The 219,263-nt window shown below is 41.6% G+C and overlaps 1 protein-coding gene across 8 annotated transcripts; it reads right to left on the reverse strand.

Annotated features, from left to right (window-relative positions):
* Positions 1–13,173: 13,173 nt before the first annotated feature.
* On the reverse strand, positions 13,174–207,173 carry CNTN6 (contactin 6). Of its 8 annotated transcripts, none has more exons than XM_082209351.1 (23): positions 207,079–207,173; positions 168,386–168,520; positions 137,423–137,549; positions 127,764–127,939; positions 95,536–95,631; positions 91,899–92,102; positions 89,015–89,117; positions 73,339–73,517; positions 70,444–70,580; positions 67,060–67,189; positions 66,696–66,846; positions 46,102–46,229; positions 38,990–39,165; positions 37,412–37,529; positions 36,039–36,197; positions 35,805–35,954; positions 33,084–33,154; positions 28,501–28,735; positions 26,960–27,075; positions 24,887–25,073; positions 19,810–19,922; positions 16,251–16,419; positions 13,174–13,754 (listed from the first exon to the last, which is right to left on the reverse strand). In XM_082209351.1, the coding sequence occupies exons 2-23, from the start codon at positions 168,438–168,440 to the stop codon at positions 13,663–13,665; spliced, it is 3,072 nt and encodes a 1,023-aa protein (XP_082065477.1). In that variant the 5' UTR covers positions 168,441–168,520; positions 207,079–207,173; the 3' UTR covers positions 13,174–13,662. The 8 variants fall into 8 exon arrangements, 7 of the variants coding, with proteins under 7 accessions (XP_082065477.1, XP_082065476.1, XP_082065478.1 ...); XM_082209350.1 differs by lacking the exon at positions 207,079–207,173 and adding an exon at positions 206,630–207,024; XM_082209352.1 differs by lacking the exon at positions 207,079–207,173 and adding an exon at positions 206,166–206,268.
* Between the last annotated feature and the right edge of the window lie 12,090 nt (positions 207,174–219,263).

Consider the following 219,263-nt stretch of genomic DNA (forward strand, 5'->3'; position numbering starts at 1 on the left):
TATAGGCCCCAAAGTTCTGGAAAATAGGAAAGGATGAAAAGGACTTTGAAAAACCACTGACCCAAGAAACAGGGTCTAATTGGGTGTTCATGTTGCCCTTGGCTTTGCTTAGAGTCTGTAGCCTCCCATTGAAACGTATTCACTTGTCACCCTTTTGAAGTGATGTTTGGGAGACCGGTTCCTTATGTGTGCATGCTTTCACCTATCCCTGCTCAAGATGTGGAATTGAACAATTATGTACAGTCTTTCTCTCGAGATTCTCTCTCTCAACCCAGGCCCGAACTCCTTGCGTGACCAGTTTGAGCCAAGTGACGAGGTGTGGATAAGACTGGTCCCAGGCACCACTGCAACCGTGCTGGAAGGGCCCATCTGCTCTCCACACCCACAGCTGTGAAGATCGCTGGCACCACCCCTTGGGTCCACCACATTCAAGGAAGAAAGCTGCTTCAGATTGGACTGTGTCTCAGCATCCTGAGGATCCCCTCCAGTGACGACTGCCTTGCTGATATCACTCCAGAGGCTGATATCTCTACGCACGGTGAAGAATTGGATGGGAGGGGCGCCCGCAGGCAGCGCCCTCAACGTAGACATTTGTTCTCCAGCCAATTTAGAGGCACCACCAGAACTTTTGATATTGGTACCAGAACTCACTCCAGATGATGTGGAACCACGTTACACCCTTGATGAACAGCAGTGGACCAGCCAAGAAGGAGCAACGCTCCAGGAAGGACCAGACAGCCATGTTTTTGTGCCCCAACATCTGGCCAGCACAATTGTAAAGAATTACCACGAGTCCACCCATTTGGGAGGCCCAGCTGCTAAAGCACACCTTGGGAGAATATTCTATATCCCAATATGTGCCCTGTGCGCCAACCAAGAGACTGAGAGCTATCACCCTGTGAACTTCTATATGGCAGGCCAACCCCTTTCGTCCGAGGCATCCCCGCCAGTTTGGGGCAGATGGGAGATCACATCACCCAAGAACAAGTGCAATCCCTGTGTTTGTTGTGTGTGTTTGCTTTCTTTCCAGGTATTCCCTCGAGCGTACACCTGCAGTCCCGCGGCAGTCTCGCTGAGCCGGTTCACCAGTTCCTCTGAGTGACAGCGTCTGGCGACCCCCTCATCCCCAACTGCAGTGAAAGTAATCGAGGTGATCCCCTGGGTACATCACACGCATCTGAAGAAAGGTGTCTGGACTTGCAAAAGAAATCCTGCTGACCCTCTGAAGTTGATCATCACCTTGTGTCTGACGCTACCAGGAAAAGCGTTAGGCCACGGGCAACGACTAATCATCACAAGGACAGTTACAAAGACTTTCTCTTTTCTCTCTTATATTCTTTATTGACTTGCTCTATGTCTTATTGCCCTGACCCTACCGAACCATACCGCCCTTATTGGCCTGCTGGCCTCTGCTACGACTGGTTCGTCTTGCCGGTGGTAAGAGATGGCGTGCTCCTTGGCTATTGGAAACTGGGGTTTGATGAGATTACCGTATTGAGACACCCCACTACCCCGTTGTGGCTCCTCTCCCACACCACTGACCAGCACGCGTGGACAGTACTCTTACGGGAAGCTGCAGAGACGATCGAAATCTATCTAGTTCTGTACCGCTCTTGCTGTTGTGGGAGGGTAGTCAACTGTTATCCGGAAGGTAGAGCACTGTACCAACCTCATTTGATAGACCAGGTCCTACTCTTAACCCAGGTGATAGATGGGACAGAACCTATCTTAATGCAAGTATTGCAGGGGTGGGAGCCTTAGCCAGGTGTGCATTGAAATTACTAAACAAGTGCCAGTAAGAATTGCCACCCCAGGATTTCGGCTTCCATATGCTCTGGTCACTAGGGAGGCAGCACGAGAGTTCAATCCACCCAACAGGGCTAGTAGAAAAATTGACCCACATAGTGGGAGCATCAGCTCACCGGTGGGCTCTCATCCTTGAGGCTCAACAGGTAGTCGGGCACAAATATCAGTGGGCTCTTCAACAATGAGCACACCCCCTGAATATTGGTGGGAGGAACCATGGAGATATTGGGTTTGGTGGGTAGGAGTGATATGTACCGCCCTTGTCATATGGATGCTCGTATTTGTGGGAAGAATAGGCCCAATAATGCTTCTATTGCTTCTTTGCTTTTGTATTCCCTGCTTGATGCAATGCTTGCAGAATATGGTGGGACCTCGCGTGATTGCTGTAATGAGAGAATATAGACCCCTACCCCAGAACGAATCTAAGTAATAGATTGTTCAAAAGAAGAGGAGGGAGTAAAGGAAGATGGGAAAGGTTTCTCTCAATATTTTCTGTGCTTTGTATTCTGTACCTAAGAAATCTTACTTCTGCAACTTCTGCAAATTTTGGCCAGACAGTTAGCACGCCGCCAGTGACTGTGCTAAATTTGGCTGGCAGGGCAAAAGTCCATTTCCTGCCTAACCAGCTATTTGAAACTGCTGATGTTAGCTACAGGTCAGAAGGTCGCTTCCTGCCTAGCCAGAAACTGCTGTTAACTAGAAAACCACTAGCAAGATGTTTCCTGTTTTACTTCTGCTTAGTAATGCTAGAAGAGGAAGAGATACGAAGGAAATGCTTAACTAGCAAAAGAGGACCCGTGTACAAGGAGGTGGAAAGGAGTGCTTGGCGTAGCAGAAAGACAGGAATGTCTAGCAGGCGATATTTTGTGTTTAGCAAGCAATATTTGCTAGCCAATTGGGGAAGTCTGCGGGTATAAGAGAGTGTGCTGAAGTGACTTGCTTGACAGCCAGTGTATTTTCAGGAACTATCCAGCTGGTTGTCTCTGAGTACAGACCTTGTCTCTGTGCACAGATTTTTCAATAAACTCTTTTCTCCAAAGAAGATTTTTGCTTTCCTGGTACTTTTGTTCCCTCCGAGGTCCAGGGGATGGCGTGGCTAATGGATCCCTAGGTAAATAAGGCTTCACTAAATTTTATTTCTAGAGGGAATTTAAAGGTTTGTTCTTGTAAAACTTTTCTGAGAAGTTGGGTCCTCCATCATGGAGGGCATGTGTTGCGGTGAGATCACCAGAAACTGCCTCCCTGTTGTGGGGCAGGACCGTTTGGATGGCCACAACACCCCATTGGTTGTCCCTCTGTTGCTGGGGCAGAAATTTGGTCAGTTGGGTTGGCTATTGGCTGCTGAGGGGCTACTTAAGCTGCTGCACGTCGCTGGAGAGTTTCACTTTCTTGCGATGTGTAGCGGATCACCCGCCCTCCTTTCCCTATATTTAGGGGTGTCCTTATGGCCTTGCTATGCCTGTCTAGGGGTCATCTGTTTTGGAGCAGGGCCCTGGTAGGAATTTTGCCATTTGGCTGATTGGCTGGTGCCACTTTGTTTTTGCCTACCGTGTAGCTAATCATCACAACTTTGTACGGTTGGCAGTTAGGCATTTGGTTCAATGTTTTGGGGAGGGGGTGTGGTGGCTGTGCCTGCCCCTCCATTGCTGCTGCTAGGGAATGCCGTTAAAGGAATCCAGGGGCTTGCCTTGCTTTAGTCCAAACCCTGTCAAGGGGCTAGGGCCACACCAGAGCCCCTGGGAGCATGTGGGGTGAGCTGTGAGATCGAAGGAGTTCTCGCTCCCCCAGGATGCTTTCCCTTACTGACATATGATGGTGCCCAGTGTCAGTCCTGTTCCTGCCAGGTTCAGGTAGTCTGGAACCAATGCCTAGGCAACCACTCACATGCTGTAATCAATAAAGTTGTGGCCAAAATTTAATGCCAAAAAACCTTAAACTAAAATCTGTATCTATTATGTCTTCATTTGGAGGTGATTTTGGGGGTCTTCACACGCAATAGCCAAAGTAGTATTAAGAAAGAAGGGGTAGAGGAAGAGAGGTTTTCATTCAATCAGGGAAAAAGCAGTGTGATTTCACACATCCCAAAACATTACTATTACCCTAAGAAGTTTTTTCCATTCTTTAGCCAAATTCTACCTTGCAAAATTCATTGATTTTGTGTGCGTCTGCAAAATTCATTATAACTCTCATCTAAGCAGGAACCGGTGTAGATTTCCCTTAACATTTTACTTTCAATGAAATTCAGATGATTTTCAAGTCTTATCGACGTTTTTCTATTTTGGTGGAGATATGATGCACAATACTGGGGAGCGTGCCCTTGCAGAAAATATATTTATAAACTCAAACAAAAAAGTAGCCAGTCCAGCTTAGACCTCTGAGGCCTGTGGCAAGTGTAACCAGCTGCCCTCTTCCCTTTGCATGGGCCTGCACAATGCCAGCAACATTCTAGAAATCACATCATTTTTTGGGGAAAAAATTTGCCTGATTAAATTTTGTCTCAAAATCTGAACTGAAAATTGATGATTATTCTATTGATATGCATCACTACATTGATAATATTATCCAAGATTATGTGTCTTGTGGGATTCATGGGAGTTGTAGTCCAAATCATACAGAGAGCATCAGATTGAGAAAAGCTGCACTCTCTGTTTCAGTTCCCCAGGTTTGAAATGGAAATATTGCCAACCTATTCCAAGGGGTTGTGACAATGAGTGGAATTAAAATGTCAATAATATAAGAATAAATTATTATTATTGTTATTATTATTATTATTATTATTATTATTATTATTATTATTATTATTATTATTATTATTCTAAACTCATTAAGTTCACACCGTTCTTCATGGGTTTAATACATTTATGTGAAAAATAAGGGGCTAGAAACTGGGAAGTAGGAGACCATTCAAATTATATTCCATCTTTTCCAGAATAATACATGCAGACTGGACATTCAGTTGCTACTGGCGACTATATATATAAATATATGTATAAACAGTTTGGTTGCAAAAATGGTGAAAGTAAGACTGCTACATTATACAGTATTTTGGATCTTGTTTTCTGTTTCCTTCTGAGTCTGTTTTTCTCTTGCAATCTTTGCGATAAAAACTTGGAATACAAAACGGTGGCACTTGCTCACTCAGAAAGCCGATCTGTATCAGCTCATTTTTGTCAATAAAAAAAGAAGTCAATCACTATTGGAACGCAGCCTCTTCCGGCCTAGCTGTACGCAGCTGGCCAGCACACTCAGAGTGTGGCTCAATATCCTCACTAATCAATAGGTTGTAAAATGCTGCTTTCGGTGGATAAATTGTGAAGGATGAAAACATGTCTTCAAATAATTCACTGATCATTGGTGTCCTATTTACTTAGGGCAGAGCACTGACGATGAAGTCCTTGCCTACTTGAAATGCCAGGAGATGCAATTGATGCACCCTGGCAGGCACCTTGAAGAGTGGTAAATCCTAGTATTCATTGAATTAGTAGTTAACTCAGGTGGTTGACTCAGGTAGGGGTGACTTGGATATTGCCTTTACCATGGCAGAGCAAATCCTTCAAAAATGAGCATTGCCAGTGCATCTTTAACTTTTGTTAAAGAGCAGGCTCCTGAATGGGATCCTGCTATCCCGGATAAAGGCAAAAAAGCACTCTGGTGGCTTAGAAGTCTTGCTGGTCCAAAGGCAGTCCCCTGGCCACCCATCCTAAATACAGCTTACAAGATCTGACCCTGATATCTGAACCTAATGTTGAAGGCTTAGCACAAATGAGTCCTTAAACACTTGTCTGATCTCACATTAAAGGTAAGGTGGGTGACATGGGAATGCTGTGATATGTAAAATCTCAGCAGGAAAATCCATCATGCTTTGGGCAACAATTCCACCTGCTGTCACATGGATGCAAACCTTCTTTAGATTATCTTTAAATTGTGTTTTTAATATTCGGCTGGAAGCTGCCCAGAGTGGCTGGGGAAACCCAGCTAGATGGGCGGGGTATAAATAATAAATTGTTGTTGTTGTTGTTGTTGTTGTTGTTGTTATCCAGTCAGGGCCAGTCCCTTCCTGTTCCAACTTCCTAAGCCTTCTCTTACCTGTCACACACTGCAGAGGTCTAGGCTTACATTGTTTCTCTATAAGAATCAGTGTGTTCATAGACATGAGTATGTATATACCATTACAATATATGTCAGACTGGTGTCATTCCACAACCATAATGCTTTGTAAAATGGTGCTAGCTTCTTATTAAAATGTCACCACCCAGCAGAATGATAATCTATTTTCATTCTTTGTGTCTGCTGTCCACAGTCTCTTTACCTTTGAAAACCTCATCCCCACTCTACGGATATCTCAGTTGCATCCTCTGTCTCACTAACTCTTGTATAAGTTCATTGCCCTGAACATGTCTAGAGATCTATGGCAAGGTCATTCTGGACTGATTAGATGCATGTCATTTTAATTCCATAGCCGAGTGTGCAGAGAAGCAACTGGAAGCCAGTCTGCCAAACGCTAATGTCCAGGGGGAACGTGACATGCAATTAACTGGCACCAAACCATTCTGATGTGACATTGACATGAATTTTAAGATATGGTAAAAAGTTGCATCAGAAATGGCCCTGAGCATAATCTGGAAGCCACATGAGGCATTTCAAAGAGAGATGGAAATTAAGGGCTATATAGCTCATACACAGGTACTAACTCAGCTTTTGCTAACCTACTGCCCTCCAAATGCTTTGGACTGCAACTCCGATCAGACCCAGACAGCATCATCCTCAGCCAAAAAGGGTCTACTTGGAAAGAAAAAGGATATACGGTCACTTCAAAGTCTGGAAGTCAAAAATTAACCGTTTGGGCCAGTCACACTTCTCTGAAGTCTCTCAGCCCCACTCACCTCACAGAGTGTTTGTTGTGGGGGAGGAAGGGAAAGGAGAATGTTAGCCGCTTTGAGACTCCTGAAGGGGAGTGAAAGGCGGGATATCAAATCCAAACTCTTCTTCTTCTTCTTCTTCTAGTGTTACAAGTTTGTGGGTAACAGTTTGGGGTGGAGGAAGTAGGCTGTATGCAAAACCCTTCTAATTCCTGGATCCAGCACAGATTCAGTTCCTGGAATAGCCAGACCAGGCTGGGTAATAGGCTACTAGGAGAGCAGAGGAAAGGGGACTCTGTGCCAGAGAGTAAGTAGGTGGGGCCCCTGTCAATCACAGGTCCTGGTTGGGGAAGTGCTCCTAGAAACCTGCATTGCTTGGAGAATGAGGTGGCATGCAACAATACTTAATTTCATATTTCAGTAGATTGTGTGTGTGTGTGTGCGCGCGTCCCCTCCAGACTGGAGTTTTATTGTAGGTGTATGTTCTTGACACAGTAACAGTGCAACTCATCATGGGTTTATCAAAAGCAAGTCATGCCAGACAAATCTCATTTCATTTCTTTTTCCTTTTCTTTGATAAAGTTAAAAGCTTGGTGGAACAGGGGAATGCTGTGGACGTCGTGTAACTTGATTTCAGTAAGGCTTTTGACAAAGTCCCCCATGATATTCTTGTGTAGAAGCTGTTAAAATATGGGCTGGGTGAGGTTACTGTTAGGTGGATTTGTAGCTGGTTGACTGATCTCACTCACCAATGGTTCCTCCTCACCCTCCTTATTATTTATTAAATTTATATACCTTATTCTATCTGAAGATCTTAGGGCAGTTCACAACATAAAAATACAATCTAAAAACACCAAATACATGATAAAAACAAGAACAAAAAACAAATTGACAACCTCTCCATGAATGAGTAACTTATACATTGTCCACTAATAATGAGCCATATGTTGAGATATTACTGCAATTCTGTTATGTTATTTTTATGATGTTCAGTTGACATAGAAGATTTGGTCTATTTATTTGTATCATTTATTATTCTAATGATCACTGTTTATAAAACCCAACTAAATAGTTGTTGTTTTTAAAAAAGTTACACTCTAAATACTCAATGGTATTGTGGAGGCAGGCAGTGGGAATCAGATCTATCCAGCTTTCATATTTCATATTTAAACCATGGGGCACCAGGTATGCGACAGAATCATCAACAAGCCTTTTGTTGGTATGGAAAGCTGATTCTGGCAGCATATTATGCCTGAAACGGCAATGAGAGGTGATAGCTGGAGGCCTGGCAGCTTGGTAAGACAGCCTTGAGCAACCCAGACCCTTAGGAAAGCTGAGTGTGCAGCACATGCTTAGTTATAAATGTCAAAATGTGCCAGGAGAAAGCCTGTGGCAGATAGGCACTGAGGAAAGGGACATATGTTGGGGAGGGCAGCCAAGTTGTGTGGTAAGATTCCTTCAGCTTTATTTCTGGAGATGCATCTCATACATACCGTTGACAGCAGAGAACATGCAGTGCAGATGGAGCCTGAAGAGTGGATAAAGTTCCTTCCATACTTAAGTTTTTTCTTAGCCACTTTCAGGAAACAAACCTTCAGGATTTGCATGCTTATATAGCTGCAATATTTATATGATGCTGCTGCTGCTCCTCTTCCTCCTTCCCACATCATTGGTTCTAGGTGGTTTCCAGATGAATTGAACCACACCATAGTACAATAAAAGTAAATGTATAGAGCACAATTGAAAACATCCTCAAGACAACAGGCTGCTAACCGACAACAACACCCAAGGTAGGATTCACCTAATGAACCCCATCATCAGAAGCCCTTCTCAGGGGCTTCCACTTGTACAATAGGGTTTTCCCCCTCCGCCCACCATTGGTTTCTTGGCAACAGGGGTGCAAAAGTGAAATCAGTGGCACACTTTGGGTTACATTCTGTTTATTTCCCCCTTTCTCCCTTCTCAACCCAGTCTTATTTTTACTGTGCCTGGGACACCTCAGGGCAAAATAACAAAGGTATCTATGACTTAGTCATTATAGCTTATTTATGAATAGATGGATGGATGCACATTATTTTGATTAGGAGGGAGTCAATTTTCAAGAACTGTTTTAAGAGATGCACACCCTAGTGTTGGCAATTAATCAAAATAAACTTCTTGGTGAGAAATTCTCATATCTAAATCGAGAAAATTAAGAGTAAGTTGTTTGTAGACACAGACACAAACACAAACACAGAGATACGTCCATTTAATAACAAGTACACAGTATCAAAAAGTGGCTTAAAAAAGGCATTCAAGTGGTTGATGGAAATATGCCACTGTCCATCTTGCTAGAGCTATGTTTAATGGCTAGATGAGAATGTAGGAAGGATGCACAGACCTGCCAGCCTCCAGGTGCTGCTGTGTCAAGTCATTGTCTCCAGGCTGCCTTGGTTCACAGCTCTGCAGACTTTGGCCATGACACGCCGCTGGTGTGATTCAAATTTTCTAAAGGTGTCAGTCCCTGCTACTTACTTATGTGCTAATGCAGACTTAAGGGACTCATGGCAGGGCAGTGCTTGTAGGAAATGCTCATTTTTGTACAATGGTACCTTGGGTTACATACACTTCAGGTTACATACGCTTCAGGTTACAGAAATACCCAGAAATAGTGCTTCAGGTTAAGAAATTTGCTTCAGGATGAGAACAGAAATCGTGCTTCGGCAGCAGTGGGAGGCCCCATTAGCTAAAGTGGTGCTTCAGTTTAAGAACAGTTTCAGGTTAAGTACGGACCTCCAGAATGAATTAAGTACTTAACCCGAGGTACCACTGTATTTCTTTAGCAGTTAAAATATTCCTTTTTTATTGTTGGGCTTGTTTTTCCCACCAGGGCAGTAAAAATGGCACCATGTAACCACCATTTGCTATTTTTTTTAGCACCACCACTGTTGACTCAGGTTCATCTTGGGATCTAGATCCTTTTCATACCTGCTGCAGCCAAGCCAGGTCACCCCCATCCTATACTTGCTGCTTTTCATTCTTGGTCCCTGAATGCAGAACTTTACAGTTATCTCTTTTGAATTTTGTCCTGACTTGCTAATTTTCTTTGTGCAGCGAAGGATTTTCCCCTGCCTTCCATAGGAAAGCAATTCAAAGTTCAGTCCCCCAAACTTGTTGTTCAAGTGCTATAGTCTATGAACAATGTTATCATGTAACCTCCTGTTTGAATGGTCCAGTTTTAATTATAAAAGCCTTATTTTGCTGCAATTATAGAAAGACCAAAAACCTCTTCAAATGGAAAAATGTAAAAAAGAAGAAGAAGTCAATAATGTTGTACTAGAGAACAATATTTCTGATTCTAGGTTTAGACAGACTTGAGAATGCTATCTTAAAAGAAAATCTAACAACTGGGTGCACAGATTTTCAACTTAACACACCCCCATATATGTTTTCCTAAAAGTTTGTGACACATTGAGATTAGAAAAACCTGAAATTGTTATTAGCATGGGAAGCTATGGTGTGAATTGTAACCTGCCTGCTGTGTCGATAAATTGCCAGGCATAGCACCAACACCGACTATTCAAATTTGATGGAACTAATTTCGCATATCTTCATTTTTCAAATGTCAACTATCATGAAATATTAACCAGTGCTAAACAGCGTTCTCAAGGCTCTTCGAGCTTAGTGTCTGCATTCAGATGCAGTCATTTCATTGCATCAGATTCAGATGCACGGAATTGCTTTTATTAAAGTATACCAATAAAAGGGCAGGGAACCTCTGGCCCATGGGCCTGATTTGGGCTCTTCATTTACCCCCTCCCCCAGCCCATTTTGGCCAAGCAGTGCACACCTGCTCTACAACTCACTTCCCAGAACATGTCATTAGACATTTCTATGCTTAATGCTCATACATTTGGCTTGAATTTAGATTGTAAATCTGACTTCAGTCACTTCCTGCAGAAAAACAACTTCTTCAAACGACAATTCTTGCTAACAAGCCTTCTCACCACTTTCTTTTGATTCTGACACTCTGGGGCAATTTTGAGGGAGTGGGGAGGACTAGCAGCTACTGCATGGAGCATAGAAATGAAGGGGGAAGCATGTAGAACGTTGTTTAACCTACCTGATTATCTCCTTGCCCTTATATTCCTGCCTGATCACCGAAGTCTTTGGAGGAGTCACTGTTAGTGACCCCCCATGAATGGGATGCACAGCTCCTATACACCTTGAGCAGCGTGTTTAGTATTATGTGGTCAATTTTATGGAGCACCCTTCCATTGTGGTCAGACAAGCCCCTCCCTGCAAACTTCCTGTGCCTACTGAATACTTTTTTATTATTCCAATAGATTTTTAATTGAAGCTTGATCTTATAGTTCTATTTTTGGTACTGTGTTTTTGTAAACAGCTTATTAAATTGTTTAAATAAATAAAATAACATAACATAACATAATGAATGCACATTTATAGCACATGATAGCTTTGACTGCTGGAAAAGTATTAGTTAACGTACACGTCCTAGCTGTAGGCAGCTCTGAAACTGAAGGAAGGGTGCATTAAGGGAAAATGCAAACGGACAGGATTCTAGGTTGTTCCACTTAACCCCCCCAAGGTTGGGATTGTTCTTTGTGTAACCTAGAGCCTAGATCCAAATCTGGGGTTCTTAGACAGTGCTCTGGTATGACAAAGGGTTTGACAAAGTCAGTGTTGGGGTATCAGTGGACATTTGTGTGCATTCATGTTCCCTCTGATTTTCAGAAACGTGAAATACAAATTTTGTGATCTGTTATTGGAATTGGAATGTCAAGTTTGCACAGCGCCTATTAGAAATTTCCTGAAGAAAATATTTCATTTCGTATCAGAATGTGATGGTAGTGTTACTATTATATTTATTTCACTTAAATGCCAGTTTCAATTTATTCCAGGCTTTCCTCATTGTATTATGAGAAGTCTGCTAGCTCTTAATTTTCAGCAAATGGCTCACCATCGACAAGCCCTAGGCTAACATGTGTGCTGTGAGGCAGTGGTCAGAAAGAGCGCTTCCACCCTGCTTTGAGTTCACCTGGGATTGCTTTTAATCATGTCCTTTACTATTTGCACATTTCTGCTAATTCATTTGACAGCTTCTAGTCAATGCTTGAGGTGATGTGCTTGAGATGATATATTCCAGTGAATGACAGAAAAATGAGCCGTTTGTCAATCTAGACTTATTTCTGAGGAATTTTATATATCCACTTATTCAAGGTCTGAATTACAAACTCAGTAGGTCAAGAGGTTTAATCAGATTTGCACATGCGAAGATGAAGATGGAAATGAAAAGCTCATTTCTCTTTCCTACCAGAAAAAGAAAGAAAGAAAAGGTTATTCCATGGAGGCTGCAGCTTAGAACAGTCAGCTGGACTCTGTATATTACTGCCTCACTTACCACATTTGCTCTTGAGAGGATGAACAGATCTGTTGTTTTTGGCTTCCTGTTATACTAATGGGAAGTATTAGGGGAAACGATGTAGCTCAATTGTAGAGCACATGTTTGGCATACAGGAAGTACAAGGTTTAATTTCTAGCATGAGTGGACGGTCCACTAGATATTGCATTCTTGTAATTTTAAAAAGCTTCTGATAAAGTCTCTCACCAAAGGACTGGGTAAGAGGAAAGAGACCCTTATGGGTAAGTAACTCACAGAACAAGAAGTAGCAGAGAGTAGGAATAACTGGAGACTTTGCACAATAGATGGATGTAACAAATGGGATCTTCCAATGATCTGCTTTGGGACCAGTGCTTTTTAATATGTTCATAAATGATTTGGAGTCAGGGATAATCAGTGACATGGCCATGTTGGTTGGTGACACACAATTATTCCGGCTAGTAAAAAACAAAAAGTGATTTCAAAGAACCTCCAAAAGATATTTCCAAACTGAGTGAACAGGCAGCAAAATGGCAGATGCAGTTCACTGCAAGTGATTATGAAATGATGTACTTTGGAGCAAAAAATCCTACTGTCACTTCTATGTTAATGGATTTGAACAGGCACCGACAGACCAGGAAAGAGATCTTGGGCTTAATGAATATATTGACCTAGTCTGTTGCAGCTGTGAAAATTCATGTTTAGGAATTTTGGAAATAAAACTGATCCCTTTTGCATAATACTGGAACTTGAGGTCATTCAATGAAAGTGAATATTGGAAGATTCAGCAGGAAGGACTTCTTCAACCATAGTACAGTTAGCCATGGAAATATCTGATGAAAATCTTGGATGAGCACCTTTCACAACTACACTATGACTAGTTTTCAAACTGTATTTTCAAAATGCAGGCTACGGGTATAATCTAGAGAAACAAAACAAGCCCATCCTTATGTGAATATGTCTATGGGACTCCAGTATCCTTAATATTCTGATGTTAATGTTTATCATTGAAAACAACATCCATGTTAATTCATTTGGCATGGCTTCTTCATTTTAAATTTTAAATCAGAATATACACATGCTACGAATGAAGTCTTCAGTTAGTCCAAGATACTGATAAAAATGGGGGAAATTGTAAAGAAATATTTTTTATTAAATCTGAAAATGCAGTAAACAGTGTTTCATTACAGACCAAAGTGAGAAATACAGATCAGCTAATGTTATACATCACAAACAACTGCAAGCCTTTTTCATATTGATCACTGGGTTTTGTTGTTGTAGATATCTTGTACATCTGCAACTCATACAGATATACTGGATTTTCACAACAGATCCCTGCAATACAAACTAGCTTTCTTTTTCTTTCTTTCTTTTTTACAATTTTGGCTCTGTTCTGTTCATTTTGGGGACATCTTAAACTCAAATATGCTTTAAAAAAAGAGAAAGAAATCAATTATATTTACATTTTAAAGGGCAATTCATTATCTTTCTCAATAGAATCCATTTTCAGAGATGACAGGTGCCAATATGTGAAAGGGAGGAAAGTCTCTGACCATCAATGGCTGCTTTGTTTTCAAAAGTCCAATGACTGCTTGCTGGCTCCGTTCAACAAAATACTCAGGAGCTGAGTATATAAACCAGAATCATAATCTTAGTTGTCATTATGTAATCTTCAGAGCCGCAGGTATACATCCCTCTGGAGCTTAAACCTGCAAAAAGAAACAGAGATAGAAAAGTACACTCAAATTCACATACTCGAGGCATTATTGATAAGAGCTGGTTTTAATGTGCTTAATAATCACCATGCTTTACTTTGCATGTTTCCCTCCACCCATCATGTTGATTATTTTTTTTCTTCAGGAGGATGAGGTCTAATACTATTAGTTGACTATGACGGCACTTTGAGGAGCACTGTTTCATTGTTCTGTTTCATTCCACCATTGGTGAAAGACTTGCAACTGTACAGTTCAATGCATAAAGTATAAAGTACCTAGGACAGGCATAGGCAAACTCTGCCCTCCAGATGTTTTGGGACTACAACTCCCATCATCCCTGACCACGGTCCTGTTAGCTAGGGATCATGGGAGTTGTAGTCCCAAAACATCTGGAGGGCCGAGTTTGCCTGTGCCTGACCTAGGACATTCAACCCACAAACCAGTTAATATTTTGTGTTTGGATTTCAGTCAAGGAAAGCAGTGGGGCAATTAGATTATTCTGAACTCTTGACTTAATTATATTACAAGGGAGCCCCACCCCCCTTAAGCTGGAAATGTATATCACTTTGCTTACAGCATGCTTGCCAGGTGTTGGAAGTATTTGGGGCCCTCATGTTTATTCATGTGTAGGTACCTGGATTTCTGCCCCAAAGTCTTGTCCTGATGGTACCATTCAATAGAACAACACCAGCTTTGCAACCTAACTCTACCCATATGAAACTGCTCACCCACCAAAGTCTTTGGAGGGTCTGTGGTCGGGTTACTTGAAATGGGTCATCATGCCTCCTGCCTGGGGGGAACGAGCCCTCGCAACTGACTTTCTCAAGATGCACATTTCATAACTTCTATTCCTAGTGGATGGCCATGTACTGCCCCAGGCCTTCTATGATAGTGGAGTTGGTTTTCAGAGCCCCTGATGCTGTATATATTTTTTAAAAAAAACCTTTTAATGTGCTATTATTTATTTAATTAGACCATTTGCATCTGCCCTTCATCCAAATATTTTAATGCGGGAAGTAGCAGAAATCCATACAAAGTGAGATCGCTGCTTTGAATTTGCATTTTGTAATGTGCCTCTCGTTCTTTTACTTACATTTTATACTTGCATTTTAACTTTAGTGAGCCACTTTGGTGGTTCTTTGCCTGAAAAGCCACCCAGAAATAAACTTTGGCATGACATGACATTGATGTGCAGTGGAGAATGACGGCTAAGCTCCCAGCCCTGGTAACGTATTATCTCCTTATTCCAGCACTCTGTGCATTCTGATTCCCTATGCGGAGGCAGAACCAGCCATCAGTACCAGACTACTAGAGCTGGTTTAAAATAACAACTATTTAAGAAGCATTGGAGGGCAGGGAGGACGTGGAGAGGACACCTGGATTTGCCCCCATGCTTTGCACCATATCCTGCCCCTGCCCCAAATCCCCTTAAGGCCCTCTTCAGTAGCTTTTGTTGAAACATGTACTGATTAGCACAGTGATGTACCCTACCTAAACCTCTGTGTAAGGGTGTTCCTTCACCTCAACGGACTAAGCTCTCCTCACACTTCTGTACACTCTTTCCATTTCTTCTGCTTTTTATCTTTCTAGTATCAATCTTGAAATCATCCATTTGCTATCTCTTGTTTCTTGCCCCTTTTGCACAGAATTGCCCCCTAGTCTCCATGTTCATGTTATTCCATCTTGATCTTTTGCAATACCCTCTCATTGTTTCTCCTTTCGCCTCCCTTTTGTTTCCTTTCCAGTTGAACGACTCCCTGTTCCCACAGTTCACACATGCCTGTTGATAAATTGATGGCCGCAAGCAGTGCTTTTTTGGGGGGACGGGATGCATACCCCTAAACATTTTGTGAATCTAAGTTTGGTCTCAATATGAGTAGAAAAATGAGAGTACCCCCTAAACATTTTTTAAAGGAAAAAAAGCACTGGCCGCAGGTGTGAATAGGTCATGAGATTTTTTTCAGTTCAGTTAGTTCACAGGTGCAGGTGCCTATAATTGTGTGTGTGGGGGGGAGGAAACCAACCCCTTGTTTTGCATAGGAATAGGCAAACTGTTTCTTCGTCCCTCCATCTCCCCTCCCCTTCAGTTAAAATAAATAACTGGGAGCCTGTGGGCAGAGACATTGGCTGTTTAAACCTATACACAGTCCTCAGTATATTTTAGGAACCTTTAAAATAGTAAATAACGAGGATTATTATGCTGAAGAGTTTAATTTCAACCCGACCCAGTAACTGATTTCCACACAGCTGCAGCCTCCACTTAAATCAGCAAGCCGCAGATCCGCAGCCCCCTGAAAATTCTGCTGCATTTCCCCCCTCATGTTAATTGGTTTTCCTTTTTCCCAACCAGGCACGTAAGAGACTGTTCCCAGGTTTACCTGGTACCATAATATCAAGTTAGTGTCAAAGGTCTATCCAGCTTTAGTTCTTCCCAGCAGTCAAGGGACCACAGCAACAGTGTTGGGGAAGGGGGGGGGTGAGGTAACTCACTGGACATGGTTGGAATCCTAATTTCCTCACTGCTGCTCCCTTCCCCTCCATCGCTCACAGTTCTTATTTCTACGAGATAATCTTCTTCGAAAGGTACCAGCAGCTCAGCGGATGTACTGTTTGTCTCCAATATGTGAGTGGTGCTTTGTCGGTTTTGCCTATACAGAATCTAAATATAAAACAAGAGAAGGGCAGGACCTGTTATATTATTGCCGCTTGCTTTTGTTAAGGCTTCTCCGCATGGTGGGTTGTGTTCTCAAACATTTCTGCAGCGTATTTTCAAGCACCCTGTGGGCACATTCAGCAAAAACACAGACCGCTCCAGTTGCTTACAAGAAATCCCTATGGAGATTCCCCATGTGGAATCTGAAGAGGTGCACGGATATGTTCACAATGCCTCCCTGTCTTTCATGCAGCGGCACATCTTCAACCTTATAATCCAGCACTTCTCGCTGTGTTCCTTGGAGCTTCTGGGGTTCCTTAAAGCAGCCCAAGGGGTTCCACAATGTAAAAAGTTGCCGTTGTGGACACATTTGCATAATGTGTGATTTCCATTGAGCTGCAGCCATGAGAGTTAAATGCACTTATTTCCTTCCTTCTCAGAGCTTTCCAATGGCTAAATCAGTAGCAGCCAGATGGGCTGTGCGGGCAGAGCAAATCTGCTTACCTGCTTTGCCAGTGCTACACCAATCTGATGCTCTCCACCACTCCACCCCTCTTAGTAACTGGCAGTGGAGTGCAGTGTTGAGAAGTCAGGTAAGCAATGCAACTTTGCCTGCCCCATTTGCTACTGAGTTGAGTGTGCTGCTCAAGCCCTTGTCACAGGAATTCCTTGCCTCCTTGTAAGTGCCTTCCATTGGAGCCAACTTCTAGGGACCAAGGCCCCTTTGAACCCACCCATGAAATGTTTCAGGGGGCACCCCTCCCCCAAAGTTAATGGCCATTGTCATTCAAATGGTGTGTGTGATCAATGGTGTGTGTGATCATCTTGTGATCAATTATGTGAGGTAGGGCTTACCTCCCCCCCAAATAATATTTCATTCAAGCTGGCACCAGCTCAGCTAAATACATATATTTCACGGGGCCAGATACATGAATACTATTTGCAAAGTAGTAGAGATTTGTTATTGCCCCATGTCAGAAAGAATGGGGGAACCAGTTCTTTGATAATGGCACCATTTTTATGTTGTGATTAAGAATTAAAGAAGGCAGGTACAAAGTCAACTTATTTATTGATCTCACAGCTGACCTGTAGAGAGGGATGTGGTGACAGACCATTTCTCAGTTGCCTAGCTGACAATTCCATTTTATGGAAGGTGGGATAAACAACAAGGGGGTGATCTCTCTTGGACCTGGTCCTCACCAACAGGGAGAAACTGATCAACAAAGTGGAACTACTGAGAACTTTTGGAGGAAGTGATCATGTCTTCTTGGGTTTCATTATACCTGTGGTTCTCAAACTTTTTTCCTCTGGGCCACACTTTCAGAATAAAAAAATGTTTGGGCTACACCAGTGTTTTTTTAATGGATAAGAAATATATTGGAAAACCAAAAGAAACATACTGAAAGAGAAGAGAGTCCAAAATGATGAGTTTCTTAAAGCTGAACTACTGAGAGCAGAAATGTAGGCAATTCCAACAAGAAAAATGGAAGGCATCTGTGTCTGCATAAGGAGTTTACAGATAAGCTGAGGTTTAAGAAGGACATGTATAAGAGATGGAAGAAAGGGGAGGGGAATCATGAAGGAATAGTATACACTAGTAGCCAACAGTTGCAGGGAGAAGGTCAGGTGGGCCAAAACTCAGAATGTGCTCAGTGTTGCAAGAGAGGTTAAAAATAATATTAAAAGGTTTATCCAGCTATGTTTGAAACAAGAGGGAACAACAAGCAAGTAGTAGGTCCTCTGCATGGAGAAGATGGAGAAATGTTAATGGGTGTCAGAGAGAAGGTGGAACCGCTCAACATCTACTTTGCCTCTTCATCCAAAAGGAAAGCAATGCCCAATCTGGTGATATCGAAATAAACGGTGCAAGGAGGAAGCTGCAGCCCAAGATTTGAAAAGAGGTAGTAAGGGAACACGTAGCTACTTTAAATGAATTTGCAGATGACACCAAACCGGGGGGGGGGGTAGTTAATGCCACAGACTACAGAATCAGAATTCAATATGAACTTAACGGATGGGAGAACTGGGCTCAAACTAACAAAATTAATTTCAGTAGGGAAAAATGTAAGATTCTAGGCAGGAAGAACCAGCTGCACAAATACAAGATGAGAGACACCTGCCTTACTAAAAAGGATCTAGGGGTTTTAGTAGACCATTAACTTACACAAGTAGACAGTATGATGCAGCAAAAAAAGCTAATGCTATTATGGGTTGCATCAACAGAAGTATAGTTTTTGTATCAAGGGAAGTAATAATACGACTCTATTCTGCCATGGTCAAATCACATACGGAGTAGTGTGTCCAATTTGGGATGCTACAATTTAAGAAGAATATAGACAAGCTGGAACATGTGTAGAGGAGGAGAAATTGTTAAGGAAGTTGGGTATCTTTCATCTGGGAAAGAGGAGATATGATAGCCATCTTCAAAAACCTAAAGGGCTGTCACATGGAAGATGGAACAAGCTTGTTTCTTCTGCTCCAGAAGGCAGGATCTGAACCAATGGTTTCAAGTTACAAGAAAGAAGACTAGACATCAGGATGAACTAATAACAGTGGAAAGGACTCCCTTGTGAGGCTGTGGACTCTCTTTCCTTAGAGGTTTTTAAGTAGAGGTTGGATGACCATGTGCCATGGATGCTTTAGTTGAGATTCTTGCATTGTAGGGCTTTGGATTATATGACTCTCAGGGGTGCATATGTATGTTCTACAAACAAACAAACAACCTATATATGTAGAGAACTAGATTCTCAGGGGAAAGGGTTCTAGCCTACATTTACCATTCTAGTTTTCTACATGGAGCAGTGATGGATTTTTTTGGAGGGGGATATAGAAGGCCACTTAGTCAAGTTAAGCCCACAATCTGGAGAAGTGGTACAGCCTCATATATTCACCTCAATGAAACCTATGTCTTCGACTGATGTGACTGATGACATAGGATATCTGTCTGATCTTCGATGTATAGATGTGATGATGAAGAATAGCCTTTTGGTTCTTAATTTAAATTGTGGTCAGTCATCTCCTTTGTGGTTAAAGCCTCTGCATATACCATAGTCTTTGGAACGATATTTTCCATTTCAAAAAGAACAACATTTGTGGCAGCATGATTTGCGTAAGACTCATTGACATTTTGTATTTACGTTCACCATTTATGTTTCATGTGAAAACAGTTTTCTGCACTGACTACAGAGTCACTTATCTAGATTCTCTGGGATCTCAGGATAGTCCACTTTTATTATCTGAGGGCCCATCAAACATAGCACATGCTCTGTACTTCAATACATTTCACTTAATAAGATGATGAAGGAATATAATTGCTTTTTAGATCCAAATAAAAAATAGCAATACTTTACTTAAAATACAGCCACTCACAGGAGTTCCTATGTTTAACATACTTACTTTGTAGCCTAGTACTTCAGACTCATTTTCCATTGTTTTCACATGCTCCCAGTTCAAGCATATCTTCGAATTTGTCAGTTTCCAGGCAATGTTGGCTGGGCGTTGACTTGGCGCTTTAATAAAAGATAAGGACAATATGCATCATTTCCAGACAGAAGCTGCACGAACTGTTAACATGAAAAGTACTCAGATATGACTGATTCAAACTCAAAGTAACTATTTAAAGACTCTTATTGCAATCGCCTTTCCTATGTGAAGCAAATTCTATTCATAACAGGCGGGGAAGAACAGAACCCACTGATCAAAAAACTGTATTAACAAATTACATTATTAATAGAGCCCACAATCTGGCTAGCTGTATGCTTTTGCACCCAGATGCTGGGAAGATATTTCATTTAAAGTTCCACAGTTATTCCACAATCATTGGCCTGGGATGTATCATGTAGCTCAAACCAGCTAGGGAATGTGATGCTTGCCACACTCACCAAAAGCATTTGACTCATAAAACCCCGCAAGTGGCAATACGTTATGATGTTCTTCCCGGTCCTGGGAATTGTATAGTGAAATAGATGCCAACCCTCATATACCTATGTGGGTACCCTTTCTTTTTCTGTACAATGTCCCTGGTTGCTTTTCAGGGGTGCCATATGCAGAGGGAGGGAAGGTGGCCACCCCCATAGGTATATGGAGGTTGTCATCTTTTTCTCAAGTAATGCCTTTTAGAAAGAACAGATAAGAGGAGTCAGCTAAACCACCTCACTAAAAAAAATAAAAGGGGGGGGGAGAGAAAGCAAGCTGGAACAAATCATGCCTGGAAAGGTTGTACGCATGTGATCTAAACTGCATGTCCATGTTTCAATCTGAACATGATTGGTGGGCTATAAGCCATGCAGGCTTGCTGCAAATTGTGGAGGAAACCAAAATCTTCTCCCATCTCTAGTGAACAGAAGTGCCTGTTGTGGGTGGGTGCAGGGCAGGGTTATTGGTTTTCAGGGAAAGCTAGTAGGGTGGTAGGGACAGTGAAGGAATCTGGAACAGATGATTTGAAGCCAGGAACTCTTCTTCTGGTCAGACTTCAACTGAGATGGAGAGGGGCTTGTTTAGTCCTTTGAGCACCCGTTGCTCATTTCCAGGCCTGAGTCTGGTAAAAAATAATAATCCCTCAAGCTTTTAATGCCCTGTGTGTGCCATTTCTTGGGGTCTTGGTTCAAGGGGTACTGAACTCTTACTGGGTAGCCACTGCCAACTGGTGAAATATATTATCTACAGTACATGCCTGCATAAGTGGAAAGGCATAAATATATCTTATTCCATAAATATTTATTTCACAAAGATAGTTGGAAAATTCTAGACATATTTCTTAGCTCTGATCTGATTTTATTTAAAAAGACACAGAAGAGTTTTGATGAGAAACAACTAAGCAAACGATTAAAAGCAATTGAAACAGTTTCTTTTTGTCCATATAAAGACTGACCACAAGTTCACAGCTGGAAAAAAATATACAAAGTATAACCAGATTTCTTACTATCTCCAAAGTTATATGGTGCACATTCCCACACATCATTGTTCTGTGAAGTAGGAAGATAGAACTGTGTGGAAGGATACTTATTTGAGCCTTCTATAGCTGGCATTTCAGCCAATGACAAGCTTCCCTCAAGATGCCTAATTTTATTTCATTAAGTCCTCTTCAGAAATTTCCCTTCATCCATTCCAGCTCCACCCTCCAAACTTCCTTGCATTTGGTGGAGGGCCTGCCCACCTATATGCATTCAGGTGTTCTCTATGTAAATTGGAATCCCAATTGTGCAGATGAACCTTAATTGTGGATTCAGTTAGAGGTGTATAGGTTCTCCCTGCTGAATATGTGCAGTTCAAAAGACAGGAAGAAGATCAGACTGCATGGAGATTAGCAGATGGTTCACATTGTCCTATTCCCACACAACTCTCCCATCAATGCATCCATGAACATGTGAGGAAATAGTTCTTTCTGGAGAGGACTATATTACATTCTACTATGTTATACTGAACATAACTATCCAATAGAAGGATTGTGATGCAACAGATGACCTTGTTAATGAGTCTTCTGCAATTTCAGGTACCATCTTGTATGAGAGGTACACTTCATATACCTGTGAAAGACTAACAGCACAATCCTATGCATGCTTCCTAAAAAGCAAGTCCTGCTGTGTTCAGTAGGCTGATTTACTAGCAAGTGTGTTTAGGATGCAGTCTAAAAATATAAAGCTAGAAAAGGTGAAATCGAAACAATCCATAGTTCACTTTACTATGCAAGTTAGTCCACAAGTAAAATCCATTAGTTGTGTTGTTGTTGTTGTTAATAGTTTGATTTTTTTTTGGTCGGATTCTCACTTCCATGTCCTTACTAAAATGCAATGGGTTGCATCTGGGAGTGAGAATATAATAATAATAAATGTAAAAATCACAATTTGTTGCCCTTTCCTGATGTCAAATTCAGGTTCCTGAGGTGGCCATCTCATTCTGCCCAATGATAGGGCTGGGCGAGGGAGGAGGGTATCACCTCCCACACTGTTCCAGAGTATCCTCCAACCCCACAGAACAGTTTTTCTGGACATACAGGGGGCTGCAGGGGGGAGAAAGAATCAATGAAGAATCACTTATACCCCCTACTTTCCTCTGTTGAAGCACCCCAGAAGCAGCATTTGCTCATGGAGACTCTGAATCCAACCCATTTTATGGATTTGTTGTGTCCCCCCCCATTTTTATGATACTTCCTCCACCCAAATTCTATGTTCTCTTCTATCATTGAGTGTAAGATATGGAAAGTGTTTGAAGTCCTCATCCCGTCCACTTCCTCTTTGATGTGCACTATGCAGAAGAGTGTTTATAAGGATTCTGCATGCATTAAAAATGAATAACCACAAAACACCCTTTACCTGTGCATTAGTGGCCACCTCTCCATACGTAACCTAAAAAGGAGAAAGAGTTAAACGAAAAAGGGCAAGGTGATGTTCCAGTTAATTAAAAGGTATTACTGGGGACTCACTATTTCTCGTAAGCCCAAGGTGATTTTGAATGAGAAGGATGAATAGTAGGCTCATCAAATCAATGGAAGATAGGTGGAGAACATTGAGATATTTTCACAGAGGACTATGAACACCATTCCAGCTCTCATGCATTTCCAATGATGCTTAATCAAAGAGGGAAACTGAGGGAATATTTACACCATATTCTAATTTTTCCTCTGGAATTTTAAGGTATGTCAGTTTAGATTCCTCACAATACATCACAGTTCAAATGTGATGTGATTCTTCTTGGCTGCTAGGATATTCTCTTTCCACACTATTTTGAAGTTACAGGTTGTACCAGGCTTTTGTCTGGCACTACTGGGAGAAACTGAAAACAGATATATACTCATTAAACCCCATAAAAACAATCCAGCATTCAGGTGCACAAAGGCCTATTGAAATGAATGAGTGTGGAACACTTCTAACCCTTTGATGAACTATAGATTTTCTGCAGTAGTGCTATAATGAAGCAGCCACGCTCCTTGAGCCAAAATGTTATTTTCCTCCATTTTTAACAATGGAAAGGAAGAACAAACAAAAGGACCATCTCATATCCTCACCCTTTTCTTTTTCCTGCTATTCTTAAGGTGCTGAAATTTCTAATGTTACATGCACCTTGTTCAACTGAAGGTTAGTAGAAATTCCAGCTGTAAATGTGATCAAGCCTTCAAAATGACAAAAGGAGTATTTCCCAAACAAGTAACAAAATCCATCAAATGATACACATACTAGATCATGGGTAGGCAACCTAAGGCCCAGGGGCCGGATCTGGCCCAATCACCTTCTAAATCCAGCCCGCGGATGGTCCGGGAATCAGCGTGTTTTTACATGAGTAGAATGTGTCCTTTTATTTAAAATGCATCTCTGGGTTATTTGTGGGGCATAGGAATTCATTCATATTTTTCTCTCTCCAAAATATAGTCCAGCCCACCACATGGTCTGAGGGAGAGTGGACCAGCCCATGGCTGTAAAAGGTTGTTGACCCCTGTACTAGATTCTGTTAAAAGGACTGGACTTAATGCATTGATTTATAACTGCTTACTGTTAGCAGAGGCAGATTTAGGGAAGCATGACCGGTTTGGTTGCACTGGGTGCTGAGCATTGGGGGGCACCACAGAGGATGCTGCAATTATTATTGAGAATGGAGCATGAGAAGCAGGGTATGTGTGCCGAAAGTTGGTGTTGTATTATTAGACCCCCTAGTCTGCCATGTGCACGTATCTTCCATGCAGGAATTTTGTAACACGAGGTAGCCCTCAATGAGAGTTGTGGAAGAGAAGAATGGAAGAGTATTCTGCCCCATGCTTTTGAAAAGTACAGTTCATGACACAATCATTCCCCCACCTCCCCAGAGGTGCATCTGTAGAAAGCATTTGCAATAAATCCTGTAGAGAAACTGCAGGCCTGTGGCAACTCATTTCCTGGACAGGAGCTGTTGAAAATTAGCCCAAGACTTGAAACAGACAGAGGTGCCTGGCATTTCCACCTGAGTTGGTTGACTCCCAATCCAAGGTGTTGCTTTCTTGGGGATCTGCCTTGCACAGCTGCCTGTACTTCCGGGAAGGAAGGGTAGCACTTGGACAGCAAAGAAATATGGTGGGCTGGGCACTTCATGGTGACCCACATTAATCCCTTTGAAATTTTGTAAATTGTGTGGTTTACTTCATGTGGTGAAGTGAATTGGCTGGTGTACTGCTTGCGATTATTGATTTAATCGTGTTGGGAAAGCTGGGTGCCCAATCAGTCTCTGAATGAAGGGGAGGACTTTTCATTTAGTAACACACAGACCTATTTACAATACCCATGCAGTACTTAAGCACTGCATTTTTTAAAAAAGGTGGCAACTTTATCAGTTATTGTAGTTCAGCATCCAGTATCATCACTTCCTTTTGAAATATAGGACAGACATACTAGTTGTGGAACTTTATGGTGCTTTTCTACTAGGCAAAGTTATGCTGCAGCAGGTTACTGTGAGTCAAGTGCACTTGTGCTTTTTTTAAAAAAAGTCATTGGCTGTTTAAGATACTCACGTGCTTTTTTTGTAGTGACGTTAACTGGGACACTGGATGGTCCAGTCCCAGCTGTGTTGAAAGCCCTCACTGTGGCAAAATACATTGTATTGGCCCTGAGGCTGGTGATATTTTTGGCCGTGATGTTGCCGTTGACTCTGACTTTGCCAGTTGCAGAATCCTTTGAGTCGTCCGTCCAGTACAAGACCTAAAGTTTAAGAGCAAGGGTTCATTGCTTTTTCTCCAATTACAATCTTGATTGGAAAGAAGACAAGTAGACAAGTAATGCTTCAAGAGGGACAGCTGATTTTGTAATTGAAGCTGTCAGGATATAAAAGCAGGCATGAATATTTATAGCATTTCTTGCATCCTGAATACAAACCGGGGGGGGGGGACGCACACATAAACAAATTAGGACTCCTTTGCTTTTATAGCTATCTAAAGGGGAAACTTTGATAAGGTGAGTAATGCTTAAGAGCTTGTCGATCTATAATTAAACCATGACGCAAAAAGGAAAAAGAAATGAAATGAAAGAGGATTCCTAGAGAGATCTTAATTATTATGTTTCTTGCCCATGTAGTTACAATTCAATAACTATTGACTTAGGCCTCCCTTTGAGCTCTAACAGTTGTTTGATGTGGAAGAGCATGTGCTTTCTGAACTAGACCATCCACTCTGAGGTTCAGCAGCAAATGTAGTTACAGTGGCACCATCCCCACACAAGAGGAGGTTTCAGCAGGCTTGGGAACATAGGAAGCTGCCTTATACTGAGTGAGACCCTGACAGCAGCTCTCCAGGACTTTAGACAAGAGTACCTCCCAATCCTACCTGGAGATGCCAGGGATTGAACTTGGGACCTCCTGCATGCAGAGACCATTCACTAGTATTGAGCCAAGACCCTTTTGGGCCCTTTTTGTGTGTGAAGTCAAGGTTTGCAAAACTGCAAACTATCTTTCCACAAACCCTGCAGAAAAGCTCCCCCTGCCTTGGGGTGGGGGGAATGGGGATACAAGAGAGAGGAAAATCATTCAATGAGTGCTACGACAACATTGGATGCAACCCATAGCTATTAAAAGCTACTAAAGAAAGGAATCTAAGAAAGAAAATGGTTTATCTGGTTTGAGATAATAGAATGCACAGACAGTGCAATTTGCTACCTCCCATTGCCAATCTGTAAGCTGCCCTCCAGTGAATCATGGAATATTTAAAGGTAAAGGAAAAGGGACCCCTGACCATTAGGTCCAGTCGTGGCCGACTCTGGGGTTGTAGCGCTCATCTCGCTTTATTGGCTGAGGGAGCCGGCGTACATCTTCCGGGTCTGTGGCCAGCATGACTAAGCTGCTTCTGGTCGAAACCAGAGCAGCACACGGAAACGCTGTTTACCTTCCCGCTGGAGTGGTACCTATTTATCTACTTGCACTTTGACATGCTTTTGAACTGCTAGGTTGGCAGGAGCAGGGACCAAGCAACAGAGGCTCACCCTGTCGTGGGGATTCAAACCACCGAGCTTCTGATCGGCAAGTCCTAGGCTCTGTGGTTTAACCCACAGCGCCACCCACGTCCCCATGGAATATTTACAGAGATTCTAATTGCACAGGGCGAGTTTGTCTAAAAAAACAACAACCCCAGAATCTTATTCAAAGTTGAAAGGAGACCAATCTGTCTGCAAATAATCACATGCAAGGCTTTGGACTAGAGGATATGTATACAAAAGCAGGAGAGGTTGAGGTTGAAAAGCTGTGTTGCAAGAATGCTGGTGCTCAGGAGGCAAGAAACCAGAAAGGCTATTAATGAAATAGCAGAGATGGTGTGTTGGAAAGGAGGAGTCAAATAGAGTAATGGGATGAAACGATCTTGAAAATCAGGAAAAAAGCAGTTAAAAGTGGAGCTTGACTGGGAGGCTGGAAGCAGAGAGGGACAAGAATGAATGGACATGAAATGTTGGCATACAGCAAGTGAACAGAAAAGGTTACAGTAGAACCTAGGGAACTGTGGGGCAAAAAGAAAAAGGGACAGAAGGGTAAGGTAGTCTATATCTATATATGAATGAACCAGCTATATTTGACTACAAAAATCTAATATGAAGTGTCCCACCTCATAGCCAAGAACCCTTCCAGTATGTCTGTTCCACACCACAGGATTCCAAGAGACTTCTATTTCTGAGGCTGAGAAACTTTGTACAATGGTTCCAGTTGGTGCTATCTGTGGCTCTGGGAGAGCAATAGTGGCACAGAAAACATACATTTTAGAGACCACAATGTAATACCAAATTGTTATAATGAAAAATAAACAGAAGGGGTTATAAAACTGTAAAAATCATGAAAAGATTGATCTCTCACAACTAAAGACTTCCTGTGGCAACCAACTTCTTATGATGTAGTGAATTTAGCTATTGAACTTGTTGTTGTTTAGTCGTTTAGTCGTGTCCGACTCTTCGTGACCCCATGGACCAGAGCACGCCAGGCACTTCTGTCCTCCACTGCCTCCCGCAGTTTGATCAAACTCATGCTAGTAGCTTCAAGGACACCATCCAACCATCTCATTCTCTGTCGTCCCCTTCTCCTTGTGCCCTCCATCTTTCCCAACATCAGTGTCTTTTCCAGGGAGTCTTCTCTTCTCATGAGGTGGCCAAAGTATTGGAGCCTCAGCTTCACGATCTGTCCTTCCAGTGAGCGCTCAGGGCTGATTTCCTTCAGAATGGAGAGGTTTGATCTTCTTGCAGTCCATGGGACTCTCAAGAGTCTCCTCCAGCACCATAATTCAAAAGCATCAATTCTTCGGCGATCAGCCTTCTTTATGGTCCAGCTCTCACTTCCATACATCACTACTGGGAAAACCATGGCTTTTACTATACGGACCTTTGTTGGCAAGGTGATGTCTCTGCTTTTTAAGATGTTGTCTAGGTTTGCCATCGCCTTTCTCCCAAGGAGCAGGCGTCTTTTAATTTCGTGACTGCTGTCACCATCTGCACTGATCATGGAGCCCAAGAAAGTAAAATCTCTCACTGCCTCCATTTCTTCCCCATCTATTTGCCAGGAGGTGATGGGCCCAGTGGCCATGATCTTCGTTTTTTTGATGTTGAGCTTCAGACCATATTTTGCGCTCTCCTCTTTCACCCTCATTAAAAGGTTCTTTAATTCCTCTTCACTTTCTGCCATCAAGGTTGTGTCATCTGCATATCTGAGGTTGTTGATATTTCTTCCAGCAATCTTAATTCCGGCTTGGGATTCATCCAGCCCAGCCTTTCGCATGATGAATTCTGCATATAAGTTAAATAAGCAGGGAGACAATATACAGCCTTGCCGTACTCCTTTCCCAATTTGGAACCAATCAGTTGTTCCATATCCAGTTCTAACTGTAGCTTCTTGTCCCACATAGAGATTTCGCAGGAGACAGATGAGGTGATCAGGCACTCCCATTTCTTTAAGAACTTGCCATAGTTTGCTGTGGTCAACACAGTCAAAGGCTTTTGCATAGTCAATGAAGCAGAAGTAGATGCTATTGAACTACCATGACATTATTGCACAGCAATGCATCCAAGCCACTGCTTCACAATATGGTTCGGATATCAGTTACACCAAAGTAAGAAGACCCAATAATGTCAAAAATGGTAAGACATGGATGATTTTGCTTACCGTCTTCTCCAGAGTACACAATATATATTGGGCTCATTGTGCCTACTCCTTCATGATTGAAGACTCCCACCTTCACTTCAAAAGGGAATAAGGGTGTGATGCTTTCATTTCTATAGATGTATTTGGATGCCTCCACTGAGGCAACCACTGCCTTTGTCCAGCTTGCAGAGCCCAGAGGCCGGAACATAATAATATAGCCAAAACCTTCCCCGTATTGTAGTTCCTCAGGAACTGACTGCAAGAGGCATAAAAATCAATCAATAACCACTTGCAAGCACTGTATATGCTGTTTTAATTGAATCTTCTCTCTATCAGTGTATTTTAGTTGTATTGATTTGGTTGACTGTGCTTCCAAGAAGATAATAATGTTTGCTCCATCAGTCAATGTAATATTGAAAATAACAATAAAAATAAATCAATTGAAGCAATCAATTTAGAAACAAAAGACCTAATCAGCAGCATTTAAAGGATTCAATACATTTTAAAAATAAGACTCATTTCATTATCTTACTTTGCTTTGGATTTTCCACCATCCTACACACACTTTGGAGTGCTGAATTGCTAATTTTTGAAGAATGACAACAGAATGGAAGTGCCTATTGCTATATAAGTGTACACCAACTTGGTGATTGCAACTTTGGGCCATGCTACATGAGGCACACGAGATTCATGAATGGACCTCCTGGTATTTCTATTTTACTAAAAGCTCACATGGGAATGCGGTCTAAATTGGCAGGTCTGGGGAAAGGGTTAATCGTTTTCCCATTGCCATTTCCCAGATCATAGTGCCCCGAGATTTGCATGTAAGTTTAGTGTGTGTCACCAGAATATAACCAGTATTTTTTATTTTATTTTTGTAGTTTTAACATTCTATAGTTTCAACATTGCCATGTTTCTGTCTGTAAGTATGGCCAAAGCAATCTTTCTCTTAATAAACCAAATGGACAAAATATGCACTGGTGACTATGTTGATATTATTTTCATGAGGGCGTCCTTTTCCTCATACATACTTTATGGAAAAAGAAACACTGGTGGAATATTGGAGCCATTAAGGCTTCATCTGTGCTCTTTAGTCAAACATCATACCCATAATCACTTCAAAGGAACCACTGCTTCAAAGGTAGAGGAAGAACATTAAAAGCCAACTAAGTTGGTGAATCCCGAAATAAATTAGAGGAACTAATCATCTTTAGGGTTCATATAGACACTGCGGAATACGAAGGTATGTTCATGGGGATCAATATACAATGATACAATAAAGCACTGAGATATTATCACAGTAAGAAAGTACCAATACTATGCCATTGAGAATTGGATATGGATGGAAGTAGCTAAATGCATAGATAGAATGTTTATTTGTTGTTGTTTTTTAAATTGCTTTTAGCATTCACTGCTTACCCTTGTGACAAGAAGTGAGTATATAGCAGTAATATTTATTTATTTACTGGACATACCAGAAAAGTAATCACACCTTTGTGTTTTTTTGCTGCTGTTCTTTGTTCAGACTTGCAATATATAGCAGTGATTGATATTAGAGAGACAGGAAATGTGCATATCTATCATCTGCCCATCTACCTAATGTCTCATACTACTTGCTGGATTATTTAATTTTGGGGAGGTGCTCCTGTAATATTGAATTTGTTGATCAATTAATCTCAGTAAAGCAGAATTGTGGTGTTCTGTTTTGCAAAATAAAAACTCAAGTGTTAAAATCCGATTAATGTGCAGCATTTTTGAAACTTGCATGTGCTCTGAGTCACTTTTCTAGCATAAAGCAGTTAGAGAAATATGATAAAAGAAATGCTGGAGTGTGCATTCTGGGAAATACATTTTTTTAAAAAACCCATAATTTATAATGTGGCACAATTTTTCGGTATTCATATTCCTTTAAACCGAAAGGTACAAAAGTTACTGAATGCTAAAGAGAGAGAGTCTTTTTTGTCATTTTTGGAAATCTTTCTGAAACCCCAAAAGTCCATCTTCCTGCCTAAGCTCTTTTCCTTTCTCTCCCTAATAAGTCAAAATACTCTCTTTGTTCCTGGTCTCTTTTTCTGGAGTGATGCACAGAAAGCAACTGTCAGTTGTCAAGTCAATGGGAATAAAGGACTAGCACATTTTACATGTTCCCTGTCACATGCTGACAGAGAAACATTTTCTCTCAGAAAGTGGGGTGTAATGCAGCTGTTTGTTAAAAGAACACAGCTCAAATGATGCGCTGGACTCTTGCCATACCGATCTTTGTAAACTAAATTCTGAGAGTGAGGGCAGCATAAGTGAACTATGGACAGAAAAAGAAAAAGTTTGCCACTTTATTTGTGTCAATTTACACATTTTGCAATGAAGAGTGTTCCTTTTCTTTAACGTTGGGGGGAAAACACTTGCAGAAAGAACCTCTTAGGTTGGAAACTCAAGTATTTATCATCTCCTTTTACTATATTTAGTGTAGTCAATTTTCTGGCTTAAAAAACTTGACATAAGAAGAGCCCTACTGAATCACCCCAAAGGTATGCCTAGGCCATCATCCTATTTCAGAAGCAACCAGAGGCTTATGAGGTTCCCATAGCCAGAACATGACTCTTGTGTTCCCCAGCAACTGGTATTCACGCACAAACCATGAGCATGACTAGTAGCCTCTGGTGACCCTCGCCTCAGTTAATTTGGTTAAATCCCCTTTTAAAGCCATCCATGTTGATCATCTTGCCATTTTGAAATCTATAGTTTAGTTATGTGCCGTTTGAAGAAGTACTTTCATTTGCCTATACAGAAAATCTCCCTCCATTCAAACTTACGTGGTAAATCGTATTCTCCTCCCAGAGAGCATGTGCTGTGGTGAGATCATCAAGATTGACCTCACTGCTGTTGTGGGTGGGAGCGATTGGATAGCCACAACAACCTGATTGGTGGTCCCTCGGTTGCTGGGATAATTCTGCATTAACCGAGGGACCTATATGTACTGCTGCACGTTGCGTTGAGCTTTCTCTTTTCGCCCCGTGCACTGGATCACCCACCCACCCTCCCTATATTTAGGATTCATTATCACTTTGCTATGCCTTTATGGGTTGTCTGTTTTTGGGACAGGGGCCTGGTAGGAATTTTCCCATTTGGCTGATTGGCTGGTGCCACTTGGGTTTCGCCTGCTGCGTAGCAAATCATCACAACTTTGTAAGGTTTGGTGGTTAGGCATTGGTTCAATGTGGAGTTGAGGGGAGGTTGTCACACCTGCCCCTAACAATGTGCAATAGCATATTCCGTTAAAGGAATCCAGGTGCTCACCATTCTTTTGTCTGATCCCCTTCCAGGGGTTAAGGCCAAGCCAGAGCACCAGGGAGCATTTTGGGGTGAGGTTGTGTCTGTGGTAAGACCAATGCTCCCCCGGTCTGTTTACCCTTACTGACTTCTGCCAGTGTCCAGTTGTCAGTGCTGCCCTGCCAGAGGTGTAGGTGCAGCTAGTCAAACCAATGCCTAAGCAAACCACTCACATTCTGTAATCAATAAAGCTGTGGCCAAAACTATGCCAATAACCTTAAACTAATATTGGTGTCAACTGTGTCTTTCTTTGGAAGGTCTTGAGGGTCTTCACACACAACCCTGGGTTCTCGGTATGATGAGAGAAGAAGATAAACTTAACCTTATCCATTTTCCAACACCACACATAATGTTATAAACCTGTTTTGTTCAAGGAACACTATTCTGCTCAATATGGAATGGCGTTACTCACTGTATAATGGCAACCACTTTATCTTTTTTTGTATAATTGTGTATTACGTTGTCATAACCCACCCTGGGTAAGAAAGGGCAGGTGAGAGATCCTATAAATAAATAAAAGACATGCATGCATATAGTCAGACCAGCTTTGGGCCAAATGAACAGTAATTCATGTACCTTGTGATGTTTTAAGTGAAACTTGCTCAAGGGGAGTGCCCACATCCTAGGTATAGCCTGTGACAATTCCATAGCTGTCAACTTTTCCCTTTTCTTGCGAGGAATCCTATTTGGAATAAGGGAATTTCCCTTAAAAAAAGGGAAACGTTGACAGCTACGGACAATTCCCATTTGAACATTTAAAGGAGATCCACCTCTGGACTGCAGAAGTGATTGTGCATTTGGTTTGGGAACTTCTCCAGCTACCTCCAAAGCCACTCTTAGCTGGAACTACGTCTCAGTGAGTTCAGCTGAACTTATTTCCTTCAGCATGAATTATCCTTTGGGTATTTGATTTTGCCTTCTAAACATACACTGAGTGGTATTTGATACTGAAAGGCCATGTCTCCTTTTATGCATGACAGGGTATGCCTTGGCAGCATAATATTCCAAATGGGAGAAAACAACAGCAAGAGACATGCAAACAAAACTGTGTGGAATGTTTAATGTGCAAAATACCCAAACAGATTAGAGTGTTAAGCTGCCTTCTGCATAATGATGATAAGAGGGCTACAGATGACTTCTAAACATCTTTATAACATGCTGCTCACAGTTTACTTCTCTAAATTGCTACCAGTGGTGCAACAAAACCTGCTTTTGCTACACCTGTATTGTAATCGCCCTTCATTATATTGAAGAGCTGAGGCTGATTTACAAATTACCTCCCATGTTATGACGAGCTCAGACCGGCTTCCTCCACCTCCACTCACATTTGCTGGTGCCGCTGTAGGAACTAGGAGGGTAAAGCAAAAACAAAAACATCACAAATTTGCGAAATTAAAAAGGCATTCATAATTTTGTAAATCCTTCTTTGAATGACCATATGAAAAGAGAAATCAATACATGAGATCCAAAGTCAATAGCGAGGTTTAGCATCCTGGTTGGCAATGGTTCCATTGCTCTCTGGACCAATGCAGATAAGTTCTAAAACTGACCATGGCTGAACTATAGATATGTTCTCAACTGGGCTATGGGTTCCCTCAACATTTGGGGAGTGGATTCTATAGGGATAAAACTAATGTGCCTGTATGTTGTTGTTGTTTAGTCGTTTAGTCGTGTCCGACTCTTCGTGACCCCATGGACCAGAGCACGCCAAGGCACTCCTGTCTTTCACTGCCTCCCGCAGTTTGGTCAAACTCATGCTGGTAGCTTCGAGAACACTGTCCAACCATCTCGTCCTCTGTCGTCCCCTTCTCCTTGCTCCCTCCAAGGTGCCTGTATAGATCACCTCATTATAGTGGATCTTGAGATAAGCTGACAGTGGCTTAGATATGTGCAGTGCCACAGGAACAATCTACATGGTAAGCCACTAAGTATTTTAAATTAGTAGTAGGCTGACCATAATAGACTCAACTAGAAATCTACACAGGGTAGTTGACAAAACAAGTTTTGTTGAGTTATTTTATTTTCAGATATGCCATATTCATGCAAATAACACATTATTTTGGGAATGGGGGGGCAGCCATTATCCTTTTTCATTGCTGCCGTTCACTTCAATTGATTTGTGTTAGATTTGCAAAAGTTTAAGAAGGAAAAGGAAATGGGGTGGTTAACTAAATGAAGAATTAAAAGGAGACTTTCAAGCCAAGCTCAACTAACATTCCACTGTTCCATGAACCAGTTAATGCTCAATTAGTGCTTGTGTTAAATGAGTTCAGTATTTACTGTATTTGCATGGGAAAGAAATTTATACTACTGCTCAACAAAGCCTCAACTGGGTCATAGTTGAGAAGCAGATGAAAATTTACGGTTAACTGCATCGGCAGAAGCGCAATTAATTCTCAGCTCCATTTTAATGAAATGAGCAGTGGCTCATTTGCCTCCAGGAATCTACAAATGCTCGATCGAGTTTTAGCTGGCAATGTAGACCTTATAAGACAGACTTTCTCATTCACCCTTTCATTACTCTTTATTTGCCACACCTGTTACTCTGAGGATGATTTTAATTAGTAATCTAGAATCTTAGCAGCCAGCTGCACAACAGAAACGTTTCCCTTTTGCCTATGGGGCATCTGAGTAGTGAAGTGAGTAGAGTTTATCCAAATCTGCAGGACTCTTTGGTTCAATACTTTAACCTGTACACAACACCAGTGACTCTGTTCTATTTCTGTATCGTCTACTCTACAGATTTTGACAGTCCTAATGAGGGGATATCGAAGCCACATGAAGCTGTCTATGAAAGGTCAAAGTTTAAAGGAACTTTGTAAACCCTATCGTTTTGAATTCTACAGTGTATAAAATAGTCTGTGCAGCATAATAAGAAACATACTTTCCTTATCCATTCATTGTACAGTGATAGAATTATGCTCTCCCAGTACTTAGCAATAAAAAGCTCTGTGCATCATTAAAACAGGGATGAACTGCCTTCTGACTTCTGCATTTAATGGGGCTTACTCCCAGGACTGATGCCTAAGGAAGTAAAAGCTAATCGGCAGGAAGGGGTGATGCATCCAGCCATTCTTCCTTCACACCTGGACTCTTGGGAATCAGTCGGGAACCCCTTCAGAATAAGAGATCAGAGGGAGGAGAGGCTACTGTCAAACACCCTTCCATTGTTCCTGGACACCCCCCTCCCGCAAAAAGAAACAAACAAACAAAAAAAAAACCCACTCACAATATTTTCATAGAATCATAGAATCATAGAGTTGGAATAGACCACAAGGGCCATCGAGTCCAACCCCCTGCCAAGCAGGAAACACCATCAGAGCACTCCTGACATATGGTTGTCAAGCCTCTGCTTAAAGACCTCCAAAGAAGGAGACTCCACCACACTCCTTGGCAGCAAATTCCACTGTCAAACAGCTCTTACTGTCAGGAAGTTCTTCCTAATGTTTAGGTGGAATCTTCTTTCTTGTAGTTTGGATACCTTGCTCCGTGTCCGCTTCTCTGGAGCAGCAGAAAACAACCTTTCTCCCTCCTCTATATGACATCCTTTTATATATTTGAACATGGCTTTTGAATTTTGAATTGCAAGCCAATTTTTAGCTGATAACAGAAGATACAGAATACAGAAGAACGTAACATTTGAATAACGATGTCCAAAGCCAACATCACTGAGCAGTAGAGGTGAGCCATTATGGCTTACAGTGGTACCTCGGGTTAAGTACTTAATTCGATCCGGAGGTCCATTCTTAACCTGAAACTGTTCTTAACTTGAAGCACCACTTTAGCTAATGGGGCCTTCTGCTGCCGCCGCGCCGCCGGAGCGCAATTTCTGTTCTCATCCTGAAGCAAAGTTCTTAACCTGAAGCACTATTTCTGGGTTAGCGGAGTCTGTAACCTGAAGCATATGTAACCCGAGGTACCACTGTACTTTTGAAATGAACAGTGTTACATTTTTTAAGGAGTTTCTCAACCCATCAAGACAATTTCAGGAAACCTACTGGATGCTTTAGTTCTTAGTAGCTCAGATGGCGTGCTTGGCTCTCCAATCCCAATACTATTGCCAGCCACAACACGGAATTCATATTCAACCCAAGGGTTCAGATCAACCACTGTTGCCGTGTGGGTCCTTCCATTAATAACTTCAGGAACTAAACATAAAAGCGAAAAATGATTAGCGGTGGAAGAATGTGAAACTATAGCATAGAATGTAGGTCAGAAATGTGGCTGTATACCTGTTGAAGCTGCTTGCCACCCAACTGAAAAAGGGGTCCTTATCTGAATTGTGTATATTTGGACTGGACTATTATTATCTGTTCCTTGTCTCCAGTTTAGCACTGCCGTTGTACTGGAAACATGTTCAATGTTAACATCTTTGGGAGGACCTGGAGTGCCTTATTTAAAAAGGAAGAAAATGCACATTTACTTTAGCAGAATACTTTGTAATGGTGCGGCTCTTTAGGGCTCTGTTGTGCATTTGATATCCACTACTAGATTGATTAGAGATATTTTTTAGAAATCAGAAGTAACCCGCTGGTTCAACCCCCTGCTCTAAGGCCATATGGCTTAAAGCATAACACAGATGTCTGTCTAGCCGTTCCTCCTAGATTACAACCTAAACTATACAAAATACTTCTCTCTTCACTTTCTTAATAATCCAAAATAATTCTCTGCCATCTCTGGCCCCAAAGGCCACCAAACTTATTTTCCTATTTTACTTAGCTTCTCCCTCTAGTAGGAGTGTCCTGTGAGAGGAACTCTTGAGAAGTCTGACGTCAACCTATAAAGCACATATACTGTGCAAGCACCACCCCTTACAATGTTATTCTTAGAGCAGATCTACTGGAATTAATGGGCCTAAGTTCATCATATCCATTACTATGAATGGGTCTACTCTGAGTAAAACTTTGTAGAATACCACCCTGTATTTCTAACCTGCCCTTCATCACCTGATCTCAGGATGGGATGCACACAAGACTGTGTGCCAGTTCCTGCAAAATTAAAAAAAACACCTGAATCCAATGATAAGAAATGAAAAGAGCAGGAAAATATTCAAATCATAACCACCAAGCTTTAAAAATACAGTGTGTTTTTCACACTCCTAATAATAATAAGATTAACTAAAATTGAGTATTCTACAGATGCCTGGAAAAACAAATACATTTTTTAAGCGGGCACTGAAATGAAGAAGAAGAAGAAGAAGAAGAAGAAGAAGAGTTTGGATTTGATATCCCGCCTTTCACTCCCCTTCAGGAGTCTCAAAGCGGCTAACAATCTCCTTTCCCTTCCTCCCCCACAACAAACACTCTGTGAGGTGAGTGGGGCTGAGAGACTTCACAGAAGTGTGACTGGCCCAAGGTCACCCAGCAGCTGCATGTGGAGGAGCGGAGACGCGAACCCGGTTACCCAGATTACATAACTACCGCTCTTAACCACTACACCACACTGGCATATTTTACTCTGATGGGACTATATGGTGGTAAGAAACATATCTGAGCTGTAGATCATGAGTTATTTACATTTCATTCAACCTCTTCTCTGATGCTCTTGCATATCATATCATTCCCTGTGTTACAGTTAGCTGGCGTTTTATAGATAATAGACTTACCCCTTACAATAATTTCTGCTGTTTCAGATAGGTTGTCCATAGCTGTTTGTACTGTGCATCTGTATTTCCCAGAATGATTTAACTGAATGTTTCTTATCATAAGGTCCCCTACTGATTCCTTGAGATAAGAAGAGGAGAAATAGACAGCTAATGCATTTTCTATAGTGGATATTTCTGTAATTTGCGAAGCATTAATAAAATACGTAGTTTTAAAGTCCAAGCATATACTGCTATCATCTGTTTATTTCATCTACATGCCTTTAATGCACCTTCACAAATAAAGCAAGCATTGAAAGCAAAAATATAAAGCAATAACACTTCTGGTGGGAGGATACCAGAACTGGGAGACTTCATGAGCGCTACTATCAGATGTCAAAGAAATAAACAACTATATGACATTTAGAAGACATCTGAAGGCAGCCCTGTTTAGGGAAGTTTTTAATGACTGATATTTTAATGTATTTTTAACCTTCTGTTGGAAGCAGCCCAGAGTGGGTGGGGAAACCCAGCCAGATGGGCGGGGTAGAAATAAATTATTATTTTTATTTTTATTTTATATTATTATTATTATTATTATTATTATTATTATTATTATTATTAGACAGAGTGAGGCAGCCACCCCGGGCAGTTGATGTTGTGGTAGTGAGTGACAATGAGTCACTGGAATATAAAATTTCTGTGCCACCAAGTCTGCCCTATGCCCTATTAACTACCCTGCTTTTCTCAGGTGTGGTGAGGACAGTTGTCAGATCACTAGTGTTGAATATTCAACTCCATGTTCAATTGCCATCCGCACATGAAATTGCTGGAGTGTGTGTGTGTGTGTGTATCCTTGTCTTTTGCCCCAGACAGCAGCTTTTTTTGGTCACCTAAGACTTAAACCCAAGTCTTTTAACCATCAGGAAAAAAAATGCCATAGGAAGCTGCATGCCCATAGAAATATGTAAGGTGCATTTTTGTGAACCAGTATATGAAGATTTCCAGTAGAACACCCGTATTTGATTATCACCCGTATTTGAAAGAACATGTTCCATTTCTTCTGATGGGTTGAGAAATATAGTTTGGACTCATCCTCAGTTGTGGGAAAGACATTTCCAGATACCCAGGTTGTTAACCCTTTTAGGGATTGTTGTTAGTTAGAGCTACCATGCTGGGAACCTTCTGATTTGGATGTATATCCTGGTGGCTATTTCTTACTGTTTTAATATTTGGCCTTAACTGTAGACTTTGAGGAGCCTTACCCTGACAAATCATGTCCAATAGGGACCAAGGGACTGAGGGACAAGCATCCATAGCCATTGCAGGAACAGCACAGCACAAGTTGGTGCTGACACACTGCACATTTATCACCAACTATTCAGCAATGGACATAAATGGTTATGCAGATTTAGAATTATCATCTTTTTAAACACAGAGACAAAAACAAAATGACAACACTAACCACAAATTAAACAGATGTAGCTTTACGATTTCCCAATGCATGTTACAAAAATATGTCATTTAGGGCAAGGGGACCCATGTGATTTATGAATGGTTACACACACATTGATTATATGAAGAAGTGTCTGTAAAACTTACTCCTCCGGCTCTTTCAAAATGACTCATTCTTCTTTTAAAATCTATAACATCTCCATTGAAAGACCATGAAAATGCAACCTTGATAGATGGATCTTTGGATACCTGACAAGGCAGGACTACACTTTCTCCAACTGTAACATCCATATTGGAAGGTGGAGTAGTAATGATAGTCCTCTCTGTTGAAGGCAGAACAAGTCATTCTTGGTTGCATCAGTAGTTTACAAAAAATCAGTTACTTTAGAAAGAACTACCAAGATCCCAAAGGACTTGTGTTTACCCCCAAAAGCATCGGTTGAAAGAAGAAAAAAACCCTTTCAAGTAATTTAGATTACACTCCCAGCCACTTAATTAACGAAAATTATAGTTTGCTTAAGGGACAAGGGAATGAGTTAGAGCTTTGATTCCCGAACCCCTCCATTCTCATTGGCATGATTGTCAGATAAATTAGAGATAACAACTTCCCTGTTATAAGCAGTTTAGGCAAAAACAGCTTTTGTTGATGAAAGCATTATACAATCATGAGGATCATATGCATAAAAAAAGCAACATCAAGCTTAGTCAAGATGATAAATACTGTATGAATTAAGTACTGGTAGCTAGTAGGGAGAAAGAGGTGTGAAATGAAGATATAAGGGATGTATTTTTTATGATTAAAAATAGCGTTAAGGTCTTTAGAAAAATGGAAAAAGTAAGCAGCAGGCTCCACTGTTCCTAACTTGTAGAAAGTATGAAATGATTTGTCAGAAAATATCCAGATATAATATATCCTGCATGTTTTGGGGGGACAGGCTAGAAAGTGCAATGCTTTTCTCTCCAAATCTGTCATTCTGGGTGCTTGCATTGGTATTTTGTAGGAAGGACTGAAGCACCTAGTGAAATTTTAGGTTAGTGCATTTCAAATGGATGAAAGGGCTCTGATACCTTAGTGCAAAACATCCACACACACACAGGGTGGGAAAGGGGTGGGGCAATGTATAGAAAAGTATAGGAGGGACGAATGATTAACACTCCACAAGCAAATGAATGAGTGCTTGTTGTTATATAACGGAAGGAACCAGTATTGTCAAATTAGCCCATCCCTATCACCATGTAAGCTTTGCACAAAGAAATCAGGATGGATCTTGAATGAAATGGTCAAGGCAGCCTGAACCTAAAAACTACAACGAAAGCTCCATGTAAATGCATGAACATGAATTGTACCCTTCTGTCAACCCTGATTCCAAACACAGTATAGTGGTGCCTCGCATGACGAAATTAATTTGTTCCGCGAGTTTTGTCGTCTTGCGATTTTTTTCGTCTTGCGAAGCACGGTGTCGGGAAAGTTTTGGAAAAGCTTCAAAAATCACCAAAGTCTTTAAAAACCTCAAAAAAGGCTACCACACCGCGTTCTATGAGTTGCTCCTCGAAGTCAAGTCGCAACTGTATTAACGGTGTTAAGAAAAAGGAAACAAACTTGCAAGACGTTTCCGTCTTGCAAAGCAAGCCCATAGGGAAAATCGTCTTGCGAAGCAGCTCAAAAAACAAAAAACCCTTTCGTCTTGCAAGTTTTTTGTCTTGCGAGGCATTCGTCTTGCGAGGTACCACTGTACTTGTGGACTTGGTCTTTCCTTCCTGCCTTTGTGTAACTGTACTTTTGGTGCAGAGCTTCTTAAGCATCTAAGAATATTCTGAAGCATAACATATCATTTGCCACAACGTACCCACTTAATACTTGGCTCCAACACCCTGAGTATACCTCAACATGGAAATATGAGGACCCGCTGGCTAAATTGACATACAGACTGCGGGATAAGGACTTTAAGGAAGAATGTGAACTTTTTACAAATTATCTAAAAATACAACAAAATGAACTGAACTCCTTGGCAGGTTTTGAATAAACATACACAAATTTATTGGTTGATAACATGGTAGATAGATAATGTAAGGATATGTATAATTTTAGAACATGCAGAGAATAATATGTGCTGAGAAATCAGAGAGAGGAGCTGAGGGAAGTCTCGGGGGGAGGATATGTTTTGATATTTTTTATGTTGAAATTGCTAATAAAAACAATTAAAAAAAAGGAAATACGAGGACCCACAGAATGCTGAAGCCTAAGCCCCATACAGGTGCTGGAATTCAGAAAAGAGTAAATATGTGGGGTGTGTGGGGGTGGGGGTATGTGCAGTAGCTCCTCCCCCATCATCGTCCCCATAGCCCTCTGGAATTGGAAAATGGTGGGTCCATGGGTACAGGAGAACTCCCCACTTTACATAGATGCCCTCCATGAGTTGTGGGCAACAGAAGCAACAAAAGAGGTATCACAGCTATAATGCTCATCCCTACTGAGCCTCTCGCATTTACTCCTCGCTGCCTTGCAATGTGTGCATTGAGCTCCATCGTTCCATTTTGTTCTATTGTTCTGCTTTGTTAAGCAGTTCAGCCATGCATTATCCAGAGTCTACGTGTGCATTCTTGCAGTCTTAGCAAAACAAAAAAGCATATTTTATAGAAGGCTGATGCTGGGTCTCTCTGGGTCTATCAGTCTAGCCAGATCACATCAAGTGCTGTGAGTGATGCTAAGATGTTTGTTTCTCTTGATGCAAGCTGTTGTCTTTATGAGGTTTTCCTTAAGATTTCCATCTCAAATCTTTCTAAATGCTTCTTAAAAGCTCCCACGTTCCCATTATCTATCTGTCTTGCTTACTAACTGCAGACATGCATTATGGAGCATGCCCCGTTTCCAAAGAGAAAAATAGACAATGCACTCAGCACACTTGAGGTATAATAAAGACTTCTTATCATAAGGAATAAACAACTCAATAAGCAGCAATAAACTTAATTTGCCCATTAGATATGCTTTTCGGAATTCTGACATTTCAGTTGAATATAATGCTGAAGCAATGAGGCCTATAATTGAACAGCCAAAACTTATCCAGAGGGGAACCAAAACAAATGTTCCCTGCAAACACTACCATTATGATAGCATGTTGTTATTGTGATTTTTAATAAATGTTGCAATTGTCAAATTAAGGCTTTTCTTTACGTTTGAAAAATTTAATTGTCACATCATTCACAATTAGGATACATGTCCGCTATATGAAAAAATGCAACACTTCAGAATCTTTAAATGCTGGGAGGCATCCAAGTAACTTTGGGCGCAGAGAATTGCTTGCACATATAACCTGGGGCTGGATTTTTTTTATTGAACAAAAATATACATGTGTGCACACTGTTGCAATGCCACATCTCTCACAGCATCTAAATCTGGTTTTTATGTGCTATTGAAAATTAAAGTTGTTTGCTATATTAAGTTGCTAGAGCCACCAATGGATAAGACAAAGATTCTAAGCATAAATGCATACATATATTTAAACAATTCCTGGTAAGATGTTATATACACAGTCCAAGACATTATCTGTTGCTTAGCTGACTTTATAAGCCCCAAACAGTTTTCTTAGGGAATAACAGACATTTAACGAAAAGGGGAAACTAAAGTTTGGATGGGAAAAAAGGGAAACTAAAGTTTGGATGATAGTTTTCTAACTTCAGCAAATATATACAGTATATTGCTGAACATATTTACGGTGCTTGAAGAAACAGGCATGGCCATATCAAAAGGAATGAGTAACAGAGCAATCCCAATGTCCCTCCCTCCCTCCCTCCTCCTCCTTGCATGTGAGAGGAACAGGGAGGGGTTTGGATTGGACTGAGATGTTTCCCTCTGCCAGTCTTGCCAACTGGCAATGAGGCCAGGCAGATCACTCTTCCATCTGCTGCTGAATGGGCAGATGGGTGAGATTGCTGCTGGTGAGCTTCCTGCTAGCAGCAGCCCACAGAAAGCCCCTCATTGGAGGTGGCACCTACTCTCTGCCCCAGCCACCATGCCTAGCATGGCTGCAAATGAGGTGATGGCCTCCTGCTGGGTGGGACTTGGGTTTGCAGCCAAAGAAGGGCATGTCAAATACTGCCAATAAATATTCTGACTTATGAACAGCAAAGACTGCTTATGTTTGCTTGACGGAGGGGAGACAACTCTTTTGAAAATGTTAAGCAATGAGTACCACATATTGTATAAAACAAGGGCCAAAGCCGAGTAGTTGTGGAATGCCTAGAGAGGTGCTCCTGTCTCCATCATTATTAACTTTCAGGATTCCTGTTTCCCCAGGCATTTAGTAGCTGAAGAATACTGTTTCCAGTATAAGTTGGGTACTCATTTTCATATTATTTGCGAATAGATTCCCCCCTCCCCCCCCGGAAGCAAATAACATGGAAATGAGTACCAGACCTGCACTATATTCCACTATCATTCCAGAAGTGGTTTTTTATGTTGTGTGAAAGCTCAAATATAATGTAGAACCTATCAAGGGAAAGTCATGAAAACAAAATAAACTGCCATGTGAATGTGGCCCTGACTCTAGTTTGAGCTGTATGGGCGGGGGGATTTCCCCTCATTAGTGTCATTTTGTGTGTTATCTTTTTATGCATTGTATGAACCTGCAATCCAGCACTGGGACACATGCAGGGTAGAAGAGTAGTAAAATGAGGCTGGGTTTTTTTTTTAATAAGAAGAAACAACAAAATTCCTTGGTCAATGGACTTAGCTGCAGCATTCCCTGGATCACAGCTACAGCTTAAATGCGGACAGTTTTGCTCTATGCTAGCCAGGCTATAAAAGATATCCAACCTGCACTGTTACCACTTTCGTAACAACCAAGTGAAATGTAATTCACTTGACTACTGGTATTACAGTAACATGGCTGCTGGCAAGGTAAAAGTATTTTGACATTATAAAAATAAAACTAATCAGTGTGTATATTGGCGGGTGGGCGGGGAGAGACACGCAACTATGTTATCACAAGCTATAATGGCCACTCCATTTTTCTTCAAAATACCATCATTGTTAATGTTATCTAGTGTCACCCTTTTTTTGCAGAGGGCTGATAATTACATTTAAAGCAATTTGCCCCTAAAACCCATTCCTCATCAGTTATAGTCACAATTTAATGTCAGAATGCAGAGCTTTCTGTAGAGAAAACCAATTATTTTAAAATGCCAAACAAGATCAGATTGAGGGAAAACCACACACAAATACTTAAGTTGCCCCTCTACAGCTGCTGTTTCCTGGCACTTAAACAACCTCTTCATGGGTTTATCACTGGGGGCTTAACCCAAGCCCTTAAGAATGCTTCTGTATCTTTTGAGCTGTAGGAAAATCTCTATTAGCTGGCAGCCATGAACTGCCCCCACTCTCCTATCTTCAGGCACAGCAGCCATTACAAAGATGACAGGATATATTTTAAGCCCGTCTGCAGCCAGAGTTCACCCATAGCTACAGAGCTGCAGAGTTCTTGTATGGCTACGCTTCCTATCTGCACAGTACAAGCTATTGTACAGAAGGCTGTCCACAGGCACTCCATATTTTGCTACACAGATACTTGTCACATCAGCTGGTGAAAAGCTCATGTTGGCCCAAGCCTTAATTGATATGGGATGGATACAGACTACCTGTGTGCAGAACTCTGCCCTGGGGGTGGGGCTCCTGTTTCCCCTTCTCCTTGCAGTCTCTGTGCCCATTAAAGAGCGGCTCCAAATGGCTGGGACAGCCTTGAGAATAGTGTGAGAGTGGGGAACAGGCTGAATGGAGAATTAGTGAAAAAAGCCTCCGACCGTGCATGGGAATGCACCTCTAGCAGAAACGTTCCCTTCATTGAAATGAACGGGAAGGCCACTGCAGGCAGATTTGTGGTGGTTGTGTATTGTGGGATTCACACCTCATGTTTAGGAGCTATTCATCAGAAAATGGATATCCCTGGCTTATCCCCCCCCCCCAGCGTGATTTGTTCAGGAAGCGGCATAGCTCGGTGGTGCACATGTGCTGCAGACATAATGTACCAGGTTCAGTCCCAGACATCTCTCATTAAAACATGAAAGACCTCCATCTGAGAACCTAGAGAGCTGCAGCCACTCAGAACAGGATATATCGGTCACATGGAGAAGATGCCTGATCTGGTACAAGGTAGGCTCAGCAATCACAATGTAACTTCTCATTGTGTTGTCCTCATAGGGTCTCTGCTCTTGATGCCAGATGCTCATTGTATCTCCCTGATATGTTATTGAGTAGAACAAATCCCTTACCAGACAATTCAGAAATACAGTTGTACCTTGGAAGTCGAACAGCTTAATTCTCCTGAACGTCGCAAACCTGGAAGTGAGTGTTCCAGTTTGTGAACTATTTTTGGAAGCCGAACATCCGACGGGGCTTCCGTGGCTTCTGTTTGGCTGCAGGAGCTTCCTGCAGTCAATTGGAAGCCGTGTTTTGGTTTTTGAACGTTTTGGAAGTCAAATGGACTTCCAGAATGGATTCTGTTCGACTTCCAAGGTACGACTGTATGCAGTTACATGAGAGACATATGCTCTACTCAGGCACCAACTTTAAATATGTGAGGGTGGATTGTGTGTGCTCCTCATACCAGTTCCTTCATGCCCTCTGCATGTCCAAGTGTGACCGTATGGATAAGGGAACAGTCCTGAACTCACCATGGAGGATCCCACATATTATAGAACTCAGATTCCCCTCCCCCCAGGGTTTTGCACTGCACAAAAGCCTCAATGAGTTCTAGAGGCTTCCCCACTGCAGAACTATATCTTGGGAGTATGGAAGGACACTGGGAACTGGGATGAGGACAGAGCTAGTGCACTCATTCACACCCTTCTCTCCTTGTGTCTTTATTTATACCCCATTACAAACACCTACGTAGGGCTGGGTGTTTAAATTCTGAATCTGAGTTGTATTTTACTGTAATATCTCTTTATACTTTATCACATGTTTGGAAGAGAAGCAACCTATTTGAAATGCACCAATATCCAGACTGGAGCCTGAGAACTGATTGTGTATTTGTTGTCAGTATCACCATCTAAGAATGATATCAAAGCACTGGCACCGCCTGCAGTTTGGCCAGGCACCCTCCGGTTTGCCAAAGGCATCTCAGCATCCCTGTTCCAGACAGGAGATTTGGTTCAAACCGTGCCTCTGACAGTACTATTATATTCTCTGACATCTCAGCATGGTTAATCAAATATGCATGTGCATTTTCAATATGCATAAAGCGCAGATGAAGACAATAAAGTACCTTTCACAATCAGGTTCCCTGAGTTCCTAGCAACTCCAAATTGATTCATTGCTATGCACGTGTATACACCTGCATCTGATTTGGTAACATTATATATCTTCAGGCTGCCATCCTCTACGATAAAGATTCTGAAGAGAAGGGGGAAAGAAAAGAACCACACAAACCAGTTATTAACAGGATATTGTTCTGAGCATTAAAGCCGTAACAATGATGTAACGTTACTTTTAATATTTGGACATGAATCATAGTTGATGTTGTCTACAGCAAACTGAGCACAATCCAGATAGATTTTCATCTTGGTGTATCATTCATCACTGTACTAGACACAACAGATTAGGCATACCAAAATTGACTAATAATCTATCAACACCAGTAGCCTGAATTCTTCTCTGCTCAGCATCAGATTCTCCTGAGGAAGGAATAAATCCACAATAAGAAGTCTAATTATGTTGCGTTTCCTCAGGTGAAGAATACTCCTGATCTGAGATAATGAACTATTTACAATATGAAGTATGTGACCTATGTAATTTTCACAATATTAGAGAGTTATTAGTCATCTGGCATTGCTTACAATCTGACCAGTTAAATAACGAAAACAGCACAAAATGATTGCCATAACTTTGGTGCATCACTATGAGCCAATCTGTGAATTTCAGCTTCACGTTTTTCCTACCCTAGTTCAGTTCTTCACGGTCCCACATCAGTTTGTGAACTATTGTCTTCATGCAAATTCAATAGCCTTTTACTTTGACATTCTCCAAACAAGCACATTATTGAATCATAGAATCATAGAATCATAGAGTTGGAAGAGACCACAAGGGCCATCGAGTCCAACCCCCTGCCAAGCAGGAAACACCATCAGAGCACTCCTGACATATGGTTGTCAAGCCTCTGCTTAAAGACCTCCAAAGAAGGAGACTCCACCACACTCCTTGGCAGCAAATTCCACTGTCAAACAGCTCTTACTGTCAGGAAGTTCTTCCTAATGTTTAGGTGGAATCTTCTTTCTTGTAGTTTGGATCCATTGCTCCGTGTCCGCTTCTCCGGAGCAGCAGAAAACAACCTTTCTCCCTCCTCTATGTGACATCCTTTTATATATTTGAACATGGCTATCATATCACCCCTTAACCTCCTCTTCTCCAGGCTAAACATGCCCAGCTCCCTTAGCCGTTACTCATAAGGCATCGTTTCCAGGCCTTTGACCATTTTGGTTGCCCTCCTCTGGACACGTTCCAGTTTGTCCAGTTGTGCCTAATATACACATTTTCAAGCAATATCTCTGAATATATTTTCATATGTTATTTTCACTAATATGTGCATTTTTAAAACACATATTACTTAAGAATATAAGAAGAGCCTGCTGGATCAGGCTAATTGTCCATCTAGTCCAGCCTCCACTTCTCCAAGTGGCCAGCCTGCAAGTAGAATTTGAACACAAGAGCCCTCTCCCCTCCTGTGGTTTCCTGCAACTGGTATTCGGAAGCATTACTGCTCCCAACTGTGGAGGTAGAACATAGCCATCATGGCTAGTAGCCTCTCCTCTATCCATTTGTCTAACCTTTGCCCCAGTGTGTGCAGTTATACATTCCTAGGTTGGAGAACTGCACTGCAAAATTCGGAGAAGTTTGTCTTTTGAAAGATGGCTGCTTTCCAGTTCCTGTATTGTTTCAGGAAGTGTAAATTACCGTAACTACAGTGGTACCTCTGGTTACAAATTTAATTCATTCCGGAGGTCCGTTCTTAACCTGAAACTGTTCTTAATCTGAAGCACCACTTTAGCTAATGGGGCCTCCCGCTGCTGCTGCTGTGCCGCCGCCACACAATTTCTGTTCTCATCCTGAGGTAAAGTTCTTTACCTGAGGTACTACTTCTGGGTTAGCAGAATCTGTAATCTGAATCATCTGTTACCTGAAGCGTCTGTAAACCAAAGTGTTTGTAACCCAAGGTGTTTGCAACCTGAGGTACCACTGTACGTTCATTTTTAAATGAGAACCAAATTAATTTTCCACCCTAATCATCATAGCCATAATCAAAAACCACACTGGGAGTTGTTAGGTTTGGCATAAATTTGTAAGAGTGCTCATGCACTACAGTTCCCACTCATTATTGTACCACATCAGAGTGCATTATAATGGACAACATCCCATCACAGCGCTATCTCATTCTAACTCAAACCTGAATACTTGCGGGTTGTTGTTGTTTTGTATTCATCCACAGAGGACCCAATTGCCATCCCTTCCCCTTATTTGACTGCAGCCCTAAAATGGGAGAGGGCAGAGTCAAGTGACCCAAAGAAAATAATCCAAGCCACATCTTTCTGAAGAGAGAGAAAATTATTACTACTATCCATTGTATAACATTGTTGTGCCAGCTGCAAAATGCAAGAGCAAACTATAACGTGAGCAGAGCCAGAGAAACTAATTTGGAGTTAATTATCACAGGCTGTGTTCAACCAACTGTCAAACACAGGAGAATTCTCACACCTGTGCTTAGTGTTTGAGGTGATCAGGTGTCAGATTTTTTTATTTTATTTTAAAAAGCTAACTCCCTGGGATTTGCTTTTCATGATGGCACCCCCTCCTCTATTTGGCCCCATTGCTGAATCAGTAAGTTGCTTTAGTACCTCCTCTTTGTTTCTCTGCCTAGACTCAACTTAAAAATTTATACCGTCCTCAGTTAAGTTTTAATACATTTATATAGGTAGAGAATTGATCAAAATGGGAAAAAGAATTGGTTTGGCACATGTCTTCTGCTATGATGCTATGTGTTTTGTGTTTTTATGTTGTAAAGCCACCTGTGAACTTTGGGTGAAGAGTGGGATATAAAATTAATAAATAATAACAATGATGTCTGTGCTTCAATGAATGCAGGAAAGATATTCCAAGCCCTATAACTAATGTGCAGTACTAAACACTAAATGTGCTTTGCTTCCAGTCTGTTCAATGGGGAAGTGCATTGCAGGGAAATTAAAAGTTGTGACGGCGCTGGAGAGTCCAGCCATGTAGATCCAGTTCTTGCATCAGTGCTGGGGGAGTTTGTTTGTATGTTTGTTTTTTTAAAGTGTGTGCTAGAGACCCAATGTCAGCTATGGCTGTAATACTGCCCAAGAACTCCAACCATGGTAGACTAGGTGCTGGTGCCCAACCTATCATTTGACTTGGCATGTGATCAGTTGCACAGAGCTCTCTAAGAAGAATACCATTTTATCTATTTCCAAAGGATGGAAGTCTAGTTCCAGCCAGCGGTGGAGCTTCATGCTCCAGCACTGGGGGGGGGGAGAGCAGGCGGGGTGGGCCTGGCGCATGTCCTGGGGGTAGGGCGTACCACCCGCAAGGGTGTGGCACACATCCTAGGGGTGGGGCATGCCGCCTGCAGGGGCGTTGCACCCAGTGCAGGCTGTGATGGCACCCCACTGGGATCGCATTGCCAGGGGTGGTGCGCTCCTCTCGCACTCCTCTTCCTCCACCAGTGGTTCCAGCCTGCATGTATATGTTACTTGGGTACTGTAATGAAAGTTGGTTAAAGATCAAAGATCTCCAGATAATAGGGGAACCCTCTTTCAGGAATGTGTATTTCTCTGCTGGGTGAAGAAGCAGGCCTTGATCACGCAGGCCCAACTCACTTCAGTTTGCAGCCTATCATAGTGAGCAAAACCCACTAAGCCTTGTATGGTGGTCTTCTAGGTGTAGTTCCCGGCAGGCAGCAAACAGGTTTACTAAGGCCTTGGTGGAGCACTGTGTGTGGCTGATGGGCTGCTTTTGGCCTAGTGGAATCACAAATGGTAAAGAGCTGTATTACCGTATGGTTATATTTCATAAATAAATAAATGGGACCCTCAGAACCATTACTTAGGGTGGCCACAAACACACCACACCAGAACAGGGAATACACCCCTAAGCCAGAGGGCAGAACAGGCCAGAGGGCAGAACAGGCCACAGGGCTGCTTGAGATTCCTGCACTGAAAGGGAATTGGACTAGATAACTCTCACGGTCCCTTCCAATTCTATAACTATGTGATTTTTTAAAAAATTCACAGAATTTATATGCCGTTTGATTGAAAAACAACAACAGCAACCAACCCTGAAAGCGCTTTATATATGCAGGTTCAGATTTAGAAAGAATTACTGTAAGTTAGGTATAAATCCAATACACAGAAATGCATTGTGGAGAAGACTCTGTGCCTGCTCAGTTGGCTTTCCATGTACTAGCTATTGATGGGGCAACTCTGAGGAGGCTGCTGCTCTCCCTCCTTAGAATTCTTAGTCATTAAACAAGGTTTGGACCGGACCACACTTGAAAAAGAGGATGCCTTCGGATAGAGAAATGTCTTCCATGAAGCAGGACCAAGAATCAGCATATCAGATGGGAGATTAGTGACAAATTGTATGAGAAGCTGGAAAGGTAGACTTCACAATGCTATCAGCATGCTGGCATTTCCAGATAAGAATGTCTATGCTCTTCAAAGTAAAGTAATACTTTTTAATTGGCATCACTGAGCTCTGCATCAAGCCACCAAGATAAAGGTTTCTTTTCCCCCAAGTTTTTGTGTGTGTGTGTGACATCCAGTGACTAAAATAGATAAAGAAAGGAGCTTTTCAAACACTTTACATTGTCTGAAAATCTTGTATGGTTACCCTTGTGGAGTTGTCTAGTGCTTAAATGCTTGAATTAAAAGAAGATAAACGATACATTATCATTGGAAAGAATCACAGATTCTTTCTCTCCCCCCCCCCCTGAAGATGCCCTGTTTGGGATGCCATAATATACAAGGGTTGAACAAGGGGGAGGGACAGAATTATTAATATTCCATAAACTGCTACACACTGAGAGCAAACTAAAAGCTCAATGAATGTGCATATTGAGTGAATCTGTTATGGATAGAGTTTAGACTCTGCGGCCCTTAAAGAAAACAGTGGAAAAAAGGCATCTTAGGGACTTCCGGGTTAGCGCCTCCGGCAATGGCGGATTTCCTCTGACTGGGAGGAATCCGCTTCGTGGAAATTAGGGTCTGGACCGCCACGGCGAGGCAGAGACCCACCTAAAACCACAGGCGGGAGAAGCCTGTAGACATGGGATTCAGCTGGCACCTTTTGCACCTCCCCTACTCGCAGGGAAACCTGGTTTCGGGGATCCGGAGCGATGTGGGGTGAGAGGCGCGGTGCTTCAAATCGACTGCTCTTTTCACGGAGTGCAGCCGCATTGCTGTTGCCGGAGAGCGCTGACTTTTTCCTGTGGACAATTGGATTTTAAACAACTACCTGTGAGTAGAACGGAAAATTGGACTATGAAACATCTTAATTTGGCACTGAAGTGGGAAGGTTCTAAACAGGAAGTCTGCCTTCCGCTTTTGTAAATAGATTGAAGCAAAGACATTGCAAGCTAAAGTCTGGAAAGTTTTGTAAAGGACTAAATCTCCATCGGCTAAAACTACTAAACCCCCCCTTGGAAGCAGGAGAAGAGGGGGGAAATCTTAGATTGTTTAAGCCTGCAGGAGAGAGAGTAAAGAAAGATAAATTTTCACCGTCTTGAACCTGGGAACGGAGTGCCAGGAAGACAGACGTTTTGGGAAAGTTCATTGACTGTGAATAAAACGTTTCTTGACAGATAATTAAAAAAGAGAAACATATTGATTCCAATGTTTCCTTTTGCATTTAAAAGGAACAAAATATTTGAAAAACGAAAGTAATTTTGTTGCTGGATCTGCTTTCAAAAGGACGGATACAAATAGAAAATGTTTTTCCCCTAGAGGGAGCTTTTGAAACTGTTGCAGGAGTGGAGCTGGGGAATTTTCCAGCTGCAGAGATTAAAGATCGTGAGAACCAGATATTGACCTTGAACAAGAATGTGCGCAGAAGAAGCCTTAATGATTGCTTTTTGCAAGACAAGCGCTTTACTGGAACAGCTACATGAGAAGATGGATTTGATAACTGTTGCTGTTAATAATTTTGGACAAACAGTGAATACCTAAATAGAAACCAATCAGGAACCGACCCAGGAATCCGCTTTGACAGGGCAAGTTGTGCAGAAGGCAAAGGAGGAGGTTGTTGTTGAACCTCAAGTAATACAAGTGGAAAGAGCCGTGGCCTTGCAGGAACATAAGCTGTTGTTTTTGATGACTGAATCTGGAGAAAGTCAGATTTGGAGAGATGGAGTCTTGTTTGGTTTGGAGATGGGAAGTTGGATAGATCCCCCTATGCAGGGATGTTCTGGCTTCTGGGATCTGGTTTTGGGCCAGGGGGAGTCTGGAGTTGTGGGGGCCTTCAACTTTGGAGGGACTTTGAAACATGCCTTCAAATACCTTTTGGATTTTAGTGCTGACTATGGAGAATGGGCTGACCTGTCGAGAAGGGATAAAGACATTGTTAGGTTGGAGTTTCCCCGAGATCTACTCCTCAGCGATAAAGGAAGGAAATTAAGAACAAGATCAGCAGAAGATCAGCTATGAAGCCCTGGGCCAGTCATCCACTGTCAGCCTAACCTAACTCACACAGTTGTGAGGCTAAAGTGGGGAGTGAGAGAACCATGGACACCACCCTGGGAATGTAAATAAATAAATAAGGTCCATTTGTGAGGTGGAAACAACAAATGTCCCTCAACTTAGAAATGACACCTGATGTTTAGAAAATAAGGTAGTTTAGTCTACTTCGGTGCTGTATAGAAGTGGGTGAATTATGCCAAGGAAGTGAAACAGACCAAGAAAGCAAAATACAAATATTCATGGAGATATGCATGAAACATTAAAACATTTGAATTGTTGTTAGAATACAAAATAATCAGCTTGTTTTCCATCTTCTTCTTTTTTTAGTTATAACATTTATATACTGCCTTTTCTAATGCATATTGTGTGGCATTTGCAATATCAGTTTAAAAGAGAGGGTTTGGTACCCAGTGATGACATCCTGTTTGTGCAACAGACATCTGTTCTACCAAATGGAGCTTCCCTTTTCTCTCCTCCATCCCCCAAGCCCCCTGTGTGCTTTCCCAGAATTGTTCAGGAGGGATGGGGAACCCTCTGGAGCAGAGTGAGGGGAGCACAGGGGGATGTGGGGTGGGGGGAGGAGAGGAAGAAGAAGTCCCATCCTGGGGGAACTTTTCCTATAAATACAAAGACAGAGAAGCACTAAGACGCTTAAAACCAACAGTGTGAGCTCCCTGACAAAACTGCCAGTGCTGAAAAAGTGTATGAGAGATAAAAGTAAGGACAACCAGGCATTCTGTCCATCTTCTATCTCCATCAGCAGAGTATGTAACGAGTTCACACTATGGAGTTTATAGAAAGGCCAAAAGTCACAGAATAGACTGCTTGATAGAAGAACAAAAAGTGGCCGATGTGAAGAGCCTGCTGAGCAGGAAATTGGGGTGGGCCCTGATCCTGGGAAGGATAATGGTATGTGAGAGGAAAAAAGAGCAAATAAGTAAGTTAGAAGAGCAGTTCTTGTCTGCAAATCAGTGCAGAACTTGGGGGTCATATTCAGCCTGGGTCAACTTTGTAGGTCAAATCTGACTGACTATTTTCAAGGTGAAGCAACCTTATGAATGCTCCAGCATGCATTACTATCTTAAGTAATTGCTCCAACAAAAGTGATTTTTGTTTCTACACTTCTTTTTAATGTTTATCATTGTACATTGTGTTCAATTTCTATGAAATAATAATAATGATCCTGATCTTCTGACCAGTTTCTTAGACTACTTTTCTCACAAATTTAAGCCACTTACACTACAATCCTACATACAGTAAAATGGGAATGAGGCCCACTGAGCTCAGTGGAGCGTGCATATTTGTTTGTTTTGTCAGCTACTTTATCTTGCCCTAGACAACCCAAAACAAACAATCACACATAGATACATTAAAACAAAGAGGAAAAAGAAATACATATCCTACCCACTTCTAAAAGGCCACAGATAGTTAAAGGCCAATAGCTTGGTTATAGAGGAAACTTTTTGCTTGGCACCCATAGATACATAATGATGGCACCAGGCGCGCCTCCCTGGGGAGAGCATCCACAAATAAGGGGCCACTACAGAAAAGGCTCGCTTTGTGTTGTCACCATTTGGACCTCTTTTGGAGGGGGCACATGAAGAAGGGCCTCAGATGATGATCACAGGGTCCAGGTTGGTTCATATGGGAGAGAGGCAGTCCTTTAGGTATTGTTGTCATGAACTTGCATTATTTAGGTGTATGGGCCACATCTGACCTGCCAATGTTTTTCTGGGATGGAGGGGAGCATTTTCAAGGAAAGCCTTGGTGGGTTGGTTATAGCCAGGTGTATTCCACTGTCACTTTGATCAGGTGTCAGTTATTTGATTAAAAAAAAATCAACAGTTCTTATTTTGCAAAATATATATCCATACAAGACAAACATGTTGCTCACAAAAAGGACTTTAGAACAGCATTTTCACCACAGCTTTTCTAACATAAATTCACTTTGGAACACTACATGGGAAGTTCTATGTTGAAGTCAAAGGTGCAAGATTTCATTATCAAGACATTCCAAACCATTCTGACAAATTTAATAGAGTTGAAAAGTCACCCTAATGAAAATTTTTCTTAATTTAGGAAGTCAGTCCCACTTAGAGATGGATTACTGATGCTGACTTATTCCCTGAACTTTAGCTTAGATTTTGTTTTTAACTATGCTCACTTTTACAAAGCCATGACTCAGTGGATTATAATGACTCGGGCATTCAGGCATACAGTGGGCACTCACGTTTTAGGTTACCCTGCGCCCTTTGAGAGGTTGAGAAGATAAGTGTCTTGCTATGTTTAAAATCAACTGGTCCAATTAGAGGTAGATCTATTATCTTTGCTCCTGAAATAAATGTTTAATAAATAAAAAAACACCGCGGTAGCAGTCAGAAGGAGTTCTAAAATTACTCCAGAATAAGGAGCTTTCTCTTTTTAAAATGTAAACATTGACAGTGAACCCGAGAATGGAAATACTGTGTTGCATGCTGCCATAATTAACCACCATGAACTCTGCACTTGCTGATGATTCACATTCTTCTGTGGATGCAAAATACAGCACTATTGAACACTCAGGCTCTTGCATGGAAAAGGCTTTCTATCGATTTTGTATATGACCAAATGTGTTCTTGTAGACCTACTGAGTTTTTGGTAAGCCCTGTATACTGATACAGTCGTACCTCGGGTTAAGAACTTAATTCGTTCCGGAGGTCTGTTCTTAACCTGAAACTGTTCTTAACCTGAGGTACCACTTTAGCTAATGGGGCCTCCCACTGCCACCGCGCCGCCACCACCGATTTCTGTTCTCATCCTGAAGCAAAGTTCTTAACCCGAGGTACTATTTCTGGGTTAGTGGAGTCTGTAACCTGAAGCATCTGTAACCCGAGGTACCACTGTACATTATTGTTCTGTCTGCTTCTGCCGTTTATATTCATGCAAATATTTGCTTAGTTCCAAACTAGACCCAGACAGTATGTTATTTTAATAGCAGCTCCAATGGGGCTGCTGAGAAAGGTTGAGGTTTTTGCAGTGGCGTAGCGTGGGTTGTCAGCACCGGGGCAAGGCAAGTAATTTGCGCCCCCTAACCCATGGATTTGTGCCCCTAACCCCCAGATGTTGCGACCGCTGTGGCCGCCCCCCCTGCACCCCCCACGCTACGCCACTGGGTTTTTGGTCCATGAGGTTAAATCTCCCTCCATGCTACAGTCCAAATACGGGGGCAGGGGGGAACCTTACCCAAATAGGGGAACTGTGCAAGTAGGCATTATTCTTAAAGCTTGGATCTGTAACAAACTCTCAACCAAGCCTATCTCATACTGTTGTTGTGAATATAAAAAGAACAGGGGGAAGAACACTGTATGCAATTCTGAATTCCCTGAGGGGAAGGGGAACATAAAAATATAAATAACACAAACAGTTTATATGCGATCTATGTTTGGAAGGCAAGAACGTGGTAGAGAAGAATATTTTCATGACTATCCTTATAACTGGACATCCCCCCCCCAAAAAAAAACACCTAAAAAGAAACGGGCTTAGGCTTTTGCATTTGAGGTTTAATTCATTTAGGGTCAAATATTAATTTTTAATCTGTGTTCTTGTTTAGGTTATATCGATGCACTTTGTTCCACTGGAGCCACTGAATTAAAGAAACTTTACTCTTTCAGACATTGCTGTTAGCTTATAGTAATGCAATATGGACTATGCAACACTACATCATGCTAGGTTGACAAACATTTTGGTTTTCCAACGCCGTAAACCCGGAAGTAAATGCTTCGGTTTTCAAACACGCTTCGGAAGTCAAACATGCCGTGTGGTTTCTACTGAGTGCAAGATCCTGAGGCCTAGCTGTTGGCGATTAAGTTTTTGGTTTTTGAACATTTCAGAACTTGAATGGTCTTCCGGAATGGGTTACGTTCAAAAACTGAGGTACCACTGTACTTTGGACAACTGGGTTCAGGGCCCACTTCCATTATGAATTTACCACATGAGCTTAGTATGATAATGCATGTTTACACACGTTTTTAAAAAAATAAAAAATAAACTGTTTAATATTTTGCAGATAAAAATATACTATTGTTGATAGTACTGTGCATAAATGTATTTCTTTATTAGTAGAAACACTTCTCTTTCGACATTGCATTACCACATGGAAGAAATGTAGCATGACATTTCCCACTTCCCTTTCCTACAGTCACCTGTATATGTGTGTGTGTGTGTGAAGAGACACACTCTTTCACTGTCTTTGACATAAGAGACCTTTGCTCGTACTATGCAGAAACACACCTCTGAAAAAGAACAACTGTGTTCATTTGGAAGAGTCACACACACATTTAAATGGAAGTGTGAAAGAAATCAAGCTGTGATCATATGTTCACATTTTAATTAAAAATGGGCCAAGCATCTCATCTGAACAAAATATTGTTAATGACCGATTCCCTTGATCTGCAGAAAATGAAAGCATTAGATCTGTTTAGTAAGGCTAATGGGAAATTCAAAAAATAGAAACTAATCAGCATGTGCTAATAGATTTTAAACAAAGAAGTTAGCTGGTATTATGCTTCTTCTACTGTGTTCTAAGCAGTGATACAAGTTTAATGTAGTCTGTATTATTATTATTTTTAAAAAAAAACCTATAGAACTCCTCGTACAAAATTAATTCTTTAATAGCAAGAATGAAGAACCCGTGCAGCTCTCTTCAGGCCCAGCCAACATGGTCAGGGATGATGGGATTTGTAGTTCAACAATATTCAAAAGATCCCTATCCCTGCTATATAGAAAAATACTCCAGTGAATAAAAGCCCCCTGCCATTAGGCAACCTAGTCTTGGCTCAGGGGCAGCTCAGAGCTCATCCAGCCACGAGTGCAATAGGAATAGGAAACCCCAAACTCCAGTGTTTCCTACAGAAACCATGTCAATGATTAGGCATCACATTCTGGGACCTGGTTTTTCAGACTAGTTTTTCGGACTAGTACATTCTGGTGTCAAATACATATATGTATGCTCATCTGTGATATCCACATTGTTACCCATGTTAGCTGTTCTGAGAAGATAAACATTTATTAAGCAGGCATGTTACAAATAAGTTAAATAAATAAATAAATAGTTTGCTGCAAGATACACTGGTATTTTCCGAAGCCATTTGTAGTATGTGGAGCTGCCCTTAGATGGAAGAACTGGTCTTTAGATACAATAGTATGCTTTTTTTCCTGAATCAAACTGCAGTGTATACTTCTCTGAACAGAGGCCAAAGACTATACACAGCTTTCATTCACCTCTCTTATCTCGGTCATTCTACTGTTCATACCCCATTCAGTACATCTCATAAAAGAAAAGTCTACAAACAATTCACACAAAAGCATCTACTCTTACAGAAAAGAGTGAAAAGGAGAGTTTAACCGAATTATAGCTTCAGCCTATAGGCCAACTATGGAAAAAAATAAAGAGAAGAAAGCAAATACAAGGGTAGATTTCATTGTACTCAGTCCCTCCAGTTTTCTTTAGAGGAATATTAAAATCATTAAATGAATTTATTTGTGTGCTTCTGAACTGACAGCATAATTAGGTCAAGTGAATTAGGTCTGCCTAATGACGTATTTGTCAATAGTGCCGCTAGAATACATCTTAGACTCTTATGATTTTCATTATATTGTTGAGTTGGGGGGGGAGACCCCCCTGTAGTATCTACATTCAGTGAAGGGTTGAAATTTGAGCAAACTCCAAAATTCATCCTAAATTGTTTAGCAGGGGCTGGGAATAATCCTGGCAAGCTTCCTCATGAGGCCAGCCAGACAATGGCTCTCTGGCGACTGTGTGGTTCAAGAAACAAAAGGCTGATAACAGCCTGGTTTGTTTGATAATAGTGTTGTTGTTTAGTCGTTTAACTGTGTCCAACTCTTTGTGACCCCATGGACCAGAGCACGCCAGGCACGCCTGTCTTCTACTGCCTCCCGCAGTTTGGTCAAATGCATGCTGGTAGCTTCGAGAGCACTATCCAACCATCTCGTCCTCTGTCGTCCCCTTCTCCTTGTGCCATCCATCTTTCCCAACATCAGGGGCTTTTCCATGGAGTCTTCTCTTCTCATGAGGTGGCCAAAGTATTGGAGTCTCAGCTTCACGATCTGTCCTTCTGGTGAGCACTCAGGGCTGATTTCCTGAAGAATGGATACGTTTGATCTTCTTGCAGTCCATGGGACTCTCAAGAGTCTCTTCCAGCACCATAATTCAAAAGCATCAATTCTTTGGCGATCAGCCTTCTTTATGGTCCAGCTCTCACTTCCATACATCACTACTGGGAAAACCATAGCTTTTACTATACGGACTTTGTTGGAAAACCATAGCTTTTACTATACGGACCTTTGTTGGCTTTTACTATACGGACCTTTGTTGTTGATGTCTCTGCTTTTTAAGATGCTGTCTAGGTTTGTCACTGCTTTTCTCCCAAGAAGCAGGTGTCTTTTAATTTTGTGGCTGCTGTCACCATCTGCAGTGATCATGGAGCCCAACAAAGCAAAATCTCTCACTGCCTCCATTTCTTCCCCTTCTATTTGCCAGGAGGTGATGGGACCAGTGGCCATGATCTTCGTTTTTTTGATGTTGAGCTTCAGACCATATAGTAAGCCATCAGCAAAACACAACACCCTCTGCCCAGTAGCTTTTGTGGTAGGATGCCTGATGCAAGTAACAGGGGACACTGTCTTCTGTAATGTGCTTGAGTTACAGAGGTTGCTACAGTGACCAAAGGTGGCAGGGGGATGTTGGAAGTGTAAAGGGCGGAGCTGTTTTTGGCAAGTGCTGCTGGGAAGGAGAAGAAGTGGGGAGGACTCCATGTGGGGACTGATGGGCAATAGCCATGCTTGCCGGCTGGAGCAGGCTGTTAAAGAGAAACATGGGGATGGTGCTTAGGATGCCGATGAAGGACAAGCCCCTCTTGATGTAAATTCTGTCAACTCTCTCCATATAATTTCCCCTTGTTTTCCCCCAAAGGAAACAGAAACCCTGGTTAATGCCAAGACCTCTGGAATCTTGCATCGCACAGCAGATATTGGTGTGGCCTGTAACAATATGTTAATGATCTGCATGTAATTTGTATGGCAATAATACCACAGTTTAATAAAACTCCATTTAACTATGTGTAAAAGAGTCTTTTCCCTATCTCAGAGCAGATTTTAATGAGCTTTGAAATCAGTTGCCACAATTTCACTGCCAATAAAATATATACTATTAAACCTGAGGTTAATTTGGATCAAAACAGAATTCCAAATTCCAGTTGAACAGGCTTATTAAAGACATTTGAGTAAATAAAATTATTAGCAACAATAAGTGAGAGAAAAAAATATTCCTGCTAATTAAAGAGGCAATTATATTCCATTTGTGTGTTTTTTCTAAGCACACCTTGGGGTGTATAAACTAAAAATACAAATATTTGTCATTGGGGAAACACTGTGTAGATATGAAATGTGTCGTCCTTTGTGATTATCTCCTTCGCAATTCATTGAGAGGATTAAAGTGTGTGTGTGAGAGAGAGAGGAGGGGAAGCGTGGAAAGAGGGAGTTAGACAGAAACAGAAAGCACACCATGCAGATGGTGTTGTCTTAAAAATAAAAAATAAAAGCACACAACAAAACATAAATCCTGAAGTTTAAAAGTTGAAGGCAATGACTTCCTAAATCCAGCTATTAAGATTCTGATTTAGATTCATGGAGCAGCATTCAAAGAACCACACAACTAGGGAAGCTCTGGGTTTGTGTTCAAACAGCAGCAATCTCATGCCACATAACAACTCAAAATTGAACCCAGGAAGCCTTTTAAAAGGGGTTTATTGTGGGAGACTACTGTTCAAGGGGGGGGGGGATCTCACTGGCTGTACTCAAATTCTTAGGCACTCCTAAATTAAACTTTTTGGATGCCCAGCTTCAAGATATGAATAAAACTACCCACTTAGTAATGTGCAGTGAAATATTAGGAGTCTGGAGCTCAAGTACATTTCTTTTAGATTTTAAATCTCAGTTTACCTGTATATTTTATTGTACAAATTTTTTTAAAAATCCACTAATCTCAGATAGTCACAACATCATTAGTTTCCAAGTCTAATATTGGTGCTGGTGAACTGAAATACCATTAATTGTGAGCCATGGTAAAAGACTCAAGTCTTCAATGAAACAATTAAGAGGTTTAAAGAGAATTCAAAGGGATTTTGATGACCCTTCTGCCTAGAGTGAATCACTCCCAATCTATCTTTATTTAGGTATATAGGAAGCAGATGCACACCAAGTCAGAACATTGATATATTTCGCTCCGTATTGTCTACGCCTATGAGCCATGGAATCCAGACAGAGGACTTTCCTAGCCTCCTTGGAGATGCTGAGAAGGGAACCTTTTACATCCAACATAAATAGCATGTGCTTCAGTACTGCGCTTTAACTCTTCTATAACAGTATCCTCAACAAGGGGGTGGGGTAAAAAACAACAAACAACCTACCTTTCTGGCTCATAAATTTCATAATTTTTTGTGAAGAAACCTTGTATGTAAGAAGTTACTGCCATGAGCACATCACGGAAACATAAAGAACTGTGCCCATATTGTACACCCACGTCCTATAGTTCAATCCATTCCCACCTCAGAGCCATGTTACTTAAGCATCATGACTTCATGTGAAAGAGGCATCAAGCGATTACTGGGGTGTGGGGCTGCACTCTTGGTCCCATCCATGGTCCTGGCCCCACCTCAGAAGCCACAAGTTTGTGCGGTCATCTGCAGTTGAAGAAGCCCATGTGCAAGGAGGGCAGGCATCTTCAAATCAGCCACCCATTCTAATGCATGGACATGTAGCAACATGCCCAACAGTTGGGCCAGGGCCCCAGGAACATGGCTCCACTCCCCACATTTTTCCTTTGCAGGTCAGTTTGAATTCAATACAGTCTGCAAAGGGAAATGTTTCATCTGACTTCATGATGATGTCATGTGACTGAGAAGTGGGCAGTCTTGTTCACCTTGCACATTGGCCCGCTGGGGATAAGTGATATTGTATATGGCTCTCTTAAGTCCTATGAGCTGCTTTCTCTGTGTGTAGGTACTAGACATGGACACACCCATTTTTCCTGTTTGATAAGTGTTTCACAGTTGTCAAATTAAATCTCATTCCATATTCTCCATGTATTGGGCAGTTAAATTATTTCAATAATAGGATTATATGACACTTATATCACAGTTAATGTACATTTATATGTATATATTTACATTTTCTTTTTTGCATCTTGGTCTATCTGATTTCTGTCCTCCAACATCCTTTTATGGCAACATCTTTAACTCCCTTGAATAATTGTCTGTGTCTTCTGATTGCTTTTCCTTCCTGGTCAGCCACGCTGCCTACTTTCTCTATGACTGCAACCCAATCACTGTTGCTGTAATCTAAGTTCCATAAAGACTATATCTGCATATCTATGTACATGAACTTATGAACACATAATTACATTAAAAAGAATTCTGTGCTGTGTAGACTCAGCAAAAACCTTTAGTGGGTAAAGAACAAGGGAAAGAATTCAGGTTAGTTTTGTTGTTGTAGTGGTTATCAAAAAAGCTTTATTTTTAAACAATATATAGAAGTTATGTATGGGGGAATTTAACATTTTCTTTAATAATTTAGCTTGCTACTGTTACTTGCTGGCTGATGGAGCCTAATGTTTGAGCAAAATCTGTGCTGAACTTTCCAGAGGTGCCAATGGACCATGCAGAAGTCACAGCTCTGAGAAGGTGCAAGGGCACTCATTAAAAAAGTTTCGTACACTTTCACATCCAACAAAGGAAAACTATGAAAGTTTTGATAAATTGAGGCCAGCAAATTGTCACTTTCAGCTGAAAAGTTACAACAAAGGAAGAAATGAGAACTAAGAATGATAGGAAAGGGAGAAGTGCAGACCTTCACCTTTCTTATTGTTACCTTGAAGAAAGAAATGTTTTGTTCCTCTCCTATCAGAATTTCTCTGTTAATGTTCTTGTCCACCTTCTCACATTTTGATATTCAGACAAAAAATATGGAACTTTCCCTTAAGATCAGCCTCCATACCAGTGTACTCAAAAATGATCCAAATAACACATTTTTTATATAAAAAGGGGGGATATTAGAAATTACAGGCCACTTAGCTTAATATCTGTTTGGGTAAAATTTGTAGAAACCATTGTTAAAGACAGAATTACCAAGCATGTAGAAGAACAAGTCTTGCTGAAGAAGAACCAGCATGGTTGCTGCAATGGCTAGTCATGTCTAGCTAAACCTTTGGAGATCTTTGAGGGTCTTACTAAGCATATGGATAGGGAGGATCTAGTAGACACTGTGCATTTTGACTTTCAAATGCTTTCAATAATCTGTGTTTCCAAAGACTCAAGAGTAAGCTTAGCACTCAGGGGAGCAGTAACTTGTTAAAGACTGGGAAACAGTGAGTAAGTAGCAATACATTAACAGTTCTTACAATGACAGGATGTAAGAAGTGAAGTTCCCTAAGGAACAGTATTAAGACTTGTGCTTTTTAACTTGTCTATAAATGATCTGGATTTAATCAAGAATAATCACTATGTGACCAGGCTAATAGCTACAGCTGTAAATAACTATGTGTGTAATGATAGGGTACATCACATGGCACTATACATTAATACAAGTATTTGTACACAGGTCTGCTATTTTAATATAGAGCATATTAAAAAAAAATGCTACTGCATTTCACTTCAAGTAGAAAAAATATGGGCAAAACTGGAATTTAACAGAAGCAAAAGAAGTCAATAAGAACGTTGGAATTACTCAAATAAATTTTTCACAGCCTTGAAATTTTTAAACTCATTATCTTGAGAAGTGGAGAAGGAACTGATAGAGCAAAAGTGATGCTGCCTGTTAGTTCTACATAGTGTTAATGTGGTTTCAGCTGAAGTGAGAAGCAACAAGAAAAAGATATCCAAGCAATTCTGCTGAGTGCCCTGAAATTTTGCATGCATTTTCATATCTCAATAGATACTGCAAAATGTGATGACTGGAAGCATGAAGGGAAATCTATGCCTTTGATTTCTGTCACTTCACCCATTAGCCAGAAATAGAGTTGAAGTGATTAATTAAAGTTAGCAGCTAAGGAATCAATCTCATTGGTCCACTAAGTAATACAAGTACGTCATCAAGAGAAGAGATCAATTTTTATTTATTTTGCTTTTATGGTGAAACTGTCTTCGAAAGCTTGCGTTGTCCTGATAATCTTGCATTGTTTCAGCTCTAAAAGCCAAAGCCCACAGAGGTCTATTTAATAAAATGAAAATGAACATGAACTTTCTGGTTGATGAGGACGTAATACAATGTTTAGGTAGGAGGACAACTTGGGTGATAGGGGTGAGGAGGGAAAAAGGGGGGTGAAGATTCCAACTGAGATTCAGAACAGAAGGCAGTTTAATGTTTCACATAAGAGAAAACTAGGATCTGAATGACCAGTATCAGATACTACTTAAAGAAGTTTGTAATAACTATGGTCTGGTTTGTATGACACTGTAAGCCGAAGAACAATCTTAAGGTGTGTTCTTGGATATAATTTTTAGTTAGCAAGGGGCTAACTTTGTTAGTTAGAGCTTAACCAGCAGCCCAGATTCAGATGACATGCTAAGCCAAATGTTGGCTTAGCTCAGCATTGTGCAAGAGTAAAAAAGGCTGGGAAGCAGCAGAAAACAACTGTCCAGGAGTCTGCACATTCATGCTGTCTTGATAAGTCATAGTTTGGTATACTCCGTGGTATGAACCACTTCACTGTCTAAATCTGTTGCTTGAAAATGCAGAGCTACAACAACAAAACTGTTATTCACCTAGATTGCTAAAGTGCCCGTTTAAAAATTATTATTGCAAAATGATTTAAAATATTTCCAAGTATTGCCAAATTTACATTCCGCCTCCAATTCTACACCATTCTTATCTGTCTAAACAGAAAGCATAAGACAAACTGAAGCACTGGAATAGGCTAATGAACTGGGAATGAGAAAACACTTCTTGTTTAAAGCCTGCTCTGTGGACTTTTGTACATCTCCCCAAGACATATATGGCCTTTGTCTTTATTATATTCAATTCTGTAATAGAGAGCATGACTTTACTGCATAGGAGTATTTAATTTTCTAGCTGAGGTTCCACCTAGCCCCACTGAAAGGCAACGGCAGTGGAAACAGTTGCACATGACACTGTACTGCCATGAGAACCTTCCCACATGAGTTTTACCACAACTGTATGATTAGAGTTTCTCTCTAAGGTCTCTCTAAAGTCATACTCATTTCTTAGTATGCACAACACCAGCTTGGATTGCTGCAAACTCTCTTACCTATTTTGAGATAGAAAAACTCGCCTCTGAGAAGTCTGTCAATCAAGCACATTCCCCACCAGGTTAAAATTAATTACAGAACCAGAACCAGAACCTCCCTTCAAAAGTAGAGCATTCAGCCCCTAGTTACGCCTCATTAATATCAAATGTGGAACTTCTTCAAGTTTTCAAAGAGAGTGAAGGAAAGGCTTGAGAGGCATCAAAACTAATCCCCCTATAAAATAGACTTTAAGCACTGCTGTTTTTCTAGAAAAACAGGTGCCTGAACTCATCATGAACTTCTCTCTTGTTCTCTCAGAATGGCAATAACACCCACCTGAGCTCCTGTGAGCAATGGCTGGAAAAAAGCCCTGGCTTGAGGTATGGTTAGGAGACCACCAACAACTTTCTGAACTACAGTGGTACCTCTGGTTATGTACTTAATTCATTCCGAAGGTCCGTTCTTAACCTGAAACTGTTCTCATCCTGAAGCAAAGTTCTTAACTAGAGGTACTATTTCTGGATTAGCGGAGTCTGTAACCTGAAGCATATGTAATCCGAGGTACCACTGTATTTAAAACATGGGGTCATTTGGTGATACAAGAAGTTATGAATGAAAGTCTCCTGTGGTTCAAAATTAGGATTCAAGATTTTTTGCTACTAACAATGCATATCATCAAACTAAATGAACCAAACAACAGAAGTATTGTCTGCTGAATACATTAGTAGAACATTTTAAATGCATGTGAAACTTTTCGGATAATAAAATATTTTGGCTTAACATTATGCACCACTTTTAATATCCCATATAGGTCATCTGTTAGCAATCAATAGGTAGTCTTTATTTGTTAGTGTGTAATGCAGCAGTTACAACACTAGTTCAGTCACTTAGGTTTAGGTAAAGAGCTTCTACTGTTTGTCTTGTTTGACAATGTACCATGGAAGAAAAATAAAAGAGGTGACACATGCAATTTTTTCCTCCACATCCTCATGGGAGATGTACTTTTCTCCTGATGATGCTGGAGCTCCTGGCTCCTATTTGTGTTTAGTAGCGATCAAACTCAGAATTCAGAAGTTTTCCAAATCTGTATTTCCAATACATATCTGGCCCCTGTAGGTAAAAGGGATACATTTCTCCTCAGATACCAAAAGATGGACCATTAGGTAAATTTATCATTGTCCAGTTAAAGAGTGGGATTCAGGTTGAATAAACAATGACCTGATTTATTTAACCTAATATCTTAAAAGGTGAAAATAATAGGCTTAAGTTTCCCTGTAAGACTGACAAACGTACAACTTAGAAAATATTTATGCCATTTTGACATAAAAGCGGTGTACAGATTAATAAATAAAGACATAAAAGTTAGAATGCTCTTGTACATGCAATAGCCAGATTACCTAGTCAACTTCAACCAGATTATCATTTTGTATCATTTAATTTATCTGATCCAGCAGCTCTACTTTATTTTGGCATGTTTCTTCAATCATCTCACCATTTTTGAAATGATTTTGCTTCTACTTTCCCAGGCTTCTCCTGCAGGAGAAAATAACAACCATTGGATACACCCAATGATCTTTAGACTTTTTTTCTATTAATGAACAGCAGCCCACTATGTCACATGGCATTGCTGTTGATACTTGAGGGGTTTGTGACATGACATGGATTTCAGCCGTTTGTTTTTTCAAAAAGAGTAAAAAAAAATCAATGAAATAGTGAAAGCTCCTTCCAGGTGCCCCAGTAGCTCCTTGGATCGTGCCAAGATTTGATAAACAGTGTTCCAGCATTAATCACTTAGAAATAAACAAAAAAGGGGTTACCTTTTGCTTTGCCGTAGTGTTTCAGTGCCTTTCTTCCAGCTAATGACAGCCTTGGGAGAGGCCTCTGGCTTGCATCCAATCGCAACTTGGCCTCCCACTTGGACAACTGACGTCTTTTTCACAGGATGTTTGGAAAAGTCAGGGGCTGAAACTACAAGTAAGTTAAATTGAAAAGTGGGTGTAGAAATATGTGGCATAGCAGTTCAAAGAAAATTAACTAATGAGTTTTAATTCTTTAGCTTTGAAATGTATGGGTCTTTCCTCTTGGCATGTCTCCTCCATGACTCCCTGCCCCCCTTTCATTCTCAGAACTTAGTTGTTTATAACATTTCAATCTTCCCATTTGAAGGAATAGTTAACTTACCTAATACTCTTAACTCGGCATTGGAATAGATGGAATCGTATTGGTTTTCTGCAACGCACTGATAGAAGCCAGAGTCTGAAATGTTCAGCATAGTTATAGTAAGAGTTCCATTTTCGATTTGAAATCTTTCCTAAAAAAAGAAGGAAGAAAGGAAGCCAATATTAATACCATGAAAACCATGTTTAGAATGCTTTTATTTTATTTAGTTTAAGGAGAAAGAGAAGTTGTCTCTGCTAGAGTGAAGAAAGAGCATGTGTCTGTGTACACAGCCTCTGTGTCAGGGTTGTCAAATTCAAATCCCATGGGGCCATACCTGTAGTTCTGCCCTCTGACACATTAGGTTTACCTGAATCAGCCGCCAATACAATTCCAGTGCACCACCCTGTATTTCCGTCATAGATACCAGACATTATTCCTTTTAACCTGGTTTCTAGATCAGCAGGAAGGCTGGGAGTATGATGACACTTTGTACAAGCGAACCCCTGACATGATTCAATATATTTTAGGAGTCGGCATGGGGTGTTGCAGGTTGTACTGGGGATCCTTTGAGGATCTGCTATATGTGGCCTGAGTTATGATAACTTTGTTATATGTGTTAAAAGACTTGCTGGCCAAAGAATGCAATAGCCTTTTGACTGCTGCTGATGCAGTAATCAGTTTTGTGTGTGAAAGTCTGGATGGGTACTCTGAACTTATCTGAATACAAGAGCTCCCACGTACATATGAGAGCCAGTGTGGTGTAGAGAGCCAGTGTGGTGTAGTGGTTAAGAGCGGTAGTCTCGTAATCTGGGGAACCGGGTTCGCGTCTCCGCTCCTCCACATGCAGCTGCTGGGTGACCTTGGGCCAGTCACACTTCTTTGAAGTCTCTCAGCCCCACTCACCTCACAGAGTGTTTGTTGTGGGGGAGGAAGGGAAAGGAGATTGTTAGCCGCTTTGAGACTCCTTAAAGGTAGTGAAAGGTGGGATATCAAATCCAAACTCTTCTTCTACATATGAGCAAGTGATATTTCCAACTGAATTGAGGACTGTGGAGTGTTCCAGTCAGAGGCACCGGTACTTCTGAATACTAGCTTCTGGAGGCTGCAGGAGGGCATAGGGGTCTTGTACTTGAATTCTGCTTGCAGATTTCCACAGACATTGGGCTGCCCCTGAGGGAACAGGACGCTGGACTAGATGGGCCATTGGCCTGTTCCAGCAGGCTCTTACAGTTTTAAACCAAACTATTAGCCATGCTTCTTTTAGAATACACCATTCTACCTCCCATCTTCCTGGTTTTCTGTTTCATTTTTCTTTGTCAGTCAGTCAGAATTCCATAGTCCCTGAGCTCAAGCTCTGGTAGTTTTCCCACCCTAAATCAAGGGTGCTGATACCTGCCTCTTGTGCATGGGTGGTGCTGTTTGGCTACATCAGGTTTCACACTCGAGAAAACGTGTTCTCCTTCATGGAGAGCACGTGTTGCGGTGGGGTCTAACAAGACACCTCCTCTAGGTTACTGGGTGGAACTGTTTGGATGGCCATGATTGTGATTGGGCCAAGTCAGGTTGTTGGGGAGATTTTGATGTTACCGTTTAGAGGGTTGGCCCAAAGGTTATATATTCTTGGCGCACAATTTTTTCAGCCTCTATTGTTGCGTGATTTATTTAGGGGGTGGCTTGGGGACCCCAATACTCAAATAAGGACGAAACATATTTTCAATTCATTGTTTTGCATGAGACAACAGTTATGTTCACCCAATGCCACACACACACACCTGATCTCTCTGTGCTCTACACAAGTAGTGTCTCAAAGCCAGTGAGCACCCTCATTCCACAGGCTCCAAATATAGGAATGTAGGGAATTGCATTATATCGAGTCAGATCATGGGCCCATCTAGCTTATTACTGTCTACACCAGGGTTTCCCAAACGTGGTTCTCCAGCTGTTTTTGGACTACAACTCCCATCACCCCTAGCTAGCAAGACCAGTGGTCAGGGATGATGGGAACTGTAGTCCCAAAACAGCTGGAGAGCCAAGTTTGGGAAGCACTGGTCTACACTGATAGGCAGCGGTTCTGCAGGATTCCAGGCAGGAGTCCCACACAACACTACCTAGAGATGGTAGGGATTGATCCTGGGACCTTCTGCATGCAAAGCAGATGCTCTATTGCTGAGTTACAGTCCTGTCTCTTTACTTGTGGAGATTGTATTCACCAAATATGCAGGCATTGGGGTCAAGGCCAGTGTCTCTCTCTCTCTCTCTCTCTCTCTCTCTCTCTCTCCCCTCTCTCTCACATGTTTGTTTTCTAACTATTGGTCCTGCTGTCCCATGTTTTCAAGCTGTTTTTATTTTATCTGGAAGCCAACTTGAGTCCCTTTCAGGGAAAAAGGTGGGATATAAAGAAATATGATAATATTGGCTGGCTCAGTCCCGCTGGCTCTTCCATGTGTCAGATTTGTGGAGGGATTTGAGTAAAGACTTCTAACATTCCCTTCTGTTGAAATGAATAGAAAGGACTGAATGCACAAGATGTCTGTGTGATCATCATGATGTGTGTAGCTCTGGTTCTGGGCATATGTGTTAAGAATCAAATGTGCATAACTGCAGAGTTTTTTAATAGTTTAAGATGATGCCAATCGAGAGAGAGAGAGAGAGTAGGGTAGCTGAAGAAAGGGTGACTCCTACTGATCTTTTTTAAACCGATTCTTCAGCACTCTGGATTTTCCTTAGAGGATTCTCCCTCAAGTATTGACCCATCCCAACCTTGCTTAGCTTAAAAAATTGATGAGGACACAGCCTCAGGTTGTATGGATGGTACACAGCAATCTAATTAACAACATTCCATTACTTCTCCACTTTTTACTTCCACAGAGCTTGCTGCAAATATCTTCTGCATACTTAGTTCAACCTGCAGGCTGTTGCTGTCCTCAGAGTGAATCTTACTCCTTCTCTCTATTTTCCACCCACCGACCCACAAAATCATATGAATGTGAAACACATCAGCATAGGCATTTTATTTCAAATGGAAGCTCTACTTCCCAATCCTTTTCAGCTGCTTTTCTTTTGAGTCATATAACCAATCTGATAAATAATCACCCACAAATAAAAAAGCAATGGACAAATGAATGGACATTGTACTCTGGCTTGATAAAGGTGTGTAAAACACAGATATTTTGTTGCAGTGCTACTAGGCATTCTCCTTCAAACCACGGAGTGGAAATGGTGGATGGTGAGATATTGTTCACTTTTGTCATGCTAAAATTTGGAATCACTCAATGGAACCAGTTGCTGATTGATTCAAAAGAGAGTTAGATTTTCAAAGCGACAAAAGAAAAGCAGGAAAGCTTCACAAAAAGCAGAATTGGTTTCAAATTTTGAGCTGAAGCCAAAATGAACCCCAGATCTTACCTCTGATGCAAGGGGCTGGCCATTTTTAAACCAGCTATATGAGGGGCTTGGCTTCCCAGTTGCTTCACATTCCCAAACCAATGTGTCATAAAGAGAAAGAGAGGCATTCTCAATGCTTTTATTCCATTCAGGGGGTGCTGTTATCAATGGGAAAAAACCACGAAATTATTGTAACTTTATTGTAGGTGCCTTTACCCTAAAACTTTGGAACAAGAGACAAATTAATAACATAAATTCAAATAAATAAGCTTATTAGAACAGCCTACTGTATACTTCTTCAGGTGAAATGCTGTGTGTTAAAGACTTTCATTATGAAGGTGGTCATTTCTCTGTTGTTGACTTTCTTTGTCTGTGACATTTATGTGTTATATGAGGAATTAGTACAGAAATATACATTTAACAGTGGATATACAGCATAATAAAACCTAAAACCCCATTCGGAATGGCAGCAACCAGGAAATCTATGCTAAGACATATGCACACATTACCCTTCACTCTGACTTTAGTGCATTTTCACCCTGGTCTTTGACGTACACAACGTCACCCACAATTACCCACAGTCCACTGGGATGTATCATGGAGGAGCATCCCACTTCCCACCCAGCTACCACTTGCAGCCTGCCCACTACAATCCCCTTCATGTTTTCTTAGAATTCAGCCCCCATTAAATTCAAATTCAACCCCTTGTAAGTAGGTTAGGATCTCATTCATTTTAAAACAAGAGGAGGCAGTGAAGGGGGTGGGGGAGAGATGCAGACTAATCTCCGCAAACAAGAATAGGGAGAATCTGTCTCACTCACTCATTTTGGTTATGGGAAGTGCCAACACCAGATAGAGTGGAAACACATCATATGTGACGTGTGTACTAGGATTTGTAAAATCAAAATGAAATGCGGCAAGGTAAAAAAAAACAAAAAACGGTCTCAATGTATTTGAAGGCTGTAATGTGTGCTACCCTGGGTTGTATCCCATTGTGACACCTGCTGATATAATGTGTTCCTTGATCAAGCAGAGGTTTCTGTTAGCAGAATGAGGCAGGGGTATGATTTTTGCTCATCTCCCTTCACTCTGCAGTCCCCCTGCCCTCCAGAATCTGTCCCATAAGGCTGGGGGAATCTTTTAAACAGCATGATAGGTAGGAATAGTCTAATAACTGAGAAGGAAAGGGGAGGTTCATGAAAATTGCATCCTACACCTACATTTTTTTGTCTCATTACCCCTCTACTGAAAGATCCTCCTTTCCGTGGAGAAACACAATTGGAGAGTATCTTCTTTGTAAGCATTTGACCTTAGCTTTGCTTTCTGGCATATGCAACATAATTTTGGAGTATAAGGAAAGAGCATAATTTTAAAGGTTTGAATACAAAGTGATTTCCTATACATCAATTGACTTTTATTGGTTACATAGAATCATAGAATTGTAATGCAGGAATCTTTTGCCCAACTTGGGGCCCAAACGCATGACTCTGAGAATAAGAGTCTCATGCTCTATGAACTGAACTATTATGTTCAGTAATGGAGCTTTATGGAAATATAAGCCTGACCCATAGACTGTGGTGGGTGGGGTGGAAATAGAAAATCAGAATACAAAAGTGAATGCTCTTCCGAATCCCATGCCCCCTGCAATAATTTCCCAGCTCCTTCTCCCAGCCCAATCATCAATCCATCCACTTCTTTTCCTTGCTTTAAACACTGAACTGTTTTAAGCATGGGTGGCTCTGAATGGTGGCAAATGTGGGTATTTTCTCAGGTACCAATAAAAGGTCCACTGCCACAAGGTTTCTATTTGCATTTTGTACCGGTTTCGCTTGACCTTTCCAAATCTTTATATAATTATCTTGAAATAAAATATATAAAGAAATAAAAAAATTGTCCAGTAGCATCTTAGAGACCAACTAGGTTTGTTCTTGGTATAAGCTTTCGTGTCCATGCACTGAGAACAAACTTACTTGGTCTCTAAGGTGCTACTGGACATTTTAAAAAACATATACCCGTATTTTTTGCTCCATAAGACGCACCAGACCATAAGACACACCTAGTTTTTGGAGGAAGAAAACAAGAAAAAATAATATTCTGAATCTCAGAAGCCAGAACAGCAAGAGGGATCACTGCACAGCAATCCCTCTTGCTGTTCTGGCTTCTGGGATAGCTGTGCAGCCTGCATTCGCTCCATAAGACGCACACACATTTCCCCTTACTTTTTGGGAGGGGAAAAGTGAGTCTTATAGAGCAAAAAATATGGTATATATTTTGACTGTGTAAGACCAACACGGCTACCTACCTGTATCTTGAAATAGATTAAGATTCCTTGCAGTCAGCCATATCCCTAAATATTTCACCTTTTTGCCTAATTCTTTGTTTACCTTCCCCGTTTCTAGAAGGACGTGCTGGCAGTGCCTTTTCCAAGAAGCCCACCACAAACCACTGGGATCTTCTTCCTTGTTTAGTCCTGTCTTTCCCAACCTGTTGCCCTCTATCTGTCTGGGAACTCAACTTCCATAACCCCCAAACAGCATGGCCCATGGTCTGGAGTCATGGGAATTATAGCCTGAAAATCTGCTGGGCACAAAGGAAGCTTTGCCACGGATAAACAGGGGGAAGAGGAGATGACAAAATTTCTCTCTGCCACTTAATATTTTCTATGTATGAAACCACTTTCCCCCTCCATTTTTCTTTGTTTTTGCCTTTGTAGCCCTAGGATGCTATGAGCTATATTTTTAGTCTACCACTGATGCATAATATTTCATATTCACTGAATTCTGAACTACATTTTAGCTCACCAGTCATTTTATTATTTTTGTCCTTGATTTCTTCCTGTGAGGACTAACCAAAGGGTGTAAGTAGTATTTCTCAATAATGCTGGTATTCTATCTAGAAATAATTCAATTTTCTCACCATATATAAGCAGCTGGCCTTTTGCAGCATTCCTTCCCCGAATGTTTCCTGCAATGCATTCGTAGGAGCCTTCATCTTCTTGCTGAAAGTCTGGGATTTCGAGGATTCCTTTGGATGTGTGGATTTTTCTAGCCAATGGGCTACCATCAGGTTTCCTCCAGATGATACTGGGAACTGGACTAAATGAATATAAGCCATTAAACAATGTAAGAGCCTACATAATCCTTTTTATATGAAGGGAGAAAGTAAATCCTTGAACTTTTGAAATTATCAGCAACCATCAAAAAACTTAAGAAGTTATTGTTCTGAAATGATCCCAAACATTTCTGTGAGTTTTAGCCATTTAGATAATTGTGGGATTATATATATATATATATATATATATATATATATATATATATATATGCAGGTTTTGGTGTCTTCGGGTGTCTTCCCGTGTAAGAGTCGGGGTGTCTGTGCGACGTTTCGACGAGGTCTCACTCGTCATCTTCAGGCTGGTGCTTTCGGCTTCTTGTTACTGGAACAGAGCAGAATCTGGTGTTTGAGTTCCTATAAATACTGTTGAGGGGTGTGGTGTATAGCCTCCAACGTTCTGGGCAGAGAGGAAGTTCCTAGATTAGTGTGCCTTTTCTTCTTTTGTTCCTTAATTACTTGAGGGATATCTTGAGTGATTTCATGAGTGATATTCTGAATACCACTGGGTGGGTCATTAAGTGTAGATTAGTTGCTAAAGCTTTCGTGTCTTGACCTCTTGAGCTTGTGAAGAGTTTTTCTGAGAAGATGGCTGTGCTGCATTTAGTTGTGCTCTGGCTTGGCTTCGTGTATAGGGGCGAGCTGTGGTTTTGTGCCTTGTGCCAGCCAGATCTGTGTAGGGATTGCAGGGGGGTGCAGCATCCGGAGGTGTCACTATAGTTTGGCTACTGGATGGAGTCTGTAATATGTCTGTGGAGAGGGTCTGGGTTTGGGTCTGGTGTGGTTGATTGGTGACGGCGTTCTTTGTGCCTCTGGTTCTGGTGTCGGTTTTTGTGGGGAGGGCTAATTTCCAGATGTCTGGCAGGCGGGACGTGTCGTCACGCTTGTTCATGTTGTGAGGGTGTTTCTCTATCTCGATGGCTTCCATGATTATTCTCTTGTGGTGATGTTCCATGTTAAAGAGCAATTTGGAATCTGCAAAATTAATTTCGTGTCCTGTTTCATTCATGTGTTGGAAAAGAGAGGAAGTTTTTTCTTCTTTTTTGACGGCATTCTTGTGTTCTGCGATACGTGCATTTATTCGTCTGTTTGTTTGTCCAATGTACGTGGCTGGGCAGACTTTGCAGGGTATTTCATAGACCCCTTGGTTTTCCAGCTGGATTTTGTCTTTTGGGTTTCTGAGGATATTGGCTATTTTTTGGTTGGTGCAGAAGGCTGTTTTGATATTGTGTTTATGGAGGATTTTGCTGATTTTGTCTGTAGTGCCCTTGATATAAGGAAGGAGGGCCATGCCATTGTTTTCTTCTGTGTCTTGGTTTTTGGGGGGTGTTACTTACATGCACAATCACACCACCACCCTGCACAAATAAACTCCGTAGCCAAGACTCTCATCTCCAGAACCAAACGCCTGGCTGACAAAGACCACTTGACAACTGAGTTACAGAATCTCTCAAATGTGTTAATCGCCAATGGATACCAGAAAAACAGGGTTACGAAGCTAATCCAAAAAGAAACACCCCCCAAAAACCAAGACACAGAAGAAAACAATGGCATGGCCCTCCTTCCTTATATCAAGGGCACTACAGACAAAATCAGCAAAATCCTCCATAAACACAATATCAAAACAGCCTTCTGCACCAACCAAAAAATAGCCAATATCCTCAGAAACCCAAAAGACAAAATCCAGCTGGAAAACCAAGGGGTCTATGAAATACCCTGCAAAGTCTGCCCAGCCACGTACATTGGACAAACAAACAGACGAATAAATGCACGTATCGCAGAACACAAGAATGCCGTCAAAAAAGAAGAAAAAACTTCCTCTCTTTTCCAACACATGAAAGAAACAGGACACGAAATTAATTTTGCAGATTCCAAATTGCTCTTTAACATGGAACATCACCACAAGAGAATAATCATGGAAGCCATCGAGATAGAGAAACACCCTCACAACATGAACAAGCGTGACGACACGTCCCGCCTGCCAGACATCTGGAAATTAGCCCTCCCCACAAAAACCGACACCAGAACCAGAGGCACACAGAACGCCGTCACCAATCAACCACACCAGACCCAAACCCAGACCCTCTCCACAGACATATTACAGACTCCATCCAGTAGCCAAACTATAGTGGCACCTCCGGATGCTGCACCCCCCTGCAATCCCTACACAGATCTGGCTGGCACAAGGCACAAAACCACAGCTCGCCCCTATACACGAAGCCAAGCCAGAGCACAACTAAATGCAGCACAGCCATCTTCTCAGAAAAACTCTTCACAAGCTCAAGAGGTCAAGACACGAAAGCTTTAGCAACTAATCTACACTTAATGACCCACCCAGTGGTATTCAGAATATCACTCATGAAATCACCCAAGATATCCCTCAAGTAATTAAGGAACAAAAGAAGAAAAGGCACACTAATCTAGGAACTTCCTCTCTGCCCAGAACGTTGGAGGCTATACACCACACCCCTCAACAGTATTTATAGGAACTCAAACACCAGACTCTGCTCTGTTCCAGTAACAAGAAGCCGAAAGCACCAGCCTGAAGATGACGAGTGAGACCTCGTCGAAACGTCGCACAGACACCCCGACTCTTACACGGGAAGACACCCGAAGACACCAAAACCTGCATTCCTGTACCCGTGAAAATCTACGAAAGCAAATATATATATATATATATATATATATATATATATATATATATATATATATATATGATTTTTAAGTGCTTTCTACAGATCAGTCATATTTGATGTGAGACTTTGCTATTATATACAGTATAAGGTGTGTGTGGGGGGGTTCCATTTCAAACTGAACTACACAACTAATCCTAAAAGCTGTCAAGGCTCCATTTTCCAAATGTTTGGTGCTACTGAGAGCCTGTGAGGTGTAGTGGTTAGAGTCTCGGCCTAATATCTGGGAGATACAGGTTTCAAATCTCCTCCTTGGCCATGAAGCTAACTGTGTGACCTTAGGCCAGTCACTGCCTCTCAGCTTAACCGACCTCACAGTTTTTGTTGTGGAGATTACATGACGATGGGGAGAACCATGTGCCTCATCTTGAGCTCCTCAGAGAAAAAGGTGGGATGTGAATGCAATAAGTAAATAATTTGTAGGGAAATTGAAAAGGGAGAGCAGCTGTTTGCAGTCATTGCACAAAACAGACTTGAGAAGGAATCCAGAAATATACTTTTACTCGTATGGTAGAATTTCCAAAAAGCTCTAACGTTGCAATTGTAAATTGCCAAAAGGTTCTAACACAGTAAAGACTGTAAATTGTAAAGACAGTTGACGTTATCCAGGCATGAGATTGATAGGATACAGCTTACTTTGTCAGGTGTAAACTGCAATACATGGATTTCCACACACACACACACGCTTGCAAACATCACATGAAGCATGATGTTTTATTTTCACAATAAGGCTGCTTAACGACAAGATCTAGGAGTAGAGATCCTAGAAGCCTTGCTACTGTTGCTGAGATGCACTTGAAATGTCTAAGAGGAAGCAAAGCACAGCGTTGAAGGTGCCTTAAAGATAATCTAACTCAAATCCATCCCCTCAGGCAGGAACAAGAAATGTGAATCTGCAGAGAGAATAGCGCAGAGAAGGAAACCACACACAAACTTGCCTCATACTGGTTGCATTTTACAACAAACAAAAGCTTTACTCTGTTTGAGTGGATCACTACAAATCAAACCTATGGAACATTAGACATGACACTAAAAGAGGAAGCTGAGAATTATAAATTACACGCAAAAGGCAAAGGAGTGATGAGCAGAAGGAGGGGACTAGAGACACTGGAATAAGGAGAACTTTTATCGACTAGGGAGAGCAATGCTTTGTTTTGCATTTTTATAGCTTTTTATCATTTTAATTTATATTTAGATCAATGTTCTTTATATGATAAAACACTCAAGTGTGAACATGGCTATAAATACTTCTAGAGTTTCTGGCAACATCAGAAAACACACAAGGCTCACTTTCTTGATTTATTATGTCACCAGAACACTTTGAAATATTAATAGTCTTGCATTTCACGGCAGCCTTTCATGCTCCTGCAAAGGAAAATAAGCTGCTTTGCTGCAGCAGAAAGACTGAAAAATGCCTTCAGAACAGCTTTTAACAGAGACTTTGAGGCAGTGTTGGCAATAACGCTGTTGCCGCCGCCACCACCACAGAAAGAGATATGCAAAGTTTCAGATGCGATTCAAATCTATTCGACACAAGCTGTTCTGATTCATGTAAATAATAGCAATAAAAGGTGTTGGTTGGGTAGATGGTGGCCATTGTCTGGCTTTCCATCTTTTATTGAGCAACTTGGGGCTTTGAGTTTGCACAATCCACTTCCAGTGTGCAGTAGGAAGTAGGCACATGGGCCTGTGTCCCACTGCATGGAATCAGCTGCAGGTTTTACCAGTGTTTGAATCCTGAATAATATTGTATAGAAGAAGTGGTTCCCAACTGGTGATTCATGGACCACAGGGGGGCCTTGTAACCCACCCAAGGGGGTCTGTGGCACCATTCACATAACAAAAACTACCATAGAGATAACAAAATTGTCAAAAGCAGGAGGTCCATGGCTTTGCTTTTGAAAAACGGTGTGTGTGTGTGTGTGTGTGTGTGTGTGTGTCAGCCTACACTCAAGTAGGCATGTTCTCTCCCTCCTGGTCGATCGTTCTGGAGCTTCAAAAACTTTCTTCAGCCCGAACATCACAACGACCGATGCCAACAGACACCAGCACACTTAGGAATCCACAGAGTTTGCGCATCTTGCATGACAGACCTCAGCAACTCAGCATTTTGGCTAATCTACTTTATTTACATATAAACACAAACGGAGCACTGCAACATGGCTCCCTCTCTCTAGCATCAGACAGCAAAGAGAAAAAGAACAAAGGACAATAGTCCCACTGCACGGAACACAGTAATACTAACTTCCTGTCTTCTTCACTTCCCACTTTGTGGAGTCAAAAACATATACCGTCATGTGAAAGACAACAATCCCATGACTGCAATCATGGAGCAGGACTTCTAACACTTAGCTAATTGGGAACCACTGCTATATGGAGATAGAAACCAATAAGCAGAAGGAATATTATTCTTGTAGCAGGTGTGCATTTGTTTTTCTCCTTCCTCAAGGAAGACTGACTCCCAAAGGGAGCAGGTTGAGGGGAGGACCATGTGGGGGGCCTGATGGATCTTCATCCCAAGCTCTTCAACCTTTGTATAAGGAGTGTGCGCAGGTGAGGTGGTTGGGGAAAGAAACAGCAGGTTCACTGAGACATTATTGGGTTAAGGATACGCTTTAGTGATCTGCCAGATAGTAGGACTGGTGGGACTTATGGGGATGTCCTTTAAGGCCTGACATGCACATTTTGTGTGAATGCTGGACAGTAGCACCCAAATGCATATGTGGAATTCACATTCAAGGCTCACCTAGTAATCAAGCCCCCCGCTGCTGCCCAGTTTGCTGGGGAGTCACCGTCTGCAACTGTATGACATGCTAAAGGATCTGAAGGGATGCCGTTCTACCAGAATTAACTAAAATTCTCACTTGTCTGTACTGTCTGAATTTGGTTGATTGGTTAAACTGTTTGCAGTTCTTCCAAGCTGTTATATTAAGAAATATGGCCATTATCCTAATGTTTCGTCTCATGAGTCTTCTTGGCAGGTGTGATCCATTGTAAGTACTTCTTTCCCCAAGACTCTGCACTTTTGAAGCACTCTGATATTTAAACTATCAGCAGTACTATCTTCCTATCAGTTTTGTACAGTGGATGCTCGGATTGCGAATGTGATCCATGCGAGATGCACATTCGCAACCCGCGTCTGCGCATGCACGGATTGCGATTTGGCGCTTCTGCACATGCGCAAAGTGCGATTTAATGCTTCTGTGCATGCACAACCACCAAAACCCAGAAGTAACCAGTTCCGCTTCTTCCGGTTTTTGGCGGTCCGCAACCCAAAAAAACACAACCTGAAGCGGCTGTAACCCGAGGTATGACTGTATAACATTTGAATTATTTATGTTTGTGTTATATTTTAGGGGGGGGGTGTTACTGGTTGCTCTGAATGCTATTTTATAGTGGAATGATGGGGTATAACTTGTTTTACTAAATAAAACAAATACAGTTGCTTAACCTTTTTGCTTTTTGCTTGTGGAAATCCAAAACACCTTTCCACTGGAGCACTGGGGTTCATGCTACCTTGGCCCAGACCTAATCAATGTCTGCAGAATTGAAAAACCCACAACTCTACAGTATTGTGATCCTACAAAGCTGCTTTATACTGTGCTAGACAACTTGTCTATTTCAGGAGCAAGGAACCTCCAACCCACAGATGAAACTTGGCCCACCAAGAGTTTGAATTTGGCCCAGAAGGCCTTGTTCCATCAACCATACCCATGTATCTCACACCTGACACAAGAGCATTCTCTCCTGACACAGTTTTGCAGAGCCAAAAAGCAGCCTGGCCACCCCATCTAGTCCAGTAGAACATTTCAGACAGACATATTGTTAGCAGCGGTACCTGCAGGGACAACTCAGATAATATTGTAAAGTTGGGTAACTATTATGCTGCCCACTGAGTGGAAGAGCTGCTACTCAGAAGTAGGGCACTCCATGCAAAAGGTCCCGGGTTCAGTTCCTGACATCTCCTGGTCTCCTGGTAGGTCTGGGGTAGACTAATGCCTGAAACCTAGGAGAGCCACTGGGCTCTTCCTTAATCCATAAGCGGATGGAATGAGGGGGAGGGGGAGAGACTGCAGTATCTGAAAAAATGGCAGGAGAACTGTTCTCAGGTTCTGTGACCAGGGAAACTCTTCCCTCTGTGAGAGTTTTCAAGAATAAAATGGTGCCTCTTGAATTCTAGCATTTCATGCCATTGTTGGTACTACCTATTGGGTGTGTTTGATCAGTCCCCAGCTAACGCTTTAACTAGAGATCCTGGGGACTTGGCTTGAAACTTGATCTGTGCAAAGTTTATGTTCCATCCAGCCCTTCACTGTCAGTTGTTATTTTTCATTTCTAATGTAGACTTGGACATCCATACCAAGAAGCGCTGCTCTAATTGGAACTCATTTTTCAAACTTCTATCATCTCTTGTATGACTGTGAAACATTTTCTGATCAGGTCAAAGAAGAGATGTAATTGGAGTAGACTTGTAGTAGATTGATATAGATCATGGGTGGCATTCTTGAGGGTATTACAGGCTTTTAAACCAATGTCACATATTTTAGCCATAGGCAAATGACTTCTTCTCATTACAACTGGTTACAGAATTTGATTCCAAACCCACCGTCGATTTTGATGGTGTTTTGTTTTGTTTGTTTAAAAACAGCAGGAACTCTTCAACAATTAAATTAAAAACACTCATTTTAGTAGAGGATGGGGGAAATTAAGAACTCACCACCTACACTTATCTTACCGAGAAACGATCCATTTACATACTTTTCTAAGCTCTGTAAACTGCAGAGTCTTTTTTTAATGTAACTTCTGGAATAAGACAAAGTTGGCAATGAACCACCAAAGCTAGAGGCGGCACTCCATGAGGAGAAGGCTCTTCTGTCAGGCTGTCAGCTCAGGTTTACTGTGTCCTGCGATGAGGCTGTCCTCTTGTTTTCCTTTTCCATATCAAATACTCATAATTACTTCCTCAGGGATCTTTCCCAACAAGTCCTTTCCTCCTCCTCCTCTCCCTTCTCCCTTTCCTTCTTTTGTGTGTGCCTCTGTATTTTTATTCTTTTCCATGAGACTAAAGCTGTCTGACACATAAAGGCAGAGTGTGCATTACCATTGCTTTACTTAGATAAGTTGTTGCATTAAACACTTAGCTGTGCTTTATTCTCTCCCAAGGATAATGGCTTTGTGCTGAGCTGCAAGAAATGATACAAGAATCAAGAGAGTGATAAGGAATTCTAGGCAGGGGTGGATTATCAATTGTGCTGCAGAGTAGGGCAGCCCCAACTAAACCAGGACACTTTGCTGTGGTATAATATCTGGAACTCCCATTGCTGCCTGCATTCGGTTTCATGCATCTTTGCTGCAACTCTCCAAGTGTTCCCTTTGCGTTAATAGGAGGCAAGCAGAAGCCATAATCCCAGTATGACAGTGTATAGAGAAATGGTAGACTGCTTATCATGAAGAGGAGAATATCTTTTGTACTGCAGAAATATTTAGGTCAGGCTGTAGTAGACAGGAACAAAGAGGATTCTCTCTGAATGTGTATGGATATGCCCATTTGGCAGGTGAAGGCTAGCAAATGAGAACTTGTGGTGCATGCTGCAAAGACAGGAAGCCTTTATATATGGGTCAACAGATGGATTCAGGGGCCTTTTACCTGATGAGTATTAGGATATTGCTGAACAGTTTTCAATATTAGGATATTGCTGAAAAGTTTTCAATATTATCTTGCTGAAAAGAAACCAAATCCACAGGTTCCACAAACTTCCTGTTGCCCCACATCACACCCAAACTGCAGCATTTACATGTTTTCGTGTGTGGAGGAAATGTACAAGATGCTGACACTGAGAAAGCTTGTGTGTCTCCTGGACAACATGAAGGCTGTGTTTTAGTTCCAAACAGCTGGGGAAGAAAAGAAAGTGCAATGAATTTGTTCGTGCTGTTCAAAGAAAAGCCCAAAGCCAACACTACGTCACTTAGCCAATCCTCAGCAATTCTGGGTAGAGACTATTACCACAGAGTGCTGTGTGGGATCAATAAGGATGCCTTAGGAAGTTGATCTTTATGAATTTTGATATGAATTGACCTGCTCTGGTGTCAGGTAGCCAGGCAAGGCTTACCTTCCCCCTCTCTGTAGATAAAAGCACAAAGCAAAAGCAGTCTTTTGCAGCAAGAGAGAGGTTTCTTGAACACAGCACAAACATTCAGCGTCCGTTCTCCTCACCACGTGATCCCTCCACCACTGAGCCTTCCGAGAAGCTACCCTATCCAGATGCCGGGCTCTAGGGGCTCATGGCCTGCACACTTTCTAGTGAGGGAGATCCAACCAGCTCTCTCTCTTCCCGTTCCTCTCCCCTTGGTTGTTCTTCTCCCAGCCCAGCCCAACTGTCAGTTTCTTAACTGTGTCCTTCCGCAAACCGTTGCTCTAGGTCGATACTATCCTCCTGCTCCAGAGGAGCTTCAGGATCAGGCCCTTGTACGGGGTGGGGGGGCTCCCACCATTCTTCCTCAAGGCAAAACCCTTCAGTCTGGTTCCTGACATCTGGTCAGAATCTATGAACTGATCTTCTGGGACTAATGTACAGATCAGAACTGAATCTGCACTTCTAAGATGTTTCTATGAAGTTCTTGACTGATTATATATAATCAAAATACACTTCATAATATGTATTCTGTGAGAAAAATAGTTAAAGATGCTTATTTTGAAATTAAAAAAATACTTATTTAAAAGTTATTTAAATGCACAATTTTGACAAAAAATAAAGAATAAATAAACCCCATGTTAATGTAGAAATGGGATGGAGCCAAATTTTGCACACAGGTCATATCTGCACTATACATTTAAAGCAGTATCATACCACTTTCAACAGTCATGGCCTCCCCCAGGTGAGAGCCAGTGTGGTGTAGTGGTTAAGAGCGGTAGTCTTGTAATCTGGGGAAGCGGGTTCGCGTCTCTGCTCCTCCACATGCAGCTTCTGGGTGACCTTGGGCCAGTCACACTTCTCTGAAGTCTCTCAGCCCCACTCACCTCACAGAGTGTTTGTTGTGGGGGAGAAAGGGAAAGGAGAATGTTAGCCGCTTTGAGACTCCTCAAAGGGAGTGAAAGGCAGGATATCAAATCCAAAACTCTTCCCCCAAAGAATCCTTGGAACTATAGTTTGTTAAGGGTACTCTTAGAGTTGTTCATACATTCCTAGAACAATATAAGAACAACTACGAAAATAATGGCATTCACCTGGTCTCAGGTTCATGTGAAGAGGTTACAGTCATTTATACCCTTACATGGAAATGTCTTATATGAATCAATTGGGCTCCTGAGTAAACATACTTGGAATGGGATTTGGGTTCTGAAGCTGTGGCGACACATGACTCTCAATTCATTATGAAAGGCCTGCTTAGCAGTGATCCATTGCAACTAAGAAGTGGAAATATTTTAACAAGGAGGGAAAAAAAGAACTCTTGCAAAAAGACCACATTAAAATTTCATATCCAGAGAGAGAGGTTTTGCTACTGTTCATTTTAATAAGAGTCCATGTTTTATGTGATAATTTAAAGACACTGGAAAAATACAGTGTTTGAATTAAGGGCAGATTTCACTTTATTACTTCAGTTCTACAAATACCCATTAGTAAGTAATTCCATACTCTAGTGTTTCTACGTTGTGTCTAATAATATAATCAGAAAAAAATAACCTTTGCTAACAACAGTATATTGTATGTTTCCCCCCTGATACTGGATCCGATAGTGATTCGGAAGGAAAGCATATAACTGGGCAAAATAAGCTTGAAATACTTATGGGATACTTTTCGACATGAAGTTAATATTTGAAGAAGAAGAAGAAGAGTTTGGATTTGATATCCCGCCTTTCACTCCCCTTCAGGAGTCTCAAAGCGGCTAACATTCTCCTTTCCCTTCCTCCCCCACAACAAACACTCTGTGAGGTGAGTGGGGCTGAGAGACTTCACAGAAGTGTGACTGGCCCAAGGTCACCCAGCAGCTGCATGTGGAGGAGCGGAGACGCGAACCCGGTTACCCAGATTACGTGACTACCGCTCTTAACCACTACACCACACTGGCTCTCAGTTTTGCAATATTCAAACTTTACAGGATTTTTCAATTATGCCAGGCCATTTCTTTTATGAGAAATTTCAAAGCAAAATTTCAATTCCCATTTTGAAGAATAAACCCTGAAGACGTTCAGAACTGGAATTCTTGCCAGAAGCTTGACTGCTTTGATTTAGGCCAGCTTCTACTTGAATTTCCTACAAGCTGTCAACTTTCAAACACTAAATTTTTATTGCAATGTACCCAATGCTGGGGAAGTCTTGTTCGGCCACCCTAAGCACACTAGGGGGGGTTCCCTGAACCCTATGTAGTATATTTGGAGAGGGATTGGGAGGGAGGGGATGCACATGAGAAGTGGGAAGGGAAATTCTGTTGCATAGCCAAAAGTCCTGGTGCAAGTACTTCTAAAATCTTAAAATGGTAAATGGCATACTCCTGCTCCAGAAAGGATTCAACACACCCCTTGAAAACCTGTTCCCAATTTTGGCAGCGATTTTACCCACCGAAACATTCCACTTTATCACTTAAACAGTTTGGTCAAATCTTTCCCAACCACACCAAGCTACAAGAGTGGCACAGCTGTATATCTTTATTTCCTACTTCTTGCCTTAAAGCACAAGCTTAAGACTTTTAAAAAAATAATTGTAATATTGTCCTACCATGTCCTGCCATGTCCAGTCCGTAAAGTGTCAATATGGGTAGAATCATGTTTCACTACTTTCCTGGAGATAGCATACTTTCTCTATGGTAATTTTTGAATAATACAGGGCAGTTTGCAACTCCTTTGTAGTGGCGCAGTTGTACTACCATAACTTGCTTCATTAGTGTACTGTACTTTTTTATTATTCCCTGTGACAATGCGAGCCCATGATGCCCTTAGTCCTCAGTCTGACCTGGTTTTTGCATTTGCATTAGTGTAATCTGTGGTTTGGTTGCGAGTTGGATATAATTGCAGATGTCACTGTGATACTGATGTTTGCATTATGCTAATAATAGTATTAATGAGGCCATGTTTCCTATTTTAAAAGATGCAGATAAAGGGGTGTTTTTTGGCATGATAGCCACTGATGCAAACATAGCTTTGTGTAAAAGGAATTACAAGATCTCAAATGTGTTATGCTTCACAAATAATTAAGACACCCCCCCCCCCGACACACTTCAGCATGAATAAGTGGACACAGTGCAGAAATGTGCATCTATGGCTGTGAAGATAAATCTATAATTCGTTTGCCTGAACGCTCCAAAGCATTGAAAGAACACTGGCTGCAGTCACTATTTTATTTATATCCTACAGAACAGGCAGCAGGCCCAGGAATCCATAAGTTACCAAATTAAAACGGAGAAGAAGAAAAATATTTTCTTCGAAGTGACAAGTCTAGTCACACTGGGCATCAATTTCAGTTTGACTGGAACAACGCAGGAATAGCCAATAAGCAAACCTTGTCTCTCCCTTCAAATGAAGGCGCATGCAGAATAACCCTCGGTCAATCATACAGTATCTGCGCTGCATCATTCATGTCACTCCTCTCAGGATACTTCACAATAAAATTAAATTTGCAGCTCAGATAATTACGACCATGCCTGGTTAAACAAATGAGACAAAGCAGAGATGAGAAAAGCTGTGCCGGTGGCTTTTGGCACCAAACACTGACATGGGGTGGGGGAAATAAGTTCCAAAAGGGCATAATAATTAAGTGGTTCAGCCTTCCAGTTTTCCTGCTTGATTATTTAGGTCTCGGCCCTGAGCAAAATTGCATGTTTGCAAAGAGCTCTAACGGAATAAGGGTACTTAAGGGACTTCCTCACACTGCATACTCCTGCCTGGCAACTGTGCTCCTATGTTAGGACACAGTTAGGAGGGCCGCATGCAGAAGAAGCAAGGCCAACACACAACAACACAGGAAAATGAAAGTAACCACAACAAGCTAGAAGGTAGAGTCTTCGCTCCAACCCATAATAACTGGATACAATATTTAACTCTACAGTTACCAATTACTACAATGACCAAGTAAAAGAAGGGGGGGGGGAGCTGTCACTGACCTCCTACCCTGGCCAATGCGCCCAGCAGGACTTAGGACATTTTACCCAGCCTGGACTCTCCACCCAACCTCCAAAGGATTGATCTGTCCCTTTTTTCGACTGAACCAAAACCCTAGGATTGGGTTAATTTCAAGTTTATTCTCCATTCCTACATTATTTTCTTGGCAAATTCAGCTCCAGCTGTGATTTCTGTGGTCTATTATGACAAATTGTTGCTTTCTTTTTAAAAACCTAAACTCTGCTGTGGTTGTAATTTGGGTAAGTCTCTCCTCCCGCCCCTGGCTCCCTAATTGGTCTTTGTTCTGTCAGGTATTTCACTATAATTGTGTCTTCTGCTGTCAAATAATATAAAAGACAGCAAAAGCTAAATTAATCCTTTGACCTTCAGCTTTTGAAACTAATTCCACTAAGAGATAATGCACACAATTTGTGTTTTCCCTCATAACAAGGAATAAGAAGAAGGCAGGGCTGAAGTAGCATTTATCTGCTGGACTCTTTACAAATATTCCATCTAACACTTATGAAGAAACTTTTATGAGGAAAATTTACTCTCTAGAAAATGCTCATTGTGTTTTTCTTTTTTAAAAAAATCCGACCAAAATATTTAGTCATAATACTCTAGAGAAGTCACAGTAAACCTAAATATATCTAGGAATCGGAACAGGAACCTGACATTTCAGATGTGGTGTTTTGCCAAGAGGATTGGAAAGAAGCAAGCTAGCTGGTGAGAAAATGCTTCCTTATTTATTTTTCAAGCATTTCACATCTTAAAGATGTGCAATTTAATTTGTTTCCTCACCCCAGTTTAAGCTCTTCTTTAATGTGGGTCAACTTGAAGAGCTGACACTACATTTGCAATGATGTTTAAAAAAACAAAGCAAATTGATTTTCTGGTTGCCCTAATTATTTCTTATTTTAAAAATGAATAAGAGATGGGCACATTTCCCCTAAACCCAAATGAAGATGTGAGGCAATATTTGGGTGAATACAGCCACAACTTTATTAATACAGCACATTTGTAAAACAAATAAGGCCTCTTCATTGCTGTTAATGGTGATGAGAAAGATGGGTCTCATCATCCTTGTTGGGTTCAACTATCCATTGATGGTTCCTGGCCTGAGAGAAGTCACTGTATGATCCTTCCTCCTCACAGTCCTCTACTCCTCTTTTTCAAGGAGGTGAGGGTGCTATAAGTAACAGCATTAACCACACACTGCCAACCCTTTGCGGCTAACAATGCTACCTATGCCTAGGGCCATGCCTGTCCCAGTTCCCTTGCACCAGGCAACCATGATGGTTGGGTCGGACACTCCTCCCTGCACTGCAGTGGTGAACCACACTTTCTGCCTGTTGTGTAGGCCAACAATTTCTCTGCTTAGAAAACCCAATGGTAAGAATATACCCACCCGTCATGACAAGAGGTGGGCAGACTCTATTCACCACAATACAGAATGGCACTCAGGAGCTTTCTTAGCACTTGGATAACGCTAACAGCTCTTTCCCAGCTTGTTTTGTAAGCGTATATTTGCATGTGATGCAGAGACAACACACACCATTGTACTTTCCACTTGGAAATGCACAAGCGTCCAGAACTCTGAGTTGTTCCTCAGAGTGAGGAAGAGGAAAAGAGGTAAAGTCAAGGCACAGGCACTTCTGCTGCATATCAGTTAACAAGTAAAGCGCTGGGAAGGTGAGGGAAATTAGATGTAGGAGCCATGGCAAGGATGAAGAGAAGGAGTGGAAATTTGTCATCCCCTCACCCACTGCCTGAGGCAATTGTCTCCTCTTGTCACATGACAGCGCTGACCGTGATTTTAATGGTATTGACTTTCACTCCAAAACTGTAATTCAAGATGGAGCGGTTTCCCTTGGGAAGTTGTGGACTCTCATTCCTTGGATGTTTTTTCATGGATGCTTTAGATGGGTTTCCTGCATTTCAGGGGGTTGGACTAGATGATCCTTGGGTCCCTTCCAACTCTACGATTCTATGATTCTAAGATATCCCTGTTTAAGGGGGGACATGAAATGCATGCTTAGTTACCTTGATCTGAAGAACTAGTGTCCATATTGTAGTTATTTGGATCAAATTATCAGAAATTAAGCCTTATATGTTGAAGCATAGGTGTACTCTGAAGTTTAAAAGCCACCAGTTTTGCATAAATGGAACATAAACTGGGACAGCAGAAGCATTTGCAGTAGTCTGCATAAGTTTCTCATGCTGAAGGATTTAATACCATTGGTAAAATGTGTACACACACACACACACACACACACACACTTAAAAATCAGCATTCTTTCAGAAAGATATATTATAGTTTTGTGAGAATGAATGCTTAGCTGGAGAAGCTTGGTTATCAGGAAACTGCTAACAACCTATTAAAAGTTGAAATGAAAAACCAATGACTTGGTGGAAAATTCACCCATTCCCCACAGCCTAACAGCAGGGATACAGCAGGAAGGTTCTTTGGACAGCCTCCTGCTCTGGTGAGATGGTATATTTGTCCTCTATAAGGCAGACCTGCAGGATTTCTAGGTAAGGTAATTTAAAAAACCTTTCTATGACCATGGGATATCACTCAAATCCAAATCAATACCCATTTGGTAGACTATTTGAGAAATGTCCTTATTTTATTACAGCAAACAAGCATTGCGATTTTTTATTTTTATTTTAGAAAAATAAAAATGAAGAACCTTACTTTCCAAGGGCAAAGCATTCCAGTTTAACGGATGAGCCTTTTGCTGCCAGTGTTGTTTCTGGAAAACGCACTTCAATCTTTGGTTCGTACTCCCCCATCACACCTGTTGAACATCAAAACAGGGAGCGCTCCAGTTGTGCCTCAGACCTGTCTTACTACAACAGATTATCAGTGTGACATTAAAAATTGTGGCCTTACTTCTTCTTATGGAAGCTAGTAAATGTCTTCCAGTGAGAACATGAGCAGGCTACTGTGGAAAACCTCATCACCATGCAAGTGCTTAATATGAAGTCTACAAATCAAATCATACAAGTGACTTCCCCTTGACCTCCTGAACCATATTGTGAAAAAGAAGCTAGCATCTGGCAGTTGTCATGCAGCACATTACATTCTTTTTCAAATTCCTAAGATGGCTTGATTTCTGTAAAAATGCAGCCCTAAAGTCGGATGTCTTTCACACGCCAACCCTCGTGAGAAATGGGTTTCCATCTGAGAAACTGGGCAAACCCCTCATTAGATGAAATTGCAAAACATTTTTGTTCACACCTTCCACCACATATCATTTTAAGCCTTTCTTCAACAAAATTAGATGAATAGATCCCATTTCCACTGAATTTAAAGTATTTTTTTCTGCTTTATTCTCTTTTTAAATACATATTCAAAAGCTTTAAAAATATTTTTTTCATATAGATGTAACAGTATGCCACCAGGCTGCACAACTTATTACTCACCAACCACATTTGCCATGTAATATACATGTACTTAGCAAACACCTATACTTTATGCAAGGGACGCGGGTGACGCTGTGGTCTAAACCACTGAGTCTCTTGGGATTGCTGATCAGAAGGTCAGTGGTTCGAATCCCCATAACGGAGTGAGCTCCCTTTTCTTGGTCCCAGCTCCTGCCAACCTAGCAGTTTGAAAGCATGTCATAGTGCAAGTAGAAAAATAGATACCACTCCGGCGGGAAGGTAAACGGCATTTCTATGTGCTGCTCTGGTTTCACCAGAAGCTGCTTAGTTGTGCTGGCCACATGACCCGGAAAAACTGTCTGCGGACAAACATCGGCTCCCTTGGCCAGTAAAGCGAGATGAATGCTGCAACCCCAGAGTCTTCTGCTACTGGACTTAACTGTTAGGGGTCCCTTTACCTTTTTATACTTTATGCAGGTTAAAAAAGAGGAGATTACTCAAACTGCTGGTAAGAAAAATCTCTGGCATCTCAAGCATCTGGTATATATCTGAAGGGGGAGCACATCAGTGGGCCTGACAGATCTCCAAAGGTGTAGGCCTGGTGTTCTGCAGCAGGGAGCCAATGCTACTCATGTAGACTTCCTGTCTGATTTCAGGGTTCTGACTCATGTAGGTAGTCTATACAAGTTTTGCCGCTCCCTACACCACATACCTGCTCCTGCTGCCACCACCTGTTCTGCCACCATTGCATGCCCTGCCACGTCCTCTGCTGGTGGAGAAGTGGCACTACAATCGGCACTGATTTTGGGCAAGATTGTCAAGATTTTGCATGATATCTTTCCCAAAATTGTGTGAAATCTTGCACACTCTGCCTCAAATGGCTCTGTCCTCCACCCCCTACCTTTGGGTTTCAATCCTCCTGGGTCATCTTTGAGGAAAAGGCAAGGGGCTAAATATGCCCCTGCTACAGGAACAGAAATGATTTTTGTCCTCCTGAAATGTAGGCAGTTGTACAAAGTCACATACATTGCTTTTCCCAGTTATGCCAATTGTCCTTCCCCACAGGGGAATGTGCCTTTAGGCTGAAAATGTCCCACAGCTTTACAGTCTGGAACATAACGCCTTGCAATAGTTGTTGCTATTTTATGAGAGCCCTTTTTGGCTACACTTAAGAGGGGCCATGGCTTGAAGGAGCCAACCCATTTCAAAAACACTTCACCAAAAGATTTCTCAGCTATGTATTTTCAACTGCAAACATTTAATTAAAAGCTTTTTTTTTTAAAAAAAAAAAAAGAGTGTCTTTCACTTCAGTGACTAAACTGGATTAAATCTAGTGTTCTGCTTTGTAGCTCTAAACAATGCAAGCCTGTCACATCTGAATCTGAGCATTCTTGGAATAATAGCATGTGGATTAGGATTTATTTTATCAGGCCTCTTTCCCCTGCAATGTGCTTGGTTTACTGTTGACATATCTTCCTTACAAACTGACTGGCCTAACAGTTATTTGCTCTTCCCAGAAATCCCAGGGACTAGCAATCTCTAACAAAGGATTGCTATCATGTCACCAGAATAAAATTCATTTTAAAAAAATCCCTGGCATTTGAAAAAAACTTTTGCAGTGTATTTAAGCCACTCTATTGTCCTTTGCTTATTTGCTCAATTATTTCCTTTTAGCAATGGTGAGCAGACTCAAAGTATAGACTCAAAAGGAGCTCTGTGATTAATGTAAATGGGTAACACAAATGTTGTGATAATCTATTGCACTTCAAAAATATCAAGGTGATATCATATGCAAGTATTTATAGTTCACTCTTCATTCAAGAGTCCCAGTGTGGCAAACGGTAACATTGAAATCACAGTTAACAATAGTAAATAAATAAGCAAGCAAACAAACAAGCAAGCAAGCACCATAACATTAATAACAATAACAAATTATGCAGGTGGGAGAAGCAAATAAGTGCATCTAAACCTGTCTTCTGAATGAAAATAATATACAGACATGATTAACCCATGAAAGGAGGCCATTCTAAACCTGCTTTTCTACCACGGAGAAAGCGCTCTTCTGGACCCCTCGGCTGCCAAACTCACTCTGTGTGGGATCACCAAGAGAGAGTCCTCTGTAGACCTTAACAAGTCGGCAGGCTGCATTTTTAAGGTGGTTTAATTGAGATTGTATGCAAAACAAGCCTTACCATCACTACGGAGTACAAGGGGTGTGGGTGGGCCCTGCACACTTTGTTTGGCTTCTGTGTTGGTTACAACACATGTGTAGTTGCCCACATCAGAAGGTTCCACTTTGGCGATGTATAGATTTCCTGTCTCTTGAGATACAAATCGACGACTGTCCTCCTGAACATATAAGGGATTATCATTGAAAATCCAAGCATAGGATAAATCTGGAAAACATCAAACACTTATTACACATATTTTCCTAGCAAAACTCTGAGAGATAGCACTATTGGAGGCAAACTGTGATTTCGGTTTTTGATAAAGTTAACTAACATAGAAAAGCAAGGCTCTAACGGTAAACCTTCAAGCAGTGTTTCATTCATCCTGATTCATTCATTGTCCTCTTCCTGTTCAAGTGGTTTTCTCCCCACTCTTTAAATGAAAATAAAATGCTGAAATAACACCACTCTCTTTGTCATTTGCCATTTGCAATGAGAGTGCGTTAGGGTTAGGGAAACATGCAGATGCAGTGATGTCAACAGCAAATCATGGATAGCAGAACATTTTAAAATCCAGCCAGGGATCTAGGTGGCAGGAAGAACACCAGTTGACAGATACATATTCTACACCTGTTGAATGCAAAATCAGTAATGATTTGAGCCACCACAAATCACCCATTTTCATCTCCAACAGAACAGTTTTTAATGGAAAAGAGTCACACACTAGAATGAGTTGCCATCAAGTATAGCAGGTTCGAGAGAAGCAGCCCTAGGGATAATGTGGATAGCCGTGTAGAGGCAAGGAGCCTATGTGTTGGGCTACTTTAACAGCTTCCCTTTCTCGTTCTAAGTTGCTGGGTACATTGCAATGGAATACATTTTTATCAGATAGGAGAAACTGTATCCTCAACGGGTTAATATAATACTGTCAGTCCGTGGACACACGTACATCTGCAAGTACAGCTGATAATTATATGTAACAACTGATTTTGAATTAGTTCTAAGGAAGACAAATACAGCAAGTGGGTGGATTACATTACCCTTGAGAAAGCTCTAAACTTTTTTTTCCAATTCTAAGTCTTCTGTCTCCACACTGCTTTCTTTGGAATGACTTTATAAAGTCTGGCAAAACTCACCCTTCCCTTTCTTTCACTACTTCCTTTGGAAGGACTTCATCTAAGCAACTCAAGACTAAAGGGTGTGTCTAGAGGAGGCAAACTTTTTCACTCCCTATCTTGGCTCATATGTGTGGGACAGGAAGTATAGGGATAGAAGTACTTAAAATTCAGGCCCAACACAGTCCATTTAGAAAGGGGCCCACTTTTGATAGACCTTTGTCTGTACAGCACAGTTGCCTTAGATCATCATATGCAAATAGCAATGCCAATTTGCAAGTGAAAACAAAGGCAAACAAACACGTGGATGGTTTAGGCTCAGTATGCTGCCTCAATTAGCCGATAAAAGCCATTGCATTTCTGCGGACTCGGAAAACAGTGAACATTCTTAACACTCAAAAAAGCAAAACAAATCCCAAGTATTATGTTCCGCGTGAAGGGTTCTTGCTGTCCTTGTGCCAACCACAGGTCATTCCCCTATTAAGTTATGAAAACACTTGACCAGACTAGTAGGAAAAAAGAGCCCTTCAGAGTCCAAAACCAAAGAGGGCTTCCTGCCTAAATTAACCCCATCTTCTCCAGTTCCATCCAATGAGCTATGGATTGGTTTTTAAAACTTTGACCTGACAGACGACAGTCTGCATGGGCATTTTAAGTGGGTTTATACAGTACTTTTTAAAAAGGCTATCATAGGCATTCAGAGTCTGCACAACCACACAGGTGATGGTAGACATTCACAGACACCCTCTGCACTTCAAATACTTCCCACTTTGGGAGCTGTGCTTTGAGGACCGACAATTCATATGCTAACTTTTCCTTTTCCTCTTTCCCCAGTAGCTGCTTCCTAGTGGGCGCTGGTAGCTCACCTCCTTTCTGATCCCCCAGCCGCTCTGATCTGTCTGACTCACTGCTCTTCTGTCCAGTGGCTTCTGTTCACCTTCTGTCGCAATTGTTCCTTCCTGCTGTCTGCAGTTTGACAGCTGACTGCTGAGCTCTTTCTATCGGGCTCCGGCAGTGGCAGGAGCGGCATGGAAATTGTATTTTTAATAAAACATAGTAAATCAGAATTTTTGAAATCTAGCAGTTTAGCATCCCTTAATTAAATGTATAATTCATGAGCCGAGCGAAACTCTCTGCCAACTGATTCATTTCAAAACGTCGACTCGTTCCCCATTCCAGCTCCTTGCCATCATCAATGCCATTTTACAAACATTATTTATGTTCCAGTTGCAACATCAGCGTAGTATGATAATGAGTCTGTAAACACTAGTGGTTTCTCTGGAACTTTATGCTGACTTCCTATAATATTATGTGACTATAATTAGAAACAGCATGTCACTTGGGATCTATCAAAGATGCTTCCCTTCTGAAAGTATCCCTCCCCCTATAAGGTAGTTAGGAAGTTAATAAAATCTAGGGAGGGAAATGGAGTATGTGAAATATTGAAAAGGTGTGTTAGAGTAGGGATGGGGATAACACAGGAAGCTGGCGTCCTCAAAGAGGCATTATGTCTGAGAACAGAAACAAGATGAGGAAAGGCAGTGCTATTTTCCTAGAAAAAGACTCACAATGAATGCCTCGTTTGTTCTCTTATAACAGCAATCGTACCCACCTGAGAGGTGCCGGAACTTGGTTTCAGCAAGTTCCAGCTGAAAATAAAAACCCAGAGGAAAGTCAACTTGCGTCCCCCCTTCTCAACACACACATGCCTCAGTTCTGCATGCACATCAACTCTGGCCAGTTCTTCCACCCATTCCTCCTGTCTGGGAGTCTGCAGCAATTTTAAATCTGCCTATTACAATCTATAGAGACCTCTGCATTCTGTCAATTTAAACTGACACATTGAAACCTATTGAATGCTCCAAAATGGCTGGTGGGGGATTAAAAAGTGATAAGAGGGTATTTGGGGTAAGTCACTTTCTCCCTTACCCCACCCCCTGGTCTGAAGAAAAGGACAAGCAAAATGATCAAGGGGCTGGAGCCACACCCCATTACAACAGTTGGGCTTTGTAGTTTAGAAAGGGGTAGCTGTTGTTGGAGGAACTGGATGTGGAGGAAGGGGTTAATTTCCTTCATGAGCACAAATTACTCTAAGTCAACAGGTGGATGGTCAGCAAAGCCAGTTGCAACAGCCCTGTGATGACTATAGAAGTGATTAAGGCGTGTCAGTTTATCAATCCGGGGACTTGTGCTGTCAGTCTTGAGAAGTGAGCCTGTGAGTCTGTGTTATGTCTTGAACTGCTGGAACAACAGAAATACTTTATACTTGTCTGTGTCTGTGTCTGTGTCTGTGTCTGTGTCTGTGTCTTGTATCTGCAAAGCCTACAAGCTATATGTATATTTCAGCTTTCAGAACAGTACTACTGAAGCCTTATATTCTGCAGCAAGGTAATGGGCAGGTTCTCTAGTTCAGGTCATAAACCCTATGCATACTGAATCTGCATGAGGATAAATCATGCCCCCATAATGTGTTGCACATTCATCAAATTACAGTATACAATCACTGGGGGTTGGGGTTGGGAAGCAATAAGAATGTCGTATACTACCTCCATAGTGTGGCGGAGGTCCACAGAGCAGAACGACTCCTTGTCCTTCTCTGACTGATACGGTGCTTCTTGCTTTGGTTTCAAAGTTTTCAAGATCTTAAGGAGAGAGAAATAATTAAAAATCTGTCAGGTATTTCTATTTCCAAACCATGGAGACCATTTTGCTGTTCATACTGGGAGGACTTTTGAGGAATAAGCATGAAAATGATTTACCTAGGTCCTTATTGGCTCTTGGAAAGTGCCTGCTGTCTTGGTAAGCTTCATTTGAAGTATGCCAGCGCCACACTGGTAAGCTTCCTATTAGCTGAAATATATATGCTGAGAGCTTGGCTTTTTACAATTTTTGTGTTCTCATCTCCTTGAAGATATTACCGACTCACCCCCCCCCCCAGTATAGAGACAGTGTTAAAGAATAGTACATTAGAATCAAGGCATAAAGCGATGCCATCCAGTGAGAATAAATCAGACAAATGTATTGTTCCACAGTGTCATGTGAGAAGCTGAAGTATGGAAGCCATGTTCAATAGATTACACACATTGAAGTAAATTAAACCATGTCATACAGAATGTTGTGGTGTCCCTCCCCCCAAAGTACAGTGTTCTCTTTGGGGTGCTGCTGGCTTATCCATAAGAATTATGTCCCATATCTCTACTACCATTCTTCAGAAGTTACGAGCCATTAACAGGTGAACAATAAGATCTTTATTAGACAAACCTGATTCTCCCTTTTTATTCTCTGAGATACTAGTGTAGACCATACTATTATTATTATTATTATTATTATTATTATTATTATTATTATTATTATTATTATTACTAACTTCCTTCCCATAGCTTTTTGCCTGCCCTCAATTGAATACTTTTATGTTCAAATTAAACAGAAATTGGAGAACAAAATGAAAGGATCAATATAAAAGGTAAAGGTAAAGGGACCCCTGACCGTTAGGTCCAGTCGCAGATGACTCTGGGGTTGCGGCGCTCATCTTGCTTTATTGGCTTAGGGAGCCGGCGTACAGCTTCCGGGTCATGTGGCCAGCATGACTACGCCACTTCTGGTGAAACCAGAGCAGCGCACGGAAACACTGTTTACCTTCCCGCTGGAGTGGTACCTATTTATCTACTTGCACTTTGATGTTCTTTCGAACTACTAGGTTGGCAGGAGCTGGGACAGGGCAATGGGAGCTCACCCCATCATGGGGATTTGAACTGCCGACCTTCTGATCAGCAAGCCCTAAGGATCAATATATTTTATTATAAATCTAAATTTCAAATAAGCAGATCTAATGGACTATATGGCCCATTTTAATCTTGAAGAAAATAAAAATACACTACTCCTACTCCTTGTTGGGAATACTGCCAGGGAGATATAGTCCATCATGGCCCCAAGCCGGCTGCCGGACGTCCATCGATCTCCCGTAGTCACGCAGATCCAGCAATTAGCGACACGAAGCCTCAGAAATAGACTGCCACATTCCAGGCTCGTGCACACTCTTTATCAGCAGAAACACAGCCAGAAAGTCGCACCGCAGAAGAGCATATTTACAGACTTTATTTAGCGTTGAACAGAACAAAGAAAAACATGACCGTTCTGAGTCAGTGTCTCCGACCGACTGCAAAATCGAAAGGAACAGCAAACATAAACATCCTGTGAATAGGACATGCGCAGACACTGTGACTCACAAAGCCTGCTCCCTTTTTTTTTTAAATAGTTTTTATTGCATTTTTTCAGGCACAGACAGAAAACAGAAGAAGAAAAAAGAAAGGAAATAAAAAGAAGATAAAAAAAAGTCATAACCCTTCAACAGCTTATTTCAACTTTCTATCGGGCTTCCCCACATCTCCCGCACAATGCATTCTTAACAATAAATTTATCAGCAAATTGTAACCTTGTTTCATGTGTTTCTTTGGTACTTTCAATTGCAGTTTAAGTTTAAATCCCTTATTGTCCATTTACTCTGAAAACAAAACATATTATCTTTTTTAACATTTAAACTTTGATTCCTTCAATATTGTTATCCAATTTCATAAATATTACACTCTCATTGCTGGGGCTAGCATTTCAAATTATGCGTCATTTTATAGTTCATATAACTTATAAAATTTTTGCAAATAATTCTTAAATTTTTTCCAGTCCTCCTCCATTGCTTCTTCTCCCAGGTCTCGGATTCTGGCAGTCATTTCGGCCAACTCCATGTAGTCAATCAGTTGCATTTGCCACTCTTCCAGCGTGGGCAAATCTTGAGTCTTCCAATATTTGGCGATCAGAATTCTTGCTGCAGTAGTAGCATACATAAAAAACGTTCTATCCTTCTTTAAGACCTTTTGGCCGACAATACCCAAGAGGAAGGCCTCCGGTTTTTTAAGGAAGGTGTACTTAAACACCTTTTTTAACTCGTTGTAGATCATTTCCCAGAAGGCCTTCACTCTTGGGCAAGTCCACCATAGGTGAAAGAATGTTCCTTCAGCCTCCTTGCACTTCCAACATTTGTTATCAGACAAATGGTATATCTTAGCAAGCTTGACTGGGGTCATGTACCACCTGTATATCATTTTCATAATGTTTTCTTTCAAGGCATTACATGCCGTAAATTTCATACCGGTGGTCCATAACCTTTCCCAGTCTTCAAACATGATATTATGACCAATGTCTTGAGCCCACTTTATCATGGCTGATTTAACTGTCTCATCCTGTGTGTTCCATTTAAGCAGCAAGTTATACATTCTCGATAATACCTTGGTCTTTGGTTCTAACAACTCTGTCTCAAGTTTCGATTTTTCCACCTGGAATCCTGTTTTTTTATCCAACTTAACAACCTCGTTAATTTGGGCATAGTGAAACCAATCTTGCACCTTATCCTTTAAATTTTCAAAGCTCCGCAACCTCCAATTGTCACCAATTTTTTCTATTAGTTCCCAATATTTTGGCCAGCCGGCCTCCATATTGGGTTTTTTCCACGCCTTAGCCTCCACTGGTGATAGCCACCTCGGAGTCTTACTTTCAAGTAAGTCTTTGTATTTCATCCAGACCATAAAAATTGCTTTCCTGACAATATGGTTTTTGAACATTCCATGTGTTTTTGCCTTGCCGTACCACAGATACGCATGCCATCCTAACGAATTGTTGAAACCTTCCAGGTCTAGGACATCTGTATTCTCTAATAAAATCCAATCTTTCAACCAGCAGAAGGCTGCCGCCTCGTAGTATAACCTTAAGTCTGGCAGGGCAAACCCCCCTCTTTCTTTTGCGTCAGTTAGTATTTTAAACTTTATTCGGGGCTTTTTGCCCTGCCAGACAAACTTTGAGATATCCCTCTGCCACTTTCCAAAACATTCCACTCTGTCCACGACCTGCAAGGTTTGAAATAAGAACAACATTTTTGGCAAAACATTCATCTTAACAGCAGCAATTCGGCCCAGCAAGGAAAGCTTCAGTCTCGACCATGTTTCCAAATCTTTCTTAACTTCTGACCAGCATTTCTCATAGTTATCCTTAAACAAATTCAAATTTTTAGGCGTCAAGTTTACCCCCAGGTATTTCACCTTCTTAACCACAGTTAACTCTGTTTCCTTCTGAAACCCCTCTATTTCTAAAGGCGTCAAGTTTTTCCCCAAAACTTTAGTTTTTTGTTTGTTCAACTTAAATCCTGCCACCCGACCAAATTCTTGTATCAGTTCCAGAACTCTTTTTGTACTAGATTCTGGCTCCTGTAATGTTATTACTAAGTCATCTGCAAATGCTTTCAGTTTATATTGTTTCACTCCGACCGTAATCCCCTGTATTTGCCGGTCCCTCCTAATCATGTTCAGCAAAACCTCCAGGACTGATATAAATAGTAGGGGGGATAGGGGGCACCCCTGGCGTGTTCCTTTTTCAATATTGAACTCCTCTGTCACCACATTGTTCACTATCAACTTAGCTTTTTGTTCTGAATAAATTGCTTCTATACCATTTTCAAACCCTCGTCCCACTCCCAACCCTTCCAAGTTTTTCTTCATAAATTTCCAAGAAATGTTGTCAAAGGCCTTCTCAGCATCAATAAAAATTAACACTGCTTTAGTGTTAATATTTGTTTGTAAAAGTTCCAGAATATCGATAATATTCCTAGTATTGTCAAACAAATGCCTGCCAGGAAGAAAGCCTGCTTGGTCCTTATGAATTACTTCATTTAAAACCCTTTTCAATCTACTTGCCAAAATGTCTGCAAATATTTTGTAATCCACATTTAGGAGTGAGATGGGACGGTAGTTCCTAAGTTGAGTCTTTTCAGTTTCCACTTTGGGTATCAATGTGATGAAAGCTTCTTTCCACGTTTCCGGTGCCCTTCCTCCCCCCATAATCTGATTGCAAACCTCCATTAGTGGTAGAATCAAATAGTCTTTTAATGTCTTATAGTACTTGGAGGTAAGCCCATCTGGGCCTGGAGATTTGCCCAGCTGCATATTCTGAATGGCATCCTCAATTTCCTGTTGTGTTATTTTACAGTTCAAGATTGATCTCTTCTCCTGAGACAGTTCTGGTAAACCGTTGAGTTTCAAAAATCGTTCCATCTCAGACACTTCCTCAGGCCCTTGTGTATACAACTTTTTGAAATATTTCTGGAAACACTTTCTAATTTCACCTGGTTTCTGGATATTTTTCCCTTCCACCTCTAGATTGGTAACGTAGTTAAGTTTCTGTCTTTTTTTCAACTGCCATGCCAGCAGTTTCCCACATTTGTTTGCTGACTCAAAGGATCTTTGTCTCATTTGTTTAATTTTCCATTCCACTTCTTGATTTATCAATTTCAAATATTGTGCCTGATGGAATTTAATTTCTCGCAAGATCTCTTTGGATTTTGGTTTAGATCTCAACCTTTTCTCTCCATCTCTTATCTTCTCTAATATTTTATCCTTTTTCCCATTCACAAAGCCTGCTCCCTTTTAAGGTGGAACGGAAATATCCTAACAGCTGGACCCAGACTTTAGTTCTACTAATATCAAGAGTCATACTCCATATACCGGTAAGTATCAACAATCTGGATCCACAATAAAATAAAAGTGAAAACTAAGTGAAGGAAAAACTGGAGTAAATGTATAAACTCAAGTCAGACCAAGATAATGATGCAACCAAGCTGGTGAACTCAAATGCCCTTGTTCTTCTAGTAAAGCAAAACGTTTGGATGTGTCTAAAGATTAAAAGGAAATTTCAATTAAGGGAATAAATTGAACAGTGTTCATATAAAACAACTTTCTACAAAACAGGTAGAACAACACATGCTTACATTGTTTTGTTCTGGACTGCAAACTGGTACAGTTGCTCAAAAACAACTTCAGGGGGATGGATATGTGTGAAGTCTAATGAGGCTACATACTGACAGTAATTTCACAAGTCCCAGAATCACATGCCCATTGGCTGAACATGGGTCTAATTTATTGGATTGCTTTGGATGCAAACATCATGAAACAGGCCTTGGTATTCCTCATGCTGGGACAATTGGGCTTCAATTTACTAACACGGGAAATACACCTAGAGACTGATCTTTTATTTTTATTTTCCTGCAAAAAAAAAAAGTATTCCATGCAGCTTGATATTTTAAAATAGAAAAACCACTGTAGCTTAAGAGTATCAGAAGAAAGCAATAATTAAGTAGTATTGACTTTTACAAAAATACAGCCACACTGAAAGATGTGCATTCCTATTACCTCCCCCCCCCCAACTAAAAATGTTTACTATGACATATCTGTTGGAAACAAAGTTGAAAGCCAGATTTGTAGCATATTGAAAATCATTAATCAGCTTTTTAATGGCCAAAGTGTTAATGATGTAATGGGCTCCGGAAAAAGCAAAAAAAAAAACTTCTACATGATCGTTTACAATCTCATATTGTTATTGCATTACCTAAAACGATACTATTACATAACATTACATAAGCTATTAAAGCAATAATGGTTTATTTTGTTGTTGTTATCAAGGAGTGTGGAGCAGAGATCAGGTGTTCGGAGTGGATTGCAATTGCTAATAGACATTTAAGGAATGCCAGCTCTATTTCACAGATGGTATATTTGCTAACTGTGCTTTCCACAGAAATCTATGAATAAGTTATCACCTGACTCTCCATAATTCTCCTTTTCCTCTGCCTGCATTTGTCTTACGTTGTGAGCATCGACTTTGCTCACATTGCATTTTGCTGTCGGCTGCAATTCTGTTCCAATTGCCCCTTCCTCTCTTTCCCTGGCAATCCTCTTTGATCATTGCATTCTGGCATGTGGCTATTGGCAGGGCGCTGGCTAATCAGTCAAATCTGTAACGGTATCATGTAGACTGAGCAGAATGCTCAGGTGCGAATGTGATCCTTCCACGTGTGGCATGGCGAGGCCAGGGCTCAGCTGCGCAGGGTGGCAAGTCATCACCATCTGAGGAAAGCATTCGCAGACCACAAGATATGCTTATGGCAGGGAAAACATATGTTTCCTTGTGTTAACCAAATTAGATTATCACAAGAACATTACTGATATATACTGAACCATATGGGGACAAAGCTAGAGAAGGCTGGGAAGCAAGTTGACAGAACAGGCAAGTTGTTCAGCTGGCGTAATTGAATCTTGCCAACTCTGGAAATTTCACTCAGGGCTTTCATGATGAACATTGCTTTTCTTAAAACAATACGACGGGTTTCCAATCAGAGACAGGCGCAGCCAGAGTTGACAAAGAACATAAGCCAGCGTTCTGGATGCTAACAACAGTTGAGCCCCATTCAGACCTCCCTCGGAAAGCAGGGAGAAGAGACACAGGTGGTGACAGAGTGCAGTTAGGCTGCAAATGCATTACTACTTTAAAATGCAGCCTGCTCATTGTTTTACACAATGTGTATCAAAGCTGCGTTGGGGGGAAATGCACTGAAATGAAGTATTTTGTAATAAACGGCAGGATAGGTGTAGATTGAGTCTCACATTGTGCACACACTGCTTCTTGAACCAGAGCTGGTAGCACACTGGATTCAGAGCCAACAGGAGTGTTTACACAGCTTTAGAACCCACCCCCCCCCTTCACTCCTTGCATTTCAATGCAAGAAGATCCGAAGTAGAGCTGGCAAGTGTACAAGAGTTAGGCATGGGGTTTGAATGTGTGCTCCTGTCCTCTCCACACACCATACACTTTTCTCTGAACAGGGTTTTAGAGATGGGGGGGTTGCAACCTCTTTCCTGGCACCTGAAAATTGCCACGAAGAAGTCAGATTTGCCACTGGCGCAAAGTTACGGACTTTAGACCCATACCCGTTTTATAGGACGGGGATTGTCCTGGGCCTTCTACATGGAGAGGTGGGGTACATTACCATTGATCATCAATATTGATCGGTTAACATTGCTGCATTGCTGCCTGCTTTGTCACCTCCACTCAGATCCCACTCCATAAATCTCATGGGGGGGATTTCAAAACAAACTCTGCCACGCTAGCATCCTTTTCTCACAAATAAACATACCTTAGAAGCACAGTTAGTGCATCACAACCCAGATTTAATGTTTTAGAAGTGGAATCAGTAACTCTCAAACCTTGCCATTTATGTGCCCCCCCTTTTCTTTTTGTTACCAAGGAGTGCCTTTCTGTCTTTGCTTTGAGGAGTCACTTCTTAGATACTACAGAGGGATGTGATGGATCTAAGACTACTACAAATAAGATTTTGAAGATCAGTTTATAATAAGGTACTTGTTGAAGCTTTCAGAAATGTTACTATAGCTTCTTGCTTAATCTAACTCTTCTCATTCCAAAGTGCGAAGGAGAAAGAGCATTCTCCAAATTACCCTTTATTAAAAATAAATCATGGCGAACAATGCTGCCATTGAGACTGACATCTTTATCTGGTCTCTCTATAGAATGGGATCTTTGGAGAGAAATTACTTTTGATAAGCGCATATCTGGATATGCTGCTTAAAAATTGAAAAATGCCTAATGTTAGTCATATGCATTCATTTCAGTTGGCCTACTCTGAATATGACTTAGTTGGATATCACCCAATATAACATTTACAATAACCTGAACACAGTTTGTCATTATGTGTGTGCGCGGTTTTTTTACCTTTCAATTTTCTCCCTATCTACATAAAAATGTCAAGCCGTCATTGTGAAGCCCCCATTAGAGGACCTGTAGTGTTGCATCACAATCCTGGATTTGCATGAAGTTGGGGTGGAGGAGAGCGGAGCAAAAGAGAAGGAAGACTGTGCAACAACAGCAGCCAAGGCATGAGAATGAGAAAGAAAGGACACTGGCAGTGGGAAAGGGCGGGGGGAGATTAAAACAACAGCAGAAGTTTGAGTAAAGTACCTTCATACAATGAAATATCTGAGGGCTTCACATCCTTTATCACTCTCACATGAGGCAGCTGAGGAATTGAAGAGGGAAAACTTTGAGTCAAGCAGTGGTGGAGACCAATGGAGAGGGAAATTGTGGTTTTAAACAACAGCAGAGGTTTGAAGAAAGCAGGAATGGAAGGAAACTGAAATGGGAAAAGTGGTGATAATATTTTTAAAAATGGCAGAGGTTTGAATAGAGTTTAAACTGAAATGGGAGTTAGGGAGTTAGAGAAATAATGCTGTATTATTTCTCATTGTTAAAATTGGTTTGTTTTGGGGTTTTTTTTTATAAAAAAAAACTTCAGTGATACCCCATCTCTGCTTTACTCAAACTTTTGCCATTGTTGAAAGGCACAATTTGCTGCAGAATAGATGAGAGGTGTGGCTTCAGAAATGGGGTTGTAAAGGTGAAAAGTGAGATTAGTAGTTGGCATGGGGTGGGAAGAGGAAACTTTCTGGGGTTAAATTGGGGTGGGGAATGTCAGAGGGCTGTTGAGTGGGATGAGAAGCGACACAGACCCTGATCCCTCAAAACATTACCCAAAGTTCTGCTTGCCCTTTTTGAAGCATTTTTGCTTCAGCCCCACCGCCCTTCAAGTGATTGCAATAAGGACCATTTGAAGGTGTAGCACAACCATGTGGAAAACTGAATGCCACACTTACAATTTGGCATCTGAAAGGAAGAATGAGAATATAGACTCTTGTGAATATTTGTATGCATATGTATACGTGAGAAATGAAGCACACATGAGCTTTGCATTTTGTTGGACATGCATTGGCCAGTTTAAAACTGGCAGTGGAACCCTCCCATTAAAAGGGTTTCTTGTGCTAAACTTAAATATTCAAAACAGCAACACTTTAATAAAAGAAATGGCAACAGTAGTAAAGTGAGAAAATAATCAACAATTTGAAGGACTCTAATTGCCTTGAACTGCAATTATCAAAAGATGGGCATATCCTCAGTGATTGCTGAGGTGTTTGGTTAAGGTGATAAACAACTGTATCCCAAGAAATGCTCTAATGTAACGTAAACAGACATTTCCCTTTTCTCTGTGTTGGTTCCATTAGTGTTAATGGGAATAACAATCTGCCACAGAGTAGAGAATATATCTTTTCTACCTCCCCATCCTCAGCACCAGGAGTTTATCATTCAGTCTTAATTGGATGACAAAACATTAAAACGATAAAACAAAGTTTGTTTGCTTTTAATTTGGAAGAGTAATTTTTTCATACTGCCTATTAGCACCAACTTTCTTCTAAATAAAAAAATTCCTTCCAGTAGCACCTTAAAGACCAACTAAGTTAGTTCTTGGTATGAGCTTTCGTGTGCATGCACACGAAAGCTCATACCAAGAACTAACTTAGTTGGTCTTTAAGGTGCTACTGGAAGGAATTTTTTTTATTTTGACTATGGCAGACCAACACGGCTACCTATCTGTAACTTTCTTCTACTAAGACATGGGTGGGGAATCTCTGGCTCTCCAGATATTGCTGGCCTGGAACTGCCACGACCTATGACCATTGACTGTGCTGTAACAAAAGTAGTCATAAACCATAAATAAAACTGTAAAAGTACACAAATTAAACAATTTCCACATAAATCATAGTAAGATCTAAAATATAGATGCAAAAATTAATCTCAAGAACAGCAAGAACAGCTCCTCTCCCTCCTGGCAACAAACCCTGCTAAAAAATACCCCAGCCCAAGAGTCTGCTCAGCAGCCTCACCTTTTGTAGCTGGAGTCAGTCAGGGCCCTAGCCTTTCAGGTGAGGTGGGAAGAGGCCTGAAAGGCAGGGAGGAGGTCTTCTGGGATTCACAGCCAAGATGGTCTCTGGCATAAGGTACCTTACCCAGGACCTCCTCAAACTTGGTGCCAGCCCAGCAGAAATGCAAGAGGAGCTTGAGATGATCACCACCTTCAGTTGTGCCCTCAACAAAGCCTCCAGATCAGTGACTACCAATTGTTTCACTGGTTGAAAACTTGGTTAGGCGATACTGTGTGGGACAGAAACGCATTTGTGGGAAGACACGGTCAGGGCTGACCCAGGACACTTTTCCACTTCAGGCAAAAACCCCAGTGCCACCGCCCCACCCTTAGCACCACTTTTTATGCTGCCCTGAGCTCCTTGGGGCATTTAAATATAGTAATGGTTGATTCAAATAAATGATGGCAGAATCAACAGAACCAAGCTATATGCAGGGTGCATGTCCCATTGTGACGTTTTAAAATTAATGAAATAAATATGTTAACTTATTTTAGGAAGGACTATTAGATAGCCATGTCTTCCTAAATACCAAACAAAGATATAACAACATCCTCATACATGTAATAGATAATTAGGGGAAGGCAAAATTCATCACCTTGCATAATTACTAACAGTTCTTTGGAATTAATGCAATTTCATGCTTTCTTGAACTTTTGATTCCATCTCACAAATGTTTTGTCATTATATAATCTTAAATATTACTGTTGTAATTATAGTCCATTATTGAATAATGGGGGGGGCATTAGGAGCAGAGACACTTTTCAAGCTAGAGACATCTCCTAAAGGGAATGGGGGTTGGGATGGGGGGAGATCAATTCCTTTGAAGAAGCTCTGCTTTATACAGTGTGATTTATTGCAGCACAATGACTAATGCAACTGGTTATGATGGATCACAATGCAGTTCTTCACCCAAGCAAATATAACAGGAAATTATGAACTTAGCAGTTTTCAAAGTGCACCCATTGTTAAGATTTGCATAAGTAACTGCACCGTCTGTGTTCAGGAGATTAACAATTTGTTACCTATATTACCCTGTGATGCTAATTACACACAAATGCTTTCCAGTCAAGGGAGAACTTCTTTTCTGTCATGCTTCTTTTGTTTCCTGACTTGTTTCTTAAGGCTACTTCCCTGTCTTATGTTTACTAATATGCCTGGATTTACAGTTCGGCAATTGAAGCAATTGCAAGGGGCCCAGATTCTGAAATTTCTATTTTCTATTTTTTTAAAAAAGAAAGCCCACTTCAAAGAAAGTTAGAAAGAGAAATGTGCAGAGAAATGGCCCAGCCTGCCTTTTCCTGCCTTTCACTGTTTTAAGCCAATGAGTGAAGTCCTAAGTTGTGATTGATGGGTGAGTTATTTTGCCCAACAGGATTTGGGAATTTCTGGGTCCTAAAAAGCTGCTATTTTCTATTTTCTTTTAGTGATCTTTCTAGCACAGTTTCTAGTCTGGGGAATCTCTGTTGTTTTTCCAGAGCTAGCAGGAGGGGGCAGCTGGTTAGGAGGAAACTGAGTACATTTGTAATATAGTGCAGACTTACTTTTCCTAATTGCTTTGGAAAACACTTTCCCTGCCCTCCACCCAAAGTAATTGAATAAATGGAATGAAAGTTTGAAGTTTTGGAAATAGGGAGTGATTTATAGTGTTCTGTGTGAATGAATAAAATAGTTTGGCTAAGTATGATCTGAATAGGGTTAGACTTTAGATGTTCAGGTTCAGGTTTGATTTTTGTGGAAAGCGACAATTTCCCACAGAGGTATGTAGGGAAAAAAGACAGCTAATTTTAAAGGTCCATTGTTTTATCACTGCTTATTATTTTCCTTATTACTGATCTGTATAAGCCACTGTGGAAGCCTGGAAGAGAGTTTTTTTGTTTTCTTGTCAGTTGTATAGCATTCAAAATGACAATATTGCTGCTTCAGGGTAATGGACTTTGCTTGGTTTCTTGAAGCAGTGTGTGCGTGTGTGTGTGCGTGCACATACCCTCAACATTTTTCTGATGAAAATATGGAATAATAATAATAATAATATTTTTACCACGCCCATCTGGGTGGCTCCCAACAGAATATTATTAATAATAAAGTGATAAACATCAAATATTAAAAACTTCCCTAAACAGGGCTGCCTTCAGATGTCTTCTAAAAGTCAGATAGTTGTTTATTTCCTTGACATCTGATGGGAGGGCGTTCCACAGGGCGGGTGCCATTACCGAGAAGGCCCTCTTCCTGGTTCCTTGTAGCTTCACTTCTCGCAGTGAGGGAACCACTGGAAGGCCCTCAGAGTTGGACCTTAGTGTCTGGGCTTAACAATGGGGGTGGAGATGCTCCTTCAGGTATACTGAGCTGAGGCCATTTTAGGTTTTAAAGGTCAGCATCAACACTTTGAATTATGCTAGGAAATGTAGGCCTTTTAGGACCAGTGTTATATCATAACAACAACAACAACAACAACAACAACAACAACAACAACAACAACACCCCACTCTGGGTGACTTCTAGCATATATAAAACATAATAAAACATTAAACATTTTTTTAAAAACCTTTGCTATACAGAGCTGCCTTCAAATGTTTTCTAAAGGTTGTACAGTTACTTATCTCCTTGGCTCAAGGGTCACACAACTCCATACACTCCAACATTTCTCTGATGAAAATAGGGACATCCTAAGGAAAAGCAGGACATTCCGGTATCAAATCAGAAAGTGGGACTGAGGCATCTGATGAAGACCTGCATTTTTAAAATGAGCTTAAAAAATATATTTGTAAATGTTTGTATCTCATGCCAGGCATAAAGCAGCTGGCAGCTGTTCATCTTCCTGTTCAAGGGCCCCACTGATCTATAAGCAGTGCCTCAGGGTTGTAAAGGGAAATTACAGGCTAGGAGCAAAAGGTCACACTGATCATACAAATTACAGAATACAATCAAGCTGCAAAAACACAATTAAGAGTTGGTAAATAGTAAGAATTATTGTGCCTCCCATTAAAACTTGAGCCACATTTTCATAAGGTTAAAAGGGCAAATAGAAACAGCAGCTGGACTAGGGAAAGAGGCTTCTCTCTGAAGTTGCTTCTGGAAACTACTGTTTTTATTAAATTCCTTCTCTTTGAAAAGGCCTTTCCTAAAAATCTATCTATGTTATGTATGAAATATATTGGCTTAAATGTAATTGTGCAAAGGATTTAGAAAGTAAGAAATGTCAGATTCTTATGTTGGATTCTTATTTCATTGATGGTGTGTGAGAAGGTGAACCCAAGATCTCTGTTTAAGATAAGCCATCTGCTTTAGCCATCTGTTCTGGAGTGAATAGGGCAATAGGGCAAAGATAATCTGATAATTAAGGTGCCTGGTCGAGGTAAATGTAAGATATATGGCTACTTGTTTGCCATTTATAGATAGAAGGAAATATAGCTCTTTGTCTCCCATAAAAGGTAATAGGAAATGGATGCATCTTTTATGATTGGTTCTAGCAAACAGCCAATAGGAATTTCAACCAGGCTGATTGGACAGAGGCAGCCAAAGGAGGAGCAAGGGGGCTGGGCTGAGGGAATATAAGTGCTGGCCATCAGGGCTGGAAGGGCAGAGCTTTGGTATCCATATACCACTGTGTCTCTCATTTATTTGTCTGACAAATAAATTATTATTTTAATTTCTCTATTGCTGCGTTGAATATTTCATTCCAGCTAAGCGTTAACCACAAGCAGGGTGCTACAGGACGGCTTCTATAAATCTGGGTCTGTCCCTGGGAAATAATACTAGTAGCCTGACTACAATTTTTCTGCCTCCACAATGCCCCAGAACTACCATGGTTCCAGGTCATGTTGAAGGGGCTCCACATACAAAATGGTGGTGAATACTGAAAGGAAATTCTACAAAGTGATCTTTTTGTTCTAGAGGAGGTAATAAAAAGCAGAAACCAAAACAGCACAACACATTTTTATTTTGCAAAAAAATGTATTCTGAGCAATTTTAGCTCAGCTCTACTCTAAGCCTCTGGAGTTGAAAGCAATGGGCTATGGAATAATTTCTCCTATTTTAAATGCAGATTCCTGGCATGTACATTAATGACACATACCAAGGAGTATTTCCACTGTATTTCCACTGAATCCTGCTTTAATATTTAATAAGCTGTAGGCCATAGAGGTCCTTTGATTTATTAGCATAGCTTCAATTCATTGATTTAGGTCCAAGTCTAACAAATTGCTGTATCCCCCTCTGCCCCTTATTTCATCAGTATCCATGAAATCCAAGGGATTTCAGTGTCAAGCTTTGCACCGATAAAGCCAGCCTTGCTCCATGTTTTTTTTACGATGACAGGATAACAAAGAATATCACAGTATATGTAGAAAATCCATGTAGTCAGTGAGGCCTAATGGTAACTACTCAAGGATTCTGAAGGTGTTAGCTGGTGAAAGCTGAAAAGCCTAGGGAAGAGTGAATATATTATCTAGGCTTTAAAAATGAAAGGGAGAAGACTCAAGGAATTACAGACTGATTAGCTGTTCTTCAATACCAGAGACAAAATTAGACCAAATCATACACACTATTTGGTTTTTAACCACTAAAAGAAAATCTGGGTGATGAGTAGTAATCAACATGGATTTGTTAGGAACAATCAGGGCAAACCAAAATAGTTTTATTCTTTTATGAAACTTCCTTCTGTGAGGCTTTAAACTACTCCTAAATGACAAGCTCCCGCAAATGATTGAGCAATGTCTATAATAAGATGCTTTCTATGGCACTGATACACACGTGATAGGAAAGTTATATTCAAAGACCAACAATTAACGCATCATCACAAAAATTCAAAGAATGATCAACTGGAATCTCTGTTGTTGCTCAATGCTTTCACCAATGGACATGTCTCAAAAAATCCTGAGGGAGCCTCAGCTGTGGAGCATTGGAAATATGGTAATGGGTAGGAGATCTTATCAAGCAAGACAATACTACTACTTACAGGAACATGTGTAAATTGCTCCACTTGGTGTGAGACTAAATGTTACAAGTTTGCTCACTATGTCCGAGGGCTGCAGTGAGCAGTGGAGAAACTCTGAAGGATGACTAGCTCAGTGTTAAAAGCACACACTTTGCATTCAGAAGCAGTGGCGTAGCATGTGGGTGCCCACAGGGGCAGTTGTCCCGGGCACAAAAAAATTGTTAGGCGGGAAGGAGGGGGGATCTCGAAGCATGGGAAGCCAGCTAAAAAAAAATAATAATTTATAATTAGGCATAACATTGGGATTTGTTTGATTATTGGATAATTTGTATAATTTGGAATATATAATTTTGTTTGATTGAAATTTTTAAATAAATATTATTTTTTTAAAAAAAATTGTTAGGAGCGCAAACTTTCAACACCTGTGCTGCCTCAATAAGCTACACACGTCCATTGCTGTGCTCCATTGAAAATGGCTTTTCCTTTTTTAAAAAATAATTTTTATTAACAGGCCAATCACATCACATTAATTCCAAATAACAATAATTCCAAATTACACAGCCAAATTTTTAAAATTTTTGTTGGGGGTACCCGTGCTTCAAGCTCCGAAAGGGATCCGATCATCTCTCTTGCTGCTGCTTTAATTACACAGTTCTGTCAAAATAATATTCACAGTTCTATTCAATCTTCTCTTTGTTGTTTTCCTCATCTTCTTGTTGTTATCTCCTTTCTTTGTGATCTCTGATAATCTCCACAAGCGGGTTGAAGACAAACATTGTTATATCCTGTGTGGATTTTACACTTATCCAAGAGCCATAAAAGTAAACAGACGCCATTTCAACACCTCCGTACAAAACATTCCGACAGTCTGTCCTGATCTCCCCAGGCCCGCCGCTCCCTCATAAATTTTCTCAGGGGGCCCTGCTAGGCCAAACCCATGATAAATCTCTTTTTATAACTGCGTCACAAAGGACTTACTTTCATTTCCCGATGCTCCCATAAGCCACGTCCTTGCATAGTAATTAATTTCCACACAGTTCTTATTCCTCCTGCTTGTGATCAGTAATTGCAACGATTCTTTTTTTTTGGGGGGGGGGGATTATTGGGTACTCACATAAGACAAAAAAAGAAAAGTTTTTCTCCCCCCCCTCCATTTCAGTCTCGCTCCGACATACCGATCCTTTGATGAATCTTCTTGATTTATTCCTCTTCTTGATTTATTGTTAAGTCCAGCCCGTCACTCCTCTTCCCAGAGATCCCTTTAGTTAGCAGTCCTTATTCCCAATCATCGCTTGAAGTATGTGTGTTTGCTTCTGTTCTGATTGTTTATTTTGAGCACCCGCAACTAGCTGTGCAGATCAGAGACAGCGTCCAGGAGAGCCGACCCACACGAGGGCTTTCGTGCCTAGTGCCCTCACCCCCTTTCGAATCTGGGGGTGAATTATGGGCACAGCAGGCAAGGCAGTGTTCCCCATTCCTTTGGGGTAACGAGGGAGGCTGCATACTCCCATAACAGCCTCTTAATTACCTCGTGTGAGCCGGAGAGATGGTATTGTCGGCCATTTTCCGATGCGCCCCGTAGCGGCTCCCTGAAAATGGCTTTTCCATGCGAACCAGGAAGTGACCTTTCCAGACAACAGAACAACTCTTCTTTTCTTATCTATGCGACTATGCTCTCCTGGGTAACATGAACACCTTAGGTAGTTGAATTTGCATGCATACTCCATCTGTTTTCCTTCCTCCCCGCCCCCCATGCAACCCATGTTACACCACTGTCAAGGTCAAGATTTCAATGCCTAGAATGTCCTAGGAAATAGCCACTGCAGTACAAATTTCCTGGTCAATTTACCTTCATTCCAACATAACTCAGTAATAATTTCTATATTCTTTGGTCACTATGCATACTGTCCAGCAGGCCTTTTGGAATGTGCATGCCTCACATTTTTGTATATTCTCTAGGCCCTGGAAAATGTGCATATCGTGATAGGTTTTGTTAAGCCTCCCCCATCTTACAGTCCTCCCTCCAATCCCTCCTGACTAGCAGGAAGGGACACCATAAATCACATGAAATTAGACAATGGGATGCATGTGGCTTGTAGGCAACAGGTTGCTCATCTCTGACAGGAACAAAGGGTATGCTTATTGGAGAGTATGCATATTTCCCTCTTCATTGGCAGATTATGTGCACACTGGGCTATATGGACTTGGTAGAAACCATAAAGTATGTTTCAACGTTCCTTTCCACCCAATGATCCATAATAATAGAAGTAAAACTGAAAATGGGTTTCAAGCCTGTTTTGGTTGCATAGCAGATAGACATGCTGCAGAAATTGGGGGCAGAGGAAGGAGCCTGCGAGTTTCACAACTGCTCTTTGCTGGTTTTGTGTTCTTTGAGTTCTTTGAGTTTCTCCACACACTATCCAAATCAACAGGCCAAGAGCCTGCACATCCAGCAGCTGATGATAGTCTATCATGATCTTGGAGTCCAACTTCCCCTCTTGAGGGGACAAAGTGGGGAACTTGGAGGAAGAATCAGAGAGTGAGGAGGAATTGTCCACACATTCAACCACATGGTCCCTACTGCACCAAGAGCTCCAGCACAGGAGGTCAGTCTTTTAGCAGCAGTCCGGCAGAAGGAGATAGCATTGCCATTCCAGTTTTGAAGCTCCAATGAAACCACTGCCTCCTCAACACTGTAAGAGTTGAGAACCACTGAAATAGGCAAGTCCCCTTTAACTATAGGAATTTCTGTTGCTGGGAGTGAAGCTAACTGCCCAGATTAAGCTGCAGCCTTATCTGAGGCTCAGTCTAGGACTTGCTAAACTTGCATCCTTCATAGAGCTGACTACCAACATGGTATATCTTGCCTGCCTATTAGAGTCATCATGCAAAGCAGCACACAGTTGTCCCTCTACCTCTTGATGGAAACTAAATGACAAAGTGGCAGACATGAACAAAATGCAGGCTACTTGTCAAGACCAGCTGTATGGCAACATATACACAGGTGATCAGGTTTGGCAGATTATTGTGACATCCCTGGTTGCATCCCAGAAGCATTTTTCCTTTTTTAAACAAACCTTTCCAATCTTTTGTCTGAATTGTACCAAAAATAAAATGAAAAGCTCTGGTGGATATGGTGGAAATTACATTCCATAATTTATTGGAACCTTGGACAGTAAAGGGAACTTTACCAACACTGCAAATAAAGAGACTGGCTTTAACCTTCAAAAATATTAAATTTTATCAATAAAAATCTAACTGCTTTGAGACCTTTATCTGTTTTCTTCCTAACAATATCTCGCTAACACATATTGCTTTTCTAAGAGCACTTTCTGGAGGCTGTATATGACTGTATTATATTTGAATGTTACATGTAGAATACATGTTATATCACTCACATGAAATACTGGGAGTTCAAAGGCAGAATTGACATCTGGAGGAATTTCCAAAAGGCTGCACTTTGTCCTGGATCTTAGGCAAGTCAATCGAAAAATTGCATTTTTCTCAGTGTTTTTGTAAAGAAAAATGCTCAACAATGTCAGGGATTGTCTTTAAAAAGCTCAACAAGGTTGAGGTATTCCTAAGAAAAGCTCAACAACCTTTGGGGTGTCCTGGTTTTTAAGTTTTTGAAATATGGCAACCCTAGCACATGCCATCTTGCTGTCTGAGGTGACGGAGAAGACGGTGTCCCTCATCACAGCCAATTGGACTGGCAGTTTAATCTTATTTCAGCACTAGAGATGGCAGAGCTACTTCCAGTGCACCTACGAAAAGTAAGCTAACTAACTTACAAGGCATGCTGTGTGGTATAAACAGCTTTGTTGTCCAACATTGTCCTCACTACTGCTTCTGCACCACAGCATTGGTTCCCTCACTCTGCCTGAGGGAGGGCCAGCAACGAAAACTGAAACTTAAGTAGGGCACCCCAAATTACATTGAGATGAAGTTCGTCCATGGTGAAGACTTTATTCTTTTTGATTTATCATGTTTACATTTAGTGTTTCCCCCTGCATGTTGTAATGTTCTGCATGCACCACTTCCAAATCTGAGGTAAAATTCCGTATGAAAATTTAAAATGTTGTCAAATTATTCATGTTCGTTAAAGAGAGATATTATGGAAGGAGGCATATATATATTTATCTGAATCTGATTTATCAGGCCAGGAAGCGCTGTAGCTCAAAGATTGTGAGCTGACATGGCGGTGGCTCACTCGGATAGTGGATGTGATTGTTGGAAAATCCAGGAGCAGAAGTTAAAGACACCCAAAAGTATCGCTTCTGCTCTGCAAATGGCTGGCTGTAAATAAACCAGCAGGAGTGGTCCAAGTCATTTTGCCACCTGAGACAGAATGACAAATGGAGTCCCCCCATGTTAAAGTGAACAGTACCCCTGAAATAAAGTGACTAGTGTTTGGCCAGTCATTAAGTTTTAGAGTAAGGATTTGAACCTGACTACTCAACATCCAACACCTTGACATTTCCATAGGAGGACTGGAATCAGGATATATATATAACAAATTAAAACAAATGGATGGATGGATGGATGCTTCTTCATTTCCCTTTCCAAATTCCCCAACCACATCCAATTGTCCTGATGGGACTTTACCAGTAAAGATCAGTATACAAACTCTTGTAGAGGATTAGCTTACCATGACTGTGATAGCACAACTTCCCTACATACATGGGATCTTTAAATTGCGATGAAATAACAGCACTAACAGTAATTCCAGACCAGAACTGGTGTGTAACGCAGCAGGATACCATCTGGACCAGAGACAGAGAAGCCAAGAGGAAAGCAATTCATGCATCCTCAGCTTTTGTACATTTCAGAATATCTGATCTGATTTAGCTGCATTGATTTTCCCATTTTCTGCTTCCAAACATATGCTACAAGTTTAAAAAAAACACAAAAAAACCAGGGTTGTGACATTCTGAGCTATGCTGTATTGCTTTCTGGTACTCATGCAATTTGTGTGCACTCAAAGGTAAACAACATGATGAAATAATCAGGGGGAAAGTGAGCTTTTATGTTTGCTGAACAATTCAAAAGCTCCATCTCTGCACATACACATTTATTCAGTACTTCTACATTGCCAGGCTATGATTCAGCATCAACTGCAACAGCTTATCAAGTGACTTGTCCAACTGTGGATTGACCAGATCTTACACTCTCAAATTCACTTGGCTGTTGGATTGCAACTCCCACTAAAAAGCAATGGTAAAAATGTGTATTTTACGTCAATATTTCAGTAAAACATGTGTAAAAAAATAACTATGATTTAAGTGTACTTTTTGTGTATTCTTTTTTTAAAATCCATGAAAAATGGGACAGAACAGACCAATGACTGGAAAGTGAAGCTGAAATGGAACAGAATTATGCTGCTCAGTACCTCCCTAGTTTCCTGTGATTTATTTCTACACTCTGGGAGAGACTTGGGACTCCTACACACTTGGAGGCTGCATGTGGCTCTGCTACAAAACCAGGCCTGATACTTGGAGGTGTACTGGACCCAAGGACAGGAGTTTTGGTTGCCTAGAAAATTCCAAAGGTTATGGCTAAATATAACAATTAAAATATCACTCAGTATCTGGGCTCACTGGCACCCAAATGAGAGCCAATGGAGTGGTTAGGGTGTTGAACTAGGACCTGGGAGACAAAGTTTAAAATCAGCACTCAGCCATAAAGTTTACTTGGGCCATTATCCATGTCCATGGCTTCTGAATGTTGTGAGGGTAGAATGGGGAAGCAGGAAGCTTGTATACCACCCTGACCTCTTCAGAGGAAAGGTAGGACCCTTGTGGCGGTCCCTCCACCCTCAGAGGCTCAAGGGGTGGGTGGCTCAGAACAGAGCATTCTCTGTGGTGGCCCCAAAGCTTTGGAACTCCTTCCCCACAGAGGTGCATCTGGCGACTTCATTGTACAGCTTCCTGAGTATATTGAAGACACTTGAGGTGTACAGCCGCACCTTGGTTCTTGAACAGAATGCATTCTGGGAGTTTGTTCAACTTCCAGAACCATTCAAAACCCAGGCGTGACTTCCATTTGGCTGCAGAAGCATCCTGCAGCCAATTGGAAGCCGAGGCGGACTTTTGGCTTCCAAAAATAGTTTGAAAACCAGTATTCTGGGTTTTGACCGTTCAGGAGCCGATTTGTTCAGGAGCCAAGGCATTTGAGATCCAAGGTATGACTGTATATATTTTAGGACCCATCTTATTTTTATGATTGTAACTTGTTTTAAACTGTTTTCTATGCAGCCCTGGAACATTTGGGTAAAGGGCAGGAAATAAAGAAATAAAATATTCTCAGTGCTTCATCGCTCAACATTAACAATCAGTTCATTTCCCCATTTGCAGAATGGAAAGTCAAGTCCTGAAGAAAGTGCATCATTTCCCTATAAGCCACCATTATCAACATGGTTTCTGAGAGACACCTGCCGTGGCTAAACCGCAAAGAATATGTCAGGGCACTCAGGCATCCCAGGTTCCTTGCAGCGCTTCTGATCCTTGGTATGGATCCAAGCTTCCTCAAGCATGCTTGCCAGCACTGCACTTTATTCCTGGACAAAAGGATGGGAAATTATTGTGGAACTTCATCGGCTTTCCTGAGGAGCAATTAGCAACAGGCTTCAATGCAGCTCCCACAGCGAGGAATGTTTTTGCTTACTCTGCAAGCTAGCCCATTGAAATCTCACCCTGAGATGCCAAACAAAAGCTCCTTTATTAACAGCTCCAGCCCTGTTTACAACAGGAGGGAAAGCTTTTTACAATGTGGACAATTTACAAGTGTGAAAGGGCTGTCTGACTCTGGGGTATTGCTTCCCTATGCAGCCCATTAATCTTGTATGTGAATTAAAGCGCTTGTCAATATCTCTTGAAATTAACAAGCTAAAATCACAGTTGGTGACAGACAAGTGACTTTCACGTGGCAATGGAAGTGAACTGAGTTAAATAGGAACCATCATCCCTTCCTCTGATTAGTGAGGGAGCCTGAGACAGAATGATTTGCATGTATTAGAAGGAACCTCATTTCACATCCCAGACAAATTGGTTATTTTAAATAATATTTGGTCTGCTGTTCTTACCCTCCATGAATAGCTATGAGTGGTATTTTTGTTTCATGCCTGCGCTCTTCCCCACTTCCATCCATTCCTCAACATCATTTCCCTTCTGTTTGTTATCATATGAAAAAGTATGTCTGAATTGAGGACTGAAGGATAGGTTGTTGGTTGTTGTTTTTAAAGCCATCTATAAAACAGACAAAACGTATGTCTGCTTAAAAGTAAGTCCCACTGATTTCAATTGAACTTACTCTAGAGTAAGTTAGTACAGAATTGGAGTCCACAAACTTTTACCCTGCCTTTCATGGAGTCTTGCATAAATAAAATAACTGAGTAATACCCCTCCCCACCTTCTCACTATATAGAAGGATCTGGCAACTTCTGTTTCAGTGTATCTGAAGAAGTGTGCATGCACACAAAAGCTCATACCAAGAACTAACTTATTTGGTCTTTAAGGTGCTACTGGAAGGAATTTTTTTTATTTTTGACTATGGCAGACCAACACGGCTACCTATCTGTAAATGGAGTCTTGCAGTCATTCAAACAGTAAAACATGAACAGAAGTACATCCGTTAAAACTGATGAACATGACTGGCTTTGAATCATTCATTTCAGTGGGTCTGGTCTGAGTAGGGCTAGTATTGGTCACAACCCCCAAAGAAATATCCCAATATAAAAACAGAGAGCTGAACAACAGAGCCAGCAGAAAATATAAGTGGAAGGAGAGAAAAAACTTAACTGGAGAGGGTGTTCCACCACCAACCTAGTATACAAATGTCTTGTGACTACAGAGCCTCTGATGCCCTTCTGTTCTTTGATTTCCATCAAGGAGGAAATTTGAAAGTACAATATACTCTTGACATTAAAATAAATGCACAACTCACCCATTTATGAACATTATGTACCCATCAAAGTGCAGATTTGGCTCTGTATGGAGAAGCATGTTTACTGTACATTAACTTCAGCTATCAAGTCGCCGCATGGTTGTGAAAGGCCGTTACCACAAGCAAGTGATCATGGGATGCAGTGCTCATCCCAGGAGGCAAGCTTATGAAAGGTGCCAAAAATGAACACAACTTGTGACCCACCAATCCGGTCTGCCAGTACTTAGCAATCTTCTTGGTTTTGTCACCCTAGACTGCTGTGGGCAATTATAAATGGCTGGTGGCCTGTATTTAGCTGGAAGGCTTGCAACCTTTGTAATCTTGAGCTATCTTTAATTGGTAACAACCACAACAGTGTAATTACATATAGCCTGGCTATTTAGGACAGTGGAAAAAGAAGTTGCGATGCCCCTGTTAATATTCAGCTCGATGCGGATATTTCCCTTACACCTATTTATTTACATTGACTTACTTTTACATAAAAGTGGTGCAATAATGAAAACATTCCCTAGCATTCTAATGAATTTTTGTGCATTTAAAAATTTTAAATTTGAGTTATGTAAGCTTCATTCATATTAATAGGCCTACATTATGCACAACAAATTAATATTCATGAAGATTTTGCCTCTCAACTGCATTTCAGACTAAGGGGGGGGGAATCTACTTTAGAGTTCAAATATTCCCAGACCCTTTCTATTTTCTTGGCACTGTTGACGTCAAGAATGCATGGCTACTATTTCTGACAGTTTGAATACAGAATCTAAATGGGGCCTTTTTGTTTCCTCTATGACATTTATATTTAATACCATTTTCCTATATTACCAAGGAGGTAATACTGAAAACAGCAGGCCCCTAGATACAAGATGCCTGTGGACAATGCCACTGTCGTAGTCAGGGAAAGAAGCTAAAAGGAAACAAAAAAATGCCTGCGAGTAAAACCTGCAACATTGCTTTATCTAACACCTTTGCTATAAAAAAATAGTTATTGTGCTTTAGGTATGCATAGCAGTTCAGTACTCTACACATTAATATGAGTTTTGGATTACTCACACAGCTATGTACCTATGTATCCATATACTTTAATCTGCAACTGTACCAAATTAGTGCCCCTGTCTTCCTTAGAACCCCCTTTTTCTCCTTCTCCTTCAGATTGCATGATGCAAGTCCTGATACGTTCTGCCTTGGTCAGTGTCAATGCCAACATAATCTAATGCTGAGCCATTTAGGAGAGCTGCTGCCAATCATAGAATTGTAGAGTTGGAAGGGACCATGAGGGTTTATCTAGTCTGACTCCCTTTCACCACAGGAATCTTTTGCCCAAGGTAGGGTTCAAACCCATGACCCTGAGATTAAGAGTCTCAGGTTCTACCAACTGAGCCATCCCAGTAGACAATACTGCCTGAGATATCAGTGGTCAAAAGTGTAAGGCAGCTTCCCATGCTCTTGTCTCCATGTTCCAAAGAGGTCACTGGAGGCCTCTTTGTTTTGGTGCTCATTCTTCAGGTTGTCTGTTTTCTGTGCAGGAATCCTAGTTTATTTCAATCCAGATTGCTGCTGACCTGAAGCTTGGTTTCTAGATGTTTCAGCAATAAAGGCCATTTCACACAGAACAGTTTTGCTGTATCAAAGTGATGTCCATGTAGGAGACCATCTTGTGTGAAGAGTTCTTGATGACAATATAACTATGGGAGCCAGCTGACAATAAGACACCCTGCTATTATATGTGGACAATTTCCTTCTTGCATATTTTATGTATTCTAATTGTGTTGTTATGAGTTTGGTGGGGTAGGCTGTATACTTCTGCCCACCTCTTGTGTTGAGGTGATCACCTGGGTAATGGGCCATTAAGGCAGCAGGGAAAGTGGGTTCTGTGTAAGACAGCAAATGGGTGAGGCCCCTCCCACAACTCAGAGATGGTTAGAAGGACAAAGCATGAGTTTAGAGTTGAGTTTTGCCATGGTGTGACTGAGAAGCAAAGCTGCAAGTTGGAAAGCCAGAGAGAAATAGCAGTGGTTGATTTCTGTTTGAAACCAAGGCTGCAGCTAAGGGAGAAATAAGACTCTTTTGGGATGTTAATGCTGTTAACCCCTCCATTGCAGGCTCAGGTTGTATATATGTGAAAATAAACCAAATATCATAGAATCATAGAATCATAGAATCATAGAGTTGGAAGAGACCACAAGGGCCATCGAGTCCAACCCCCTGCCAAGCAGGAAACACCATCAAAGCACTCCTGACATATGGTTGTCAAGCCTCTGCTTAAAGACCTCCAAAATAGGAGACTCCACCACACTCCTTGGCAGCAAATTCCACTGTCGAACAGCTCTTACTGTCAGGAAGTGCTTCCTAATGTTTAGGTGGAATCTTCTTTCTTGTAGTTTGGATCCATTGCTCCGTGTCCGCTTCTCTGGAGCAGCGGAAAACAACCTTTCTCCCTCCTCTATGTGACATCCTTTTATATATTTGAACATGGCTATCATATCACCCCTTAACCTCCTCTTCTCCAGGCTAAACATGCCCAGCTCCCTTAGCCGTTCCTCATGAGGCATCGTTTCCAGGCCTTTGACCATTTTGGTTGCCCTCCTCTGGACACGTTCCAGTTTGTCAGTGTCCTTCTTGAATTGTGGTGCCCAGAACTGGACACAGTACTCCAGGTGAGGTCTGACCAGAGCAGAATACAGTGGCACTATTACTTCCCTTGATCTAGATGCTATACTCCTATTGATGCAGCCCAGAATTGCATTGGCTTTTTTAGCTGCCGCGTCACACTGTTGGCTCATGTCAAGTTTGTGGTCAACCAAGACTCCTAGATCCTTTTCACATGTACTGCTCTCAAGCCAGGTGTCACCCATCTTGTATTTGTGCCTCTCATTTTTTTTGCCCAAGTGCAATACTTTACATTTCTCCCTGTTAAAATTCATCTTGTTTGTTTTTGCCCAGTTCTCTAATCTGTCAAGGTCGTTTTGAAGTGTGATCCTGTCTTCTGGGGTGTTAGCCACCCCTCTCAGTTTGGTGTCATCTGCAAATTTGATCAGGATGCCCTTGAGTCCATCATCCAAGTCGTTGATAAAGATGTTGAATAAGACCGGGCCCAAGACAGAACCCTGTGGCACCCCACTAGTCACTCTTCTATCAATCTTTTAATTATCCACAGAATTTTTTAAGGCTGTTATTTTTACCAGCTGTTTTAGTGAACTTTGTGTATGGCGTGTGTCAAGATTTTATTTTTCAATTTTCTTTCTTACATACATACACACATCATTTCATTTGTATGCTGCCTTTCCACAGTTCAAACCATGTTCAAGGCTGCTTGCATAAAGACACTGTTTCAGCTGTGCCTCATTCCCAAAGAAAACACAGATCCTGGGTAAGGATTTAGGTGGCATGCAACAGTATTTTCAAGCTCTTACTATGCAGTCTACATTCCCTTATCTATTTCATCCATTTTAGTGTGTGTGTGTGTGTGTGTGTGTGTGTGTGTATGTATGTATTACAACATTTCAAAAATACAGTGGTACCTCGGGTTACAGACACTTCAGGTTACAGATTTCGCTAACCCAGAAATAGTATCTTGGGTTAAGAACTTTGCTTCAGGATGAGAACAGAAATTGTGTGGCAGCAGCAGCTCCGATTCAGGTTAAGAACAGTTTCGGGTTAAGAACGGACCTCCAGAATGAATTAAGTTCTTAACCCGAGGTACCACTGTACAACACTTGAAAACAAACTCGATTAAAAGGCTTATGACCCAGGTTTGTTTGTTTTTTCAGCCGGAACTCGCCGGAACTCAGTTCCGGCACCTCTCCATTGCCATTATAAAAGAACAAGGGAGGCACTCATGGTGAGTTCCAGCATCTCTTTTTCTAGAAGAATAGCGCTGGTTATGACTGAATTTATCTGAAACCAGAAATGGAGGTCTTATGCACTACTGGGATAACACTGAAAAAATCTTCCCTCTGCGAAGTTTAGAAAAGCTTGCCATATGCTCTGCTGCGCTGTCATCATATTGCACATTTATTTCTGCAGTCTCAAACTTGCTTACTGTGTAACAAGTAAGCTTTACACAGAGCTATTCTTGAAGAGTGATCGGAAGCTTGATGTGATATTAGAACACAGCAGCTTTCACTGAAGGAGGCATACTGCCAATACCACATAGTGGCATGACATCTGCTTTAGTGGTAGGGCATCTGCATTGAATGCAGAAGGTCTGAGGCTCAGTTCCTGGCATCTCCAGGTAGGGTTGAAAATGTCCCCTGACTGAAAGATGCTAAACACTGCAAGTCATTGTAATCAATACTGAGATACATGGATGAGTTGTCTGATTCAGCATAAGGTAGCTTCCCACATAACACCACTTCTAAAGGACTGGGAAAGGATCTGAAGCTGGTCTGCCAATGGGCCTGGTGCCTGAAGTTAGCTCCCCGTAGAGCACGTCCTTGGGAATCCTAAGACACAAGTGCAAACATGCTGGGAATATGGGCTTGGGAGAGCACATCTTTGTTTGCCATGTGATACCCCAAACCTTCCTGATGCAGCACATGTGGAAGGCATTGAGGCATCGTTCCTGCGGGTTGTAAGTTGTCCACAACTCACTTCCATAAAGCAGCATGCTCAACACACAATCCTGGTAGACCTTCATCTTGGTATTGAATGTTAGCATCACATTCTCCCATACCCTTTTGAATAGACGAGCCATTGCCTTAGCTGCCTTGCCAATATGCTTGTCAAGTTCAGCAGGGATGGAAAGATTGCTGGTTATGGTGGAACTCAGGCCAACAAAATCGTCCACCACCTCAAGCATGTGGTGAACCTTGCTAATGTGTGGAGTGCAGGTGATGTTCTAACCCAAAATGTTGGTCATCGTCAGGCTGATGGTAAGGCTGAACTCCTATTGGTCTAATATAGTATATGCTAAATATAATATAGTACAGTGGTACCTTTGCTGTCAAACATAATCTGTTCCGGGAATCTGTTTGACTCCCGAAACCATTTGAAAACCAAGACACGGCTTCCGATTGGCTGCAGGAGCTTCCTGCATTCAATCAGAAGTCGCATCAGACGTTCGGCTTCCAAAAAATGTTCACCAACAGGAACACTCACTTCTGGGTTGGCGGTGTTCAGAGGCCGATTTGTTCGGGAGCCAAGCTGTCTAAGTACCAAGGTATATGGTAAATGGCGTTTCCGTGTGCTCTGGTTTCTGCCACGGTGTTCCATTGTGCTAGAGGTGGTTTAGTCATGCTGGCCACATGACCCAGAAAACTGTCTGTGGACAAACGCTGGCTCCCTTGGCCTGAAACGCAAAATGAGCATCGCACCCCAAAGTTGCCTTTGACTGGACTTAACCATCCAGGGATTCTTTACCTTTACCTTATATGCTAATATTATTATTACTACTGTCATTATAATTATTTAGCTATTTTAAAATATCGTTTAAAGATAGCTCTCTGGTGGTTCTATGACCACAATACAGAAAAAAATAAAATTAATATTAAATAACAAATCCCACAAACATGATGATGAATGTACAAGCTGAAGTTCAGGCAGACATAACAATTTTTAATTACACTACTAAAAGACACAATTGGGAAATGTGACATCAGAAATGTTGTTCTGTCTTCAAAAGCTCAAGCTTCTTAGATATGCAGACCTGAAGATTTTGCTCTGAATGGTGCAGTTTACATCTAGTTGCAGAACGTCTACAGTTGTCATCTATAAATTCTCTTGATCTTGTGACCATAAAGATTATTAAGAAAGCTTAGACTCTGCCACAGATGATATCATTTAATCCAGCGCAAGGGATCAATGTGCCCATATATTTATATGGCATTTGAACATTATTGCACTGCAGGGGACAGTTACTGTGATCCTGGCTTCCGCTAACCAACAGTTTAGGAACTAGTACTTGAAATTAGCTCCAAGCTATACTTTTACCAGGCTTCTTATGATTTAAAAAACATTAGTAAGTCCTTCCTTCTGTGCCTTTTATCTAAACTAATATCAGTTCTTTCTAGTCCATTGGCTTAAAGCCTACAGTACATGAGGGATTCATGGATGATCGCCTTGGATTTCCTTAACCGAGGGGACCAAACTGCAGATAATTGAATGTTGTCTGGTATGAACAGTAAATTTGCACAATGAGTCCAAGGCTTCTTTCCTCATCAGAGACAGACAGACAGACAAAGAGCTGCATAAATTTTTCCTCTCTATCATAAATTGATCCTCTCTATTTATGTGTCACTTCTCTCCTCCCCATACTAGCTCAAGATGGAACCTGGATCCAGCTTTTTGCTCATGGAATGTACGGGTTATAACCAAATAAGCCATATCCAGAGTATATATAATTACCCCTATCACCATGGCTCTGTAAGAGCCCTTAAAGCAACATGGCAGTACCAAGAATGAATGAGTAGAGTAGTTAAAATGGCTCCCTCTTTGTTTTCTTTCTGACAGCAGGTTAAGAACTTCCTGTTCAGAGAGGCTTTGGAAACATAGGCGCAGATGATGCTGTCAGGACAAATTGTATTTTAATTGCTGGTTTCAACTATGTTGTGATGTTGTTGTTTTAATTATTGCTTATTACTAGTTTATTTTTATTCTTCTGTATTCCATAATTGGTGCTTTTAAATGTTGGAAGTTGCCTTGAATTCTGACTTGGGAGAAAGGCAGGATATAAATATAATAAGTAAAATAAATAATTACAAACGAATGAACTGAAAGCAAACCAGTGCAGGTAAACAGCAACAGAAGTACCAGGTTTTGGTTTTGGTTTGAGTTTTATGATGGGCAATATTGATTACTTTTAAAAGATTTTAGAAAGCTGCAGAAAGTGGCTGGGCCAATCCAGTAGTATGGGCAGGGTATAAGTTTAATAATAATAATAATAATAATAATAATAATAATAATAATAATAATTTTTAAAAGTAATAAATATGCCAGCTAAATGTCTCCAAGATCACAGATCCACCACTGGGATACTGCTACAGAAAAGACCCTCTGTCTAGGAGAAGGGATGGGAAGATCTGACAATTTTGGTTCTAGGTTTCTCATTTTTCCAATCCTAAATTCAGTTCTTCACATTTTGCAGAAAATCGCGTTTGTCTAGTGTTTTTTTAAAAAATATATAGATTTATGAAAATTCATCAGCATTCAAATTTCTCCTAATAAACACATTTTTATATGCAGTTTTGACTCATGTACATATTTCTGCAAGAGTTTCCCCTGATACAATACATTGTGGACTCCCATTTGGACTAAGTCATTCAGTCTCATATTGCATATGTCAAAACAAACCCAAGGATATCTCAAAATGCGTTGATAAAATGCATATAAATCTCTTTTGTAATAAGAAACCTTTCAGCTTCTTGCCAGCTTGAGGTTTTTCCTTTTTCTCATGGCGCATGTTTAAAAAGAAGCCTGCTTCCTAACACAGGATGACTGAAACCACCACCAACCACATATAAATATACTCACTCTCGAATAAGCGCCTGGATACAAATTTATCACCACTTGAATACTTTGAAGTGGGCTACACATTATAGTCTCCACAGGAATTGACATCCCCCTGACCAGCTTTCCACAAACGAGCCATAATGCTGAGCAAGACGAGTCATAGTGTGAATTATGACAGTACGTTTCCCTACAAGGGATAACACAGAGTCGGGGGTAGAGAAGTTCATTCTGTGCTGGTTCCACAGAGAGCATTAAAGCAGACTGTTCGCCAAGCACTTCATGTCCTGATGGTTCCAGTCCTACTTTGATAGCCATTTCCATCAGTCAGTTTGCTTTTACCTTTGAGCAGCCAGAAGAAAAATGACTTAAGACCATGGCAGAAACAGACAGGAATGACCACCTTTGCACACATGCACAAGTCTGTGAACCATCACTGTTTCTACAGTCTCCTTTCTATGACCTCTGTGACAGGCAATTTGTAATAGGAACAGAAAAGGATTAATAATTAATACCAGCACCGATGTCTGAAACAGCTCCATGAGGCTGCCTTTCGAAGTATATTTTATTAATGAGCATTAAAAACAATTGCTCTCTTAGTGCGGCAGCCAGCCCAGATGGAGGACGACGAAAGGAGGATGGCAGGGAGGTGGCGGCGGGGTGGGTGGTGGGTGGGGGATGTGCAACTTTCTCCAAGCTGCTTTTTGAAGAAGAGCTGCTCTCACAAGAGATGCAAGAATAAAAAGGCAAAGGCTGTGATCTAGAGCCGTCCACAGCGGAGAACCCTAACGGATCGGTCCGATGTGTTGTTTTCTCATAAGCGACCGAGTTCAGTGGGGCTTTCACCCTTCTGAATGTGTTTAGAATTGCAGTCTCAAGCTTCCACAGTGGGGGGTGCCCAATTTGATAGATGAGGCTGTTTGGCTGGATTGCTGCGGATGGCTTGGATCGGACGTCCCCCCCCCCAACACAATAGCCTTCTATTCAAGGAAGAGCTCCACAACACTACGTGTCCTCTAAGTAGAACAGGCTCATCCATTTGCAAAGCTCTCCTTTCATGAACAGTGACTCAGGACCCAGTGTCTGCAGTAGCACTATTTGACTTCCCTGGCTTATACTTATACCTAGATATGTGTATACTTCTCTGGTGTAGGGAAGAATGTGGCTGCATACATTTCTTCTATCTTTTCCATCTCTCTCTGTGTTTGTGTGCGTGCGTGAGTGTGGTCTACTGGATTTTATTATTGCTTTCACTATGCGTGGGCACACATACACCTGTGCTTAAAGGACAGCTACATATTTTAGGTGCAAGCAACAATGGCATGCCAATTACAAAGCAAATGTGCGGAGGTGTATATTCCTGTTAATGCAACTAAATGTCAGTAAGGTAATTACCATGTGTGACATTTCTGTGACTCTGCTGGACATCATTATACTTTTGTGATTACTTCATTTTCCAACCTAGAGCGGGGTGAGGTGCAGGTATCTTACAAATAGCAATCGGACCATGAAAAAAGGCATCCCAGGGGGTGGGGGTGGGGTGAGGGAATAGCAACAGCTCTATTAAGCAAAACCTAATTGTGTTCATCTTTCTTGACCTTTCCCTCGATTGTAGATAATTGTTGTGTGTTGCAAGGACCAGTATATCTGTCTCATTATTGCTGTTTACTGGAGAAAGATATTGGAATTCAGCATGAAAAGGGAAAGATGAGCAAGTTCAATCATTTCATAGCAAATTTCATTGATGTTTTAATTGCCTAATACATTGTTTGCAAAAACAAAATTGATGAGGAAATAAAATATCCATGCAACTTACATGCAAACTGGAGTTTTGCTTTCCTGCTCAGAATTGTTCCAAACGAATTTGTGACCAAACACTGGTATGTTCCAATATCCTGTTTTTTATGTGGGTTATTGATTGCCAAGCTGCCTCCAAGCAGCCTGTAGTGATAACTCATGGTGAGATCAATATCTGTGCCATTTTGCTTCCACCTTTGAGGGAAAAAAATCAAATTATACTTATAATTTACGGAGGCTATTCAGGTTTCCTTTTTAAATAGTGTGCTGTAGCTTACCTGCAACAATAAAACCATGGTTAAAATATTAGAATATCATACCATATTTCACAGCAGACTGGTTTTTATATCCATCTTGTAAATTCCCCTGTAAATTTTACTGTTTGAAAAATCCTCTCTATTTAATGGTGTATCCTAGGCAAGCATCCAAATGTCTACAAAAAATAATTATAACTTATTCATACGTACGAAGTTATACATTCAAATGCAATAGGAGGATGACACAACTACATACTTTTCTTACTATAAAAGGCACCTAGAAATATTTTACAGTCTTTGCCAGTGATGTAATAAATTTGCTTATAGCAATGATTTCAGAGATATAAATCAGAACAAATTATACTTCAAAGGGCAAGAAGAAAGCAGAAAAGGAATGTTTTTATACCACTAGTTTGAGATTGATAATGTAATAATGATAACACTGTTATTTTAAAACATGATTTGTCTCTGTTAGCCCGTTAGAGAGAAAATGAATCGTGTCTGCAACATATCACAGCTATTTACAAATGCCAAAATAAATTGTGTTTCATAGATAATCATATTTTCCACAAGAACAAAAATGTCCTGTGGATTAACCATTTGTTGTAGCAAAACAGAATTCTCATCACTTATGTAAAATCACATTCCTGGCACTGCTGACATTCACAGACACAATGCTCCAAACAACTATGCATGGCCAGTGTAACTTCCGACCTGGGTATTATTATTTCTGATCATCCTGGTGTCTTCCAACACTATACCAGAGACCACCTCAGCTAGCTCGGTCAGCAACAGAGTGCTCTGCTGAGCCACAGAGTGGTTGATAGAACAACTGTTTCCTTAATCTGGTCCAACATCAAGGTCAGACCTGCTAAACCCAGCCCAATATCAAAAGCTTTTCTGGTAGCAGAAATAGTGCTTCTATGGACAATTGCAACCACCCCACCACACTTGACTCCCCGTTCTAGTCGGGGGCTGCACAGAGTACCCAGATGGGCACAGATGATGGACACCTGGTTTACCCACCTAAGCCTTGGTAATACACATCAGGTCACCCCCTTCATCCACAACCAAGTCATGGATGAGAATGATCTCATTACAGACTGACCTGGCATTCAATAACACCAAACCAACGGGATCAACAGGTAAGATACCAGAAACTTCTGGGAGAGTAGGAGGGCTGAAATGGGGATAGGGATCAAATATCTAGGTCTCTGCCCCAGATAGAGGTCAGCCACTCCACTCCAAGTATAATTTCCTCTGCCTATCACCTCTGAAACTGCGGCATCATCTTCAAAACTCCTTGCTACCTGTCCTCCCTGCTAGTATCATCATCCACTGTCACACTATACAAGACAGAGATTAGGGCCACACATAATTAAAAAGGGTCCAGGAATAGGCGCACCCCCAGCTTCTATAGACCATTAATGATAACCACACAAATTCTTTCCCATCTCAACCAACTCTCACAGGCACATAGAACTGTAGCCTTCTAGTATTGGTAGCTAAATGACCTGTCACGAAATGTAAGGGAGATCAGATCCCTCCTCCAGCTCTTCCATGTAACTGGAGCCCTGCTCTCTTGCAGGTTGGAGCGATATTAGGATTGGGCATGGTTGGCCACCTGCTGAGAGGCCCCCACTACAGCAGGAAGCTCACTGGTGTTTCTCCTTTTCTGTCAGTGGCAAAAAAAAAAAAAGAGAGATGAGGAGAGGTACACTAAATAAGTCTTTCCGAATTCCCCTCCTGAAACCTTGGAATGTCAATGAATGTCTGTAGCCTGGTTGCATTAGTTCCGCCATCACTTCTGTTTTACCTGGATTTATTCCACTAGAAACAAACCTGAATTAAATGTTTGCTCCTCACCACTTTTGTAGCTGAGAATGCATTGTTGTCCATAAACATCACTCATGAAGGAAATGGTCTGAGCTGGTCAACAGCGAGTACAAAATTGCTGGGATATATGACCTCATAAAAACCACCACTCTCTAATCTACTGTGAAACTGGAAACCCCTACTGATTTATGAATGTTGGAGCATCAAGAAGTCATAAGGTATCTACAGCACATCAGTACAGTGGTACCTCGGGTTACAAACACTTCAGGTTACAAACACTTCGGGTTACAGACGCCTCTAACCCGGAAGTAGTACCTCGGGTTAAGAAATTTACCTCAAGATTAGAACAGAAATTGCGTGGCGGCGGCAGTGAGAGGCCCCCATTAGCTAAAGTGGTACCTCAGGTTAAGAACGGTTTCAGGTTAAGAATGGACCTCCAGAATGAATTAAGTTCATAACCAGAGGTACCACTGTATTGTAATAGTTGGCTGCAGTTGCTGATTATTTTGACTCCTCTCCCCATTTATTTCAATATATGTGCAATTAACATGCCCTGGACCCAAAACTTCTTCTCAGTTTTCTAGCTCTGGATGTACTGGTATTTAATTTGCCAGCTCACTTTAATTTCAGAATCAATCACTGAAATAACTGCTGTCATCATTACATGGGCTCCCAATTAAGGTCTATAATTGTTTCTCAACACAGATGCAAAGTTGTTGGCTTATTCGCGGCAAATGAATTTTTCACAGTGTCCCCCATAATCATTCTAATCACACAGTATGATTATTATTAAACTGTGCATATAGATCAGGGAAGGAGCTCCTGGTTAGGGCCTTTTCTTAATTAATATGTTTCAATCAATGAAGGAAAGCTATTAATGGATGCCTGTGATTGCCAGGTGAGGTTTAATCATATCATGCATACTCCGGTGAATTACTTAAGATTAAAAACAAAACAAGAAATGGAAACTATTTCAGTTAATTCTTAGCTCAAGAGTAATTCAGTATAGTTTAATTAATTTAGACATAATTTTTAAATGCTAATGTATAGCTTTCTTACTTTTATTTGTGCAAACTGTGCTTTAGAAAAAACATAAATCAGACATGAGGCAACTGGATACTTTGAACAATTACAGGGACGTTGGCCTAAATCTAGCAGAAAGTCCATTTTGCTCAAGCTTATAATACAATTTAAAATTAGACAATGAACAATGTTCAGTTTTATTGAAAAGAAATGTTTAAAACTGACATTTGATGGACACGTGAGAAGTTTTAGAATTTTTCAGAACTGATCATTGAGAAATGGTTGAATACTACATACATATGAAATTCTACTAGGATAACTTTAAAAAAATGTGGCATCAGAACAATGAAATTTATTTTGGGGTTCTATTAACTGCTACCAAAAGCAAAGCAAAAAAATTGAAAATGATTTCAGAGCATCTAAATAGAGTGTTCCAATAGTCCCAATACAACAAGAATGGTTTAATGCAGTTTGATATCTTGCCACGATGAACAAATTAACAGAAATGGTACACTTAAGGAAAGGTAAACAAAGAACAATTTGAGAACCTTATCATCTCCCTTTATTAAATATATGAAACAAGAACATCAACTAGTATAATTAAAAACCTTTTCATTACTATTATGATGAATAATTTATGGTATAGAAACAATAATATGAGAACATATATTTACATTTTAATACATTGCATTAGAGTTATGCATTTAAGGCTTGATGATTTAGAAATGAATTATACATTTGATGAATATTAGAGTGAAATATGGAATATGTCATTTTTGGTCTTTGTATGTTTATAATTAAACCTTTTTAAAAGCTATTATTATCATGGATACATTCTCTTTTAATAAACTGTTCTGACTCATCTTGAATCTATTGGTGTTCCTCATTTCTGTCATAGAACCCTAAAGTCCCACAAATTTCAGTTTCAAATCCATATCCATGGTTGGTTTAGGCTATGTTTAAAAGATATGCTAGGAGGAGTGTTTACTTCCCCCAGAAATTCTTATTTATTACAAGTGGGCCCCAACAACAACATGGAACGATGAACCCCTGGTGTGATAGGTGATGTTGTTTTTCTACCTGAGCTTCTGACTATTGGGGTTGATAGAACACAAGTTAATAGCAAAGATAGAAGTTCTTCCTCTAACTTGGGTCTTACTTCATGAGCCAATTTTATTTTTTTACTTTTTGAACTTTTAAAGGTGTCACCAGAAAGCATGATATTGCCTGATATTGCAGGGCAGCTGTAAGCTGCTCGCTCTCAGCAGAGTTATTCAAACTGCAATAGGTGTGTAAGAGTGAACTCCACTGCCGGGTTGTTGTATATTGCTCTCTCAGCCCAACTGGCAATTGGGGTGTGGGGTAAAACCAAAACATACAATTGCATTGTTGTAGTTTTTCAGCTTCTGTTGAAATTCCAATGCCACTTGACAACACTGCAGGCTTGTCATAAAGCACTCAGAGCCTGACCTGCAGCATTCAGGACTTACAAAGAAAGGCTCTCACTCAGGACCACAGGCAATTCCAATGCGCAATGTGGAGAATGAACTTCATTGTTGTGAAATTTGTGCCAATATGTTTGGTGCTGGGTTTTGTGTGTGTGTGTGTGTGTGTGTACGCGGGTGGCGCTGTGGGTTAAACCACAGAGCCTAGGACTTGCCGATCAGAAGGTCGGCGGTTCGAACCCCCACAATGGGGTGAGCTCCCATTGCTCGGTCCCTGCTCCTCCTGCCAACCTAGCAGTTCGAAAGCACTTCAAAGTGCAAGTAGATAAATAGCTACTGCTCCGGCGGGAAGGTAAACGGCATTTCCGTGCACTGCTCTGGTTCGCCAGAAGCGGCTTAGTCATGCTGGCCACATACCCGGAAGCTGTACGCCGGCTCCCTCAGCCAATAAAGCGAGATGAGCGCACAACCCCAGAGTCAGCCACGACTGGACCTAATGGTCAGGGGTTCCTTTATCTTTACTTATGTGTTCTAAAATGTTTCACACTAAACAAGAACGGATTATGAAAGAACAAGAATTCCTTGATTTGCTGTTACTCAGTGCTTTTTTCTGGGGGGCTGGGGGTGCATACCCCTAAACATTTTGTGAATCTAAGTTTGGCCACATTGAAAGGCAGTATTTCAATATGAGTAGGTAAATGAGAGTACCCCTAAACATTTTTAGAAGAAAAAAAAGCACTGCTGTTACCTCTTGGTTTGTTTGTTTATTGTGGGTAGGTGTAGAGTACTCAGCTACGTTAAAGTCTTGGATTTTTCTATTGATTTCTATATCTATACAAGTCCTCACTTTTCTATTCCAGGAGAAATTTAAAATAACTTCTCAGTGCAAACCTGGAAACGACCTATTGAGACAATGAGATGGCTATTTCTGTACCCTTTTTATCTCCCTATGTCTCATATCTGCATTGCACGCTGAAGGTGCAAAGTTCAGTCCCCAACATCTTATACTGGGACTGGTGAGGTTGCAGTAAAGGAGGAAATTCCTTGCATTAGGGTTTTCTTTTTGAAGATGCCAGTTCCTCTCCCTTGTGCATGGCTATCGCCAGTTTAGTTACAAAATGGAGGACTTTCCCCTGAAGTTTAAATATGGAATATGAAATGTATATACCACCAATACTCTGCATGGTGCTCTACATAGTACAAGAAGACACATCATTGCCCAGAGAAGCTTGGAATCTAAAATTTAAAACAGGTGAAAACATAGCAGAGGATGGAAAACCAATAACAAGATCCTAAGATCTTTCCAGGCAACTGCCTCAGTGCAGCATTTCATAGCACAAAATTGAAATAGCTTTAAAATCACTCTGATGAGAGATGCTCAGCTTGTTAAACTGAATGGATGGTTGGCATTGAAGAATAAATTGTAGTTTATGCAGTTTGCTCACAAAAATTTATTATTTTTAGTGATGGATAAGATGAATTGCCTTCCGCTAGATTCAGAATTGGACTTGGGGGCAGGGCATTTTCTCAAAAAACTGGAAACAGACAGATTCTCTTTAGCCAAATATCAAATTTTGAAACCCTGCCCCATTTCTGATAATGTTACCAGGTGCATGAAGGAATCAAAACACCCATCTATTGCCTCCTATATGTTTCCCCAATTCCCAGTGAACCCTTAAATCAGAATTGGGGGGCCTGTGACCCTCCAGATTGTTGCTGGATTCCCACTCATATATACCCTTAGCCAGCTTGGGCACTGGTCAGGGATGATGAGAGATGTAGTCCAGCAAATTCTAGAGGGCCACAGGTCCTCCTTCTCTGCCCTAAACCCTTTCCTAATACCTTTTTTTTACACAGTTACCTGAGGGTGGCAGATCAATAGTGGCGAAGGGCAGTAAAAACTGTCTCTCTGGATGCCTTCATGCAAGGCTTCTTTAATTCCTTTACACCTAGAAAGCTGCAAACACGAGTGTGCCCATGGCACTACTAGATAATAATAATGGTTACAAAATAATTTTACAGGGTGCCTGGATCTGCCATCATGACTACTGCCCCACTCCACCATCAGATGAGTTGGGGGCTGAGGGAATGGGGTGGCAGGACAAGGAAGGAAGGCTGGCTAGCTTGAGGTGGTTGAGGAGACTTAGGCTAAGCGCACACTATATGTTTAAAGTACATGAATTCCCCAAAGATACCAGGGAATGATAGTTCAGCCTGCACAGTGCCAAGCTCCCAGCATGCTTAACAGTTCCCAGGATTCTTGGTTGGGGGGGGGAGTCGTGTGATTTATATGTATGGCGTATAAACAGGCATTTTGAATGAAACGGGTCCAGACTGAGAAGAAGGGGAACTTTATTTATGTGTAGCTTACAAGGGTCAGTAAAACACAATTAAACCCAAATCATTAAAACAATTTAAAAATGTGCCAAAATAAACCACAATACAGCAGGAGAGTACTGCCAGAATAGGAGTCATAGATTAAGTCAATATCCCTGAAAAGTCTGCTTGAGTAAGCATGCCAGTTGCACTTCAGGCTGAGTACCTCAACTATGTGATCCCTGCTTTTTGCCCTTTTGTTTTGTGGCACAGAAGAAATTCACCACAATAATAATTTCTCCAGTTCATGGGTGGTGTGGGCTTGTGGATTCATACACCCAAATTGGAAGGAAATTTGTTGTTTTTGCATGCAGCAAAATTTGTGGCCGAGGCGGGAGTGGGAGTTCTTTGAAATTTTTCTTCCCTTCAAAATGCTCTCTGCACTCAAATCCCATTTGTACAATAGAAAAAAAGACTTCAGCCAGCTAAGTTGACCTTTGGTATGTAGTGAAACAGCAATCTTAACAGGATGTGGATTGCACCCATAAAGGCCAAGTTTGACCGAGAACAAATTTTTTTGCAGAGTTCTCATATGTAATAATATATACAGTACTTTATGCTTATAGTTTGTCTTCTGTTTTGTTTTCATTCTAGTCAGCCCGTTTATTCTGTAGTTTGTTGTACAATGCAGGATTTAATGATTCATTTTTACTTATTCTCTCTGTGCTCACTTCAGTGCCATATTTTTTTGTAGTAAGGTCGTTAAGCATTATGGGTTTTTGAAATGAAGTTGCAAAAAATATATATTACTGCAGTCAATAGGCTTTCCTTAAATGTATAGCATCACCACAGAAAACAAACTTTCATCCTCACTCTGCAAAAACATAGTGGGATGGAACTTCCCAATACGTATTCTGAGGGATTCTACTGCATGCATGTAAACCTAGTAGGATTAGGAGGTTTTGGCTTTCCCCTCCAAAGTTTAAAATTACGGTGTCAGGGATTGGTGATGGTCAGACCCAATGGCTGCACTGCTCAACTCCTGTACTAGCTGGAAATGAGCACAGCTGAGTTGGAGGTGGAATCAGGTACTGATGAGTGAAGCTGATGGATACCTAAGCTTCTTCAGCATATAGTGAGGCAAACAGGCTGAGAGAAAAAGTCAGCAGCAGCAGCAGCAGTGATTATTCCAGAAGGAGGCTTCATCCTTCTCTTTGCCTCAATGTCACCAGCAATGGCAGAGGGCCTTCTCAGTAGTCATGCCCGCCCTGTGGAACTCCCTCCCATCAGAAGTCAAGGAAATAAACAACCAGCTGATCTTTAGAAGACATCTGAAGGCCCTGTATAGGAAGTTTTTAATGTTTGATGGTTTAATTGGTTGGAATTATCGACTGGGGGAACCGATTCAGATAGGCAGGAATATAAAATATAAAATATAAAATAATATAAAATATAAAATATAAAATATAAAATATAAAATATAAAATATAAAATATAAAATATAAAATATAAAATATAAAATATAAAATAATGGCAGCCTGTGAGGCAGTAGGGAGGGATTGAATAGTTGGGCAAAGCTTGGAGTGAGGAAACCACATTGCTTTGATAAAGTGCTTTGAGGTGGTGGGGCAACTTAACTTAGTTAATATTCCCTGGCTTTTGGCAGGGGTCCTAATAGTTAGAAAAGTTCCAGGCTTCCTTGCTAAGGGAATAAGGCATTCACCAGCTTTCCTCTGGAGTAAAGACAGCAGATTTGGGACTCTGAAGGAACCCTGTAGGGCTGCCCTGCTCCCCCAATCAATGCCCAGCCCAAACTAAGTGCCAGGCAGGATTCAGGCATTGCTCTAGGAACACAGAGTTCTGAAGTTGAAAGGAACAGGAAGTGGTACAGCCTTGTCGTCAGCAGCAAAACCCAGCCTTTTCTGGTAATCTCCTACTGTGACACACTGGGGCAGGCTCAGACCTACCTGGGTCTTTTGCAGTGGAGTGTTGGGAGTCAGGAAAAGCAATGCCACATCCTTGAGCCTAGCAGGTGGGGCAGAGGCTCTGCAGGTTCATCTTGTGGCAGTTCATCTGCACCTGGGTCTGCATTCTCTTCTGCTTCAGACTCCTGGTCCCTGAGACCTCCTACATTTCTTTTTGGAATTGTTTTCTAACTAGGTTGTGGGTTTGGGCCGGGGAATTGGCACTTGATTTTAAAAAGATAGTCCAAACCTTTCCCTCCATTTTTTTCCATGAAGGTGTACCCCCCCCCCCCGCTGCATTGCTGGAAGAAAAAAAAACCCCTGAAGCCACATTCCATGTATTTCACATCTTGACTTATTTGACTCATAGCCAATTATACCTGTACTTAAGTTTTAAAGTAAGTTTTTGTTATTTTGTGGAACACCAAAATGGAATTTAAAACAACTTTTGAAAATTTAGCTTAATGTTGTAAATGGGCCTTGTCATTATCACTTCACTACAGTTAAATGAACATATCAAATTATGCTTTTCTACAGAGAGAGAAATGAAGCTAGAGTAAGAGATGAGAGAGAAGGAATGGGGATGATGCATAGAGAGTTTTTGCATGCAGAATTTATGACAGGAATTCCTTGTTCCCATCACAAATGCCTATTGTGATTAAAACTAAGAGGTTCAACCTTCTTTCTTTTTGTCTGTCACCACATCAATGTTCATTTCTTACATTTTTGCTGCTGAGTCTTCATTTGAAAAATTGTAGAGTGGAGTGATATTCCATTAACCTCTTCTCAAAGCCATTCTAAATGGTAACAGTTGCAAAACCAAAACAAAAACCTTACCTGTAGATTGGCAAAGGATGTCCTTTAGCTGTACAGTTCAAAATTACTTCTGGATCTTCAGAACTCACTGAGTAAATGACATCAAATGGCTCTTGAATAAAAATAGGTCCATGCGAAGTTTCTTCATCTGTGAGATGAAACAACAATTGAAAATAAATATTCTTTTTCCAGTTAAAGCCTAACTAAATGTGGATTCTGTGTTACACCCTTGAGTTCCATTGGCCACTTTTTACCAGGGAAATACTTTCTGCAGAAAGTCTCCCCCATTGTTTTTGATGCATACATTGGGGTGGTACAAAAAGAAATAACTCTTCAACAGCATACAAGCAATTGCCTCATTTTATTATCACAACAGCTCTGTGAGATGTTAGGTTGAAAGATCAAGTACAAGTTGTTTTATGACAGTCAATGACCAATAACCCCCCCCCCCAAGCTTCTAAATTCAATGACTGCACTTTTCTGGTTGAAAGACTAGCTTCAAAACCATGGATTTGGTGAGGTGCACAGCTGAGAAAGCATTTGAATTTTGCCACACTCTGTTCCCTAGACCAGGGGCAGGAAAGCTTAAGCCGGTATGCTTGGGGCAGAATGGGAATACATTTACATCTCCTATATGGATAGTATGAGAAATCTGTGCCCCCTGCCCCCAGCTGCCTTCAGCCCCAGCATGGTCAATGGTTGGCAAGATGGTCCAACATAATCTGGAGAGCCAGTGTGCCCAATCCCTGCTGTATGGAAAGGTTCTCTTTACAGCTGAGCAGAAGTCCAGGCAGGCAGGCAAGCAAGCAAGCAAGCAAGCAGTGTAAGTCTGAACACGATTCAAATATTCAACATTCATGTGCCCTTAATACCACATCACCTCCCTGCTTTCATAACCAAGGTTTTATAAATATATGGCACTCAATGCCCTTTATTTCAAAATCTTACATGGGGAAATTGCCTCCAGCCTATCCTAGATAGTCTGCTGGCAATTTCCTCTTCTCACACAGCAGCAAACATTTCATGTCTGATTGATAATAACACCTCATTTCTTGAAGATTTGTGGGGCTTATTTACATAATGAAGGTGAGGAAAGGCCCTTGTTTGTATCCCTGCTTTGTACAGATGGCTCTTACCTCCACCTTGCCCGTATCTTGCTCAAGCAGAAAGATCCTTGAGCAAGTCCTGGAAAGCAAGGCAAGGGGCTTGCTCTGTCAAAATGAGATTGATAGAACCAGCCAATCAGGCAATTATGCCAGCGTAGATTGTCATGACCTTAAAATCCCATGTTAGCAAGCATCCAATTTTGTTTCCTGCATGCATATTTTGAATTCTGTAATCCACACTATAATTTAAAATGTTCACAAACCAAGCAACCTGTTGTTGGTTTTTCCCTGGGTTTTTTCACAAATCCTTTGTCAAATTTCATGGAATTTGCAACTTAACTCTCTCTAGATTTACTTTAAAGTACAACTTATTAATTACATAGGACTTACTCCTCCAGTCTGACCATAGGCACATAGCTGTAGATCTGAAAGGGGCTTTGGAAGCCATGGCGTTCCACCCTTGCTCAATGAATAATCCACAGAGCAGGTTGCAGCATCCCTGAGATATACCAATCCAGCCTCTCCTTAAATACCACTAGCGAAGGAAAGCCTACCACATACTGAGGCAGTCAGTTCCACTGCTGAAATGCTTCTCCTAAAGCTTAGTCAAAATATAATTCCTTGCATTTGTGTTTATTGTATGCTTATTCAGGAATAAATTCAATTGGGTCTTTATAATTTGTAAATAGGTGAGCACAGAGTTCCTCATCTCTCAAAGATTTTTTTCCTACCGTACTAAGAACCACATTCTGCACCCCCAGTTTGCCCCATGGGAAGACTTGCAGCAGTAACTAGGACTTGCCACTTAATCTGTCCACCTTTGGCTTCTCCCAGTTTCTCGTTTTCCCCCCTTCCTTAAGTTCAGTTCTCCACATTTCTGTATCACTTTGCAAAGTTTTTTTTTTTTTTAAAAAAAAGAAGTGTGCATGAAAATGAATCAGCCTTTTTGTGTCATTTTCTCCTTATACACTTTTTGTATGCAAGTTTGCCTAAAATACACATTTTAAAAAAGTTCCGCATTGGAGGATGTAGATTATGAAAAGTTAATTTACCTTTTTATTTTATTGCAATGGAAGTGTCAAAGAAAATATGTGTGAATTTTATGAATGTTTTATGAAAATCTTTGAATTTTCATTCCTTTTGTTCCTTCAAAGAGAGTTTACTTTCAGTTGGAGGTGTTTTCATTTTTACTTCTACATACACATAAATCATTAATTAGAAATGAAAAAGTACATTTTAATAATATAACAGTTAAAAAATATAACCATGTTAATAGCGAACTCATTCTTATGCATTTAGTTCGGTCATATTTTCAGACAGTCACATTTATGTAGGTGAATGATTATGCCCCTCCTCAAGGGCCCTACAAGCCATAAAGTTGACAATGTTGTCTTTTTTATACTACATTTCTTATCCTTGTTAAATTTAGCAATCATTTTGTGTACTTAAACCCATGTGTATAAATCTTGCTACTACAGAACAGAATATTTCTGAAACTCATTTATCTAGTGGCCCTCTGTAGCAACTGATTATTTAACAACGTCCACAATCCATAGAGCTACTGCATTATCTTCTTAAAGAAGAAGCCGGTTAAGAACAAATACTTCATTAACTATTGAAGTATTGAACTGGAGAGAGGGAGCAGGGACCACAATAACTTACTATCTTAGACCTGGATCTGCCTTGCTGTGAGCTACCTCATCTATGTGCCTCTTCAAGCAGGAAGTGGGTGACTCTGTCACTGTGTGTGAGACGAGCTTAATGGTCCAGAAATTACTTCAAATGTATCCAAGGGCAACAGAAGTTTTCTTAGGTGTCTTCAACAGGGTTGCCTTTCCCAAACTGGACAAGAGACATAATGCCATGTGACAAACTACTTTGGATTCTCTGCCTCATAGTTTTAAAAGTGGTTTGTCGTGTAGTATAAGAAACTAACATTTAAGAAGCATAATGCTAATGCACTAGTGGGTGTACACTGCTAGCGTTCTGGGATTGTGAGATATGATTAATATCCTTTATGGAATATATGGTGGAAGTAATGTTGACTATGGCCCTGTTTAATTGTCTTCTTGTATGCAGTAAACATGACAGTCAGGAGCAACTTCACCAGCTGACATTGATGTGTCCCACTGGCCCCACCAAGTAACTGGAAGGGTTGGAAGGGCCAAACTCAGAAGTGCCTCTTTCAGAGCAGGCATAGGCAAACTCCAGCTGTTTTGGGACTACAACTTCCACCATCCCTAGCTAACAGGACCAGTGGTCAGGGATGGTGGGAGTTAGAGTCCCAAAACATCTGGACGGTTGAGTTTGCCTATGCCTGTTTTAGCGCTTCCTTCCAAAGCACAGGGGTCTGTGGGTCAATTGGGCCTGGCAATGTTGGCCAATGCTCCCCCTTCCATGCATTTGGTGGATTTATTTTTTATTTACTTCATATAATTTATGCCTCACCTCATGGTAAGAAACATCAAGGCGGTTTATAAAAAGATAACACTATAAAACCAGGGGAAATTAAAACATACAAGAAGTTTAATGTTAAAGCAAATTAAAATTCACATCATGTGAATAGTAGAGTATCTGCTCTGCCAGCAAAAAGTCCCAGGTTTGACCCTGAACATCTTTAGTTAGGGCTGAGGACGTCACCTGCCTGAAACCATAGAAAGACCCTGTCAGAGTGTAGACAATACTAAGCTAGATGGAACAGTGGTGGACTTTCATGTCTCTTGGTTTGACCTGGGGCTTACACTAATATTGGAAACTAGAAGGTGGGATGATGCCTGGCAATCGTATTTTCCCTCATAATCTCAGAGGATATTGGAAGGATTCTGACTAGGCACATGAGAGGAAGGCCTAAATCCAGAAGGGCAAGAATTGCTGCAGGCCAAGGGTGGGGAGATTATGAAGAGAATATCAAAACATATATACATTTGTTATACTCATAAAATAAAGAAAAACCTAGCTGCCACCATGTAGTGTGTCAGATCAGTAAGAGGCTGAGATGAACTAGTGGCTGTAAAGATAAAGCATTAAACTTGTCTGAACTGGATGGCATGTTGTAAGTGACATAACAGGCCATAAAATGTAGTAAATCATATATATATTTAAAATGCTGTCTATTTCCATAAAGCCTCTTTCACCCCACCAGACTATCATTAACCGGAATGAGAACCCCCAAGCAGTTTCTGATTTATCTTTAACTAATGGGCATGAATTGGGTCTACATTGAATCAGGTTAGGTTGCCACCTTGATTCTGGAAATTGATTTGTAGGCCTTTAACAAATGCATAACCACCTGAAATACTTTTCTTCCCTCCCTCTGTCGCCCAAGAGCAGGATAAGCCCTAGTTTGAAGCTGCCTGGTTTTCCCTTCGGGTCTTCATCTGCTGTACTCCAATCCAGGGAGATGCAGAAAATCACACTAAACATTCATATCAGCTCACTAGAGGTCTAAACACAGACTACTACAATAATTCAATCCTGTAACAAAACAGCCCTAGTCTGCTCCCTGCCTTCTTCCTTTAAAGTAGCAGTACACCCCCCCATTGTGTGTGTGTGTGTGTGTGTGTGTGTGTGTGTGTGTGTTTCAGCAAAGTAGACAGGCCACATGCATCACCAAAAATAAAAATGCATATACTAATTTATATGTATAGGTGCATATTTAGAAATAATTGCTATAATTTAATACTATAGTTGATAGAAAACACTATAGAATGGAACACTCAACCACACCTCCTGTCTGTAATAATACAGTGAACTATACTGCCTCCTTCTGGCAAATCGTGCAGCCAAGCTGGTGCCAAATGTATTGCTCTGCTTTCTTTTGGATTACATCAGCGTGGCTAAGACGGGGGTATTGTCATCTGGGCAACCCAAGACTTCTCATACACACTGGCCAGGCTTGTACCCTGAGGAGGTCACAGCCACAGCAGGCGCTGTGATTCTCCAGCGGTTTGACTTCATGCCTAGAGGCACCCTCCATTGTCTCTCGAGACAGATGGATGCCAACAACAACAATATTGTGGGGGCAGGGTGGGACAAAGGGGTGCACGACCTGTTCCCTAAGCTGTGGATTCACACCCTCCCCCTTTTCCTTTTGGAAAATTGCCTTTTTAATTTGTGAAATAAGAGACAATGACAACCTCCATTTAAAGAATGGCAAGTTGCTTTAAGAACAGGCACAGCTTAAGTACAGGACCTCTTAAAAGTTCGGTGAATAAGGCAGAGCAAGTACCCAACAAAAGCCTCATCATTTGGAAAAGCTTTCAAGAGTCTTCTCATTCAAGACTTTCCCTGATGATTTTTCATTATCACAATCATCCAATAATTACTTAAGTGGTCCTGGAAATACAGCAACAGCCTGTATAGTACACTCAGACACATACACACACACAACAGCTGCCAGCACAGCCTCCATAATGTTCCTGGACTTTTAATGGACAAATTTGGAAACCTGATGGACGTCAAACAGTGTAGAAAATATAGGAGCATATGGACAAAAGAGGACATCTGCCCATTCTTCAACAGTGGTAGACTCCAAATTAGCAGTAGCTTAAACTATCGTAATTGCACTTCAGACAAACCATGTTTCCTTGTCATCAAAGAAGAGCTTCTTCTCGGCTTCCTTAGGGTATAATATAGAATGAATTCCGCAAATGAAACATTTATTTTAAAGAACACGTTGGGGTTTTTTTTTAAGAAGAAAGCAAAGCAAAGCAAAACACCTGCGTGGAAACTAGAGCTAAGCTGAAAGACTCCCTCCCGCCGAGTCCCACCTCTCTCTTTGACAAGCCAGAAAAAGAACTTTCTCTGAGCATTCTCACTGTTGTTTTTTTAAGAAGCAGCTGTCATTTCCCCTACACAGTGCCCTGGAGTGATGCCAGGTCTGGGACATTGTGGGGGATGCGAAACAGTTACCAGGCTGCCAACACTGTCGGTGCTACTGCTGGTTAGAGGGGCAGCGGGGAGGAACCTCAGGAAAAAAGAAAGAAGCTGTGCAATTGCCACCGCTAAGGGTAGGTCTCACCCCTGAGAAACTGAAAGAGCTTCTCCCCCTTTCCTGCAAGAAGAAAGATCTGCCCTCAGATAGGGTAGAGAATTTGTTTGTTATATGAAACCGTCTTAAACCAATATAAAGATTAACAGAGTGAGACTAGCATATGGAAAATTGCATTTTGTTTCATAATCATAAATTGTCAGAGGATTTAATTATGTTTATATTCCTTTTTTTTGTTTTGTTTTTTTTTGCATAGGCTGCAAATTTTTCTTTTGTATGCAGTTGTGGGAATCAGTTCCAGTTCATTTTGGTTTTCTGCTCCGTTGCTATTATTGGCGCCTACGATACAGCAAAAGCAAACGTATGCAGTACTAAATATACCCATATTCAGGCATTCATATAAACATGACTAACTGGTATGAATATGTATGTTGTACACTCATTCGGCAATGGCCAAGCTGGACTCAGACAACAGTGGGTCCCTATGGGTCAGGTTGGATGGGGAATGAGGCAGGCATTAGGAGGAAAACCCACAAAAAGCCTGAGACTTACCTCACTGATGGCTGCATCTTCCCAGGAGAAGGTTGGCAACCATCAAGGTGTGACTTTCCTGCCTGCCTGATGCCCTACCCTGCACTGATCCTGTGGAGCAGAGGGATTGATCATCTGGGGTGCATGTTTAAATAGGTTTTACCCTAATTAAACATTGCTCCCACTTCCTGAACTAACTGGAACTGGATCTGAGGTGGAACGGGTGGCCCCTGGATTAGGCAAATTTAGGGTAAACAGCAGGGGCATGAAATTTCTGGCAGACCAGATGTTGTGGGACTCCAATTAGTCCCAAGGTAATGTGGTCAATGATCAAGGATGAAGGGAGTGGTTATTAACTGCACATTTATAAACAATTTTTGCAGTCAAAAGTTACCAAAGTGGTATACAATACAATGAATTAATAGAGAAAACATTACAAGCTTGGTATGCATGTCACCGTGAGCTCCTTGGAGGAAAAGTGGTGTAAAAATCAAAATAAAACATACATTTTGAAAATAGTTTAAATATAACTTAGAATAATCCTTTTATCATCTGTTAGCTCCCTGGTACAAACAGGAGCTATTGCAGAGGTGCAAAGTGTAATCATAATTATATGGGGAATATCAGGAAACAATACAATTTTTCAAAACGTAGCCTTAATGAATGGCATCTTTGCAGTTCAGGCAAGCTAGTCCCTATAATGTGGTTTGCTGATTGAGGGAAGATACAGAACACCAGGAATAGCTTTCTAACATGTTCCATAATGATACACTTTGTAAAAACATAACAGAAATGGAAGCTTTTACAGCTGCCCACAATGACCTACAGGTTACGTAAATAAATACCTGATACACTCTCAATAATTGTTTCTGTTCCCTCCCCCCCATCAATGTTATCTTTTGAACTTTTGCCCATATTATAAATAAAAATAGAAAATGATCTGTTCAATTGATTGTGTTGTATTTTTTAACAGTCGCCATATAGTAAACATTTACTAATAAAATCTAATAAAGGGAGAAAATGCTGCTTGAACATTTTTTTTTATTAAGTGAGTGTAAAGATGACAATATAGCTTTGCAGTGAAATTTCAAGAGCTCATTCTCCTCCATCTCCTTCCCCAGCAGTGGAAGATTACCGAACAAACTAGGTGCTGTGCTGAAAAATTCTCACACTATCCCACCCCCTGCCCCAGCCAGTCACCCCTCCACCGATTAATGGGAAAAGAAATAGCATTAAGAATGATAAAGGAGAAGAGAAAATGTTGGTGAAATTCTCATCAGCAGAGTATTTGCTGACCTTACCTTACCTTTGAGTTGCCCAAGAACTGTTTGTGTCAAGTCTTTCATTCTACAAATCATCTTACCAGCAGTCTGTACTTGGTTGCTTTCCTAGGTGCTTGCCCTTCAATTAAAGCCCATGGGAAGCCTGTGGGTTTTTTTTCAGATCAGGAAATGCACACACACCCCATTCCTGGCCACCTTGCGTTGATATGGTACATTTATGAAAGTATATTGGTTAATGTCTATGAATTCTACCTCTGATATAACCCATCTAAGTGCATCATGTACCTGTTAAGCCAGAAATGTGCAGTAAGACTAACTCTTGGATAAAAATGCACAGGACTGCAGCCTAAAACTTACATTTGAATTTCACAAAAGTGTTTGATATGAATGTCCAGGAAGATATCAATTTTGCACGTACTCAAGGAAAAGGTGTCATAGATTAGAATCTGGTGATGCAGTGCTGCAGAATTCCACCAGAGGGCTGGAGCCTCTCTCTGATTGGCTACCCAGGTAGAGATGGCACTTTGGGAGGGAGAATAAAAGGAGCAGTTTCTGAGAGAGAGTTCAGATAGATGGTTTTGAGAGAAGAGAAAGAGTTAGAGAGTTGGTTCTAAATTGTCCACTCTAAGGAGAATATCTACAACTAGAGAAAGGATTCTCTGAACTTAGAAAGACAGTATGCAGTGCCTCGTCAGAGTGCCTTGAAAACAAGAGTTAACTGGAGGGCTGGGTTTGAGCCAAGAGACTGTGAAGATGCAGCCTACTTGCGTCTCATTTCAGTCAGGAGGGCGTGCTCTTCTAGAAGGAAAAGAATCCCAAACCAGAAGATCTCCTGGGTCTGTTATACTGCTAGGGGTACCTCACTTCCTAGTGTTTGCCTCCTCTTTCTCCTGAGTAGGCTGAGGAAGGAGAAGTCAAGCTCTTAATTGGCTAATGTGTCCCTCGCGCCTGAAAGCTTTGTTACCTCTGGACCTGTGTATACATAACTCAGGAGGACACTTCATGCATCTGATGGAGTGGAATTCATGAAAGCTCATGCCACAATAAATGTGTTAGCCTTTAAGGAGTCACAAGGGTCTTTGTGCTTTCTGCTGCAGCTAAGTGCAGATTGGCACCACATACCGGTAGTTAAAACACACCCAGCGCACATTTAAAGCATATAACATCCCCCAAAGAATCCTGGCAACTGCCGTTTCCATTTCACAGAGTTGCAATCCTCAACACTCTTAACAAACTACAGTTCCCAGGATTCTTTGCAGGGGCCGGGTTGTGGTTTCAGTCTGCCTTGGATGTGTTTTAAATGTATGGTATGGACCTGCCCTAACACTAGCACTGCTCTGGAAATTATTTAATATGTGGCTGCAAGTAAGTTTTGACTATCCGTTCAGCAGACAAGCATGCATGCAAACTGTACATATGGAGCAAAGATGAAATAATATAGGATTTGTTATTATTATTTTTAAAAAATCTTGTAAGACCACATATAAGAAAGCCCAAAATGATATTTCTAGCTACAATGAAATTCCATGATATCGCTACATTGACTGCACAGTCCTTTACTACTATTGTGCAAGATGCATGAAAGATAAAGTCTTTTCTTTTGTGCAGGTGATTTGTTTTATGTCATGAACTTGGCCATGTCCTTCAGACACTAAAGTATTGCTGAAGCAGACATCTAATTACAGAGACAAATCTTCACCAGCAAGTTAGGGGGATGTGTCTTTATGATGTATAGTAATCCTGACATGAATTCTTCTCAATGGAATGTCATTAGTTTTGTGTTCCCAGTCAAGACAAATAAATAATAATGAACCCTTTTTTCCAATCTACTGCACAAGCATTTTGTTCCCTGCAATACGACTTATAAGGGAGACCTAGATTTTGTGGCAGATACTGTGTGCTGCATTGTACTGTCATAATATTCATCTGCCACTATTGCCAAACTAACTGAAGGTTTAATTCAATAATTTACACTGCAGAAAGACATAATAGCTATAACATTTAATACCCTGTCAGTTAAATAAATCCCACACTTTATACTTCAGTTACTTTTACAGAGTAAAAGACAATTGGGTTTAGTAATATGAGAGGGAGGATAATTTAGCATCCCCTCCCCACCCAATAGAGTGCATCTATTTTTGATTAAGGTTGTCAGAATATCCTCTAGCTAAGGCTAAACAAAAAACAAAAAATCCCTCCATGGTCCTGGGATGTAACCCATTATTTCAACTTCTTCCAGTCAATGAATAAGAAAGGAGCAATAACAATGGAAAGCAAAAACATGGGATGCTGTCCATCTTGAAAAACATTGTGTGTAGCCTATGATCACAGATGTAGTTGCCATCAATGACTACTTGGCTGGCAGGTGAGAAGTGAAAGCAAAGCTCCTTGAGGGAACTGGAAATGTTGAGGGAACTGGAAATGTGAAGAATTAGAGCTACATGCAAGAAGAAACATTGGGCTGCTGCCAACAATTGGATGCTTCTGTCATACTGTCTCCTTCTCATCCATAACAAGTAGTAAATAATATTCCGGCCTAGTTCATAAATATGGCAGCATTCCCAATTACAGCCCCAGTTTGCACACCATGGTAAACCACAGTTCGTAGTTTACCTCAAATGCTCAGACAGCATCCTCTTCTCTCCAGCCCATGGGGAAAGCAAACGCTAATCCCTGGTTTAGTGCTAATCCAAAGCAGGGACTGAGGATTGTTTCATTCCAAACAAAGCTACTAAACCAAGAACAGCTTTACATTATTGTTGTTTGGAGTGACATAAACCACAGTCCCTGGTTCAGGGATCATGGTGTTTTGCTTCTTCTTACACAAACAGGGTGGAGCAAGATCCACCTGCACATTCAGAGTATTTATCCAACAAAGTCATCTTGTTGGTGCAATGACTTCCACCTGCACAATGAGACTTCTCCTTGCTCTGCATGACCCTGTTCTGGAGAGTTGGGGAAATCCCCAGACCAAATTTTGAGAGTGTGCAGAGAGCAAACAGGAAGTCCTATTGCGCAGGTGGAAATCCTTGTGCTAAAGGAATGATTTCAAATGAAATATGGAATTGATTTTTGTTGTTGTTAATTGCCAGTGTTTCTAAAATGGTCCCATCAGTAGAATAGTGATGACATAAGGCTTGTCACTGGGCCAGTTCACTAACCAAAGTCAGCACTGGCATGGAGTTTTCAGTGATTCTAGTGTTTGTATGAGTTCATTATAACAACCAGCTTTTGAAATCTTGAATAAGCCCTCCATTTGGAGGCAATTAATTTTGCAGCACAGAGTACCGTTCAAGAAAGAAATCATCAGAATGCACAAAGATACATTAAAGATTTTTCAGACAGTAAGTCGTTGATTGCTTGTAGATAATTGACAACTGGATGTGGAAAACTTGAAAAGTAAATCATTTCAAGCAATTAGGGCAATGTAAAACCAAGCAATATTAAAGGCAAAGCTGCATTTTTTAACATCTATAATTGGGGGGAAAATGCAAGTGATATTAATTTTAGAAATAGTACAAGACCCTTAAGATTAATAGTTAGAGTGTTCTATGAATATTTATCTGAGCAATGGGATGCTTCATATGATCCCATTGATACAAGATAAAGATTGATTACTCATTGAAAAATAATTGAACCAAAGCAATTCAAATCTTACGTGTCAAAAGGAGGAAAGGAACAGAGCAGAAAGGCGCCCACATTGCAAACTACTCTAGTAATTTGAATGCTTTGCCAAATATGCCAAAGCATAATTGTGTACTTTTTCATATAATACATAATTAATATATGGGATTTATTGCCACACAGTATACTAATAGCCATTAGTTTACTTTGGAGAAAGGCCTAAGGCTTAACTATGGGTCATAGATCTGAAGCAATAAGCTGAGTCTTTTGCTGACCGTTATCTTACTAGAATCACAGAATTGTAGAGTTGCAAGGGACAACAAGGGTCATCCAGTCCAACCCCCTGCAATTCAGGAATCTTTTGCCCCAAATGGGACTTGAACCCATGAACCTGAGATTAAGAGTCTCGTGCTCTACCAACTGAGCTTACCCACCACCCTCACATATGGGAAGACCTGTGACCTCCCCAAGGCAAATCTGCCACTCCTGCAGTGGGATAAGGTGAAGCAAAGTCTCCAATAATCATCTATTCATGTTCAAAGCCAATCTTTGTCTGAGTATCAAATTCTAGGGACAGATATCGGGGAATGAGTCAGAAGACCAAGACGCACACAATCGGCACCATAAAGACAGCAGAAAACCGAGTTCAAGAAGAATTACTGTATTTTTTGCTCTATAAGACTCACTTTTTCCGTCCTAAAAAGTAAGGGGAAATGTGTGTGCGTCTTATGGAGCGAATGCAGGCTGCGCAGCTATCCCAGAAGCCAGAACAGCAAGAGGGATTGCTGCTTTCACTGCACAGCGATCCCTCTTGCTGTTCTGGCTTCTGAGATTCAGAATAATTTTTTTCTTGTTTTCCTCCTCCAAAAACTAGGTGCGTCTTGTGGTCTGGTGCATTTTATAGAGCGAAAAATACGTTAACTTCCTGTGGTCCCATTTCTTCTCTTCAAAGAAGGTGACATCAAGGAGTGTTCCATAGTTCCATAGTTAAACTATGGAACTTGCTCCTACAGGAGGCAGTGATGGCCACCAACTTGAATAGCTTTTAAAAGAGGGTTAGACAAATCCGTGGAGGATAAGGCCATTAACAGCTGTGAGCCATAATAGCTATGTTCTGCCTCTATGCTTGGAGGCAGTAATGCTCCTGAATATTAGATACTGGAAACTGCAGGAAGGGAGACTGCTCTAGTGCTCATGTCCTGCTCGCAGGTTTCCCACAGGCATCTGGTTGGCCACTGTGAAAACGGGATTTTGCATTAGATGGACCATTGTTAGTCAGGGAGATAATGACTTGCCTTTAGAAAATATACCCTCTAGGACAGCTCTCATAGAAGACACCCTCTAAGCTCAAGGAGCACTAGTTTCATCTGCAGTGAGTGGCACAATTCCCATTTATTTTCTGAGAGCTACATGGCACATCATCATAGCTGGAGTCCATCAATGAGCTGTAAAATTGTGTAGAGAAAAATTCAAATGTTGTATTCAAACTGCTTTCAAAAGTCAACTACCCATGTGTCGCTCTGATGCTCCTTATTAAGATGGTTGTGTTGAAACAGCATTTTGGTTCATTTCATTTGACTTGTTACATGACATGATGACTTGAACCATGGGCATCCTAAAAACTAGAATGTGTGTGTGTTCATATATCTCTATATCTATCTGGCCCTGGGTTTAGAAGCACCTTAAAATGCAGACCAATACTTCATAAATAATAGAGCTAATAATAGAGCTTATTAGACAATAAGAAATCTACTACATTTGGCAACCGAATATTGTTATATATATATGCATTACTGCTAATTATACAGCAAAGGCCAAAATACAAAGTTGATAAATCATTACACAAAGAAAAATTAAAAATCTAAAACGCTACTTTGCTTAACATATTACTTTGCTTTTATATGTTTCACCATAGACAACAAAGCTTTATTTCTAAGATAATTAAAAAATATAATATTAATGATCACAAATATAATTGTTTCTCACAAACTATTAGTAGATAAAAAGCAACTTGAGAAAACCATAGATTTGTATGGTATTTCATTTTAGTCTGAGTGAAACAGGATGAATATCCTTTTATCAGGCACTGTATTAAAACCTTAAATTTCAACTGAAGCTTTTATTCAGCTAAGTATATTGCATTTGCTCCAGTAAGTATGTAGGCTGGACTCTTTACAAATTTTGACTAGTTTATAGAGCTGAATTCCTTCAACAAAGTCTATGGTGTGTGTGTGTGTGTGGCAATTAGCAAAAAACAAAAATTGGGAAGGGAGAAATATACAGTGTAATCCAGCAAAAAATAGGCTTCCCTTTGTGTATTGTCCTCAGGATGCTGCAAGGGGAAAAACCACAACCTTTTCCCTGCCTCATCCCAACAACCTGTGGTTCACATGGTGCTTCTGTTTTCTGATCACACACTGGAAAAGGTAATCATCTGTGTGACAGGGAACACAAGCATATACACATGGACACACACAGTCAGTCAGTCAGACAGACAGACAAACAGACAGACTGACATGAACACCTCTGGCAATACGTGCCTGCTCAACCCTTTGTCAAAAGTAAGCCTCTCAGGTGTGTATAGGGTTGCTACATACGGTAAGTCCTTCACATCAGAGTCTTTATACATATCTGAGCAACACATCCAATTATGTCTCCCCATTAGGGCAATGACTTCTGCCTGCACAAGGGGATTCCTTTTCACTATCTTCTCCCCAATTGCCCATTGTGCCACCTCCAATCAGCTCTGGAGGCTTGTAGGATCCCAAATAACAGATTTTAGCATCCAGAATGAGGAAAGGGAGAGGGAGTCTCATTGCAGAAGCAGAAGTTTTAGTGTTAACAGGACGTCTTTGTTCGCTAAAACCCATGGATTACCAAGCAAGGTATGCATGCTGAAAGGTGGCTGGGGAGACAGAAAAATGTGCTAAAACTTCAGCGTTGATCCAGGATAAATTTCACAGATGGAAAAATAAGGTGTAGGATTCTTCTTCTATCTCTTTCTCATCCTTGTGTAGTTGTACCAGTACTAGGACCAGAAAGTGGGTGAGAATCTGCCTTCTTCAGCATATGGGAAGGATTAGGCTTTCCTCAACCACAGGATAAAACTAAAGGAACAGCCCTCAGTTGGCCTGATAAGTTCAGGAAGTAACTTGGTTTGGCATGGCACTTTCATTAACCATAGCAAGCAAAGTCATAGCCATTGGCAGGACCTATGATATTAAGTTTATCCCAGTTGAAAATGCTGATCATCTGCATATGATGGAGAAGCTCTATACATTTCAAATGTCAATTTTAAGGAAAGCATGGGAGCATTTTGAAGAGTGTACATTTGGTGCTATACATATAATTAAATGGCTTCAATTTAGGTCAGTAATGATTCCAGTATCTAAGTTTTATTACAAATAAGGGCAATAAATTACTGACTAAACCTTCTCAAGTAATAGATTACCAAAGCTGTGTTAGATGCACAATAAAGATCTTAGGCAACTTCATTTTCTGCTTTAGATGATTTTAAAAATGCCTTTAGCAAAATGGGTTAATTAATGTGATTGAATGTGATCCAATTCCTCTGAAGTAACTTTTTTTTTTTTTTAAAAAAAGAAATTGCTCAGCAGTTAAAAGAAACTGATATAGGAGTTAGGGGCTTTCTTTAAATCTTCATTTTCTGAAGTGTGTCAAAGTACGATCTGGGTAGGCTTGCATTTGTTAAGTGTAATTAATTCCATGCTACTGCACAAATTCTCTCAAATTAAATGGTGTTCCCTCATTGTCTATTTCACGTTTTGACTTTCAATCTATAGAGGAAGAGAGAAGGGCATTCTGGTCCCCTTGCATGCAGCAGGAAGGATGATCCAGAAGGAGTGAGGCGAATATTCAGGCTGCCTTAACCCACCCACCCCCAGCAGCCCCACCCATTCACCACTCACCCCCCCCCCCTTTTTACCTGGAGAATGGGATTATCTGGTTGCCTGACAAGGCTGAGCAGGATTTTAGGGAGGTTTTCCCCACACCATTTTCACTTCATGATGTATGAGTTTTAGGGGAGGGAAATCAGATTTGGCTGATTAGGCAAACTTTGATTACAGCAGACAGTTAAACTTGGAGACTAGAGCTCCATTCCTACTGTCATGTTGCCAAAACCACTCCAAAACAATTAAAGTTAAGATGGTAAGAAGCTCCTTTTATAACCCCTCAAACTCTTTCAGTGGTGAAATCATGATCTCTGAAATGGCAACACCTCCTCTATCCAGGGGCGTAGGAAGGGGTCCGCCCTGGGTGTCATCCCTGAGGGGGTGACAAAATGGCACACTGCGGGCACTGGCGGAGGAAGAGGAGTGCGGGGGGAGCGCCCCACCCCTGGCTGCACGATCCTGGTAGGGTGCCATCGCGGCTGCCCTCCGCCTGTGCTGGGCACATCGCCCCTGCAGGCGGGGTGCCCCGCCCCTGCCTGCTCTCTGCCCCCCCCCCGGTGTCGGAGCATGAAGCTCCGCCACTGACTGCTGGGGGTGGCACTTACCATGGGGCCTGGTCTGTAGTGTGCCCGAGCCACGTGTCTCTCCTGGGACTCCATGAGCAGCTTGCCACACCACCTCCCTGGGCGGATCACCATGCTGCCCCGTGCGCCAATCACCATGGTGCCCTTGAGGGTGCCAGAGCAGCTAGCTACATAGAATCATAGAATCATAGAATCATAGAGTTGGAAGAGACCACAAGGGCCATCGAGTCCAACCCCCTGCCAAGCAGGAAACACCATCAGAGCACTCCTGACATATGGTTGTCAAGCCTCTGCTTAAAGACCTCCAAAGTAGGAGGCTACGTCCCTGCCTCTATCGTTGCTGGAATAGTGTAGCAGCTTGCTAAACGTAGTCTATGCTTTTTGTCCCCGTTGTGCTCACAGAACCTGGGCAGGGCTGCTTGCCTTTATGAGCAGCACAGTATCTCATGGCATTCCTGGTGGGGTCTGTGTGTCTGCAGCATGATGCTAATGAAAGGAAAAGGTGCAAGGCAATGTTACATTGATCATTTAGAGTTTTAGAAATGTTGAGGCTGAGATATGCTCAGAAATCCAACCCCCCCCCCATTTTTTTGATTAGTCAGTGCCATTAGTGTAAAGAAAAACAAATAAACGTTTCCCCAGACAGTGAAAAAAGAAAGGCTCTCTGTGGGCAATCCGCTTCAAACAGCAACGGAATTCTGTTGGGGTGAATGATCATGCTGGAAACATTAGAAATAAATCTCTGACAGAATGGTAGGATCTGTAAGGTTCTGTGGCGAAATACAAAATTATGACAGAATTTCCAAGAATTTCATCAAATCTGTGATACAAACTAGTATATGGAGGTACCAGAAGGTGTGAAGATGAAGTATCTGTTAGCTGTGGAAGTATGTGTTGCCCATTTTTGTGGGAAATGATTGCATCTGTTGGGGATTTTAGCCACCCTACAGCAATTATTCATAAGGAACACTACATCTTATCAACTGGGTATTTTGAATCAGCTCTAGACTGCCTGTGGTTCCTATGTACTTTAACTGTAAATCCTGTAATTCTTTTTTTAAAAAAATGTATCGCTATAAACTGCTTTTGAAGTTCAAGAGAGCCAAGAGCAACATCCTTGGGGCAATCATTAAAACACTATCAGTGGGTATGTGGACCCCCTCTACAAATCCTTAAACAAATTTCCAACCCACTTACCTCTGATATCTGAAACTTCAACCCCTTCTGCCCACATAAAGGAAGAACTCACCAATGTAGCAGGAAGTGGAGGGTTTCCTTGAAAACAGGAAAGACCTCTGTTTTCTGGATTGAAGGTAGTAAAGGCACTGCCAGAGAAGCAGCAGAGATCACGTGGGTCGAATTTACTGGCTTCTCTTTGGCTGTTATTGAGCCCAACCCACATAATCTTGGTCAAAATTGAAAGAAAGAAAAGCTGCTGCCAGAATCACGGTGGCTGTGTCATTGTAGTGACATTCTGTAAAGAAAAATGGTTGCTGAAGCTCTGTTCCAGCTGCCACAGGAGTGAAAAAAAGAGAGGTACCACAACTAGGAGAAGCACCATTTTGGAAAGCAGGGGTAGAGAGCCTATGGACCTTTGGATGTTACTGGACTACAGCTCCCATCACCCCCACTTATTGGCATTGCTGAGTGGGACTGATGGGAGTTGTAGTCCAACAGCATTCGGTGGGTCTCTGTTTGTCCACCCCTGTGGGTTTTTTAAGCCACCACAGTAAATTTCCCCTCTTTGCTCAAATCCATTTGAGCCAATTTGAGTCCTGTCTCAGATACACATTGAAATAGGCCCCCAGATTCTCCACCTGCAAATGGCTCAGCCCTAAGACATGCATATCAGTGTTGGAGGAGGAAAAAAGGAAATGGAAACCTGCAGCATAATGGGGACACATGTAAAGGTACCCCTGATCATTAGGTCCAGTTGCAGACGACTCTGGGGTTGTGGCGCTCATCTCGCTCTATTGGCAGAGGGAGCCGGCGTTTGTTTGCAGTCAGTTTCCTGGTGGCCAGCATGACTAAGCTGCTTCCAGCGAACCAGAGCAGTGCACAGAAATGCGTTTACCTTCCCACCGGAGCGGTACCTATTGATCTACTTGCACTTGACGTGCTTTCGAACTGCTAGGTGGGCAGGAGCAGGGACCGATCAACGGGAGCTCACTCCGTTGCAGGGATTTAAACTGCTGACCTTCCGATCGGCAAGCTCTAGGCCCTGTGGTTTAGACTATGTAACTCTGTACAAAAACTGAATAATCTTATTTACAAAGTTTGCACCTAAACCATACCTCTCCTCCTGTTACCTCTCCCTCTTCTTCATCATCTTTTACAAGGGGTTAGGAGGCCATGCTCACAACAAATATCAACAATTAAGGTATAGGAGCAGCTTAGAGAAAGCTCCTATTTTCAGAACCTTATTTTGTTATTATTGTTTTTCTTTTTCTCATGCTTTCCACTTTTGCAAGGCTGCTGAAGACGGGAGATAATGCCTTTCTTCCTGATTTGTTTGTGAAATAAATACGTGGCATACTAAACAAAAAAATCCCCTTGGTTTATCTTTATCTATGTAACTCTGTACAAAATATGGATAAGCACACACAGGGAATAGAACAAACCAAATATTCCTAATGCACCATTTCAGAACCATGAATAGGTCAGATACAGAATTCCAAATGTCAGCTCCACATCAGCATCCCACATGGTGTCATTTGAGAGTTTTCAAAAAATAAATAAAAAGCTCTTCTTTTTTGTTGTGGTTTAGTTGTCCAGCAGTTCTTTGAACCATGTTGCCAGATGGTGTCACAATGTATAAGTGTCTGTAGATGAATTTTCAAACACATATTTATCCCGGAACTTTCAGAGAACAATCCCAGTACTAGTTGAAGCCTGAGGGTATAACTAACCTCCATTATGAAGGCAAAGTGTGTACTATGACCATGATGTCTTACTAGAGCAAAATAAATGAGGTAAGCAATTAGCATTTATAAACAGCTGAGCATCCTTCCCAAACATTATCTGCATAATCCTAACACAAGTACCATGTAAGGCAGAACAGCATTATTAAGTGTAGAAGAAGAGCCCTAGTACATCAGACCAAAAGGTCTTGCCAACTAGTCTTGTTCTCTTCAATGCCCACTAGATGCCTCTGGGAATCATACAAGTAAAGCTTGAAGGTAATAGGCCTTTGCCTGCTACTGTTCTCCAACTGCTGGCATTCAGCGGCCTACTGCCTCTAAACTTGGCAGTCCTATATTCGCTATTGTGGCCAACAGCCATGGATAGGCATGCTTTTCTGGATTTGTCTCATCCCTTTAGGCTAGTGGCGATCACTGCAAACTCCACAAGCTAATTCTGTATGAAGGAATACTTTCTTTATCCTTCCATTATACGTTTTCTTTCAAGGTAGAAGAAAGAAAGAATGAAGAGGTTGCTTAAGGCCCCACCTTGTGACTCAAAGCCATCTAGTGAGATTTGCCACTTACTCTTGCAAATCTAAGGTGAGATCTGGATTGAGGATTTCCCAGCTCATGACTCACATTTCTGAGGTACTACACAACACCAGTCTTCTCACTATTTCCTCTGACAAATGTGTAACATTTAGAGGGGAAGAGAATTCAAAAGCAATTCTTCCCCCTTAACTGCAGTTTGAAATCTGAAGGGTGCTTCTTATCATTGCCATGGTTGTACCCCAGGAAGATCAATCCCTATATTTTAGGGGCTTTTGCTTTCTCAGTATATGGGGTTCCTTTGGTGGTTTGGGATTTATTTTTATTTTTTTCTGGGTTCATTTGTTTCTAAACCCCTTTCCTGTGTTTTCTTTTCCATACATAGATGAGGCCCTAAGCACTTGTAAGTGGGAATTGCTAATAGACCGGGTTTCTTTGTTGGTGTTATATTCATGGATTCTCAAAGAATGTATTCTCTCCCTTGAACTGAAGCAGCTCAGTCTGGCAGAAGCTGAGAATTCCTGCTGCAAACAGCTGTCAGTATCTACAGGGCCTTTATTCAAACTGACTGCGTCTCTTTCCCCCCACAAACAAAAGGACGTTTCATCACCTCTCCCATCACAACAAGCATGCTGTCTTCACTAAAAGGTACAACACAGAGGGAGCTCTTTGACCTGACTAGAGGGTGAGTTTGTTGATGAATTATCTTTCAACTTTTCAAGGATTAGGCAGTACACGCCATAGCAACACTCACAATAGCCTTGTTCAGGTGAAATCAAATGAAGTTGATAAAGCACAGTGAATAGCCCATATGGTGATGGCAGTGAATGAAGAGGATATTCAAAAGGTTACAAGCTAAATAGTACCAATATTCTTTTAATTAGGAAAAGAAAGAGACTTTAGCTGGTTGCATGTAGGGAGGGGTGGTGGTGGTATTCTCAAATAGATAAATGCCTGAACCCTAAGATCCTCTTCAGAGGTCACTTCTTTGGCCACAGCCATTGTATTTCCCACCACAGGGTTCTGGAATAGACACATGGGCATCTTAGCCAATCAGATTATGTTTAATAAGTGAGTTTAGCACTTGGATGAAGGTGAGTAGCTTGGTTTTCCCAGGAAATGGAAAGCAGTTCGCTTTAGTTAAGGCAGGATATGCTTCTGAATGGCTCTATTGCCCGCAAGGGATAATCAACAACACCCAAATTAGAGGCTTTAATTGCATTAGGTATGGCATTGAGTTCTGGGGGCATCATTAAGCAAATGTGATCACAATATTGGGCACTGTGAGGAAATTCCTCTCTACAGTAAGGATGGGGAAGGGATTTGTTTGGCCTACGTTTCACAGTAGACCCACCTGAGTTGATGCTTCTGAACTTGCTTCCACAACAGAAGACAACTCCCAGTCAGGTGACAAGCTCCTCCAGTTTTTGCCACCAAGGTTTGGTGTGGCAAGTAGGAAGTGCATAGACACAAGGATAGATACAAAATGCACATTTCACAGATAAATGCATCAAAAGCATTGAAAAGTGTGTGCTTTCCATTTACAAGTGTGTACAAAATGTATACAATTTAAATATGGAGCTTTTGTGGGATCTTTCAGAAAATTCTGCACAAAATAGGACAGGAAGGATCTGTGATTGAAAGCCAGTGAGATTGAAACAGGATGGATTCTTTTTTTTTTTTTTTTTTGCCAAGTCTTTCCCTTCTCTATAGAAGCTATACTTGGTAGGACCATTGGTGGGAATCTCTGGAGCTTACCCAGTTTTAAAACAAGAAAGCAGCTGAACTGCCCAGTCCAACTTGTACTATCTGGTATGATATACTTGTATCATAGTATCCTTTCAACCAGCGATAACAGCCAATGATGGGGAAAGGGGGCAAAGGAACTGCTTCATGTCATGACATCAAGATATGGGAAAACTTCAGTCATTGGGTGGTGAGCTACATTCATGGTCACTATTTTAGGCACCTTAGAGTTCCCTGTGAACACTTTGGCTGGTGCTAGTTTTTCCTCAGTTAACTGCACATTACCTAAAGATGTTAAGATTATTACAGATTTAATTATTTAAATTTATTTTTTCCTCTTAAAAGCAATAAAAGTTGCACCAGGTATTTCAAATACTTGATCACCTGTGCGCCTCAGCTTCATAAAAAGAGATAATAAAAGCAAAATAGAATTTTTCTTTGAATCTGTTATGTACCTAAATGAAAACATTAAATTATTTCTGAACTGCCAGAAGAGTATCTTCTCAAGTTAATAAGCCTTTCATAAGCAGAGGTGAAATTATTTGATATTTAAAAATAGGAGAAACCTATAAAAACCCAGTAGTTGGAAGACAAAAATGTACTTCCTCTTACATAAAGAAATTCATTGGAGAGGTCATGAAATAATAATGGTGTATAGGTTTTGAAAGGATCTCAAAATTGGATAAATGGAAATACACCAGGCACCAATGGAGGAAATCTTTGCGTACGCAGAAGATGTTAGAATAGAGAAGTTCAAGGACGGGGTCAAGACATTTCAGGGATGGCTCACTTAACTTTTAAAAATATACATACAATTGTTCTGACAGGTGACTCAATTCAACCCCAAAATATGAGAGAACTGAGCCTCAACAAAACAGCTGCTCTATTACCTACCTATACACTCTGTGAATAAAAGGGATTTCATGTTGAAATGAGATAGTTTTCTTTTAAATGAACGATGAGGAAAGGTTGTGTTGGAACTGCAGCTAATTCCTTTATGGAGTGGGTGAACTGGAATTGGAACTAATTTGTTTTTAGAATGAACTTTCCAAGCACTGGCAATACTCCCTTCCCCTCAGCTCATCTACATGGATAAGCTAAGGAGGGGTGGCTTTGGGTGTCCTGTGTGTGAGACAGAGAATGCAAGTTTATGTAGTTAGCTACCCCGTACCACTGTGAATTTAGGGGACGTGGGTGGCGCTGTGGGTAAAAGCCTCAGCGCCTAGGGCTTGCCGATCGAAAGGTCGGCGGTTCGAATCCCCGCGGCGGGGTGCGCTCCCGCTGCTCGGTCCCAGCGCCTGCCAACCTAGCAGTTCGAAAGCACCCCCGGGGGCAAGTAGATAAATAGGTACCGCTTACCAGCGGGAAGGTAAACGGCGTTCCGTGTGCGGCTCTGGCTCGCCAGATGCAGCTTTGTCACGCTGGCCACGTGACCCGGAAGTGTCTCCGGACAGCGCTGGCCCCCGGCCTCTTGAGTGAGATGGGCGCACAAACCCCAGAGTCTGTCAAGACTGGCCCGTTCGGGCAGGGGTACCTTTACCTTTACCTTTACCACTGTGAATTTAGTCCTCAGGCCAAAACAAGGTTTAGCCAAACCTGCCATACAGAGTTTGTTTTGTTCAATTTCTGGAGCTGTTCAGGAAGATGAAAAGGGAAAAGGAAATGTTCGCTTCTCAGATTCAGTGCCTGTCTTCCTGTTACAATTGGCACCATGTGATTCTGTTGTCCTCTCCTTATTCTCGAAATGTTTCTTTCTTTCTTATGCAGGATTAATATATAACACTGCCATTTTACCAATAGTGCAAACGGGAACGATGAATCCAAATAACAAATATTCAGATTTTCAAATAATGATCTCAGAGTTTATCTTCATCATACGCCTTGCCTCTGGTTATATGTTTACATCAGATTATCTCATTTAAGAAGCACTAGGTTATTAGAAGAGGAAGGCAGAAGAAAAATGGGGTCCATTCTGTTTCCTTACAATGTCATTATCCATGGATGCATTATTTATTCCTTTTGGCATAAGCAAAAAAGACTTGTTGAGTGCTCTTTGAGAAAATGAGAAGAATAGAGAACATCAGTTTTAATGGTATGAGACGTACATTTCTCAGGGTTGGGGGAGATCTAGTCATATTAATTGAATTAAAATATCCTTGAAAGATTTATTTCACCTTATTTTCACTTCATTGTGCCAGTTCTGTGGTAATGCAGTTCTTTTCAAGGAATCAAAAGCCTTTTCTTTTTCTTTTCTAATGGCATATTTTATGGCCACACAATACAGATTTTAGATCAGACTGGGGTGGCAAACTTCTGTATTATGACAGCAATCTCAGCATCTAATATCCTTAATGGTTCAACCCTATAATACTTACATGAGAGTAAGTTGCATCAAATTTATTTGGGGCTTCCAGGGTCCTTATGTGATGGAACAAGTTGAAGTAGATATCCCTAAGCTGCTTCATGGCACATTAGCAACCCAGACATTTTTTTTAAAAAAAAATGCTGTGAAAAAGGATCTGCTGAAATAAAAAATAAGATTGCAATAATGACTATCACAAATGTGGGGCGGTGGGGCTTTGAAATGAGGCAATGGTTTTATGGTTTTTCAGTCACAGTGCTTTGCAGGAAGGAGTAACTTTGCAAAATCAAAGCTTAAGGAGGACACCGGGATGGAGAGGGAAAACTTCTTTGTGTTAGACCAGTCAAGCTTCCAATAAGAGGGAATTAGTGTGCCCACACCGTGAATCCCTTTGGTTATTCCTATTCCAAATCAACTGTACATGTGCCTAGAACAAAAGCCTATGGTCCAGGGCCGGATTTAGGTTTGATGAGGCCCTAAGCTACTGAAGGTAATGGGGCCCTTTATATGTCCAGCTGTCCTTTGTCAACAACAAATTGTCACTGGTTTTTCGTGTTGAATATATGCTACATGGTAATTTAGAGATCTAATACACAACACAAAACACTGTTGCTGTGTGTAGGTTTTATTTTGTTTTTTATCTTATATTTTGGAAATGTACATCCAGTTTTTTTCTTTAATTTTTTGGGGGCCGCCAAGAGAGTGGGGCCCTAAGGTATAACTTGTCTAGCTTATATGTAAATCCGGCACTGCTATGGTCCCATTCGTCTGCAGTTTGGCAACTTTCATTTCCAGGAAGGAACCCACAACTGTGAGTCCAATTGTCCACAACATTCTAAAGGAGATTAAATGATTCCTCTTTCACAAGAAAATAACTGCAGCTCCTCCTTTGTTGCAGCAAGGAAGAACGGCTGTTGATTATGGCAATTCTGGGGAAGAAAGTGTGGGCCAAGACATTTGGGTGCTGGACTCTGCTGCCTCATTCTGCCTAATAGTCGGACTAGTCCTAAGAAAATCTAAAGGGCAGTTGGTCCTAATCAGGCTGAAGAAGGTGCTTTTGCAAGAGCATCTCTCCCATTGAGGTAGCCAATGGAGGAGGCCAAGCAAGGACAGTCGCTGTGTCTCCTCTGAGGGATCCAATGGAATGGGTGTTTTAGGATGTTGTTTAGTCGTTTAGTCGTGTCCGACTCTTCGTGACCCCATGGACCAGAGCATTCCAGGCACTCCTGTCTTCCACTGCCTCCCGCAGTTTGGTCAAACTCATGTTCGTAGCTTCGAGAACACTGTCCAACCATCTCGCCCTCTGTCATCCCTTCTCCTTGTGCCCTCAATCTTTCCCAACATCAGGGTCTTTTCCAGGGAGTCTTCTCTTCTCATGAGGTGGCCAAAGTATCGGAGCCTCAGCTTCAGGGTCTGTCCTTCCAGTGAGCATTCAGGGCTGATTTCCTTAAGAATGGATAGGTTTGATCTTCTTGCAGTCCATGGGACTCTCAAGAGTCTCCTCCAGCACCATAATTCAAAAGCATCAATTCTTTGGCAATCAGCCTTCTTTATGGCCCAGCTCTCACTTCCATACATCACTACTGGGAAAACCATAGCTATATGGACCTTTGTTGGCAAGGTGATGTCTCTGCTTTCTCCCAAGAAGCAGGCATCTTTTAATTTTGTGACTGCTGTCACCAACTGGAGTGATCATGGAGCCCAAGAAGGTAAAATCTCTCACTGCCAAATTTAAACCAAATTGATGCTGTAATTAGAATTATATTGTTTGCTTGCTTAGGTTATTTACTTGGTTTGTTGGTCCTTAGTTAGAAGAGATTTTCAGTTTTGCCTAAACTCTACTATGAACAATATAGCTTAGCTTTGTTTTAAGTTTTGTCCACCCTGTATTTTGCATTATTTTCTGATTCATTATTCAAAGAAAAGGCAGCTGCTGAGTCATGAATCATATGATTAATTTAAGGCTCACTTGTAGTTGCTATAATTAGCATAACCATATCATGAGAATATGACTAAGATGAGACCAGAGGTTTTTTTTGTTTTTGAAGTATAACAAGTTCAGTACATTAGTTAGAGGCTGATGTCAGGCAAATGTCTACACTTGGAAACTGGATAAGCAGCATTAACTGGAGAAAAAACCATTTCTTCTGAACTGTCCACACAGAAAGCAGTACATATTTTATTTATATTTGAATATTTATAAGCCTCCTTTTGGGATCATGTCCTTACCATCATGTAAGGGGAAGCAGGGCACATTGATGCACGGGGCACATTGATACACCAGCAATATTTCAATATCAAGAAATGTTATTCGTGTCGCAACATCACTAATACGTGTCTATACATGTGTGAGTACAATAGTTGCGACCACGCCACCCACCAGTTAGCCGTTGGCGTTTGACAAGAGTAGGTGTGTTTTTAGCACGGCCAACTAAAAAATTATGTGAAATGTAAAAGTGTTCCAACACTGTTTTACGTCGTTTAGTTAAGATTTAAAAATACCAAAGGTAAGTTATTCCACTCAGTAATCAGGATTACACATTATTTTTAAATAAGTTGAGTGGTTTTATTAATAATTGTTAGTTTTTTTGAAAATGTCTGTTGGGGAACTTTGATATGCTAATGCACGAGGCACATTGATACATATCAAAGTGCCCCGCTAGTGTACAATAGTGCCCCAATATACAAGTTTGCATGAAATCTCTAAACTCATTAAATTTGAAAAGAAAAAAACCTGTTGTTTACTACATGGCCAAAGTCATTTCTAAATATGATATAACCGATTATCAAGAAAAAACCAGGATCTTGTAGAATATAAGGCAAGCGTTGATTTCAAGGATGTTATTTTGCTGTTGCCAAAACCAAATTTCCCAAAGGGCACATCTCAAGCATCCTCTCTTTATGCTTTTTCTATTGACTTAAGTAGATATAATGTGCAAAAGAAGCTAAACGTTAAGTAATTACCGGTATCTTATTTTTTATAAGCATTTTGTTTAAATTACTATTTTTTGACTACCTAATGTGAGTTCTTATACTTTTTAAAGTTTTTCCAAAGTTGTTTTTTTTATGGATAGGTGTTTGAGGAAAGATTAATATAAGTTTTGATGTTTTGTTAAGAAAACTTGCCATAAAGTCTATGATATGTGTGAAACGCTGTTAGTTTTGATATGTAATTTAGTTTTCAAGTAACAGATTGTAAGGCTGATTATAATCTCTCACAATAAAAATGTTTTTTTTTCATTATTTTTTTGTAAATAATTACCATTCTCATACAATTTACTCTTTGTATCAAAGTGCCCCGTCCAATGTATCAAACTGCCCCGAAGGTGGGGTAGAATGATACAAAACCTATTTTTTTACTGAAGTCATTATATTCTCATTATCATTAACTTTAATGGTTCTTTTGATTGCTATTATAATATTGATTAGTTATGCCATGCTTCAAGTTATGCCATGCTTCAAGCCAATTTTTTTATTATTTGACTCATTTTTGTTACATAAAATACGAGACTGAATTTTTCTGTATTAATCTGCCCCACTCCCCCCTGTGGTGTCAGGAACTCATGGTCCTCAAATCCAGCAGCCCCACTCAACGTGGCCAATTATCAGGGATGACAGGAGTTATGATCCAGCAATATCTGGCATCTTGTTAACAGCAGTCTCTGAGAATCACAGGTGAGGAAGGTGCTGTTGTGCAGAGTGCAGGCTCCCTAAAGTCATCTGATTGGCCATTGTAAGAACAGGATGCTGGGATACATGGGCCATTGGCCTGATACACCAGACTCATATTATATTCTTGGAAGAGGATTTGAAAATGCACAGCCCAGATATTTAATGCCTTTTCCTTGTCACCAAGGAACCTGAAATTATAGACAGGGTGAGCCCTACTGTGAAGCAGATTCAGTCAGCTGCCTCACTGGAAAGATGCTTATGGGGAGCAGTGATATAGAACAGTAGAATCTTAGAGCTGGAAGGGACCTGCAGTGCAGGTGTCACGGGCCGGTTCACGGGCAATGGAAATCCAGGCAGGCGACGTCAGGACCAGGGCAAGATGGCAAGGTGGGAGCAGGAACGGGGGTCCAGAAGCCAAGAGCCAGGAAGCCAAGAGCCCGAGGGTCAGAGAGCTGGGAGTCAAGAAGCCAAGGGTCCGAGGGTCAGGAAGGGGTCATGAAGTCAAGGGCCCGAGGATCAAGAAGCAGGGAGTCAGGAAGCCGAGGTTCAAGGATCAGGAAGCAAGAAGCCAAACGCAGCAAGTCAGGAAGCGTGTTGCTGTGGCAAAGAGCCAAAGGGAAATGCTGACCTTATATCCTTTCCCAGCTCTTGCCACCAGGTGCTGTGAGTTACCAATCGGCCTCACCTGTGAGGCCGCACCTTGCCTCTTCAGAACAAACTTAGGAAGGCCCCAGTCCTGCAAAGTTCTATTGGTCACAGGGCCTGGCTCCTGCACGCACACCTGACCACAGGAATCTCAGCTAAAGCATCCATGACAGATGGCCATCCAACCTCTGCTTAGAAGCCTCTAAGGAAGGAGAAACCACCAGCTCTCACGTGAGTCTGTTCCACTGCTGAACAGCTCTTGCTGTCAGAAAGTTTTCTGAATGTCGGAATCTCCCTTCTGGCAACTTGAAGCCATTGGTCTGAGTCCTACCCTCCAGAGCAGGAGAAAACAAGCATGCTCCCTCCTCCATGTGGCAGCCTTTAAGATATTTGAAGATGCTGGATGTGATTCTCATGCCCTGCCTTACACACCCTTAAGTCAGCCTACTGTTCTTGGGCAGGGTTAAGGCCTCATCACAATTAAATCCGTGTAAAAACCATTTCCAGAACCATAACGGCAAAACATAAATAAAACAGCAGCATTACCAATGAACTTAACTTTCAGTTGTACATTTCTCACTGATATTTTCCACGGAACATAGACACTATCCTTCATTACTAGTTGAGAAACACCACAGGATTAAAGAGCTAAAGCCCAGGAACCAGACGGTTATCTGATCAATTTCCTTATACCAAGACAGGATCAAATAATATAAAAATTGCTGTACCAAGTCAGACTAATGGTCACTCAAGCTCAAATATTGTGTTGCTTGAAGGATGCCAGTAATCCTTGGCACAAGAAGACTTCCGATTTGTTCTCATTATTTGTTTCTTAACAGGGACCTGCCAGGTGCATATGGGAAGTTTACTAGCCAGTTATGCTTTTGAGAAAGTCCCCCATGATATTCTTGTGGAGAAGCTGGTAAAATGCGGGCTGGACAAGGTTACTGTTAGGTGGATTTGTAGCTGGTTGACTGACCGAACCCAAAGAGCAACTCACTAATGGTTCTTCATCATCCTGGGAAAAAGGGACATGTGACATGATTCTATGACAAAGGCAATGTGTCCCAGCATCTGCATTCATAGTTAAAAGGTAAAGGGACCCCTGACCATTAGGTCCAGTCATAGCCGATTCTGGGGTTGCGGCGCTCATCTTGCTTTATTGGCCAAGGGAGCCGGCGTACAGCTTCCAGGTCATGTGGCCTGCATGACTAAGCCGCTTCTGGTGAACCAGAGCAGCGCACAGAAATGCCGTTTACCTTCCCACCGGAGCGGTACCTATTTATCTACTTGCACTATGATGTGCTTTACAATGCCCTAAACTTTGAACTTTATCTACCTGTGGTGATAACCTTTCTAGATCTATTAGCTGTGACTTTTGGATGAATGAACTGCATACAACTAAATCATAGTCCTGGCAGAAGCTAGTGCAATGAATTCTGGTAGTACAACATGATTTGCCTTCTCTCGTTTCCCCAGGCAACCCTGCATCCTCCTCAAATCTGCTCCAGAGGCTCAGGAGAATATTCCATGGAGAGGGCAGGTGATAATAGTTCCACCAGGAAGGAGAAATGCTTGCAATGAAGGAATGATCTCATTACCAGTACTTTGCATACAAGCCACAAAACAGTGTTTCCCACAAAACTGACAAGTGGAACTGTTTGTTGAACATATCCAACTTCAGAAATAAGCTCATTCTCTGCCTCCCCTTAAGATGTTAAGATCTTCCATTTAGGGCTTTTCTCCTTAGATAAACCTTCCATTAGAGGGAAGATGGAACTGGCAGGTGGTTTTTCAGTGCTGGAGTGCTAGTTACTGAACTCTTTCAAAGGTGCTTGTTTAAATTTTCTGAAAGGAACACGCTTGATGCCTGTTGTGTCATCTTTTAGATGCCAGGCAAAAATACTACTTGCAATTTTACTGTGCAGTGTACTCTGTTATTTTAAAGAGTATTTCATGTTTTTCTGAATTTGCTTTCATAATTCTTTCATTGAAATGTAGAGTTCAAAGGGACCATCTAGTCCAACCCCCCCTGCAATGCAGAAATCTCAGGTAAAGCAGCCATGACAAATGGTCATTCAACCTCTGCTTTCAAAATCTCCAAGGAAGGAAAGTCCACCACCTTCCATGGGAGTCCGTTCCACTTTTAAACAGCTCTTACCATCAGAAGGTTATTCCTGATGTTTAGTCAGACTCTCCTATCATGAAACTTGAAGATATTGGTTCATGTCCTACCTTCTGGGGTAGGAAAAAACAGAGCTTGCTCCACCTGGACACAGTACACCAGGTGTTGTTGTCTGACCAAGGCAGAATAGAGTGGTACTATGCTTTCCCTTGATTAGGACACTATACTTATGTTGATTCAGCCTAGAATAGCAATAGTCATTTTTGCTTGTGCATCACACTTTTGACTCATGCTTTTGGTCTACTAAGACCAGTTCTCTAATATGTTAATGACATGCCAAGAAGAGGTAGTAGGGAGGGGGCAAAGAAAGCACATTGTCAGATCTCCAAGGGAATATTTATTAAGGCTCTGTAAAACTAATCATGTCAAGAATTGCAGAACAAGATGAGCTCCTAAGAAGACAAACCAGAGAGGAATTTTCTCCTAATTCCAAACAGGGAATCATCACCTCCCAAACGCATTAGATGCACAATGTTTTCTCTTGCTCAGTATAGTTTGGACTGAAAATGTTCGATTTCCCACTGTCTACTGAATTCCTTTTAAAATATCCTTTCTAGCACTTAAAGATCAGAACACCTGCAGCTGTTGATGGCATACACAAAGATCATCCTCACTCAACTCAGTCCTTGGCAATTGGTAGCTTTCACATTCCCAGCTCAGCCCACAACAGCTTCAGTAAAAGCCAACAGAAGCTCACAAAAAGCTGTAGTTGTGCCAGAGTTAAATGGCTTTGGGATAAGTAACTGTAGCTGACATCTTAATGACAAGGTGCTTAGACCAGTGGTTTGTGCAGATTAGTCCTCTTAAGATGCATGCATTTCTGTTAAGAAATAAAACACAGTGATATATTTATCAATCGACTTCTACAGAGTAATAATTGAATACTTCACCTGCAAAGCAGCTCAGAAGTAGTAGCAGAAATACGAGTTTCCATAGCAACATCATCTCCACGTTCCAAGGTCAGAAATTCTTCCCATCCAATCATCAGAGAAACTATGTAGATCTTCCTGTCACTACTTTATAGCCTGTAAAATAGTGAGATAGGTTGGTGGTATACATGCCAAACAAATATGTAGACTTGTTTTATTTAAATCTCTAGTGCCTGAAAATCCCAACTCAGTCATGAGCCCACCGGGTGGCTTTAGGCAAGCTAAACAGCCTTAGCTCACCAAGTGCCATACAGGGATAGCAATACTTCACAAGGCTATCATGGCAACACGAGAACAGGGCCTTCTCTGCAGTTGCTCCCTGTCTGTGGAATGCTCTCCCCAGGGAAGTTCGCCTGGCATCTTCATTATACACTTTTAGGCGCCAGGCAAAAGCGTTCCTTTTTAACCAGGCCATTGGTTAATTTGATTTACATCCTATGCCCTTTTAAAATGTGGTTTTTTGTGGTGGAGGGCGCTATTGGGTTGTTGTTTTTATTTTTATTATGTGTTTTGTGGTTTTATATCTTGATTTTATCATGTGAACCGCCCTGAGACCCCTGGGTATAGGGCGGTATATAAATTCAATAAATAATAATAATAAATAATAATATTGTATTTGTCCTCCTTTTTTGTGTGCTGTGGGATGATGAGTTCTTTCCTTGGAGGAAAAGATGTCATGATTGTTTGTCCCAACTTACATCTGTTTGTAGTTACCTTGCTTTTCACGCGGCTTATTAAACCTCTGATTGCTTTCAAGAGGAAAAGCTAAACGCCCATCAGTTCATTGGAATTTCATAAGCTACACTCCTACACCACCAGCCTAGTGGGGCTTTATGGAATCGCAGGGCCACTTCTGCATCTGCAGCCTTCCTGTGCACAGTGGATGGGTGGGAATTGGAAAACAGGTAGATCAGGCCCAGCTGGGGGCCTATGCTATCACGTGATGGCAGTGGGGCTGGCTCTGGTTCCAATGGGTCCTGGACTAGTGAAGCTCCACCCCTTCCCAGCCCCAGAAATCTATACCCCACAGCTTTTTGGAAACAGCATTTGTAATATCAGTTCCAAGAACATAGCTAGGATAACTTCCTAAGCTACAAACCAGCATGAAAAAGGCCTCTGGAGATATAAGGAGAAAAACCAAATACATTGCCTGAAAATAAGAACTAGTATCCAAATGAATCATTTATTAAACTAGGGGGAAAATGAGAAGGGAAAAGAGATTCTGAGAACAAATTGTATTTTAACTTCAGTTAGGAACTCTGAAATGGAAAACGCAAAAATAATAATCAGCTGAACCATTGGAGGTCACAATTCCATGAGTAACTTCCCACCAATGCCAACAATGCAGTTCTTCAGAGCTACAAAAATTGGGGAAATGCTGAAACTGAACTATGGTACTTACTCGGTACATTCCTCATGTGGATGGGGGAAATGGTTTCAATGCAATGTGTCAAAATCCAATTTAAATCCAATACGTTTTGAATATTTACAGATGAAGGAATGTTAGAGTGAGCTTCCTTGATGAAATCTAGTTGAAAAGGGGACCATTTAGGTGTTCCATCTAGGAGGTCCCATGTCAGGGGCTTTGCCCAAATATTAAATGTCATACCTAGAGGTGACTCCTCTCCCCGAAAGCCTGAAAAAGCAATGGAACTTCCACAGTCCAACTTTCTGCTTCATGGACACCTTGGCTTGGAAATGCTGGCCTCTGTTATGTATGCCCAAGTTTTCAAACTCTTCTAGTAATTAATTTCCACTTGGGCTAGGTATATTGCAATACATTGACTTTTGACAGCGCAATGATGAACAACAAAATTCTGTATGCATCTTTACTCTGAAGTAATTCCCATTTCATTTCAAGAGGTAATCAAGTTTAGGATTGCAGACTATGTGGACATCTTTAACTATACAGATGTGTAAGCAATGGAGGTTTTGTGGTAGTGGAAAGCACTTCCACTCACATTCAGGGAGCCCCGTTTTTGCTGAACCCCACCTACTGCAGCTTGCTATTTCTTCTGAAAGCTTTTCCTGAGGGTTGGGACAATATGGAGTAAGGAGTGAACTGCTGAACTAGATGGGGGCAGAGGAACTGGCAGAATCAAATGTCCCTGTCTTGTGTGTGTTGAAGTACTTTTCATCATTGCAAAGGGATGGTTGAATGTCCCTATCAGATAAAAGTGCTCTTCTTAAGTAAGCAACATGTTTCCCAAGGGTTTATATAACAAGTTGCTCTAATTTCCTTTGACATTTCAGCCACTGTATGATTAAGTAAATCAAGAAAGGTGTCAACTTGGCCTTTACTCCCAAAGGGCAAACTAATAATTTACTGTTGGGAGTAAATTTGTACAAGGCTGCTATGAGGAAGCTTTGATCACACAGACCTATCAAACGATAAAACTATTTTGGATTGACTCTTGTTGCACATGGAAAATCCTCATTAAGGAGGATGGATCCATTAATCTTCTCTTGATTCAAATTCATTTGGCCACAAAGCAAGATAAAGGCTGCAATCCTATATCATACTTGGGAGTAGATCCCATTGAAGACAATGGGATTACTTCTGTGCAACTTTACATATGATTGTGTTCTAAGACTGGCAAAAGAGCTATTGGGTGGTCAGATTTTGGGGAGTGACTACGATGAAGAACCCAAAACCAAAAGTGATTGTTTAGTTCAATGCAATACAAGAAGAAAATAAATGCAGTACTGTGCAAGAAAGTAAGTGTAAAGCGGTATTCAGTTGAATGCATTCCATCAGTACAAGGATTTCTGCTTCCACAGCAGGACTTGCCCCTCTCCTGCCCCCATGCATGTACTGTGCCACCCCCAAAACTGTTGGGGAATCCCCTAGAAGAGATTTAGGGAGCTTGCAGGGGAGGAGAAGGGAAGATTGTTCCATCACATAAACAGAAATGCTTGCAAATTTACAATTTACTTAAGGGAACACTGTAAACAACTAAAAACTTGGGCAGGATTTGAGTAACACTTGTAATGTACTAAAAACTAAGGTAAAAAATGGATTATTTTAAGAAAAATGGAGAAATTATATGATGAAGTTGAAAAAGTTTGAAAATGGAAACCATGGAAGGGTGGAGGGAAGTCTAAGGATTCAGGGAATACTAAATGTTGATGATTATGACTAATGTTTGAATTCAAATGTGTAGTGTAAAACTGAGTAAAAAATAAAGAAAGAAAAGAAAAAGAAATGTTGGCACTGAGGGAACGTTCATATAGCGCTGCATTGGATACAACCCATAGTGAGCATTCAAGGAAATGACCTGATTGTATCTTACTGAGGTCATTCAAAGTTACTGCAGGGTGTGGGATGACTGGGTGAAGTGAAAGAAAGACTGAAACATGCACAGCACGTGCAGAAGAAGAAGGTGGTAGAATCCTGAGGTATTAAAGTGAGTACTAATCACTTTGGCCTGCAAGTGAGGAATGCCATGGTTAATATTCTTGCACAATAAAATAAAGATCCCTGTTAATAAAAGCTAGGATAATGGAAAAAGGTCTGTCCCAATTTGTTCCTTGCTATATCAGTTTCATATGAGTAACTTTTAATGCTGGGCAACCGTCAAAATATGAGTGTATACCTCATGCTAAAGTGCTGTACAGTGGTACCTCAGGTTACATATGCTTCAAGTTACATAAGCTTCAGGTTGCAGACTCCACTAACCCAGAAATATTACCTCAGGTTAAGAACTTTGCTTCAGGTTGAGACCAGAAATTGCGCAGTGGTGGTGTGGCAGCAGCAGGAGGCCCCATTAGCTAAAGTGGTGCTTCAGGTTAAGAACAGTTTCAGGTTAAGTACGGACCTCCAGAATGAATTAAGTACTTAACCTGAGGTACCACTGTATCACCTAGGTAGGAGATAAAAAAACCTAGTGTCTTGGGGGTCTCCAGCATCATTCTCACCCATCCCATATTCCTCATAGCACCTTCACCCCAGTCATGGTTTGCAGAGAAATAGGGTTCCAGAAATGTTCTCACATTTGGCATATGACACCACTCATGAACTAAAACTGAACAACCACCAAGTATCCATTCTACATCCTTATATTCAACCAATATCCAGTGAGCATCCACCACATATTCACAGAGGGTGTTGTTGTTTTTTAAATCAATTTTTATTTGATTTTACATATCTATGTCATCTTTACATAGTTCACATAACAAAAAACAAAAATAATGCTATCCTCATAATACCCCCCAACGACTTCCCTCAACTTCCTCTTCTGGTTTTTTTTTACAGAAAAATTTCTTCTGCTTGTTTTTTTATTCTTAATTTGGAGTCTAGTATAATGATTATTGTTTTCTTGTTGTTTTGAGATCATTGTTGTATTTTCTATATTTATTTTGATAGTTGTGTTTAATCAAAACCTGCTAAAGAGTCCATTTCACTACATTGTTTCTGCAGGTATAACATAAATATTCCCAATCTTAAAGTCTCTGTTGTCCTTATCTCGTAGTCTTCCAGCTAGTTTTGCCATTTCAGCGTATTCCATCAATTTTTCTTGCCTTTCTTCTTTTGTTGGTATTTCTTTGCTTTTCCATCTTTGGGCTAGCAGCATTTTTACTAGGCATTTCAGGTCAAGAGTTGCCAAAAGAGAAGAAAAAACATTTTATGTATGCCACAACAGCAGCTAGGATGCTCTAGCCCAAAGACAGAGGGTGGTTTTGATCAGATTTTTTTTTTTTTGAATTTTTAAAATTTTCCCCTGTGGTTTGTACCAGCGCAATCAGTTTTTAAGGTGAACACATTGACTTGGGAGGCTTTTATCTTCCATTCTGTATCATTGATCTAATACTCTGTGTATGTAAAACTAAGCCATTGTGCTGGGAACATCAAAATCCATAATGCAAAAATGTGCTGATACTATCGAACTGTCTATTTAAATTACAACTAAGCATGCGCCTTTTGTGATAAAGACAATGCATGGTTCTGCCACTGTGCAGCTGAATGTTTAAGCCACATGTTTTTTAGTGTACTTGGTGTTGCTTTTAATTCATCCATTCTGACAAAGAAAAGGGCAGCACAGTCCTATTTTATGTCTACACGGAAATAGAGATGGGAGAGAAATGTGGCTCAGTTCACATTTTTTATGAAAACCTATGTAATCTGCACTTCCCAAAACAATGTGTGAGCTGGAAAGCAGCTTATCCTCTGCCATTCAAACATGTCTGAATTTTGCAAAGCAGTTCTCCAACAAAAACAAATACAGTATTGTATATACTCAAGGAAAGTTTGCATAAAGGACTAGTGCTAGGGAAAATAAAATCCAAGATGAATTATGCTGCAATGCCTTGCTTGTAAAAAATACTTTAGACACAATTCCAGGCAAAAATGTACATATTATGAGAAATGTGTACCAAAATGTTGGTGAATTTGTGAGGCAGATGTTGAAATATGGTGAGTGAAGAAAGAGGAACAGAGAGGAACCACAATTTGTCTATCCTTGCTCAGAGTCCGGTATAAAATTATGCCCAGGTATAAAATTGCAGCTTGTGACAAGAAAGAATAAAGATAGATGTTTTCTTAGGTATTATTGTAACTTTATTTATTAAATGCCAGCAGACCCAGAAACCGTTCTGACAAACATAAATACTTGTTAGTATTACAGCTGCTAATACTGTCTTTCATATGATAATTTACTGTCAAACTACACCAAGAATATTTTTTTTAACAAAAGACTGTAATATTTATTGTATGAGAGTGCCTGGTTTAAACTAGAGTGTCTTGCCTGTTTTTTAATTCTGGTGAAGTATAAAGATAAATGGTGCTGTCAGAGCCTTTGTTTTCTGGATATAACTATTGCTTAAATTAATTATTATTCTCTAGCCATCTTAAGCAAATGGACAGGGAGACAACAAAATGAGTTAATGGGAGTAGAAGTGCCTATCTTGTGTAGAACAGTTTAGATATTTACTTCTTAATGGAATAAAATGTATACAAACATATCTCTTTAAAAGCAGCTATCAAAGGTGTTGCTGTTTTTTTCCTGTTAAAGATGCTCCCCCCATGATCTTTTCAAATCTAACTCATTCCCATATCAAATTTTCCTGTTAATGTGGCATTCCCACTGTGAAATTTCCTTTTCTTCCTCTGATTGGATGACACTCCCATGAGAGGGTACAATCTGCCTAATATTGCTGGGGCGGAACATTTTCCGAAACTGGCATTCATCCAAGGGAAATTTGGTGTAGCAGATATGCTATGGTTTGGATGGATGGGCAGATACCTCCTCTACTTTGAGCATTCAGTAAATCCTCAGCTTTAAAAAGACCACAAGTCTGTATGTATTTTCCCACTGGGTGTGTGTGTGTGTGTGTGTGTGTGTGTGTGTGTGAGAGAGAGAGAGAGAGAGAGAGAGAGAGAGAGAGAGAGAAATTAAGGAGCCATTCTTCTTGGGGGGTGGGGGTGCGGAAGGACTCTTGTCAGGCTGCAGTTGTGTGCATAGTGCAACAGTGTTAGCAATTTCACTCCTCCGATGCTGCAGATGAGATTGTTGTAAATCGCATGCCTGTCTGGGAGCCTGTTTGGGACGAGTCTGAGAAAAGAAGACAGCCTTATCTCTTCAGCTGCAGGTACTATTACACTGTACTTTCGCTTTTCTTTCTTTCTGTTTGTTCTCTCGGAGCTGGGGAGAACGGACGACATTATGCTTCCGTCTGCACATAGCGAGTAAATAAATACAGTGGACGCTTGGGTTGCGAACGTGATCCGTGAGGGATGCATGTTCGCAACCCGCAGCGCCCGCAACCTGCAGTGGCGTGTCTGCGCACGCGCAGGTTGTGATTCGGCACTTCTGTGCATGAGCAAAGCATGATTTAGCGCTTCTGCGCATGCGCTACCACTGAAACCCGGAAGTAACCCGTTCCAGTACTTCCAGGTTTCGGCGGTCCGTAACCCGAAAAAATGCAACCTGAAGCGTCTGTAACCCAAGGTATGGCTGTAGTAGATTAGCTCTAGAATGCCTCATTCTTCTTGCTGTGTTATGCCAGAAGATTAGTGTGCATATACCAGCTGGTATATGTCGTTAGGAAGCGCACTGGAAGAGAAGGGAGATGCCTTTTCCAGAGCTGCACGTACCAGAGGATGCTCAGAGTTTAGGGGGCTTGCAGGCACCCCGGGGCATTTTTCCAGTGTGTTGAGTTGCGAGTGGGGCTGTCCTTTTAGCCCCACCCCCTGCACCTGCTTGTTTCAACAACTATGTTGTGTAGGGTAGGGAAGACCCCAGTGCATCCCTCTTGCGCACATGTATGGGCTTCACATCAGTGGGGCACTGGCGGAACTGGTGTCCCAATCACATGGAGCCCCTTAGCCTGCACCTTAGGCTCTTCTTAGACACAGCTGTAGGCGTGGTGACTGAAAGAAGCAAATCTAGTAACATTGGCAACATGGACCCATTCCCAACTACCACACCATTGACCCAACTTATGCATGGGGTTAATGCCAGGACCGGCCCACTCATGAGGCAGGCAGCTGCCTTGGGTAGCAGATTCCCACAGGGTGGTGCCCCCATACGAGTTTCACCTGCCCCTGCCACCACCTCGCGAGAGCTTCATGAGAGCTCTGCAAGATCTTGTTAGAAGCTGATCAAGACACACGACCCTGGTAAGCAGGGGGCAGGGCAGAGGGGGCATCTTCCTGTTTTGCCTCAGGTGGCAAAACAGGACAGGACACCCCTGGCTAATGCATAGGTTGGTTCCAAACTTCACTGCAAAGAAAATGATGCGATACTGGAGGGAAGGAAAAGCACTGCTTCAATGCATGAATATGGGGAAAATAAATGATTTAAGGAAGGGGTCAATGGGGGATGCAGTCGGTTCAGGGTTTATTTTGTCCTTCTTAAAGCCTGGCAGATATTACAAACCTGTTTCCCCCCACACCCATTGTCACCAAAAACCGTGTTTAGCCTCTGATCCCTGCCTTTCTCTCCTTCTCTCATGCTCATTCTTTGTTGTCTGACACTACAGTATCTAGCAAAGTCCCAGCCAGGGATACAGCAAACCTCTATATATGATCTCTCTATTCTCTGCTGAACACCTGATTTGCAGGCAGCTAATGTGAGCTTCCTCATGAATGCCAATTGTATTCAGCGAGTATTTTTCTTTTCAAACTTTTTTTTTTATCCCCCAGGCAGTCTCTGTGCAGTTTGACTACTTGAACTTTCTGTATGCCCATAACAGGGTGAATTGCAAATGCTTTTAGTGGTGTAGAGTAAGGCAGAGGGCAGCTTGACTGTGTCTGAGATTTACTAGCATTTTTGCTGCTTTTCAAATTATTTCCTAGGCAGTCTTGGGAGAAAACACACTTGCTATTTATCTCAGCTTTCTTGATGCAGATAATTTCTGCTTTCTCCTTGTTGTAAATACTATGGCTTCACCTCTCATACGATCTTTTATGTAATGCCCTCAACACTGAACTGAATCCTGTTAGTCATGCTTAGAACAGACACGTTGAGATCTATAGAAATTTAGTTTAGTCATTAAGTGCCATTGATTTTAATGATCTGCTCGAAGCATGACTAAGTTTGGACCAACCCTATGAAAATAGTTCAGCACCAAAGCTTTGCACTTTTGTGTCAAGTGAGCCTTCCACATTCAGAAGACAATGAAACCCTCTATTACCACCTTATATATTTCTTAGATTTGTCCGTTTTTATTTGAGGAATGTCTATGGTATTTATGGAAGCCAGTCAAGGAGTCCCATGCTTGTGGCAACTGTGGTCTTGCAATACATGCTAAAACAAAAAATCAGGATATGTTAACACTATTTTGTTAGTTGCTTCATCAAGGTATTTTGCACATCTACAGTCAGTTTAATCAAGGTCCTCCAAGGCTAGAAACTTGCAAGGACATTCTCACATGCAATATAAAGACACAAATCTCAGAAAGTCTTTAACTTCCTTCAGTTAATTAAGCTCAACTGTGACATAACTAGTTGGTGATTTTTTTTAAAGTGTAGATGACTGGTTACCAACAATGCCTCTTCTTCCTGTCTTATTTGATCAGTAGTTACAATTATTTGCACTGTTTACCAGTACTTTTTTTTCTTAAAAAATGTTTAGGGCTACTGTCATTTTCCTACTCATATTGCCCCTCAATGAGGTCAAACTTAGATTCACAAAATGTTTAGGCGTATGTGTATCCCTGCATCTCCCCAGAAAAAAGCCCTGATGTTTACTGTACATATACAGTGGTACCTCAGGTTACGAACTTAATTCGTTCCGGAGGTCTGTTCTTAACCTGAAACTGTCCTTAACTAGAGGCGTGCTTTCGCTAATGGGGCCTCTTGCTGCTGCTGCGTCACCAGCACACAATTTCCATTCTCATCCTGGGGCAAAGTTCTCAACTCAAGGTAACTCTTCCAGTGGAGTTTGTAACTGAGGCGTTTGTAACTCGAGGTACCACTGTACCTCAGTGTCATGTCAAATAGGTCACGACTGCATTTTCAGTACCAAGCCAGTATGCCTTAGTGAGGTCATCAGGGTCCAATCCTGAACCAGGTCCCAGGGCATCCAAGCCAGTAAGCAGTGAGAAGTCTTTTGATCTGCAAAAGACTCTTTTCACCATATATCACCTTGAGAGCTCACCAGCATACTCTGTCCTCACCCTGCTCTCTGACTTGCCTGCTGTGATCAAATTTAAGCAGTGAATTGTTCCATGCTAACTGGATGTTATATTTTTTTAACCTCCAACCTAACAGTGAGGAGCCACAGTGAAAGACAAGGAACACCAATCCCCAAGCTGTTCAGAAGGACGAGGAAATTGGATCTTTTCCAAAACAAGCAACTGGATGTCTTGGGAGGGAGGCCTTGCATTTCCCCCCTGCTGTTGTCTCAGGGGTGTTTCCTGTTAAGCACCTAGTTGGTATAAAATACATGCTAAATTGTTAATATGAAGTAAGTTGTTTTATTCAGAATAATATATAAAGAGGCAATTTCTCTGCTGGGAAATCATTTACAGACAAACCATAAAACCTGTTTTAGTAATAAGTCATAATGAATATAGTTGTCATAAGCACAGAAAAACCCATATCCTCTGGGCATAAGTAATTCCTAGAAAAGGCACTATAAAAATACAGAGTTATCTCCTAAAGTACAAGTTCTCTGGATCTGCTTCATGGCTGGCATTGCCATCTCTCTCTCTCTCTCTCTCCCTTTCTCTCTCTCTCTCTCTCTCTCTCTCTCTCCCTCCCTCTCCCTCTCTCCCTCTCTCTCCCCCTTGCAGTTTATATACAATATGCATGATCGTAATCATTCTGAACATGATGTCTCTTGGGCACAATAACAATTTGCTTCATGTACTTGGAATTCATTAATACAACCAGCGTTAGATTGCCCCTCCCACCTGCATTTTAGGCAACGGGCATGATCAACGTGCCAGCACATAGCTTTTCACAGTGCCTTATTTCTCCAGGTGTAATCAGGAAAACTTGAAGATGTATCAGCGTTGACGTCTCACTGTGATTTTTTTTTAAAGGCTAAACAATATCTGAGGTGTCTAGAGCAGAACAGGCCAGCTAATTAGTCATGGGTACACGCCTAATTTTAATCCAGCCTTCAAAGCAGAGCATTTGAACATGGATTGGAATAATCTACAAATAATGCAAATTGCACATGGAGAGCAATATTTGGGACTCCTGGGAAATCTAGACCTTAGAGGGAACGAAGCGGATACATACATTTGTTGGAAGTTCACACACACACACACACACACACACACACACACACACACACATTCTTCAATCCAAGAAACCACACACAACACACTCTACTTTTTCACAAGTTGAATCTATGCATTTTACTCTCCCTGTGTATAGGAACACAGAAAGCTGCTTTATACTGAATCAGACCCTTGGTCCATCTAAGTCACCCCATTGGACCATCTATACTGACTGGCAATGGCTCGCCAGAGTTTCAGATAGGTTGTCCCAACCCTACCCGGAGATGCCAGGGTTTGAACCAGCAGCATAACTTGGGTCCCTGGCCAGCGTCTAATCAAGGGAATCTTTCCTTGCAAACTAGGCCCAACCTGGGAGCAGAGATAAGGCAGAGAAACATGAAGCCAGGAGCACCACCGTGTTGCCTTGCCCTCCTGTCCTTACAGTGAGGCACTCTGGGCAACACACATGGCTCAGGCAGTGCTTTCTCGCCTTCCTCTTCCTCCCTGTTCATCCTCGGTGGGCAGCGGCAGCAGACTCCCCCCCCCCTTCTTGACATGCAAGTGTCCCTTTGCCAGCCATGAGGAGAAGGAGGCACTGCCGCCACCTCAGCAACAAAGGCCCAGTCGGACATGGCTTGCCTCCCCATGGCTCCTGCTGCAGTGAGGGAACCTGTTATGTGGGCCCTCAGAAGTTTGCACCCGGCGGTCCCATGGCCCCCCAGGCTCCCCCACAATATGCTTTGGTTTGAACCCAGGGCCTTCTGATTCCAATGCAGTTGCTCTACCACCAGCTACTCAGAAAGACATTATTATTATTGGTAGTAGCAGCAGTAATGTGTCCTACTCTTATATCTCTTCACAGTGAAGGGCAGGCGACAATTTCATAAAAATAAATAAATATGCATTTGCCCCACTGTTCCGATTTTCTATACTTCTATACCAGCAGCAAAAATTATTTGTGTAGTTCTTTACCTCCTTGACATCTGATGGGAGGGTGTTCCACAGGAAGAGAAGGCCCTCTGGCTGGTTATAAGAGGCAGAGAACCAATAGAACACAGTCCCATCCACTGCACTGAGGCTTGGACTCTCTTCCTTGCCTGAGCAGCAATTGTACTTGAGCCCACATATGCATGCCAGCTCCTTAAACAAGCCTTAAGTGTTGCTTAAGTGACACCATCAGTGGCTCCCTACCCCTTCTTTGTCTTTGGATCAGTTAAATACAAAGCAGGATTAAAGTGTCATTGGCCTATGGGTTGCAGCTCTCTCAGTGAAGTCAGATGGAACTGAAGTGAGGCAAAACACAGTAATTATATACCTGAGTTTGCTTGTTACGAAGAAAAAGAATAGGCACGCAGTGTCACACAAAAGCTTCCCGGGGGTAATGTGAATAACCTTAATGACCATTTCACAGTGGCGATTGCAGGTGTTTAGCCGTGTCGGCGGCACTTTTCGCAACTGAAGGAAGACAAAACAAATTCAGCCTATGATGGCAGCATTACGGTGGTTTAAGTCACTCTGTGAATTCTTGTTAGCTTCAGGCACTCTGAGACTGATGTAAATCTTAAGCCACCAGCGTGGCCAACACCTCAAGAAGTTATCTAAAAACCATAGTTCTATAAAAATAACCGTGGAGAATATCTTACTATCCAGCGGCAAAGTTCGGAAAGTGAAGAGGCCAAGTTTTTGCTTATCCTAGGTTAAGGTTTTCTCTCACTCACATGTTTTTCCATAAACTGCATGTTTCCCCCCACTTTACAGGATGATATTAGAGCAGGGGTAACCAATGTGATACACTCCAGGTGTTTAGTGCTACAACTTCCATCAGCCTCAGCAGTCAGGGTGTATCTATTCTGCTATTTGTGTAGGAACCTGCTGCAAGCTGGGTTAACTTTCCTCTGGGTGAGGCCTGGGATGGAAGTTGTAGCTGGCAGCATCTAGAGGGCACCCTGTTGGCTAGTCTTGTATTAGAGTGACTGGCTACAAACATGGATATGTGTAGATGAGAGTGAGGGCCAGAGAATGAAAGCGAATTACATTCTTGAGAAATGGAATATTAGACATTGGGATTTCCATTTAACAGCTACAATTTTAAATCCATAAAGCAATGCATTATAGTCATACTAATGCTGATTCAAGTCAAGTCATGTTTATGTGCATGTAACCAAAGTCACACTACTCATGTGGCGGGGAGGAGTGACTCAGAATAACCCTGAGGTTTCCACAACACACACACCAATAATGCACATTTTGCTTGTGAATAATAACTGCATTCATCAGTTTTGTGGTCCCAGATCCTCCTTCTTCAGATGATGATTATCTGCTACTTCAATACACAAGAAGCAGCTATTTATGTATGACATTAACTTCTCAGAGTTGCAATTGAAAAATGGTGATCATTTTACCGAGATAAGTAATTATCCCATCTTTATTTCTATTTTTGCTGCGTTTAGGAGCAAGGAAGTGTAGCTCGGCAAAGAGGTAAAGAGCTGTAAGTCTTTTGTGGCTATTTTTAGATGCAGTCCTTTAGGTAGACTAAACAGGACTAAGCAGATTGTGTTTTACATGCCAGTGATCCCACTCCCTTTGATTTGCAATTTATTCAGCAAACCACACCAGCATTCGCCTTCCACCCTCCAGCCATGCACTGAGCTAATGGCTGAAGGGGATTAGCTTGCAATAAGTCACAAATCTCCAGTTCTGAACAATGTGCAGAAGACATCTCTCAATTATTGTGGCTCTTCATTTTTATTCTGGGCACGGGTGGCGGGATGTTTCTTTTGCAGGACCTCGTGCTGTTTATTGTTCTTACTTTTGAAATGTTCTTTCTGGCTTTTGCAGTTTTTTTAAAAAATTAATTATGGTTCCTTCAAAATACAAAATGTAACTTAGATACTCCACTTTACATATGCATTATATGGGCTATGGGACAAATATCAACAACACTGAGCTCCCCCACCTCCCACCTCTTTCTCTCCGTCCAGTAAGCACCAGCAACACGCTGTGTTTGGAAACTGGGAGAGCAGCGGTGCCTCACCTGTGTTGCTGCATCAGTCACCTCTCTCTCTCTCTCTCTCTCTCTCTCTCTCTGTCTCTGTGTGTGTGTGCGCACACCCAAATGTGATGTTCATTTTAGAAAATGGCCTCTGAGATTCTAAGAGGCATTGCTAGGGTTTCTCCAAGTGTTTCTGAGTGGGAAATTAAATTAGAGAAAATGGATCTGGGAATGATCTTGGCTATGGGCAGTGCTTTTTTCGGGGGGGGGCAGGGGTACGCATACCCCTAAACATTTTGTGAATCTTTGTACTTTTGTCCATTTACTGTATTTATTTTCCCCGATTTGAACTATAAAATGGTGATTTTCTTGAGTCAAAATGAGAGTACCCCTAAACTTTTTTTAGGGAAAAAAAAAGCACTGGCTATGGGTAAGACATTAATTTGGGGAAATAAATTAATTTCAGATGATTTTATCCAGAGATGATTTGGGGAGGTAATGAATGGATGGTGGTGTGTGTGTGTTTGCATGTTTGCTTGCTGTAAGCCACCCTTTGATCATTGGATGAAGGGTGGTATAGAAAGTTAATTATTATCAGTGATGATAATGTTGATGATTAGGAATTGTACCAGGATCAGTTGGGAACTGGGAGTAATTGAAGTACAGTGGTACCTCGGGTTAAGAGCTTAATTCGTTCTGGAGGTCCGTTCTTAACCTGAAACTGTTCTTAACCTGAGGTACCACTTTAGCTAACAGGGCTGCCGCACCACCACTGCACGATTTCTGTTCTCATCCTGACCCAAAGTTCTTAACTCGAGGTACTATTTCTGGGTTAGAGGAGTGTGTATCCTGAAGCGTCTGTAACCTGAAGCGTCTGTAACCCGAGGTACCACTGTACAAAGGAACTGATTTGGGGTGATGTATATTAACTGAAGAACTTAGCTGGCATGACTCAGATGTAAAATTAGTTGACTTTCAAAGCCAAAATTTGCATCTAGCAGATAAATAATCATTTGCAAATTTTAGTCTATGGGGTTATGCCCCATATCTTTTCAGTAGCTAGCAATGCCCCGGGGGACTTCCTTTCTGCCAATAAAACATTTAAATGTGTTATAACAAATTATCAAGGGCTTAGTTGTTGTTTTCTACTTTTTTTGTTATTTCTTCAATGAGTTGCCTTCTGTAAACGGAGTCCTTCCCTTAGAAGTGGGATCAGAAAGGCCACGTGTTACTTCTAACACCTGCAGTCATGGCTCATAGTCTTTACTTGCAAATCATTTTTTTAACAATGAAATGAAGGGGTGGGCAGGTCAATTTTTGCTTCTCAGACAAGAAATTGGAAACCTGCCAGCTTATTAACCACCAGAACGTCAGCCTGGCAGCCTTAATTCCAACATGAATACAAATTCTAAGTCTCAGATTTCCCCAGAGAATTGCCAGGAAATACTCTGAGCAAAAATAGAGCTTAAAAAAATGAGTCCATTTATGCATTGGAGAGGATGACTCTCGTAGAGCTTTAATCACCTGTCAGCTGGGATGTGCAGAATTGTAAACCAAATATTAGGTAGCTGTACATATTTTCTTGCTAGCTAGGATGCTTTCACTGCGGGGTTAGACTACAGTCAGTCAGCATTATGTGCAATGAAAAGAGCTATGTAAATAATAATAATAATAATAATAATAATAATAATAATAATAATAATAATAATAATATAGAATTTCTAAAGAAACGCAGGGGCATTTATCTTTTTTTGATTACATCTGAAGTTGGTGCAAGAAAGATCAAAAAGAAAGAAAAAAGCAGGTGCCAGCTTCTAAATAAGTCCCACATGTTAATCAAGTTTGAAAAATCCAGCTTGCTGAAAGCATGGTGATGGTAGACTCTATTACACTGTAGACACTTTCAGACAAACTCAGCCAGTGGATCCAACCAGATAAAACATTAATCCTCCAGAACTTCAGAGGAAATGGCCTCTAAAATATTGCTTGCTTTCAGTCCGAGCATTTTCAACTATACAGGGTTGATCCTGACATCGGGTCCAGTGAGATGGCTGCATCCGGTGACAAATTGCTTTTATTTTATTGGAAGATTTACATTCTGCATTAATAATTTGTTTTTCCCCCTCTGCCTTTCGTCTGACCTATTGATTTCAGCTTTAATTACCACATAATATCCCAAATATTTAGTGCTGAGTAATGGACAGTGGGCAGAAATGAGCTACTCAGGAAGCTTGCCTGTGTCACCTGGAAGGTTAACTCCTATAGGGCAAACCTTGTGTGGAAATGATCTGGTAGAGTATCTAAGCCCTATTCATGCATTTGAGTGAATGTGTAGGGGTTTAAAGGTGGGATAAGGTGTGTATGCAAGCATCACTTTCCCCACGTCCATTCATGGGCTGCCTGCACTTCAGACCTTCCTGTGATGAGTAAGAAGGACTAAAGCAAAATTCTCTCTAGAGGTACGTGACAAGCATAAGATTTGCCTTGTATCTGTAACCTTTGGGAGCAGCAGTGGCGTAGCGTGGGTTGTCAGCACCCGGGGCAAGGCAAGTAATTTGCGCCCCCTAACCCGTGGATTTTAGCACTTGAGTGCGAGCGCGCCCCCCCAAGATGTTGCGTCCGGCCCCCCCGCACCCCCACACTACGCCGCTGCTTCAGGCCCCCCAATAAAACATTTGAGGGGGCCAGTACCCCAGTTGATGGGCATTGCCAATGTGATCAACTATGCAGGGCGGGGTTTACTTGCCTCCCCCCCCCCAATATCATACTGTATTCACATTGGCACCCCTGATGAACTCAGCGGGGCTTACTTCTGCCCCGCAAGCCTTTGCACCTCCGCGTCTCCTTTCCTCTCTATATGTAAGAGGGTGAAGGTCAGGCTGGCAGCGCAAATAAGGGCCCCGCTGCTGAAGGCCTCGCCCGCCACTACCTCCTGGTCCACGGGCAGGGCAAGAAAGTGCCTTTTCCTTGGGGGGGGGGAAAGCGCGGAGTGAGGGGCTGGGCCCGGCGGAGTCTCGCTGCCCCCCAACGCCTCTCGAGGCGGCATGAGGGGCGCCGCGTCAAGGGCGCCCGCGGGCGCAGCGGCGGCTCCTGTCAGGGCACGAGGCGGGCCCGGCGCCTCTCCCCCACCCACCCCGTCCGCCCACCCATATCCCGCTCAGGAGGGGCCAGTGGGCTGGCAAGCGCCTCACAGCAGCAGCACCAGAGAGGGAGAGAAGTCCGCCTCCCGCCGCCGCCTCTTCATCCCCAGCAGCAACTTCCCTGCCCGGCTCCCCGCCGCCGCCTCCTCCTTTGCAGTAGCAGCAGCCGCCGCTGCCACCGCTCCTCCTCTCCTCCCGGGGACGATGCTCTGGCTCCTCAGCGGCAGCTCCCGAGCCGTGTCCCCGCGGCGCCTCCGCTCCCCCGGGCTCCCCTTCGCCGCCTAGCTCCTGCTGCACCACCTGGGGGCAGCGCCTATGGCCGGGGCTTCCTCCTTCCCGAGACATGGGGCTCTGCTATAGCCTGCGCCCAAGGCTCTTCGTCGACTCCGGAGGCGGCGAGCGCCCCCCCAGATGTTGCGCCCGGTGCGGCCGGCCCCCCTGGCACCCCCCACGCTACGCCACTGGGGAGCAGCCAAACTGATTTACTGAATTACACTTTGTCGTCATTCATTATTTGGGTACAAACTTGATTGGTTAAATCCAACACTGTTTCATCCCATTGACTACTATAGCCATAACTTCCCTACCCTGTTTACAGAAGTGGATGAAATGCGCAGGCAAGCGAGCCTTTCCAGAGTGAATTCAGCCTGCCAAGTTTTTTTTAAAAAAAATAATATTTATTAAAAGTTTAAGAATTAAAGAGAGAAGTAAAAAAGAAAGAGAAAAAATAAACAATACAAAACAATACATGACAGTACATATAAAAAAGCAAAAGACACAATACATCAAAACAAAAACAAAAACAATTAAAAACACATCCAATATTGCCATATTATTTATCTTTCATTAACTTGTTTCATCGACTTCCTCACACCTCCCTTTTGTGTTCTAGTTATTAATTATTTCAGCAAATCCTTTCCATCTTTCACTGTTTTCTGTTATCTTAATTTATTTTAACCTTATCTTACCATTAAAACCCTAAAACTTATTTATACTTAACTCCTTATAACATTTCTACTAAAGCCATATAATTTCATTCCAACATTTTTCTAACACTCATTAATTTTGCAACGTTTCTCTAAATAATTTTTTTTAAAACTTTTTTTCCAATCTCCCTGGTCTCGGATTCTGTCAATCCTTTCTATCCATTCCATATGGTCCATCAACCTGGTGACCTTCTGTCCGAGGCTCTTAACTCTTTTCCATGTCCCTTCTGCAGATCTTCTTCATATTTATACATGCACTTTACTTTATCTTCTGCTGATCTTGTTCTTAATTTCCTTCCTTTGGCACTGAGGAGTAGATCTCAGGGAAACTCCAACCTAACAATGTCTTTATTCCTTCTCGACAGGTCAGCCCATTCTCCATAGTCAGAACTAAAGTCCAAAAGATATTTCAGAGCACCAATCTTCCCCTGACCCAAATCCAAATCCCAAAGGCCAGAACATCACTGCATAAGAGGATCTATCCAACTTTCCTTCTCCAATCCAAGCAGGGCTCCATCCCACCAAATCTGGCTTTCTCTAGATTCGATCGTAAAAGACAACAGCTTATGTTCATCAAATTGCCTCTGTGAGGCCGGGGCTCTCTCCACTTGAATTACTTGAGGTTCAACAACAACTTTCTCCTTCGTCTTCTCCACAGCTTGCCATGTCAAAACAGATTCCTGAATCAAATCCTGAGTGGTTTCTGCATAGGTATTCACTTTTTGTCCCAAATCAGTCATTTTTTGTCCCAAATTGTCAATTTTAATAATCATCACGTCCGTCTTCTCATGAAGCTGTTCCAATAAAGCAATTGTCTTGCAAAATGTAATCACCAAGGTTTCTTCTGTCAACATTCTTGTCCAAGGTCAATCTCTGATTCTCACGGTCTTTAATCTCTGCAGCTGGAAAATTCCCCAGCTCCACTCCTGCAACAGTTTCAAAAGCTCCCTCTAGAGGAAACAATTTCTATTTGTATCCATCCTTTTAAGCGCAGATCCAGCAACAAAGTTAGTTTTGATTTTCAGTTATTTTTTTACTCCTTTTTAAGTGCAAAAGGAAACAATGGAAACAATATATTTCTCTTGTTTAACAATCTGTCAACATATGTTTTATTCACAGTCAATGAACTTTCCCAAAACGTTAATCTTACTGGCAGCCCTTTCCCAGGTTCGAAACGGTGGTAATTTATCTTTCTTCACTCTCTCTCCTGCAGGCTTGAACGATCTAAAATTCCCCCCTCTTCTCCTGCTTCCAAGGGGGGTTTAGTAATTTTAACCGATGGAGATTTAATCCTTTACAAAAGACTTTCCAGGCTTTAGCTTGCAATGTCTTTGCTTCAATCTATTTACAAAAGAGGAAGATGGACTTCCTGTTTGGAACCTTCCAGTTTCAATGCCAAATTAAGATATTTAGAGATCCAATTTTCCGTTCTACTCACAGGTAGTTGTTTAGAGTCCAATTGTCCACAGGAAAAAGTCAGCGCTCTCCGGCAACAGCAATCCGGCTTCACTCCATGAAAGAAGCAGTCGATTTGAAGCACTGCGCCGCTCACCCCACGTCACTCCGGGTCCCCGAAACCGGGTTTCCCCGCGAGTAGGGGAGGCGCAAAAGGTTCCAGCCGAATCCCACGTCCACAGGCTTCTCCCGCCTGTGGTTTTTAATGGGTCTCCGCCTCGCCGTGGCGGTCCAGAGCCTAATTTCCACGGAGCGGATTCCTCCCGATCAGAGGAAATCCGCCATTGCCGGAGGTGCTAACCCGGAAGTCTTCCAGCCTGCCAAGTTTTAAGCAGAGCTATTTGAGGGTTTTCATGCAGCAAACTTTTTAATAAAAATAAAAGAAAAGAAGATGAAACGTCTCTAGCTTTTAAAGTTTCTGCTAGAGTTGGATGCAAATTGTAGGCTTTTAAAATCTCTTTTAAGGGGATGAAGCCGGGTCTATATCAGTAAGTTAGATGGAAAGGTTCTGCTATCATGCTAAGTGATTTTAGAATCATAGAATCATAGAATCACAGAATCATAGAGTTGGAATAGACCACAAGGGCCATCGAGTCCAACCCCCTGCCAAGCAGGAAACACCATCAGAGCACGCCTGACATATGGTTGTCAAGCCTCTGCTTAAAGACCTCCAAAGTAGGAGACTCCACCACACTCCTTGGCAGCAAATTCCACTGTCGAACAGCTCTTACTGTCAGGAAGTTCTTCCTAATGTTTAGGTGGAATCTTCTTTCTTGTAGTTTGGATCCATTGCTCCGTGTCCGCTTCTCTGGAGCAGCAGAAAACAACCTTTCTCCCTCCTCTATGTGACATCCTTTTATATATTTGAACATGGCTATCATATCACCCCTTAACCTCCTCTTCTCCAGGCTAAACATGCCCAGCTCCCTTAGCCGTTCCTCATAAGGCATCGTTTCCAGGCCTTTGACCATTTTGGTTTCCCTCCTCTGGACACGTTCCAGTTTGTCAGTGTCCTTCTTGAATTGTGGTGCCCAGAACTGGACACAGTACTCCAGGTGTGGTCTGACCAGAGCAGAATACAGTGGCACTATTACTTCCCTTGATCTAGATGCTATACTCCTATTGATGCAGCCCAGAATTGCATTGGCTTTTTTAGCTGCCGCGTCACACTGTTGGCTCATGTCAAGTTTGTGGTCAACCAAGACTCCTAGATCCTTTTCACATGTACTGCTCTCAAGCCAGGTGTCCCCCATCTTGTATTTGTGCCTCTCATTTTTTTTGCCCAAGTGCAATACTTTACATTTCTCCCTGTTAAAATTCATCTTGTTTGTTTTTGCCCAGTTCTCTAATCTGTCAAGGTCGTTTTGAAGTGTGATCCTCTCCTCTGGGGTGTTAGCCACCCCTCCCAGTTTGGTGTCATCTGCAAATGTGATCAGGATGCCCTTGAGTCCATCATCCAAATCGTTGATAAAGATGTTGAATAAGACCGGGCCCAAGACAGAACCCTGTGGCACCCCACTAGTCACTCTTCTCCAGGATGAAGAGGAACCATTGATGAGCACCCTTTTTACCTTTGTTATATTAAAAAAAAACCTAGGGGAAAACTTTTTCCCCCTTTCCTGGAAGTATCCTCCATTAAGCAAAAGGAAAAAAATCCTGCCCTTAATGCCCAAAACTAAAGAATTCATTTAATTCCTTTAAAGAAGAGACCCCGTCATCATGAACAAAACTGATTACATCCAGGAGGCTCACAGACAACTTTCCAATACCGCCTTTACTTAAAACTGGACTCAGACCCCACACAACAGTGCCCTTCAGCTCTCTATATTGGACAAACAGGCCAAACCCTACGCCAAAGGATAAATAGACATAAATCTGACATCAGGAATCACAAGACAGAGAACACTTCAATCTCCCAGGACATTCGATACAAGATCTCAAAGTAGCTTATTACAAAAGAATTTCAGAAATAGACTGGAAAGAGAAGTTGTTGAATTGCAACTTATTACCAAACTTAAAACCATGGAGAGACCTGGTCTGAATAGAGACATTGGATTCTTATCTCATTATACATGATAAAGCTATTTTAGCTATCTCACCCCTTGCTTTTTCCTGTAAGACCAATTGCAGTTGTAACAGTCGTCAACAGGCTTACCACACCTATCAGCCAATCACCCATTCCCACCACCTTTCTGAGTAATACCCCTCCCCACCCTCTCACTATATATAAGGGTCTGGTGACTTCTGTTTCAGTGTATCTGAAGAAGTGTGCATGCACACGAACACTCATACCAATCACAAACTTAGTTGGTCTCTAAGGTGCTACTGGAAGGATTTTTAAAAAAATATATATAAAGGCATCTTCATATGTTCCAACGTTAAAATGAGTATGTTTAGAATAATTTGGGAGCCCTCTGAATTAGAAGCCTGTAAATTAGAGAGTCCCAGTGTTGAGGTTAATCTCTGTCATGAACTCATTTTTCAACTCAATCCCCTTCTCAATCTGCAAAATGAGAAAAAGAAAATCTCCTTTAAAGGGTTTTTGTAAGGGCCATAACACTCCATGCGGATATTCAAAAGTCTTACATAAGTGTATAATACCATACCACACCACACCACACCACACCACACCACACCACACCACACCATACCATATAATAATTATATTGTATATAAAAGTCTTACATAAATGTTTATAATACAATACAATATTATATTGCCACCAGATGAATTGCCCCTTTCACAAATCACTTTACTGTTCACTTTCACATTCTTGCTGCAGGATGGCTAAGGGTCCCCTAATTAATATTAGAATAACTTTCTTTAACAACTTGTCACAGACTGTCTTGTCAAAAAGGCAGTTCTTTGTAGCTAATTTTAAAGCAAGTGTCACCAAACATATGGAAAAACTTACAGATAACACTCTTGTGTCTTACTGAATATTTTTGGAGACACATTGTGAAGCATTCCCCCCGCCCCCCAGTTCAAAGTGATATTGTTAAAGTTACAGCAGATTGTGTTGTTTCAGAGGCGAGCAGAAAAACATGTTTAAAAAATATGCTGTCCCCAAACAGAACCAGCTGTGTGTAGTGCTTACCACTGCCTCTCTGTCCATGTCAAGATGCTGAAAGTCCCATGCTCCTGTGCTAAAGGATTGGAAGAGGAACACACTTGGATGTGATGCAATTGCGGTTCCAGGTGTGCTAAAAAAAGTTACCTGTTTAGGAGTCTATAAGCCAAACACTTGGTGTGCTAATGCTGGAGAAGCATGCACAAGCTGTGTTGCTCATATGTGACCAACAGGTAAGTTTTTAAAAGATTCCCATCACTGTGGTTAATCTGGATCCCTGTTTATGCAAAGACTTGAAATATATTCTACTAGGTGTTTGGGAGATAAGAAGGGAGAGCTCTACTTGCTGTTTTTGAAGTTGAGATGCAACTGCAAATGCTGATGGATTAAAGCAGACAGAGTTCTCTTTTCCACAGTCTGCCCTGTACCCCAGAGCTAGCCTAGTGTATGCCGTTATTGTGAGGATTCTCCCCCATCACCTCTGTAGAAATAACATTGATCTACAGGCTAGATGGCTTATGTACATACAGTTAGGAGGCAGGGAGGGGAAGAAGCTGTCTCACCCTTTGCCTCAGCCATCAAAATTTCTTTGCTGACAGCACCTACATTTCCCCGCCCCCCCAACACACACACACACACATACACCAAGTCTACCAGTTATTGGATTTGGATGGAGCTATGAAATAGTATTGTTATAAAATGGTTTGGGTTATAGCTTTGTTTGAAAAGTTATCAAATAAAAGAAAATTGGCTAGGGAGACAAAGGAATAGTTTGGGGCCACGTTGGAGTGATTTTGAATAAGAAATTGAATAATTTAATGCTGCTATCTCAGTATGCCATTTGTGGAATCCATAGTTGTTTGTTTTTGCTGTAGGCTGTAGTAACATTAAGAACATCTCTGAGTCGGTAAAGCGTGAGACTCTTAATCTTAGAGTTGTGGGTTTGAGCCCCATGTTGGGCAGAAGATTCCTGCTTTGCAGGGGGCTGGACTAGATGATCCTTGTGACCCCTTCCACTCTAAGATTCCATGGAGGGTGGAACAAGAGTTGTGACAGGGTAAGAAATGAACCTATCCATTCTGAAGGAAATCAGCCCGGAGTGCTCACTGGAAGGACAGATCCTGAAGCTGAGGCTCCAATACTTTGGTCACCTCATGAGAAGAGAAGACTCCCTGGAAAAGACCCTGATGTTGGGAAAGATGGAGGGCACAAGGAGAAGGGGACGACAGAGGACGAGGTGGTTGGACAATGTTTTCGAAGCTACATACATGAGCTTGACCAAACTGCAGGAGACAGTGGAAGACAGTGCTCTGGTCCATGGGGTCACGAAGAGTCGGACACGACTAAACAACAACAGCAGCAAATAAATGAAGTGCTGCATGTATTTTTAGGACCCATCTTATTTTTGTGACTGGAAGTTGTTTTAAATTGTTTTTCATATTGTGTTGTGATATTGTTGCCTGCCATAGGGACGTTAGAGTAAAAGGAAGGTAAATGATAAAGATGATGATGATGATGAAGAAGAAATAAGTATAGCTTTAAAAGACTTACTCTGTGCCTGGACTGACTCTGGACATGCACAAACAGCAGGAGAGAAAAAGCACAGGAAGGGCCACCAGAACTGATGTCAATCCTATTAGCCTTCAGCAGCTACTGCAGCTAGGGATTGCTTTGTGGATTGCTTTGCTAGTTTACTGGGGAGACAACACAGAGTGCAAAGGAAGGCTTCAGTTATGACTGAGCAGCCACAGCTCTTCTTCAAAGTCACACACGGAAGACCACCAGTATGAGGCTTCGGAACCTCTGTTCTCGGTATATTTGTGGAGAGTAAGTCTTGGGCCTATTAGTCTCTGGAACCGAGTTACATTTATGTTCAGAATTTTGTTTATATTTTGAGCTACGTTCTTTGTTTCTATGGAGATATAGATATTAAAACACAAAGGTCTACCACTTAAATGTAATTCAGTTGGATCCAAAAAGTTTTTTTTTCTTTCTTTTATTTTCTGTCTGCCTAGTTGGTTTAAGTTAATAGACTGAAAGCAAAACAATTAATTTACTGGAATCTTTAGGGTGTTTTTCCATCTGGCATGTTTGGTTAATTTAGGCTGCATGCAATCTACGGCTGCATATTTGGAAGTAAGTTCTTTGACAATAATGGCACTCCTCACATCATGTGAAAGACTGGAATGTCCACATATTACTTTGTTAACATCTAAAAAATGCCCACATTCTGTTGTTTTGTTATTGGCATCAAAGGTATTTCAAATGCCATTGTGTTTTCACAAAGCTCTTCCAAGGCTGTCGTTCCATGATGAATATCTGAATGCTTCAATACATCAGAGATTTGTGGGTACTTTGGTACTCACTGGGCAAGGTTACATTACATGCTAAGTGCAAGATGCATTCCAGCAAGTATAGCCATGTAACTATGTTCTGAATAATGTCTGCTTGATATTAAATGGGTTTCTTCAGTACTTTTTCTATAACACTAGTCTTTCCAAATGGCTACAGTGTTCACAAAGTGGCGCCATCACCACCACAATCAACAATAGGGATATGTTTCAAAATGTAAAATTATCCACCATGCACAGAACAATGGTTTTATGGGTTCATTCACTCTACAAACAATTCTGCACAATTTTATAGGGACCCTAAATCAAGAAGCAATTTTCAGCTTTTGACAACAACAATACTGAAAAGTACCCGTTCCCCACCTGATCACTTTCCTGCTCTAAACTGTTTGCTCAATCTAAAATAGTCCGAGCTTTGTTTGAAGAGTTTGATGTGGTTATAGCTAATCTTTTAACAAGACAGGAAAGATTTATGTATCCTAAATCAAATGCAATCTTTGTCTTTCAGCATTACTGTTGAAATGTTTCTCCATATATCCTGAAAATGGTTTGTTTAGGCACTACAGGTGCAGCTATCTTCCACTTCTCCGATGTGTGTTTGTGCCTTTTTATATGTGTGTTTAAGCAGCTAAGGGAGTGCATTGTGGTCAGAAAGACCCCAGTTCACATTTCACCCAGGCCACAAGCTCAGTAGGGAGGCAAGGCAATAGTTGCTCTACTTCTTTATTTTTTATTCTGCAGTTGGGGTCCATAATACTGGCTTACTTTACACTACTATGATCATATGGCTAAGGTGCTTTAAATACTTAAATTCTGCTGTATAAAAGACAGGCTATTATAATTATTATGGGTTAAAATCGCATGCTCACTAGAACCTGGAGTAAGTCCCTTTGCATACAGTGGGCTTACTTCCATGTAAATTTGCACAGGATTGGACTACACATTTAGAAAAAAACATAAGATGCAAACATAGAAACTAACAATCTGATCACCAAAAGGGCATCATAATTTTTCTGTCAAACATAAACCATTGCTAAATGGTTTGATTAGATATTCTGTTTATTTCTGAATCAATAAAGCTCTTCTCGGATGAAAGCTTTAGCCCTGATAATCTCTCTTGAAAGTTTCCAAGTTCATGTTCATTCCTATTTTGTCACCAATTTATTTCAAGTTGGTAGTGTTACAATTTGCATGCCATGGTAATTTCAAGAGATAAGCAAATATATCTATGGCTACAGCAGCAGCTGTGGATGACCAAGAAGAGCAATGAGCCAGTGTGTGTGAGGCGTTTTGTGTGTTTTTTAACTTTGAACACCAAAACATCTTCATTGCAGGGAATAGCCACCAAATTTGGTTTAAGATGGTAAACTTAAATAACCCAAAAAAGGTTTAAGGGGAGTGAAGTCTGAAGCATTTGCTCCCTTCATTTCTTGTAATGCGATCTTCTGAGACCTCACAATGTATTTGATAAGAGACCCAGGCCCTGTCAAAATTATACAGTACTCAACCAGTTGTCAGAGCTGAATGCAACAGCTCTAGTATATATAGTCAGCTCCCTGTAGAGATTTATTAGACAGTGTAGTTGCCCTGGCCCCATCCTTAAGGCTCGTGGAAGGAAGAGTGTGATCTGGTTTTCAGAAAGGTTTTTCCTACCAAGTGAAGAGCAGAACCAGGTTTCTGCTGATGGCTGATGGATGTGGACCCTTTGTCAGGGACTTCACAGACATTTTTCACTGAGCCAGATTCACCTGAAAAGCCAAACACCTACAGCTCCACAATGCCTACCCAAGGACACAGGGAGCTTACCAGATGAGAAACCACAGAGAGGAAGAGAAGTTCTCACTTTAAGCTCCAGGTATTGTCCCGAGAGAGAGAGAGAGATCAGTGTTCCACCCCACTCCATTACAGAATCAATGATCCACCATATATTTGTGTGCATGTGAGTGTGTGGAGGGGAGGGGATTTATTTCATAATTCAAAAGCTGCCCAAATTTCCTTTCAGCAGCTTGTACAGAAATCCTGATTTATAGTACATAACTCTTCTAGTCAGTGCATGATCAATTTGACCATAAAAAAGAACAGTTGAGGATCTTCTCAAACTTGAAAATAGATTGAGACCATTGGAGGATGTGAACCATATGTACAAGAAATAAATCTTTATGAAAACACACGAGAAAGGAACAAAAATAACGTTATGAGAATGAACACAAAATCTGTTTTATTGATTCAGCCAGCTTTAATAATGAAGATATGCAGTCTGTGATCAGCTGAGAAGAAGCATAGAACTATATTTTTTTTTTTGTTCATCACAGCTTGTTTGTAATGTTCTAGTGACACCAAGCAGACTTAAATGGGACATATCCCCTAGAAATTCTTGCCATTTCCCTTGCTTAAAATGCAGTATGTTTCCATCTGATAGTTTACTAAAGAGTGATGTACTGCAGATAGAAAATTTACCAAGACTGATCCTCTAGCCTAAATAAAACAAGCACTTTCTTCTTTTGAAATATATGTCCTTATGGAGACAATGCACATTATATATAGTTCTGTAATGCATTATAAGCACCATTAGCATAGCAAATGGCCTGGCAGTGTACAGAAATAATTCTGACATATCTGATCCTCTTAAGGATGTCCAAATGATCATCCTTCATGCTGGAATGACAGCAAGAAACAAAAAGGAAGGATATGAACCTCAAAAAGTGTGATATATTAGGTACTCGTGCACTGTTCAAAACATCATATTGAATAGAAGTAAGCCAAATTACTGGCTCATATATATACTCCTTTGTCAAGGTAATGGTTTTGGTTGGCTGTACCAACCTCCTCTAGAGCATCTCCAAAGAGGTTGCTCTGTGCCATAGAATACTGTATATTGCTTTCCCCCCACCCCTAAACACCTGGCTGGTATATAGGAGCACAATAGCCAGAGCTGTTGTGTGTGAGAGCTGGAAGCTTAGGTGAGGCATGTCTTGCTCTGTGCTGGACTTTGGGGGTCCCCTGGAAACCTAAAGGGGAAACATGATCTATGGGAATGTTAACACAGTGAGCCCCTCCCTCCTATGCTCAGCTTGTATATATGTGTAAATAAAATCATATATCCTAAAGACACCACCGTGTCCATGGACCTTCATTTGAAGGAAACTGAGCCCTGGGTAAGCACAGGGCCCCCTGGAGTCTCTCACTACTTGGAACAGTCCCCGGATTTACAAATCCATCTATTTAGTAGGAAGTCGAAAAGTGTCCCTGGATTCATTGAAAGAAATCTGGTAACCTTAATTGTAACAACACATTGCAGTTTTACATATCCTTAAAAGTAACACTGAAGTAGCATCTATAGCACACGGAATACCTCTAGCTCAGGGTTTGAAACAAGCCCTCGGGGCTTCTCTGTCCAGTCCATGGCACCTGACCCAGGCCATGCCCAATTCTCCCAAGCTACTGCCCTCACCACCCCTGACCTGCACCCTTCTTGAATGTTTTTGCCTGGCTTGGATGCACCTTTGAACTGCGATAATGCCTCCTGCTTGCCTGCTTGGAGGCTGGAGAGATGTGGTGGCAGGGATATACAGTAGACCTGAAACTTACATGTGATTTACTTACATGATTGCACCTTGCACAGGTGGCAGGAAAACAAACAAATGGAAAAGGAAGGGGCTGTATGAAGGGGCCATCTGAGATTTCACGAAGGCCGTACAAGATCTCACATAATCTTCCCAGTGGAGGAACTCTTGCCATGGAAATAATTTTTAAGTCCTCCACCTTGCTTACCAGCTTCTGGAAGGTAACTTTTGTTGGTGGCTCCATTCACGCTATCCAACTAAGGCTGGAACATCCTAGCACTTCCTGGACAGATATAACCTGGTTATAGTTTTCCATGCCCTTGAACTTGATTAGGTTATTTCCAATTGATGTATGTGGTGCTACCTATTGGGTCTGCATCTGGTAGGTCCAGCTTTAGCCTTTAGGAAACAACTCAGCAGTGCTTAAACAGTTATGCTAGTTGCTGGTTTGTTTCTTGGCCCCAGCCCAATGTGCTGGTTGTTATATAAAAAAAGGCAGTAAGTAGCTTGGGACCTACCACCCTTGACTCAGAAGCCTACCTGAAGCTTATGGTCATCATCAGGCTTTTATCCTCCAAGAAGGACCACCCCATTCAGATGAAGAATGATGAAAAAGGAGCTGAAGGGGTAAGGGGCAGAAAAATAAGGAATGAGACCTGTAGCTGCTCTTAAGCCTATTAAGTGGAACAGGGTATGTAAGAAACTCCCTCTTTGGCAATATGTTACTTGAGAGGTAAAAGGGAGGGGGAATAGGCAAAAATAATCTTGATAAAATGATATTGATTCATTGTGGCATCAAGTTGGCCCAGCTATTTCTTTCTCTTTATTTCAGTCTCATTAGACTGCTTCAACATGATTAATGGCTTGCTTAAAGGGTAATTTAATTTCTAACATAGTATGTACAAAAGATTATTCCTTGTTATGCCCTAGTCACATAAACTCCAACTTTAGAACACAGGGACCTTTAGTGTTTCAGTAACAAAAACCACAGAGAAATTTCAGGACAAATTATATAGTGGGCAACAATCCATAGCCTATTATTAAAACTGGAGATCGGATACATATTGATCTGAATTTGATCCTGAAGCAAGAATTACATTCTTTTAAAAGTGAATAACAAAAAAGATGTAATATATGCAGTGGGCTCCATGGCTGTGAATGTGACCACACAACTGAACATAAGAATATAAGAAGAGTTGTGCTGGATCCCACCAAAAGTTGATATTGTCAAAGACAGGTATCCTGCAATCTGGCCAGTGTGCGCAACAGTCCTAACCTAACTTTATGATGCCACACCCACCCCGTCTAAGTTCCTTTCTATTTGTTGCTTCCCCTCCCTTTCACTTAATTGTGTGTGTGTGTTTACACACTAAATTTAGAAAGAAATTACTTTCACTTACTTTCCAAAATAGTTGCTATAGTGATTGGTTTTATTTATTTTTTTTAAAAAAATATCCAATCAGCAATCATAAATCTCTCTCTCTCTCTCTCTCTCTCTCTCTCTCTCTCTCTCTAGGAGAGTAACCTCACAAAATCAAGAGGGACTTCCTTCTGATTAGACCTGCATAGGATTCAGAGTTCTAAGCTGAAGTAGTCAGGATGAAAACTGGAGCAGATCTTCATTCTGAATTCTAATTCGCAATATTTATTTTTCTGGTTGTGTCAAGCATCTGCTCTAGCATGCAACCCCAAAATGATTGCCCCTCAACAGAAAAAAAAGTTTATCCACTCTTGAACTAGTCCAACTATTCCAACTATACCAGTATGGTATAGTGGTAAAAGTGTTGGATTAGGATCTTGGAGACTAGGGTTCAAATCCCCACCCAACTGTAAAACTCATTGGATGACATTAGGCCAGTCACAGCCTCTCAGCCTAACCTACTTCATAGGGCTGTTGCAATGATAAAGGTAAAGGTAAATGACTCCTGGATGGTTAAGTCCAGTCAAAGGCATCTATGGGGTGCAGCGCTCATCTCACTTTAGGACGAGGGAGCCGGCATTTGTCCACAGACAACTTTCTGGGTCATGTGGCCAGCATGACTAAACTGCTTCTGGCACAAAGGGACACCGTGATGGAAGCCAGAGGGCACAGAAACACCGTTTACCTTCCTGCAACAATGGTACCAATTTATCTACTTGCACTGGCATGCTTTCGAACTGCTAGGTTGGCATAAAATGGGGCAGAGCAATGGGAGCTCACCCCATCACGCAGATTTGAACCACCAACCTTTCGATCGGCAAGCCCAAGAGGCTCAGTGTTTAGATCACAGCGCCACCTGCATCCTTGCTGCAATGATAAAGGGGGGAGGAGGAGAACCATGTATGCCACCTTGAGCTCCTTTGAGGAAAGATAGAATGTAGCTCCAATAAATAAACTCAATAATCCTGATTCCATGCTGGTCAAACAGATACCTCTGCGTGTACTTCCTGGGAATATTTAGTGTTTTAAGAGCTCAGAAACGACATGCTGTTCAGATAATTTTTGTTGCTGTTGTTTCCTGAAATTTGCACCTGAACATAAAAGATTGTAGCCAGTGCTATTCCTGCTCAGAGTAGACCCACTGGAATTAATAAGCATGACTAATTAATTCTACTCTGAGAAGAACTTAGTTGGGTATAGTGCTTAGCAGCTAGAATATTGAACCAGTGAGACCTGTGTTCAAATCTTTTGAAATAAAAGCTGTAAGCGTTTTACAGGGTAGACGTATGGAATAGAAAAGAGATAAGCAATCTGTGAAGCAAGTACACACTAATAACCGAAATAACTAGTTTGTCATTCATCTATATTTGAACATAGAACAATGTGGATGAAACTCAATAAAAGAGCAGACTGGCATTCCACCAAAAATAACTTGGCTGCCTTTATTAAACTTCGGGGTTTTGCTGCTCCCTCTGTGAATAGTGGCAACTTCTCTTGGTTGGCAGAATGAGTTTTTGTTTCTCTTAACTCCGCTGTTTTCCATCTTTCTTAATAAGAATGCTGCCAAGAAGAATGAATAAATCTGGCAGTGTTTCTGACTATCTTTCTCAATTTGATCTTTTTTATAAAAGAAACAGGCTGTAGGCACATTATCTGGTATGAAAAGTAAAGAACATACTCCCATCTTCCAGAACGCTGTGGTAACCCGATTTCCTTCCACTTATAAGAAATCCATACAGATCCCGCAGTGCGAATCTGATAACCCCAGAATCTTCTCCTAGAAAAAAAGCTAAGGGATATTAATGATATCTTGCTTTACACACACATACTCTCTCTCACAGAGAGACACGCAAGTAGAGCAAGCACAGCCGAGATTGAACTGATTTGGATTTCAGCACAAGAAGTGCTAAAAAGCTATCATTGCACAGAGTGCCCGCAATACTGAGAAACGCTGGCCTAACTGCCTACAGGTGACCTGATCAGATCCATATTACATTTCATTTTGGAGCAAACCTTCCTGTTCTGCAAAGTCTTGTGAAGATTCTATTAAGATTCCTTAACGGACTATACCAGATCAGACTTTCTGGGGTGGGGGGTGGGGACAGAATCTCATTCCTGAATGCTACTTCACATAAAATAAAACCACACACACAGAATAGCACATTATTTAGACCCAAAGTGAGTCTTCTCAATTAAGGAAGCTGTTCAGTCTACCATTACATAGTAAGGTGCAGCAGGACAGATATCTGTGATATTACCTGCACTTGCCCCAAGCTCTTGAGGCAACCATATGGCAGATGGAATATGAACTAGGTCAGCTCATGGATCTTGATGTCTACAGATGTTCAAACATGGGTTGGGACAATGATTCAAACTGGTGTAGAACTATTTATAAGCTTGGGATGCAGAAAGGTATCACTTTAAGAGGGGATGGCACCATATTGGGGGAAATGGGCATGTGAGTCTATCCCAGGGCGCTTTTTTTCTCTCCAGCGGGAACTCACCAGAACTAAGTTCTAGCACCTCTCAGGCCATTGCCATTATAAGAGAACAAGGGAAATGTTTGTATGGGTTCTGGCACCACTTTTTCTAGAAAAATAGCACTGGTCTATCCTATGTGTACATATGAAAATATAGAGCTTAGTTCCATATTAACATGAAAATAAGGACCCATTTAAACTCACAGGCACAGAGTCTGCATGTTGTAGGAAGCTATACACAAATAGTTGTGATGGAAATGAAAACAAAATTCAAATTATTAGATGTAAAGGAAGCAGAACAGATACACAGTCCAATTTTGTGACAGATCTCCCCTAATTAAACAAGGAGACAAATCTATGCTACAAAGATATCTTGGGGGGATGACTCCCCTTTCTGACAACTACAGATATTAGATGGCTGTGGTTTCCTTTTATTCTTTATCCCTTTGTTGCTTTATTGTTTTTAGGAAGTAAAAATCACACACAATAAATCATCCTCGCTAAAACAACATCATGCTGAAAGAATATGTGTCTGTGAAGATGGTGATACTCATGGGGCAAGCTATTAAAGAGGCTAAAATTATTTGTGGTGGGAGAATTCGCTGGAAACAGTAGCATATGGGTAAAGAAGAGATAATTTAACAGAGAGCATGAGAGAATGGGATTTGACTGTTTTATTAGTCAGGGGATTAGAAGCCATGGGCCAGGGAGAAGGAACAGGTCTTTTATTAACAGTGCTAATACCCATTTAGTTTATCCAAATGTGATTGGAAAGAGCTACAATGTATAATCCTGAGAAGCTGAGCTTATGCTGAAAACTCCAATTCATCCATAATTAGTCCAATTCAAGCAGCCAGTTCAGGATGATACAAGAAACTTTATGAGATCTGTTAAAGCTATGCAAAGCAGTCTCTTTAATGAATTCAAAGGAAAGTAACATAGATTATGGGAGGGGGTAAATCAAGTGCAGCATATGTAAACATCTTCATTGCATGCAGCTATTAGAAACCTGCTTTAGAGACGCTTGGGATCCAACATTTGCTTGAGCCAAATATTGGACAATATGAAATAATAGACTGCGTTCTTCTTGGCCAAGCCTTTATATGGCCTTGCTTCTCCAAGATTGATCTTTCTAGTGTCGTGTTTAAGAACCTCTTATTCTACTTTGAAACTTACAGCTCCCTCTTATCCACATTAAGTGCTGCAATGGTGCAAGCAGAGGCTTAAGTCACAATACCTGCACATGTACCTTTGCAGGCACAGACATAGACATTTGAATGTATGCAAGTTATGTTGGAAACTACTCCCACCTCCTTATTATGCCTTGGATCTCAACTTTCTTTCCATGAACGGAACAGAGTGATAGTTCACAGAATGAGGTTTCTGCTGCCCCCATTTCCATCTGCAGCCACCTACAGTCCCCCAAATGCTTCGGGGCACTTGGATACCTTTAGGATTGGGATGGGATATGATGCGTGGCACTACATATAGAGGGGGCAGTTAGCAGGAAACTCTCCACTACATACAAGAATGGAAGATGCCTTCTTCCGGAAGCTCTTGCAGCCAAACTGGTGCCAAATGTATTGTTCTGCTTTCCTTTGGCCCCAGAAAGGTCACTTCGGTGCTGCTAATGCAGCAAAAATAAGATGGGAGGCAGAGGTTATAAGCTCAACCTGATTGACATAAGGTATGAGCACTACAGGCTGTCTTTATTGGTGGGAGAGATCACCATGTCTCACTGGTCAGGTGCTGCCCACTTTACGCAGGGCAGCCCCCAGTCAACCTTCCACTATCTGCCTGCTTCAGCGGGTGCTTGGAGCTCAGAGTATTACTCAACAAGCAGACCAAACTACTGCACTAGGCACCATTCAGTGGCACACTGCTCCATAGTCTCTTGAGACAGACTGATGCCAACATTGCAGGAAGGGCTTCCTGTGGTGCATACTTCCAGTGCATGAATACCTATTCATTAGAATTATGCCCAAATCAAAAAAGAACTATTTGCTGGGTGTCAGAAATTTCATCAGCACCATTTATGGGTAATTTGAAACTGCAGAAATCAATCACAAATCCCTCGAAAGCATACTAAAGAAACCTCTAACTTCTGCTCCCCCAAGTCTTCAGCACATGATCTTAAAACTGCAACACTGCAACATAAAAGTAACATATAAGCATGGGAAAGACATTCCCCATAGCTGATCTGCTCTCACACAACTGTGCGGAAAATGTCAATGGGAAGAAAAGAAAGACTTAGAAGAGCATGTGCACATGATATCACACCTGCCTGCAACTACAAACAAACTGGAAGAAATAATGCAGAAAGAAGAGAGAGAGAGAATGTAATGAATATCTTGAAAGAATGTAAAGTAATATCTTGAAAGCTAGTGGAGATAAGTAGAGGATGGTTTAGCAAGAGGCATCAAGTTCCTTTGGCTATAAGAAAATTCTGGAATGATAAAAAAGAATGAACAATAGAAAATGATGCTAAAAGCAATTCCAGAGAAGCTGGAAAGACTCCACAAAGGACACCTTGGGATGGTATTATGCAAGAGGAGAGCAAGGGATACGCTCTACTGGCCTGGCATGAACAGAAGATGGTTGGAGACAGTTGTGCTTGTTCAAAACAACAAAAACAGAACAAAGAAACCATGATAATTAAGGAGATGTCCCGCAGAATCTGACAGCAACTGGCTACAGAACTATTTGAACTAGAAGGAAAGCATTACTTGCTAGTGGTTGATTATTATACTGTAGCTGTTACATTGAAGTAATTGAAAAGCACCTCATCCAGACAAAGGCAGGACGCTCAAGGCATGACATTTGTGATGAATTATTTCCTGACAATGGATCCCAATTTGAAGAATCCCATGGATTTGCAAAAGAGTGGGGTTTGAGTCACACTACCAGCAGTCCATATTACCCACAATCCAATGCTCTGGCAGAGGAATGTGTTCAAACTGCAAAGTAGATACTGACCAATGTCAAGCAACATTACCAAATCCATACTATAGGTGACTAAACTACCCATGGAATTGGGATACTTTCCCTCTCAAATGCTAAGGAGAAGAAGGCTCAAATCCAGGATACCTGCCAAAGACTCATTTCTGAAGCCTAGAGCGGCAGATCATCACAGGATGAAACAAAGCTGGATTGACAAAAAAGAAAAACAGAAATTCTATGATAAAAAGCCAAAGTACTGAGACCACTCCTCAGAAATTCAGATGTAATGATACAAAGCCAAGACAGCAAATGACGCCCTGGAACAGTCTCAGAGACTTCAGGATATCTCAGGTCATACAGAGTACAAGTAGAAAGCGAACAGTCACTAAGATGAAGTTGCAGACACCGAAGATTTACTCCCAGAGTCACTTTTGCAGCTGTAAGAGCAGATGAGCCATAGGGAGAAGCTGAGAGGGATGAAACCATAACTAGTTTGGATACCCCAGCAAGACTGTCCAAGACTCTGTCACATGACTCTCCAGAGACAGCAGAAAATATAAGCAACACTCACTCAAGGTAGGAAAGAAAATTCTGCCTAAGCAGCGGAAAGAGTATGTTACACAATAGAAGCAATTATTAGCTCCGTTTGTAATTTGTAAAAACAAACCAATCTCAGAGCAGTTCATTAAAAATAATAATCATATATTGTCATCTAAATATATGGCAGGCAGCCCATTTAAGACAAGCAGTTGTAATTCACTAGGCCAGCTTCTGAAGTTCTGATTCAGAGGTGTGTACTGGATGGAGAAGTTGGTTAATACGCCACGCAGGCTCCCGGGCCTCATCAGAAAGTTGTTTTTTAACCATTAATTCAGCTTCTGGTGAGTTTCTATATAAGCAGCTGGCGGCAATACTCATATTGGACTTCTCTTTCGCTCTCCGTAATGTGTAGGTCAATAATGATGTGCTCTATATTCTTTAAGCCTCCCTTTCATAGAAGCCGAATCTGCCCGCTGCCACAGCCTAGAATACCTCTGGGAATTATCCTACCCCATGACATAGTTTGACATAGCAGCAAGGCTTTTGTGGTTCTTGGTTTGGGGAGGGCACGTGTCCTGGGGGCATGCCATCCAGCGCAGCCAGGGGGCAGCCGCGATGGCACCCCACCGGCATCATGCTGGGGGCAGTGCACTCCCGCCGCACTCCTCTTCCTCCACCAGCCAATGGGTACATTCACATCGCCCCAGCTCAAATTCTAATTCACACACCAAATATTGATGCACACACCAAAAGCATCATCATCATGAAATGTGGCTCAGTGTGTGTTTTAAAAGAAACCTAGATTCTGTGTAGAATGAGAGCCTTGAATCATTTACATGAAGCCACTGAACACCAAAGCAGAGGCAGCTGCTTCTCACTGATGAAGATATATTGTGGCTGTGTTGCCTTCATGCTCAGCATTCCAAGTGGACATTTCAGGGGTAGAGTCTCTCTCTCTCTCTCTCTCTCTCTCTCTCTCTCTCACACACACACACACACACACACACACACACGGGTTACTTTAATTTCTCCCCCCTTTCCTCTTCCCACATGATACCAATGGCTAAAACTAAAGGGTCTTTGAGAACGGACAAATTACTCTCTCTCCTGGTAACCAACAAAAATAAATAACTTTTATTTATTTATTTTTTGCAATGGAAACCCTTTTTGAAATGCATGTAAAAATGTGGTTCTCTTTAGTTAATAAGCAAATGATGGATGCATTAAAAAAACAATATTCCAGGGCTCTGTCTGAAGCTCCCTGCTGCTTCCTGCTCTTCCCAACTCACAGGACACACCTTTGTATTTGCCTCATCGGCAAGTTCGATGCAGTCGGCAAGTTCGATGCAGTTCAGCACTAAATGAAGGGAGCTTCTTAATCAGCATATAAACGACCACACCTTTTCAGCAATTCTGAACTCAGTGAGGTTATGCCAATGAACAGGACCACTGACCTGGCCTTCGATAGCTCACGTGCCTTAAGGCCCTTATATCAGGGACAGCCAACATGGTGCCCCTTAGAGGTTTCTGGATTAGAACTCGGACCACCCCTGGCCAGAATGGCTGGGGTTGATAGGAGGGGCTCCAACAACATTTGGGAGGGCACTACATTGGCTTATGCCTGCCTTATACTGTTCACCGTGCACTAAATGATGTGTTTGAAAGGCGAGACTATTTAAAGAAGTAACAAATGTCTGAATCCACACAGAAGCCTTTATCACTTGCAGAAACCACAAACTGCTCCATCAGGCACTGCATGCACTTTTGGCATAAAATGCACACACATCTTCTAGTTTCTGGTACTGTAAGCATTCCAAACTTTTCATAACATACAACAGCTCATCTAGCATACAAATGAAGTGACAGAAACACAACTTATTGATCTCTAAGTGGGGAAAAAACAACCACACCAATCCCCCGCCTCATGAACTTCAGTTCATTTTAATTTGACATTTTGTTTTCTGGTCCGAATCTTTAAACAAAAAAAAAGAAAAGAAAAGATCCACTGGGCACACTCCTAGTGAGGATACTTCCTCCTTGAAACTCAGTGAAATGAGCTGAAAAGAGACATTTAGTGCTTTGCATATGTTGGAACAGTTGGAAAATGAAACAAGCCACTGTGATCTTCCTTACCTTTTAAACGCGAGGGTCTAAAGCCATGTGCAAGTGCTAAAATCAGCACTGTCATCCTGTGTGCTACCCATTAAATGCTGCACGCGGGCACACCAACACACACACACCAACACACACACACACACACACACACACACACACACACACACGAGCTGTCGGAAGATACTCAGAAATATGCCTATTCTGGTGTCTGGGTATCAGCACCCTCTTTTATAAAGGTTTTCCCCCCTCGCATGAACACAGATTTAAGAGAAACGCAGCAGACCCTTCTCTTTCTCTATAAAATGCAACGGTTAAAGATAAAGAGAAGGGCAATCAGTCAGTCTCCTTTATTCTCTATCTCTCTTATGCTAATGCAAATCACTACAAGGCGGGGGGGGGGGAGTGTTGGAGAGACAAAAGAAAATGAAGCTTCCCTTCCAGCATTATTCACATTGCAAAAGACAGCCCAATTTTGTACTTACAGATCTTAGCAGCCAAACGTCTCAGGATCTTTCACAGTTTTCTGCCAAACTGCTACAAGCTCTCGGAAAGCCACACTGCTCATCCAGGCAAAACCGCGCAGAATGTCCTATGCAGCTGGGAAATAATGGAACTCTTTCCCCAGCTGGGACTGGAAGCCTTTTATCCGCTGAGCATCCTCTATCTCTTGGCTGGGATTAACTGTGAAAGGCATGGCTTTCCCACAGCATCCACGACAAGGACCCGCACCATTAGGGCACAGGGACAACAATGTGGCTAGCGCTTGGAATGCAGCGATCCAAAAATCCTACACATTTTCAAATTAGTTCTCTACTTGGCTCCCTTGCAATACAAGGACACACACACACACACACAGAGAGAGAGAGAGAGAGAGAGAGAGAACACAAAGCTGTATGTCACACCCTCAGCATGATAGATCAAATGTTCTTACCATTTTTTCCACACAGATGCGAGCTCCTGCCAGGTATTAAAAGCTCCTTGTCATCTTGAAATCTGGGTCACTAACTAATGTATTAAATTTCTAACGGGAACAGGGAAGATTTTGCCTGGTCCCTGTTCATAAACCTGCACTGTTCACTATAAAGGATTAGGTTTGTCAAGCATGTATCTAAAATAAAGCAATACTCCAGTCCTCATTAAATATTTAATCCTACTATGGTGCATGTATCTATCTTGTATTATATCTCAACCTGTTTTATATACAGTGTGATGTGTGTGTGTGTATGTGATAATGTTCTTGTCTAAATAATACAGTAGCATACTGACATGCTTCCCATATTAATTATATTTATTTGTCACCTTTCTACCCCAAGCTCAAGATGGCATTCATGATTTCCCTCCTCCCCATTTTATCCTCACAACATCCCTGTGGGGCAGGTAAGGCTGAGAGGCAGTGACTGGCCCAAGGTCACTCACTGAACTTTCAGGCTGAGCGGGGACTTGAACCCTGGTCTCCCAGGTCCTAGTCCAGTGCTCTAACTACTACACCACTCTGGCTCTCCTTATATTACATATATAATATATAGTACAGTTCAGTCAGTGCTATTTTTCTAGAAAAAGAGTTGGCAGAACTCACCGTAAACACTTCCCTTGTTATCTTATACAGTGGTACCTCGGGTTAAGTACTTAATTCCTTCCGGAGGTCTGTACTTTACCTGAAACTGTTCTTAACCTGAAGCACCACTTTAGCTAATGGGGCCTCCTGTTGCTGCCGCGCCGCCGGAGAATGATTTCTGCTCTTATCCTGAAGCAAAGTTCTTAACCCGAAGCACTATTTCTGGGTTAGCAGAGTCTGTAACCTGAAGCACATGTAACCTGAAGCGTATATAACCCGAGGTACCACTGTAATGGCAATGGTGCCCACCTGAGAGGTGCTGGAACTGAGTTCTGGTGAGCTCTGACGGGGGTGGTGGGGGGAGCCCTGAGTATAGTATAGTATAGTATTTATTATATAACCTTATACTGAAAGTTGCATATAGATCTTTAACAATGCAATTATATAGAATTGTACAGAAACAAGTCTGACTTGGGCTTACAGAAAAATGGTAGTAGGTGGTGGGTGTGTTTATGCATCACATCATTCTCCCTTGCTCATGGCTCTGAAAAAATATAGAAGCAGTGAAATTCTGTCAAGTGTAAAGGTGTCACTTCTACAAAACAACCAACAACCCCACCCTCATAAATGTTGACAATCTTATCAAAATCCTGTCAAATTCCTTCAAAATCCCTATGGCTACTTCTCCTGAGACAGGATCCTCCAAATTCATTGCATCGATGGCAGTCTTCATTCTGTGGAGGAATTTCTGCTGGGAAGGTGCCATACAACTTAGAGGCAGCTTGGATGCCAAAGCTCACAATCTTTGCGCTTAGCTGATAATAGGTGTCCAGTATCCTTTAAGCACTATGTACAAACAATCAGGGGGCCGTTCCTCACTTTTCAAGGAGGGAGAATCTACTCACTTTCTGTTCCGTCCCAATCCTAAGCAAATAAGAAAGCGAATAGGAAAAAGAAAGTGAAACACATGAACAGTCCAAATACGAAGGCTTCAGCTCCAATCCAATATAATGAGAAGTTAAAATGCAACCCTATAACAGCCCATTGTTGCCAAGGGCTTATAATAGGGGCACTATCAATGCCTTTTGGATTTCTTTGATGGTGGTCAAAGCTAAAATCGGTGAGTCTTCTTGGATGCTGTGTAAGAGAGGAATTTCCATGCTGGTAAGCATTTGCTGATCGTGAAGCTGAGGCTCCAATACTTTGGCCACCTCATGAGAAGAGAAGACTCCCTGGAAAAGACCCTGATGTTGGGAAAGATGGTGGGCACAAGGAGAAGGGGACGACAGAGGACGAGATGGTTGGATAGTGTTCTCGAAGCTACCAGCATGAGTTTGACTAAACTGCGGGAGGCAGTGGAAGACAGGAGTGCCTGGCGTGCTCTGGTCCATGGGGTCACGAAGAGTCAGGCACGACTAAACAACAACAGCAACAACAAGCATTTGCTATGGGTGATCATTTTCAGTATTATTGCATTGTGTCAGGGGTGTCCCAGGTGGTACGGGGAAAGAAAATCCCATCAGCCCCTGTCAGCATGGATATGGCAACATCTGCCCCAAGGTTAGCCAACCCCGTACTATTGATGTAATATGTATGTATGCATGTATTTCCTTGCATTTGTATCTTACCTGTCTTTCGTCATGGATTTCAAGGGAATGTTTGTGTGGTTCTCAGGTGGTCTACTCAGATTTGCTTTGCTTTAGTACGTGTCAGCCACATATGCCTTCAGACAACACCTTGAGGCCATGGTTGGTATTATTTACAAACTAGATCCTTTGGGTATAGGTGCACTGAGACCACCAGCTTCCTGAAGCTAAGTAGATGTGGTCACTGCCTGGATGGAATGCTATCTGGCACCTCCATGTACGTTGCATTGAGTTCCATCATAGAAGAAAGGTGGATATACCTGTCAGGCTATAAAACTTATAAAGTAATGGATGGATGAGTGAAATAATTATAGGCCAGAAATGGCTCATCCAATGGGGTAGAGCCACATTGCTAGCTTCCTAGCTGTGAGGTTGCTGCTGTTCACTGGGATGGGAAGGTTGGCACATCGCAGGCTTGCTGAAGGAAGTGTCACTTCTGCTACAGACTACTAATAAACTTTCAGGTCCTCACAGGCCTTCCACTCAAAAATGGAATGTGTCAACCTGCCACTACAAAAGGATGCCCTCCTTTTAGGAATGAAATACCTTAATTTGTATTCACAGTGGAGGGAGGCAGAAAATGAGAGTTTAGAGAACACTTGTGCCAAAAAGAAAGGCCCCGTTTTGAACCCTTCGGCTCACTAAACATTTCTATGTAATCCCAATGTAAATCCATTAGTTTGTAATAGGATTAATTGCATGCCTGCCTGAACAATAAGATATGGAGAAGAAATGGAGCACTGGCAACAAGAGATACACGTGTGCCTTTCAGACCCAAAATGACAGGCTGGTAAATAGAACCCAGGAAGGCATTTATGGTATGAAAGTAGAGCAGATTTATTCCAGTCATATAAAGAGAAAGGATATAAGTTAACCTATGGAATAGGGGTTATTCGAGTTTCTGATGCAGACCAGAGTATGGAATAGAAGAGGCTGTGGAAATACCAAAACCTCAAATTCTAGTGTAAAGTTATATTCTGATTCCCTGCTTACAATGTATTGGGCTTGGTAGTGGTGGGGGGTTGATCAGCTGTCCGGGTTTTTTAAAGGTACCAATCCCATAATGTATCTGTAGGCAATATGAACCTCCAGTATATAATGATCTGTTGAAGTCAGTGTGGTTAAAGGGAGTTGTGACAGTGATCTTAGTGGGCTGCCATGCAAAAGGTGGAGAAGACTTGTTCTCTGTTGCTTCAGAAGTTATCATTAGAATCAATGGGTGGAAACTTCAGGGAAGGAGTTTTTGGCTAAACATTAGCAGAAACTTCCCAACTTAACAGCTTGTTGACAGAGGCATAGTTTGTCTTTGGAGATAGTGGGCTCTTCTTTACTGGAAGTATTCAAACAGCAGTTGGGTGGCCAGGGGCAGATCCTTCACTGAGCATGATGATGGGGTGATGTGTAGGGTTTCTCAATGACCTACTTTATGGCTAGGCACCTTAGTAAAAGTTTGTTAACAGCCAGCATCAAGTGATCTATGAACATCCATAGAGAAGACTGTGTTGAAGGAACAAACATGGGCATGGTTAGGTTGCTGGATTCTCTTTGAGTTCCAGATGACACAGAACTCTCTAAAATGAAGGCTATTGTGGGGGAACATGGACACACTGCCACACTGGGTTCTCCCAGAGCCCTCACAAACAGGTATGAAAACAGAATAAGATAGAGCCATCAAATCTAATCAGATTTTGCCTCTTAAAGATTCCAGTCTTTGAGGGTTTAGGACTCTAAAAAGCAAATTCAATAGATGTATCATGTGAAGTTTAATTAGATTGGATCTAGGTAGGGACAGAGTATTTGCCCTTGTCCTCGTCAGCAGAGAAAAGCTGGTTTATGTTTACATCTTGACTTGCCCTGTGAGGTCAGTTCTGCACTAGAACTGCTATTTCAGACAAAATGGAAAATTGCGTGGTCAAAGGGTTAGGTAGACACTCCAATATGATTTTAGAATTTGGCAATCTTAGCTACAGCTGGCATACAAAGGAGCAGTTTGATCAAGCTGCATGAGGCAGATTCACTGCTTGGCCTCCTCTCTTCATAGCCTCAGGATAAAATCAACCCTGTCCTGTAGAAGGTTGGCTAACGAGCAATAGATTTTGGGTGTTGGTAGTGAACGAAGCTGTACTGAAGCATAGCTATAAGCATAATATATATAAAAAATTAAAAAATGTCCAGTAGTTGGTCTCCAAGTTAAAAAATTAACTTACTTGGTCTCTAAGGTGCTACTGGACAATTTTTTTATTTTATTTTTATATTATGACTGCCTCAGACCAACACGGATACCTACTTGAATCTATAAGCATAATGTTTGAGTCAAAGTACCCAAATAATAATTTTCTCCATTTTATTTTGTTGCGAAGGATACTAATAATAGGAATTCTAAGAGCTGGGATGCCGACATTCAGAGGTACAAGCCCCTCTGGCATGAGACACAGAAACTCTGTCTAATTGCTTGTGGCGCTTGTCATAAAGTTATCTGAAGGCTTTGGTGCGTAATGGGGAGGTGATTTGAAGCATAGGGGAAATCTGTCTACCCTTTGCTTGCAGATCTATTTCTGACTCTCCCTCAGTCAGTCCAATCACTAGTGGAGGGGGGGGGGCAGCCTCACACAGCTGGGGCCTTTGATCCCCATTCTCAGGCTTCTCTATTTCTCCACCTCTCAAATCGTCATGCTAAGATACTGAAGTGGCATACACCACTTTGTACAAAATCCGAGATGGCTTAATGAAGACTGTTGCAGTACACTGTTCTCTCTTTTTTAACATGTACACTGACAAGCTGCAGAAATGGGGGGGGGAATAAGGAAATGCAATCTCCCCCCACCCCTTTTCTTTTGCCAGGTTTTGTGAACTTTCAAGAAATTGCACCAATGTTCACATAAAAGCTGTGTGCCCAATATTTTGCAAACAAACAGTGTGTTAGGTTATCAACCAAATTATTTCAGATTAAATCAACATAAAATGATGCTCTTCCAATCAAAATAACCTGCCCCAAATGCCTTTATTGGCTCATGCATTTCACACAGCTCTTTGTTCCACTTCATCTGCACTTTATTGCTGCAGTCTACATCTCATTAACTCCAGGGTAGTCCTATTAAAGTCAATGAGACTACTGTAGAGTAATGGGAATGGAGACTGTACAGGCCTTTTAGGGAAATCTCAAAGATATGAAGCTCAGAGACACAAACAGTCGTGACAACCAAACAGCCCCATAAATCCTGCCTCCCTCATTACTTTTGTCTAATCTTTTCCCAAATGACTGAGACTATGGAAAGGCATTCCCCAGTAAGTGAGAGATCTGTCATATATGCAATAGTAGGGTGATACACTCTGATTGTACCACCTCCACAACACACATCCCCATGAAAAATGCATGTCAGACACAAAGCTAATTTTCAAGGACTTCCTCTGTTGTGTAAGATATTCAAGTGGCTGAATGATATAATAAATGTACATAGCAGACATTTCTAAGTGGTGTATTAGAGCTGTAAACATATAATTCTTTTGTAGGGCAGTGCTGCCTTAATCAGGGATTCTTAATGCATCCTCAAACATTGTGATAGCAATAATAGTAACAACAACAAGAAATTATTCCACCCTTTATTTGAAGATCACAGGACGGTTTACAATATAAAAACACAAATATAACAAACAAATACAATACCCCCTCCAAAGGCCTGTGAAAAGAGGGATGTTTTTGTCTGGTGCCTAAAGAAGATATGTAACAAAGGTACCTGGTGAGACTCCTTGTGGAATGCATTCTATAAAAGGGGAGCCATTGCGGAAAAGGTCCTTTGTCAACAGCCATGAGAGCAGCTGCTGATGTGTAGGGGATCAGTGTCTTCAGGACACAGGAACAAGCAGGGATTCTTGCTGCACAGAATCCCTATGCACAAGGAGCTGCTTGTGAACTGGAGCTTCTTTGAAACCATGTGCAACATGCGGTTTTTGAAGAAAGGAGACATGATGTTGGGGTGGGGTAAAAGTGCAGCCGCACTCCCAGTTAAACATAGCACCACCCTTCTGTTTATTTATAGATATCTGCCATGAACCAACGGGAAAATAGATATTAAAAAAATGAAGCAATTTTGTTGTTTGCTTAAAATGTATAATTAAAAAAAATTTGAATACATCACTTGCCATGCAATCCTAACTATATCTACTCAGGAGTACACAATTTGAATTCAGTGGGGATTGCTCCCAAATAAGTGGGATCACAATTGATTAATATTATGCAGCTTTCTTAGAACTAAGGCCCATTTGTTTCAAAGGCACTTCCCTTTCAGAAAAAAAACCTAACCCGGGTCTGCATAACTTATTTATCAGGGTATTTTTCCTGTTGCTTTTCTGACAAATATTGCCTCCTAAAGCCACCCTTATCAATTTACAAAAATGAAAGACAGGCATTGCCTTCAGAATTAACAATTAAACTGATAAAGGCACACAAGGGAAAAGGGAGAGGAGATGGCAAAGGAAAAGGAAAGAGATCACTTTGACATTCCCTGGACAGAGTTGTAAACAGGCAATTTGGAGCCTGGCAGATCTTCCCTTGCTGGTGCTCTTCCTTAGATTCAACAGCCTTTATTCCTCTGGCCAATGACAGAAGCCAGCTTGTGTCTTATGTTCTTCAGGCAGCTGGTAGCTGAAGCCAAGTGTTCTTTCAAGCAGGAAGTAGGAAAGCAGGCTCCCTGCAGTTGCCCTAATTCTAGACCAATCATAACTTGCTGTGTGATGTTCTTTCTTGAAGATGGGGTGCAGCCTCCCAGTGGTCAATGGTCCGTAGCTGATGACAGAGTCCAAAGTGTGTGTGCCTTCCACTCTGAAGTCTTAGGGCAGCTCAGTGACAGTGACAAGATGCAACAAGCTAAATGCAGTCCACTGGCCACTTATCAAGGTCTGGCAGATGCTTGGCACCCCCCCCCATTTTTGTGGAACCAGGTGGGCAGCGAAAACAGGTCACTTTTTGGGGTTCATGGTGTTCCTCTATAGATGACAGACTGCACTTATCTTGGTGGGTCACATGAGTTTTGCCAGGCTTAACTAATTTACAGAGAGAGGGAGAGGAGAGGAGAGGAGAGGAAAAAAGGGAAGGGAAGGGAAGGGAAGGGAAGGGAAGGGAAGGGAAGAGAAGAGAAGAGAAGAGAAGAGAAGAGAAGAGAAGAGAAGAGAAGAGAAGAGAAGAGAAGAGGGATATCCTTAGTACATAGAGTTAATTATGTCCAAAGGACCTAATAAAATGGGCTCCAATGGACTCATTTGATCTGCATTGGCTTCTTTTGCCATTACAATCATGTCACTGAGCCCCAGTATTTGAAAACTTTCTGCCCTCCACAGATAGCTAGTTCCAACCGAAAGGCGGAAAAGAAAAAAAGAGTGAGAGAGGCTCACTCAAATCAATATCCCTGAGCTTATCTATAATGAAACTGCAAGCTCTTTAACCCTGGAACTGAACTCTCAGGCCTGATTGGAGATAATTGGGCAAGGAAGTTCTAAAAGTCTTCACAGAAATAATCAGAGGAGCTTTTTATTAAAGTTATTTTTAAAACAGCTGTGGGTGTTGTATCGAATGTGGCTTCTGCTCCGAGTGCCTGTGTGGCTGCAATTTATTATCGAGCAGGCTTTAGGCATGAAGACAATTATAACATTCTTAGCAATCCCATTTTAGTGCCCTCAGGATAGCTCTGTGGCTATCGCTAACTCAATTTCTCATTCATATCATGAACCTTAACAAGTTGGTTTTTTTATTAGCAATCAACAAGGTGACAAAGGGGTAGTTGGCCTTTTTGTTTTCTCAGAGGTACACACACACACACACACACACACACACACACACACACTTTCTTCATTTATGGCTGAGGTTTCCTAGAACTGAAGATATCAGATAAATGGGTCACTACTCAGATTGATTTTCCTTATGGGAGAGAAAACTAGAAGAATAGAGCATGGCAATTACAATGAACCTGGAATGATGCACTTTGTGAGCTTGCTAAATGCTCCTCGGATCAATGTCCTCCATCTGTGCTGTGTGGAAGAGAAGCCTACAAAGACATCAGATTGGCTATAAATGTGGGGTGCTGGATGGCGCTTAATGTGCATCAGCTGGAAGTAGTTAATCAGCAGGGAGAAAAAGTGAGGGAAAGGCTAAAACCGGTTCATTTACCAAATATATAAGAACCTGTTGTGGTCTTGGACCATTTCTCCTTACCAGCAGACTAAAGCAAACTGAAAGTAATTGCACCCTTATTTGCAGGAAAATGTAGAGATGGAGGCAAATGGCTGTTCAAAATTCCTTGCCTTATTTGTGGACAGATAAGTTGGGGGGAGGGCAATCTTGCCATCAAATTTCTTTAAGGAGAGGAGAAACTTTCCAGCAGGAGGATGATACTCACCACATGTGATGGAAGCAGCACAGATTCCTTTTTTTCCATTTGTACTTTCAAACTTCTACACTGCTCTGAATCTACTGTCATTCTGGGCCACTGTTATTATTAGGTGGAGTAGCAGTAGTCACAAATGGTGGCTGACATTTAAAATTGTGGATAATAATAATAATAATAATAATAATAATAAATTTTATTTATATCCCGCCCTCCCCAGCCGAAGCCGGGCTCAGGGCGGCTAACAACAATAAAAATAGTTCAACATTCTAAAACATTCATTATAACATTAATTAAATCAAATTAAAATCAAATTAATGGCAACCATCAAGCAAATTTTTGTGCAGATTGCCAGAGGAGGGGGTCAGGCTGCGCCCTGACAAAAGGCCTGGTGGAACAGCTCTGTCTTGCAGGCCCTGCGGAAGGATGCCAGGTCCTGCAGGGCTCTAGTCTCTTGTGACAGAGCGTTCCACCAGATTGGAGCCGCGGCCGAGAAGGCCCTGGCTCTAGTTGAGGCCAGCCTAACCTCTCTGAGGCCTGGGATCTTTAGGGTGTTTTTATTTGCAGACCGTAAATTTCTCTGTGGGACATACCAGGAGAGGCGGTCCCGTAGGTACGAGGGTCCTAGGCCGTATAGGGCTTTAAAGGTTAAAACCAGCACCTTAAACCTGATCCTGTACTCCACCGGGAGCCAGTGCAGCTGGTACAGCACCGGATGGATATGATCTCGCAGCGAAGACCCCGTAAGGAGTCTCGCTGCGGCATTCTGCACCCGCTGGAGTTTCTGGGTCAGTCTCAAGGGCAGCCCCACGTAGAGCGAGTTACAATAATCCAGTCTGGAGGTGACCGTCGCATGGATCACAGTGGCTAGGTCAGGGCGAGAGAGATAAGGAGCCAACTGCTTAGCCTGGCGGAGATGAAAAAATGCCGCCTTTGTTATAGCTGTAATCTGCGCCTCCATAGAGAGGGAGGTATCGAAGATTACACCCAAGCTCTTCACGGATGATGCTGGCACTAATTGCACCCCCGCAAGAGACGGGAGTTGCCCCCTCAATCCCATATCGCTCCGTCCCAGCCAGAGGACCTCTGTCTTCGAAGGATTTAACTTCAACCGGCTCCCACGTAACCATCCAGCCACAGCTTCCAGACATCTGGTCAGTGTATCTGGGGCCGAGTCAGGATGGCCATCCATCAACAGATAGAGTTGGGTGTCATCGGCATACTGATGGCAACCCAGCCCAAAACTCCGGACAAGCTGGGCGAGGGGGCGCATAAAGATGTTAAAAAGCATCGGGGAGAGAATCGCACCCTGAGGCACTCCACACACCAAGGAGTGGCGCGATGACAATTCCCCCCCAAGCGCCACCCTCTGTCCCCGACCGGAGAGAAACGAGCGCAGCCATTGAAGGACTGTGCCCTGGATCCCCACGTCGGCAAGGCGGCGGTCCAGGAGTTCGTGATCGACCATGTCAAAGGCTGCTGACAGGTCTAGAAGAATCAGCAGCCCCGACCCGCCTCGATCCAGCTGCCTGCGGAGATCATCTGTTAGGGCGACCAGAGCCGTCTCGGTCCCATGACCAGCGCGGAAGCCGGACTGGAATGGGTCGAGAGCAGATGTTTCATCCAGAAACCTACCAAGCTGTTCAGCAACCGCTCTCTCAATCACCTTACCCAGGAATGGAAGATTCGAAACCGGGCGGTAATTGGATAGATCTAAAGGATCTAATGATGTTTTCTTTAAGAGCGGACGCACCACTGCCTCCTTCAGTTCCCCTGGGAATATCCCAGTGCCAAGGGACAAATTGATGATATCACCCAGGGGGGCCCGCACCTCATCTGGACACGCTCTAATCAGCCAGGACGGGCACGGGTCAAGAGGACAAGTGGTGGGCTTTCCAGCTTGGAGGAGTCTGTCCACATCAGCTGGGGATATCCGGTCAAAGTGGTCCAATACTGGACCCGAGGACAGTCGAGGGGCCTCCAGTTCCTTCATTGTATCCAAATTGGCAGGGAGGTCATGGCGGAGCAACAGGACCTTCTCCGCAAAAGAGCTCGCAAATGCCTCGCAGCTGTGTGCCGAATTGTTATTTAAATTTGGCTGTCCTTCGAGGGACGTTAAAGACCTAATTATACTAAATAATTGCGCCGGGCGAGAGCTAGCGGAGGCAATGGAGGCCGAGAAGTAGGACTTCTTAGCGGCCTTCACTGCCATCTCGTAGGTTTTCATAAAAACCCTATAAGATGTTCTTGAAGCTCCGTCACGGGCACCCCGCCATACTCGCTCTAGCCGTCTGAGGTCCCGCTTCATTTTCCGAAGCTCCTCGGTAAACCAGGGAGCCCGGTTTCTGCGGGGTCGCAGAGGGCGCCTAGGTGCGATCTCATCGATGGCTGCCAGGAGCTGGATATTCCAGCCCTCAACAAGCTCAGTCAATGAGTCGCCAGGGGGAGCAAGGTCCCGCAAGGCCTGACGGAATCTATCAGGGTCCATCAGCCTCCGCGGGGCGAGCCCAAATTGGCTCGCCACCTAAGCAGGGTGGGGGTGGAAAATCAATCCTGGCTTTCAGTGCATAGTGATCAGACCATGGCACCTTCATCGAGGGAGACATGATCACATCTATACCGGCGCCAAAGATCAAATCCAGCGTGTGGCCTGCTTGATGTGTGGGGCCCGAAACAAACTGGGAGAGCCCTAGTGTCGCCATGGAAGACACCAGGTCCAGAGCCTGTGAGGAGGGAGTGGCATCAGCATGGATGTTAAAGTCCCCCAGTACCAATAGGTTGGGGAACTCCAAGGCCCAGCCGGCCACCGCCTCCAGCAGGCCTGACAGGGTGGCTGCTGGTGCGCTAGGTGGCCGGTACACCAGCCAGACAGCCAAGCTCTCCTTGGAGCCCCACACTAGGCCAACACATTCAATGCCGGGGATCGATGGCGATGGTAGAGCCCTGAAAGAACAGTCTTCTCGGATTAATAATGCCACCCCTCCCCCCCGGCCCACAGTCCGCGACTGGTGGAGGACGGAGAAACCCGGGGGCGCCATCTCTCGTAAGGTAACAGTTTCCCCTTCGCGCACCCAGGTCTCCGTCACACAAGCCAGGTCAACCCCCTGCGAGGTGAAGAAGTCTCGCAGGGTGGCGGTTTTTTTGCCTATAGACCTGGCATTGCACAACACCAGTGACGGAGGTGAGTAATCCTTGCTCACCCTACCTTCGTCCCTCGGGATGGGGCGCAGATTGGAAGGGGTACGAGCATATCCATATCTCGATCCCCTTCGCCTATGACATCTGCCCCCACCGCCATACCTCCCTCGCCCCCACTACGGTAGCAATCCCAGGCCTCAAACCAACCTCCATTTACAGAATAGAAACGTTGTATTTATGAAAGCTAAGGAGAGGGGAAATATCAGGATTTTTTCAGAAATCATGTCATCTGATACATTTTGACTGAGCTCTAGAAATATTCTAGTTCAAAAGCCTATGTATCAAAAATGGATATGAGAAGTCTCCCTATTTAAAAGAAAACTGGGGGTGGAGGAATCAA

The sequence above is a fragment of the Podarcis vaucheri genome (assembly GCF_965113315.1).
Source record: "Podarcis vaucheri genome assembly, chromosome: 2".
In the NCBI taxonomy this organism is placed as follows: domain Eukaryota; kingdom Metazoa; phylum Chordata; class Lepidosauria; order Squamata; family Lacertidae; genus Podarcis; species Podarcis vaucheri.

What these genes read in the sequence shown, in the direction of transcription:
- CNTN6 (XM_082209351.1), bottom strand. Translation starts at nt 168,440, where the DNA reads ATGATGTTGCTATGGAAACTCGTATTTCTGCTACTACTTCTGAGCTGC. An exon ending in CCTTGTACTCCGTAGTGATG is followed by an intron (nt 89,118 to 91,898) that starts GTAAGGCTTGTT and finishes GATGTTCAACAG; the next exon opens with GTGTGATGGGGGAGTACGAA. An exon ending in GAAGGGTTCTTGGCTATGAG is followed by an intron (nt 25,074 to 26,959) that starts GTGGGACACTTC and finishes CTTAAACTTTAG; the next exon opens with GTCTTGTACTGGACGGACGA.